Here is a 288,358-nt window from a genome sequence, read left to right on the forward strand (position 1 = left end):
AGCATGATTCATAGTACCTTGTGAGTTTCTCTACGGCCAGTCTTCAGGGAGCTCCCATTGGAGGCCAGTGGTAAACAACTTTTCTTTCCTGGTTCCAAGTGACCTAGCGGAGGACCCTTCTTTTTGTGAATTGCGTATGATGACAATCTTGTTTTCCAGAATAGTGCTGAAGATGACATAAATAATGGTTTGCAAAGATTGCTTTTGTACACACTAAATGCCATGTAAGGGAGTATTATTGATTATAGATCAGGTTGTATTGGGATTGAGGAAGTCAGCAAAAGATTCAGCAACTCACAAGTGATCTTTTTTTTTTTTTTGCAGTACGTGGGCCTCTCACTGTTGTGGCCTCTCCCATTGCGGAACACAGGCTCTGCACACACAGGCTCAGCGGCCATGGCTCACAGGCCTAGCCGTTCCGCGGCATGTGGGATCTTCCCGGACCGGGGCATGAACCCATGTCCCCTGCATCGGCAGGCGGACTCTTAACCACTGCGCCACCAGGGAAGCCCCAAAGTGATCATTTTAAGTATGACATTTGCCTTCAATGACCGCAGCCAGGCTACACAGTGTTAGCCCAAATGGTAATATAATCCTTTTCATGTGAATCCAATAGGTAAAGATCGAGAATTTCATACACAGACAAATAAGAGAATGACTGTTTTCAGGTCAGGAATCTTTATCAGTTTCCCTGATCTTCTCTTGCTTAATGCTGAGAGAAAAAAGGGGGAAACTTTCAACTGAAGAGTGATCAATTAAAGATCAATTCAAAATAATGATAAAATAACACTATTGGTGGAGGGTGTGCCAGACTAAATAAAATCCAACTTAAATATGATTTTTAAAGACTAGTGCACAGGGACTTCACTGGTGGTCCAGTGGGGAAGACTCCATGCTCCCAATGCAGGTGGCCCGGGTTCGATTCCTGGTCAGGGAACTAGATCTCTCATGCGTGCCGCAAATAAGAATCCCTCATGCTGCAACTAAAAAAAAAAAAGGATCCCGCATGCTGCAACTAAGACCCAGCACAGCCAAAATAAATAAATCTTAAAAAAAAAAAGAACTTATGAGGTTTAAAATAAAGAAAAAAACCAGTGCACAAAATGAAGTACAAGTTCCTAAGATGGGTTTGCAGAGGCAGTTCTATCAATATAGTTTTTGCACCTTCCTTGTGCTGGGAATACAACAGTGAACCAGAAATACAAATTCCCACTCTATGGAGAAAATAGACAATGTATGTTTAGGGAATTTGATGTCAGATAAAAATAGCCAACAACCATTGAATCCTGCCATGTTCTTTTTTACTAAGCGTTTTACAGGTACTAACTCATTTAAGCTTTGTTAGAGCTTTATAAGTGCTGTTACTCTGATCTCCATTTTACAGGTGGGAAAATTAATGCACAGAGAGGTTAATTGCCAAAGCCAGGGAGCCTGCTCTTAACTACTAATCTATAATGTTCCTTATTAGTGCTAATGACTATAAAGAACATAGATCAGGGACTAAAATATAATAGAGAGGAGGTGGTTAATTAGATAGGATGGTTAAGAAGAGAAGATGTTTGAGCAAAACCTGAGTGAAGAAGCCAGTCTAAGGATATCCAGGGAAAGAGTATGTTCCAAGCAGAGGGAACAACCAGTGCAAAGGCCCTAAGGTGGAGAAAGCTTAGTCAGTGTGAGGCATATCAAGAATGTTGCTTTGACTTCAATGGATAAGGAAGGGGGAAAGTTGGAAACAAAAAACAAAGTTGGAAAGATAGGTGGGGGCTAGATCTTGCAGGGCCTTGGCATCCGTGATAAGGTCTTTGGCTTTTGTCTAAGAATTGTGGGAAACCATCATAGGGTTTTGAGCAAGGGCAAATATAGGGTCTAATTTACATTTAGAAAACAATGAACCGGGCTTCCCTGGTGGTGCAGTGGTTAAGAATCCGCCTGCCAATGCAGGGGACACGGGTTCGAGTCCTGGTCTGGGAAGATCCCACATGCCGTGGAGCAACTAAGCCCATGCACCACAGCTACTGAGCCTGCACTCTAGAGCCCACATGCTACAACTACTGAAACCCGCTCGCCTAGAGCCCATGCTCCACCACAAGAGAAGCCACTGCAATGAGAAACCCTTGCACCACAATGAAGAGTAGTCCCCGCTTGCTGCAACTAAAGAAAGCCCGTGCATAGCAGCGAAGGCCCAACGTAGCCAAAAATAAATAAATAAAATAATAAAACAAAAAATCCCAATGCTGCTCAATGTACGTCAAGAGTGCAAGGAGACAGGAGTGGAAACAGGGTGGGGGCAGATTGAAGTCTACTGCAATGGTCGGGGCAAGAGAGAATCTGGGATTAGATCATAGTGATAATAATGTAAGTGCTAAAGCACTGAGAGCTGGTAGTTGATGGTTACTGCAGCCTCACTCAGCAAATTCTGACTTTCCAAACAGGCTTTTGTCCCCTTCACTCCATGGAAGCATTGGATGTGGGGTGTGAGAGAAAGAGAGGGATAAAGATGATATCAAGTCTTTTTTGGCCTGAGCAACTCCGTGTGACGTGGTGGTGCCATTTGCTGAAATGGGGAAGCAAGGAGATGAGTAGGTTTGTTAAAGGTGGTTGGAGGTAACTGAGAGCTCTGTGTTGGGCATGTAAGTGGGGATGCTTGATGCCAAAAACTCAGCTTCTGTGCCCCAGTGCCAAATCAAATCTCAGAGACAGAGTTTTGGGTGAAGTAGAAAAGAACAGCTTTATTGCTTTGCCAGGCAAAGGGGGACACAGTGGGTTCATTCCCCTCCAAAACTGTGTCCCAAACCAGGAGAATTTGTGAGAGTTTTATAGCAATTGTTCAACAGTGGTGTTGCTGATAAAATTAGGGTGTGTGCAGGACCTGCACTCCTTTAATCTGGTCTCAGGTAATCTTTTGATGAGTTTCTCTGTTTTTTTAAATCTGGCCTCAGGTGGTCTTCTCTGGAATGAAGAATGTGGGCATCTTCCATTTGTTGGGGTTTTAGTTCTGTAAAAAGCTCAAAGATATTATTATGTGTATCCCTTGAGATGGAACCGGGATGCTGCTTGAAGGTTGCACTCTAGTTTCTTGGCCGCTACCCCCTTGTCTCTGCATCCCCTCTCTTCACTGATTAGCAACTGTTCTAATCTGCCCTTTGGAACCCAGGGAAGGTCATGGAGGCTGGAGTCTGTTCCCTACAAGCCAGAAATGGGGAACAGAAAGGCTTCCATACTCAGGAGCTCCACAGGGTCCTGCTCGGTTTCATGCTGAGTAAGAAATTATATCTCCAGCCTGGAGTTTGGGGAGAAGAAGGGGCTAGAGATGTTACATTTGGAATTCCAGCCACAGGTGAATGAGCTTACCTAGGGTAAAATGGTAGAGAAGAGACATGCTCTAGGATTAACATTTAGATATCAAGAAGAAGAGAAGGAGCCAGTAAAGGAGACTGACAGAGTGTAATAGGGAAGAACAAATCTGACTCCATATTGGATCTGTTTCTCTTACTTTAACCTTTGAATTCTATTGCTTTTGCTACAAGTTAATCACTAAAGTGATGTTACTCATAGCTTAAAGTATGCATAAAAGCCCATCTCTGGGAACCCTGCCTCCCATGCCTGAGCATTAAGCTAAAATATCTTTGTTTAGATCACAGGAAACATCCTGACCAGACCCACCTGTGAAAGGCTGCAGTAAGGAAGAAATTAACACATCCCCTCCAGAGTCTGGCCAGAACCAGGAAATAGTTGTAACATCTTAGCACCTTTTTTATTTTATCTCCTCACCTCCCCCTCTTTGCTCTATAAAAGAAACCAGTATCCAAACCTGGGCAAGATGGTTCTTTGGGACACTCGTCCACCTTCTTCTTAGTCTGCTGGCTTTACAGATAAAGTCGCTATTCCTTGCCCCAGCACCTCATTTCTCGATTGATTGACCTGTCGTATGGTGAGCGGTAGGAGCTTGGATTCAGTAACAAGAAGGGCTGGTGAAGTAGAAGGAAAAACAGAGAAAGTGAGTTTCCCAATACCAAGACATGAAAGTGTTTTGAGTAGGATAGTATAATCAATGTTTCAACAAGGAGGGGACCAGTAATTGATCACTGGATTAGGTAACATGGAAATAGTTTTGAGAAGTGCAGTTTTTTTTGTTCCTGTTTGGAAAGTCAGAATTTACTCAGTAAGGCTGTAGTAACCATCACCCACCATCTCCCAAGGACTTGTCAAATAGCAATGTTTCGTTGTGTTTGTTCATGCTATGTGTTGGCAGCTGTGGGTCAGCTACAGTTCTGCTCCTTATAACTTCTCATTTCAAAACCCAGGCTGAAGGAGTAGCTCCAATCTGGGCTTGCAGTTACTGTAGCCTAGGGAAAGATTGCTGGTGGTACTTGCATGCCTCTGAAAGCTTCTGCTCAAACATGCCCCATATCATGTCTACTCTGATTCTCCTAGATGAAGCCAGCCACAGGGCCAAGCCTGCTGAAGGGGTGGGAGGTATACTCCACCTGCAGGTCACATGGCAACCGCCAGAGACACATAATCCTCACAGAGAAAGGATCCAGTAGTTGGGAACCATAATACAATCTTCCACAAAGAGAGTTCAAGAAAAAATGGAAGGCGAATTAGTGAAGATAAGAATGATAGAAAACCCCAAGAATTTTACTATAAAGGGAAATAAGGTTGTAGCTGGAGAGCTGCTTTTCTTTTTAAAGATGCATATTATTTCGCATGTTTGTGTGTGATATACTGGTCTAAAGAGATGAAACTGAAGCAGGAAAGCAATGGAATAGCTACAGGGATAAAGTCTTATAGGTGGAAGGAAACATGTTCCTCTGGACAAGTGGATGGGTTGGCTTCTAGGAAGAGTTTATCTTCTGTGACAGAAGAAAAGGTAGAGCCTGTCGGCACAGAGGCTGGGAACTGTGGGTACTAAAAGAAAAAGAATTTCTCTGATTGCTTCTATGTTCTCAGTGAAATAGATGGTCATTTAAGAGTAAAGAGGTGGAGAGGGTGTTGGATATTTGAGAAGTAAAAAGTTGTGAAATAATTGCCACGTGGAGTCAGAGCAAGAAATGAACAGGAAATGAAGTAGGAATGTGGGCTCACCTGGGTTAGGTGGGTTTAAGGTGAGAGCAGTCAAAGTATTTGCAGTTTTTCATCATTTCCATTCACCTGGAGGCAGCTATGAGGTAAGTGGAGAGCTGGGTTTAACCAAAAGTGAGAGGCTTCCAGGATGGAGAGAGAGGGGAACAATGGGATTGATGGTTTAGTCAGTGGATTGATTTTAATAAGGGAACATGGAATACACACGTTGGAAAATGTGATGGAGGGTGAGTTTAGATTTTATGATCTGGAAGTTCTGGGGGGTCAAAAATTGTTGAAGCAGGGGTAATAGAGAGAGTAAACTGAAAAACTGGTGATGGTGGTCAGTTGGATATTTGACATCAAGATATTAGAGGTGGTTCAGTCCATAATGACAAAATCTGGGTTATGGGCATGGGAGTAGTTGACTGAGGTGGGTCTGAGATGATTACTGAGCTGATTATTGGAGGTGATGTCAGGCACTGAGAAGCTACAGTGTTAAATGGAGCAAGAATACGGATGTAGAAGTCACCAGGAGGGAGGATATGGGAAGGATGGAGGGAGGAGTTGTAAACAAAGAGGCAAGGTGTGTATTAGCCTCAGATTCTCAGATGTGGTCCTAAAGATCTCACCTTTTCTTCTTTTGAGCAGTGTTGGGGAAGGGTGTGTTCTTGATGGCTAATTGGAGGTGCTTCTACATGGGCTGTCCAGTAGCCTGGCATATGGAGAATGTAGAAGAGGCCCCAGGGCCTTATATATGAATGTGTCCATTCCCTTGTTTCCATCCTGCCTCCCAGCTGCTGAAGTATGGAGGGCTGATGGATGCTGGCTGGCTGTGAGTACAGATGGTACCTTCCGACAGCAAGTCAACAGTAATAGAGGCCACCACAGGGCCCAGACTTGGGGAAATTCAGTGACAGGAGTGGTTGTACCAAGTCACAACAGTGGCAGGGAGAGGAGGTCCATGGATGTGTGGTGGGGGGAAGAACACAAGTAAAGGAGGGCCATTGTCTTGTCAATCCAGGAAATGATCTGTAAGATGCTCCCATCCATCATACAGGATTTCTCAGAGGGCTTCCCTTCCTACCTGCATGATCCCTAGCCCAAGCCCCAGCTTGCCAAGACCATTTTGATTGAACAGTGAAGACTTTTAAGGTCTGAGCATTCACACCTCTTAGAGTGAGGCATCCATAGGGAACTTGACTAGGGACACTTTTTGATGGCATTGCTTTTAGTCCATTTTATCACAGAGCTCTGAGATGGAGCTGACATTCCATAATTGGACATTTGGCTCAGCAAAATGACAGCTGTTTAAATAACAGGTTCTCCAAAATATAGTCTTTTTCTAAGGCTTATTGTAATGTTTAGTTTCCTAAGCTTCGGTTTTTGAAGATGCTCCTTTTGAGCTTTTCTCTTTTTTTTTTCTTTGACCAGAAGAAGGTGGCAGCTGACCTGCCCCCTCAGCTATGGTTCTTTTTTCCCTTTCACAACAGTTGTGTTTGTCACAAGCTTTGTGTAGCATTACGTGTGAATGATATTTGGGAAGTGGCTGAGTATAAGTGTTGGGACTTTATAAAATCATATGGATCTGAGTTTGGACCTAAGCCATGTTACTTGCCTACTGTTCCTTAACCCTCTCTGTGCCTCAGTTTCTTCATCTGTTTAATGGGATAATAATAGGACTCACAGGAGTATTGGAGTCACATGAGATAATTTCTGAGCACAGTTGCTCAGACAAGTAGTAATCAGTCAACAGGTCAGTGATAAAACAATTACTATAATCAACAATATCATTATCATTATCAAAATCAAAATGACTCTTGGGAATCACCTTCCAGTAGATCATCTTAACCTCTGTTCTACAAAAAGGTATTGAAAAGTCTGTACTTCTAAGTAATAGCTGTAGAAAAAAAATTAGGGTTCTGTTCTAATGTGCTTCCAGGGTAAGCTGGGTATAGAATCCTCTCTAAAATCTTTTAGGAGGATGGGCAAGTCTGTCAGGACTCTTTCAGTTTCAAGTGACAGAAACCTAATTCATACTAGCTTAAGGGAAAAAGTATAATTTTCAAATAAGCAGGTACAGAGGTAGTAAAAGACACAGACAGAAACTTTCTCCTCTCTCACTTTTTCTCTCTTTCTCTCAAACTAAGTTACCCTCTCTGTTCATCACTCGACTCAGTTTCCATCTCTGTGTTGGCTCCCTTCTCTCTTGCTCTCCATTTGATTAAGGACACAACCATGGGCAATTCTGGAGTAGCGTCCTTAAATTCCTGGAGAAAGAAAGAGCAATTTCTTAACATCCAACTACTGAAAATTCCAGGGAAGGACTTTGATTGGTCTAGTGTGAGTCACAGTCCAAGCCCAAGGGGTCTGATTGGTCCAGCCTGGGTCACGGTCCAAGCCAGAGATCAGGGAGCATTGATTGGCAGCTCTCCCAAAGTATAATGGTCCAGCCAGGGAGGAGCAGTTTTCTAGACAACAGTGGCGAGAACTGCTAACAGAAGAAAGTAAGAAGGTAAGGGATGGATGCTTGGGTGGTCCCAAACAGCTAATGTCCACTGCAGTTGGAAATGTTAGACACTTCAGCTTTTCAAGATTCTCAGAATCTTGTTTAGCTCTAGTCTGACCTATAAACCACAGTGGTTAAGAGTGTAGGTATGAAGTCTGACTACCTGGGTTTGAAATCCATCTCTGATGCATCTTTTTTTTTTTTTGCGGTACACGGACCTCTCACTGTTGTGACCTCTCCCATTGTGTAGTACAGGCTCCAGATGCGCAGGCTCAGTGGCCATGGCTCACAGGCCCAGCCACTCCGCGGCATGTGGGATCTTCCCAGACCGGGGTATGAACCTGTGTCCCCTGCATCGGCAGGTGGACTCTCAACCGCTGCGCCACCAGGGAAACCCGACTCTGTTTTCTTAAGTAATTAAAGGACTGATTAAGACAACCAGTAGCACAGGAAATTATTTTGATAAAACACAAAATCTTTGCTTTCTAGGCAGATTATTTAAAAGGTAAAAAAAAAAAAAATCACAATCTGTTATCAAAAGTAGACCAAAAATCCAATAAAACTTTGTCCTTTTAACAGAGAGAAAAACAATTCTAATTTTACATCAGTGTACTTTTGACATTAAAACTCACTTTTTAATTTAAATAAATTTATCCCAATCTTACCCAGCTTGACCATGCATAAAATTCTTTCCCAAGATTCTTTTCCCAAAAAACTGATAAAAGTTCATCCTATTTTCCCCCCTCTTTCTCATTCTGGAACAATCAATCATTCTACTTTCCTTATCTGCTTTTCACATAGAGTTGTTTCCTTTCATCCTTATTATTTCTGCATAGTTTTAAAATTAAAATTCCTAACCCTTAAAATTCTTAATTAAAATTCCCAACCCTTAGAATCCTTAATTCCTAGTGAGGAATTACCTAAGAGGTAAGCAATGGTGGACTGTCTCTTATACTAGCATTCTGTGTATTGCCAGACTTATAAATATATTTCATAATTTCTGGAAGTATATTCTTCCTCATTGTAAATTTTTAAATGTGGCACAGAACATGTTTACTAATAGACCCAAATATCTTAAATTTCTCAGTAGTAAGAAGCCAAAAGTAGATAAGCCTATGTTCACTAATTAAAACTTCAGTATGATCTAGATATTCAATGACTATCGATTATTTGATTAAACTTAGCAAAACTCTAAGATTTCAAGTTACCGAAAAGATTTGGGGAAACTATTTAAATAGACATGCCATGGAACATAATTCAACATAATTTCTGAAAATTCACCTAGAAACTTTTGTTCACGTACATATATTTAATTCACTTGTTCTCAACAATTATGTTTAGCATACTCATGAAAATTTTATCTTACCAAGTTATTTTTCTTGGAGACAAATTTTGTAACAGAGATAACACAAAATTATTTGACTAGCAAACCCAGGCAAAATAAAAGCTGCATGTCTGCATTATTTTTAACACTGATAACCCTGAAGACATAATTAATTTAATTAAACTAACAAACTTAAACTACCTTTAATGCTGAATAATTTCCCAGATCACATGAACTTGAAAAGTATTTGGGTTCATTTTTACTGTATTTCTGAGAGTTTTAGGAATACTTAATTCATACAGGTCCTTGTTTGTTTTTAAGCCAATTAAATAACATTCTTTTACAAACTAATTTTAATAATATCATCCAGAGTTAGAAAAATATCTCACATTTACAATCTATGTATCTGTCTATCTATCTAGACACACATAAACATACAGACAAATGAAAATAGAGACCTTATAGCCTTTGTTTTACATTTTTAGGCATGAGATGAGCATAACAGTGAAAAACCTCCTACTTCATAAAGGAACAGTTGGATCTAAATTGTGTTTCTGGAAGATGGAATAAGTTAAGGTTAACTTCTCAGATGGCTAAAGCATTTTATTAATACTTATGGAGAAGATACCCGATTGTTCATACACCTAAGTCCCAAATAACCATTTCTTTCTTTTCTATTTTTTTTTTCTGTTAAGAATTACCTCCCTGAGGCTTGCATTTTAAAGAGATAACCTAGATAAGAGTTCCTGGAAAGGACCAGGTAGAACATTTATATCTCAAGGGCACAGGGAAAGAGTGCAAGCACCATCAAGAAGAACTTCTGATTCCTAAGGCCAGAATTTTTATAATATTTACAAGCTCTTTGAGATAAATAGGTGAGTTTTTAGGCTTGATAAAAAGGATAGGTGAACTTTACATTATTTCTGGAGCTGCATTTTCTGTTCTTGTAAAGATCCAATTTATAAGACAAAATTTCTCAACGAATTGGTTGCAACCTGAATGGTCAGGTCATGGGCTGACACAACCATCCAACTACATTATCCTCAATTTGCTTCTTCAACAAACATGGAAATCAAAAGATTTCTATGTTCTAAAGTTACAGCTGTTGTCTTTGGAAGGTTTAATAAATCCTTCCCCAAAGTCTTCAGAGATTTTTCCTTCCTGCTGGGTACATTTAGCCTAGGCGAGAAGGCCTAAAAAAGTTTCATATTAGCTTTTGAATAACAGCTTCTAATCTGGCCAACTTCTGACCATAGAGCTACTTAAAAAAATCCTTTAAAATATCATACCATGTTTTAGACAGGACAAACAGTAAATATTCTTGGCAATATTGGACAACCCCATGGACTGAGGAGGCATACTCAAAGAGGTTGCAAAAGATATTACCTTCCCAGGATCCAGAGCCATTCCCAAAGATAGCTAAAATAAAGAAGGAATTAGACAATTTCCCTGAGGGCTAGAAGCAGTCTGATAGGACCCTAGATGCAAATGGAGTTCAATCCATATCTCTGTCCAGCCTCAGCTATCCACAAATGAGGTGCAACCCACATTTCTGTCTGGCTTATTTTTGAGTGTAGCTCTGGTATCTACCGCTACTTGGCAAGGTTTCCCAGTAATTTTAATTTTAGTTTCCCTTGGCTGTTTAAGGGAATAATGTAGAAGTTTGCTAGAAAATCCCTCAGAGTCTCAGCAACCCTGGGAGGGGCCCAAATGGGGGCCCTTCTTCAAGGGTAGATATGGGGGTGTCTGTAAGACCATAACATGGGGGACTTTGTTTATAGTCATATTGTCTCTTTAGAGTGGAAGACAATTCAGACAGAGGATTAGCACAATGAATAATCAAGTAAAGGAGGATAGAGGGGGAGAGGTAGGAGTTGCATCTGTCATATAGTCTTCTCTTTTAGGTATGTCTATGTTTTTAATGTTCATTAACCTTTTACGATGAATCTTTCAATGAAGATTTTTTGGAATTTTGAAGCCTTTTGGAGGCTTCCACATGCCAATTAAAAGAGATATCCCATTCTGTTTGATCTGGGAACACTTATTTTCAAGTGCACTTCTTAAATAAACAATCTTAGTCTAATTGGAAAGTTCATCATAATGGCCATTGTAATTTTAGACTGTCTTTAGTAAGATTTTGCCATTTTTGTAGATATCTACAGCTTTGGGGACCACAGTTCTTAGACACAAAATAAGCAGGTGTGCTAGAAGGTGGTGTTCTCAATTCTTTGGATCTTGAGGATCCCATTTCTTTAGCTAAGACTTGGGTGTCTTGGAGCCAAAATTAATACCTATGAGGAATGTACCCTCTTGACACCTATCTTGTCAGGTTTCAGCAAGGACAAACAGTAAATACTCCTGGTAGTATTTGACAACTCTTTTGGACCCGTGAGCCATCCCCAGAAGGGTGCAAAAGATAGTACCCTCCCAAGATCCAGAACCACTCCCAAGGATAGTCAAAAGAAAGAAAGATTTAGACAATTTCCATGAAGGCTGGCAGGAGAGTGGTATGATCTTAGCTGCAAATGGAGTACCAGTGCACTGGGGATTGTGTGGTTTTACAATGTACTTCATTGCATGGAAATTTTCTTGAGGTTGGTCGGGGACCTAGTGTCAATCTAACCAGCTTTTTTTTGTCTGGTTCGCGGGCCTCTCACTGTTGTGTCCTCTCCTGTTGTGGAGCACAGGCTCCGGATGTGCAGGCTCAGTGGCCATGGCTCATGGGCCTAGCTGCTCCGCGGCATGTGGAATCTTCCCGGACCGGGGCACGAACCCGTGTCCCCTGCATCCGCAGGCAGACTCTCAACCACTGCGTCACCAGGGAAGCCTAAACAGCTTTTAAGTACTAGATCTGTGCCCACCAATTTTGCAGCTTTTGCCTTCTGATATTCCCATTAGCAATAGCCTTTACCTCATGGTGCATGTACAGAAACCAACAGTAACCAAGGAAATGGAGCTGTGGACACCAGCAGCAACCAAAGAAATGGTACTGTGGACTGACCTAGAGAAGGCCTTAGGTGAACACCATCAGCAATTCCCAAAGTAGAACCACTGACTGGACCAGCAGACCTCAATAAATGGGGGCTATGAATCAAGCCAAGGGCTAAGGACTCAGGTTCCAGGTGGAACTGCCTTCCAGCCCAAGCTGACACTATGCCCTGGACTGGGACCACAGACTAACCAAGCTCTAAGAACTGTTGCTCAGTTAAAGACTCCTGTCAGTCTAGACTGACCCCTTAATCTTGGACTGGAAAGACAATTAAATTGGGGGCTGGACACAAAGAGAATGGAGCTCAGAACCAAGAGGAACTTATCCATGGCCCTTGGAAATGGTGAGAAAGACAGAGAACTGAAAGGGTTTGTGGGTAAAAAATTCTGTGTTTCTTGTTGTCCCCAAAGCTATAAGTCTCCCTTGGATTCCACTGCTGCTACAAATATTGTTAAAATCAAAATTTAATTGAATAAATTTTAAAGATCTTACTGCCTTTATTCAATGATTCATGAATTGGAGAGCATCCCATCTAACAGATAGAAAGTTGTTCTGGGGAGCTGTACAAAATGAAAGACTTATAGGCAGAAAGGAGCAGGACAAGGAAGTTATACTAGCAAAAAGTGGGTTGGCTGTGGCAAGGTCACTTAACTTTAGAGGATGGCAGGTGTCTATCACTAGTGCTGATCAGGTCATTCCTGATTAGCTGGTTCAAGATTCCATTTCTGGGAAAGACTGAAAGAGTAATTGTCTTGGTTTGCTGATGTGGGGCTCAGCATAAATAACTCTATTTTGGACCTATTGTCTTATTTTTAACAGTATCCAACAGAAATATTTGTAGGGATGGGGGGACAAGATGCTAGAGTAGGAAGATCCTGGGCCTGCCTCCTCTTGTGGACACACCAAAATTACAAATACATATAGAGAAAATATCTCTGAGAACCACCTGAAGACTAGTAAAAAAAGATTTTCTACAACTAAAGATAAAAAGAAAAAGCCACATTAAGATGTGTGCAAGGGTGAAGATGTGATCTGGCTGGGACCCAAACCTCTGTGTTGGAGACCCAGAGGCAAGAGGGATCAGGAGGTCTCATCCCCACATCAGGCTCCCCAACATGAGGGACATGTATGGGAAAGAAGAGCTCCCATAATACCTGGCTTTGAAACAAGCAGGGCTTATGTGTGGGAGAGCTGGAGGACTGGAGGAGACCAAGGCTCTACTCTGAAAGGCAACATGCAAAAATTTACTTGCTACAAGTCCCAGTGCAGAGGCAGCACTTTGAAAAGTGTCCGGGTCATATGTAAAGAAGATGCATTAGCTAACTTTAGGGTGTGTGCCCGAGTCAAGGATATGTTGGAACTTTTTCCAGATATGGAGGAGCTGGTGATCACCAGTTTTAGGTTTTTTTGTTTGTTTTTTGGTTCACTTTCTACCTAGGTGGCCTATTGCTGGTGAGCACCATTTTTGACTCTTCCCATCTAACTCATTAGCACCACTTGCCTTGCCTCAGGTTGACCTGCAGAACCAACCCAGCTGATGCTCCTCTATAGTGGTCCCCTTGCCTCACCAGACCCAGCTGTCATCCTTAGGTGCTACTGGTGTACCCCCAAAAGAGTTCCCACCACAGACTTTAGTCCCACACACCAGAGTGCTCATGACAGTTGTGGCTGGAACTTACAGCCAGCTGCATCAGGGGACAGGCCTGCACACTAGGGCACTTGCAGCAATTGTGGCCCAGCTACAGGAATAGGGCACATGCAGCCCACACTGGGGACACTCTTTGAGCACCTGGCTCTGTCACCTGGGGTAGGACCATGCTACTGGGCCCCACAGGACACCTTCTACACAAAGCCACTCTTCCAAGTCCAGGAGACATCCTGAGCTACCTAACACATACAAATAAACACAGAGAGGTAAAATGAAGAGAGCAAGAAATATCTTTCAAACCAAAGAAGAAGATAGAATCTCAGCAAAAAGAACTAAACAAAACAGAATAATCCATCTTCCAGATAAGTGTTCAAGGTAATGGTCATAAAGATGTTCACCAAATTCAGGAGAATAGAGAACTTCAAAAAAGAAAAAAATATAAAAAAGAACCAATTAGAACTGAAGAATACACAAATTGAATAAAAAATACACTAGAAGAAACCAATGGCAAACTAAGTGATGCAGGAGAACAGATCAGAAATCTGGAGGACAGAATAGTGGAAATTATCCAATCAGAATAGCAAAAAGAAAAAATGAAACAAAAAGAAGTTAGGATAGTTTAAGCGACCTCTGGGACAATATCTAGCATATTAACATTCCCATTATAGGGGTCACAGAAGGAGAAAAATGAGAGAAAGGTACAGAAACCTTATTTGAAGAAATAATGGCTGAAAGTTTTCCTAACCTGGTAAAGGAAACAGACATCTAAGTCCAGGAAGCACAGAGAGTACCAAACAAGATAAGTCCAAATTGACCCACACCAAGAAACATTATAATAAAATGTTAAAAGTTAAAAATAAAATAAAATTCTTAAAAACAGCAAGAGTAAAACAAATATTTACATATAAGGGAGACCCATAAGATTATCACCTGACTTTCCAGCAGAAACTTTAAAGGCCAGAAAGGAGTGGCATGACATATTCGAAGTACTAAAAGAAAAAAAAAATAAAAAAAACAAGACTACTCTATCTGGCAAGGTTATCATTCAGAATTGAAGGATAGATAAAGAGTTTCTCGGACAAGCAAAAGCTAAAGGAATTCATCACCACTAAACCAACCTTGTAAGAAATGTTAAAGAGACTCCTTAAACAGAAAAGAACAAAACCATAACTAGAAATATAAAGTTATGAAAGATAAAAATCTCACCATAAAGGCAAACATATGGTAAAGGTAGTTGATTGACCCCCTATATAGATATTATGAAGGTTAAAAGACAAAACTAGTAAAATTATATGTATCTACTAAGTAGTTAAAGGATACACAAAATAAAAGATGTAAAATATGACATCAAAAACATAAAACATGTGGAGGTGGGTAGTAAGAATGAAGTGCTTTTAGAATGTGCTCAAGCTTAAGTGATCATCAACTTAAAATGGACTGTTACATATATAAGGTGGTATATAAGAACCTCATGGTAACCAAACAAAGAAACTAAGTTACACAAAAAACAAAGGGAAAGGAATATAAATGTAACACTAAAGAAATTCAACAAATCACAAAGGAAGAGAGCAAGAAAAGAAGAAACAGATAAGAGCAACAAAAATAACCAGAAACAATTAACAGAACGGCAATAAGTACATACCTGTCAATAATTACTTTAAATGTAAATGGACTAAAAGCTTCAATAAAAGACATAGGGTGGCTGAATGGATTTAAAAAGAAGAACCATGCTACCTACAAGACACTCACTTCAGATTCAAAGATACTCACAGACAGAAAGTGAGGGCATGGGAAAGTATATTCCATGCAAATGGAAACTAAAAGAAAGTTGAAGTAGCAATAGACTTTAAAACAAATACTGTAACAAGAGACAAAGAAGGGCTTAAATAACGATAAAGGGATCAATCTAACAAGAAGATATAACACTTAGTAATATATATGCACCCAACATAAGAGCACCTAAATACACAAAGAAAATATAAATAGATGTAAAGGGAGAAACTGACAGTAATACAATAATAGTAGTGGACTTTAACACCACAGTTACATTAATGGACAGAGCATCCAGACAGAAAAGTCTATAAGGGGACACTGGCCTTAATGGAAACGTTATATCAGAGGGATATATATATATATATATATATATATATATATATATATATATATATATGGACATGGAACATGGAACATTTTCCAGGATAGAATAGATGATATGTTAGGTCACAAAACAAGTCTCAATAACTTTAAGAAGATTCTTATAAAGGATCATATATATGATCATATAAAGGATCTTTTCTGACTACAATGATATGAAACTAGAAACCAACTACATGCAAGAAAAAAACTGGAAAAAAACACAAGCACTTGGAGATAAGCATCTTCCTACTAAACAACTAATGGGTCACTGAAGAAATCAAAGAGGAAACCAAAAAATTCTTTGAGATAAATGAAAATGGAAACACAATGTTTCAAAATCTATGGAACACAGCAAAGGTAATTCTAGGAGGAAAGTTTATAGCAATACAGGCCTACCTCAAGAAACAACAAAAATATCAAATAAACCACCTAAACTTACACCTAAAGAAAGTAAAAAAAGAAGAACAAAACCCATAGTTAGTAAAGCAAATAAATAATAAAAACCATAGCAAAAATAAATAAAATAGAGACTTAAAAACAGTAAAAAAGATCAATGACACTAAGAGCTGGTTCTTTGAAAAGATGAACAAAAATCAATAAACCTCTAGCCAGGCTCATAAGGATGAAGGAGGAGAATTTACAACTGGCACCACAGAAATACAAAGGATCATAAGATGTTACTATGAACAGTTATATACTAATAAATTGGACAACCTAGAAGAAATATATAAATTCCTAGAAACATTCAAGCTTCCAAGACTGAACCAGGAAGAAATAGAAAATATGAACAGACCAATCACAAGAAATGAAATTGAAACTGTGATTGAAAATCTTCCAACAAACAAAAGTCCAGGACAAAATGCCTTCACAGATGAATTCTATCAAACATTTAGAGAAGAGCTAACACCCATCTTTCTCAAACTCTTCCAAAAAATTGCAGAGGAAGGAACACTCCCAAGCTCATTGTACGAAGCCACCATCACCCGGATACCAAAACCAGACAAAGATATTACAAAAAAATAAAATTAGAGACCAATATCACTGATGAATATAGATGCAAAAATCCTCAACAAAATACTAGCAAACAGAATCCAACAACACATTAAAAGGATCAAAGACCATGATCAAGTGGAATTTATCCCAGGGATGCAAGGATTCTTCAATATATGCAAATAAATCAATGTGTTACACCAAATTAACAAACTGAAGAATAAAAACCATATGACCATCTCAATAGATGCAGAAAAAGCTTTTGACAAAATTCAACACCCATTTATGATAAAAACTCTCCAGAAAGTGGGCTTAGAGGGAACCTACCTCAACATAATAAAGGCCATATACGACAAACCCACAGCAAACATCATTCTCAGTGGTGAAAAACTGAAAGCATTTCTTCAAAATCAGGAATAAGACAAGGATGTCCACTCTCCCCACTATTATTCAACATAGTTTTGGAAGTCCTAGTCATGGCAATCAGAGAAGAAAAAGAAATAAAAGGAATACAAATTGGAACAGAAGAAGTAAAGCTGTCACTGGTTGTAGATGACATGATACTATACATAGAGAATCCTAAAGATGCTACCAGAAAACTACTAGAGATAATCAATGAATTTGGTAAAGTAGCAGGATACAAAATTGATGCACAGAAATCTCTTGCATTCCTATACATTAATGATGAAAAATCTGAAAGAGAAATTAAGGAAACACTCCCATTTACCAAAAAGAATAAAACAAAAAGAATAAAATACTAGGAATAAACCTACCTAAGGAGACAAAAGACCTGTATGCAGAAAACTGTAAGGCACTGATGAAAGAAATTAAAGATGATACAAACAGATGGAGAGATATACCATGCTCTTGGATTGGAAGAATCAACATTGTGAAAATGACTATACGACCCAAAGAAATCTACAGATTCACTGCAATCTCTATCAAACTTCCAGTGACATTTTTCACAGAACTAGAACAAGAAATTTAACAATTTGTATGGAAACCCAAAAGACCCCGAATAGCCAAAGCAATCTTGAGATAGAAAAGCAGAGCTGGAGGAATCAGACTCCTGGACTTCAGAATATAGTACAAAGCTACAGTAATCAAGACAATATGGTACTGGCACAAAAACAAAGATATAGATCAATGGAACAGGATAGAAAGCCCAGAGATAAACCCCTGCACATATGGTCAACTAATCTATGACAAAGAAGGATATACAAAGGAGAAAAGACAGTCTCTTCAATAAGTGTTGCTGGGAAAACTGGGCAGCTACATAAAAAAGAATGAAATTAGAACACTCCCTAACACCATACACAAAATAAACTCAAAATGGATTAGATACCTAAATGTAAGACTGGACACTATAAAACTCTTAGAGGAAAACATAGGAAGAACACTCTTTGACATAAATCACAGCAAGATCTTTTTTGAGCCACCTCCTAGAGTAATGGAAACAAAAACAAAAATAAACAAATGGGACCTAATGAAACTTAAAAACTTTTGCAAAGCAAAGGAAACTACAAACAAGATGAAAAGACAACCCTCAGAATGGAGAAAATATTTGCAAATGAATCAAAGAACAAAGGATTAATCCCCCAAATATATAAACAGCTCATGCAGCTCAAAATTAAGGAAAACAAACAACCCAATCCAAAAATGGGCAGAAGACCTAAATAGACATTTCTCCAAAGAAGACATACAGATGGCCAAGAAGCACATGAAAAGCTGCTCGACATAACTAATTATTAGAGAAATGCAAATCAAAACTACAATGAGGTATCACCTCACACCAGTTAGAATAGGCATCATCAGGAAATCTACAAGCAACAAATGCTGGAGAGGGTGTGGAGAAAAGGGAATGCTCCTACACTGTTTGTGGGAATGTAAATTGGTACAGACGCTACAGAGAACAGTATGGAGGTTCCTTAAAAAACTAAAAATAGACTTACCATATGACCCAGCAGTCCCACTACTATGCATATAACCAGAGAAAACTATAATTCAAAAAGACACATGCACCCCATTGTTCATTGCAGCACAATTTACAATAGCCAGGTAATGGAAGCAACCTAAACGCCCATCAACAAACGAATGGATAAAGAAGATGTGGTAGGTGTATCCAATGGAATATTCGTCATCCATAAAAAGGAATGGAATTGGGTCATTTGTAGAGACGTGGATATATCTAGAGACTCTCATACAGAGTGAAGTAAGTCAGAAAGAGAAAAACAAATATCATATATTAACACATATATATGGAACCTAGGAAAGTGGTACAGATGAACTGGTTTGCAGGGTAGAAATAGAGACACAGATGTAGAGAACAAACGTATGGACACCAACGGGGGGAAAGTGGTGGCGGTGGGGGCATCTGGTGGTGGTGGGATGAATTGGGAGATTGGGATTGACATGTATACACTAATATGTATAAAATAGATACTATTAAGAACTTGCTGTGTAAAAAAATAAATTAGATAAAGTTCAAAAATTAAAAATAAAATGGGCAGAAGACCAAAAAAACCTCTAACCAGGCTCAAAAATAAATAAATAAATAAATAAAAGGTAGAGTTCCCAAATAAATAAAATCAGAGATGAAGGAGAAGTTGCAACCAGCACCACAGAAATGCAAAGGATCATAAGATGTTACTATGAACAGTTATATACCAAGAAATTGGGCAACTTAGAAGAAATATATAAATTCCTAGAAACATACAAGCTTCCAAGACTGAATCAGGAAGAAACTGAAAATCTGAACAGACTAATTACTAGCAATGTCATTGAATTAGCAATCAAAAAATTCCCAACAAATTAAAGTCCAGGAAAAGATAACATCACAGATGAAATCTACCAAATATTTAAAGAAGAATAATACCTGTGCTTCTCAAACTCTTCCAAAGAACAGAAGAGAGATTTTTCTAAACTCATTCTATAAGACTAGCATTACTCAGACACCAAAACCAGAAAAAATACACTATATATAAAAAAAAAAACCAAAAACTACAGGCCAATATCACTGATAAACACAGATGCAAATATCCTCAACAAAATATTAGCAACCAAATTCAACACTAACAGGATCATACACCATGATAAAGTGAGATTTATTCCAGGGATGCAAGAATGGGTCAAGTCTGCAAATCAATCAACACGATACAACACATTAACAAAATGAAGAATAAAACTTATATGATTATCTCAATATATGCAGGAAAAACTTTTGACAAAATTCAACATCCTTTTATGATAATAACTCTTTAAAAAGTGGTGTAGAGGGAACAAAACTCAACATAATAAAGGCCATTAATGACAAAACCAGAGCTAACATCATACTCAATGCTGAAAAGCTGAAAGCATTTCCTCTAAGATCAGGAACAAGACAAAGATCTCCACTTTTGCCACTTTTATTCAACATTGTATTAGAAGTCCTAGCCACAGAAATCAGACAAGAAAAAGAAATAAAAGTCATCCACATTAGGAAGGAAGAAGTAAAACAGTTACTGTTTGCAGATGACATGTTACTATGTAAAGAAAACCCTAAAGACTCAACCAAAAAAGTATTAGAACTAATACCTGAATTCAGTAAATTTCTAGGATACAAAATTAATATACAGAAATCTGTAGAGTTTCTATACACTAATAACAATCTATTAGAGAGAGAAGTTAAGAAAACAATTCCATTTACAATTGCATCAAAAAGAATAAAATACCTAGAATTAAATTTAAGGAAGGAGGTGAGAAACCTGTACTCTGAAAACTATAAGACATTGATGAAAGGTAGCGAAGATGGAATAAATGGAAGGACATACTGTGTTCAGGGACTGGAAGAATTAATATTGTTAAAATAACCATACTAGCCAAAGCAATCTACAGATTCAATACAACCTCTATCAAAATACCAATGTCATTTTTCACAGAACTAGAACAAATAATTCTAAATTTTGTGTGGAACTTCAGAAAACCCCAGATAGCCAAAGCATTCTTTAGAAAGAAGAACAAAGTTGGAAGTATCACACTTCCTGATTTCAAACTATACTATAAAGATTTAATAATCAAAACAGTATGGTACTGGCACAAAAACAGACATATAGATCAATGGCACACAATAGAGAGCCCAGACATAAACCCATGCTTATATGGTCAATTAATCTTTGACAAAAGAGGCAAGGATATATAATGAGGAAAAAGTATTCTCTTCAAAAAATGGTGTTGGGTAAACTGGACAACTACATGCAAAAGAATGAAACTAGACCATATTCTTACATCATATACAAAAGTAAATTCAAAATAGAGAAACAAATACCATATGCTAACACACATATATGGAATCTAAAAAAAAAAAAAAAGGTTCTGAAGAACGTAGGGGCAGGACAGGAATAAAGATGCAGACATAGAGAATGGACTTGAGGACACAGGGAGGGGCAAGGGTAAGCTGGGAGTAAGTGAGAGAGTGGCATGGACTTATATACACTACCAAATGTAAAATAGATAGCTAGTCAGAAGCGGCCGCATAGCACAGGGAGATCACCTCGGTGCTTTGTGACCACCTAGAGGGGTGGGATAGGGAGGGTGGCAGGGAGAGGCGAGAGGGAGGAGATATAGGGATATATGTATACATAGAGCTGATTCACTTTGTTATAAAGCAGAAACTAACACAACATTGTAAAGCAATTATACTCCAATAAAGGTGTTAAAAAAACCCAAAAACCAAAATAGATTAAAGCCTTAAATGTAAGACCTAAAACCATAAAACTCTTAGAAGGAAAGATAGGTAGTGCATTCTTCGACATCAATCTTAGCAATATATTTTTTGATGTCTCCTCAGGCAAAGGCAACAAAAGCAAAAATAAACAAATATGGCTATATCAAATTAAAAGCTTTTGCATAGTGAAGAAAACCATCAACAAAATGAAAAGGCAGGGCTTCCTTGGTGGCGCAGGGGTTGAGAGTCCGCCTGCCGATGCAGGGGACATGGGTTCATGCCCCGGTCCGGGAAGATCTCACATGCCGTGGAGCGGCTAGGCCCGTGAGCCATGGCCGCTGAGCCTGCACGTCCAGAGCCTGTGCTCCGCAACGGGAGAGGCCACGACAGTGAGAGACCCACATACCACTTTAAAAAAAAAAAAAATGAGAAGGTAACCTAAGGAATGGGAGAAGATATTTGCAAATGATATATCTAATAAAGGGTTAATATCCAAATTATATAAATAAATTATGCAACTCAATATATTAAACAAATTCTGATTACAAAATGGACAGAGGATCTGCATAGACATTTTTCTGAAGAATACCATACATATGGCCAACATACACATGAAAAGACGCTCAATATCACTTGTCGTCAGGGAAATGCAAATCAATGAGGTATCACCTTACACCTGCCAGAATGACTATTATCAAAAAAACAACAAATAACAAATGATGAGAATGCAGAGAAAAGGGAAACCTCATGCACCATTGGCGGGAATGTAAATTGGTGTAGTCACTATGGAAAACAGTATGGAAATTCCTCAAAAAATTTAAAAATAGGGACTTCCCTGGTGGCGCAGTAGTTAAGAATCCACCTGCCAATGCAGGGGACACGGGTTCGATCCCTGGTCTAGGAAGATCCCACATGCCATGGAGCAGCTAAGCCCATGCACCACAACTACTGAGCCTGTGCTCTAGAGCCTGCAAGCCACAACTACTATGCCTGCATGCCACAGCTACTGAAGCCCGCATGCCTAGACCCCGTGCTCCGCAACAAGAGAAGCCACTGCAATGAGAAGACTGTGCACTGCAATGAAGAGTAGCCCCGGCTCGCTGCAACTAGAGAAAGCCTGTGTGCAGCAACAGAGACCCAGTGCAACCAAAAATAAATAAATTTATAAAAAAAAATTTTTTTAAATAGAACTACCATGTGATCCAGCAATTCCACTCCTGGGTATTTATCTGAAGAATAAAAAAAACACTAATTAGAAAAGATATATGCATTCCTATTTTAATTGTAGCATTATTTACAATGGTTAAGATATGGAAGCAACCCACATGCACATCAATAGATAAATGGATAAAGACGATATAATATATATGTAGATAGATATAGATATACAGATATATAGAGAGATAATGGATATATATAATGGGATATTACTCAGTCATGAAAAATAATGAAATCTTGTTATTTGCAACAACATGGATGGACCTAGAAGGTATTATGCTAAGTGAAATAAGTCAGACAGAGAAATACAAATATCATATGATTTCACTTATATGTGGAATCTAAAAACAAAACAAATGAACAAACCAAACAAAACAGAAAATGACTCATAGATACAGAGAATAAACTGGGGGTTACTAGGGGTGTCATTAGGTGAAATAGGTGAAGGAAATTAAGAGGTCCAAACTTCCAGTTATATATAATATATGTTGGAATGTAATATACAGCATAAGAGATATAGTCAATAATACTATAATAATTTTGTATGGTTACTGACATATCTTGGTGATCCTTTCATAATGTATTTAAATATTGAATCACTATGTGGTACACTTGAAACTAACATAATATTATATGTCAACTACACTTCAATAAAAAAATTCCAGGTATGATAACTACAAAAAGAGAAATATCCGTAGGTATCATGTTCAAAAGACTAAAATACTTTTCAGATTCATTTTGCTTCTTCGTCTCATAAAAACCTAGTGATAAACTCCTCGTAGGTGAAGGAGCTTGGAGAGGTCCTGCTTCTCATGAGAAATCCTGTCATGCATGGAAGCCATGTGTCCTGCTTTTGTGTCCAGAACCTCTTCTTCCACATCACAATGATGTTCATTCCCCTCCAACCTGTTGGTTATACACAAATAAAACAGACTGCAGTCCCTGTCCTAGTGGTAAGGACAGCCCGTTGTGCCTGGTTCTCTCTTTCGAAGTCTGGTGTCTCAGAGGAACCTGTGCTGAAGTAACGGGAATCTTGTGGAGGCAGCACCTGGGCCATGGGCCAGTGGGAAGGGGGCCTGCAGTGACTTCCAAGAGGAGGTGCTTTGTGAGTCTGGTCTCAGAAGAGGAGACTTGGCCAGGCTGGTAGGAGGAGATGGACATTCTGGGCCAAGACAGCCAAGGAGCAAAACAGCAAAAAGGATATTCTTTGGGCCTGGCCCCAAGATTTGCTTGCTGGTGGCCATTCAAAGTCATGAGAATCTCTCACCTGACTCTTGAGCCTGGAGAAGAAGTATAGTTTGCTGCTACTGACAGGAGGAGCATCCCTCTTCCCCCAGTGTTATGCCCAGGCCCCTTGGGGTCTCAGGAGGGGTGAAGAGAAAACCAGCTGGGGAAGAGGAATGGGGAAAAAGAGTAAGAAAAGACTATCAGAGGTGGGGCATTCTCAGACTGAAGCTTACAACCATGGACAACTAAAGCCAGAGGAGGAGAGAAAGCAGGCAGTCCAAAGTCTGCACTGGGCTGGACCTGTTGTGTAATACGTTCTTCTCCTTCTGACTTTAAAGAGTTTTTAAGGGGATCTTGAGTTTGATTCTGTGAGTTAATAGATAGGAGGTTGTGGGTAAGTTGTGTGATGTCTTTGAACTTCAGTGTTGTCATTCAGCAAATGGAGGTTATAATGCCAGCTTCATAAAATTATGAAGATTGAATGAAAAAATCCAAGTTAAGTAGATGTCAGAGACCATACATGTGCTGAATAAATACATTTCCTTTATTCTCTGCTTGTCAGGGGACAGGTGACTGTTTTCCCTTCCTCAAAAGGTGAAGGAACTCAGGCCCCAGACCAGGTCTCAGCTCATCCTAGAGCTTTCAAGGTTTTCTGGCTGAGAAGCGGGTGATCATTGTACAGGGGGATTGTCAAGCAGTCCTGTTTCTCCAGCAGTTAATATCAGCTCCCCACTCCTACCCCAAAGTGTTTTGTGTCCACAGTGAGAGTCAACTGTGGCCACTCCTCCATCAGGATAACAATTACACTTACCCCCTTCTGCAGGGAGTCGAGACACAGGGGGAAAGAGAGTTGAAGTGCTTTTTCCAGAAGCCCTGCAAACAGAGAGAGCTGGAGCTGGAATTCCCAAGCCTTGAATCTCTCGGTCCCTGCTTTCCTTCTTTGAGCCATGTTCCCTCTCCTCCATAGCCCAATTAAAAACAAAACAAAACAAAAAGCAATGTTGCCTGAATAGAAAAGCACAAAGCTAGTTAGGGGAAGAGTCTCGCGATTAGCTGTTGTTGGAATGTTTTTTTTTTTCCTTCAGATGGTTCAAAAGCCTTCACAAATAATTTTAGAATAGATTGGGAAATAAGATAGCAGCCGTGTTTCTCAATAACAATGACAAAAAACAAGACTGTGGTTTACCTCACTGTTTGGCTTGCAGCTTTCTTGGGAAGGAACATGGGGGAGGGCGGTGTCCCCAGGCTGGTAATGGGAACCAGGCTGGTGGGCCTTGCAGAGGATGGAAGGCTGTTCCCTTATCTCTCATGATCACTGTTTTTGGAGGATACAGCAAGGCCTGAGTCTTTAGAAGGAAGGGATTGGAGCTGACTGAGAGCTGGCAGGAGGCAGTGGCCCCCAAGTATTCCAACAAGGATGGACGACCCACTGGCTTCCTCCCTCACTCCCGTGATTGTCTCCCAGAGACTGCCTTTCCGATTGTCCTGGTTGTGTACCAGGCAGCCTCTCTCTCCTGGGTAAGAAGCATCAGTGACAGATAGCTGAGTTCTCCTCAGTATGTGGAGGGTGGGTTGGCTGCAGGAGTGGCCCAGGAGGCTCTGAGCTCCATCCTTATTCAGCAGTGAGTGTAGTTTGACATCATTACCAGTGGTTTTAGTTATCAGAGTAACTCCCCTTCTTGAGCTTCTACGAAAATGTTGGTTTGCTGAAAAAGTTAGAAACTTTTAGATGGACAACCTTTAAAGGCACTCCTGGGCCTAAGAGCATGTGATTTTTGAGATGTTGGGTGGCTGGCCCAGGGCTGGGGGGAAGCAGGAGAGGCACCGTGGCAAAAAGTGAAAGGAGGTTTTGCTCTCAGGGATATGCAGGCATAGGGTTGGCCTCAGAAACGGGCTCCTCCTTAAACTTGGCATCCTTGGCCCCTCTGTAGCCTCAGCCCAGTCCCAGCTCTGGTGGGTGAGCAGATATTCTTCCTTCTTAGTTCCTGGAAAGCCACATGGTCATCTGAGGTCACTTAGATTAGCCAAGAAAGACAGCCACCCAGTGAATGGGAAGGATGATAAGCTCTTGTCTGAGCCAAAGAAAGCTCAGCCCATTGGAGAAGGGAAAATACAAGTATAATAGGGTCAGGGGCTTCCTTTCCAGCACATCTGAGAGATGATGGGGGAAGAAGGGGTCTGTAATGTCAGAGGGAGAGACCTGGGTTTGAATCCTAGAACTGTGATCCTGGACAAGTCACTTCACTTCTCTGAACCCCAGTTTTCTCATCCATAAAACAAGATGATAATACCCTCCTCAAAAGGTTGTTAAGAAGGACATAGAAGGTCAAAGAAACGACCGTCTTGGGATGTGAAAGACGTTCATACAAAGTAAATTTCTCACTCCTTCCAGATAGTACTGGGGGGAGAAGATTCCAGAAAACCTTAAATCCATCCACTGAACCCATCAACTCCCTCATCATTCTCAAGTGAAGATGGGGAGAGTTGTCCTTACAACTTGTCACCACCCTTTTCTGCTTCCTGCCTAACTTGGATAGCCTTGGTCTTCCCAGAGTGGGGGGCTAGAAAGAAGGAAGAAGTGGTATAGTTATCTTACCAGATATTCCGGAGGCAGAGATACTCCTGGGAGAGGGAAGTGGGCATAAGAGGAGAGGGGAGGAGAGGCAGCATTCGCTGCACTGGCCTCTGTGCTGGGTGTGTTTGTGTGCTAAGGGGCTGGTGTTCAAATCAGTTGAACTGACCCAATATCTGGGGTCTTTCTTCTGCACCTCTTGATTCATATGCATAGGCGTGGGTGTCTGCCTCAGATGGCTCCACCCCTGCCCTTATAATGAAAATAGTGATGGAAATTGCACCGATATCAGTGGAAGTTGTGGAAGTGTAACTTAAATCCATTCTCTCTGGTCCGAAGCTTGTGGTCTTGCTCTGTTGCCACACCACACCCTGGGGTTGATGTTCCTGACTTATTCGCCCAAGTCTAGGGCTCTTCCATGAGTTTGTATGAATTAAGGCAGTGGTCCCAACCTTTTTGGCACCAGGGACCGGTTTCGTGGAAGACAATTTTTTAACGGACCGGGGGTCGGGGGTATATGATGGTTCAGGTGGTAATGCGAGCGATGGGCAGCCATCGGGAGCACCAGATGAAGCTTTGCTCACTCGCCCACCACTCACCTCCTGCTGTGCTGCCCGGTTTGTAACAGGCCACGGACTGGTACCGGTCTGCGGCCTGGGGGTTGGGAACTCCTGAGTTAAGGTAACACTGTTGTCAAAAACAAAGCTCAACTTGTAGGTCCACACTTGGAACACTTGGCTTCCAGGGTTGCCAACCTCATCTGTCATTGTAAAAGGAAAGAGCATGGAGAGTCAAGCCCAGGAGGCTTCATGAGCCACTTCACTTTCCCTCACATCCTACTGGAAGGAGCTCAGTTAATGGCTACACTGCAAGGGAGGCTGGGAGCTGCTGCTCTGCCTTGGAGACAAAGGACTTCTGCATCAGCTGACAGTGGCTGCGGTGAGCTTATTGAAGAGCAAGGAGCCCTTGGGGGTCACCTCCCCTGGCTGTCCTCTGTTTGCTGCCCATTGCCTGATTCGGACCCTGGCCTGTACCCACTGCTGGAGTCCTATTTCATAGGACCGCCATTGGAGACCCATAGAGTTCCTGACAATCTTTAATAACCCAGGTAGGGAACGGGTCCTGGGTGATCCAACTGCTTTCCCAGAAGAAGAGTATATTGGCTGTGAGGTGAGTTTGCTTGTCATGTCCTGTAGCAGGGTTTGTTTAGAGAGGGGAAGCTGGCCTTAGAATTCATGGAATGAGTATAACTGAATAACTTTGCTGTATACCTGTAACTAACACATCATTGTTAATCAACTTTACTCCAAAAAAAAAAAAAAATCTAGGCTAAAAAAAAACCCCAAACAAACAAACAAAAAATAAAACAACAACAAAAAAGAATTCCATGGAAATGTGTTTCCAAGGAAGAGGGAATTGTGGGGTAACAGAAGGGGCTTGGAGGCAAAAGAATCAAGTTCTGATTTTGACTCCATCCCTTACTGTCGGTGGGCAAGTTACCCTGCCTCCCCATGCCTCGGTTTCCTCATTTGTGTGATAAAGCAAATCTTCTCCTAGGCCTACTGTGAGGAATGGACATGATGAAGGTGTTTGAAAGTGTTTGGGTATACCCTGCCCTTGCTACATGTTAATATCAGTCCTACTGGGAAGGAAGGAAATTAAGCCCGCTTCCTTTTCTTAATCACCATCAATGTCTAGTCCCCGCTGTGTCTTCTTTTCACCAGCAGAGCATTCTCAAAAGTTGTGTATCAATTTAAGTTTTTTGTCTAAATTAAATCTCATTTCCAATGCACCGAGGGAGCTGGGGATTTAAAAGAATTCTCTAGTTTGTCTTTTTGTAAAGCTAATAACCACCCCTTGATGCCTTTGGTACAAATCAGTTTTTTCATTTATTGGCTTTGTTGAAAGTGGGGTTACCTTGTATTTATTAAGAAGCCCACATATAGAGACTTGGGGCTGGCACAGAGATTGAACAAGTCAGTTTAACAAACCTGGTCCCTCCTGCCATGGGGGATGCAGCTGAAGAGAAGCTGAAGGATATCAGGGAGAGAGCAGAGCCATGGAAAATGCTTGGGGAGGCCACCAGCTCCTCTCTCTGTTGGTGCTGGTGAATTGTGGCTGGGACCTGCCAAGGGGGACAAAGGAGGAAGACATTTCCATTTTACATCTGTGAGTGCTCTCCCAAGAGAGAGTCCCACTGTGCCCAGGTGAATTCTTTTTTTTTTTTTTTTGCGGTACGCGGGCCTCTCACTGCTGTGGCCTCTCCCGTTGCGGAGCACAGGCTCCGGACGCGCAGGCTCAGCGGCCATGGCTCACGAGCCCAGCCGCTCCGCGGCATGTGGGATTTTCCCTGACCGGGGCACGAACCCATGTCCCCTGCATCGGCAGGCGGACTCTCAACCACTGCACCACCAGGGAAGCCCCCAGGTGAATTCTTGATGCTGCATTTCTGTCCCTTTATTGGTATCTATTCCTCTCCCCGCCACCTCCTGTCAACTGTTTGCTGGTGGATAAAACAGTGTTCTCCTCCTCAGATCCCTAGACACGTGCCCTGAGGTCCCAGGACTGACTTCAGCACAGACACAAATTGATCTGTCTAGCCTTTAAATCTCATTTGGTTTGTCTATTTTCCCTAATAAGAAGAATAGAATTAGTTAGCTTGCTACTCAGCAGGGCTCCAGTATGGAATTTACGTACATTATCTCCTTAATAAAATTACTAAATATAGCATCAACATAGTTACAAAGTGTGTGTGTGGGGGGGAAGTAATGCTCTTAGATTGTGTCTTTAAAAAACAAAGCAATGTTCCACCACCAAGGGAAATGAAATTTTAGCTTCTTAACCAGTAGGTACAACGTGGGGGACTGGGAGCAGGAAGCTCAGGAAGCATAGGGGACAAAGATGGAGAGAGAAGAGGGGAGAAATCTCTAAGCCAGACACAGAGATAACTATTTAATTAATTGCTCTCCAGGGATTTGCTGGGTGTTTGGAATGAGGTCAAGAATGTAAACAGTTCTTGCCTTCCTGAAAAAGATATTCTGATTACCTTCTCTGGTGTCAAAGATATTGTTCCAGTAAAATAAAAATACTAGATGTGACAGTAGGTCTGGGTATTGTGTGTGTGTGTGTGTGTGTGTGTGTGTGTGTGTGTGTGTGTGTGCAGGCCAAAACCGCGGGTGGGGGGCTGGGTAGAAAGCATAATGTTAGAAACTGGGGGCAGAAACAGAAGTTTTGTATTAGAGGCACATTTTAGTGCTACCTACGGGAGAAACACAGAAGAGAACCCACAAGGTTTTGATTCCTCCTTTAGTTCTTACATGCAAGACGTTCTCTGTATGCTACCTCCCCAGAGTCTCTTGTCTTCAAGGCCCCCGTCACTCCCTTTATTCAGTTCCTTCTCTGTTTCCACACTCTCCATAACTCTCTCCCACGACCCACTTCTAACCTCTCATATTCCATCTTCATAGGGCTGCCAGAGGCATCTTCCTAAAGTGTGCTTAGATCACGCATTGTGCCGAAAAAGTCTGTGGTCCCTGATATTCTCACCCCATAGTCCTCAGCCTGACGTTCAGGGTCTCCTACCTCGCACCTGACCCTTCCTGCTCAGCCTCCCCCACAAGATCCCACCCTAACTCCCACCTCTGGTGATACCAGAAAGATGCTCTTCAGATGCATCCTCTGCAGCCAGGCACACCCTCACCAGCTCTCTGTGTATGGTCCACACTCGGATGCCCAGGCCCAGCTCACACTCAGTTACTCCATCCCTCTGTGTCCCACATCACTTCCAGCTACAGCTCTACATGGTGCTGGTCCTGGCTTTTCAGTAGAGTCAGATGCTTACTCTCTGAATGCAAGGCAGCTTGGTGTAGGGAACCAGCCAGACCAGGTTCGTACTCCAGATCTACCACCGACCAGCTGTGCAAATTCAGATGGGTTTCTTCGTCTCTCTGGGACTCAGCTTCCCCATCTGTACAAGAGGAATAGAGGCATCTACCCTATCGAGCTGTTAAGGGGATCAGATTGTGTAATGGCTACAAAGTGCTTCATGCAGAGGAAGCATCCAGAAAAAGGAATGTGTGTTATTCTTGTCTGTCTCCCTCTCTTGGCTTCTGAGCTCCTTCAGAAAAATACGGTGTCTTCTTCAACTTTGTATCCCAGCAACTAGCACAGTACTATCACATGGCAGGCTTCGACAACTTCTTGAAGGAATAAGGGCAATGAGCAATGAGGGTTCCCACAAGTATCCCCTTTACTCCTGGTTATCCTCCTGTTCAGGACCTGGGTTCCGGGGATCTGTTAAAAGGAAGAGAGTGCTGCATATGCACCTACATATTTGTATGCTGCATCCCTTCTCTGGCAACTGCCTCATCCCCCACTGTAGGCAGCATGAACCAGTCTATAGCAGGGATCCAACAATTCCTCTCACAGCTGATGGATCAGGAACAGAAGTAAGGAGTCAGGACAAAGCAATACACAAAGAACACAAACCTCCAACTATATTGGGCAGATCTTCCAAAGCCCCTCCTTCCTTTTTTTCTACACCCACAGTCTCACTTTAGTTCCTTTTTCATGTCCCTCCCCCATTGACCTGGCCCCCTTTCTCTCTACTTATCCTGCACTTTCCATTGGAGTCCCATGGAAGTACCACCCCCCTCCAAGACCACCCACATGGTGTCTTTTATCTGAGCCATACACTTGACCTTCAACTTATTTGATGAGAGATTATTTCCGAAAGGTTTCGTTCAACTGTGCTGTATCTGCTGCAAGACTGCAGATTCCTTAAGGGTACAGACACTCCCTAGGGCCTTGTGCCATGATGCTCATTAATGGAATAACAAAATGATTGCACCCAATCTTCTTTAAAAATAAGTCATTTACCATGGTGCCAAATTCAAGAGATGGGTGAAGACACCTAGGGTAAAGCTTCCCTCCCATCCATGTTTCTAAACTACTAGATTGTTCTCCCTGGCGGCAACAGTTTTATCGTGTACCTTTCCAGAGATATTTTATGCATCTGTAAGCAAATAGGCATAGGGATCTTCCACTTGTTACATATGTAACAGCCTGCCATACCACTTCCACTTGTTACATATGTAACAGCCTGCCATGCCAACTTCTCTGTACTTTGTTCTTTTTTGGGGCTTAGGGATCTACCTTGGTGCAGTGATTTTAAAGATATGTCCACAGATTCTTCGATACTTGTCTCCTCAAGAGGTGGAGGTAAACTCCCTTGCCCTTGGCCGTGGGCTGGAAGGGACTTGCTTCTAGTGAGTAGAATGTGACAGAAGAGGTGGGTGTCACTTCCAAGACTAATTTATAAACTGTCTCTTCTGTCTTAGGAGCTCTCTCTCTTCCTCTCTCTCTTGAATCACTTATCTGAGGGAGCCAGCTTTTTTATCCAGGTGACACCCAAGCAGCCTAGGAGAGGTTCTCAAGCTGAGGGACTGAGTCCTGCCTGGTGAGTGTGGAAGCTGATCTTCTGAGACCGGCCAACAGTGACGGGCCTAGGTTAGGAAGCAGATCCTGGATCCTCCCCTGTCAAGTCTTGAGATGCACCCAGCCCTAATCCACAGCTTTACTCCAATCTCATGGGGGACCCTGAGCCAGAAGCTCCCAGCTAAGCTGCTTCCAAATTCCTGCCCATGGAAACCGTGAGATAGTAAATGTTGCTTTAAACCAATAAATTTGTTAGCAGCAATACACTTGGAGGTCCTTCCACGAGGGAACTTAGAGGGTGTGTCTGTTCCCTTACATAGCTATTTTGTATTTTATTGTCTGGTCGAAGCATTGTTTATTTTAATCAGTCCCCTATTGATAGGCATTTTGGCTATTTCCAAGCTGTGTTCTTTAAAGAATGCTGCAGTGAAAAATGTGATAAACATAGCATTTTACATGTGTGTGAGTGTATCTGTAGCATAAATGCCTAGAAATGGAAAAGCCATGTCAAAGTTTATGTTGCTTTTATTTTGACATGTTCTGCCAAATTGCCTTGCACAGAGGCTGTACCAATCCACACCTCTTCTTGGCCATAGATGGGAGGGCTGGTTTGCCCATATCCTCACCATCTTCTGTCACCCTTCTGGAACAAGGCACATAGGACAGACTTAATATGTTTGGTGATTGACTATCTTCTGCATCTCAACAGGAAATGAATCAAAATCCCGTTGGTTTGTCTAGGATCCCGGAGGTTCTCTGGCCTCACCCAGCGAATTCGGTCTCTGCAGTGAGTAGTAACAGCAGTAAGTAAGAGCAGTGCTGGGCAGCCGCAGCAGCCTGGTATGTTGAAAAAAAAAAACAAAAAAACCAGACTAAGCCTTATCTGTTTCAGTTCCTGCTCCTAGTAAGAAAGGAAACACCCAGGGGCCTGAAAAATCTGCGCTGTGGAGATGTAAAGGGAGATCTGTAGTTTGCAGGTGTCTGGTGACCTTCTAGTCGCCATAGGGAAGGGAGCTGCTGGCCGGGAAGGCTGAGCCTTCAAACACTTCCGCCCCAGCTTTTCTCTCTGAGCAGTGGCTGCCAGGGGCTCACACAGCAGGCGGTGCTGTATCCTGGCTGCAGGAGAGCGCCTGTGAAGCCGGCTCCCAGCTGACTGAAGCGGGCAGGTACTGGCTCTCACCTGCCAGCCCCAGTGTCTTCTGGCTCTTGGCCATTGGGGATGGCAGTCTTCTCCCAGTGGTGTGCAGGCTCCTCTTTCCTTGATCTGGGAGGGTGGGAGAGGAAAGAGAAGGTAATCAGCCTCCCAAAATTCTGAGGAAAAGAGAACTCCCTGGGTACAGAGATTTCTGGAAAGCAGGGATGCTATGCCCTCTACCTGGCTCCGTGTATCCAAGGAATGGAATGGCTTCCTGTAAGTGGCTCTTTCGTGCACTCATTCACTCAACCAATATTTCCTGAGCACCTACTATGTGCAATGTACTTGCTATATGGAAATCTCCAGCTTCTTAGGGAGCTAATCCCACCCAGAACCCAGGATCTGTGTCCATTGCTAGATGCTAAGTGCGCTTTTCCATGTGCTGTCCTCTGTCAAGGGAAGCCCCCCCTTCACCCCCCTTCTGCTCTCCATCGCTCTTAGAGGAAATCCAAGCTCCGCCACCTGCCACTGGGGCTCCACCGGAATGCGATGGCTCACATTTCTCTTTCTGGCTTTCTGTCTAGCCGCTTCTTACCTCAAAATCTGCAATCTAGTCACATTGAACCTGTTTCTCTTTGCTCATTCATCTATTCAATCACTTACTCTTTCATTTTTATCATGTACAATATGCCAGGCACTATGTTCTGTGCTACAGGTATAGCTATGCAGAAGTGGTAGGGTCCCTGCCCTCAGGGAGCTAACTTCTGGTGTTGAAAAAAGACAATAAGTGAGCAAATGGTACCCATTGCAGGTTGTGACAATGCCTTGAAGGGAATAAATAGGCTGATGGAGACAGAAGAGTGAATAAAGGCTAGCCAGGGAATGTCTTTCCAAAGAGGTGACATTTAAGCTGAGGACTGGATCTTGGGGACCTGCTTTCTGAGCAAAGGGACAGGTGGACAAAGACAAAGACTGTGCTCCTTTGACCCCAGGCCTTCATTTGCTGCTGCTTTTATTCTCTGGCACCTTCCCCAGAATGAATCCTGCTCATTCCATGCAGATGCCTCTTCCTCCAGGAAGCCTTCCCTGGCTTCTCCTGTTCCTCCACTTGTAGACCATGCTTCCACTCTCATCCTGTGTAGTGCTTGTTACACTGAATGTTTCTGCCCATTTACTTAGTCAACTCTGGACTGGCTAGAACCATGTCTGACTCCTTTGCTGTCAGAACCTGTGGTGGATTGAAATGTGTGTCCACAGTGATATGTTGAATAATCCCTGACACCTGTGAATGTGGCCTTATTTGAAAATAGGATCTTTCAGATGTAATCAAATTGAGGTGAGGTCAGACTGAACTAGGGTTGGCCCAAAATTCAATGACTGGGAAATTGAGCTATTTGTAATGAGGTGGATAGACCTAGAGTCTGTCATACAGAGTGAAGTAAGTCAGAAAGAGAAAGACAAATACCGTATGCTAACACATATATATGGAATTTAAGAAAAAAAAATGTCATGAAGAACCTAGGGGTAAGACAGGAATAAAGACACAGACCTACTGGAGAACGGACTTGAGGATATGGGGAGGGGGAAGGGTGATCTGTGACAGGGCGACAGAGAGGCATGGACATATATACACTAACAAACGTAAGGTAGATAGCTAGTGGGAAGCAGCCGCATGGCACAGGGAGATCAACTCGGTGCTTTGTGACCGCCTGGAGGGGTGGGATAGGGAGGGTGGGAGGGAGGGAGACGCAAGAGGGAAGAGATATGGGAACATATGTATATGTGTAACTGATTCACTTTGTTATAAAGCAGAAACTAACACACCATTGTAAAGCAATTATACCCCAATAAAGATGTTAAAAAAAAAAAAAAAGAAGAGAGAGGTTTGGAGACAGAGACACACAGTGGGAAGACGGTGAGGTGAAGATAGAGACAGAAATTGGAGTGATGTAGCTACAAGCCAGTGAGTGCCCAGGACTGCAGGGAGTCACTCAGCTGGGAGGAGGTGAGGACAGATTCCTTCTCTAGAAGACTGACTATAAGAAAGATTTGCCTCTCAAGTCTTCACATGGAGTAAGGCCCTGCCAACACCTTCATTTTAGGCTTCTAGGCTCCAGAACTATGAGAGAAAACATTCTGTTATTTTAAGCTACGCAGCTTGTGGTAATATGTTAGAGCAGCTGCAGGAAACTCATAAGGAGTCCCAGGCCTGAGGGGGCTCCTGGTCCAGCACGTTGCTCAGTCGAATAAATGAACACCCTGTTGACTGAAAAACTAAAAGCACAATGTGAGAATTGTGAGTTAAGTTTTATTTGGGGCAAAATGAGGACTAGAGCCCAGGAGACAGCATCTCAGAGAGCCCTGAGAAACTGCTCCAAAGAGGTAGGGGGGAGGTCAGTGTTATATGTGATTTTAGTGAAGGGGGAGCACACGCAGTCAAGCACACATTTGGGGTGAGGCTTGGCGCTCCTCAGGAGGAGCGGACGTCACCGTTAATGATTTTAGTGCTTTTCTGGATACAAGGAGATGCAAGGATTGGGCTCATAAAATCTTCTCCTGAAAACATCTAACTATCTGAAGACCTGTTCTGCCAGTTTTTCCCGGAGCACAGAGTGCCACATTGCTGATCTCCACCTGAACTCCTTTCAGCGGGCGTTGAAGCTCAGCAGCTACAGGGGTCATAATTTAATTCTTGTAGAAGTGTATGGCAAATGCCAATCCGTAGTTGGCAGCCCTAAACTGCTGTCACCTCCCGTGTCCAGTGTGACCTCTGCGTCCCCTGTCCAGCCAGCGACCCTCGCAGAGCACGGCTGCTGGGCAGGAAGGAGGCCTCATGCCTGCTTTGTGTTTTCCTGTGGGAAGTCCCTTTCTGGCATGTCTCGGGGAGATTGGTGTTTTTAAATCTTGAGAAAAATGAGTGGAGAAATCAGAAAAATGGTGAAAAGTATTATAAGTCTCTTGTGAGAATTAAAGCTTACAGTAAACATAAAGACCTCACAGCTTTGAAGGAATCCACTGAATCAAGTTGATAGCAAGATTGGGAAATGCTGAGGTGTGGAATTGAGGGTTAAGGTGGACATTCCTGGGCACAGGAGCAGGAGTAGGTGGAAGAGATGAGGTCGTGATCTGAGATCTGATCAGTAGTCATTGTCAAGTTGAAGCACGTATTTACTACCCTGTCTGCTAACAGTCACCTGTGCAAATAAAATACATATTACTAAGTTTATGTGTGCGGTATCCTGTTTACAGATACTTTGAACGATGTTCCTAAAAATGACAACTTTTGGAAGCAAAATAAGTCCTTAAATTGGCAATTTGATAAACGATTCTGTGTGATGCCGTTAACATGGGTGGGACACCTGGATATTACATTATTCAAATTCTACCCAAAAATGTTCTCTGGTGTTTTCTGGCATTTAAATATTCACTACAGGCTACAGTTCTCTCTCTCTCTTTTTTGTGATATCTTTTTATTTATTTATTTATTCATTTTTGGCTGCGTTGGGTCTTCGTTGCTGCGCACAGGCTTTCTCTAGTTGCCGGGAGCGGGGGCTACTCTTCCATGCGGTGCGCAGGCATCTCATTGTGGTGGCTTCTCTTGTTGCGGAGCACAGGCTCTAGGACGCACAGGCTTCAGTAGTCGTGGCTCATGGGCTCTAAAGCGCAGGCTCAGTAGTTGCGGTGCAAGGGCTTAGTTGCTCCACGGCATGTGGGATCTTCTCGGACCAGGGCTCGAACCCATGTCTCCTGCATTGGCAGGCGGATTCTTAACCACTGTGCCACCAGGGAAGCCCTAGGCTACAGTTCTTTGTAAGTTACTACTAAACTGAATTTTTCTTGTTTATTAAATAGCTATCTTAAGAAATATATTCATAATAATAAAGAGTATGAAGAATGTTGGAAGTATTTAAAAAATAATTTGATTTGGGGAATTCTGATTTGTTGCTTCCAAATCTGGAAGATTAATATCTGTTGGGAATTTGGAAGCCTTTTAGTTCTACCTTAGACATAGCTTCTGCACCTCAAGTAACAGTTGGCTCAATCTCAAACCTGTCACAATCCCTTTCTTCAGGTTGGAAGTGGGACTATGGTGGGCCCAGTCTACTTGCTCAAGAGGGAGTCCCACTCTTCCCTGGGCCAGCTGTGTGACCTTGGGCAGGCAAGGTCACCTCTGTGGGCAGTTTCCTTATCCCCGCTCCCGTGCACTGAACGCCTGCTTGGATGATCTCACAGGTTTCTCCAGCTCCTGCAATCTGTGATCTAATCTCTCTGTTTAGGCTACATTTCCAAGTGAAAATACTCTGTAACCTACTTCCAACTCAGCTGGCTGCTGGGCAGGCTTTTCCTTGTGTCCAGAGAGTGTGGTTTAAGGAGGATTTATCTGCTGCTTGACACTAGGCACATCCCTCATGTACATTACTTTGCTTCATCCCCATCACAACGCTGTGAGGGAAGCTTAATCCTATTTTACAGATGATCAAGCTAAGGCTCAGAGAGGTCACGTATTGTCTCCAAGGTCACAGAGCTGGTAAGTGGTGGGTCAAGGAGAAGGGGGGGTGGGGTGGTCCTGTGAAATGACCTCTGGGCTTGGGTGGAAGCAGGCTGCACAGAGAGCCCTCCTCTTCCTCTTTGCTTCGTTTGCATTTCTTGTCTCCTGCACAGAGGGAGTCTCCTGTGAAGTGCTTTCCGACCAGAGGGAAATTGACATCCTGTGGGAAGTGCTGGCACAGCCTAAACTTTGGTTTCAGTGCTGAAGAGAGAATGAGAATCTGGTGCAGATTAAGGTATGAGGTGGGGTATAGGCTTCTGTGTCTTCTTCCTGCTCCGTAGTGGCTTGGTGAGAGGCCGCTGTGTGCCGGGCATGCTGTCAGCCCTGGGGTACAGAGAGGGGTCAAATTCATCCCCTCAGAGTGGGCCTGTGGTGTGATGGGGGAAGCAGGTGAGGACACAGCCCCCTGGTAGTGCTGGGTGTGGCTGGAGGACCCATAGGGCCAATGGAATCACCTCTCCCACTCTAGTGCCTCAGTGTCCCCTTCTGTAAAATGGTACGTGGGGAATGGCATTTCCTTCCTGATTTGTATTTCCCAGATGTATGATCAAAATAAAGCTGTCTTTATACTCCCACTTTTAAAAAGTGCTTAATGCCATACATTTTAAGCTCTAGAACAAATGGCCATGATATTTACGTTAGGGGAGAAAGCTTCCTTCTGTTATGGACTGAATTCTGCCCACCCCCACCCCAAATTCATATATTGAAGCCCTAAGCCACCAATATGACTGTATTTAGAGACAGGAATTTGGGGAGATAAGTAAGGTTAAATGAGGTTATAAAGGTAGGGCTGTAATCCTATAGGATTGGTGGCCTTATAAGCAGAGGAAGAGAGAGAAACCTCTCTCTTTCCACACCGAGGAAAGGCTATGTGAGGCTAAGCAGAAGGTGGCCGTCTGCAACCCAAGGGGAGAGCTCTCACCAGACACCAACTCTGCTGACACCTTGATCTCAGACTTCTAGCCTTCCCACCATCAGAAAATAAATATCAGTATTTAAGCCCCCTAGCTGGGTAGCCTAAGCTGACTGATACACTGTCTTACTCCATTTGGACCGTTATAACAAAATATCATAGCCTGGGTGGCATATTAACAATGGACATTTCTCGCAGCTGTGGAGTCCAAGATCAGGGTACCAGCATGGTCAGGTGAGGGCCCACTTCTTGGTTCATAGCTGGTGTTCTCACCTGGTGGAAGGAGCTAGGGAGCTCTCTGAGTCCTCTTTCACAAGGGCACTAATCCCATTAGTGATTAGGTGACCTAACCACTTCCCAATGGCCCCACCTCCAAATACTCCCAAATTTTCAGGGGGTTAAGATTTCAACATATGAATTTTGAGGGACACAGACATTCAGGCAATCGCATACCCCCTCCTTGCCTCGGTGGCATGTAAATGTGCTTAGACTTCAATTATTAACATGAAGAAAAGGTGTGTGGGTGTGTGTGTGGGGAGTATGGATGCGTGTGTGTAAGGGTGGGGTGTGTGCGTAGGGGTGTGTGTCTGTATGTACATTACTACTACTTTAGACAAACCTTCTGAGAAACACAATCAGAAAACGGGTGAGAAGTCCCCTCCCTGAGAGTAAGAGGCCCCCCTCTCTGTGGGGTAAGCACCTCACCACAGAGGAGCCCCCTTCTGAGACCCTGATGGTATATGAGATCTGGAGGCCGCAAGTTCTGTTTCTTGGCCCTCATTGCCTTGTTCCCCTGCCCCAACGTGAACAGGCAACGTGAACAGAGATCCAGCTTTATCTCTGTCTCCTAGCAACCACACTTGGAAGGTGGAAAGAACATGGCAGGGCCAGGAGACTGGGCTGGGTCAGGAGGGCAGGCGGGAGACCTGGACGCTGCTACAGGAAGCCTGCATCCTCAGGGCTAGACAGATGCTTTCTCAGTGGTGTCGCTAACGGTGGGGTGGGAGGCGGTCATTATTTAACTGTATAATTTGTGTTGACAGAATGGATAAGAATGTTTCATCAAGCAATTACACAAAGGAGTCTGACTTGTTCCAACACAAAAAGGTGACAGCCGGCAAAAATTAATGTGCACGTGTGCTGGTGCATTAAATGTCTGCCACCAGACCGGAGGGAGACATTCTCTTCTCCTGACAGAGTGAGAACAGTTCAAGCAAGAAGCATCTCCTCCTTCAGCCGCTCATCCCAGTAAGTGTCCCCCGGGGTCCTGGCCTCTCCCTCGTGCCCTGGGAGCCTCTTACTCCAGCCATCTCTAGTAGAGTGGGGCTCAGACCATCATTTCTGCCTTCCTCTGCCTTTGATGTTCGTCTTAACCAGAGGTCATGTGGATGAAGATTAAAGGTCCTTGGAGGAAAAGCAATGTCACAAAAAGCTGCTTGCATCTGAGGATGGGGTGGAGAAGGTGGGGCTTGGAGAGAGGCTGTCTTCTTGTCTGCTTTGCCTAAGTCATAAGAGGAGCCCTTCTTGCTTTTTTTCTGTTTTTCTCTGCTTTCCTTTGGTGACCTTCCCTCTCCTTCCCTTTCCCTCCCCTCTCCTTCTCTTCTCTTTATTAAAGGAAGGTTTGGGAGGAAGGTTTAGTGATCACAGGCAGGTTCATGAATATTAGCGGCTACAAATGGGGAGACACTCTTATGGGATGTAAAGGAACAGGATTAGGAATCCATAGGCCAGGGCTTCTATTTCTGGCTTTGCCACTGGATCGCTGTGTGATCCTGGGCAGCTGGGCCTCGGCTGCCTCACTTTGAAAGCACACGGCTTAGACTAGATAGTGTTCAGGGCCCCTTGCAGTTCTAACTTTCCAGACTACCCCGCTGGCCATTTCACAAAAATCTTGAGATTTGGCACCTTGGGCCTTCCTAAGTGACTGCCTGCCATTGTCACAGCAATGGGGAGGAGGGGCAGGGCTGACATGCTGCTCAGACTTTCCCTTCCAACTGTCGGAAAACACTGAGCGGGACAGTACTGGGTACAGGACTTACTCTTTTTCTGGTTCCCTCATCCCTGTACATTTTTCCCCAATGAAAATATCTTTATTGTTACTATTATTATTGGACGATTAAAGTCCTTATACATGTTGCAAAAAGAAATTCAATTACGGACATATTCCAAGTGAAATTCCCCCTTATAACCATATTCATCCATGGTGTATATGTTCCTAGTTTTAAAAGCACACCCATATATATGACATATGTGTTTCGATTAATGGAATTTTGATTCTTGCTTTGATTTTCTGATTCATGGACTGCTGACATGGTGACCACCAGAACTGTCGTAGCAAAAGGAGGGAAGGGAGCAGCAGCTTCTGAGGGGAGGCAGAGAGACACGCTGTCCCCATCGGCAAGCTGGGTCCTGTCTTCTGAACACCAGGAGTCTCCACACTCTATCCTAGTGCCAGGTGTGTGGAAGTTTCAACCTGAAGGAATTTTAGAACTCGTGATAGATAATTGTATGTGTCAACTTGACTGGGCTAAGGGATGCCCAGATAACTGGGTAAAGCATCATTTCTGGGTCTGTTGAGAGTGTCTCTGAATGAAATTAGCTTGCGAATCAATAGACTGAGTAAAGAAGATGGCCCTCACCAATGAACGTGAACCTCATCTAATATGTCAGCGGCCTGAATAGAACAAACAACTGGAGGAAGGAGGAATTCACTCTCTCTGCCTGAGCTGAGACATCTGTCTTCTCCTGCCCTTAGAGGTCAGTGCTCCCTGGGCTGAGTTATACCACCGGCTTTCCTGGTTTTCCATCTCATAGACAGCAGACTATGGGACTTCTTGGACTCCATAATCATGTGAGCCAGTTTCTTTAATAAATCTCTTCTTATGTATATCCTATTGGTTCTGTTCTCTGGAGAACCCTAGCACAGACCTGTTGATACATTTCCACAAAAGCACAAGTAAGAAGCTTCTTAACCTTCTAAAAGCAAGTGTGAAACCAACTTGTTATTAGAACAATGGCAGAATCTCCAGGGATTGCTGTTTCTTTCTCTCTCTTTAAGAAATTTAAGCATTACCAAAAAAAAGTCTTTTATTGTGAAGAAATTAGAAAACAGATAAGTTATAGAAAAAAATCACAGTGTTCCTTTAAAAATTATTGTTTTTTTTTTTTATCAAAGAATAAGTAAACTTTTTGCGCATATATATTTGAGTAGCCTTTCCAGTGTCTTGTTATTTGCCATTTGGAGACAGCTTGAGTTCATATATCACCTATTATACCTCCTGGGACCTAGACATAGAAGTCACATTTATTCAGCCAGGCCCTTGGAACCCAAAGATGAATATAGTCTGGGTTCTTGTTCTGAAAGTTCTCACAGTATGTTAGAAGAATGGTCCCCCTTTCCTGCCTCCAATCACTAAAGTACAGTATGGTGTGTGCTAACATTTAGAGATATACTAAGCATCATGAGAGCGGAGAGGAAGAAGTTGTTAATTGAACAGATGTGAATCTGGTAAACTTCAAGGCCATTGAGCTAATTTAGAACATCTTCCTATTCAGACATTAATCCCAGATACAAGCTATTTACTCTCATTATGAGGGAGCTTTAAAGATTCTTGTGGGCGGATTTGTAGAGAGGGGGCTCCAACTTTTACTTTCAGCTGTTCGAGGCAGAGATGTGGGTGGTAACATTTTATTTTCTCTCTGCAGAAGCCCTGCACCCTCCACCACCTAAGTCTATTGTCTTCCATATGGGTAGGTGGGTGAATGTGTGTCACACTCTAGGGCAACAACACTGGCTTCATTTTTAGTGTGTGCCAGACTGCAAGCCTTGTGATTCTACCAAGCTGGAATAGACTGGTTATACACAGAATTCTTCCCTATAAGTCCTCGGAAATCTGTGTGCAACCAGCCCCAAATCAACTGTCACTCATTCTGGAGGAAAAGTATGGGATGGATGAGAGCATTCTCATGCCATTACAGGAAAGTACATTTAATGTAACTTCAAACCCAGGAAGAGAAATCTACTGACTTACGTTGAGTTAACTGGTAACAGATCTTGAGACAGAGAATTGCATATGGAAGGCTTCTTGTAGATTGCTCTTAGGAGATACACTGGTAAGAAAACAGAGAAGACTGGATTAGGCAGTGGAAGAAATTAACAGATCAGCAATGCTGTTGCATTGATCTCGCAGCTGATCTCGCAGAGACCTCTGGAGGTGGGATAGAATTCAAAGTTGCCCAAACTGAGGCAAGAGTGTGGCGGCTGTGTCCTCACATCAGCCACTCCCTGGCTATGGGCTACCTCCTGGGAGGAAGAGTAATTTTGGTTGAATCGGATTCCTGCAGCCAACGATGTTTCCCAGTGAGGCACGCAATGTTAAGCTGTCAGCAGTGATATTCCCAGCAGCAGAAGGATGGATGTTAGGAGAAATGGAGACCTAGGGAGACAACAGTATCCACTACAGTCTACTTTTTGTGCCACTCAGATCTACTTACTTCTTATGTCTCAACTGGAAACAGGTCCTTCAGGATTCAGATGGGTCACATTTTTTAGGAATTTACAGGCAAAGGATTAGTGGGACAAACCATACCTCCTACTGCTATGGTTGATCTTGAAGCCATAATTAATACTCACTGTCCACCTACTCCGTCACCATTCTAGATACCCTTTGCCTTTGATTGACACTTTTAGTAGTTTAAGTGGTTTGTCTGGTGGGGTGAGCCAGGCCCTTATCCCTGAGGGGTCTGAGCCTCTGGTTACCATGCTCTTCTTAGGACACAGAGAACTGTATTTGTCAATGTACTGCTAAAACAGGGCATATGAGCACTAAGAGATGCCACAGTAGATCCGTTTAGCACCAGAGATATTCTTTCCTGTCCCCAGTGTCTAGTAGCAGCCCCATCTTTTGTTAAATGATTTCTTTCCATGCCTGTTGGTCTTTAGTATGAGGACCCCAAAGTAACTCTTAACTGTTGTAGCTTAAAGTTTAATGGATTCTTTTTGAGACCCCCAAGGCAAAGTATTTCCCCTCTGAGAACCAGGACCTCTAGACCTACAGAGCCTAAGACTGTAGGATTGGGAGCATAAATTACTCAAGTGGAATATGGATTGTTGGTAAGTGGACCTACTCCTACTTCTACCCTTTAGTTTCCTGACTCATGTGTTCCACTTGTAGGGGATACAGTACCCAACAATGCTCATTAATTTAGGATCCATACTGCATCCAGACGATGGTATCAACGTCAAGTTGACATCTCAGTTGCTTCTTTAAGAGGCAATTCCACTACTCTGCAAGGTTGGTGACTCCTGAGGGTGCATGCTCACTGCTACTGCTATAAGGTTTTTTTTTTTTTGGGCTTAAAGTGGGTCTGTTGGCCTAAGGCAATGTTGGTTGGGATTTTATGTCAGCTGACAAAATCCATTCTAAGTCTTCAGATAGTGGGGTTGACCAAAGTCCTATGGGTAGAAAAGACAAGCCCATATTGGACATATGTGTTGATATTAGTCAAATTGAATCATCACTCCTTTCAGGGTGAAAGGATCAACTTGCTGTCAAGTGCCTAATTGATTTCCTCAAGAAATAGCGCCAAATATGGGGGCTCAGCCTTGATGTCTGCTGCTGTCAGGTTGGATATTTAGTTGCAGCAGTAACTAGATCAGCCTTGGTGAGTAGGAGCACATCCTGTTGTTTCCACGAACAGCTTCCATCCCTTATATCATGATTATTCTACTCATTTACCCATCATATCAGCCCTAGGGTGGCCCATAATTAATGCTGGCTGATGTGAAATGACCGGGTCATTAAGTTCACTTGATTGTTTAGTGTCTCTTCCATTCTGGGTATTCTTTGGTGCTATTAATATGCAATTCTATCTTCACACTTTATATCCATTCCTGTTTGTCCATCCAGATGAATTTCCTAAGACTTTGCTCCCGATCTTGTAATTTTTCTCCTTTCTCCTAGCCAGTCAAATAAAAGATGCCCTAAGTGCATTCATATTTTTACTTTGGGCCATTTCTCTTTCCACAAAGTGGAGGGCTGGATGCATTGCCCAGAGCCCTGACAATTGGGAAGATTTCCCCTCATTGCTATCTTTCAGGGCCACTCCTGATGGGACTGTAGCAATAGCAGTTCATTTTCAGCTCACATTGACATACCAAGGTGACCCATCCATATACCAACCTCAGACTTTTCCCTCCTCCACTAGCTTAGTGTAAGGGAACCCTCCCATGACCTCCTAGTCCCCATAACAGGTGTGAGCCATGGGAGTGCAGCCATGGTAGATGACATGGGGATTGAGATTACCTGCTCATGTAGGCTACCAGCAGATCAGAGGTCTTGCTCATGCCCCATCCCAGATGTACCTCTTCCAGCTTACAAAGCTTGACGTTGGGTTGTCCTAACTTTATGGCTTGGTGGGTATGACCTAATTCAGCTCAAGATGGAGGTCTGGCTGCATGGCCACTTGATGTTCATGCTCACATAGTCCATCTTTACTAAGGCCTCGTGGCATACCAGGTCCTGCCTTTTAAAAGAAATGTCTGTTACAGATGGCATGGCCTTGCTCCAAAACCCTAAGGGTCACATTGTGATTCTTATTAGGGATTGCTATCAACCTTACTTGATGTCTTCTCCAAACACAGAAACCTCTAATACCACAAGGTCTGCCAGTTTGTATGGCCAAGTGACAGGACTGTCTGTGCCACAGCCTGGACCTGCTACAGGGCCCTTTCTAAGCCTCACTTAAAGCTGGCACCCTTTTGTATCACCTGGTAAATGGGTCAGAACAGTTTTCCAAGTGTAGAATATGCTGCCTCCAGAACCCAAAGAGGCCTACCAAGCATTGTGCTTCTTTCTTAGTGGTAGGCGTTGTGAAATGCAATCATTATTTATTTGGGGAAATGTCATTCTATGCCCCAGATCGTTGGATACTAAAACTTCATTTCTGGGACAAGACCCTGAAACTTTATAGAGTTCCTCTACACCCTCTGGAGTACGTGTGCTTTACCAAGGTCTCTGACATATCTACCTCTTCTTGCTTACCTGGTGTAATTAGCATGATGCCACCAAGACAGAGGACTAATTTGATAATCTGTGGAATGCACAGATGATTCAGTTTTCTTTGGTAGAAGGAAGGTGAATTAACAGAGCCCTGTGATTTGTGAATCTGCACTGTTTTTGATCCTCCTTAAGAAAGGGAGAGGAGCGGATACATTTGCCAGAGTAATGTTGGCATATCATGTGCTGGCGTCTGTTAATCTCCTCGGACAAAGGTACCATGGCTGGCATGGTAGCTACAATTAAGGCTGCTCTTTGGTTAAGTGGGCAGTAGTCTACTACCATCTACCACGATCTATCTGGTCTTTGGGATCCTAGCATTCCCATTGTGATCAGGAAGTCCAGTTCTGTAACAGCATCTGCCCTTGCCAGCTCCAGCTTAAAGATGCTGGTATCCTTTTACCAGCACATTCCTTGTCACTTTGGTAAAAGGAGTGTCCTCTTAGCTTCTGATGGAACATAGTTAGCTGGTAGGTTTTCTGCCTATATCTGCTCTATCACACCCACTTTTCTGAGCCCTTTGAGCCCTCTTCCATCATCTGGCAGGGAAGTTCTGGTATATCTACTGAGTGTGGACCATTGCTTTTTTCAAGCTTCCAGGATTAAACCTGGCAGTTTATTAGCACCTTCTCCTAGGATTCTTGCCAGGGTGTTGAATTCTGTATCATGAGGGAATTTTAATACATTTGCATGCTGAGACACTGTCCTTTATCCAACAAATGACACTCCTTTATTCAACCCCCTTGAGCCATCACCCTCAGGATCCAGTCCCACCTTCTCCTTTATGTATTTGCTGTATAGTCCCTCTCTTCCCTTAAACTGACCTTGTTGGCAGTGTCATGATTTGACCATAATTTGATCATGATCCCTATTGGTCTGATTAACAGAAGGGGATTGGGGCATAGATCCTGAGGGGAACCAGCAAGGTCTAAAAGGCACCTGACTAATTTGAGGCCTCGTGTGACACTCAGGCAAGCGAGGGTGTGCTCACTTGTCTTCTGTCACAGAGGATAGGCCATTTCTGCAGGTCCTGCAGGTTTAGGGGAAGCTGGGAGTTCAAAATTCTCAACTACATCAACCCGGATAACCACATCCCAAGTCTCAGAGTCCCAAATCCTTTTCTGTATGACCTTGATTTTGGTGTAGGAGACCTGCGAGCTGAGAATTCAACCTTCTCTGAAGCTCTGCTGCTCCCACATAATTAAGTCCTGAATTAAGTCCTTTGTGCTGACAGCCTTCTGCTGCAGGAGTTTAACATTTTCTGAAATGCTGCACAGGAAATCCTGCTTTTACATTTTGCCTTGAATTGTCACCTAATTACCATGAGTCTAATTCATCTGTCTTTGGTTAGTGAATCAGTGGCATTCTGCAATAGCCACCGATTCCATTGTTGTTCTAGTTACTATTTCCCTTCATGCCTCTCCAGTGCCAGAGATATTACCCCAGCGCATCACCTTCCGTTAGTGTTCTATCACATTTAACTTTGGTAGACATTTTGCAATTGCACTGCTGCAGCACACCAGAGACTATCCAGACTACACCAACCACCACTGATGGGATCCACATGCCAGCTGGCCTGGGAGTAATCATTTCCAAACTCCTATTTTATAGTCTGCTTTCTAGGATCACTCCTGATACCAGTTGGCTTAGATTGGGTTCAGAAACAGACTATGAAACATTCATCTCGTCCAATGTTTATTAGGGAGTTGTCTGGGGGGAAACGCCTGTCCAAAAAAAAGTGAAGAAGGCAAGATTGGTGATGAAGAAGAAGAAAAGGAAGAAGAAGAAGGGGGAGGGAGAGGAGAGGAAGAGAAGGAAAAAGAGGAGGGGAAGAGGAGGAACTGACCTCAGATGCAGTTTCCACTGAGGATTCAGCCAATTCCACGGGGAGCTTTGAGCTAGGACGTCTTTTTGGTATTACTCCGGTCGGGGCAAAGGTGCTGAGACTTTGGGTTCCCATATCAGCTCATCATTGGCCACAGCTTGTCTCTTAAGAGAGGTGTAACCTTAGGAAGGCAACTCCTTGTGGCTGAAGGCAACTCCCAATGAGGGACGCACCTATGACTTGTCTGTGAACAATGTTCTCAGCAGCTGGGGACTGGATGAATCAGCCCTGATGAGGGGATCTTAGGAGAACACTCAAGTGTCCACTGCAGGTACTCTGTGATCAGGCTTCCCACTGAGCAACCAGGAAAGGATTGGATTTAGGGAAAGCGGAGGAGCAAAGATAATATATTGCTAGTGGCAACATTAATTTCACACCTGCCTAGTATTATAAAACATTATTCTGTTTGATCTTGGATGAGATTTTCAGCCTTTTTGTGCCTGAGTTTTTTCAACTATAGAATAAGATGACTAATTAGTAAAGAACTGAAATGGCACCCAGCATATTGTAAACACTCAAAAAAAAAAAGTTGTTGTTATTGGAATTGATTTTATCGTTGTTATTTTTCAGCAATCCAAACTTATTTTTCAGCTGCATTTTCCTTCCCACAAACCTGGCTCTTTACTGTTTTTCTCCAAACACAAAACTTCCACTTTTATCTTGTAGATTTCTTCTCTTATTCCTGAAAGATGCCATGCAGCATGCTTACACCATTGCCCTTCCTAGACTCTGCCTTCGCTGACCTCCTATAAAGCTATCTAAATCCGTCCTGTCCTTTGAAGGAGTGGAAGAAGCGTGCACATTTATTCAAGATCCTCTGCTTACTGCGTGACGTTGGGTAAGCCATTGATCACGTCTGAGGATCGATTACCTCATGTATAAATTGGGGATTAGAGACACTGCTACACTAGCTCATCATGAGGATTAAATGCGATAACTAAGTTAAACTCCTAGCACGGTGCCAGGTACACTTTAGTTGCTCAGTAAACAGTAGCTATTGGACCAAGTAGCAATGCCAATATCATCTAACCACAGAGTCGTTCAGTGTAGAGTTATTCAAAGGTCATGATGTGCAGGTACCTGTAGGGGACAAGGAGATGCAGGAACTACGGCCCCTCCCTTAAGGAGAAGAGCTTCCCAGAAGTTTTCTCCAGCCTCGCCTGCTTGTGTACATCTCCCCTCTCCGTTTCTCCCTCCTCAGCACCCACAGCATGGACCCGTTACGCATCTAAACACCAATCTCCTTGACACTGTACTTTACATTGTCCTGCGTGCCTGTTGTGGCTCTCCAAATAGATTGTGAGCTGCTTGAGGGGAGAAACTGCCATATTCCTCTTTATTCCCCATACAACACCTAACACAGAAGTGTGCAATGCCCTACGCCCTCTAGGTGTTTGTTCAATAAATTAATAAATGAGTATTTAGGATTCTCAACGACACAGAGAAGTTTCCACTTTGCAGGTGGAGACATTTTAGAATCATGACATCCATTTTGTAGGCTGTGACATAAAAATGCACCTGGCGTGTGTAAGTAGCATTTGGTGAAACTTCTGTTTCAGTTTTGAATACGTGTCAGGGGCTGGACTGTGGTGTAAAAATATACTTCTTACTGGGAATCACGATAAGAAAAAAAGTTAGAGAAACACTGGCAGAATGCCTCTCATGAGGTTCCTGGTGCAGGTGCTAACCCCCTCCTGGACAGAACCAAATAATACACTGGGCGCCAGGATCTCTGTGAGGGCAAGGCAGCCACTGGGTTCAGAAAAGCTCTGCTGGGATTGGTGGGGATTCGAGAAGATGGCAGTCAAGGGAGGGGAGGAGCCCCAGCACAGTCCCTCAAACCATTGTCTGGGCAAAAAGCAGGCACCACAGGTGCACCTGAAAACCTCATGTGCCTTTCCCTTTGAAAGACACAAAGCGCTTGATACCCTGCAATTGCTCAAGATTTTCCTTTGGGATCCGTTTTCTCTAGAGCTTTAAGATTGTAATAGAAACATGATTGCCTCCGTTCCCTCCCAACTTATTAACCTGAAAAGGTAGCCCAGAGTTATTAACCTCTGGAGATTTGGTGATAATTTCTTGAAGCAAAATTTGTACACACAGCTTGACAATTATTGAGGGGACCACAGGACAACCTCCTCGAAATTGAAATTACGCTGGGAATTCTAGGACAGATGGCCTCTCTGTCTATAGGAACTTTGAGCTTGAATTCAAAGTGTCCTTGTCCCAGGCACCCTCAGGAATAGGAAGCATTGTGCCCATGGGAACGTGCAACCTCGCACCTTCCCGAGTCTGCAGTGATGGAGCTCGAGTTCTGTGCTTTATTTTGCACAAATCCTTCCCACCTTGCTTCCTGGAGTCTGCACCTAAAGCCTGTCTGTCTGCTATTTGTACTCTGAAAAGTGGAAGGTAAAATACAATATCAAATGCCTTTTTTGTGCTTTGTGAAAGGCCTCTAAAGCTTAGCTTGACTCAAAGAGCTTAAATCAATAGCACCAGCCCATTTTCTAATCACAGAGAATTTAATAATGATCAGGAAAGCCATTGCCAGTCTGATCTGTGGGACTGTTAGGACTTTAACTCTTGGAAAACAGCTTCCTGTCAAACTTACATACTGTTATCATATTAAATGCCATTCAGAAGGGTATTAAAATCCTTCTTTAGAGAGAAAGCTTTACAAAGGTTCTGTCAAATTACTCTATATGCTGATGAGCTGGCTGCTTGGGGAGAGAGCTAAGACAAGCCCGGACATGGGAAGGACAGAATGTTTCTCTTACCAGAATAGACCAAAGTCAGGAAGGGAGGGGCTTGGTGTCTGTGTCTTTAATTCTGGAAGACCCTTGAGATGCCTTAGCTCAGAGGTTAGGAAGTTTACTCATATTCCTTGAAGCCTGGAAAACTCCTTGGGGTCCGTGATGGGGGGAGCAGCTCCTAAAGTGCCAGTCAGGACACTCCCAGACCCCTAGAGAAGCCTAGGACCCCCCGGCTCCAGCAACTTAACCCCATTTATTATCAAAGAGATCCATGATGCCCTTAGGTCCCAGCCACACACATTTTGGAAGTGCTGCTGAGGTTTCCAGCCCTGATGCCTAGGCAACAGTGGAGCCTTTCATGAATCGAACCCGACACTGTTGTTTTCAGGGATTAAATTTTCAGAGAACCATTTAACTGGGGCAGATGGTTAGCCTTTAATGACACCCTAAAGGAAATGGGGAGGAGTGTGGACAACAGGGGATAAACGTAAATGGAGAAGAGGAAGTAATTGAAAAGCTGGAAAAAGAGGGGAGCAGGAGAGCCCAGGATGGCCACCTGCCTCTCTGCACATGCGCTTCTTTCAGCAGCTAAACATCTGTAGAGAGAAGGAGAAATGAGTGTGTCTGGGCTCAGCAGAGCTTGTACCTCCTGTTGCTTCCTCACATCAGACCCGGTCCACCCATCCCCAGCCAAGGGCTGCAGTCTCCAGGAGTCCAGGGTCTTTTCCAAGCCATGGCCACTAAGCCCAGCAAAGGTCCCAAAGTGAAGCAGCTGCGCAGCCTGCATCCTGAGTCACCAGCTCTGGGGACTGCATGCTCACTTGATACAAACGGAAACCCCATCTCCACTATGCTTGCTTGAGGAGTTAAGTCTTTTAAAGTCACACTTCATAGGTTTTAACCCCTTTGGGCTCTTTCCGAAGGCTTTAGCCTTCCAGTAAACTTATAACACATGTACGGAAGTGGCCACACCACTGATTTTAGATATTTGGCCACTCAGAGATGGTAAATGAACCCTGCTGGTAAGTGGCAGCCTGTGGCCAGGATGCTGGCCTGGGGCCTCCTTGCAGCCTGTGTGCCCATCTGTACAACCTGCCTTGGCTTCTCTCTGTAGGCAAACAAACTTTACCACCCCAAAATGCCTCTTTCGAACTAAAAGAATCAAGTCCCAAAAGACTCAGGAAAAAAAACTTTGAACTTCCCCTTTAGCTGCCTAAAGAAGTTAGATAGAAGTCCTGTTCCTAGAACAGAGCTATCACCAGAGTTATCTGCAAAGAATATGGGCTAGACAAGGATATATTGTACAGCACAGAGAAATATAGACAGTATTTTTTAATAACTTTAAATGGAGTACAATTTATAAAAATATTGAATCACTATGTTGTACACTTGAAACTACTATAATATTATAAATCAACTATACTTCAAAAAAAAAAAAGTATGGGCCAGGTGTGGTGGGGGAAACTTGGATAGGGCCTAGAGATCAGAGTCCACTCTGTGTCCCATTGTCTCTGCAGGGCCCAGAAAACATAACCAAAAATTTGCTTTTCCATCCCCATGTAAATTGCCTTCCTTCCCTTCAAAGTCTCAAGCAACTACCCCCAACATCCTCCTTTGTCTTTTTCTGAAAATTGTATTTAAGGTGAGTGTTTTAGCCATTCTGAGTTTTCCTGGATCTCTCCTATGTATACATGTTATTAAATTTTTGTATGATTTTTCTCCTATCAGTCTCATGTCAATTTAACTCTTAAACCAACCAGAAGAACCTAGAAGGAAGAGGAAAATTTCTTCCTCACTGACACCTCCATGTGTAAAGTGAAGACTCTGGTTCAAGTTTGGAGCCTACAAACTGAGCAACCAAAAGAAATGTCACGATCTCTCCAATCCTCCCTTTCTTATTCTGTAAAATGCGGATAATAATGTCTAATTTAAGGCTTTTATGTATGTAATGTTTCTAGCACGAGATCTGGCGCTTTTAAGTATTCAGTGGAGCTGTTGCTAGTATGCTTTCTGAAAAACTACAAGAGAAAATAGATCTGGAAAGAAAATTGGGAACACAGAGGAATGAGGAAATATTGAGGTAGGAGGCAGATGGGCCCCCAGGGCAAACAGTTTGAGTTTGTTCCCTGTGGAGCGATATTCCAACATGGGACAGTTGAGAGAGGGGGCTGGGCCTTGCCCAGATAGAAGATAAGAAACCACGTATTCCTCATTCTTAAAGTCAGGAGACCTCCCCAGCTACACATGCACAGAAAGGCTCCTTGGAGGTCAAAAGGGATGCCAACTCATGCTTGGCATCCCTTTTGGAGGATGCCAACTGATGCTTGGAGGATGCCAACTGATGCTCACTACCCATAGGCCTCTTTGGTAGAATCCATCTTGGCTAAGAGATGCGTGCACCCACATGGGAAAATCCTGAGATACACCAAATATGGACTTTGGACCAGGCAAATCAAAAATGATTGGCCAAAGGAAACCCAGAAGAAATGTCCCATAAAAGTGACTCAAAGCGCCATGAGGGCCACGAGGGCGCGACTCTCTCTCTCTCTGAGCCCGCCCGTGTGTCTATCCACACGTACTATATTTCTTTTTTTCCTAATAAATACTTTACTTGTTTCACTACTTTCTGTCTTTGCAGCAAAGCCATAGGGCCAGGGCCTTGTCACTGACCGCTGGTGTAGTGGCTAGGATTTGGTGCTCTCACTGCTGCGACCCGACCTCAATCACTGCCTAGGAACTGAAACCCTGCTTCAAGCCGCTGAAGACCGAGGCCACCCAAGATCAATATGACCCAGGTTTGAATGCTGGACTCTGTTGAAGACAGCTGTCTGGGGGTATCATCCCTAGGGGCTGGTCATGAGCATGACAATGATATCTAGGTGGAAAGGCCAGTGATTGAGTTACAACACTTATTGTGTATACAGAAAGGACCAACCTTAAAGCAAAACCTGAGTTAGAGCTGCCCAAGATGGCCAAAGCCCTTCTCAGCCTCAAGGGCTATACACAGCCCTGAGATAGCAAATTATCAATGAAAGCAAAAAGTCTGTATGCTACCATATCTTCTCAATTATCATTGAGAAGGAGCAGTGGTATTGATAATTCAAAATAACAATCAGCCAGAATGTCTTGTATACTGTCTACCTCCTCCACCAAATAAAAGCTTAAGAGGGACCTTGTCTGTCTTCTTCCCTGCTGTAGCCCCATGTGTCGCATGGTATGTACAGAGTGAACTTTCGTTGAAGGGACAAATGTTGAATGAATTCATGAGACAGATCAGGGAGAGCTAATCAATATTCAATTATTTGATATTGAATATGTTGACTAATATTGCAATTTTAGGATCTTAAAGACATATGCATGTTTAGTCAGTGTTTGAATATTCCTTCTTTAGCCTGTACATGCTTCTAGATCATCACCTAGCATCTCTCTTACTGAAACCGTGCACCTCAGATTGGGACTTGAACCCACGATCCTTCAATTAGAATCACTCACCTGGTGTCTGGGCTTACTGGTGCTCAAGTTCTTTGTGTCTCAGCACAGAAGGAATTCAACGAGAGGCAAAGTGATATGCAAGAAGTAGATTTATTAATATAGGACACTTGTGAGAGATGCAAGCTGGCAGGCAAGGATGCTTGGGCCTGAGGATTAAGTAGGCTACAATTTTGTAATCAAAGGAAAGTGGGGGAGGGGAAAAGACTGCCTTCTTCGAGTAGACATCAGGCTTACATCACTAGCTCCTCCTTTGTATTGGGCAGGAGAGTCTGACCCTATGAGGTCAAACTAGGACTGTCATAGCACTTATTCAAATCAGTAGAAAGGTGGTAACATTTTTCCTTCACCTAATGTCCTGGGGCATATCTCGTGCTTTTATTTATGGCTTTATAGTTAAGCAAGCCTGCTTCATTCCACGATGTTTCAATAGCTTTCTTGAGCAATCATTAACTTACAGTCATCTCCCCAAATTTCCTAGGTTTCCTTCTCTATCTATAATCCCCTACTGGGATTTCTACAACTACCTGTATAACTATCCTATTCTATCCCTATCATTACTGCTCGTTTGCTGCCTGTTTTCTGCCCACTTTGTTTGCAACCTAACACCATGTCTAAGCAGAAACCAGTTAAAGCCAGGCAATGATATGAAAGTCTTCACTCTAGAACGAGCCTATATTTTGAGAAAGTTGGGATGATTGGGTAAATGGGATTTAAGGTGGTCTGTATCTGGCCACCTATCTGTATTCCCTGGTCCTCACAGGCATGTAAAATACAAGAGTGAGAGGCAACCCCTACTTCCTCAGAATCTTCCAAGAATTGAGAGCACTGGCAATCTCTCTGGCACCACAATAATTGAAATTAATTGGATTTTAGAGATAATAACATTTATGCTAATGCAGGTATTGAGAGGAGACAATAGTCCTTGAGATAAGTACTTTGGAGAGGTGGGGCAGGAGAATTTGCAGTCCCAGCAGGAGAGATTAGGAATCCTGGAGTGGGGAGCTGCCATGGTGGGGTTAGGTGGGATAAGGGACAGGTAAGTTATAAAGAAACTGGGAGGCTTTAGAGAAGCAAGAGAGAGGAGCAAGGGGGAGAAGTAGAAGAACCTCTTTGGATAAGGATAATAGTCATAGAAATGTGCCAGATGCCCCTTATTAAGTGCTATGAGTTTTAATGTACCAAGTGCTATGAATTTTACAATGAAGTCATTTTATCCTCATACTAAGCTCCTGAGGTGGTACTATATTGTTTCCTTACTTTAAAGAAGAGGCTTAGAGGGGTTTAAATAACTGGTCCCAGGTTGCTTGGCCAACGCATATGCAAAATAAGTACTCTACACTACCTCTCATTTGTCCAAAGCAGGAAACAAAGATGAGCAAGGAGGACCAAAAGAGGTGAAGTTCTAGAACAGCTCTGAAGACAGGGATTTTGACAAGGGCCTGGGGACTTCCCTGGCTGTCCAGTAGTTAATACTCCACACTTCCAATGCAGGGGGTGCGGGTTCGATCCCTGGTTGGAGAACTAAGATCCCACATGCCGCATGGTCAAAAAAAAAAAGTAAGTAAGTAAATAAGTAAATAAATAAATAAAACAAGGGCCTGAAGGAAAGACCTGGGACCTGAGAGAATAAAGATCTGATTACAGATAGTAAACGCTTCGCAAGAAAGGACCCTGGCTTACAGGTTTGTCCCTGGCCCTTGCATCACTGGTGGTCTGCCTGTGGGTCTCTCCATGAGTCCTGTCAAGTGAGAGGTCCATGAGCAGAAGGTGGACTGCAAAGCTATGCAGTCAGCTGGACCTGCTAATGAAGCAAACATTACTCTGTGTGAGTGTGAAAAAAACCACCACTCCATCCTGGTCTGTATCCCAATAACTGGAGTAACTGACCACTCCATCCTGGTCTGTATCCCAATAACTGGAGTAACTGACCTCTGCAGACCTAATCTACACTGGGGTTGTTAACACAAGTTCATGTGCCTGACGCACAGTGAGGCCAAGCAAACTGAAACGTAGGAGTTTGGAGCAGAGAAAGGTTTATGGCAAGGCCATACAAGGAGATGAGGTGGCTTATGCCCTGAAAAGCCTCAAACTCCCCAAAGGGTATCGGCAAAGCATTTTTAAAGCCCAGGTGAGGGGGGTGGGTCGCAGGGTATGTGATCAGCTCGCGCACAATTCTCTGATTGGCTGATGGTGAGGCAGCAGGGTGGTGTCACAGGGGTTAACATTATCAGTCCTTAGGCTCCAGGAGGCCTGGGTCTATGGGCTCAAGGTCATCAAATAGTTCTTCCATTTGGTGGGGTTTTTTTACATCTGCAAAACAATTCAGGAAATTTTCATCAAATCTAGGTACCTCAGAGAGGAGCTAAAGCAGAGGATATGGGGGAAGACCCATCCTGGGAAGGCCCCATAGTGTCCCGGGTTTTCACACTCTGAGAAAATACCTGCGAACTTTGATTAACTGTATTGAACTGGAAGGGGCATAGTGAAGAAGACAGAGAGAGATGGGCTGGAGAGAATGGAATCTTGGAAGAGAAACCCTAGATCACATGAGTGACCGTGAGAGAGGGAGGGACACCTCACTGTGGGTGTTCTGCCTGGAGTATGAGTAAGCTATTCTGTCTAGGGTCTTTGAAGGTTAAGTAGTGGAATAATCAACCACCTTGGAGAGAGACATCTGGGCCCTCTGAGACATGTTGGCACTGCTCTGTGTGCAATAGTGTGATGTGGTATGGAGAAATTTTGGAGATAGAGCTGGACTCAACTGCAAGCCTAAACATCTGCTTGCTGGGCGACCTTGGGTAAGTCACCTTGCCTCTCTTAAACTCTAAGATGCTTAAGGGCCAAGTAGGATACTAATACCCAGCTCCCAACGTTTTCCTGGAGTCTCCAAAGAGTGATTCAAACCCTTGACCCGTTGGAGACACTCCATGAACAGCATGAATTTTATGGAGGTGTTTATACTCTGACCAGGTTGGGGGAGTGGAGAACAGAAAATTTAGGATTTCTCCTCTTTATCTCTGATTTTTAGTATTCTTTTCTGTATTATCAAATACGTCCCCTGAAATATGAACTTTGACCTCCCAACCCTGTTTCACTCAGATTTAAGTCAACATTGAACTTTGTATTTCCCAGATGGAAGGCTGTGTCATTATTAATCCATTTGGTCATTTTTTTCCTCTCATTTTGAGCCTTTTTCAGTTACTTATGCTTGAAAAGGTCTAAAATGTACCTTTAATCTCCTTGTCATACAGCAAACCGCCACTTCCAGCTTTCTTTTTATAATGAAAGTATTCTTCATTCAGTATAATGTTGTGCTATGGCTATATGCAAAACTTTTTTTTTTTTTTTTTTTTGCTATCTGGGTCAAATCATGGGACTCTTCTTGCATATTTGAGAAAGATGACAAAATTAAAATGGGCGTGAGATTAACAAACACACTCAACCTATAAGATCTGGTCTCAAACTGAATGATGTTTAAACTGATGCCAATGCCATGGTATGTTTAAATTTCATGAAGTCTTCTTGGCTTGCCTTCCAAGTTATTAGGAAAGCCATTCACCTCCCTACTAACCAATCTTGGAAGCCTGGAAATTCTAGCACAACTGCCTGCCATCCCCTCCATCCCAGGACCATGCCTCTGCCCCGTTCTCCTATTTCTCTTGGTCTTTGTCTCTGGGAAAACTTACACAGGCCTTATACATCTCACTTGACCTTTCTGAAGCATAAACACAGCACCATAATGATAGTCAATTAAATAAAAAGGCTATCTGTCCCAACATTGCAGTGCCCTGAAAACAGCGAAAACTGCTAGCCACTTAAAAGCAATGAAAAGCATCAAACCGGGTAGAAATTGCCGTGCTGCTCTTAAGTTCAATTTTCTTTGTAGCTCGATTTCCTAGCTTTGCACTTTCCTAGGTAAATCACATTAATAGAGGAGAAGGGGGGCATGGGGAGATTGGTGGTAGAGAGCCAGACAGTCCTTTGGAGTGAGAGCATCTCATCCTGAGCCATCAGGGAATAGAAACAGGTACTCTTGACAAGCAGTATTCAGTGGTACGAGAAGTCATTTAAATAGGAAGCGGGAGCAGAGGTCTTCTGCTGGCAAAGAGTATCTTCATTATTGCTGTCATGGTGCCTGTTAACGATCTCCATCTATCATTTGTTCGGTACCTCAGTGAAATTAGCTGACTGCATATTACAGCAGAGCTCTGATGTGCCAATCTCCCTGGAAAGCATTAAGCTATCTTCTGTTATTCATTCTCCCCACCCTCTACCCCTTTTTACTGCCCATTAATGAACTTTCATTTGCATCATGTAACAATGAAGTCCTTTGGCCAATTGTGTGAAATTACAGGTGCTCTGTAGGTGCCCTTTGTCACCTGTTTGTCATCTTTGTTGGAGCAGTGGGCTGGAGTGGATTTATATTTTTAACATTATTTGACTTCTGCCCATTTGTGGATGGAAGCAGTACACTTTTAGCTGGCCCAATGAGCCTTCGCCTTTGGCTTGAAAAACTGGCTTGTGCCCAACCTGGGTGAAAAACTATAAAGTCAGTCTTGACAGATGCCTTTAAGGGATCCTTTCAGCTCATGAACCGTGCGGGGAACAGGACATCTCAGAGCATAACAAAGTTGCCCTTTCTATCCCAGGAGACTCTGCTGTAGAACATCTTGAGATTACTTTTGGCATGCCTCCTCTGGGATGCTTCCCTTACCATAGAACTATAATTCCAATTGATTTGATTCAGAAAAAAAAGTTAGCTTGTACTTTTGAGCTATCTTCTAGGAACTGGCCTATAAAAATAGGGGAAACCAACACTTATAGAACATTTATTATCAGCCAGGTGCGGTGCTACGTGCATTTATGTTAATTCTCAAATCAGCTCTGCAAAATAGGTATGAGAACCGGTTTTAAAAATGTGAAAGCTGAAACTTTGATAGGTTAAGAAAAGAATCCAAGATTGAAACTACAAAACTATTACTTTTCTATTGCACAAGGACGCAGTGCTGAGCAAACTGAGAAAAATACACTCAGGTCTTGGTTCTGCTACTTGTTAGCTGAGTTACCACTGGAAAACCATTTATCCTCTCTGTTCCCTCCATTTATCACCTGTATAATAAGGAGTGGAATACTGTTCAGCTCTAGGATTGTTATGAGATTAACTTAGACATCATTACAGCCTTGGGCACAAGGCAGGTACTCAATGATTGTTATGACATTTCTTTCCTTTTGCATATACTACTCAGGGAGACAGCTAAAAAAAATCCCAAAAGAGAAGATAAGATATACTCATGTGAAAAAAATGAAAGCATAAAGGCACTAAATTTCACAACACCATTTACTGATATTATATACATATAAGTAGTATGGTATAGCACTTAGTAGAAAAGCTTATCATTAAGGTAATACATGGGTAGTGCAAACGTTAAAAGCAAGAAGAGTCAAATGAGGGAAAGATAACGGAAGTCAAAGGAATGACAATCACCTTCTTCCTAAGACAGCTTTGATTTTTAAAAATTATCTTTATTTTTTTAATAGGCAGTACATTTACATGGCTCAAATATCAAAAAGCTTGACAGTTCACAAGGGGAAGTTTTTCCCCATATTTCTAACTTTTAGTCCCCCAGTATTCCTCCCCAGGGGCAACCAGTATTGTCAGCTTTTTATCCTTATAGAAATAGAGTCTGTTTTTATAAGCAAATACATATAAATAATCTCTCTTACCCCTTGTTATATTCTGGACTATTATATACTTTGTTATGTCACTTAAAAGATATTTTAGTGGGCTTCCCTGGTGGCGCAGTGGTTGAGAGTCCGCCTGCCGATGCAGGGGACACGGGTTCGTGCCCCGGTCTGGGAAGATCCCACATGCCGCCGAGCGGCTGTGCCCGTGAGCCATGGCCGCTGAGTCTGCGCGTCCGGAGCCTGTGCTCCGCAATGGGAGAGGCCACAATGGTTAGAGGCCCGCATACCACAAAAAAAAAAAAAAAAAAAAAAAAAAAAAGAAGATATTTTAGAGATTACTGTATATCAGTATATAGAGAGCTTTATTTTTATACCAGCATAACATTCTATTGTATGCATGCATTATAATTTATTAAATCCCCATTGATGGATATTAATTTTATTTCCAATCTTCTTCCACCAGTAAAAATGCTGCATTGAATAATTTTATGCGTGTATCATTTTATATGTATGTGTGAGACTATTTATAAGAAAAATTCCTAGAACTGGGTTTCTGGGTCAAAGATTTTGTTCGTTTGTAAAGTTGATAGATATTGTCAAATTATCCTCTGTAGAGGTTGTGATTTACCCTCCTTTAACATCTTATGAGAGTACTTGTTTCCCTTCAGCTTTTCCATCCTAATATAAAAAATTCTAGATTTTTATCAATCTGATAGGTGAAAATGGTATCTCAGTGTAATTTAAACATAATTTTTTCATTTATGAGGGAGATTGAGCATACTTAAGAGTTACTATATTTTCTTTTCTAGAAAATGCCTCTTGTAAAAACTTTACCCTTTTTTCTATTGTATTGTTTATGTGTCTTTTATATGTGCTTCAGTTATATTTCTCAGTTTGTCATTTAACTTTGTATGTTGTGGGTTTTTTTTTTTCCACCAGGCAGATGTTTTTAACATAGTTAAATTTTAAATCTTTTAAACACGGCTTTTAAAATTCATTGAATTGGGCTTCCTTGGTGGCGCAGTGGTTGAGAGTCCGCCTGTCGATGCAGGGGACACGGGTTCGTGCCCTGGTCCGGGAAGATCCCACATGCCGCAGAGCAGCTAGGCCCGTGCGTGAGCCATGGCCGCTGAGCCTGCGCGTCCGGAGTGTGTGCTCCGCAACGGGAGAGGCCACAACAGTAAGAGGCCCACGTACCGCAAAAAAAAAAAAAAAAAAAAAAAAAAAAAATTCATTGAATTGATGTAGAATTATTCTACTGTGATTTGGGTTCTTGGTTCCCTTCCGTATTCCTCCCAACTCTGTATGGAAGAAAGTCCTGAAATGATTTTTCTACTGTTCCATGACTCTGTTATAGAGCTAGGGGTAAGGCCCATCCACTCCTTTGCATGCATGTTGCTTAATACTGGGAGTTTAATAAATATTAAATGGATGAATGGAAGAGTGGATAAAAGGATGAAGGAAATGTTGAACTGCTGAATTCAGGCCCTGACTGTGATATGTGAGTCTACAAAGCACACAGACTAGGTGTTTTTGGATTCAGTGCATTTATTCATTGGTGAGTGAGTTAACAATGCGGTATACAACATCATTCACTTTGTGAGTGGCCATTAAATGTTAATAGTTACGTGCAACAGGTAGAATAAAAGGAGAAAAATAAAGGAGGTCAGGATAAAAACAATAAAAAAGCCTTCAGAACCTTGGACAGCAACAGGGCAGGCAGCCCTAGGACAAATTATGAATAAAGGGGTCAGTTTTGGGGCACTAGGACTCCCCCTTTGAGCCTGGGGTATAGTGCCACTTCTCTTCTATAGAGCTGGGTGCTGGGTTTTCAGTACCCCTTCCCCTTAAAAGTGGTTGATCTTGGCCTGTTCTTTGCAGATAGCTGTCCTTTTGCTGACCATTTTATACAGAATATGATTTGTCTCATCCTGAACACACAGGTCCTGTTCTTGGCTACTTGACATGGGGAAGTGATCTGCTAAACAAATCATGCTAGGATGGTAATGAGTACCACTAATTTATAAATGTTACTCTTTAAGCCCAAAGAAGATATCTCTTATAGGAAGGTTTTATAAAATAAGAAAGTTGACAATTGAAGCATTTTGAGCCTGAGGAATTTGGTTTACAAATTCCTAGTCTATCTGGCTCTAGCAGGCAGCCTTTTTACTTGCAGTAGTTGTTGTAGGTGGGTAAATTGTGCGTGGATCTTTAAATTGAAGAGAAAATAAAAGAAGAGGTACCATTATACTAATGTCCCTATGTAATTGTAGTGTCATGAGGAGTTTGGGAATGGGGAGAGTGTGCCAGGAATCGGGGCTACCAGACCCCTGAAAAGGTCTCTCTGATACCCCTGATAGCATCCCTGGAACTTCTGCCATCTCAATTCCTCTGAACAGCCAGCAGTAAATAGCTCATAGTCATGCTAATTCTGTGTTTTATTTAGTCCCATCCCTTTTCAGCACCCTTGACCACCCATATACTTCTTCTTTTACATTCTGGTCCCTCAGGCTGAGAAGAAGGATGTGACTCTGCCTCGCCAACACACCTCAGAGTATTCGATCATCCTCAATAGCCAGGTTAGATGTGTGTATTTAAGTTGCTAAATGCTCATTCTCGTGGAAGCCATTGCCTTGATTCTGCATGACAGCGTGCTGTTTACTCTTGCTTAATACATGACACCAGTGGGAGGGGATGTCTGAGGACTTCACCAGAAAGTGAAAAGAATGTCCCCAGAGGAGCAAATGATCTTGATGCTGACAAATAAGTACATATGCATTTATATTTTTTTCTTAGATAATTCCAAGAGAGGGGGTGGAAAGTGAGAGAATGTCAGGGTGCTACATCCAGGCTGTCAGAAACGCTAAGGCAAAGTTGTTCATGGTGCTTTAATACTTCAAGTGACTTAACTGTTGAAAAAAAGACAGATGGTTATAGAATCTTTAAAAAAAAAGAAAAAAGACAAGGCGCAGGAGAGAGAGAGGAACCCCCCACCCGAAAAGGACCCAGAGGGTGGAAAGAAGAAACTAACATCTATGCCATATGCCACATACTGTACTAGTTGTTTTATATATATATTAACATAAATAATTCTCACATATCATGATTAAAGCATTTTTAAAAACATATTATAGTTGAAGAAACTGAGTTTCTGGGAGATTAAGTAATTTTTGTGAAGTCTCAGTATTAATACAGAGTAGAATAAATCAGTCTCATTCCAAAACTCATCTTGCCATTTCATCTCGTTCCTCCCCCAATTATACCCTCCTGTTTTAAAGGTGGGCAAACTTAGACCCGGGAAAATAAAGTGTCTTCCTCCCATTTCTCAGTCCAGAGCATCAGGAAGCCAAAGAGGAGAAAAGGTGAATCCTTTCATCTCTTCGTTTTGTCCTTCATGTCTTTAATGATGTGTTTTGATCACCACAGAGATTTTGCTGTTAATGTAGTTTGAATTCCTTTCACGTCAGGCTCCTTTAAGTGATATACACTTTATGAGTTGATAAAGTGGTTGCAGTTTGGAGCTCAGGCAGTGGCACAAGGTACAGAGGGCAAGCTTCTTCTAGTAACTCATTACTCAGTGTGCCAGCCAATATGCAGGGACCTTGACAGGGACCCATGCATGCATGCATGCGTGGGTGTGTGCCTATGTGTGAGTGTGTGTGTGTGTGTGTGAATGTCCAGAGACCAAGTATAAGTAATTTTTTTTTCTTTTTTTGTCTGTCAATTGATTCCTCCCAGCTAGACCACTCTGTGCATCCTAGAAAGCTTAGGGAAGTTAGTGGTCCATAAATCATCCTTGAAGTCTCCGAATGAGGCTCTCTCTATTGGAAATGGTAACAGTAACTCTATCAAGAGGATATTAGGGTTGTGGCCTCATCATTGCTGTCATAACATCTTTCAAGTCATGCTCTTTGCACTTTCTGTCTAAAGCCAGTGTTTGGAGATAAGATTTTGCTATGTGTCATCAAGCCAGAAACTCCTAATGCAGAAACGGAGTTGTGTTTTCAGCATGACTAACATGAGAGTAACATGGAAACCTAGAGCTAAACTGCTTTGGTAGAGCCCAGGTCCCTCTTAGGAAATCCAAAGGGTAAGATCTCGGTGGTCCAGGCATACTTGGACTACAGTTGCCCAAAAGAAAAGAAAGGCTTCATGAATAGAAGTACTTCTCAGCAAAATCAGCAGCAATGATTAAAGGTGGGGTAGAAGAAATGAATTTGCACTCTTAGGCAGGAAACCGGCATTACAAACCTGGCTACAGTTGAGCCAGTGATGCACAATGTAGCTTTAGGAGAATTAATTAACTTGTCTAGACCTCCATTTTCCCATCTCTGAAATGGAAATAATGATATCTGTTCTACCTGTTTCATAAGATTACTTCAAAGAACAAAAGAGCTTATATGCATGAAATGGCTTTAAAATATTAATGGCCCTATGTGTCCACAAGATGTTCTAATTATCAGGGTCCGTGTCACACTCTCCCCATTCAACCAGCAAAGTTCTGTTGATTCTTTATTCCTTATAAACTTCCCATTGGGGTCTGCAGAGTTATGATATGGCCCCTAAGGTCCCTGTTCCTAGTGCATGAGCCTGTGTGATCCTCTTTCTTTCAGTGTGGGTAGAAATTGTGATTATGATGCGATAGTCATTACTATGATGATGTTAGCTTATATAACACTCCATCATAACAGTCTGGAATGGACAGTCTCCTGCTGGCCTTGAAGACACAATCTCCATGAGTTCTACAGCTGCAAGGAAATTAATTCTGTTAACAACCAAGTAAGCCTGGAAGAAGACCTTAGTTCTCAGACGAGACCCCAGCCCCAGCTGACACCTTCATTTCATCCTTGTGATAGTCTGAGCAGAAAACGCAGCTAAGTTCTGTTCAGACTTCTGACTTACAGAACTGTGAAATAATAAATATGAGCTGTATTAAGCTGCTAAGTTTGTGGTCATTTGTTACACGGCGATAAAAAACGAATATACCCATTTATTCCTTTTAATTTCACTTCTGTTGTTACCAAATAAATTCCAACAAGTGTCTGCTTTTGTTTTTCTTTTATCTGTACTATTTCCACAGTCTTCCTGGAGTCAGTCTTTCTTTCTCTCTGCATCTCTTCTCCTGGTAATCTATTCCATACAAAGACAGGTGACTTTTACATACTGTATATTGTTGATTCCGTTGGTGAATCTCATTTTCACATTTCTGAAATAGGGCTGTGTCTCCTGATGCATGTGTATATTTATTGTAGCGCTTGTTTTCTTCCCCAAAAGCTCTTATTAAATTGGTGATGTACCTTACCAATTAATAGTGCCTAAGAATTGAGGAAATCTGGTAGTTCAGTCTTAAACATGACTGTGGAGCTCTAAGTAACTTCTAGTGAGAGGCTTCAGATGCCTTCTGGGAGGAGAAAAGTAGGTTCCCTTCTCACGAACCTGTTCAATGGCATCAGTAGTAAAATATGCTGATGACCAGCCCTTTGCTCTATGAAGAAGCTGCTGCAGGCAACCGCGGGATTTGGTATATTTGCATTTATTCTCCACCTTCTCATTGCTCCAGGTTGGGGGCATCCTGGATTCCTTTGTCGCTCCTCTTCCTCTTTGACCCCAATGACCTGCATCTCTGATACAGGCTATTCCCTGATTCCCCCAAAATATCACAAATGGAGACACATTCATTTTGGTTTGCACATCTATTCTGGGTCTGGCCTATGAGAGTGACCATCTGAGATCTCTTCCCAGGGATCCTAGGCTATCCTGTTCCTTCCCATACGTAAGCTCTGATTGGATTTATTTTAGGCAGAGAAAGAGAGAGCTCTGGCACATGGCCAGAAGGCTCAGATGTCATTCATTAGTTGTATGACCTTGGGAAAGTCACTCCTCCTTCCCCTGGTCTCAGTTTTCTCATCTGTACAATGGTGTTTTCTAAGGTTCTTTGTTCTATTCTCTAAGCCCAGCCGATCTTTCACCTCTTTATTATAAATCTCCCCAAAGCCGTAGCAGAGGGTGGGTACTGACTACATGTAGTCGGTCCATGCCATTGAGGGCTTACAGTCTTCCTTGGCCTCCCAGGAGAGGGTGGGGAGAAGCCTGGGCCCCCTTATGCTTCCCATTGTTCTCAGCAGGAGACAGAGCCATAATCCAGATTTCCCACAGCACATTTCCCTGCACAACCAGACTAACAGACATCCTTCTGTCTTCAAGTTCATTCCTGCAGATGTTTCCAATTCTCATCACTTTATCATAATTGTTATGATAAGCATTTCTGCCAAAATGATAGTAAAAACTCAATTTTCCTGAGCAAAATTAACAACAAAAAGTGTTCATGGCTGGTGCAACCTGGTTATTAAGCTGTAGCAGGAATTGACTGCAGCTGTGGAATAAGACATAATTAAAATCTGGGGCTCTTCACCATGTGTCTGGTTTGTGCATTTGCAGTGCTGTAGATAAATGAATTACTGAGGCTGACCAGCTTAAGCTGTCAACTGGGAACCTGTCCAGTGAAATTACATCCATCTGAATGTCAGAGAGAAAGAGTGAGAGTGGGCGGGGGCGGTGGGCGGGGGGCGTAAGTATATACATTCAGGGAAGTACAGCGATAACTTGGGTAAATAGGGAAGGCAGGAAGGTAGAGGGGAAAGACTCCCATCATGGACTCCAGTTTAGTTCTGCCACCAGCTGTGTGATCTTGAATGAATCATTTCTCTCTGGGATTCTTAGCATCCTCTGATAGCACCAGGAGAAGGCAGTATATATGATTCATAAGTTGCTTTGCTCTAATATTATGGGCCGCTATTCTACTTGTTCAAGGTAGAAATGACAGGTCTAACATGAATAACTTGGAGCCATAAGAGTCATAAACATCACAGATTCATTAGCAAAAGACAAGACTGATGAAGAAGAAGCCAAGAAGGATTCAGTTACTCTGGTTGGTCTTTTGTTTTTCAATTTACGTGGGCATTATTATCTCATTCACTCTTTTTTTTCTAAATGATCATGCTTTTATTAAACTCATGTACAAAACTCTTATCTCCTGAAGCCCTTGTCTGGGCTATTCATGATAATGTTTTGCTTGTTATAAAATCAAAGGATTTTTTTGTGACTGACCTCTGTTTGGCCCTTCCACCCTATGGCCATCCCTAGACACGGCTGTACCTCCCAGTCTTTCGTAATCATTTCAAATAAAAGGCATATGTGTGTTAGGTGTATTATGGGTCTCAGGGCCTCAACAGACCTCTGTGGTTTTGACTTCATTTATACACTTCAGGTCTATTGGAACAAGCTGGTGCTAAGTGAGAATAATTTTTATGCCTGATTATTCATGTGGTATTCTTACCTTGGATGGCTCTGAGGGCATGGACAGTAGGTTATAGATAGGACTCTGCTCTGGAGCTGTGACATAGGATGGAAATGTAGTGGTCAGCAGGTTACCTGGAACCTAAACATCTGTCACTTCAGTTAACCTGCTGGAGGAAGCTGTCGTTCACAAAGAGGGTTGCGTTGATGAATTATAGGCTCAGTCTGTCTCTCATGGTGGCTACTTCTGGCTACTCTCAGGAGCTTGGTCACATGTCCATTAGTTTATCTTCTAAAATCCCAGAGAGGCTTCATCCTCCAACTCCCCACATTGTCTCCTATGTCTCTCCACAGGGACCATGTTAAGACCCTCCAAAACCCTCTGTTGCTAAATGTCCATCGACAGAGGAATGGATAAAGAGATGTGGTATATATGTATATATAATGGAATATTACTCAGCCATTAAAAATAATGAAATAATGCTATTTGCAGCAACATGGATGGACCTAGAGATTGTCATACTGAGTGAGGTAAGTCAGACAGAGAAAGACATATATCATATAATATCACTTATATGAGGAATTAAAAAAAATAATATAAATGAACTTATTTACAAAACAGAAATAGACTCACAGACTTAGAGAAGGAAATTATGGTTACCAAGGGGGAAGAGTGGGGTGGGGGGAGGAATAGTTAGGGAGTTTGCGATTGACACATACACACTGCTATATTTAAAAAGGATAACCAACAGGGACCTACTGTATAACACAGAGAACTCTGCTCAATGTTATGTAACAACCTAAATGGGAAAAAAAATTGAAGAAAAATAGGTACATGTATATGTATAACTGAATCACTTTGCTGTACACCTGAAACTAACACAACATTGTTAATCAACTGTACTCCAATTAAAAAGACCCCATCAAAACCTTCTGTTGCTATGACTTTCTTCAATGCCAAACAAGCTGTATGGAGCAAAGTGGGCTCTTGGTTCTCTCTGGGCTTTTGTTTCCCTAACTGATGAATGTGTGAATGGACTAGATAATATCCAAGTTTTCTTCCTATCTTGGCCTGTCATGCTTCTTAGACAGGTGTAAACAGCTGTGGCTGGATTCTAACAGAATTGTGATAAAGATTCTTAGACCAGTTTTCTTCTTACAGCCATTTAATACAGGTTTTCATGGATTGAAGTTAATTCCTACTCCAGCCCTTCAAGATAAAAGCAGGCAAATCTGAAAAGGGACAATGAAGGGAAAGGGAAAAGGGCCACTAAAATATATCCAACACCAGGGGGTTGGCCCTGTGCTGGGTTCTGCCCCCAATATTACATCATCTGGTGGCACATTAAGTACATACGAACCCAGGCTCTGGGTTCTGACTGCCTGGCATAGAGCCCTGGCTCCAATACTAAGTATCTGTATGGTGTTGGGTAAGTTATCTAACAACCCTGCACGTCAGTCACCAGATCTGTAAAATGGGTACTAGAACACCCTCACTACAAATTTACTGTCAGAAGTTCAATGTGTTTATACATGCAAAGGACATAGAAAAGAAATTGACACATAATACATGCTAAATAAATGTTGTCTATTATTACTACTAGTCAATCTTAACCACACATACCCTTTACAAATATGGAAACTGAGGCTCAGAGAGCTTAAGTAGCTTGCTTGAACTCACCTAGACAGTTAGTGGTAGAGTAGAGTTGGGATTCAAACCCAAGTTTATCTGGCTTCAAAGCCCATATTCTCTTTTCTGCTCTAAAGGGCTTCAAAGACAAGGGTCTGGAAGAATTATCTCCACCTCAATTTTGGCTTCTATAACATCACCATGAGCACGTATTAAGGAAAACTGGGACTCACTGCTCATTTTTCACGTGGACTCTTGTTCAAGAAGGTGGCCATCATGCTGAGACTTCGATGCTTTTAGCATGTATCAAGGCTGAGCCCAGTCAGAAAGCCAGGCTGCAGCAGAAACTGTGCCACTTGGCTTCAGAAAGGCCCTTTCCACTGGCGGGTGGAGGAGAGGCAGAAAGCGTGCCTCCTTTGGAATCAGACATTCATCATGGAAATAGGCAACTTAGCCTCTGTAAAGCTTGGTTTTCACATCTAGGAACAGGAGCCTGGGCCACCCGCCTTACAGGTTTGTGACCAGGGTGGCACGGCGCTGCCTCTGTTAGTTTCCTGGAACATTACGCAGGAAATCTCAGCTCATCTTCATTTTTCTTTCTACTTTCCTTTTCTTTCTCCTGTTGCTCCTTGAGCTGATAATGCTTCCCAACAATCTGAAATTGGGTATCTATGCTCTTCCAACCATTGCTGTGTTTTTATATATATAAATAAAAGCTTATTGAGGATTGTAATTGCTCAGGGATTTCCTTCCTTGAAGCCTCTTTGGGTAACCAGAGTCTCTCTGGCTCCTCTCACACTCTTTGTGAAGTTAACACTTTAATAACACATTCAGAGTGTTTTTGTTTTATGAATTCTAATATAGATGAAAATTCTCCCCAAGAGATATTTTTAAAGCAGGTGTTTTTTTTTTTTTAAAGAAGATGTTGAGGGTAGGAGTTTATTTATTTATGGCTGTGATGGGTCTTCATTTCTGTGCGAGGGCTTTCTCTCATGTGGCAAGCGGGGGCCACTCTTCATCACGGTGCGTGGGCCTCTCACTGTCGCGGCCTCTCTTGTTGCGGAGCACAGGCTCCAGACGCGCAGGCTCAGTAGTTGTGGCTCACGGGCCTAGTTTAAAGCAGGTGTTTTTAAGTGAATATCCACATGCCTATTTCTGTGACTAAAAGCCATTTTTTTCTTCCAGACATCATATTGCTGTAGTTTTCAGGCAGCTCCAAGGTGGTCACTTGTCTTGTTTAACTTTTCTTTAGTTTTCTCTGAACTGCACGCTGAAAGCCCCATGTGTGTGTGTGTGTGTGTGTGTGTGTGTGTTTTGTATGAGTACATATGTATGCACATGTGTGTGTTGAACATTCAGAAATGTTTGTCCACGGTTTAATGTCAACCTCCTCTCTCACAATGGTTCAAGAAAATAGCTATAACATCTCTGAAAATATCTTTAAGTGAGAGTCTTACTAAGTAACAATCCATGTGCCTCTTCTGTTGAACTTATCTGTTTCCTTCTGGTGGTGAATTGTAGGAACTGCTCGATCAAGGGGAAGCTTCTGGTTTTAACTCCATGCAGTGGGCATGTGCCTTTGGCCCCAGGGCTTATAGAGCAGGGCACAATTGCTGAAACCACAGTGTTTACTGGAGAGAGAGCGGCTGGAAGAGAGAGAACCACTGGGGTGAAGTGTGATCCTAACAGAATTTCCCAAACTGTTGTATCTAAGGGACCTTCCTGTAGGAGATGTTAAGAGGGATGTCTCCAAAGTTAGGGTCACAAAATCTTGGGCCACAGCACTATTGCAGCTCCTTCTCGGGTGTCAGGATGTCTGTTTATAGATGAAGGGCTCTCAGGGTGCTGCAATTAGAAGTACTGCCTCTCTTGCGGTGGAGGAGAGGGATAAATTAGGAGTTTGGGGTTAATTTATATACACTACTATATATAAAATAGATAACTAACAAGGATCTACTGTATAGCACAGAGAACTATACTCAATATTTTGTAATAACCTATAAAGGAGAAGAATGTGAAAAAGAATGTTGTGTTATTTTCAGGTGTACAGCAAGGTGACTGAATCACTTTGCTGTACACCTGAAACCAACACAACATTGTAAATCAGCTACATTTCAATAATAATAATAATAATAAAAGAAGTACTGCCTTTCTTTTTATAAGGATTTCCCAAAGTTATTTCAACAAGGAGCACTTTTCTAGCTGCACATGTAGTAACATGCTGTGGAATGCCATTCTGCAGGACATCAGTTGTGAAGTGTTTATAAGGGCTGGAAGGATCCTCTGGAGAGGATCCTGGAAACTAGGTTCATCCCTTTTGGAGAAAACTAGAAAACAATGTACTTCTGATCTTTGAGACCATAGTGCCAGAAAGAATAGAACATCGGGGCTGGGAAAGAACCTGTACAGTCAGCCCACGCAATCCCAGCTTGCTCTGCTGGGGAAAGGAGCCTTGCTCAAGGCCCTTGAAGTAACAGTAGCAGAATGGTGATGACAAATCCCCTGTCTCCCGCCCCCTGTGTGAGGTGCTGCAAGATGCCAAGCTCACTACGTCGTCCAGAAATGCGGAACAGGGGGAGGGAGAGAGATTGAAAACACAGAAGGAGAGATGCAGAAGAGACAAAGGATGGATTTTTGCATACTGATCCTTAGACCGGATGGCCAGGGGTGGCGGGGGAATGGCAAAGCAGGGATGCATGTCAAGTAGAGCAGATTTAACATGCTTCTGGAGAGAGTTATAAAAAGTATCAGAGTAGGGCTTCCCTGGTGACGCAGTGGTTGAGAGTCCACCTGCCAATGCAGGGTACATGGGTTCATGCCCCAGTCCGGGAAGATCCCACATGCTGCAGAGCGGCTGGGCCCGTGAGCCATGGCCGCTGGGCCTGCGCGTCCAGAGCCTGTGCTCCGCAACGGGAGAGGCCACAACAGTGAGAGGCCCGCGTACCGCAAAAAAAAAAAAAAAAAAAAAAAAAAAGTATCAGAGTAGAGGAAACTGTGCCTTCCTTGGAAAAGGGCGTGGAGAGAAGGGGATGCAGCACCTGTGGAGAGCTCGCAACACTCCGCAGAGAACGACTTCTGGAGCCATTTGGCAGAGATTAGGGAAAAGAAAAAGTGGTCATGCTCCAGTTACAAAGAAAAGACATATGGGGATTTAGATTATAAACAGGTAGAAGAGGAGGAATGAGGTATCCTTTTTTGAGATAAAGCCTCTCTAGAAGCAATGCTGAAATTAAAGCTGAATCCAGCCTCTGTACCCCGACAAGGAATTAAATCTCAGAGACAGAGTTTTGGGTGAAGTAGAAAAGAATAGCTTTATCGCTCTGCCAAGCAGAGAGGGACACAGCAGGCTAATGCCCTCAAAACTGAGTGTCCCAAGATGGGGGTAGGTGGTGTTGTGATGAGTCTTATAGTCAACGGGTGAGGTTGCTGATAAGGGTCAGGGTGTGTGCAGGGCTTGCATTCCTTCAATCCAGAGATCATCTAGTGGGCAAACTGTGACCTTCTCTGGAATGAAGAGTGCTACATCAATTAGTTAACATCTTCCATTTGGTGGGGTTTTTAGTTCTGCGCAAGAGCTCAAAGATATTGTTAAGTATAGCCCTTGAGGGGGAAACAGGACCACTGCCCCCAAGGCTGCTCCTCTCTTGTCTCTGTATCCGCTCCCTTCCCTGATTAGCAACTGTTTGAACCTGCCCTTTGGAACTTAGGGAAGGAAACACAGAAAGGCTTTTGTGCCCAGGAGCCCCACAGGGTCCTGCTGGGTTTCAAAATGTGTTAGGTTGACAGTAGTGATGGATCCCTTTCCTTTTTAGCACTTTACAGTTTACAAATTACTTTTACCTGGGTGGTGTCACATACCTTCAGCAGCTCAGCGATGTTCTTGCATCATGGGAGCTGGGAGAAAAAACATGGGTAAATCTCACTATATAAAGTGGAGGGCAGGATAGGAGGGAGGGAAAGAATGACTCTGGGTTTCATCAGTTTATGGGAAAAACAGAGAGGAAGTGTACATAGGAGAGCAGTTAAAACACACAGACTCTGGAAGCAAACTGCACGTGTTCAAATCCCAGCTGTTCCACCTAACAACTGTGTGACCTCAGGCAAACTATTTAACCTCTCTGTACCTCATTTTCCTTATAGGTAAAATGGGGACAATCGCAGTACTGACTTCTAGAAGTTTTATGATGACATATTTTTATGCTATGTAGAAAAGTGCCTAAAAGAGCTAAGTAAATGCTTGAAAAAAAGTGGGAAAGCCCCCTTCAGAGAATAAATTTCTTTATGGCAGTTACTACGTATTTTTAAAATAGCATTTCTTAAGATGATAAATTTAGGGTTTAATCTTTTTGAGGGAAGGTGCTTTTGGAATTGCTAATATAAATGTATGCTCGTGCACAGTCCAACAAAGGGAACTATTAAACCAGATCACTGAAGACTGAAAAATGCCTTCATGATATCTCAAGACCCAGAAAATTAGCTGATTTTTCAGTCTCTGGGGAAAATGTGGACCCTGCTATTGGCACCTACTGCAGAGTGTCACCTGCCTGCCTGTGCCCTGTGATGCCAACAGTCTCAGAATATAAGCAGTGCCCACCTGGGCCCCACGAGGGCTCTCTCACTGTGCCCCTATGCGTGGCCTCAGGGTGGAACCTTAGCCTGGTGGTGGGAGTCCATGTCCAGACTACAGCCCCCTCTGTTCCTCCTTACCTTTCCCCCAGTCCACACTTGGTGGCTCACAGCTTCCCAAGTTCAAAGACAGCACTAGAGCATCCGCCAGCAGATATCAGCCACCCTGCTCACTTTTTAAATTCCTGCAGGAGATACCGTGTGGTCTTAGCTTAGCCCAGGGTTTGGCATATGGAGCGGACTCAGGAAGTGGCAGATTTTATGATTTTGGCTTCTAGTGCCTTTTCTCCCAAAGGGCAGGGTAACGACTGCTGATTTAGACACTGGGAACAAAGGAGGGTGACGAGCATGCCCAAGGGCAACCCTTGGGAACCCCCCCACCCCGAGGTCTGGTGCACGGAGAACATCTGGACAGCATCGCTTTCCTTCACTTTGGCAGTGCGGCTTCTGGAGAGGCAAGCGACGAGGACCTCTGAGTGACACTAAGTCCTCAGAGCTCCTTGAGAAGGGCTAAGTATAGTAATTTGTTGCAATGACTCAAATTTAAAACAATAACCCAGAGGCATAATAGCACGGACCAAGAATACCTACTGCATGTGATGGGCTGTTCATGGGAAAATAAGAGTTTGATTTGGTGGCAGAAAATCTTCAAATGGCTTTCACTCTGGATGTGTACTCTGCAGTGTGGAGAGCTAAGTTTTCTTTCAGGGTTAATTTGGACCACTTCCGTTCTGCCTGCCGAGAGCCATTCTGCTGATGGAGGCCCCTTTACTGCTCCACTTTCCCCACAACTTGAAGCAAATTTCTGAGGCTTCATTTGTGTGTCCATTCTCTTTCTCTCTCCCCCCCCCCCCCCCCGTTTCCTCTTTCTTTTCTCCATCTCCCTTTCAGAGGAGCTGCTACTTCAGAGGCACTTTCCTAAGTGAGTAATGGGGAGTAAATACACTGTAGCCATAGCACCTGCACCTGGCCACGTGGAAAGGTGTGAGACACAGTCTGGAAATCTGCCCAGATCTGGGAGAGACCTCGCCAACCAGGCCCAAGGCTCTTGTTTCACCGTTAGGAGGATGGTCCAGGGAGGCAAGTGACTAAGGTCACTAAGGTCTCCCTGCTGCCAAGCAGAAGGGCTGGGACTGGAAGCCCTGCTTTGCGCCCTTCATCATCTCCCTGGAGGTCTTCCCACCTCTCTTTCCTGTCCACACCATCCCCACCTCTGACCACATTGACTTAGGAGCCTGGTACAACTCACTCCCAGCACCATCTCTTGGGAAGACGAGGGTTAGAGGGCCTCATGTCTGAAAGGAATTTTAGAATATCAAAAGTCACTAAGCCCAACCCCGTACCCAGGGAAATAGTTCTCCTCCTCCTTTCCTTCTTAAATCTCACTCCTCCTTCCTGGTGCTGCCTCCCAAGAAGCGACCACAGATCCTCTCAGACTTGCATCACCAGGGCAGCACTCCACACACCAGCAGGCTCCCTATGCATTTCCTATCACTTTTTCCACCGTCTCAGTGCCCTTCCCTCCAATGAATTCACGTTCGATGTGAGTGACAGTTAACAAAATGGAGAGCTTCCTAGGAGATTGCCCAAGGAATTCATCTTTAAGGGTGGAATTCCACATTATGGCAGGCCACAAGAAACACACACCCACACGCACACACAGGTAAACACACAGACACACACAGATACACAGACCTTCACACAGACAAGTTTTTTTGTGGGAGACTTTCCCATCTCACCGCTAAGAAGGCTGGCTCCACTCCTGTAGGGAAACAGTTCCTTTGCAGACAATCAACCTATTCAATTCAATTTAGCAAATCATCCCATAGTAAGTTGAATTGGCGATTGGGATTGACATGCGTACACTGATGTGTATAAAATTGATGACTAATAAGAACCTGCAGTATAAGACAAACAAACAAATAAAGAAAAAAAACAACTAATATTAAACTTTCTTTGGGTTATTTGTATGGAAATATGTTAATATAAATGTTTCAGACATTAAAAAAAAAAAAGATATGTTGAAGTGCTAACCCAACCTGCGAATGTCACTTTATTTAGAAATAAGGTCTTTGAGATGTAATCAAGTTAAGGCATGGTTATGCTGGATTGGGGAGGACCCTAACCAATGACTGGTGTCCTTATGAGAAGAGGAGAGGACACGCAGAGATACACACAAGGAGAATGCCGTGTGACAATGGATGCGGACATTGGAGTGATGTGTCTACAAACCAAGGGACACCAAGGATTGCTGTAAGCTGGGAGGAGACAGGGAAGGATGCTTCGCCAGAGCCTTCAGAAGGAGACCAGCCCTGCTGACACCTTGAGTTCAAAGTTCCAGCCTCCAAAACTGAGAGAAAGAATACACTTCTGTGTTAAGACATTAGGTTTGTGATCATTTGTGATGGCAGCCACAGGAAACTGATACAATCCCTAAGTGCTCATTAAGTGCCAGGCTTTCTTCTGGAAACAGCAGTGGGTGAGGCGTATGTGGTCCCTGTGCTCAGGGAGCTTACTGAGGTCTCTTTGCAGGGGCTTGGGTCAGGGGCTAGTCTGTGGGTGGGGAGGATTCCACTCTTGGGCTCCCTCAGCGCAACCTGCATTGGCTTCACTCGGCTTCCCTTCAGTTCCACAGTGGACAGTGTGTCCCCCCATGTCCAGCACTGGGCTTAGAGCTGGTTGGATGGGGCCCAGTCCCGTCTTTAGATGCTGACCTCCCCAACTTTTTCCTCCACTCACGGAGTTTGGGGAAGTATTTGCCTTTGGTGTTAAGTAGACCTAGTTTTGAATCCTCACTCCACCACTTTTCAGTTAAAACTTTCATTTCCTTATGTGTAAAGGGGAATATTTGGATGTTGTGAGGAATCTGGGAGGAAGATCCCAGGGTAAATCAGAGTCAGACAGACGGATGGACCTGGGTCCTATCACCTCTGCTTCTACCCACCACTTGCTTGAGCAAGTTACTTAACTTCCTGGTCCAACCTCACTTTCCTCATCTATAAAATAAGACCAGTAATAGCATTAATCCCATGGTATGGCTGTGAGCACTGACTGAGTTAACACCTGTAAGATACCCGTAAGAATTCCTGGCAAATAGAAGGTGCTCAATAAAGAGAAGTTGATATTATTGCTTTACTGATGAGGAATTGAGTCACAGAGAGGTGACATGATCTGTCCAAGGACAGTCCGAGGCTGAGCTGGTCCCCAGTACCATTTCTCAGACTGATGGCTTCTCTGAATAGCAACTGTTTCTATCATCTGAGGGACTGTGCTTGTTGAGAGTTCCAACCCTCCTGGAATCAGATAAACATAAATGCAATTTTCTTTTTTTTTTTTTTTGGCGGCACTGCACGGCTTGTGGGATCTTAGTTCCCCCACCAGGGATCGAACCCAGGCCCTCGGCAGTGAAAGCGCAGAGTCCTAACCACTGGACCACCAGGGAATTCCCCATAATTAATTTTAAACCTAATTAATTACTAGCTGGGTGATCTTGGACTTGCTCCTTTACATCTGAGGGCCTCATTTTTTTCACCTATACAATACAGATACAGATTCATCGGGGCTGTCATGTGGGTGAGATTAGAATGAATATAAATACTTAACCACACTGTAAGCATTCATGAATGTTTCTGGCTATTACTTGTGTGAGCTAGAAGTCGTTTCAGTATATCTAACTCAATAATAGTGGCTTTAAAATCCTCTGGTTCATTTTTTCCTGTAAAAGGGGTATGGAGACAGCAGTCTAAGAATAACACGGTGGCGCCAAAAGGTTGCTAGGGACCCAGGTTCTACCTCTCTTTCTCCCCTGACATCCTCAGTATGTGGCTTCTGTCCTCAAGGTTACATCATAATCCCATATCATGTCCATAATCTGAACAGCACAGGTGTTTATGTGAGGTGGGGTTGGCGGGTGGGGCGAAAGCACAGAAGACCACCTCTTAGCTGAGTCGGCTCCCTTTAAGGAGCCATTTCTCAAGTTGACACTTTGCTTGTATATTATTGGCTGGAACTGAATCACATGGTCACACCAGGCTGCAAGGGAGGCTGAGAAATGTAGTCTTAGAGCTGTCCTCAGTAGAACCCAGGCTCTGCTACAAATATAACAGGGAAATGGATATTGGGAAGGCAGATAACTGCCTCTGCCAGATTGTTGTTATTGTTCTTATAGTTGTTATTACTATGTGAAAGGAACCTGCCCTCTAGGAATTGACAGGTTTTAATGCAGTGTTATAAATCTTGTGAAGGACGTGCACCGTGTTGTGGGAGTACTTAGGAAGGAGAGATGAACTCTGTCTGAAGGCATCGAATGGTTATATAGAAGCAGTGATGTTTGAGTGGTTTGCTAGGGCGACAGTGAAGGAAGGGACTTCCTGACACAGAAAACACCACACACAAAGTCTAGTTGTTTTGTTAGCCTGCCCCTTGCCTGCTAGGAATTGGCATTTTGGAAATCATGCTGGGAGTGGGGGAGGAGGCGGGGCAGCCTTCCAGAAGCTGTCCTGGGACATCCTTCATCCATACAATCTCCAGGGCAGATGGTGAGGGGTGCTGAGCCCTGCTATTCACAACGCTTTCCCAATTCTCCATTCCAATTTCATCAGACAGCAATCTATTTGTTAAATAAAACCAGCTGGTTATTGAAAGAAACATATTTATTGGGACTTAACTGCCATGTGCAAAATGGGTATTTACTACCTACTTGTCAAACATTAGGGAATTTGTGTTTAATAATCACTTTTTTTAACTCACAAAAAATACATCCCATTAATTCTAAATTAAATGCATATTTGCAAAACTCTAATTCACAACGTAATCAAATTATCTCTTTCCAGCCTGTTTCTGATGGTTACATGTTGGTGAAAGAATCTCAGTTGATGTCCTTAGAGACAATTTTCTTTTACCCACATGCAGTTGCAACGTGGACTAGAGGACAAATTTTTCATCCCCTTCCTCCCTTGTTTGTTTCCTCACTCATCTCCTTCTTGCACTACAGGCACCTAGAAAGTGCCTATGGCTAGAATATTTGCATGATCTAAGCTGATGGTTTAACCTTTACCTCAGTCTTTAATAATCCAGTGATAGAAGTTCTTGGAAAATCTGCCAAATAGATCTTCTCTCACTGTGTTACAGGGAAAGATTGCTTGACTGGGAGTCAAGGGACCTGGGTTTTAATCCCGAATTTTGTTGTGTGACCTTGGGCAAGTCATTTTCTTCCTTAGAGAATTTGTATCTGAATAAAGTTAAGCACGTTTCTTCACTGCAGCATTTCTTAGAGATATTACTATGTTAATGTGTGCAGAGAGTCTCCAACTGGAGAACGGATATAATTTCCTTTTTCCAAAACTCCTTTGACCACCGAACTCTTTTTTTTTTTTTTTTTCCTTTTCATGAAGCATCTGGGTGGATTGATGATATGAGGAAAACAGTCTGGCAAAGGCTAGGCAGGATGTTTTCCAGGGTTATCTGGCTCTAACCTTTCAGGCTTTTGTTTTTTAGTTCAGAAACCTGGACTGAGCTTCTGAAGGTTGACTTGGCAATATGGACCTCCATCCACCAGACACCCCGACTTCTGCCCCCAACTCTGGTCAGATCAGAAGCCACAAGCAGGCATTGCACACATCCTCAGAAGCCCTGCTTCTTGTGAATCTGCCAGACAAGGAAAACAATAGAGTGATCTCTGGAGCCCGGCTACTCCCTGCTGTATCCAGCTGCACTTAGCATTCAGCCCCTGTTTTCACCAGCACAGCAATTACATACTCAGCATGCACCTCGGAAATGTTTAAGTGGTAACAAATGCCCTGAGGGTTTATTATCCTCCAGCAGTGCAGACGGCCCTTGCACAGGGCATGGGGCACCTTATAGAAGGCAGTGATTCCTTTTCTTGTTTGCTGAGCCATGTGGCTAAACATATGCTGGCATTGCAGGGAGAGGAGCCTTGGACAGCCTACTCTCTTTGGCACCCTGCCTGCGCCGCTGCAAAAAGCTGGCTACTGCCCTCCCCTCCATGCACTTCAGCATCAGTGCAGATACTCCGCCACCGCGGCTGGGGGTTGAGCAGCCCCAACCTGGCCAGAGAGGCAACTTCACAATGCAATTCATGACCAGTGTGGAAGAGTTCTGAAAGTGTGCAGGGGGGTGGGCTGTCAGATGTCCGTGGTCACCTCCCTTCCCTGTCCAGGATCGTTCAGGTCACTAAGATAGTGGTTCTAATGTCTCAGGCCTCCTGTACATTCTTAGAAATGACTAAGGACCCAAAAGACTTTACTTTATGCTGATTATATCTGTCAGTATTAATTACATCAGAAATTAAAACAGTCAGAAAAATATTTATTAATGCATTGAAAAATAACAATAGACCGCTTGCATGTTAACATACATAGCACACATCTTTTTTTCATGAGAAATAACTGTATTTTCCAAAGCAAAGAACAAATGTGGTGAGAAAAGTGTCTTTGCTTCACATTTTTGCAAATCTCTGTAATGTCTGGCTTAATAGAAGACAGCGGATTCTCATATCTACTTCCATAGGCATCTATTGTGGTTTGTTGTTCTGGTTGAAGCATTTGAGGGAGATCCAGCCTCACACGGGTATTTATTTGAGAAAAGGATGACCTCGCAGGCCCCCCCTGAAAGAGCCTGGGGGATGCTCAGGGGTCCCTGGGCCATACTTTCAGAACTACTGACCTAGTGTATATGTGTGGGGAGGAGATGGGGTGGAGCAGTGTTGGATGTAGGTAGTCTACACAGCAGAGAATTAGCCACGTCTCAGATTAAATGTGCTTCTTTTGCCTGGGCTATTGCTCTAGCCTTCTAGCTTGTCTCCTGAATTCTATTTTTGTTCTTCTCTAAGCATCCTCCACACAGAAGCCAGAGTGAGCTTTTAGAGGTAACTTTGATTGTATTACTCTCTTGACTCCAACCTTCTAATGGCTCCCCATCACACGCAGACTAAGATCTCAGCTCCTGGGCCTGTGTGCCCTGGTCCTTGCCCAAATCTCCTACCTCATTTTTTAGTTCTCTTTCCCTTGCTTACTTCACCCCAGCCTCACTGGCCTTTTTTGTCCCTGTGAACATATAAGAGTCCTGACTGAGGGTTGTTAGCTATCTGTTCCCTCTCCCTGGTGTACTCTTCCCTCAAATCTTGGCATGACTGGCTTGTCTTGCCATTTAGATTTCAGATCAGATGTCACCCACATTGACGAAAAAATGTGTTCTTCATAGTGTTTATCACTGTCTGCAATTGTTTTAATTATGTCATTTACTTCTTTATGATATGTCTTCCCGCATGAGAATGTAAGTTCTATTGGAGCAAGGACTTTGTCATATTCAATACTGTATTTTCAGTGCTGGTACGTAGCAGATGTGCAGTAAATATTTTTGAATGCATTAATGAAAGAATAGCTGCATAAAATAATATTTGAACTGAAAATCAGAACTGGTTTTGGTTTCCAGCTTTGTGGCTTACTAGCTCTGTGGCCTTGGACAAGTTTCTTGAGTTTTAGTTTTCTCACAAGTAAAATGACAATAACAATACCTAGCTCTCTTAGTCAGTCTGGGCTGCTACAACAAAAATGCCTGTAAAGAAAAAACTCACTCTTCCTCCTGGGTTTCTCCTTCACTCTCACAACAGTTCTGACACCAGATGTGTGAGGTTTTTTTACCCACACCAAGCAATTCTGCAATACCAGCTGGGTGTCTGACAATTTATCTCAATTCTGATATATCTATACGTGGAGATATTGTCAGATACCACAGGTTAAGAGCTCAATCCCACGAGAGTGTCCCTTACTTCAGATGTCAATCACGAGTAGCAGGTCCCCAAGTCATCCACAACTTCTGTCTGATTTGGCTACAAATCAGAGGTTCTCATGACCTCCTCCCCCTTGGATTTAATTATTTTCTAGACGAGCTCACAGAATTCAGGGAAACGCTTAACTTATGTTTACCAGTTATTAAAGGGTATGATAAAGGATACAGATGAAACTCCAGATAGAGTGATGCATAGGGCAAGGTCTGGGAGGGTCCTGAGAGCAGGAGTTTTGTTCCTGTTGAGTTGGGGTATGGCACCTTCCCAGTACATGGGTTCACTAACTCGGAAGCTCTCTGAACCCTATGCTTTTGGAGTTTTTATGGAGGCTTCATCACATAGGCATAACCAATCATTAACTCCATTTCTAGCCCCTCTCTGCTCTCTGGAGAATGGGGGGTGGGGCTGAATATTCCAAGCTTCTAATCATGGTTTGGTCTTTCTTGTGACCAGCCCCCAACCAAGAGCTCACTAAGAGTTACCTCATTAGAAATAAAAGCACTGATATCAACCAGGAAACTTCAAGGGATTCAGGAGCTCTGTCAGGAACAAGGAGGAGACAAAATATTAGAACAGAAGTTGTTGCTAGTGCTCTCATTACTGAGGAAATTACAAGGGTTTTAAGAGCTCTAGGCCAGGAACCAGGGGCACACACATATACATTATATATATATATATATATATACACATATACATATATAAATTTTTTCCCTATGATCCCACTATACCATAGACTGAGTGGCTTAAACAACAGAAATAGACTCACAGACATAGAAAACAAACTTATGGTTATCAAAGGGGAAAGGTGGGGGTTAGGGATAAATTAGGAGTTTGGGATTATATATACACACTACTATATATAAAATAGGTAATCAACAACAACCTACTGTATAGCACAGGGAACTCTAGGCAATATTTTATAATAATCTATATGGGAAAAGAATCTGAAAGAGAAGAGATATATGTATATGTATAACTGAATCACTTTGCCGTACACCTGAAACTAACACAACATTGGAAATCAACTATACTCCAACATAAAATAAAAAACATAAATTTATTTATCCAAGTTCTGGAGGCTGGGAAATCCAAGATCAAGGCACCAGCAGATTCAGTGTCTGGTGAAGGCCCTCTTCCTAGTTTACAGATAGACACCTTCTTGTTGTGTCCTCACATAGTATAGAGAGAGAGAGAGAGAGAGAGAGAGAGAGAGAGAGAGAGAGAGTGAGCGAGTATCTCTCTCATGTCTTTTCTTATTGGGGCACTAATCCCATTCATGGGGGCTCCACCTCATGACATAATCACTTCCCAATGGTCCCATCTCCAGATACCATCACACCGAAAATGAGGGCTTCAACATAGGAATTTTAGGGGAACAAAAACATTCAATCCATAGCAATACTGTATAGGGTTGTCATGATATTAGAATGTAAAGCACTTGTTACATAAAATGAATGTAAAGCACTGCTACATAAAATGAATGAATGTAAAGCACTTTTTACATAAAAATCATTCTATAATTGGCTCCCCCTTCCTTCCCTCTCTCTAACCTGGCTTACCAACAACAGCCCTGACTCCAGATATGACTTCTATGGTTGTCTGGTGGGGATGCTGGTGCCTAGGCTCTGGTCTGGTGAGACCTGGAAAAGACCTCGGGGACACTCAGTGCCATCAATGAATTTCACAGATGAGGAGACTAAGACCTTGAGCAGCAAGACAAACAGCTCACCTTGGGGCCCATCCTTCCGACATCCCACACTTCCTGGAGCCCCCTGCTGGTGGTGTGGCTGAATGGAGACTCATACTTCTAACAGCAGGCGTGCACCCTTCACTGTCTACTTCTGAACACATTAAAACTCCCGTCTTGTGCTCCAAGCACTCAAGGGTGGGTCTTCAAACTGTGGCTCCTCGGACACGTGATCAGAATTAACTGGAATATTTATGAAAGTGTGGGTTTCTGACCTCACGCCAGACCTACTGAATTAACTCATTGGGAGGACAGGACCCAGAAAACAAGTTTTTCTGGAGATTCTGATGCAAGTTAAATTTTGAAGAAAACTGAAATGGGAAGCAAGGAGAAGTTACAAAAAATATTTTCTTTTATTCTTCCTTACACGGCCACCACTTTTTCTATGGTTTGTCAAATATTTATACAGTAGCCCACATTTTTGAGAGGACAGTGGTTCTCAGACGGCTCTGCCAGGAGAGGGGGCTGCTCCAGGGGCGCAGGGCAGGGGGAAGCCCTCCTTGGGTATTGCTCGCAGCCCTGTCCTAGGCTCTCTTTCCCTGGACAACTGAGGTGCAACAGCGAGCTCAGACAATCCGTAGCAGTGAACATCGTGTGGAATCTCGTGGCAGTACATGAAAACTCTGTTTGAATAACAGTCCCAGCAGCTCTTGCCAACTTCTCGGGATCCACTAGAAAACCAGAACAGTCCTTTTCCAACATCCCATAAATCATCCCACTGAGAGCCATCAAAATGCAGCCCGAAAAGACGTTTTCACTAGTAGCTCAGCTAGAAGACATACACTCCGGCCCACTCAGCTCGTCTCCCCTGAGAAGCAAAAACAATGTCCTGGGAATAAGGGGTAAGCTTACTGGGAGCAAGGTGTCACCCTCCATCAAGCACAGGGCCTTGGACTCTAAATACAACTGTACCTGGCTTTCCTCAAGGGTAAATGGTTTCATCTGAGAGGCAAACATTCTTCTGGAGCATCCCTTTTATGGACAGCAGTTAGTGCTGTCCCCAGTCCTCTGATCGTGGAAGAAATTGTAGAGACAGATAGGACTGGGGTTGAATCCCACGCCTCTGCTCATTAGCTTTTAGATCTTGGACAAGTCATTTGACAGCCTTGAGCTTCAGATGTTCAAAGATGATAAAATATAGCTCACAGCATAGTGAGTAGTAGATGGGACAGAGCAGTTGGCATCCCTGTATGTGCCCATTGCCCAGCATTAGCAGTTGCTTGATGAATACTAGCTCTTTTCATATTCTTGGCTAGTAGTGGAGGCCCTCACGTTGCTTAATGAGTAGTAGGAAACAGAAAAATTACATGCCTTCCTCTTCCCCGTGTAGGAGGCAGTAGACCTGATTGCAGGCTTAGAATCGCAGTGTGACTTTGGAGAAGACACTCTTCCTTTCTGAACCTCAGCATTCTCTCCTGGTAAGTGAAGGGGCTGCAGTAGCTAATCGTGAAAGTCTCCTCCACGTTAACTCTGACTCTGGAATTTCAATATCGAACAGACCAGACCCAACACCGTGATTGGTTCTCCTGGGCAGTCTGGCCTGCTGGCTCTGTGAATATTTCCTAAGGAGGTCTGTGGGCTCATCTGCAAAATGCAAACAGCAACATCCTTAGTGCTTTGCCTGGGGTGGGGGTTGGGGTTGGGGTGAAGCTTTAGTGGTACAGAAGCTTCAGGGCAGACTTTATTTATTTTTATACCAGCCACTAACTTTATGGCTTTATTGAGTTAATGAAGAATTGACCCCTTATTTTTCTTCATGTGAATTACATCCAAAAGCTATATCCAGTATGCAAAGAATTGGGTTTTTTTAAATTAATTTTTATTGGAGTATAGTTGATTTATAATGTTGTGTTAGTTTCAAGTATATAGCAAAGGGAATCATTTATACATATACATACATTCACTATTTTTTAGGTTCTTTTCCCATATAGGGCAGACTCTTAAAAAGTAAGAAACACCATACAAAGGAGGCAGACTTTGTCCTTTTGTCTCTTGGGCCCCGGCTCTCCCTGCCTGGGGCTGGGTGCTGGGCAGGGTGGTGGGGGCTGACAGGTAAGCCAGGGCTGAGGGATGAGCACAGACCCTGGCCACTTTGGTCTTCCAACCGTGGGTGGCTCAGCTCTGCTCCTCTCTCGGGGCCATTCCAGGGAACTCGTGAGGGGCAGGAGGAGGTAAGGGTAGAGGAGCCAGGAGCAGAGGTAGAAGAAGCCAAGCTACAGGAAAGGATTCAAATGGAGGAGGAAGGAAGGGAAGAGAGGAGAGGAAATAGTTCTGCATTGTTCCCTCTTAATTTTGCTTGGGCCTCAGAACGACCATCATGAGCAATTCAGAACACCTCCCTCTGACCTCTTAGCTTGAGTTAAAAAATAATTCCAAGCCAAACTGCGGTGCCTAAATCTATCGCAAATGTCAGCAGCCGGGCCTGAAGCCAGAGCTGTGATCTTCCTCATGTCAATAAATCCTTGAAGTTCCCTCTCCCTTGGAAGCCTGGGTTTCTTCTGATGCTGCTGCTTTCTACCCCAGGCTGCCCTTTCATGAGTAATTTCTTTTAACCCAAGGATCACAGCTGTGAGCCATAATGAAAAGATTTCTTCTGGCCTGAGACTGCAAAGAAGCCGCTGCACCAGCAGAAAAAAAGCTGGGAAAAACCACAATTAAAGCCAATGCCCCAGTAAGGATGCTAGAGGCAGCACAGTGAGTCGGCAGAGGCCTGGCCGTGTGTACGTCATCACCCTCACACCAAGAACCAAGGAGTCTTCAGGTGGGTGGCTCTTGTCCTGTGGATCCTGCAAAGATGCCAGGGAGAGGAGGGGCTGCCATGGACACAAGAGGTGACAATAGAATGAGAAGGTGAACCGTGCACTCAGGTGTCTGCCGCAGACTTTATGCATGACCTTGGGCTGCAGGAGAAGGGAGGGCTCTCCGCTGCCCCTGCCCCTCCTGCCCACACTCAGCTCAGGGACAGGCAACAGAGGTAGGATTTGCACGAGAGCTTTTGACACTATCTGTCTCATCTTTCTCTGGAGAGACATAGCTTCCCGGCCACCATGGATCTCCGGCATCATTTTCTGTTTTGACAAAGTGTGTCCTACATGGGGTGCGAGAGAGGGATGGGAATATAATTCAGTTGGGAATGAACATTCCACTTTGGGTGCTGGGGCCATACTCCTGCCTCCACACATGGGGCTCAAGCTTATATCGTACCTGCTTCTTGGAGTACATGCCTTCTGGCTCCAAAGGGAGGGAATTATACTGGAATTTATCTGAGTTATTTACAAGTGATATTTCTAATTTTTTTTATAAGAATCCATCAATGCAGATTGGGTTAATACCCTTTGAATATGTTTTGGGCCACTTTTTACCAACATAGATGAAAATTCACTTTGGTTCTACAATTGAACTTACCCCAGGGATGCTATTTGAGCATTATTTAGGCAGCTCTGTACTTCCCCATGTAATAACATGTTCTTGAAAAGTTGTAGAAAATTTGAATTTTGATAAATAGGATCATATTTTAATGTAATGCAAGTGTTTGTCCCTTAAGGGAATTCCGCGGTGAATCATTTTATAAAGTAGAGAATCCTTTTATAACACAAATAGCCATTCCCAAGTTATCCTTTTCTTCTTCCATGTGGTTTTCATAAATCAGATTTGCTTGAATAGAGCCATTCCTGTACATGTCAACAGCCAGCCTTCCCCAGTTCCTAAATGGCTAAGGTGGAAAGGTGGGGAGTTAGTCACTGGCTTGGGGGTGACCTGTCCCAGGTGTGTGCTGTCTTACAGAGAGCTCTGGACAGGGATAGTGTGCACCTTGGTGCTAGGTTCTGAGTCTCTTTTTTATAACTGTCAGGAATTAGCAGTGTGGCCCTGAAAATGTTGCTAGCTAGAGTCCAGATCTCTGAATCAAAAGCTCATGGTTAGAATGTGTATCAAATGAAAAATATCTTGGATATCATTTTTAAAACTCTGAATATCATGTGTTTTGTTCCTTCTGCAGGCTGTGGGATCCAAAGCATCAAGATGGGAGAAACGCTCCACAAGAGCACTCTGAGGGGAGGGCTCCTTTATAGCCTCTCTTTCCTGTCACAGTATGAGTAGACATTCATGGACTGCAGTGTCAGTGATCAGGGGTGGTCCCCTCTCACTTGGGAGCTCTGGCCGGTTTGGGGAGGCATGAGTTTCCTGCCGGCACTGGGCTTTGTGAGGCGTGGATGTGTGTGCTTGCGCATGTGTGCTCAGGAACTCATCATTCCCATTTAATTATACCAAAACTTCCTCAGCAGAAGCTAGAATCCTGGTCAAAAGTCCTCTTTGCAGTCATCCTCTTAATGCAGATTTACCCTTAAACTGGATCACCCCTAAGCTACCAAAATCTAATGGAATCTGTAGTGACAAAACAGAGGTGGTGGGAGTGAGAGAGGGTGACGGGAAGCAACAAACACTTTATTCTATCCAGAGGTTCAGGCTTGTAAAGGGATGCTGGCTGTAAAGGGGGTTTAACACCTGGCATTTATCTGAAGCATTTTGAATGTATTGAGTGTTTGTAGTAAATAAGAAGAAAAGGCCCAACTGTACTTGTGAAACGAGCAAGACGGAGAGAAGTGAAGGCTTTCCAGACACTGGAAAAGATCCATGAAGATGACAGAAGAAGGTGGAAAGGCCTGGAGGGGAGCAGCTTCAACAGGATATGGGAAGCGAACGGGATCCTCAGAGCCAGGGAAGGAGGGACGGGATGCAGGCCAGATGGAAGTGGGGAGGGACTGGGGCAGCGATTGGCTAGATCACAGGTTAAAGGGAAATATAACATTGCAGACACTTGGGGAACTGAGATGGAGGATTTAAGAGATGAACTGAAAGAAGAGGCCTGGCCCATCTCCTGAGTCACAAGCGGCTGAGGTGGTCACAACAAGAGAAAAAGGCAACCAGTCCAAGAGGACAGGATGTTTTCTTTATCTTCTCAACGATGCCCACGAGACAAGACTTTGTTGTTACAGGTGTAGGGACAAGTCACTCTTCTCCTGGGCTTTCCCCAGGCGGTCACCCCTGGTGAGGCCAGGCTCCTGAGGTTAGGACTGTTTTGGTTGTGCCTGGGTGTCACCATCTGTAGACACAGGTTTCACAAGTGACTGTCCCACTTGTACCTGTAACCACAGGTCCTGGAAAGACCGCTGTTGGGAGCAAAGTGACTCATCGTCCCTCCCTGGTCTGTGTCACCCATAGAACTTTTGCTTTGTCTGAAGGAGGTGGGGAGAGTTTTGGGTCTTTTAGTGAGAGGGGAGAGGGAAAAGAAGAGATAACATCATGCTTGTTTCCCGCTCCACTTGTTGGAAATAGAGAAAGGTCCCTAGGAAGAGAAGGGGTAGGGCAAGAAGCAAAAAGATACTTTTGGGAGAAAACAGGGACAAGTGAAGCACTGAGTCAATGAGAGGGGAACTTTCGGCTGCAGTGGTGATGAGGTTCTTCAGTGGTTTTCTGAGAGGCTTCATCCCTTGAAGAAAAGGAACATGGTGGATGCTCTCTGTTGACTCCCTGCCGCCCCATCTCCTGCCCCAGGTCTCTGAGTAAAGGAAAATCTCCCTTTGGGGCCTAGAAATTCTTCGGGATGGGTTGATAGGGGAGGGATCTTTGAACTGCCTGTAGGACTAGAAGAGCAAAAGCTAGGACTAGAAGAGCAAAAGTTCCAAGTTATAGATTTTTTGTGACTTTATTTCTAGCTGCAAGTTGATGAGACCTTGGCGACATTTGAATGACACATTCACCTGCAAGACTATTAAAATTTCACAAGTTATGACTTTTGATTTGCAAGATTACTTTTCTTTCCAAGGTTAGTTTTTCACGAAGGAAGGGTTTATACCTGTGTTATGGGCCCTTAGCCCCTGAATGCTCTTTGTGTTCCCTGCAGGTGTTGAGGTGTCCACGTCCTACACATCACCCCAGAAAGCCCTGAGATCTCTGATAAAGGCCAAAGATCTTAATTAACAGATTATCTTAACTAACAGACAAGTAGAAGAAAATGTACACCAAAGCATCATTAATGAATGGGTGGATTCTCCCCAGCCGTGGACATTAGGCAGTTAATGTTGGAAGGTTAAAAACATGAGTAGTCATAAATGTGAGTGCATACATTTATACATATTTACTAAGCATTTACAGTATCCAGTGCTCTGTGAGGCTCTACAGAAAAGCATACAAGATATGAAATACTGTCCCTGACCTCAAACTATGCTAATGCCACTTCGTTTTGTTAAGGAAGAGCTTAAAAAATCCCTATTTATGGGCATGAAGAACACTGACACCTACTATGTAATTTATATATATACACATATATACATATATATATATTTCTTTTTCTCATGGGAGTGATATAGTATCAACAAACTCTAATTACAGTTTCTTTATTGTCCTATTTTCTCAAATTGTTCTCAATAAGATCCATGGAGCTCTTCCCCAAATATACATATAATATACATATCTATGTATGAATACATATCTATCTATCTATCTATCTATTTTCCAGCACTGATATAGAGATTTTATTTAAATTGCATTATGCTTTTACAGCACACTGCATGTTTGTCACAAGGCAATTGCACAGTTTGAATTTTTGGCCGCATCATGTCACTTATACCCTCGACAGCTCTGAAAGGAGTACTTGATGAATACATCTGAGCTGAGAGCCCAAAGTCTCTCTCTAAGGCCACATAGTATGTTCACTGATGGGACAGTCTGTCACAACAGATACAGTTTCCTCAAATATTAACAATCTTACTCCATCTGAAAAGGGAAAAGCAAACTGCAAAAAAGTCGAGTTAATTAAAAAGCAACTCACAACCGCCAGTAAATTTTAATGATTGAGAAAATGCTTGGAAAAATTTTACATATCTGAGTCAGGCATAGTTTGTTACTTTTTCAATAATCTCAGGAAATTCCCAGACATAAAATCTCCATCATTCAAAGCCATTTAAACAAATATGTGTATAAATGAAACAAGGAGAAAGGACTTGAAAGGTTTGCAAAGTTCCCAAGAGAAGTTCTTCTCTGTCCAGATTATTCTTACTTCTTTTATTAGTGTTTCTATTGGAGAATAGAGACCATTTTATGTCTCAAACAGGGTAAGAGAGTTCGTGGTTGGTCATTACCTTTGGCCCATTCCTTTTGTCCAGAGGAGATAAGAATGGGACTACAGACACCCCTCCCCTTGAAGCTGTTGACCTTTCATGCCAAGGAAACTTGGTTTTGGAGTGTACGTTTCTTTGAAATACATCAACTTCAGATGACATGATTTAAAAAGTATAATAGGCCCCCCCTCCCTTATCTGAGGGGACTGCATTCCAAGACCCCCAGCAGATGTCTGAAACCCTGGATAGTACCGAACACTACATACACTATGTTTTTTCCTATGCATACATACCTATGATTAAGCTTAATTAATAAATTAGGCACGGTAAGAGATTAACAACTACGATAATAAAATAGAATAATTATAACAATACACTGTAATAAAAGTTATGTGAATGTAGTCTCTCCTCTTTTCTCTCTCAAAATATCTTTTTTAATTTATTTTTTTATTGAAGTAGAGTTGATTTACAATGTTGTGTTAATTTCTGCCGTACAGCAAAGTGACTCATTTTCAAAATATCTTATTGCACAAACTTAATGCCTTTTCTATTGTAACTAAGCACTTATCATGCACTTTGGTGGTAACTTTTGCAGTTTGAGGGGCAACAGAAAAACTAGCATGGATTTCTTTTTTCTTCTTCACTATTTTAACATGAGATTAATTCTTACTTTTGCTAACTGATCTTAGCAACCTCAGCATATGATTTTTTTTCCTTATTAAGTTGAGAACTTTCACCTTTTCACTTAAAGGAAGCAATTTACAGCTTCTCTTTTGCATATCCATATTTCCAGCCTCTCTACTGGTGCACTTTGAAGCCGTTATTAAGTAAAATGAGGGTAACTTAATCACAAGCACTGTGATACCGTGAGAATTGGTGTGATAACTGAGACGGCTACTAAGTGCCTGTGAGGCACGACACGCTAGACACGATACGCTGGGATGATTCACGTCCTGGGCGGGACAAAGTGGGACAGCACAAGATTTCATCACGCTACTCAGAACAGTGCACAGTTTAAAACTTACGAATTGTTTATTTCTGGAATTTTCCATTTAGTATTTCCGGACCGTGGTTGATCGTGGGTAACTGAAACCATGGAAAGCAAAACCGTGGATAAGGGGGACTACTGTAATCTCAGTTTCAGCAAGGGCTAGGAGCAGTGCAGATGTTATTATTATTATTATTATTTCAAATGGGAATGAAGGGACAGTAAAATCACTTTGACTACTCTTTGTATCCCAAGTTCTAAAACTGCCTGAGAACTATAACAGAATCAAAGTAAATTCTGTGTGGTGAGGTGCCGGGGTCGAGGCAGAGTCCTTCCAAATTTGGCAGATCCTAGTACATTACATTTATAGATGTGGGTTTGAATGAGAGGCGATTGAATCCACAAGACTTTCCCCACCCTTACCACTAATGGTTAGAATACTGGGGATCCTGTTTATATCTACAATATCATCTGACTTTGATTTTTTTCACCAATACCACATTGTCTTGCTTGTTGTGGCTCTATAGTAAGCTTGAAATACAGTAGTTTAAGCCTTCCAACTTTTTATTTTTTCTACAAACTGTTTTACTATTCTAGGTCCCTTGGAACTTGTTAGTTTCTACCAAAAGGCTTCTTAGCTTTTAAATGACGTTGCAATGAATATATAGATCAGTTTAGGGGAGAATTAACTTCTTAACAATGAGCCTCCCAAACCATGAACTTAGTATACCACTCCATTTATTTGTCACCCTTAATTTTTCTCACTAATGGTTTGTTTTCAGTGTACATATTTTATTAAACTTATCCCTATGCATCCCATCATTTTTGAAACTACTGTAAATGGTATTAAAAATTGTGTTCTAATTGTTCATTGCTGATATTTAGAAAAACAGTTGACTTTTGAACTTTGATCTTGATATGGCACCCTTGCTCAATTTACTTATTAGTTTGTATATATCATAGTTAAGTATTTTGACTTTACTTTGAATTAGATGAGAAGCAATCAGATGAAGTTAGAGCCAGCAGAGTCTGCTGATAGATCATCTGTGGGGTATGAGAGAACATATTTTAGGAGTTTAATTTTTGAACATGTTAGAGGTAGATATTTAAGGCTGTTAGATGAATCTGGAGGTCAGAGAGAGGCCACTGAGGAACATATGCATTTGGAATCACTAGCTTATTAGTGATGGTTAAGCCATGGAATTGATTCAGATCATCAACATTTAGAGGCTGACGTGATGATGAAAAGTCAGCAAACAGGTCTGAAGAGGGACAATTAGAGAGGTGTGAGGAAAACCAGGTGTGTGGAAGCCAGGAGAAGCTAAGAGAAGAAAGTTATCCAGTTAGAGTGATTTATTGTGTCAAATATTGCTTATAAACCCAGTAAAATTAAGACTGAGATTGACCATGCAGTAAGAGGTCCCTGGTGACCCTGACAAGCAGTTTTGGTGGAATGCTAGGAGTAAAAGCCTGCTTGGTGAGCATTGGGAAGAGAAATTGGGGGCAGTGAGTACAGAGAACTCTTTCAGGGAATTCTACTCAGAGGGGGGAAAGGAAGTGAAAATTGGAGGTAAGTGGAGTCAAGAGAGGTTCGTTTGTGTTTCTTGTTTGTTTTGTTTTCCAAAGGGAGAAAAAAAAGGCATATATTTAAGCTGCTTTGACTGATTTAGTATGATCCAGTGAGATAGAGGAGAGAGGGGTGACTGAATGGCTGTGTAAAGGTAAGAGGGGAAGGGATCTAGTGCACAAGGGAAAGAAACCACCTTAGCTGGAAGCACAGATGGCCCATCCATAGTGATGCCATCCATAGGAAAGAAGGCAGACAGGGCATATGCAGGTGAATGTGTAGATGTCCAGTGGGAACTCATGGACATTCTCTTCTTACTGCTTTAATTTTCTCATTGAATTAAGTTTGGTTAATTCAGTTAATGGTTGTAAAACATTTAGAGTAGTGCCTGGCATGTAGTAAATGCTATGTAACCCTTTGTTAAATAGGTGCCTTTTCTTGGTTTCCCAGAACCTGATCATGGAATTAATGATGATCGAATATAGACTTTCACCTTTGTTGTCTGAGTGCACAGGCATCGAGCTAGAACTGACACCTGAGGTTGGGCTATTTCTTTGTGTTACCTGGGAGAAGATGTGATCTTTTTGGGTAATTGCTACATGTGGGTCCTTGTGGTTTCTACTCTCTATATTACTAGAATGATGAAAACACTTCCTTTTTTCTAAGTGATAAATGTTTTTGGGCCATTGGCCTACTGTTGTTGTCTAAACAGATGGGCAAGATTTTTAGTAATATAAATAAATAATAAAAGCTTATATAGATAGTCAACATTTACTATGTAAAGGGTATTGTGTTAAGTGCTTCATATTTGTTATTTTATTTAGTACACCCAACAACCTCATATGCAAGACCATATCATGCACATTTTACATATGGGGAAACAAAGTTCAGTGAGCACCAAATCACTTGATGAACTTAAGATTCCAGGACTTCTTACGCCAATTGTCATGTTCTTCTGCTACCCCTGTTTCTTTTATAAGTAAGTTATCATTGAGTGATGGGCAAGAGCACTGGGCTGTGTAGTGTTACTCAAGTAGTAGTCCAGCTTAACCAATAGCTGGCTGATCGAACTTGGGAAGTTACCTCGTTGGGGAATTTTCATCTGTATTCTGTGAACTCAGATGATCACTAGCATTCCTTCTATCTCTAACATGATGAGATTTTAATATTTATATGATTGTTTTCTTGTACTACCCCCATTTTTTAAAGTATCTAGGTCAAGGCCTCCCTAGGTGAGAAGGTGATTACAGATTTAATCAGGGCAGAGCTGGACGCAGCAGTGGATTGGAGGAAGCTGAGCCCCATTGCTTCTCTCTCGGTGGCTTTCCAGTGGGTTACCAGCAGGGTTAGACAGCGGAAGATGCCCCGGCCTCGGGTCTAGGGTGAGAAGTGAGAAAACCTTGCTAGGTCCAAGCTGCAGCCCCCCACAACACTTGTCCAAGGGCCTGGCGGGCTAGTTTTAGTGCTTGGTATTTATTATCTTTGCAGAACCTCAGCCTGGAGCCTGGAGCCTGAGCCTGGGGAGTGAGTGATTAGACATGGGGCTCTCATGCATCTAACTTTAAAAAATCTCAATTATATCGGAAAGAGGGTTCAAGGTAACAGATGGGGTCCTGGGGACAATATTGTAAATAACCAACAAGTGCACTTACCATGATGCATCACTGGTCCCGGGGTGCTCATGGAGCCTCTATCTGGACAGGCTCTCCAGCTGGAGTGCCCAGAGACAGAAAATCCAGGAGGTGGCAGCACTCACAAACAGTACAGCCCTGAGAACCCGTGTTGCACCTCTGGGCCTCCTCTCAGAGGGCTGGACTGGCTCGTGAGCCTGGGAGTGTTTAGGCATCGCACAGGGGCTGGCCAGAGAAGTATTTTGCAAAGCAGGTTGGTAGAGTCGGGAAATGAGTGCATATCCAGATTCTTGGAGATGCAGGGACGGAGTGGAGGAGGTACTGGACAGAAGAGTTGAAGGCATGGAGCCACTCGAAGCATAAGTCAATAACAGAGGGTATCTTTTAATTGAAAGGGGGTCTAAGGGCTCTTTAATTCAACCACCCTATTTGCAGATTAAGAAACTGTGGCCCTGGAAGGGAGGAGACATAACTTTCTAAGGTCATCCAGCTGGTGGGTGGCAGGCCCAGGATTGGATTTCTCAGTGTCCTGGTTCCCAGACCCCTTCTCCATTTCTGTTGCACTTGACTCAAGACAGCTTCCCATAGTGACCTGCCAGGTTTGTAAACAAGAAGATGACCCCTCTTCTTTGCGGCTGCCACTGTGATTTCATAACCTGACAAGCAATGCGGGTCAGGTCCTGTGTATTCAACAGCATTATTCACTGGGGGTGATGATGAGAAAGCAGGAAGGGAATGACAGGGAAGCTAGCTATGTGTGTGCACATGGGTACATGTGAAACAAGGAGAGAATTGTTCTCTGGCGAGGGCTGCAGGACAGAAGCAGAAGACTGGAGAAATGTGCCTAGGACATCCAGCGGAGCTAGGAGCCATGAGGCCCTGTATAAGGACATGGTTCCTGGAATCAAAGGACCAAGGCTGGAGTCTCAGCTCTGCCACTTCTGAACGCATGACCTAGAGCGAGACACCCAACACCTCCAAGGCTCTTTTGTAGAATGGAGCTAGAATTTGGAAACAACCTAATGGAATCTTAAATATGAAGAGGCTGTACATTAACCCCTAAGAACAATGCAAATAAGAAACATTCTGATTTTAATGGAGTGAGGGAAAGTTGTTGTTGGCTGGACTTAGAGACAGAAAAGTGTGTGAAAATTCTCTGTTGCTGGGCCTCAGAATGGAGGGGCTTGGGGTGAAGGCGAGATAAAGAGTGAGGAATAAATTGTAGGTTCTGCACTCAACACGGTGTGGGAAGGGACCAAGAGGAGACCAGCTTGCTGGGAGTGATAGGAGCCAGAGATGCATGGGGAGAAGGCTTTTTGTCAGCAGGCACCCCAAGGGTGGGTAGGAGGAGTTTAGATTTTATTTGCAAAATAGGGAGTCACTTGGATCCTCTCGAGTGGACTAATATGATAAACACAGCGTTTTAGAGGATCCATTTGTTGATAGCTGAAAGAATAGATTCATTTATTCATTCAAAGTTATTTACTGAGTATCCAGCCCTGTGCTAGATGCCAGGGACACAGTAGTCAGTAAACCCAGGTGAGGTCCCTGATTCACGGTGCCTCGAGTCTACTGATGAACCAAGGCAGGAGGTGGCAAGTCAATGGCGGCTGGGAGGTTTCCAGAGTCCTGCAGTATTGAAGTGTGAGGTTCCGTTTACACTCCAGCTTAATCACCAAGAAAAGAGTAGTGGAAATCTTGTAGTAGGTGTTGTCCAAGAAGATGAATATCCCAGTCAAGATTATTAAAGAGACTATTCCTGGTATCAGAGCAGACCCCCCTCTAGTTGTGAAGCCCAAGATTTCCATGGAAAGCCCATGATGACAGAACCCAAAGCAAGGCAGACCTCAAATGGATGGTTTGAAGTTAGTTTCACCTTTGAGTGGGTTACATCTTTGTGCCTCAAGATGCTGGATGTGGATTTCACCCCTAGAAGTCACCTTTTTGGGGACCATTGGCCTTACCTCTTTATTTCTCTTAATAACTAATTTCAGTTCATACCAATGTACAGCCTTTAAGCATCTTCTCTGTACCAGGTGAAAGCGCTTTCTCTCAGCTCCTGGTCACTGGGTATGGCTGAGTCTGATGTTTATTTACCAAATATTCAATCTGCACTCCCAAATAGCAGGACCCTGGTTTTTAGCTAGACACATTTTCTAGGAGGAAATAGCTAGAAAGCACAAAGACTGCAGTTCTCAGCCTCCTGGCAGCCAGGTGTGATGATGTGACTAAGCTCTGGCCAAAGGGCTGGAAATTGATGTCTTGTGTGGAACTTCTCAAAAGGTTCCTTCCTTCTCTCTCCATCCTTCTGCTGGTGACATAATGCTCAGGTGGGTCCACAGCTAGGGATGGTGAGCAAAGAGCCAGGAGAAACCTGGGTGCCTGATGATCACAGAGCATCTGTGTGAGACCAGACTCCACAGGTCTTTTCCTGGAAGAAAGACATACATTTCTATCCCATTTATAGTGCTACTTTCCAGGTCTCCCATTGCTGCTGAACTAAACTTTAACTGATGGATTGGGATGAAACATTTTTTTCCCCCTTTGGGTTCAAAATTCATCCTCTGATGCCAGGTTGAACATCTCTGAATCTAGTCTTGGCAGGTTCCTGGGTCCATAACTCTTCTTTTCCTCCTCTGGGCACAAATCCTGTGAGGTACCTGAAGTGTTTTTGCTCTAAAAGTCTTTTTGTTGAGTTTAGAGGTGAAGAAATTTAGCACAAGACGTCCATGACAGTGATTAGCACAGGGCTTGTCACATAATAACTGCTGAATAAATGTTACTTGAGACTAATTTGAAGAAATCTTCCTGCTTTCAGCTGACACAATTCATCTCTTCCCATTGTAAATGTCCCCCTTTCTTTTGAATCAATGACTTCTCAAAAAGATGCACATTTCTTTACAATTTCATCTCTATAGCTTTACTTCTGGGGAAATATATATATATATAAAGGTTGTCTAAAGCCACAATGTTCTAGGCTAGGTCTCTTCTAAAACACAGACCCTCTGTTGTCTCAATACAAACATAGACCATATACAACCATAGTTAGAAAATTACTATGATTGCTCTGTTCTGACAGATTGATTCTTAAGTCACATATGATTTTGTGCAAGGGTTGTGCAGCCAAAATTCTGCTGTCTTATTTTCCAGTAATATGACATGGACATCCATGCTGGTTCATGGGAGTTTGCCTCTTCACAGCCTCCTGGTGCCATGTGCGTTTTCATGGAGGCCCAGTGGGAATAGTGATTTCACACAATGGAGGGCACTCTGGCCGCACCTGCAGGCTGGTGGAGGAGCTGTTTGCGGACTATGGGCTACTTGACACTTCCTAAATCATACAGCCCAGGGGCAGGCACACTCAGCCCAGGACAAGGCCTCCCCGCAATTCAATTAGTAACAATTGGGTACTTTCTGTGCTGGTATTGACTTTCCACAACAATATCTGATTTCAGAAGTGATATTGAAAAGGAAAATGAGCTCGAGAGTGCACTTCAGGCACATAAATCACAGAAATGGAAAGGCTTCAGTCCTCTATTTTTTTTAAAAAAGCATACAACATACGAACACTATTTTTTTTTTTTGGCAAAAAGAAAACCTCAGACACTAGAGCCAAAATGAAATCATGACTTCACAAGCACTCCCCACACCCCACCCAAAGGAAATTATGGTTGGAATTTTAGTGTGCATTCTTTGGAGTTTTTCTGTAAGTGTGCATGTGTATGTTTGCGTCTATGCATCCTACATGGGGTCCCACTGCTGCATGGACTGTTCTATGCCTTGTTTTTCTCACCTAGTAACATTCCTTTCCTTGTTGTTACATCCACATCTGCTTTAGTCTTTTACTTGTCCAGATACAATGAACTGTGCTTTGAGGGGGTCTTCAGGATTCATCAGATAGTCAGGGACTCTCCAAGGGGAAGGAAGGGAAAGAAGCAACAGTTGGGGCTTCAGACCCCACAAGTGATATTAACCAGAGAAATTTCAGTTGTACTGTTTTGCATATTGGGCTTCCACAAAATTTTGCTTGGTAATAAGAATTGTGGGGTTGAGTATCCTCTTTAAGCCAGTGATACAGTTGAATGCTCTCATATTATTCTTTCTGAAATGCAGGCTCAGAAAGTTAAAGTGACTTCCCCAGGATCATAGAGAGAGTCCAGGAGAGAGCAGGCTTGAATCCAGGTCCTTAGGCTGTATTTCAGTACCTTTGATGCTCTACCCTCAGGCTCATCCTCTTTTCCAAGATCTGGACACACCAGGCACCCATTAAAAGGAATTATCCTGTTTTGACCCTGAAATGAGGCAGAAGTTTATTTTTTTTTTAAAAAAACATACATACTTTTTATTGTTAAGTCATAAAGAGGTATCAAAAGCAAAAATTACAGGGTAAGACTTAACGTAACTACTAGGAGCATCAAAGGAAGTGAAAACAGGACTAGGCGCAGGGCAATGTGAATTAATGAACATGGGAAGGACAAGGATGGGGACAACAGTGAGCATGTGCTGAAGATACTAGGGGAGAGAATCTGGTGAAAATTTTGATCTTAGACAAGCGCCTAGGTAAAGAAATAATGGGACAAGATTTCTAAACCCCACTATGTGCTTAAGAGTCATCCTCGCCATTGGCGCTGTCTCTGTCATCCTCTCCTTCCTCAGCCTCTTTTTCATCATCCTTGATCAACTTTAGCTGGTCATCCCCCATCTTCATTATCATCACCATCCAGTAGGTCCTCCTCCTCAACAGAGTCATCTGCACCCCCCTCAGACTCCATCTTCACATTAGTCTCATCTTTCTTCAGGGAGCTGCTGCTCTGCTCCTCTTCTGACTTATCATTCTTCATCTCTACTCCTTGTTTGCTCTGTTCCTTTTCGATTTTTTCCAGTAGAGAATCCACTTTTTGTTTTATCTGAGTCAACTCCTTCTTAGTGGCCTGAAGGTCATCTCCTTTCAACTTTTCAGAGTTAGAAGATCCCCACTGTCCACTCTTAGAATTGAAGCCACTTTTGCCCCTTCGTGAGGTGTTTCCTGATACACGCTGGTATTTTGAGGGCACTATACAGCCTGAGCAATAGGAGGAGGAGGAGGAACACGTGCTGGGTAACTGTACATCCTGTCCTAATAATCCCGTTGAAAGTCATAGTCCAAGTTAAAAGAGGAGCTGTACATTTCCGCTGCAGATCGTTTCACACCTGCTTTTCCTCGGTTCACTTTTGGCTCTGTGGCCAGATTAATATCTAAAACCTGGCCAGCAATCATTCTGCCATCCTCTCCTGCCACAGCAGCCCGGATATTTCTCTCATTAACATACTGAACGAAGGCAAAACCCTTATGAACAGAGCAACCCACGATTTTGCCATATTTCGAGAAGATTGCCTCCACATCAGATTTCTTGACCACAAGAGTATTGAGATTCCCAATGAATACATGGGAGTTCATGGAACGAGGATCCGTCTTGTTGGTAACATTGCTGGCCATTGTCTTTGATGGTAAGGTGCTTCACAAAGCTGAAAAATGTAGCTGAAGATCAAAAAAAATCTCACAGGAGGGGGAAGGGAGAAGAGATTCGATTCTGAATCTCCTGCTCCCGAGGTCTACGTGGAGAACCCGACTGCTGCTCGAGGTCCGCAACGCGGCCGCAACTGCTCAGCCTTCGCCTCTTCACAAAATGGAGGCAGAGGTTTTGTTATAATCAACACATACATCAGCTATCATATGTGTGGCCTACTTAGAGTCACAGGGTCTAGTTAGAGGTGAGGGGCGGAGCCATTATGGAGTGTGCTGTGGCCGAGGACCAAGCCCAGGACCTCCGTCTAGTTAGGAAGGGGGTCCCGCTTGCTTATAGCTTATATCCAGACTGCTGTTTCTTTCATTTCATTCATTTAGCACCCACTTTGTTAAGGGTATTATGTTTTCATAGATATCGTTCTATTAAAATCATAAATTCCTTATGAGATATGGATTATTCTTACTTCAGCAATGCAGAACTTGAAGGCAAGATGACTAGTCAGAGGTGCAGTGAAAGTTGGAACCCACAGTCATCTCTAAGACCAGTCCCCTTTTTGCCCAGCAAAGATCTCCCTCTTAGGCTTGGTCAGAACAGTGCACATCAGGTACATGTGCGGCTGCCTTCTGCTCCACAGGCCAGTGCACTGCAGGATGAGCATCCCTGGTGTATGCATTAAGAAGGAATTCTGTAATTGGGTGTGGGTGCCAACACCTTGCTTTACTATCACCCTTATCACTGGCCTCCAGGCCATACCAGCTGCTGCACCAGGGCTGCCAAGAAATACCTTTCTTTTCTCCGGCTTCTCTCTTATTTTCTTTTTAGAGCCCACTGGACAGGACTAATATGCAGTAAAACTGATTTGTGTACTTTCCAGTCCTAGCTGAGGACAACAGCCGTGTGCTTTAGTTGGGAGGTATTTAATGAATGATTTATAAGATATTGAAGATAAAACTTGAAAGATACATGGGCAGTGCTGAGGTGCAACATTCTTGAGAAACAGAAAACCTTAAGCATTGATTGGCTGAGATGATCTAGAGGGCAGCCCAGGGTGGCCATCCAGTCACCCTGACACTGTTCTGGCAGATTCTGTCCCGACATCTGCAGCCCCTGATGCGGGTCTGGGGAAGAGACGGGCTGGGCAGCAGATCTCAAAGGAAACTTCTGCTTCACCTGTGACCAAGGTCTGAGGGCTTTCCTACCCACAACCCTCTTGGGGATGCAGCTTGCATTTCTAGAGCAGAGTACAGTGTGCTGAAGGTGAAATATTTCCTGGGGAATGGCCTCTGCTAGGTAAATTGATCTTGCTATTTCCTAGAGGAGTTCATTTCAACCGTTCAGTGCAGTTTAAAAAAGCCAGCTGGGTGTCTACTATGTTCTGGGCAGAGAGTTAGGTCTAGGGGAGTAGAGATGAGCAAGGTTGACAAGATCCCTGAATGCAGAAAACTCACAGCCTTCCCTCTGATATTTTCCAAACAAAACAAAACAAAAAAGCCAGTGTGGTCTAATAGAAAATAGGAATTCAGAACTATCTAGAAAAATTTGTCTGATTGCTGACTCCTAACACAGTAAAGAGATCAAGAAATCATTGGTCTGAAAAGTTTTGTTCTTCCCAAATTCACTTTGAATACACATGAACCCTCTTTTTCATTTTTTTTTTGGCCTCACCACGCGGCGTGTGGGATCTTAGTTCTCCGACCAGGGATCAAAACCATGCCCCCTGCAGTGGAAGCATGGAGTCTTAACCACTGGACCACCAGGGAAATCCCTACATGATCCCTCTTGACTCACTCACTTAGGGTCCCACCAGGGCCCACCTTACCTTCTAGGCTTACTCTTGGCAGAACTATAAAATAGGTAAGTGGTCCCATGCCTCTTCCCTCTCAGAAGTCCTTGCTTTCTTTTCTACTCTCACATCACCCTCCTCCTCCAAACAAAAAAATTCATCAACTCTGCTCTGTCCGGGGTCCATCTCAAAGCTCCTGGACCTGCACCATTTTCAGGGCTCAGTGGTTTGCATTCAGATTCTCAAGGGCAAAATAACTTTGAGACTCAGAAGTATGGTTTCCTTGGTGGTAGAATTTCAGTTGGTGGCAGCAACAGATACTTGGAGAGAAAAAGAGGAGAGGATCCTCCCCGGCTCGTTGAATCGTACTGCATGTCTGGACACCAGTTAGTGTTCTGATAACCTGGCAGAGCCGTCCTATTTTCTGCCCCTCCCAGACCACTGGAGTGGGTTCAGCTCAGGAACCATGAACGTCTGCTTTCAGGATGCAACTCACAGCCTTTTGGGCTTACAGTTCTGGGCCCATCCCAACCCTTGATTCTGGGAATCCAATCATAAAGGAGAAGTTACCAGCCTTACTTTAAGAAACCTGGCTATTGCAAGTGGAAATCTAAACTTACCCAAAAGGTGAAATGGGGAAAATCTTTGTTTATTATAGAAAAGCAAAGACATCTGACACATTTGCAAGAGTTCAGGAGAGAAGGGCAGTGACTATGTGCCAGGCCACATGTGGGCTCATCTATATGCTCACAACCACTGTACAGGTGAGAATTTTGAGGACCAGGGAGGTTAAATGACTAGATAATTGTAGCTGGCTCGTCAGTGTCAGGGTCCAGATTTGTACCCAAGTTGATTGTCATTCAAGCTAAGCCAAGTCAGCCAAACTCTTCTGAATGTTTGGAGTAAGGCATCATCTGTGCGGAGGAAGGTGCTGCCTGGCCTACCTCCTGGGACCACATTGTGGCTTCCTGGCTGCCTGCCTTCACTTCCCACCATGGTGGCCACTTGTTCATTCTGCACAGCTCTGGTCAGTGAAAGAAAGATGCAAGCTAATTAGCCACATTCCTTTTTTATGAAGGGAGAGAGAGACCCAATAATAACCTCATCTTTTTGAATAATGGCCACACTCTGGCCCCTCCACATGCAGCAGTTCCAAGGTTAGAATACATTACAGACAGCATCAATATCTCCAGCAAACGGTAACTGACCACAGCCAGGGCACTGTGATAGGCCGCAGAGAGAGGAGAATATTGGAAGCTCTTGAGAGGTTAGTTTAAAACAATTTAACTCAGTATGCTGAGGTCGACATGTGCTAGATATTATAATGGATGATAAAAAGATTAAGATACAAGCTGGATCAAAAGGTCTTATTGTCTAGTTTCAGATGTAGGATATATTAGTGAAAACTATATTAAAATATAAGATAGCAGATAAGTAGGGATTGAAACACTAAAAAGTCAAACATTGGACTTGTCCTCAGGAGGCCTGGATTCAACTCTTAACAACGCTACTAGCTGTGTAGTCTTAAGCAAGTCACTGAACTTTTCTGAGCCTCATGTTCCTATATTATAGAGATGATAATTCTAACCTCACATGGTTATTTTGGGAAAAAAATATGATAACTGTAAAATTAAATTTTATATCTGCTATGTAGATGTAGATAAAAATTTAGATATATAGCTATATTAAGGGCTGAACGTGCTGGTTAACTTTCAAAAACAGCCTAAAGCAACCATCTATTTGGCTTACACTTTTGTGAGGTGGTAATTTGGGCCAGAATCAGAAGTATACTTCTTCCGTTGGTCTTGGTTGATCTCTGCTGGGATCTCTATGCATATCTGTGGTCAGCTGGCAGGCTGGCTAGCAGCTGGAGGATCTAGGATGACCTCACTCACATGTCTGGTGGCTAGCAGGCTGTTGACAGGGGTGACCTGGAAGAGTGAGTCATGTTTCTTTCATCATCCAGCAGACCAGCTCAAGCTTCTTTACACCCTTAGTTGAGTTTGAATCTAACAGATTGAAAAAGCAAGAAAGCCCCAGCTAAACTGGCACCAGGGTCTCTGAGGATGGGACAGAAAATAACTCATCATTACAAGGATGTTGGCTCTATACCATGAACTAAACTATTCAGTGTATTCAGATTTCACTAGTTTTTCTTCTAATGTCCTCTTACTATTTCAGGATCTGATTTGGGATACCACCTTGTGTTTAGTCATCATGTCTTCTTATTGTTTCCTGATCTGTGACAGTTTCTCATTCTATCTTTCTTTTCAGAAATGTCAAGGTCATGAAAGATTATTGGAATTTTGTAGAATGTCCTTCAATTTGAGTGTGTCTGATGTTTCCTCATGATTAAACTGGGATTATGGATTTGGGTGAAGAATACCACCGAGGTGGAGTGCCCTCTTCATCACTCATAGCAAGGGGTATGTGATCAACAGGACTTTGTCGATAATGCTGACCATGATCATCAGTTTAAGGTGGTGTCTTCACTGTAACGCTACTATTTTTTCTTTTCCATACTCTATTCTTTGGAAGAAAGCCACTAAGTCCAGCCCACAGTAAAGGAGAAAGAAATTAATCTGGGAGGGATAGAGCTTTTTAAAAAACAATTTTTATTTTGAGATAACTGTGGATGCGCATGTGGTTGTAAGAAAAATACTGAGCAATCCTGGGCACCCTTCACCCAGTTTTCCCCAGTGATAACATCTTGCATTACTATAGTACAATTTCGTCACCAGGATATTGACATTGATATAATTTAACTACCTTATTCAGATTTCAACATTTTATATGGACTCATTTGTGTGTGTGTGTGTGTGTGTGTGTGTGTGTGTGTGTTTAGTTCAATGCAGTTTTATAGATTCACTGATGGGTAGATGTGTGTGATCAACACCATAATTAAGAGAGAAATGTTCCATCATGTCAAGGATACCTCGTGTTGTCTTCTTATAGCTACAACAGACTCCTTCTGCCTCCCTCCCCAGCCCTTGGTAATTACTAATCGATAAAATCTCCATTTGTAAGATTTTGTCATCTCAAGAATGTTATATAAATGGAATCATACAGTATATAACCTTTTGGGACTGGTTTTCTTTTCACTCAGCATCATTCCCTTGAGATCCATCCAAGATGTTGCCTGTATCAATATGTATCCCTGTTGATTGCTACCTAGTATTCCATGGTGCAGATGGACCACAGAATGTTTAATCACTCATACATTGAAGGACATTTGTGTTGTTTCCATTTTTTGACTATTATGAATAAAGCTGCTACAAATATTCACATACAGGTTTTTGTGTGAACAAAAATAGTTATTTCTCTGGCATAAATGCCTATGGAAGATTGATTTTGAATAGAATCCAGGGTATTCGTGATTTTGCTTTGTTCCTCTCGATGCCCAGACTGGGCTAGTGTCTGTCTATAGTACCTCCACTGGCCCTTACCAAGGATGCTGAGAAAGCAGATGAGGTGGTGCTGCTGCCTTTCAAATTGAAGGGAAGGGGCTCTATTCTTTCCCTCTTAATGGTCTTCAGTGATGACTGTTCTTGGCTGCCCAGAAGGAAGCAGGCACGCTGATTCTGCAGTGGAGCAAAATCAGGGCTTCTATCAAGCAAGCCCTCCTGGGTTCTCTCTGCCTCTTGGCTTGCTTGTGGCAACAGTAGGGGAAACTTACCCTCTGGCAAGTCTCAGGGAGGCTCTGGGAACCACAAGTCAGGCCATTTAGGTCATGTGACTTTTCATATCACTTAAACATTCATTAATATCTCATTTGTATGTGGTGTAATGAACTGAGAATCTTCCATCCCTCTTCCACTGGAGTAGAGATTTAAGTGTCAGATATTCTAACTGGGCCTGTCACCACTGGATGGCTAAAATAAAAATTCACAGCTGTTGAGGTGACCTTTAAAGTGGGAAGAAGTCAACTGCCCCATGTCACAATAATATTAGGGTTATAGTACAAGTAACAGTCAGAGCTTCATTAGTTGAAACAATACATTTATCTTGTGTGAGATTTGACTATGTTATTGCCATTGAAAAGACATGCCTGTTTTGGTAAGTTGTCTTTGTTTTGTGGTAATTGGTGAGAAAATTAGGCACTGCTCTTGCTGGTAGGGAGCCTGAGCAAAACTGGGGCACCCACCACCTTCCTTTTACTTGAGACCAGAGTCCTCTCTTTTATTTTAGTACTTTTTAAATTGAGGTATAATTGATGTGCAATATTATATAAATTTCAGGTATATGAGTGACTCACAGTTTTTAAGGATTATGCTCCATTTGTAGTTATTATACAACATTAGATATATTCCTTGTACTCTATAATATATGTTTGTAGATTATTTATTTTATACATAGTAGTTTGTATCTCTAATCCCCTACCCCTATCTTACCCCTCTCCCTTTCTCCTCCCCACTGGTAACCACTAGTTTGTTCTCTATATCTGTGAGTCTGTTTCTTTTTTGTTATATACACCAGTTTGTTGTATTTTTTACATTTCACATATAAGTGATATAATTTCATTCTCTTTTCTGACTTATTTCAATAAGCATAATGCCCTCCATCCATGTTGCTGCAAATGGCAAAATTTCATTCTTTTTCATGGCTGAGTAGTATTCCATTGTGTGTGTGTGTGTGTGTGTGTATATACACACACACACACATATCTTTATCCATTCATTTGTTAATGGACACTTATGTTGCTTCCATATCTTGGCTATTGTAAACAATGCTGCTATGAACATTGGGGTGCATACATCTTTTCGAATTAGTGTTTTCATTTTCTTTAGATATGTACCCAGGAGTAGAATTCCTGGACGATATGGTAGTTCTGTTCTTAGCTTTTGAGTAACCTCCATACTGTTTTCCACAGTGGCTGCACCAATTTATAATCTCATCAACAGTGTAGTAGGATTCCCTGTTCTCCACATCTTTGCCAACATTTGTTACATGTAGACTTCTGATGATAGCCATTATGAAAGGTATGAGGTGACATCTCCTTTGGTTTTGATTTGCATTTCTCTGATAATTAATGATGTTGAGGATCATTTAATGTGCCTGTTGGCAAACTGTATATCTTCTTTGGGAAAATGTCTGTTCAGGCCTTCTGCCCAATTTTTGATTGGGTTTTTTTTTTTTTTTTGATGTTGAGTTGTATGAGCTGTTTATATATTTTGGATATTAACCCCTTATCAGTCATATCATTTGCAAATGTTTTCTCCCATTCAGTAGGTTGTCTTCTGGCTTGTTGTTGGTTTCCTTTGAGTGCAAAAGCTTGTAAGTTTAATTAGGTCCCATTTATTTATTTTTGCTTTTGCTTCTTTTGCCTTAGAAGACAGATCCAAACAATATTGCTGCAATTTATGTCAAAGAGAGTTCTGCATATGTTTTCTTCTAGGGTTTTTATGGTTTCCAGTCTTACATTTAGGTCTTTAATCCATCGTGAGTTTATTTTTGTATATGGTGTTAGAAATATTTTAATTTCATCCTTTTACATGTAGCTGTCCAGTTTTCCTAGCACCATTTATTGAAGGACTGTTTTGTCTCTATTGTATATTCTTGCCGACTTTGTTGAAAATTAATTTACCATAAGTGTGTGGGTTTATTTCTTGGCTTTCTATCCTGTTCCATCGATCTATATGTCTGTTTTTGTGCCAGTACCATACTGTTTTGATTACTGTAGCTTTGTAGTATAGTCTGAAGTCAGGGAGTGTGATACCTCCAGCTCTGTTCTTCTTTCTCAGAATTGTTTTGGCTATTCATAGTCTTCTGTGTTTCCACACAAATTTTAAAGTTATTTGTTCTGGTTCTGTGAAAAATACCATGTATAACTTTCCATCTGTTTGTATCATGTTCAATTTCTTTCATGCATCATCTTCAATTTCTTTCATCAGTGTCATAGTTTTCTGAGTACAGGTCTTCTGCCTCCTTAAGTAGGTTTATTCCTAGGTATTTTATTCTTTTTCTTGTGATTGTAAATGTGATTGTTTCCTTAATTTCTCTTTCTGATAGTTTGTTGTTACTGTATAGAAATGCTACAGATTTCTGCATATTAATTTTGTATCCTTCAATTTAATGAATTCATTGATGAACATCTAGTAGATGGTGGCATCTTTAGGATTTCTATGTACAGTATCATGTCATCTGAAAACACTGACAGCTTTACTTCTTCCTTTCCAATTTTGATTCCCTTTACTTCATTTTCTTATCTAATTCCTGTCCAATGCTATGTTGAATAAAAATGGTGAGAATGAACATCTTGTCTTGTTCCTGATCTTACAGAAAATGCTTTCACCTTTTCGCCATTGAGTATTATGCTAGCTGTGGGCTTTTCATAAGTAGCCTTTATTATATTGAGGTATGTTCACTCTATATGTACTTTCTGGAGAGTTTTTTTTTTTTTAATCGTAAATGGATGTTGAATTTTGTCAAAAGCTTTTTCAGCATCTGTTGAGATGATCATATAGTTTTTATATTTCAATTTGTTAATGTGGTATAGAACATTAAAAAATTGTGGATACTGTACCATCCTTGCATTCCTGGAATAAATCCCACTTGATCATGGTGTATGTATTGTTGGATTCTTTTTGGTAATATTTTGTTGAAGATTTTTGCATCTATGTTCATCAGTGATATTGGCCTATAATTTTCTTTTTTTGTGATGTCTTTGTCTGGTTTGGGTGTCAGGGTGATGCTGGCCTCATAGAATGAGTTGGAAGCACTCCTTTCTCTGCAATTTTTTGGAATAGTTTGAGAAAGATGGGTATTAACTCTTCTCTAAATGTTTTTGGTAGAATTCACCTGTGAAGACATCTTGTCCTGGCCTTTTGTTTGCTGGGAGTTTTTAAAATTACTGCTTCAATTTCATTACTGGTAATTGGTCTGTCCATATTTTCATATTTCTATAATGGAGGGGTCTGAGGCTCAGACTGGAGGATGTGGGAGGAATTCAGGGGATTGCTGAAAGAGAAGGAGAAGCAGGGGACCAAGTAATTGGGATAACAGGGCCAGCCTTGACTTCTTCCACATCCACAGTTCTTAACATCAACATGCTCATCATCACTGATTTCGGTGTGTTTATGGTGTGGGGAAAACTGAAACCTTGGGAGAGGGCTTCCTGACGGCCTTATGGGGTCCCTAGGAAAGACTGTGCTCAAGCGGCACTGCCCCTCTTCTCTGTCCCCGGCACAGGGTCCATTTTAAGAGTAAATCCTCTACTCCCCCTGCCCCTGTGCACTTCCCCATAGCTTAGCTGGAGACACTCTGGGATAGAGGCCCTGCCAAGTTACATTTAAAATGAGGGATTACATCAGTATGGCCCCCAATCTTGCCTGGTCATCAAGATATTGACAGCTTTTGAAAAATTTCAAATTCTAATTCCTACCCTAAAGGAACTAAATGAGAATTTTCAGAGGGGAGACAGGAATCTGTATTTTACCAGCTCCCCAGATGATTTGATGAGCAGCGAGATCTGAGAAAGGTATACTGGATGATGTCTACTATTATCTCTCAAGGATGGAGGAGGAGGAGGAACAGAGGTAGAAAAGTGACTTTATTTTTATAACCAGTATCTTTATCCCATGAAATTCTGAAGCTTTCCGTATGCTCTTGTTCTCATAATCTCCCCATCCAGGCAAGGTAGTAAGAGAAATGCCACACAGTTTGCAATCCTTTTGGGAGATGATGAAACACAATTGGAATATTTCCTCTAAATTTCTTCCTTTTCAGAAATATTTAGAAATTATTCATCTGACAAAAAGGCCCGTTGGAAAAATGAAAACTTTTGGATTCCAGAGGAGAGGCAAACAATGGCCATTCTATTCTTTCATGGCCACATGTTTGAAAGAGCCTTCTCTGCTCACCATCTCTACTTACCTCCCATTCCCTCCTTAATCTGAGTCTATGTCCCCTCCCACCCTGCCCTCAGATATCTCACACAACCTAGCATTTATTGAGGCTTACCATGTTCCAGGTGTTTAAAATACATATTAGTCATCACGTCAGCCCTATGGAATAGCAACACTGGCACGGTTGTCCCTATTTGATAGAAGAGGACACGAAGGCACAGGAAGTTTAATTCTCCTAAGTGTCACAGCTTATAAGTGTAGAGATCAGGTTTGAGACTCCAGCAGTCTGATTCCAACCCCCATTTCTCTATACTAGAGATAAAAGTAGACCCTTTCCTGAGCAAGATTAGATGGGTGGGGAGGATCTGGGGGCTGTAGGTAAGGTGCAAAAGTCAAGAGGGGAAGTTGGGACTCAGAGGCAAAGGATGCCCCCTTGATATTGGATTGGGATGGACCCAGCAATTCAGCTGCAGGTCCCTTAACTCAGCCTGGAGAATGTAAGATAATAATAGAGAGAGAGATTGTCCTGACACGTCATGATGGTTTGACAGCTCCAGTCTCCACCATCACCTCCGTTAAATCACTGAGTTCAAGAAAGTGAAGGAAGAGGAGGAAAATAACTCTAGATTTGAGGAATATTTTCTTTAAAGCATGTAGTCAAATGGCCCCACCACCAGACAAGCAGATCACATACAGATGATTTAGCTGCAATATTGTCGAGTTCATGGAGTGAAGAATTCCCATTCCCATCTCTGAGAAGACTGGAACTAAATAAAGTTGAACTGACTTTTGACAGTGCAGTGCTTGAAAATCTATCTGAGCTCCTATTTAAAGGCACATAACCTTATTTTAAATTAGCTTCTCGGGGTTTGGCTACGACACTCCAAGGTTTAAAAATATACATTTCCTTCTACTGTGAAAGCCTTCTTTGCTTCGAAATTTTCCAGATATCTCTGTAACAGGCTTTTAAAAAATCTATTGGGAACTCTAAGGCTCTCTGCACAAGCTAAGGTTGGTAATAACAGCAACAAACAACACCAACAACTATTATTTATGCTAAGTACTTTCCTGTGTTAACTCATGGAAATCTTCACAAAAACCTTATGGGGCAGGTAATATTCCCAGCTTGCAAGTGAGAAGTCTGAAGCTCAGAGAGATTAGGCCACTTGCTTAAAGTCACACAGGCACTGAGTGGAGATAAATGAGTGTACTTGCGTTCTGGCCAATCTATAAATAATGTAGCTGTAAGCCTTTGTACTTCAAGGATGGGTAACCGAGGATACCCAAATTCCAAACTTGGGGACTTAGGGGAACCCTCTGCTCATGGGTTCTCTTAGGCTAGGCTCCAATTTGGGCTGGAAGGTTTTGTTTCTGGGTGAAGTATTTGGTTGGGGGATAGCTCTGCTTAGTGAACTTGGAGTCGTTCACATCCAGCCCTTGACTTAGTTTTTCTGTCTGTGGTAGGATGAAAAGTGTTATACACTGGGTGCTGATATGCCTAGTGGGCCCACATCTTACGTGCGTTTAAGGAATCTCACTGTAAGTGTAAACAGGTAGACAGGCCCAGTGAGGGCATTGGCTAGTGCAGTACTTGGAGGAGGGCTCATTGGCTGAGCCAGGGTCCTGCCTCCACAGCCTGGTCCTGGGGGCTCCTGGCCCTCAACTCCTACCTCCCAGCCTCAGTGTCCAGGTTGGGGGCAGCAGAGTACTCTGGTCCTGTGCTTATTCCCTTTATACTCCTGGCCTGGCCAGACTTCCTTCCCAACCTGGAGTCTTAACTACGGGGAGCAATTACACGAGAACAGAACAACAAATTGGGATCAATACAGAGAGCTGACTGTCTACTGGAAGAAACACAATTTATGACTTGGCTGGATTATGCTTACAAGCCAAGAATAGCAATAATTCCAAGCAACCCCACTGACCAGGATCAATCATGGCATTTTATTACTTTGCTAAACCCTGCTTGCTCCTTACTCCCCAGCCTCCATCTTATTAGAACCCAATCTCCAAGGAAAATATTGCACTTGTTATCAAATTTTAGAAAGAAAATTTATGGCAAAGGCAGATTGATTTAAAGACTTCTTCTAAAACGGGAGTGGAGGGCGGTGGAAAGGTAAATTTGGCTGCGTCTTTTAGATTGGTTCTTTTTCTTATCTCTCCATTTTATGACATAATCTGTTGTAGCATTACCCAGGGTCCTCTGGGCTGAAGCTTCTTGCCCAGCATTAGATAAGGGGGAGATATTGTCTGGGTGTAAAGTTTAAAGCCCATGGTAAGGGCTCATTTTTCTCATTTCAGGCAAGGGAGAAAAGATATAAAATGGAAAGCAAGCAATCAATAAAGAAGAAAGATAGAGATCTTCTCAAAAAAGGAAAAAAAAAAAGAAATCCTCACCTCACTGACTGCTCTTCTAACTAAGATTTTAACAGGCAGATAATGAGCTCACACATCCTCTGCTCAGGGCAGGGACTGGAGAGCGATCCCCCATCACCAGCATAATCCACTCACAGCCTGCATAATGGGGTGCAACTATTAGGAGCTTTTGGATTTTTTGCATACAACCCGGCCTTCCTCATGCCCATTAGTCAATCTTTAAAATAAGAGCAGAAAAGTTAATTACTTATCTGGCAATGGGGGTGGGGAATTGTGGTGGTTTGTTCAAATTAGGTAATAAATGCTGTGATCCTATTCTGCTTAAGTGTACAGAGCTACACCCAATTACTCATGAGACAATAAAGGAAAAGGTGAAACGTACTCTTTGGTTAATCCTGGAGTTTATGATAGTCTAGTTGGATTTAATGGCCCTACAGTTATTCTGTTGTTAGAAAATCAATATTTTCCTAAGAAAGAGTATGGACTGCCATAAATACACTCCCAGTTTTATGAACCTTGGCCACAGAACTTACATACTGCAGAGGCTATGAGTGGCAAGGAAACAGCCTTCAGAGGCAGCAAGGGAACTAGGTACCCCATAAAAGGGCCCACACACCTGTTTAGGGACTCAGTCGATCAGAGACTTAAAGCAGCTGTTCTGTGGCTGTCAGGGAGCTAGGGGTGCTCTGTCATTGGTTTTCTACCTGTGGGATTCCTCCATGTCTGTGTCACCCATGCTGGAGCAATGGGGGCATAGCAGACAAGAATGTACCATCAGGGCCAGGTAGGATATTTGCAAGAGTGATAAAGGTGAGAGACTCCCAAAGCAAAGGCAGCAGGGTGTCATGGCATGAACACAGGGCTAGCAATCAGAAGACTGAATTTGATCCCTCTCCCACTTTCCTGTGTACACTGAAGCCAGTCATGTAGCCCCATTTTACAGAGGAGGAAACTGAGGTTTTGAGGGATTTACAACAGCTAACATGCTGAAAGGTTCTGAGTTTAAAAGAAGGTATGTGTTGGACATTTGCCATTTATTTCAGCTGTCTAGCACCTAATATCCCTTCCTATGTTCAAGAAATTCTGCATCTTATTGAATCTTGGTAGAAGTTAGAGCCCCCTTTCTGCCATAGAATTAAAAAATGCCACATAATTGTTTTTTCCAACCTTCTTTGCAGTTAGGGCTCCTCTACGCGATACGGCTGTGGTCAGACAAACACATCTGCTGCAGATTTGAATCAGGATTAGTGAGGTAAAGAATCAGGGACAGTAGGTCATCCTCTGATGATGGTAGAGGTGATGGAAGTGTCCTGATTGATTCTGGATGTAGTGGTTATAACCACAGTCCAATGCTAGCAGTGCCAGAAACATGGCCATGCCAGCTATGGAGTTGGAGGTTTCATGGAGGCAATTGTCATCCTTATCAAACCATCCTGTGGAGGGATTCTGAATGCCCTTTCTGGCTGTGTAGGCTCAGAGCCCATTTCCTCAAGGGTCCTGTGTACATTGTCATATCTCTTTTATTATAAAGTGTATCCTTTGGTCTGAGGGAGTGATAGGGAGATTTGCTACAAAACATCAGATGTTCTGCAAGGTCTCAGATGGCAGAGCTGGCAAATGCACTGCGGGTGGAAAGGCAATGCAATACCCAAAATATATATGAAGTATATCTATCTGGAATCCAGACAAAAGGAATCCAGTGTGATCAGTGTATCACCAAGCGGCTATTTGATCTCCTTGAGGGATGGCACCATACGTGGGGCTTAGCATCAGTCTTTGTTGCTAACAAGTCAGGCATCTGGAAGTACAGTGACTCTCAGACTTGGTGGGAAGGAGCCCTTGCTGTTGGGCCCATAGGTAGCTTCTACCTCTGCTGCATGACTGCTCCATTCACGAGCCCACTGTGTAAGCAATGCGATGATGGGGGCTGTTGGACTTCTGCTGGATGAGTCTTGCCATCCGTCTGCTTGTTGAGTGCTTCCCCTGATGTAAATATTCTCTTCTCCACACGCTCCATGCTCACTCTTGTGGGTCCACACACACGCTGCTTTCTCATGCTTCTGTCCCTGACTCTTCAAAATGACTCCTTCCAGACCCGCAAGCAACCATTTAATCCCTTCACCACTGCCTAAGAGCATATGTATAGGCCTAACTCAGGCTGCTTCACCCTCCATACACAAATTTACTGCTCAAAATTCTGCCCACTGGAGGGATTTTCACTCACCACTGTCTTTCAAGACTGTTCCTGGGGGGTGGGTGGGTATTTTATGGCAACAGTCCCTTTTATGCCCAGAGCTAAATAGCAAGCTGACCTTCTTATGAACCAAGCCTGGGTGTTTCTCTCTCCATTCAGCTGAAGAGGCCAGAAGTATAAACTGCATGAGACGTCTGAAGCAACAGCAGTAGTTGGCATATGGGGGCCTAGGCTACCCTCCATGTGTAGTGATTGTTGCTGTGCCCATTCAACCGTATAACTTAGTGGGTCTGAAAATATCCAGCTCACTTTTGGCACCTACAGTAACATAGTCATTGACACTCTGCAGTCAAGTGGCTTAGTAGCCTGCCAGGCACTGCCTTTTAAATGCTGAGTAATAGTTGTTGTAATGCTTTTCTGTAGCTACTTTTGTTTTTGCTCCAGGGCCCTATGGATCTGCACCTCCACTCAGCAAATTTGGCTTTTGGAAATGCCATAGAGCATCCTTACCTACCACAGATATCTCTAAAAGCCATCAGAGCTGATGAATCATATGGGCCAAGCATTAGGACCACTTTTCCAAGTTTTGCAGAGCCCTCTTCTGCTCTGGGCACTACTCAAAAACTGACAACCTTCTGAGTCACTGGGTAAATGTGTCACATCAGTCTTCTTAAGACTTGTGTATGCTCTCATCAAAAATCCAAAGAAGCCTACCAAGTGTTGGATCTTTTTCTGAATGGTAGGAAATGCAGGTACAATGACTTGAGCTTCGCATTGGAAAGGAGGATTTGACAGGCTGCAGACCACTAGCCCCCTCACATGTTCACTGATGTAACAGGCTCCTTACTCTTTGCAGGTTGACCTTCCAATAACCAGGGCACATCATATATCTCTCCAGAGTATCCAGAGTTCTTTCTACTTTTGGCTCATCAGGTCTGGTTAATACGATTTTCAAGAGCGTCTGCCGAGATATCCTGATTCCAGGTCTCAGAATACCGAGGCTTTTCTAATGTTAGCATAGGAAATTTGCCAAGCCTGTGAGTTTAGCCACATTTAGAATTTTGCGACATTTGAAAATCAGATTGTGGGCCTAATTGTCAGCTGTCTTCCTTCCATCTGCAGAAGATCAGGACTTTCATATGGTTTTGCATTTTATACAACCATAATGTGTCTTATTTCACCCCATTTATTACCAATAACGGGATCCTTGTCATCCGGCCAGCAAGGGATCTAACTTCAGAATCCCATTCTTAGAATATCTTTGTGATACCGTTTCCGGTGCCAACTGACCTCATATGGATTACCCAAGGAGACCCTGAGACAAAGGTACAAGTGCAAGTATGTTATTTGAAGGAGATGCTAGCAACACTGGTAGGCGAATGAAAAGTAGACAGTCAAGGAAGAATGCCAATTAAGATTGTGTTCTCAGGCAAATTTCCTCTGTAGGTAAATAGAGCATGAGTTTGCTGGGCAATTCTAGAAGCCAGCGTGGAATATGCAGCTCAAAATGATCCTGCCTGAGAGGTGAGGGAGGAGCGATATTTATCAATTCCCATTAGTCATTGGTTGAGGGCTGCCCTAGTGGGGCAGTTCCTTGACACTTTCAGCTAGAGTGAACTTCAGCAGCCAGAGAATTTAGTTACCAATGGTTGGAATTTGCCCCAAAGTATATGGAAATGGTGAGCCACTAGTAGGACTTGCTCCACCATTGGTCAGTTATCTATGAGCAGGACCAGGCCAATAGGGGTGAGGAGATGTGGAGATGGCAGTACCAGGTGTAGAGCCTGGGGCTGATAGCACTGCGCCCAACTCTGAGGGGAATATATGTCACATAGAGCACTTAGGGTGGCCTTGCACGTAGTAAGTGTTCAGTAAATGAATACCAATTATTTGATGTCTGAAGGACATAAAGGAAGCAGGGGGCTAGGAGGGATGTAGTAGACAGACATCACTAAAGAGCTGGCCTCTGCTGCCCCAAGTGCTGGGGTAAAGGATTGTCCATGTGCCCTAAGTTACAGTAGGCGTCTTTGTAGCCAGAGCACTGCTGCTCAGAGAACCTTTTAGGAAGGAAGGAGTCCATTCTCTCTTTTCTGTCCTGTGGCCTGAGGCAGGTAGTTGGTCCAGAGTGGCTCCCTAGTCAGCAAATCTGGTTGAATTGTGTGGCCCAGGGGGGCTCATTATCTCCTCCAGTCGCTTGCTCTTGGATCTGCTCCTGGGAAACAACCCTGGGAAATAGGAAGAGAGAAAGTGGCTGGGGAAAGAATGAGCAATTACAAGTGACAGGCACCAGCCCCAAACATTCAATTACTTTTCAAACAGGCTATTTACAACCCATTAGATAAAGCCTGAAGGGAGTGGGTAGTGTACAATGTGGGAAAGGCCAGGGCTCAAAGAAGCAGGACCTGGCGCCTCGGGACTGGCTCTGAGCTGTGTGAGGCTGAGAGACACAGGCACGGCGGAGCAGGACATTGGGAGAGAACAGCAAAGGGCAGGCAAGACCCCTCCCTGATCGTCCCTCTTGACCCTGAGGTCTCTCCTCCAGGAGCCCCGCTCCTCTCCATCCTGGTCATTCCCACCATGACCAGCACCTTCCCAAGCCCACACCTTCATCATCCTGCTCCTCTCTTACTTTCCTCCTGGCCTCAGCTCGATATCCACCACCCTGCACAGAACTTTCCTGATGACCCAGTCCACCCTGATCACTTGCTTTCTGAAAATTTGGAACCTTTACCCTTTTTGCCATTCACTTTTTTTTTTTTTTTTGCGGTACACGGGCCTCTCACTGTTGTGGCCTCTCCCATTGCGAAGCACAGGCTCCGGACGCACAGGCTCAGCGGCCATGGCTCACGGGCCCAGCCGCTCCACGGCATGTGGGATCTTCCCGGACCGGGGCACGAACCCGTGTCCCCTGCGTCGGCAGGCGGACTCTCAACCACTGCTCCACCGGGGAAGCCCTATTTAAAGTATATAATTCAATGTTGTTTTAGTATATTTATAGAGTTGTACAACCATCACCATAATCTAACTTCACAACATCTTTGTCAGCGTCCCCAGTAAACCTTGTACCCATTAACAGTCACTCCTCATTCTCTCTCCCCCTCTGCACTCTTCCCTTTCTTTCCCAGGCTCAGGCAGCCACTAATCTACTTTTTGTCTCTATAGATTTGCCTATTATGGACATTTTATATAAAGAGGATCATGCAATCTGTTGTCTTTCGTGACTGACTTCTTTCACTTAGCAGAATGTTTTCAACGTTCATCAATATTGTGGTATTAGTTGTGTGAGTCTGAGTAACCACTAACCTCTTTGGTCCTGCTTCCTCCTCTGCACATCAGAAGAGAAGGTCTCCAAGGTCCTCTCCAGCCCTAGGAGTCCCAAGGGAAGCAGATGTAAGTAGCAGAGAAACTCAGAGGAAAGGTGGTTCCAGCTTGTAAGATTTCAGCTTTGAATTGAAAGAGGCTGAAAGAAGAGCTGCATTTTTTACTGCTGAGCTCCTATTCGACAGTTGGTGCCCATCTGTGTGGAGAAACCAATTACCTATGAGGAGTAATTGAAATCATTAATAGCCACAAACAAATGTGTCTGTGCTGCAAGCAATTTGCAGTAACATTTAGTAATTGACAGTAATTTTTAGTAATTAAACTCTTAAGTAATTCATTTACCAAGCCACGCAGCCATTTTATGGGATTCCTCGGTGTTCCCACAGCAAATCTTAATTACTTATCCCAAGCACCGGGAATATTTCTGTCATTTCTAAAAAAATATAGCGAGTGTGCTATTCTTAGTAAGCTCCAATAGAGAGAAAGCCAAAGAGAGGAGTTATTTTCCTGGGTGGCAGTAATTAAAAGACTGGGGGTAGCTTTGTGGCCAATAATAAGGTTGCCGAGTGAAGCCCTTTAGACATGATTTTTATCTGTGCTGCATGGAATGTCAAAGTGAAATCTGGATTAGAACAACTTATTTTTGTCTCCTCTTCCTCCTCAATATTTTGGCTCAGTCTTTTCCAGGTTTTTCCAGGCTATTACAAACTCATGCATGAGCTGCTTATGACAGAGAACAGTCAGAGGGACCCGCTTCTATCTTCAAGATACCATCTGAATATCTGAGCTTCATATCCACTGCTCCCTGCAACCTGGCTCCATTACACCTTTCCTAGTGATTTATGACTTGTAGGGGACAGTGTTAATTGCTAACTCAGCATCTAGCCCTGCTTTCTCCTTTCTAGTGCCTGTTTATTCAGGTAACCGCCCCTTCTCTGTGCAGCCTATGTGAATGAGGGAAGCTGGGTCCTGGGGTGGATATTAACTAATCTAAGCCAGTCATAGTAATCCCACTGTAATCCCGCTCTTGCTAGAGACTAGTTCAAGAGTTACTATTGGTCCAGGAGTGATCATGTGATCTTGGCTGGCTCAATCAGCGTGAAGGAAAAGGCTTTCATTCCAGGTGTAGGGGAGAGAATTTTTTCCCTTCATCTTGCTGGATGTGAAGAATCTCGGATGCTGCTGGCAGCCACCCAGATACCATGTGGGAAACTAGCCTGAGAACAAAGTCTACACAGAGATGGGCAGAGGCAAGAGAAACTGTCGAGAAACTGAACTTGAGTCCTGCTGTTCCTGGACTCAAGTTCTGCTTCTGGACTTCTTGTTATGTGAGATAATACATTTTTCCTAGGTTTAATCCAGTTAGAGTTTGGCTTTGTCTTTCAAAGCCCCAAACATCTTAACTCATTTACCACCAGTTCCCATCTTCCACTGCAATCTAACTGCTCCATTCCTGAAACAGTCTGCACACATTGGCTCACACGATATTGTCACAGCTTAGTATGCCCTACGCCACTTCTCTCTATCTGGGGAAAACTCTGCATGAGCAAAATCATGAATGTCCATGCTCAGGGCCAACACTACCTCCTTTGCAAAGCCTTCACTGAGCACCCAAGCCCTGTATGAAATTATCTAGCATGCTGTTTGAGCACCATACTTGGTGTTTCTCACTTAGAGGTGCATGCACACACATCTTTTCAACTAGTTTCTGGACAACAGAGAATGTATCAGCATGGCACTAACCTGACAGTCTGAAAGGGAGAGTGAGCTAGATGCCTGTGGAAACTAACACCAACACCAAGAGGGTGTGTAGAGAGAAGTTTGTCAAATACTGCAGACATTCAGAGGAGAGGGAGATCATTTGGGGCAAGGCTGGCTAGGAAGATATGGAACTTCCTTGAAGAAATGGAACCAAAACTGGGATCTATAAAGATGTGCAGTTTTGGGGGCTTCCCTGGTGGCTCAGTGGTTGGGAGTCCGCCTGCCGATGCAGGGGACACGGGTTCGTGCCCCGGTCCGGGAATATCCCACATGCCATGGAGTGGCTGGGCCCGTGAGCCATGGTCGCTGAGCCTGTGCATCCGGAGCCTGTGCTCCGCAACGGGAGAATCCACAACAGTGAGAGGCCCGCATACTGCAAAAAAGATGTGCAGTTTTTTTGATAAAGGCTATATGTGAATTTATTTAAAAAAATTTATTCTGTTACTTTCTCCAACTTTAGTGGGATATAATTGACATATAACATTGCATAACTTTAAGGTGTATAATATGTTGATTTGATACACTTGTGTATTCCAATATAATTACTGACACAGTGTTAGCTAATACCTCCATGATGTCACACAATTACTATTTCTTTTTTTGTGTTGAGAACATTTAAGATCTACTCTCTTAGTAACTCTCAAGTATATAGTACAGAATTATCTATAATCGCCATGCTGTACAGTAGATCCCCAGAACTTATTCACCTTATAACTGGAAGTTTGTACCTTTGACCACCATCTCCCCATTTCCCCCAGCCCCCAGTCCCTGGTAACCATCATTCTACTCTCTGTTTCTACTAGTTCAGCTTTTGTGGATTCCACATGTAAGTGATATCATACAGTATATGTCTTTCTTGTCTGACTTATTTCACTTAGCATAATGTCCTTAAGAACCATTCATGTTGTCATAAATGACAGGATTTCCTTCTTTATCATGGCTGTATAATATTCCATCCTACATAAATACCACATATTCTTTGTGCATTCAGCCATAATAGGCACTTAGGTTGTTTCCATATTTTGACAATTGTGAATAATGCTACCTGTCACTATTTTTTGAGTATCTACTCTATACCAAGCATTGTGCCAAGGTTTTTCCCTCCCATATATCTCATCTTATTTAAATTTCAAAACAACATTCATGGAATATATATTGTTTATTTCCATTTTACAAATGCTCAGAGATGGATATGATTTTTTTTTTCCAGAGTTGGAGATAGGCTTCAAAAACAGATCTCCTAACCCTGGGTCCAGAGAAATTTCCATACCTCACAGCTACTGTCCAACACTCACCCCAGCTGTTCTCATTCACTTTAGGGCAAGGGACATCATATGTTTTCTGTAAAGGGACAGAGAGTAAATATTTTAGGCTTTATGAACCATACTATCTCTGTCGAAACTCTTCCACTCTGCTATTACAGCACAGAAGAAGCCATAGATAATGTGTCAATAATATGTGTTCTGATAAAATTTGTGGCACTGAAATTTGAATTTCACATAAATTTCACATTTTATGTCATATTATTTCTTCTTTTTGTTCTATTCCTCCCTCACTAACTATTAAAATAAGTAAAAACAGGCTGCAGGCTGAATTTGGCCTATGGGCTCTATTAGGCTGGTCCCTCTTTCTCCAGCTATGCAGGGAGATGAAGGGACAGTTTATTCCTCCCAAGGCCCCTCTCCTTCATCCCTCTCCTCACCACTTCCTAAAGCTCACTGTGACAGTAAAAACCTCCCCAGCATCCCTGGCCTTGACCTCCCAGTAGCTGTGCTCCACTGCTTGGCTCCAACCTGTTTATCAGCACAAGACATTCTTTTAGTTTAGCAATCTGCAAAGGTCTCAGATGAAAAGCCTTCACCTCTTCTTTTTCTCAAGCCTGACATAATTAGCTGCATCTCAGCCTCACCTTCTATTGTCTCCTTTAATGAGCAGTGCCAGTCCTGAATCACTTTAAAGGAGCAAAAGCAGCCCCTTGGTATCAATTAAAAGAGAAACACTTTCCAATGCATAAACTGTAACAAGCTGTGAACAGGTACAAAGAAAAATCTGGAGGTTCTGGCACTGTTAACAGAGCAGAGCGCTTTGCAAGATTTGTCTCTCACTCTTTTGGAGGCAAAAAGAAAACAGGACCAGCCTCCTAGGTAATATGGAAGAGGCTGCACCCTGGAATCCTCAAACCAGAGACTGGGGAGCTGTCCAGGCGGCGTGTGCTGAAATCTTTCAGCTCCAGCTTCTTGTGTTCTCAGATGGAGAAGCCCTGTGCAGCCCCAGCGAGCTGCGTCCAGAGGAGATGATTTAAGATGAGTGTTTTAGCTCTGTATGAAGTTACATCTCTCTCATTTTCCTCCCCTGAAGTGAACAATCAAACAAGCCTTTTTTTCGGATAGGGGGTGATGGGGAGGTAGTACAAAGTTTCATTAATCTCCAGGTTCTCCAGAAAAGCCAATTTGATTATTGTGAAATATCAAGCACTCTGAGAGTATAGTTACTTGTTAGCTTGGTTGTATGCCGTCCAGAAACTCCATGCTGGGGAGACTGGTCCACGTGTCAGGGCTGCATGGGAGAGGAGGGGCCGGGAGTGGGAGGGTTGCGTTCTTGATCTACTCAAAGGATACACGCACAGAAACTTGGGTGGGTCAGGTAGACATCTGATAACAGAGTCGCCTGCGCAAAACTGGAAGGCTGGCAAAGTTATTTTTTGAGTCCTCCAGCCGTCCCTTTGAAGTCTTGTCATCTCTTTGTATTGTCTTCTTAATCTCCCAAGACATTGAGAACATTTATACTTCAGTGCCAATGCCTTTCAACACCAAGAGGTCTGTGTTTCTCTCTTACTCCTGGAAATAAATTTCCTATCAGAAAATAGTTAGGCATATACTGTGAAAGTTGGAAGTGCCTTTACCTGTCATCTGAAGTGACATAGGCAACAGCCTTATTCAGGGATCAGGCTGGTTCTAACGATTGATCATTGCAGATTCAATGTTGCCCACCCAGAAGGGATTGCACAGGGTTGCTGGGTGGGCCATGCTTTCCCATCTGAAGTACTTGGTAGAGAAAGAGACGCTGCTCTAAGTCCAGGCCCTCAAGAGTTACCCCCTCCCTCCATGTCAGGAAGAAGCATTCATCTTCAGTTGCTAGAGTGCTTTTCAGTTTGCAAAATGCTTTTTTATATGTTATATTTTGTTGATCTCTTGCCCACCCTACAACCTTGAGAGGTTAGAAGAACCAGGATAATAATAAACTACACCATGTATATATACTTATTATTTTTAATTATTATCATTATGAATGAAACTTCACCTTTGCAGAGAAACAGGCTGATAAAACTTGGTAAATAATAATAATGGTTGCTATGTTCCTGGCCCCGCTCTGTAGGTTCTGTTTGTGATGCTCTCATCAATCCTCTTGTCTTACATAAGGAAATAGCAGGATTAAATAACACGCCCAGTATCCCACAGGTAGGAGGTGGAAGAATGGATATTAGAATCTGTACCTAACTGACTCCAGCATCAGAAGTGGTGGAACAGAGTAGATGACATTAAAATGATTCCCTGGCGTCGCACACAGAAACAGGGAATCACTAAGGTCGGATTGTGCAAGGACGCACACTTCAGTGGTAGAGAAGCTAGATTTTCCGAACCATAGCTGAGAACTCTTCCTACTGGACCACATTTGTGAAACAGCTCATAACTGGTTTCTCCAGGAAACCCAGCATCCCCATTCCTCGGCCAACATGCAGCAGCAGCCAAGAGGTAGCTGCATATTGATCTTGTCGTTGGTAATTAATGACAGCCATAAATTAATAACTGCATGCACAAAGTGATTTTCAGAGATGTAATAATTAGATTTAATGCTTGCCACACCATTTATTTATGTGTTTAATTGTCAGCTTCATTACTGATTTTAATGAACTTTCATTGGCTCACAATATCCACATCCCATTAGGTGTGTGACTTCTTTCCCATTTATGGGTGAATTTTATTCTCTAGGGTCCTAGAGTTGACTTCCCTAGGGAAAAAACACTGAATTTTCTAAATTCTATTTCTGTTTCTCCTTTTAGTCTCACATGGACAGGTAAGGTGCTTTGGCAAAGAGATGAGTTCTTCCAGGTCAGTCAGAGAGAAGGAGGCAGAGAAAGAAGTGATACTAGCAACCCCAAGTGTCCACCTTATTGCTAGAGTAACTTTCTGTGTGACCTCAGGGAAGTCACCACACCTCTCTGGGCCTCAGTTTTCTCATCTGTAAAGACATGGGAAGAGAGGGAATGAAGAGAGGGAGTTTGTAATGCCTGAAATGGATGTCTCAGACTCAGCTTCCTGCAGACCTCAATGAGGACTCTTTCCAGAAGTGAGAAAAGTGAGACAAGGGATTTGGGCAACATTTCCTCAGGCTTGCCCTGCTTTAAACATGGACTCTGCCTTGGCAGAGACTCGGCTGCTTTGGCAGGGTGCGCAGCTGCATGTTTTGTTCTGGGGCTGGCTGTTATGACGGCAGCAGCGCTGGAGCTCTAGTGGGATTACTACCATCACGTTCACTCATAATTTGGAGCCTGGGCCACCGGGAAATTGCAGACAATTTGGATGAAAATGGTTGGAAAATTGCAGTGTTTAGGCCCGTCCTATCAGTTCCTTTATTTTTTTTCCTTTTTTCTTTTTTATTTCTCCACCCCCATCACAAAATTACCTTAGAAGCAGAGGAACAACAGTCTAGACCAGAGAGATTTTTTTCCCAGTCTATGGTGTATTTTGTAAACAAACATGTAAATTGATACAGAATTTAACCACCCTCAGACAATGTGGCTAAAAAAACTAGAGAGGGGAGAAAGGCTCTATGTGAAATGTTGGGGGGAATGTTTGTCCTGGTTAATTGAATTTCTGATTGGATGTGGAGTAACCTGGAAACCTTTCTCTTTTTTTCAAATTGTTCTAAAGTGAGTCCACTCACCTGTTTTTGTATTCAATAATTATTCAAAAAATTTCAGCCTCTGCCTCATTCAAAAAGGATTTGAGGAAGCCACCTTATTAAATAGTAAATTAATGCTATCTTTTTATTGATAAGTGAGATTCATGGCCATGGTGCTGAAAATATTTATCATTGTTCAGTACAGTAAATGGAAATGCATGAACTGTGGGAGATAAATTGTACAGACTGTCAGGATTGCAATAGGCATCAAATGGTCCAATCAACTTGCTCACTTAATATCTGTCTTCTATATGTCCAACTGATTTCTAGCCTTTACTTAAATACCTCCACCTGGGGTAGTCCATTCTATTTTTGGACAGATCTAGTTATTATAAGTTTTTTCCCATTACAATGAGGCAAAATTTGTTTCTCTATATTCAATTCATCATTGGTTCTTTTTTTTTTTTCTTTTGGCGGTATGCGGGCCTCTCACTGTTGCGGCCTCTCCCGCTGCGGAGCACAGGCTCCGAACGCGCAGGCTCAGCGGCCATGGCTCACGGGCACAGCCGCTCGGCGGCATGTGGGATCTTCCCAGACCGGGGCACGAAGCCGTGTCCCCTGCATCGGCAGGCGGACTCTCAACCACTGTGCCACCAGGGAAGGAAGCCCTCATCATTGGTTCTAATTCTATCCCTTGAGTCAACATGGAATAAGCTTTCTTTTTCCACTTCCGCATGTCAGTGCTTAATGCATTTGAAGAATGTTTCCTTCTTTCCTCCAGAAGGATATCCCTTTGTTCTTCTAGAAATGGTAGAGTGGAGTTGGTAAGAGTTCAGACTCAGGGGCCAGCCTGTCTGTGTTAACCTCCGACCCCCACTTATTAACTGTGTGTGTGTGTGTATGACCCTGAGGGAACTTAGTCCCTCTTTGCCTCAACTCTCCCACACAAGAGAAAGGGATTGTAACAGTAAAACTGAAAGGATTGTTCTGAGGATTAATCAGGGCAATATAAGTAAAGTGCTTAGAAGTACCTGACTGACAGTAAGTATTAAAGTGTCTTTAGTATCATGGCATTGTTTAAAGACTCCTTTTCTCTGTGGTCTCTCTCTTCTGACAAGACTCCAATTTATTTCCATTATTTAAAAAAAGTGACATTCATTAATTTATCACCATTTTATCGAGCATCTACTATATAATAGACATGGGGATATACAGGTAAAATAAGTACTGCTGTCATGGAATTTTTAGTCTCCTAAGAAAGACCCACATAAACAGATAATTCTTTAGCATGGTTATTATATGTGCAATAAAATGGAATTTTAGGCTGCCATAAAAGCAAAATGCAAAGGCACTTAATTGAGGGTGGGGAAGTGAGACATTTAAGCTGAGACTGGAAGGACAGGTAGAAATGAAGCAGCTGCAGTGAGAATGGAATAGAGAGAATTAGAACCACAGAGAAGGCTCCTTGAGGCTAGAAGTTGGAATGTTTGAGGAAATAATAAAGCAGTGTTTCTGGAAAACAATGACTTGGGGATAGGGGATGGGATGAGACTGGAGCTGCAGGAAAGGGGTCTTAAATCATGTAGGAGTTTGTACATCATAGTAAGGATACTGGGTTTTGAAAAGTTTTAAGCCAACGGAGCAATGACTTTGTGTATGTGTGTGTGTGTGTGTAATAGATAGATAGATAGATAGATAGATAGATAGATAGATAGGTCTGGGGGGAGTAGATATAGAAGACAAATAAGGGGGCTATTACATGAGTCCAGGTGAAGAAATATGATCAAGATAGACTAGAACTGTAGCAGGGAGATAGAGTAGTTTTAAGAGAAACTTAGAAGGAACAACTGAACTTGATTATGAATCAGGTATGAAGCATGAGGATGATATCTGAAGGATGTTTCTTGAGTTTCTATCATGATTGCCTGGGAGGATTGGAAAGTGATGCTTTCTTGAGATGGGGCCCACCAGAGCAGAATCTTGAGTTTGAAATGCTTGTGCTGAACAGTGTTTAGGCAGCACATTTCAAGCCAGCCTTGGACATATGGTTCTCAGACTCTGGAGCTTAGAGATCCAAAGTGGTGTAGAGATGGTAATTGGGGCCATAGGGGGAAAAGAATCACCTAGGGAGTGAGCAGAAAGAAGAGGAAATGTGGCATGGGAGAGCCTAAGAGAGCCAACAGGTAAAGGTTGATAGAGTTAGAGGCTGGAATGGAGTTGAGAAGAAGGTGACCAGATAGGTAGGAAGAAAATCAGGAGAATTTTCTGTGGTGCCAAAGAGGCCACAAGACAAGAGTGTTTCAAGAAGGAGGGAGAGAGTGGTCAGCTGGGTTGTTGAAAGATACTAAGAGATCAAGTGAGAGGAAAACTGAAAAATGTCCAGTGGATTTAGTGGTATGAAAGTTGCTGGTGACTTTACTGAGAGCTCTTTCAGTGTTGAGATGGGGGCAAAAGTCAGACTGGGGCGTGAACGGGAAGTGGGTAAGTGGAGACACAAAGTAGAAACAATTTTATTTTTCTTGAGTGTTTGGCTGTGAAAAAAAGAACTATAGAGCTAACAAGAGGGTGATGTGAGATCTAGACATTTAAAAAAATATTATTACTATTATTAACGAGAGAGATTAGAGCATGTTCAAATGCCTATGGGATTGATTAGGGGGGTGGAGAATTTAAAGCCTCAGGGGACAGAGGTAGGGTGATTGATAAGATTAAGACTACTTAGAAGGGGGTGGGCTGGGTCTAGAAAGCACTTAGAGGAACTGGCCTTTCCTATGAGGAAGGGGACCCTCTCCCTGGTGACAGGGGGTGCAGGACCAGATAAAGATGGGCTTGTCCATTTGGGGGCGGGAAGTTGACGGATATCCCACTAGATGTTGGGGTAGTCCCAATGAAGTAGTGATCTGGGTTCATTGCCAAGGGTGAGGGGGGTGGTGCAGAGGATGGAGGGTGCGGCTGACCCAGTGTAGAGTGGGGCTGTCCCCTCCTGTTGATGTGAGAAGATCTTGCCTTCTAGTATTTACTGGTCATGGAGGGCAGCCTTTCACTGTTGTACCGTGTTGCGCTCAGTGTCCTGATTACCCACAATTTACCCCCAGTTCTGCCAATCCAAACTTCACCATCCTGACCATTTATAATTGGAATTTCTGATTCAAAGATATTCGTGTGTGTGTGTGTGTGTGTGTGTGTGTGTGTGTGTGTTTTCTTTGAGCCAAATCTTCTCCTGAAGGCAGTGGCTTGCTTTAGAAGGAAAAAAAAAAAGACAATAGAACAACACGTTGCTGGCTAGCCTGGGACAGATCCCAGTGCCAATATTAACTACTAATGGTGCCCTCTTTCACTCCTGAAAATATCCTGGTTAGTGTTGTAAATAATATGGTCACTCAGCATTGTAGGGCTCTTGTCAGAGGAGAGCAGATATCATTTCTGTTCCCTGAGCATCACGTTCATTGGGTCTCAGTGAATCCCACTTAGAGGATATCCCCAAAGCCTTGGTCTGTTTTATCCTCTACTCCCAAAGGTTGAGCCCTTGGTCAGACCAGATGGGCAAGTATATCTCTACTCTTTCCCCATCCTCACCCTAACAGTGACTACCTGCCTTACCAATGCACACAGGTATGACATACCCTTAAAGGACTGAGAACTGAAAACATTTGAATTTGCCACAAAGTGTTGAATGGGGGTGGGGTGAGGGAAGCAGGTCATTCTCACTCCCCAGGGTTCACTCCTGGCCCTACAGTGGCCCCAGTGACGGATTGAGCCGTGTTCCCTGATAATTAATGTGCTCTTGGTACCCTTGCCTTATTGATCGCTCTCTTCTTTTCGGACACCACACATCCGAGAGCGCTTTGGTACAATAAAACAGCCACAGGCACAGTCCATCGATCTATAAAAGCCTCTTGAAACAGAAAGGGTTTTCTGGCTGGGTTCAAGAACCTCAGCAGAGAGAATTATATCTTACTGCCTAAGACACACCCAGGGATGTTTCCTGAGGGAAGGAGAAGATGCCCCTGGTGATCCTCCATTCCAGGGCCCTTTTCAGAAGATGCTGCTCCTGATGGGGGCTGTGTGAATGGGTGGTGGTGGGGGAAGGGCTGTGTGGGGGGCAGGTGTAGAGTGAAATTAGAAGGTGCTTGTTTTATAATGGTGGGCACTTTTTTTTTTTTAAGGCCAATGAATAAAAAGCAAGTAACAAGGCATGAATGAGTTAAGTCTGGAAAGAGGCAGTGAGCCCTGACCCCTCCGTGGCCTTCGGGCACCTATGATGGGCTGAGTGGGAGGCAGTGTGCAGGTAACTCAGGAGAACAGAACAGTTATTCAGTTGTGGTGTTACATCAAAATGAGGCTCTGGGTGTATTTCAGTTAAGCAAACCTCTGGTAGGGGAGTAACAAAGCCTTGAAAATAGCTTGAGGCCATATCCTAGCTCAGGCAAAGCAGTAGCCAGGACCTCTTTCAAGTACAACATTTCATCTCCTAGTGGGAGGGTTGGTACCAAGGGAGGCAAGGGAAGGTCTTCTCAGGTGGCCTTTCATATCCCAGGAGGCACCCGCTCTCCCCCTCCCCAGCACAGTACCTCCGCCCCGGTGTGCAGTGGACCTGGCGCTCTGTGCAAAACAGCAGCCTAAGACACCCAGAAGCCACAATTAGCCAAGCGTGGAAAAGAACAGCATGCTGTCCTGTGACAGGCGGGAGAGGCGAGTGGTCAGGGAGGTCACCTGTCACCTGAAAGGTCCGCTGCAGCCCAGCTGCCTTCAAAAGCAGCATTCTGATAGAAGCAGAAGTGAGGTGGAAAAAATGTCAAGGTGACAGAACAGAAGTCACCCAAATCTGTTGTAAGCTACATTCTGGGACCAGTTCAAGGGAACCTCTGTGAGGAAGAGCCGGGGACACCTGTGAGGCACCTCCATCTTGAAGGTATTTCCTAGGTCGACTGTGGGGTGGCAGGCACGGGCAGTGTCTAGCCCAGCTCTAGCACTTTCTCGCTGGGCAAACTTAGAAGAATCACTCAGCCTCTCTGATCCTCTGATTCTCCTCTGCAAACTGGGAATTATAATCCCTTCCCTCCCTACCTGACAAAAATGCCAAAACAGAGCTAAGAGGGCTGTGCAGGTGGGGATGCTATTAATAGGATGGGATGATTCCCTCCCTAGAAGGCTAGTGCCAGAAGGGTGTGGAGGCAGAACTGGGATTCCAAAACCAGGTTTTCTCCACGTGACTTAAGCTTATCCTCCTAATGTTGTCACACTCTTCTTCACAGCAGGGCTGTGATCACAGGTTTTTTGGGTTTTGTTGTTTTAATTTTCAAATCTTTCAGAGCCCACCAACCACCTTGCTCTGCGTGGTGCAGTCGGGGCTTAATGAGACCTTTTGGCTTCGCTCAGCATCAGGGCTCAGAGGGGCCAGTTAGGGAGTGTGTGTGTGTATGTGTGTGTGTGTGTGTATGTAGCCATTTCTCACTTGAAACTCAAAGGGTTAATCCCAGCCAGACCCTGACCCTGGCCCCCTTTGTTTTTGCTGGTGGAGACCCTCATCCCTGACTGCTTGGTGACCAACTATTTGCTTTTCTTCCCTCTGAAACAAAGCCTCCATTTGGGCTCTGGGGAGGATTAAAGGGATGAAGGGATGCAGGCAGCTACCGCTGGTTTGTTAATGAACCGCTCTGTTCTAAGGCCTCTCACTCTCAGGGAAGGGATGCTGGGCTGGGATGCCCACGATTGGCTTGCGGAGGTAAGTGGACTTAACCTGTGGTGGCCGGGCTGCCGTCGCTCACATTCTGCGTCCTTCTGCAAACATGGACATATATACACTACCAAACGTAAGGTAGATAGCTAGTGGGAAGCAGCCGCATAGCACAGGGAGATCAGCTCAGTTCTTTGTGACCACCTAGAGGGGTGAGATAGGAAGGGTGGGAGGGAGGGAGACGCAGGAGGGAAGAGATATGGGAACATATGTATATGTATGACTGATTCACTTTGTTGTAAAGCAGAAACTGACACACCATTGTAAAGCAATTATACTCCAATAAAGGTGTAAAAAAAATAAATTAAAAAAAATAAATTGGAACATACAAGAGGGAATCTAAAAAAAAAAAAAAGAGGAAAATATGAATCAGGAGAAGAGAAAACACCTGAACGGACTCAGTGGTGCTTTCCAGAGCCTTGAGTGGGAGAATGCGATTTCATTTAACATCACCATCGATTTTTCATCCCATCACTGCCAACTGTTTACCTGTGAGAACTGGGGCTGCAAACTCTCAAGTTTGAGCCCAGGCTAGGACACAGGCTTAGGGGAGGGGACAGCTCCCAGCTGGGGGTTGGGGGGAGGGGCTTCCCATCCCCGTAACTCCTGCAGTTTCTTTGGGGACAAAAGTTTCCTGTGCTTTCCTTGCCCCTCACACTCATGTGGCTAAAAACAGCAGCATCAGAGTGTTCCTTTGGTGAGGGAGATGCGCACTGGATGGATGTATTAATAAAGCTCGGTTTGGAGTGCAGCCAGAGGGGGCGGTCAGCTGAGGTTCCAGTGCTCAGAATAGCAGACAGGGAGGAAAGTTGGCACAAGGGTGTCACCTGCACGCGTGTGCACGCGTGTGCGTGTCTCTGTTTGTGCGTGATTGTGCATGGCCATGTGCATGTGCCTGTGCCTGTGTGGTGGTCTGATGCAGAAGGGCAAAGGACCTCACAAACAGCAGGAGGTGAGATGAAGGGGGGTCAGGCACAGCAGCACCAGCTGAGCTGCAGTCTTCCCAGGGCCTGGAGCAAATGGGTGTTTCAAGGTGAGAGCAGCTGGGCCCAGATACTGCTGTCCAGGGACCGTATCTGTTCATAGACCTGCGGCTTCTGCTCCCAAGTATCACAGAAGAAAAACCCACCAAACCAATCGCTTCATGCTGCACTGACAGCGCCGCCCTGCGCTGCCCTGCCTTTCCTCCAGTCCAGACCCTGCAGTCTTTTCCTGCTATTTCCCAGCAGAGGGTATGGGCTAAGAACAGGTTAGTAAAGTGTGACGTCAACCTCCTCCAGGGTCGCTGTCCTGTGGGCCACCCTGACCCTCCCTAGGCATTCCCATCCCCCATCAGTTTGCTTCTTTGAGCTCTGCTGCTGGTGTTTGCAGCCTCTTAGTCAGCAAAGCTGGCAAAAGGGTGAGGGTCATGGAGTCGAGTCGGCTTTGAATCCCACTAGCTTAGGCATTTTTAGCCAGGCTTCCTTGAGCCACGTCTCCCACATCTGTAAAATGGACTGATGCTAATACGATAGTTAATATGAGGATGAAATCAGATAATGCCCCATAAATGTGTTTTATTAGGCCTTTGCTGCATCCTAATCCCAGGTAGGCCTTGAGGACCTCTAGGGCATCTTCCAGATTCTAAGGTCTCTCAGGCCTCAGTTTCCTGTCCCGTCTATCTGCTTGACCCCTTCGCATCTTCCTGTGGGGTTCCTGCCTCATAGGCCAGGCCCTGCTGCTCAGGTTCAATCCAGACTAAGACAGCACATTAAAGAACTTTGAGGGGAAAATCAACTATTTATCAAAGTAGCCCGAATTCTGGAAGCCTGGCTAACAGGAGGAATCAGATGCTAATTAATGAACCGCCAACAACGCAGCCCCACTGCCGATGTGCGTAAACATGCATTGTCAAACTGTTAGATAAACAAAAGCAGGATAAAGTGCTGGGGAGCCAGATTCATTATGCCTAAGCTCCTGGTGAGCCTTTGCAATAGGGATTAGAGTCTGCAATTTTAGCTTTTTAAAGACTTAAAATTTTTTTTTTCCCTACACCCTCCCCCACTCCCCACTCTCTAGTTAGAATTTTGCTCCTTTCTATTATCAACTGCCAAACCCAGCACGACGCAAACCAAGGCAGGGCTGGTCCTCACATCAGCAAGAAGGGTCCTCTCTTACAAGGCCTGGCTCTCCTCTCAGGTCTGTTTTAAAGAGAGAGGGAGAGAGACCCAGAGGCAGAGAACAACGTGAGGTTGCCATTGTCCCCCCAGCCCACACTGGCCCCACCCATCTTAAATAAAGATGTAAGAAACCATAGGGTCTAACTGTAAAACTTGCCTGATGGATGGTTTTAATCCTTTCTAATTACAGCTAATTGGAGCTGTCAATCGTTTAAAACCCTGAAACTGATGCAGGGAGGTCGGGCGAGTCAAACTTACCCAACTGTACAGATGATAATTAGATGCACTGAAGATAATAAGCATCAGAAGGGAAGCTCTTACTTTTCCTGCACATAAGGGGACCTTGGAAGATGCAGCGGAGCCACTGCCAGCCTCTTTCTGGGGAGGAAGTGAGATCTGGCAGCTTGGGTGCTCTATGCTTGAAGCTCGCTGCTCGGTCCCAGAGACTCAGTGGAGGCAGCCCCGCTGGTACGTGTCAGTTCATTTCAGCAAACATTTATGGAGTGTCTCTGCCGTGCTGGGCCCTGCAGGAGGCTCTGGGGAGGCAGAGAGGCAAATTCTGGCCATGGAGGAGTTCACTGTTTTGCTGGGGAGACCAACACAACCAAAGATCCAACTGAGGCTCTGGGTGGCGAGGCGGGAGTGGGGAGGGCATGTGGAGGGGCTAATGATGTCGGGGGGAGCTTACTTTTGCAGTCCCGAGCCTCTCTCAGTTAATTGACTGATGAGAGGGTACGCTGGAAGTGACTCTGTTTTCTGGGAGGATTCTTCCCTTCAAGGGCTGACTGTTCTCTGGTTTGCAGGTCTGTGTCCATAGACTTACCTGGACAGACTCCTCGTCTGGCCCCTGTCAATAAGAACAATGCTACTCTCTTCACTGAGTCCCAGTGGGGAAGGGCCAGGAGAGCTCTTTCCCTGGAGGAGAAGGTTTGGGTCCTTGGAAAGGTGGGCCAGTTGGCAGACTCGAGGTGGTTGCCCATGTACTGTGTCTCAAGCTCTCCTTTGGGGGTCTTTGTGCCTCCAAATATCTCCTAGCCCATCCACCTGCATGCTGACAAAATTGTCACTCCTTCAGGGGAAAAGGAGGGGCATTCACCTTGATGCAAAAATATTGGCTCTCTGGACACTGATGCCAAAATGAGATATGGAGACAGAGTTTTGGAGGAGGAAGAAAGGATGGCTTTATTCTTCGCCAGGCAAAGAGGGGACACGGCAGGCTAATGCCTCAAGCACTGTGACCCTCCCTAGAGGATAGGGAGAGGTCTTATAGTCGGGTCTCGTGGTCAGGGGTATGCCATAAGGATCAAGGCGGTAACAGTCTTGCATTTTTCTTTCGTCTGCCAAGTTTCAAAAACCGGCCACAACACTGGGTCTGGTCGTCTCCAAGGGTGGGTTTGCTGACAAGATTAGGGTGTTTGCAGGGTCTCCTAATCTTGATGAGCTTTAATCTTGCCTCAGGTGGTTTCGTGGCTGCTCTTCCCTTGATTAGCAACTGTTCATATCTGCCCTTTGGAACTCAGGGAAGATCATGGCGGCTGGAGTCTTGCTTACAAGAAATGGGGGCCAAAAGGTCTCTGTGCCCATGAGCCCCACAGGGTCCTGCTCGGTTTCAACCTCTGTGAATGTCTGCTCTCCTAGGCAATTCATATCTCTTCTGAACTTCATAAAATCGTGTGAGGTCGGTACCCATTTACCCACTTTACAGATGAGGAAACTGTGATTCAGAGAGGCCACATGACTCACCCAAGATACTATTGCAAATGCCAGAGTTAGGATCTACATTCAGCTTGGTCTGAGTCCAGAGGCTGCCGTCTTACTTTGTTTAAGGTAAGAAAGACCCTTCCCTGACAACAATAATAGTAATAGTAACGCTGACCCCAGTTTTCATTGCTTGGGCCCTTTACTGTCCTCCACTTAAGCTTCACAGACACGAAGGTAGGAGATAGATGGGCCTCAGGTTGAACAGCAGGAGGGAGGAGAAGCTGATACCTGCACAGATAAGAGGTAAAAAACTACATATTTCTAATTCTCGTGGTCAAGGAGACCTTCCTGACCGTACATGCGCAGAAAGGCTCCTCAGAGGTCAAAAGGGAGGGGGCATCACCTCATAGTAAGTGATGTTGACCTACCCATAGGCCTCTTCACTAGAATACATCTTGGCTAAGAGATGCATGTGCACACATGAGAGGACCCTGAGATATACCAAATACGGACTCAGAACTAGGCAAGTCAAAATGATTGGTCAAAGGAAACCCGGAAGAAATGCCCCATAAAAGTGATTCAGACTACCAGGAAGGCATGGCTCTCTCTGAGCCCGCCCGTGTGTCTATCCACACGTACTCTTTTTCCTCCTAATAAACACTTTACTTGTTTCACTACTTTCCATCTCTATGTGGAAATTCATTTCTACACAACTAACAAACAGGCCAGGGCCTTGTCACTGGCCACTGGTCCCTGGTGGTCTAGTGGCTAGGATTCAAGGCTCTCACTGCCATGGCCTGCCTTCAGTCTCTGGCCAGGAACCAAAACCCTGCTTCAAGCTATTGCAGGCCAAGGCCACCCGAGATCAAAACCTCAGGGAACTTTCTTCTCAGCGCTGTTCCTCGTGGAAAGGTCTGGGAGGCCATGGCACTGGTGGAAATGGCGTGATTGTAAGCCCTGCTTCCACAAGGCCTGGAAACAATGACCATGGGGTTCAACCAGCCAGCTAGGAAATCTGCAGACATGAGGCCAGAACCACAGAACTGCCTTCACCCTGCACAAGGACCTACGATGTCAGTGGTAAGAAGCCTGCTGTCACGCATCATGGTGAAGTTCAGGCTGGCAGAGCGTTTGGCTTGGAAGAATTAAAGGCAGATGACCCTAAGAAAATAGGGGTGGATTATGGGTGTCTATGACTATCCAGCTCATGTGCAGCATCTCAAGGAAGTCCAGGGATTTCCCTGGCAGTCCAGCAGTTAAGACTCCATGCTTCCACTGAAGGGGGTGTGGGTTTGATCCCTGGTCGGGGAACTCAGATCCCACATGCCACATGGTGCGGCCAAAAAGTTAAATAAATAAATAAATAAATGAAATCCAGGCATGTCCTCTTGCCCAGGAAGCCCTCTGCACTGGAAGGGAAACGGTTCTATAGAAGAACTCAAGTTGGCTCCCAGCTGGCAGGACCAGTTATGTCCCCACCAAAATGTATACAAGAAGGAAAAAGCCATGTGATAAAAGAGGAAGGGGAGAACATTAGGCATTTGCCAGTCTTCACATGGCCCATGTCAGTGCCTGGCCCATTAGTTAGTCATCTATGCCAAAAGACCCAGGAAGCCACAGAAAAGGATGTAGAAGAGAAGTAGCAAAAAGATTTTGAGAACTTTGAATAAAACACAGAGTAAAGTTTTCTAACATGTGTGCACACACATGAAGCTCGTGTCTCCATTTTAGCACTGAAGAAACTGAGTCCCAGAGAAGTGGAAAATTACAGCACCATCACGCTAAGGACTGACAGGAGGGACATGGAAGGCATATCTAGAATACAGGAGACTAGAAAAACGCAGAGAAGGAATACTGAGCCCAAGGAGGCCTTAGAAAATGCAGGACTAACAAGGAACATGGAACTTAAAATAGAGGATTTGAGTAAAAGTGTCTATTCACATAGAGTTCAATCAATCTTCTTAGAGGGAGCAAAACAGAGAAAGAACAAAACCGATCAGGTGTCTGGTGGAAGCTTCTGGGCAGAGTGACTGCCTGGGCTCTAGGAGTCTGATTTCTGCCCTGTCCCAGCTCTGTGACTTTAGGGTTGCTTAGCTCTTTGAGCCTTAGTTATCTCACTTGTGATGGCCTATGTGGTGTGTCGGCCTGGGTCATTCCCATCAGTCCCCTTTTGGAAACTGGCTGTGAGCACCTCTAACCAGTATGGGCTTGGATGCCCCTGGGTTAGAGGAACCTCACGGTAGGAGACCATGAGTCAGGTGGAGATCAGAGTGCTGGCGTAGAGGTGTGCTCCTGGGCCGCAGGCAGTCGGATGGGACCTAACAAAGCTTTTGGGAGCCAGAGCCAGAGGCAGTGCCTCAGGACAGGGGACCTTTGGGCTGGCCTTTAGCTTTTCCTGCTATCCACCCCACCCCACCCCTAGACCAGAGCCAAAGTGTCTCTAGCCATGCCCAGAGCCATCCTGGGAGCTTGGCCAGCTGCCAGCAGCAACAGGCCTCTCCCAGAAGCTGGTCCCCAAGAACTGAGCTCCTCCTGTCTAGACAAAGGGGATGCAACTGCCAGAAGCTGTCACCCAGAAGCAGATATCAGAGATCAAAGAGAAGACCTGAGGAGAGGCTCCAGGGCCCTTTAGACTCAGAGTCCTGCAAAGACAGTGAAGCTGAGGGCCGGCAGGCAGTGTGGAGGTCTGAAGACTTCAGAGGCTGACCCACGTCAAGAGCTTTGGTCATAGTGCGTCTGTGTGTGGTTGCTGTGTACTGTGATGCAGAGGCGGGGCCTGCAGTGTTGCAGCAGGGCAACCTCTAAGCCAACTTGGTAGCTGGAAATGAAGAGTCATCCCCAAACAAAACAGCAGTGTGTGCAAGCATGTTAAGAATGTTAATTCCCAGAGTTCCCTCGGAGTTGCAAATACATCTTGTCTCTTCAATGGAAAAGAAGTCTGACGTATGGGCAGTCCTTCCCCAGTGGCTCATACCAGTGTCTCCCTTCTCTTCCTCCTGCCATCTTTGTAGTTGGAGCCTCACAACCCATTTCTTGATCACATGTTCTCTTGTATTCTTCACACTACTTTCTATGCCAGAAAGGTCTCACTTTCCTAACCAGGCAATTCATTCCCCGAGGGTAAATTCTATGACTGGTAGTAACACAGTACTTGTCTGTAGAGCAGTTCACATTGTTTCTAAGCCGTTTTCCACCCATTTAATTCACTCTCCATGAATTCAAAGATTGGCAGGGCAAAGATAACCACACCCATGCAACAGATATGGTTACTGATGCATGGAGAAAGGGAGGGGCTTGGCTGGGCTCACCCTACTATTTGGAACCAGCCACGAGACCCTATATTACTGGCTGAACTTCTGCTACAGACTGACTCCCACCAGCTTTACGTATATTTCCTAGAACCACACCCTACAAACAGGAAAGACTCAAGAAATATTTGATGATTTAATTTTTAAATAGCTCTCTATGTTTTAAACCTTCCAAACCCCAGTGTGGTCAATTAAAGATGGCTATAGAACTACCATATGACCCAGCAATCCCACTACTGGGCATATACCCTGAGAAAAACATAATTCAAAAAGAGTCATGTACCACAATGTTCATTGCAGTTCTACTACAATAGCCAGGACATGGAAGCGACCTAAGTGTCCATCGACAGATGTGGCACATATATACAATGGAATACTACTCAGCCATAAAAAGAAATGAAATTGAGTTATTTGTAGTGAGGTGGATAGACCTAGAGTCTGTCATACAGAGTGAGGTAAGTCAGAAAAAGAAAAACAAACACTGTGTGCTAACACATATATATGGAATCTCAAAAAAAAAAAAAAAGAAAATATGGTTCTGACGAACCTAGGGGCAGGACAGGAATAAAGACGCAGACGTAGAGAGTGGACTTGAGGACAAGGGGAAGAGGAAGGGGAAGCTGGGAGGAAGCGAGAGAGTAACATTGACATATATACACTACCAAATGTAAAATTGATAGCTAGTGGGAAGCAGCTGCATAGCACAGGGAGATCAACTCGGTGCTTTGTGACCACCTAGAGGGGTGGGATAAGGAGGGTGGGAGGGAGATGCAAGAGAGAGGGGCTATGAGGATATATGGATTCACTATATTATACAGCAGAAACTAACACAACATTGTAAAGCAATTATACTCCAATAAAGATGTTAAAAAAAAAAGAGATGGGATCTAATTACCATTTCCTTGAATCGGTGCTTTGGAGACTAATTCCAATGTGTAGGGGGGATTCCCCCATACCACTGCCAAGCAATTCTTGGACACTCACTGGTGTCTGAGAATTTAACTCAATTCATACACTATGTACCTGGAATCACACCAGATTCCACAGGTTAAGGGTTCAGTCCTACAAGACTGCCCACTACACTCCCTGCCTCCCACTTCAGACACGAATTGCAAGTCCAGCTTGTCACCTGTGCTTCTGACTGATAGACTAAATCAGGGGTTTCCATGACTCCCTCCCTAGGTTTAATTAATTTACAGGAACAGCTCATAGAACTCAGAGAAACACTGCTTACCATATCACCAGTTTATTATAAAAGGATATAACTCAGGAATGACCAAATGGAAGAGATGCACAGGGCAAAGAATGGGGCGTGCCACCTCATGCCTCCTCCAGGCTCTCCATTCTCTCCAGTCTTCACATGTTCACCAGCCTGGACACTCCCTGAACCCCATCCTTTTGGTTTTTTTATGGAGGCTTTATTACATAGGCATGACTGATTAAATTGTTGACCACTGGTGATTGAACTTTGTCTGTAGCCCCTCTCCCATCTCAGGAGGTGGGATTGGGTTGGGGGGCGTGGTACTGAAAGTTCCAACCCTCTAATCACAAGGTTGGCTCCACCAGCAACCAGCCCCCATCCTTAGGTGCTTTCCAAGTCACCTCATTTGCATAACAAAAGACAACCTTACCACTCTCTTCATTTAGGAAATTCCAAGTGTTTGGGGAGATGTGAGCCAGGAACTGTGGAGGAAGACCAAATATATATGAGAAATATATTTTAGTCATCTGAATGACCAAATATGTATTTCTGATAAATCACAATATCACAGGGCTAGACCCCATGGTTTCCTGTAACCAATAGAACATGGTGGACTTGATACGGCAAAGGCCATGCAGCTTTCATCTTGTTTTCTAGAAGACTTGCTCTTGGAGCCCTGAGCCACCATGTAAGATGTCTGATTACTTCAAGGCTACCATGACGGAGAGGCCAAGGCATTTCACTCAGGAGGTCAGTCCTAGCTGAGCCTTGCCTCCTTGGCAAAGCACCAGACATGTGAAGAAAGCCCTGTTGAGCCTTTCAGATCAGCCTATCCACCAACTGAATACCCATAAATGGACTTCATCTATGGTGCCTGGGACAGAAAAATCACCCAAAGAACCCTACCTGAACTCCAGACTGCTAAGTTTTGGGTAGTTTTTTACACAGAAATAGATAACTGGAACACCTAGAAAATTCCCCAGTATTCCCTTGAGCCTGTTGCAGGAAGGGGGTCCCCTTCCAGGGCCTGAGAGTGGGCTCCTGTCTAACACTCGGAAATGAATTGTCCGAGGATCCACACATGTTAACAAAGCAAGAAACTTTATTGAGATGGGGTGACCAGGCGGAGAGTAGCGGTGTCAGGGAACCCAGGAGGACTGCTCTGCCACGTGGCTTGCAGTGTCAGGGGTAAGTTTCCATTTGTCTCTGGCCAATCACTCTGACTCAGGGTCCTTCCTGGTGGTGCATGCATCGCTCGGCCAAGATGGATTCCAGTGAGAATGATTCTGGGAGGTTGGTAGGACACATGGACTGGCATCTCCTCTCTCCTTTTGACCTCTCCCAAATTATTCCAGTTGGTGGTAGCTTGTTAGTTCCACATTCCTTACCAGGACCCCTGTTGTAAGATAAGTCATGCAAGTGGTTACTATCAGGCCTGGCCAGGAGGGGCAGTTTCAGTCGATGGTTCCCCTAACAAGCCCATGGAGAACACACACCAACACTTGAACAGCAACTAGGTTTATGAAGGCTCACACTCTGCACAACTCATATGTTAGGTCTTTTGGTACCATTTTAGCTTTCCTTACCTCTTGCTAATATTGGATGAAATAGTGTGAATATTCTGAATTCTCCCAGGAAATTAGGTTCCACTTGGAAACACGCTAAAAATTGTGAACTGTGTGATTGGTTGTGGGAGTGTTCACAAAACATCATATATTTTTGAGCATCTTCCTGTTCTTGACTGTGTCCAGTCCTATGTATCATTCAAGGTCCAACTCAGATGCTTCCTTTGCCATGAAATCCTTCTTTTGCTCCCACTCTGAAGACAGTTCTCTTCTCTCCTGTTTTCAAAGTAATATGTCTGCATTTTTATGATGCTGATTACATTCTGTCTCTCAGAATAAAAACATAGGTCTCTCCTATGCTACTCAAGGTCTTTAACTCAGTTGACCTTTGCTTATTGATCTTATTTGCTTACAGATTCTTGTTTATTGCTTATTGTGGAAGAGATACTGCTATGTGCCCACTCACCCTTTACTTCCTGGCACACAGGAAGACTACATGCCATGCCATTAGGTCAGGTCCACAAGACTGAGTTCTTGTCCATGGTCTGTGAGCACAGAAGAAATATATCCCACTCTCAGGTCAGCTCTTAGAATCCCTCCACTATCTCTGTCCCTGCCACAGCAACTTTAGAGGCTAAGATAGCATAACTCATGATAGAACAAGGTTGCCTGAGACACATTACGCTTGGTATGAGTGAGAAATAAGCCTCTATTATGGTAAGAGAGTTTGGGTCTTATTTGTCACTATAGCATAGCCCATTCTTTCCTAATGAAATGATACAATAATGATTATAAGAGTAGCTCCTTTCTGCTGATGCCTATTATGAGTCAGGTGCTCTGTTAAGTGTCTTACACATTGAATATCTTAAAATATTTCTAAAAACCCTGAACAGCAGGTAGTATTAATTAAATTCCAATTTTATAGTTGAAGAAATTTAAACTCAGGAAGATTAAAATAACTGTTGAATGCAATTAGTAAATGGCAGAGCTGGGATTTGAACCCCTGTCTGTCTGACTCCATAGTAATTACTCAGGCTACAGCATGGACTCTATTCCTATGTCTGTACATTCCAGGGGGCTTTTTGCTGGGTATTGTTCCAAGCAGGGGCTCTAGATGAGTGTTTTTGTTTTTTGTTTGATTCAGATTGCAGTAAATCATAGGAAGCATAAGTTTTGTGTTTAAGAAACTTAAAGTTGTTTCATTTAAATGCTCTATTACTATTATTTCTAAATTCTGAAATCATTCTCTTCAGATGTTAAGATGGTTCAAAACCAAAAAGTTCACCTCTCCCCACTATCGACCTTATCCAGCTCTAAAGTGGCAGAAACAGGAGATGGGTTTCCTCCTGAATTCTGGGTCCCAGAATTACAGATCAAATGAAACGCATTTGGACAAGAGTTGTGATGCTCGGGGATTTTTATCTGAATTTAAACCTAGTCTTCTCTCTGCTTGTGCCTTAGATTCCCTGGAAAACTCCCTCTTCATGAACGGTTTGGGGTTGAGGCAACAGCATGGCAGTTGTTCTCAAGATGAAATAAAAAGTTGAATTCAAATTTTGAAAATGCCCTACCAAGGGTCATTCATCTGGAGGCTGCACCATTGATTGGACCTTGTGAGGGTTTGTGTTAGCGATGCCGGCGGCCAGAGCCAAGTGTGTCTAGCAAGGGCTGCAGTGCATAGTTTATGGAAACAATTACTGAGCCAGATTCTTAAGTAGCCATGATCCCTTCAGTTATGGACAAAGTTGGAGGGTGGTTCAACAGAATAAGTGTTTGCATTTTCAGGGCCCTGGAAATCCATAAAGGTAACTGGAGTGTATTATTTCACCCTTACTCTGCCTTCTTAGCCCTCTTATCTGATTTAAAACATTCTCAGCACAGGGTGTAAAATTAAACACACATGACCAAGCTGATACTAGCACAACAGAATGAAAGGGGAAAAAGAAAACCTTTAAGATATACTGTAATTGTGGGGGACTTCCTGGCAGTCCAGTGGTTAAGACTTTGCCTTCCAATATAGGGGGTGAGGGCTCAATCCCTGGTTGGGGAGCTAAGATCCCACATGCCTCGTGGCCAAAAAACCAAAACATAAAAAAAGAAGCAATATTGTAACAAATTCAATAAAGGTGTTAAAAATGGTCCACATCAAAAAAAATCTTAAAATATATATATATATATATATATATATATATATATATATAACGTAATTGCGGAAGGCAGGGCCCACCACTCTTTCCCATGAATAGAATTTACAATTCTAGCTGTAGAATTATTTTCAGTATATAGTTTTTAAAAAAATGTTCAGATGATCTCATATGTACAGGAAATTTGCAAGTACAATTAAAATAACTTGTTTTAGCTGAACCATTTAAGAGTAAGTTGTCGACCTTGTGTCCTATCACCCCTAAATTCTTTATTAAGGGTAGTGTCTTAAGAAACCACAAACAGCCATCAAAATCAGGAAAATCATTGGTACTTGATTATGATTTTTGGTACTTGATTGGTACCATCAAGTATCATTGGTACTTGATTATGATTTTCCCAGACTTATTGAGATATAACTGACTTATAACATTGCATAAGTAAGTTTAAGGTGTACAGTGTGATGATTTGATATACATATGTTGTGTAATGATTACTACAATGTTAGTTAACACCTCTGTCACTTCACATAATTAGTTTTTTCTGTGTGTGGTGAGAACATTTAAGATCTATTCTCTTACCAACCTTCAAGCGTACGATCCAGTATTGTTGACTATAGTCACCAGGCTGTATGTTAGATCCCCAAAACTTGTTTATCTCATTAACGTGATTACCGTTTAGTCCTCAGACCCCATTCAAGTTTCTGAGCTGCCCCATTATGTCCTTCGCAGCAAGAAGATCCAGCCCAGAATCATGTCCTGCCTTTACACATGCCTCTTTAGTCTCTTTCTATCTAGAACATTTTCAGTCTTTCCTCGACTTCCATGACCTTTACTCTTTTGAAGTTTAGAGTTCAGTTATCATGTAGAATATCCTTCAATTTGAGTTTGTTGAATGTTTCCTCAAGATTAGATTCAGGAGTATCTCAGACAGGAGGCTGTGGTCTTCTTGTATCCTATCACGTGGCTCAAGATTTCAATTTGTACAATTTAAAAAAAAATATTTAATTAATTTATTTTTGGCTGTGTTGGGTCTTCGTTGCTGTGCACAGGCTTTCTCTGGTTGTGGCCAGCGGGGGCTACTCTGCATTGTGGTGCACGGGCTTCTCATTGCAGTGGCTTCTCTTGTTGTGGATCATGGGCTCTAGGAGTGCAGGCCTCAGTAGTTGTGGCTCACGGGCTCTAGAGCACAAGCTCAGTAGTTGTGGAGCATGAGCTTAGTTGCTCCGTGGCACGTGGGATCTTCCCAGACCAGGGATTGAACCCGTGTCCCCTGCATTGGCAGGCGGATTCTTAACCACTGCGGCCACCAGGGAAGCCCCTGTACCATTTTTGGTAAAGTAAATTTCATCACGTGATTCAGACGGTGTCTGCCATCTGAATGTACTTTACTGTAATGTTACACTTTCCCTCTTTATAATTAATGCATGTTTTGTGCAGAGTTACTTAGAAAATCTGTAAATGTCCTGTTTCTAATCAAACATTCCATTTATTTATTTATCTATTTATTTATTGGTTTTCTGGTTTATTCAATGGGTTATAACCCCATTTATATTCTGATGCTCAAATTCTCCCAGTTTTGTCCAGTAGAATTCCTTCAAGCTGACTTGTATGTGCTTGTAATATGTCACAATCATCCTGTATTTCCTTGCTTTGTGGGTCAACCAGATATTCTAACTCATCTTGTATTTTGTCATCTTGGCCCTGGAATCAGCCATTTCTCCAAGGAACTTTGGTTCCTTTTAGTGACAAATGGTATTTAGAAGTCAAGAAATGGGCATTAGTTGTGTGCACTGCTTTGCGGGTGTCACTGCCCCTCCAGAACCTCTCTGTGGACAGAGCTAGGAATAAATACACACAAACACACCCCAACAAGATGATTCACGTTTATATCTAAACACTGTGTGATATTTCTAATTCCAAGCCAGCACCACAGGGTTCATTCTAGTTTTTCTTCTTTCCATATTGTAACCCCCTTCGTTCTCTAGTGAGGGATATGGCTTTTACTATCCTTAATATATTTGTGTATTTGTTCATTCACCTTGTATATGACCAACCTCCCATCACTGCTGCAGTCTCCTCTGATGTGGAGCCTATCCTACGAGCTTTGGCTCCAGTATCTCGTGCTGGGTCATGCTCCTTCAGCCTACTCAGGTTCAACACCTTGCATTAGGCTGTCCCAAACAGGGGCACCTTCCTTAACCCACTTGAGTCTAACACCCCACGCTGGCCACCCCCAGTGTGGATTCCCTTCTCATTCTGCTTAGTTTCTGACCCCACACACCAGGCTACTCCTTGCTAACACGGCTTCCTCACCTGCTTATAGCTGAGTCCTCACCCTGGCCACCCCACCCAGACCCCCACCTCATGCGGCTTGTGCTCTCATACTCACACTGGTTCACCCCATGAGTTGACGTTCTCCTCAACCTGCTTGGGCTCACAAAACCCACACCGACCAGCCTTCATCTCTTAGCTTGGTTCTGCTCTAGGACTGACATGTTCGAAAAGAAGTGTAACTGGAACCACAATCTGAGGGTCAAGGTGATAAAAGTTTACAGGATTCCTTCACTTCTGCTGCTCTTTCTTTCTTGAGGGGAGGGGTGATAAGGAAGTGAAGACCCTGCACATGCTCACAGTAGGAATGTTCTGGAACAAAAGTGCTGCTGAGCCCAGACAGAGCAAGGAAGCCCCCTCCGTGTGGCCCAGCTTTCTTTTGTCACTTGGTCCTCCCCATGGGGTCCTTTCAATTAGAAGGGAGAGGATCCAAATAACATTTATGAATTGCTACTAAGTGGCACCTGTTGTGTAAATTACTCTTAACCACAGCCCTTGAGTAGGTGTTATTTTTATAACTTTTCAGGTGAGAAAAATATGACTTAGAAAATTTACCTGGTTTCTTCATGTCCACCAAGGGAGCAGAGCCAGGATTTGGACTCAGCACAGTGTTCCTCCAAATCTCAGTCTACCTCCTGGTCTCTTGTGATGAAAGAGATTGTAATACATCTCACATGGCCAGACAGATAGAATGTGCTTAATAATGTCTGTTCAAGGAATGCCCAAGCGGTATTAAGGTCTGTGTGAAGAAAAACTTGAAGTGTGAAGTTGGGGGGCTTTTATGAGTTTAGGAGACTTTCGACTCAAACCCTCTCAGGGTATTATCTCTACTTTTCTTCCTGAGATGTGAAGTTAGCATTTATATTAGGAGAAGAAGCTGTTTGTGTTGCAAAACTGAGAAGTATTTTCTTGTACACCTTCATGAGATTAGTGGTTTTATCAAGAATAAGAAAGTAATATTTATTGGGCTTTTGTTATATATCTGATCCCATTCTAGTGCTTTTCAATTATGACTTTATTCAATGGTCACTATGAGGTGGGGGTTATTATTTTCCTCTGTGTGTAAGCAGGACCCTAAGGCACAGAGCCTTTATGTAGTGTGTGAGGTTATAGAATGGAAAAGAGGTAGAACTAGTATCTGAATCCAGGCTGATTGTTTCTTGCACCTGGTCCTTGACCATAGTTTCCACTAACGTATTAACTTTACAGCAACTGGTTCTATTATTTAGCTGAATGTGTTTTTTCATAAAGCTGTTGTGACAATTAACTCAATGGACATAAAAACAGTTTGCAAAACACAAAAGTCATATAATTCTATGTTTATATTATTATTTATTGAGTTTGTATTACATCAAGTGTTTTTCCCTCTTTAGCTGTTTTTGAGAAAGACATTATAACATTAAATTAGAAACTGTTAAGTCAGAAGTAAGTGGATCTAGGCGTTCATTGAATGCTATGTGCCAGGCACAATAATCAAAAACATGTCTTTAAAGAGTTAACAATCTAGAAGGGGAGATGGACAAGCGAACTAACTATTACAACACCCTATAACAGTTACTGTGATGGCTGTAAGAAGAGGATGCTACAGAAGAAAAAAAAGAAGTGTACATAAAAGTTGCTCAAGAGGGAAAATATGAAGTCAGGATCCTGGCAGGATATCAGCTTCACTCTATATGGTTCAACTGAGTGAACTTTCTGGGAGGGACTTTTAGAGAGGCATGGACAGGGTTAAAGAGGCCAAAAACAGGCGTTGAGGCACCAGGAGTCCAGCAATCATGGGAAGATCTTAACACCTTAGGCTGAAAGGTCAAAGAAAAGCCCATTTACCAGAGCCCATGAGAGCTGGAACTATGGAGGAGTGGCCGCCATTGAGGTGTGCAGCATTGGAGGATGCAGTTTTTGATAGATATCAGATATTAGACTCTAAAACAGGGGGTGGGGAGCAAGGAAGAAATACTCCAACCTCTTTCTCCTTCTACCTTGCAATCTCCTGCTGGAATCTCTCATCAGCAAAACCCAGATGAAAGTCAACTGTCAAAGGAGCCTACACAATGCATTCTCTAGGGGTCAGCCACCCGCACAGAGCAGGACCAAAGGTTAGAAAATGGATCTGGGGTGAAGACAAGTGGAGAATAATCTGGAAGGCTTCCTAGAAGTGGTGATCCCTTAATAAGACTTGAAGTACAAAGAAGAGTTTTCTAGGTAAAGATGGAGGGGGAAGGAAGGGAAGATATGCCAGGCAGAGTTTATCCTGTTTAAAGGCATGATTCAGTCAGAAAACTGTAATATCTTCATGATGAATGCAGAGGGAGGGAGGTTGCAATCTTCACATGGCCTGGACCAGTATAACCTCCTGGCTATTCTCTTTCTTTCTACTCTACCCACTCTCCATTCATTCTAAACCTAGAACACTGATTATCATCCCTGAGTATTTTCTTTCTGCCACTTGCCTTCTTAGAATCCTTAATGACTCTCAGTTACCTCTAACAATTCTAAGTGCATTGCATATATTAGTCATTTAATCATCACAACAACCCTTTAAGAAAAGATACTTTCATTATCCCTATTATGCAGATAAGGAAATCAAGGCAAAGACTTTATATCGCACACCTAGGAAGTGTAGAGCTAGGGTCCAATGTCAGGCAGTCCAGAATGCATGCCCTTCGCTCTCAGCAACTATGCTGTACTTCCTCTCCACATGGAGGCCCTTCACAAGCTGATCTACTTTTTTGACTCCCCAACTTTCCCTCTCTTTCGTAGGAAGGTGCTTTTCTTCAATATTCTTTCTGAATCACTGAGCACTCCTTCTTGTTTGGGATGCCTTACCTTTATTTCCTTTAATATTACATCTCGTTGTCTCTACTTCCTCAAGCTCAGATTAAGCCCTAAGTCTCCCCTTATTGTTTCCAACTCTGACTCCATTATAAGTCTTCCCACAGCCTTGATTCTGGCCGTTACCACTGGCATATGATTTTCTTAATGGTCTGCTGTGCTGGATGCCTTTATTTGAGTCCATTGTTTAGGGCTCTCAAACCAGAAGTTCTATTCCTAATTCAAGGGGATATAACACCAGAGGTAAAATGGCCTGGGACACCCCTGGTACAAAGTCCAGGTCACCATGCTCCTTCTCCACTTTCTACTTCAACTGACTGTATGGTCAATGAATTAGGTAGCCAACATCCTGGTTTTCCTGGAACAGCTCTGGTTCATGCTTGTTGTTTTGTTGTAATAATGAGAGGTGTCTTTTTGTTCTCTCTCAAAAGTTCCTAGTTTGGAGGATAAATTATGTGGTGGTGGGGTTGGGGAAATTTCTCCCTCTACCCATCTTGAGTTTTTTTTTTTTTTTTTTTTTTAACATCTTGAGTTCCAGTCGCTAGACTAATAATGAAATTGACACCAGACTGATTAACAGGAGAAAAAGAAACATTTTAATTCATGCATGGCCCAAACAGGCCACTATACTTTTTAGACAAAGAAACGATAAATTTGTAAGGAATTGACAGGACAAGGAAACTTAGGTTTTGAGTGCCCATTAGTGAAGAATCTAAACAGAGTTTGGGCTTTGGGTAGCAAATTAAAGAAGCAACAGGGTTTGTTTCTATAGGCTTCTAGGTCAGTCCTAAGTTCCCTATCTTTGGCGATAAGGGTGTCCTTCTACCTCCAGATGCAGGGAGTGAACCTTTCACATGAGAGATATATTTTCTACTTTCTAGGAGACAAAAAGGAGAGTCAGAGTGTCCCCTTTAAGTTGGCTGTTTCTTCAAGTAACTTTAATTCAAAATAATCTATATACCATTGAGGCACATTTGGGAGTGGCCTACCTTGGACCCCAACAGTAGTCATTCTGTGTAATGGTACCTCTGTTTGAAATAAACAAGTCCTCTGTGATGGACATGGGAGGGTCTGAGGTCTTTGATAAGAATTACAAATGGAATGTCAGGCAGTATGTATGGGCAACAATTGCTTGGCTGTCCTTAAAACATAGATTAGAGGCTACATTCTACACTTCTCTTTTTAAAACCAGACCCAGGAAGTATGGTTAACAACTCAGCCAACTAATAATGGCATAGCATGGAATCTAGTTGTGTATAGATCTATTTAGAGTAGTAGATCGACCAGACACATCTGGTGATGAAAAAGTCTTCCCTTGGTCACCGATCAGAGGACGAATAATGGACACAGCTGTGGAATCTGTGCTGTCACTGACCCTTTATGCTTTCTACATGGGGAAGACCAGTGCAAAGCTTACCTAGAGGGTCCGTGGTACAGCTGTATTGGGCCTGGATGATGAAGGGCTCCAGGATGAAGCTCACAAGAAATGCTGCCATTGTTTCACCAGGGCCATTCACATGTGTCATTTCACCTGGCAGCTACTGGTTGATTCCTAGGTCTCTCTCTTCCACTTGGAGGCTCACCCTTTGGCTTGCCCATCTGTCTGGGACAAAGCTCTGGGGAGCAGGGCCAGAAAACAGAACCAGGGAGGTCCTGCTGGGTGAAATGCCATATAAATGCATTTCAGAGAGCAGCCCTTCCAGGTTTTATTCTTTTTTTTTGACCTTTCTTCCAGTGTCTACTAAAAAATTAATTCTTGAGATTGAATTGACTGAAAGGACAGTGAATAAAAACTGGGAGCTGCACATCACTAACTCTCTGGGAAGAAAATAAAAATAGAGACTCTGTCCCAAAAGTGATTTTAAAGGTCAGATAGCCTGAACATGTTGACCTTGTCCCTGATGATTAGAATTACAACAATTTTTTCTAAGGGACAACAATTTTTTTCCCTAAGGGGCAAAAACAATAAGGCCCCCCCTTTTTTTTAAGACAAAAGGAATGTTGTCCAAGGGTTAGAGAGGGAATGAAGGAATGGAAGAAAAATGGAAAAGTTGGTATAAGGTCACCTGAAGGAGAGAGAACTAGAAGCAGATCATTTGGACAAGCAGGTGTGCAGGCAGAGGAGGTGGAAGAAGATGAGTGCACCTGGGCTGTGCCTATTTCCAGAGGGAGAGTCCAGAACACCTTGCATGGGGGCAAGCGTAGTGACTGGGCCAGGGTGGGATAAAAGTGGTTACTAGTGACCCAAATCATTGCCTGTAAGTCTCTAGCTTGGCCAAAGTGCCCAGATTACTTGGCTGCTTTGGCTATGGTATCAAAAGTCTCTGTTAAAATAGAAATTCCATTGATCATTATGAATAGTGTAATATGAAGTAATGTACCAAATGGCTTTAGTTTCCTTTTTGTAGCCTGAAGAACATTTTGGAAAAGGGAGACCAGGGTGTCAAAGAGGTGCAGGGATGGGAGATTGTCTGAATGTGGTTGAAGACGCTGGGAACCTGGAGTAGAAGGGGGCCTTGGACCTCTAGGGACAGGAATTCTGAGAATAAATTTTACCTACTTCATTGTTTTATCTAGGGTCAGATTAGAATAGGCTGCCTTTTGTTTATATACTTAGTTCATTTATTCATTATGTGCCCACCAAGAACTTCATGGCAGGCTTACATGTGCTTTGGTGGTTGAGGCAGTGTATGAATCCAGCAATGGCTACCGAGAAAGGTCAGAAACACTTCTGAGAAGGGCAGAGAACAAATTAGAGCCAGTGCATTTGTTGCTCGTTTGTTGGTGAGCAAAGGAAGAAAGTGGGCAGTGTCCCAGCTGCATGGTGAAGGGTCTGTTGGCACAGTCAGCATTGACCAGAAACAGTGGGGTTGATGGTGGTTTAAACCAAAGCCAGGTATAGTGGGTTGAATAACGTCCCCCTGTCCCTAAATTCCTGTCCATCTGGGACCACAGAATGGGACCTTATTTGGAAAGACGGTCTTTACAGTTGTAATTAGTTAAAATGAGATTATACTAGATTGGAGTGAGTTCTAAATCCAATGACTGGTATCTTTATGTGAGAAAGGAGAGGAAGATTCAGACACAGTGGCACAGAGGGGACATGGAATAAGGCTACCTGAAAACAGGCGTAGAGATTGGAGTGATGCATCTCAAAACCAAGGAATGTGAAGAGCTGCTGGCAACCACCAGAAGCTAGGAGAGAGGACAGTTTCTCCTTCAGAGCCTTCAGAAAGAACCAACACTGCTGACACCTTGATCTTGGAGTTCCAGCCTCCAGAACTGTGAGAGAATAAAGGTCTTGTTTTAAGCAGCCCCTCTTGTGGTACAATGCTAGGGCAGCCCTAGGAAACTAATGCATCAGGTTCTAGGGATACTCTTCCTTCCCCACGATTGTTTCAGGGAGAGCAAGGAGACAGACAGTACAGGGCTGAATGTAAGCTCAAGACCAAGAGAATAACTGAAATCAGGGAGGGCCCGTGATAAGTGTGGGTGGGGGTAGATGCCCTGGCTCACACAATGTTCTTCGGCAGTGGAGAAACTGCCTGGAAGGTGCTGTCTACCTGCGGGTACTTCAGCAAGTCTTAAGGGCATTGGGCTCTTGGACCAATTGCACACATGATTCAACTGATTTTTTGCTATCTTCCTTTAAAAACTCTCTTTCTTCTTCTTTAAAAAAGTCTCTCTTTCCAGGGATCTCTGCAGTCAGACACCTTCAGGTGCATTGTCTCTTGGTGAGAAACATGACAATAAGCTAGCTAATGGCCCAGAACTTTCCCCAGGGTGGGGTCAGTTTCAGGCGCCCTAGGAGGGCAGAATTGGGAGAGCTACCAGTTGAACTTAATTTCTTTGTCTGCAAAGGAAAATCACAGGAATATGCATCTATTGTTTGCCTAAGGTGAAGTAAGCTACGGAATAGATCTCTCTTACTCTTAGAAACTCCTCAGGAGTCCTAGGTTTAGGATGTTTCAGAGGTAGAGATGGCTGCCAAGGGAAAAAGTCTGGTCACCAGGTCGATGATGAGTGATTTAAAGCCCCATGGTGACTGCTTTAGATTTTCTTGAGAAGCTTCTCTCTAAGGAGAACATAAACTTCTTTGCATTTGAGTCTAAGCCAACTTATACTAGAGCAGTGAGCTCTCAGAAAGGCACAGGCATAGCAGATACGAAACGTTTAAGCCATCAAAGGGCACTGGAAAAGCCTATTCAAACTTAAGTGACTTCGAATGTGATACCTTGATTATCTACTAGATGGAATTATAAGACATAAATGGTGAGGCATATAGGGGAGTTTGGAGTGGGGAATTGTCAGAAAGCCCCATTAAGCCTGAGAGGGCTTATTAGAAATGCTACTCAATGCTTGGATTCAAAAATACATTTAACTAGGCTTCTTTGGCTCTTCTTTCTGAGTCTTTACTTGAACCCTGGAGGTGGGGAGTGTTTCACAGCAGGATAGAGTTGTATTTGCTAATTCTTGAGGATTAGTAGAAAGAGTATTAATGAGATCTCGATCAGGGTCTGCTGTGGTTATGGGGACCCGATTTGGGGTTTATCGCCTTTTACAATATTTCTTAAGACTCAGGATTCTATCCAATTTGAAAAATATCATTTATATTCAGTGTCTACTCTAGGGCAAGCAATAGGTTTACTATGTTATACTCAGGACACAGTTTGGGGAGGCAAAAGTTAAATACAGAAAGTGCTGCTGAGACAGCACCACCCTCAGACCTGGGCAAGCAGGGCTGTTGCCTAAGATCTGTACCTCAGAGGACTTTGCAGTACTTTCCCTGACACTTTCCAAGTCCCTCTCAGATGCCTGGGAAAAGCTGGATCTGGCAGCGCAGTACAAGCAGAGAACCCAGAGCCCAGACAGGGGCCCCACATGACCGTGGTTCCCATTTCTACCCTTTGTAGCACCTTCTGGTCCTCCACATCCCTCCTCCAAAATGAATGAGTGTGAGTACACACACACAACACACACACACACACACACACACACACACACACACACAGAGGCTCCACTGACCCAGATCTGAGAGCAGTTTTATCTGAGCAGGGCTTTTTGCATTTACATTTTACCTCTCCAAACTGTGTCCTAAATGTACATATATATATATATATATATATATATATATATATATACACACACACACACACACACACACACACATATATATATTTTTCAAACTATGTTCTTGGGTTGACAGGATGTACCAAGGAACATCTGTAATTGTTCCAGAGCCCTGTGTCTGGCCCTCAGTTTCAGGCAGGAAGTCTGTGCCTAGATTGGTCCTGCTGGCTGATGGAGTATTTATTTCACAGAATCCGAAGAAATTGGGCTGCCAGAATGGTGCTGATCTTGGGTGACCTTCATTCATGTCAGACACAAGATGAGTTCAGTGCTCTGCCGACAGTCCACAACCAATCCTTTGTTGAGCCATGTGTAGGGTTCTATGTGTTGACTCTCACTTATTCATGTTCTGTCCATAGTGACACCTCCAGACTACAGGACCCGAGGGCAGTGGGATGTGATGACAGTGGAGAATGCCTACATTTTCCTTAAGCCTGAGTTAGAAGACATGACTAGAGACACTTTTCTTACATTTTCTGTTCCTAAGAGAATGTGTCCAGACCTAGAGGTAAGTGAGAACATGGGAGCTTGGCTGCAGTCATGATTCCTATAGGGGATGTTTGTTCTGGCAGGTGATGTACAGAAGATGAAGTTATAAGACAAGCTTTGAACCAATCAGGCAAGTTAGCTTTTGGAACCTTGAGGGCAAGTACTAGGGCCACCAGATATAGTGCTAAGTTCCAAGGGAAGAAGCATGGTCTTTGGGAAGTTGGGGAAAGCAAAGTAGTACCCTCAACTTGAGAGAGTGTGAATTTTTGTAGGTCATCACAAGCAGATATTCAAAAACATGTAGTAAAAGTGGGGGAAAGAGATATTGGGACTGGGGTGCTTGGTGCATTTTCTTGAATTAATCTCTTTGACAAAGTCATGGCCGAACTAGACATGAAGATGGCTTTTGCTGAACTGCAGTCCTGGGACTCTCCAGGAGTAGAGCTGTGGAAACATTTGGAGGCTATTTCAGTTATTGGAATAGAGAATGGTGGATGGGAAGAGCAATGTCTTTGTGGTGGCCAACGTGGGAAGGTTTTGGACACATAGGTGCTCTTGCCACTAGTGATACAGCCTTCAGGCAAGTCCACTTCATCATGACTTGTACCATGCTCAAGAACACCCAGGAAAAGAGCATGAGCTTTGGAACCAGTTCAATCTGGGGACACCTTAAGTCCTTAGACAATCGGTCTGAACCTTAGTTTACTTCTCTAATAAAATGAGGAGAACACATGGTTGTAATTCTAGAATGAACTGACGTATAAAGAAGTGCTTTGTGATCTGTTTGTATTCCTTTCACATGCAAAGGAATACACACACAAGCAAGTCCTTGTCCTTAGTTCTTCTCTAAATCCCTCTTCTTCCTTTTGAGGTCATGTTTCAGCTAAGGGATCTATGGAGCCTTCCCCCCAGAACCCTGTCCCTTCAGCATGGGTGCATTCCTTCCCCCCTTCAGTTAGACAGATCAGTGGAGTGCTTGGCCCTGAGCAGTAGCTCAGTTGTGAGCGCTTTGATTTCCTCTTTCCTTTAATGTTTTCGAAGATCAGGAAGATTTCCTACCCCTTGTGAATGCAGCTCAGCTGCTAGCAGAGAACACAAAAGCAAGTAGAAACCAGGACCAATTATAGCCCAGGCTGACCTGAAGATGGAGTTCTACAAGGTGACCTGAGGAATCTCCTGCAAGTTAGAGATCTAGGCCTGCTGAGAGGGCTGCACAGGAAATTCCTTGGGAATGTGGACTGAGATGAATGGCTAGTTGGGAGAAGTCAGAAGCCAGCCATCAGCATCTGATGTCCCCAGATAAACATTCCCAGGTCCTCCTGTCCTGTGTCAGCCCTTGGACACTTTATCACCAAATCCCCCTGCCTCCTCTGAGTGGCAACAGAGAAGAGACACTGCTCACGAGAGCTTGCAGAGCACTTTGAGCTGGGTGAAAGGTCAGCCTTGGCACCCTGGAATAAGATAGAAATTGGCTGGTAGATTCATGGGTAGCCTCTTGCTCCTTTGGGAGGTTGTATATTATCCCCTCCCCCATGCGAGAGACATGTGATTGTATGTGACCAAAGAGTCGGGATCGAGGTTAGATTTTGCACTCCTTGCAGTGCATGTTTTCTAAAGAGCTTGGATCTCCAAGGGCTTCCCTTAGCTTCTGGCATGTGGCAAAACTGCTGTGTTGAACCTGAACTTGGAATTGTGATGAGAGTTCTTTTGACTTATGCGTCTACAGATAAAATATATTATTACTCTGTGAAATAATCGTATATAGTTAGAATTATATAATAATTATAAAATATATACATTTTTTCTGCAGTCTCTTCATTTCTTATCTTTTGAAAGTACCAGTGTCTTCTCTCAATTGAAAATGTCATATAATAAAGAAATAAACATACATGGTACTGTAAGCCACTTCAATGTATTATCTGTACACTAGATATATAGTAGAGACAGGGATCAAATTAGAAATGTGTATATCCATGGTATGATTTGGCTACATATTTACACCTCTCAGTTTTCACACCATGTGCAAAGTAGAAGCACTCCTCTGTTCTCTTTCCCTTTCCCAGCAGGTATATAAAATTAAGCTGAGCCCCTAGGGTAGATTCTGACCTTGTGATGCCTTTCTTGTTCTCTCGCATGGACTCTGGTGTAGGTTCATGGGGCAATCCGTGCCCCACGTGTAGGCAGATTGGGTTAGTTCTCCGGAGTCTCATTTCCCAGTACTTAGTGCTGAGAATCATTCTGAAGAGCTGTAGAGGTCAGGGAGAGTGCAGTGCTCGGGGGAAAGTGGATGAGAAGCACAGATGTTGGTGGAGAGGGGAACCTATGGCCGGCTTACTGCTGTTTCCAACTATTTCCTGCAGAGCTTTCCTGAAACAAAGTGGGGCAGAGGAAGAGGAGCAGTGGGTCGTAGAAGTTACCCCTTATTCGTTCAGCCCATATGATTAGAAATGCAGGGCGTCCCCATGCCCTCAAATTGTACTCATTCTTCCTGAAAAATTACTACTGCTTTTTCCACTGATGTTTTGTCTAAGTGATTCTTCATTTGTTTTGTTACAGTAAAGAAAAAAATCTTTAGAAAAGCTCAGTAACTTCATATATTCCTATCTATAGAGAAAGCAATATATGAAAAGGCTTTCAAATTGTGTTTGTAAAATATTTCTCTGCTTTGTTATTTATCCATTTCACTTTGTGGTCCCAGAAATGCGTCATCAGCAATTGTTTCCTGGGTTTGGACATTTTCCACTCTCTACTAGAGAAGATTCTGTACATGTTTTCATTATATACATAAGGTTCTTTGTTCTTTACTGGAACTTTTTTTGAAAATAGAGAGAATCACTCTAATGCACTGTATGTGGAAGTGGAAATTGGCACATACCTTCCTGTAAAGCAGTTTAACTGAATGTATCAAGAACCTTAAAATGTTGATCAGTACCCTTTAAACTAACAATTCCACTTCTTAGCATTTGCAGTAAAGAAATAATCTAAAGCATAAAAAATACACACAAAGATGTTCATTATAGTGTTTCATATATATTTTAAAACTGTAAACATCCTAAATGCTCAAAAAGTAAAGAATGTTTCTATAAACTAGAAAACCCATTGAACAGAATGTTATGTAGCCGTTAAAATGGTATTTATGAAGAGTACAACAGAAAAACATGAAAACCTGTGACATAATTTAAATGACAAGAGAAATATACAGTTACATGTTTCATATGTATATGACTATGTACAAAAATGCATATTAAAAAGAGATGGGGGGCTTCCCTGGTGGCGCAGTGGTTGAGAGTCTGCCTGCCGATGCAGGGGACGCGGGTTCGTGCCCTGGTCCGGGAAGATCCCACATGCCGCGGAGCAGCTAGGCCCATGAGCCATGGCCGCTGAGCCTGAGCGTCCGGAGCCTGTGCTCCGCAACGGGAGAGGCCACAACAGTGAGAGGCCCGCATACCGCAAAAAAAAAAAAAAAAAAAAGGGAGATGGGAAGAGACCATATAACTTGGTAACTAGGTTTAGATACTGGTATAATAGATGGTTTCTATATTTTTCATTCTTTCTATTTTTATATTTTCTTTCCCCCAAAGCTTTTTACTGAGCATGGCTATTTTCAATTGAAAACAAACAAACAAATGAACAGAAAGAAACATATGGTATTCATGTGTGGTGCTAGATCTTCACAGGCTCATAGCAAGCACACGGTTTTGTAGTGTACACCTAGATAAGCAATTGTGTTCATATGAGAAAGTGGTATGGCATGCTGGAAAGAGCACTGGTTTGAAATTAAAGAGATGGACCGAAGTCCTGGCTTTATAACCGGTCTTGTGACATTGGACTAGTCATTTATTACCTCTGATCTGCCATGTACTATTTATAAAATGAAAACATTGCTCTAGAAGTCTCTAGGGTTCCCAGGAGCACTCCTTTTGTGATGTGAAAATTAAACATTTAGAGATTTGAGATCGAAATTATAGCAGAACTTAACTGAATGGATCTTTTCCAAATCCAGTGATTTGGGTACTACTTGATATAAAGAATGCCATGCTTTTTATTCTGAACTTACCTTGCCATCTGATGCCATATTTTTCATGGCAATTAATAACATCACTCTTGCATATAAACTAAAAAAAAAGAAGACTGGAAAGTTGCAAAAATTTCAGTCTTTGCTATGCTGACAAGTTGACTTTAGCTCCCAAACTGGATAGTAGATGCCAAACAGACATTAGATAACAGTATTTTACAGATAAGGAAACAGTCTCAGAGAAAGGAAGTGATATGACTCCGCCACAGGGGTAGGGAGGAAACAAGATAGGTCTCAAACCTTGGTCTCCTGTCTCTCAGGTCAGTGTGTTCTCTCCTGTGGTTATGGTTGTTTACAACAAAATCAGATTAAATTAAATTCATGACTATTAAAAATATGAGTAATTAGAACCATGCTACTTCACAAATGTATGGAGCTTTAAAGTTTCCAAAGTACCCAGAATGAAGCTAGTTATCAAGGATATGAAATTTGAATTTTGTACAACAAAACTCATTTCACATATTTGGTTCTGAAAAGGCCTTTGAATATTCCAAAATACTATTATTTAAACAATATTCTCCACTCAAACCTTGAAATATAGAGCCAAATTCCTTTGCCATTCACTTAACATATATTTGTTTTATTTATTTATTTATTTAAATTGAGGTATACTTCTTTTACAATGTTGTGTTGGTTTCAGGTATACAGCAAAGTGATTCAAAATATTGAGTATATTACAAAATAGTGAGTATAGTTCCTTGTGCTATATAGTAGGTCCTTGTTGGTTATCTATTTTGTATATAGTAGTGTGTATCTGTGTATCTGTTAATCCCAAACTCCTAATTTATTCCTCCCTGACATTTTCCCATTGATAACCATAAGTTTGTTTTCTATGTCAGTAGGTCTATTTCTGGTTTATGAATAAGTTCATTTGTATCATTTTTTTGATATCAGTTGTATGTGGAATCTAAACAAATATTTCTTGAGCACAGCGCTCAGGCCTGGGGATACCAGATGAGCCTGGTCCATATACTCAAGAAGCTTATGTTGTCAACTAAATGTGCTTCTGGACCTTACCCAGGGAAGTCAAAGTTACATGCATGAAGCCAAAAGAGTGCAGTAAACAAGGACCCACCATCAAGTGCTGCATGGTGTTTATAACTCCATATGCTACATGATTCCAAAGAAAGGAAGGCCAAAATAGGCTGAAACAATTCAAATCTAGGTTGAGCCCAGGAGGAAGGAAGGAAGCAGAGTGTCCCATGAAAACACGTGCAAATCAGAGCTGAACTTCCAGTGAGAACCAGAGAAAGGTAAAGACATTAATGTTTATTAAACACTGACTATGTGCATAAATCTTACTGTGCAATTGTTTTCTAGAATTAGGTATTATTATCCTCATTTTGCAGACAGGGAAGCCAAAACTCAGCAGGAGTGTATGGATACTGAAACCAACAAACAAACAAAAAAACCTGATATATCCTTTCCCTCTTTTTTTTACCAATTTATTTATTTATTTATTTATTTATGGCTGTATTGGGTCTTCATTGTTGAGTGTGGGCTTTCTTCATTGTTGAGTGTGGCGAGCGGGGGCTACTCTTCATTGTGGTGCTGGGGTTTCTCATTGCGGTGGCTTCGCTTGTTGTGGAGCACAGGCTCTAGGCGCGCGGGTTTCAGTGGTTGTGTCTCGCGGGCTCCAGAGCGCAGACTCAGTGGTTGTGATGCAGGGGCTTAGTTGCTCTGCAGCATGCGGGATCTTTCCAGACCAGGGATCGAACCCGTCTCCCCTGCATTGGCAAGCGGATTCTTAACCACTGCGCCACCAGGGAAGTCCCTCTCTTGTCCCTCTTTAACAGGCCAGTTCAGGTTTAGCCATGAGACCGTTGGGTAAATGCCCTATTGCTATGAGCAATGGGCAGAGGGAACCATGGCACAGAGGGAGGGTGTGGGCAAGGTACCAGAAAAAGGACCTACTCTCAGTGTCCTCGTGCTACAGACTCCATCAGTCTCTCAATCCTACAAACACCAGACTTTCACTCTCTCACTCCACCTCCAAAATATGTTTTATGTTGTCTTTAATAGAGGACTCATGTCTTATTGATCCCAGTCTGCCTGCTAGCCCTGCAGCATGCAGACTCAGATGAGAGAGAGAAAAAATCAGTTCAGATCCCAGGGTGCAGTGCTGTTTCCAAGTTTACAGGATTATCTTTTTTCTCTCTCTCTTCTAAACTGTGAAAGGGCTACCACGTGTCCTAACTTTGAACAAGGGCCATGTGTCCATAGCAACACTTCCTGCAGTAGGCAGCTATGTTGTTCAACAAAAAATCAGGTGCAACTCCTCTCCTAGGTCAGATGGTTTAGGAAGTGCACAGTCAGATGTACCCATGCAGTCATGTTGGAGGCCAGAAGGTAGTAATTGATGCTGATGATCTACCTTCTGTGTAAACTCTCTTCTGCTTTGACTACTTCTTCCAAACTCCACAGCCTCCATATCCAAGTATCAATATTTCCTGCCATAACCAATTGAGAAAGAATTATTGAGCCCTCGGTTTTTATCACTGCACACAATTCAATACACAGAGTTATAAGACAAGGCTCTAGCTTTCAAGGAGTCACATATGAAATAATTAGAACTTATTCTAAGACTTTCATACATTGTCCTATGCAAAATGGTGTGGTATCATGAACTTTTCTAAGATATCAGAAAATAAATAGATCAGTAAGAAATGGAACAGAGAATAGGTCAGTTGAACTTGCGTTAACAGATGGGTGGCATTAGGGAAGAAACGGGAAGAAGTGGTGTGTCAGTACTAGATTTCCAATTCATCTTCAATGCTCATTACTCATTACATACACTGTAGAGTTATGTTCAGACATTTATTGAGCACCTGCTGTGTGTCAGGGACTGTGAGTCACACCACAGATACAGAAATTAATGACACAATCTCTGATCTAAGGAGATGCTGTACCATCATCTAAAGGGGAAATCATTCCTTGTGCTGAGTTATTTGTGTCTAAGTCTAATAATTGGTGAATATATAAAGTAAAATAGGAACACAAATGAGTGACTATTTCAGTAGAAGGAGAGATGAATCAGCAAAGATTATAGAAAAGAGGTGACATTTGAACTTGCACTGGAAAGATGCATAAGCATTCACGTGTGGAGAAAAGCATCCCAAGCAGAGGAACCAGACCAACCAAAAGAGCAGAAGTGTGAAAGCACTTTGTAGGATATTGGAGATGGAGAGAGGTAGACAGATTAAGATCATATTCAGGACATAAATCAGTGATGAATTTGTTATGAGAGTCATTGTATTTGCTGTTGGTACCTTATCCAGATTCCCTTTACCTGCTGGCAGGTGTATCCATCCCTCAGCTGCTGTAAGTGTTGGTTGATAATCCCTTACAGTGACCCTTTTCTGTGGAGCAGTGACTGTTGGAACAAGAGGTATCTCATCTAGGAGATTATACAACCCTCTCCCCATTGGCAGCTTGTGACCTGTGACTGAATGACATGAGGATACAGGAGGTTGGCCTCCTGGCCTTGGCCTCTCTGTGCTCCAGAGCTCCTTGTAGGACGAGGGGAATGGAGCTGGTCTCCAGTTGAGACCATGTTCTTGCTTAGCTTCTTCCCCTGTCCCATCCTGTTTCTTTCACTCTGCTTCTCTTGATAGTATGCTCTCAGAGTCACTACAAAAGACCTCCCTCTCAGGCTCTGTTTCTAGGAAACCCAACCCCAGACAGCATAGGGTAAGAAAAGGAGGGGAGTCAGTATGATTCCCAGGTTTCATTTTGGGTAAGTGTGTAGTTGGAGTTGCAAAGCTGAGTGAAGGAGCATTAGAGGAGGATCAAGTTGGTGAGAGGAGATAAATTCAGTTTTGTTCATGTGAGAAGCAAGTGAAATACCCAGGAGGCAGTTGGGTAGCTGTGGGTCTGCAGCCTGAGAGAGAGTTCTAGGCATTGTCACCACACTTGACTACATGGCAATTGAAACTATGAGGTTACCTAAGAAGAAGCTGAAGAGTGAGAAAGAAAAGAGGGCATAGGATGAACTCTGAGGACTGTGGATATTATACATTAACAACAAAAAGTGGGAGGTTACAAAGGAGGTTTAGTCTCTTCTTTTTCTTTATTACTTCAATCTCCAGTGAAGTTCTGTTTATATATCCTGTTGTTAGTCTACTAGTATAGAAGCTTTCAAATTGTGGCTTGTATGTGTGTGTGTAGGTATATAATGAAAAATGTTCAATGAAATAAAGTTTATCCTCACTATTATTTACATATGATGTGCTCTGAGTTTTTAAAGCATATTTATTGAGGTAGAAGTGATACACAAAGAACTGAATATATTTAATGTGTACAATTTAATGAATTTGGACATGTGCAAATACGTGTGATACATCACCACAATCAAGGTAATAGATGAAACACCTCCTAGAGTTTCCTTGTGTCCTTTTGTTCTTTGTTGTTTTGTGGTATAGGAACATATAACATGCGATCTACCCTCAACAAATTTGGAAGTGCACAATACTATATATATATATATATACATATATATGTATATATATATATATTTAGAGGCACTATGGCTTTTTTAAAAAAAATCTGTTTATTTATTTATTTTTGGTTGCATTGGGTGTTTGTTGCCATGTACGGTTTTTCTCTAGTTGTGGTGAGCAGGGGCTACTCTTCGTTGTGGTGCGCAGGCTTCTCATTGCGGTGGCTTCTCTTGTTGCGGAGCTCGGGCTCTAGATCTGCGGGCTTCAGTAGTTTTGGCTCGCAGGCTCTAGAGCGCAGGCGCATGGGCTTCGTTGCTCCATGGCATGTGGAATCTTCCCAGACCAGGGATCGAACCTGTGTCCCCTGCATTGGCAGGCAGATTCTTAACCACTGCACCATCAGACAAGTCCACAGTATTCTTAACTATAGCCCCTATGTTGTACAGCAGATCTCTAGAACTTATTCATCTAGCATAATTAAAACTTTATACCCATTGAATAACAACTCCCCATTTCTCCTGCCCCCTAGTCCCTGGCAACCACTATCATATTCTCTGCTTCTATGAGCACATACTGGAATCATGCAGTATTTGCCCTTCTGTGTGATTGTCTCATTTCACTTAACATAGTATCTTCCAGGTTCATCTATGTTGTTGCAAATGGCAGGATTTTCTTAATATTTAAAGCTGAATAATACTCTATTATATGTGTACTGCTATTCTATTCTATTCTATTGAGAACATTTTTTTTTAAGCTATTGATTGGTCACAAACTCCAGTTAAAAAATATTTCAAATGGTACCTGTAAGTCAAAAAAACAACACATTCAGTCTCTTCTCCCTAGTTGTTAATGTAAAACATGTAACAATGTCTCTTGACTCCTGACTTAGAAATTATTACATTTAAATTCTATTTCCCCATTTTGTTATCATAGTCTGATATTTTATTCTTGGATTATTATGTTAAATTTATATTTCTGAATTTTATGTATGCTATTAAAATTATTTTTGATAGTTTCAATAAATATTGGGATGGCCAAAAAGTTCCTCTGGGTTTTTCAAAATAACTTTTTGGCCAACCCAATATAATAGTATATTAACAACATTCCCAATTGTGTAGTATATATGTGTATGTACAGGTACATGTATGTTAGCATGTATGTACACAAAAGACCACAAAGCTATATGTTAAAGATTTATGTTAATTATCTCAGAGTACTTGTATTTCAGGTTTTAAATTTTTTCTTTGTCTTTTCTATAATTTTTATTTGTTGAATGAAGAGCCAGTGATCATTCTAACCAGTAATAAAGTCATAACAAAAAACCTTAAAATTAAGAAAATTTGCTGATATTGTTGATTTATACAATTAGAAATATTATAGTCATGACTACATTTTATCTTATATGTTTCATGTCTTTAAATTTAGAAAGTTCTTTTATTTCTAGGAATTAGATAATATCCCCATTTTTATGGGTTTTAGTTAAATTTTAAGTTTTCATATTTTATTTTTTTATTATTATGAACTTTATTTTTGTCTGTGTTAGGTACATCCAATCTCCAACAGCAGAGTCAGGGGCTTCCTAGGAGAGCCTACGACAATGACTGTAGCAGTGTTTTCCATAGGGTGACCTCTCAGGCACCTGCAAATTCATGGGCCTGACTCCAGGTCTGTGGATTCAGTTTTTGGGTGCTATGCCCAGAAATCTGCATCTTTTACCAGCCCTTCCCCTTTGCCAACACCCCTGTGACTAATACTTATTTTAGACGTTGCGACATACCCTACTAAAGGGAAAAGAAACAAAGAGAAATCATTGCTTTATAAGTGATAAGACACCCACTAAAGGCTCAGTTTGACCAATGGCTAATTACAGATGGGGCAAGCTGCATCGCCACTTTTGATGAGAATTTTCTCAACTATGTCATGGTGGATTTAGATTAAATACTATGTTAGATTTTTTCAATTCTAAAAGATTTTTTGGTTCTCAGTTCATTTTTCTCAAATGTAAATAATACATTTGCTCTGCCTATGTAACCAGCATATGAGGTTATGAAGGTCAAATGAGTTAATGTTCATTAAAGCATTATTATATTATTACTATTGCTACCATTGCTAATGTTTGAAAAATTCATTAGCTCTTCATCCCCTAGAGTGAATAAACATATTTATTGGACTCTTGGCCTAGTCAGTCCTCCTTTTAATAATCTAGATGCTCTTTTCAAAGTGTAAGATAATTTTTCCTACTGCCTCCTGGGGGTAGAGACTAGGCAAGTTTTTATCAAATGATCACTAGGCAAACAGCTGGAAGATCTCCCCCAGCCTTCATTACCTTTGGGTATGGCCATGTGACTGAATTCCAGCTAATGAAATGTGATGAACTGCTTGGCCCTTAAAATATCTTCCATGCTTTCTCTTCCCCCTCTGCCAGATAAGTGACAGTGTCCAAAATTACTTTGGGTCACCTTGACCCCAGTTGCCTCTAGCCTTGGTTTGGACCTTAAGTGAACAAGAAATAAAACTTTTTTTCCTCAAGGGACTTCCCTGGTGGTGCAGTGGTTAAGAATCCGCCTGCCAATGCAGGGGACACGGGTTCGATCCCTGGTCCAGGAAGATCTCACGTGCCACAGAGCAACTAAGCCCATGCTCCACAACTACTGAGACTGTGCTCTAGAGCTCGCGTGACACAACTACTGAAGCCCATGTGCCTAGAACCCATGCTCCGCAAAAAGAGAAGCCACTGCAATGAGAAGCCCACACACCACAACGAAGAGTAGCCCCGGCTCGCAGCAACTAGAGAAAGCCCATCCGCAACAAAGAAGACCCAATGCAGCCAAAAGTTAATTAATTAATTAATAAAAAACTTTTTATGCCTCAAATCACTGAAATCTCGGGATTTATCTGTTACCTAACCAGATTTCAATTTAACAAACATATTCTGCCCGTTAGGCACAGGGAAATTTGTGTTCATTTGTAAGATAAAAGAAGGTGATCAGATGACAATATTTTTCAGGAATATAGATAACATACTCTGCTTTCAATTACTAATGGTTGTCATTGGTGTAAGCTTTCTGTCTCAGCTCAAATGTCACCTCCTTAGAAAGGCCTCCCTGGCCTCTCTGTTCAAAGTATTCTATACCTCCTACCTCCAGGTAATTTTATCTCATTGCAGGTAATTTTTTAATGGAATCTATTAGTTTCTAGAATGTATTATATTTTATACTGACTTGTTTGTTATCTGTTTCTCCCATGAGGAGGAAAACTCCATGATGGCAAGATTCTTCTCTGTCTTAGTCACAGATACATTCTCAGAACCTAGGACATGTGCTGACACTGAGTCAACATTCATTTGTTTTAATAAGTCTTTCCAACACTAGTTCAATACATTTCTTCCACATTAAGCTCCAAATATGACCTCTTGGTCATCTCATATCAATATTGCTGTCCTGGAGTTTTTATCAAAGTCCATGTGCCATCAGCTTATTTCATAATTTTGCCTGGGCAATTGAGAGATCCTTTGAGTTAGGAAACTAAACTGAGACCAAAGTTGGGGGGGAGAGAGAGAAGGAAAAGAACGATAAAGAGGACCCCTGAGAGAGACGCTAAAAAAAGGACCCTGAAGTGAGTGTATGACTTCAAGGAAAGTGAGAGTACATGTCTGTGTATGCATGTGCATGCACAGTGTCTCTGTGTAAGCGAGAGATAAACATAATATATTATTCTCTGGAAAGTTTCTCAATTAATTATTATAAAAGTATTGCCAATGCTGTTTTGCCCATGAATATTTTCTATCATATATTTATACTCTCCATACTATAATAGAAAGCTATCATCTAACGGAGGTTCTGTCTGAGTTTTGCTGCTAAATCCTCATCTCATTTCCCTCCAAGATAATTTCTGGAAAAGCCTTCACATTTGGGTAAAACTGGACCTTTAGGAGTTCCCCTCCTATTTTCCTCACTTAGTGTTTTTTTAGCAGCTGTAGCAGAGCAAAACTTGTCACCCCAAAATATCTCTTTGGCATGAGGATTATTTCAAGCTAAAAAAAGATCAAAGCCCAAAAGACTAAGGAAGAAACATTGACCTTTCCCCTAAGTGACTAAAAAAAAATTAAATGGAGGGACTGTTCCCAGAGTAGAGCTATCACCAGAGATATCTGCAAAGAATATGGGCTAGGGCCTAGAGATCAGGGTCTACTCAGTGGTCCATTGGCTCTGCATGGCTTAGCAAATATTTGTTTACCAAACCTTTGCTTTCCCATCTCCATGTGAACAGCTTTCCTCCCTCTGAAGTCCCAAACAATTACTCTTAACATATTCTTTTGTCTTTAGTGGAAGATAATATTCAATGCTAGGATTTTAGCCATTTTGGTGAGTTACTTAGTTTTTCTGGGTCTCTCCCACGTATACATGTTATTAAACTTCTGTTTGATTTTCTCCTATTAATCTGTCTCATGTCACATTTCTACAATTTAGAGGATAACTTATATGCTCTTAAGCTGGGAGACTCCAATGCCTTTACCCTGTGATAATTTTAGGCATCATGACAACCTCAATAGGGCTGAAGGCCCTTCTCGTGGTGATGAAGTCCAATCCCTGAAATAACTGCAAAGAGATTGAAGATCAACTTACATATAGGCACTGAGCTAGGGAGGGTTTCCCCCTGCTCCATTATCTCCCCAAGTCCCAATTCAAACCATTGTTGCTGCTCACATTGTCCTGAGATGCAGACCTTGGGTACCAAACGTGATGCCACCCAGGCCAAGTGCTATGCTGATTAACAGGGGATAGTGTGTCTCCCATTTCATACTCCATTAAGGAAGGTTGAAGCAGGCTGAGCTTGCAAATGATGACAATAACGAGGTTCTGGTTATCTACCCGGCTCTTCTCTCCCCTACTCCCCACATGCTTTGCTGTCTCTCCCAGGTGAGGGCTGTGTCAGTAAATCCAAGCAGATTCTGACATGTTGGACATGCTTCAGCCAATATGAGAGGGCTGGGGTAAAGCCATTTCCCTTGCAAACCCAGGGGACAGGCTGTGTGACGGCTCTAATTCTTCCTTTGGGAGGTGAGGCTCTGAATCCCTCTGTCTGTATTCCTTAATGAGGCAGCCATGCTGAGGGAGTGATCTGTGTGTGGATTGCTGAAGCATAAAAAATGTCAGTGCATGGTTTGAGAGGAAAATGAAAGGTTGTTTTTTTTGTGTGTGTGTGTGTGCTCTGGCAGCTAACGAAATCAGAAAAAGAAATGGAACTCACCCAATGTTGAGAAAATGGGGAAAAAATAATCAGATTAACTTAAAAAAAATCAGAGCAGCTCAACGGAATGTCAGAATATCTTTTCATACAGGTTAAACAAAAGGAAGATAGAATGTGGTCTCAGTCATGTTCGTTGGCCAAAAATCTCTAAGCTATGTTCCTCCTATCTATAATTTTTATGGCAATTGTGCCATTCAAATTGACTATGAAAACTCACATCTGTGTAAGATATTAACATGAGTTAGGACTGAATGTAGAAATAAGCTTAGGAAGTAGAGCACAAGCTTGGCATGTACAGAGCTATGTCCATGAGATATGTGTAATGCAGCCATAAGAATATGGCACACCAATGGTCAAATACAGGTTGCTTCTCACAGCAAGAACAGACACTTAGCAAATGTGTGAATTATCTCTCTGTCTCAACTTAACACAGACTGAGAAAGAGTCATTTCAGAAATTAGGCAACAAGTTCCACACTTGGAAAGTTCATGAGCTTCCAGCTATAAAACAATTTATGACAGATTTCCATCTGAAAGTGTGAATTGAAGCTGTTTCTATTTATTCCCTCATCCTGGCCTTTTTTTGGGCTTTGGCCAAGATGAAATTTCCTTAGTTCACTCGTTTGCTGTTCTCCTCTTTGGCTTACTTCTTCTTGAACTTCTGGCCTTTATCTAAACTCTTTCTGCTGTTCCTTCTGGAAGTTTGCTCCATTATAAATAACTTTTAAAATATTTTAATCTCTCCTAAAATAAAGTTTGGCCTTGTCCTTGGTGATCCCGCTGTGGTTGCACACTCTCAGATAGAACTTGTTCAGCTTTTTGAGACCACAATCACAAAGTAGGAGGCATTGTTAGCCTTCCAATCATTTATCCTTACTGCTACAAAGGTTTTCTCCTGGACCTACTTCTTAAACCCATCTTCAGAGATGCATGGTTTCAGCTACAATCTGCCCCATATTTTTCACTACTCTATCAATCTTCATGTTTAATCCTTTACATTCTTCAAGGTCAAAGACAGCTGTCCAAGAGTATTTCTCTCCATCCCCTTCTGCTTTCATTTTGAATGACTGCAGTGCTCATGTTGGTAATTTCCTCACCTCCCTAATTCAGTGATTGACACCCCAATTCCCCCTTCACAACCCCCTCCCATGATCACATGCTGATACATTCTACCTCAGCAATATGAAACTGTAATACCCGGATTTCCACCACAGCTTCCTCCTCCACTTCACTCAAGCTTCAATCTGATTGGTTTTATCATATTATCGTGTGAGCCCTTAACTTTCTCTAAATGTAAGACCCCCGAAAGCATTCTGACAAAGATCCCCTCGACCTCCTTCCTAATTGCCAAATCCTCCTCTTTCTCAATCCTTTCTTATGTCTTATTTGAACATGTAGTTCGCACTTCCTATAATGAAAATGCCTTCTCCTTTGGCTTTTGTGTTGCACTTCACATATACTTCTTGGTCTCCCTCTTCCTGTCAGGTGGCTTGAATGTTTCCTCATTCTGTACAAAGAAATGCTTTATGAGTCATTTTCTGGCTTTCCTTTTTTCTTAATCTACATATTCACTGAGAAATTTTACTTATTTTTTTGACTGTTAACTTTCTCTTGAAAGACCTTTCCCTTGAGCTCTGGTTCAACACATCCAGTAGCCTGTTACATGGGCCAGAACATCCCAAATAAAAATGTTCAGTATTGAACACCAAAACTACTTCTCTTCCAGTGTATATTTTTCTTTTTTTTTCTTTTCTTTTTTTATACAGCAGGTTCTTATTAGTTATCCATTTTACACATATTAGTGTATACATGTCAATCCCAATCGCTCAGTTCATCACACCACCACCACCACTCCACCCACCACTTTCCCCCCTTGGTGTCCATAAGTTTGTTCTCTACATCTATGTCTGTATTTCTGCCCTGCAAACTGGTTCAACTGTACCATTTTTCTAGGTTCCACATATATGCATTAACATACTATATTTGATTTTCTCTTTCTGACTTACTTCAATCTGTATGACAGTCTCTAGATCCATCCACGTCTCAACAAATGACCCAATTTCATTTCTTTTTGTGGCTGAGTAATATTCCATTGTATATATGTACTACATCTTCTTTATCCATTCGTCTGCCGATGGACGTTTGGATTGCTTCCATGACCTGGCTATTGTAAATAGTGCTGCAATGAACACTGGGGTGCATGTGTCTTTTTGAATTATGGTTTTCTCTGGGTATATACACAGTAGTGGGATTGCTGGGTCATGTGGTAATTCCATTTTTAGTTTTTTAAGGAATCTCCATACTGTTCTCCATAGTGGCTGTATCAATTTACATTCCACCAACAGTGTAAGAGGGTTCCCTTTTCTCCACACCCTCTCCAGCATTTGTTGTTTGTAGATTTTCTGATGATGCCCATTCTAACTGGTGTGAGGTGATACCTCATTGTACTTTTGATTTGCATTTCTCTAATAATTAGTGATGCTGAGCAGCTTTTCATGTGCTTCTTTGTCATCTGTATGTCTTCTTTGGAGAAATGTCTATTTAGGTCTTCTGCCCATGTTTGGATAGGGTTGTCTGTTATTTTAATATTGAGCTGCCTGAGCTGGTTATATATTTGGAGATTAATCCTTTGTACGATGATTCATTTTCAAATATTTTCTGCCATTTTGAGGGTTGTCTTTTCGTCTTGTTTATGGCTTCCTTTGCTGTGCAAAAACTTTGAAGTTTCATTAGGTCCCATTTGTTTATTTTTGTTTTTATTTCCATTACACTAGGAGGTGGATCAAAAAAGATCTTGCTGTGATTTATGTCAAAGAGTGTTCTTCCTATGTTTTCCTCTAAGAGTTTTATAGTGCCGGGTCTTACATTTAGGTCTTTAATCCATTTAGAGTTTATTTTTGTGTATGGTGTTAGGGAGTGCTCTAATTTCATTTTTTACATGTAGCTGTCCAGTTTTCCCACAACCACTTATTGAAGAGACTGTCTTTTCTCCATTGTGTATCTTTGCCTCCTTTCTCATAGATTAGTTGACCATAAGTGTGTGGGTTTATCTCTGGGCTTTCTATCCTGTTCCATTCATCTATATTTCTGTTTTTTGCCAGTACCATATTTTCTTCATTACTGTAGCTTTGTAGCATAGTCTGAAGTCAGGGAGTCTGATTCCTTGAGCTCCGTTTTTTTCCCTCAAGACTGGTTTTGCTATTCGGGGTCTTTTGTGTCTCCATACAAATTTTAATTTTTTTTTTGTTTTAGTTCTGTAAAAACTGCCATTGGTAATTTGATAGGGATTGCATTGAATCTGTATATTGCTTTGGGTAATATAGTCATTTTCACAATCATGTTTCTTCCAGTCCAAGAACATGGTATATCTCTCTATCTGTTGGTATCATCTTTAATTTCTTTCATCAGTGTCCTACAGTTTTCTGCATAAGGGTGTCTTATCTCCCTAGTTAGGTTTATTCCTAGGTATTTTATTATTTTTGTTGAAATGGTAAATGGGAGTGTTTCCTTAATTTCTCTTTCATCATTAGTGTATAGGAATGCAAGAGATTTCTGTGCATTAATTTTGTATCCTGCAACTTTACCAAACTCATTGATTAGGTCTAGTAGTTTTCTGCTGGCATCTTTAGGATTCTTTATGTATTGTATCATGTCATCTGTAAAGCGTGGCAGTTTTACTTCTTCTTTTCTAAATTATATTCCATTTATTTCTTTTTCTTCTCTGATTGCTGTGGCTAGGATTTCCAAAACTATGTTGAATAATAGTGGCGAGAGTGGACATCCTTGTCTTGTTCCTGATCTTAGAGGAAATGCTTTCAATTTTTCACCATTGAGAATGATGTTTGCTGTGGGTTTGTCTTATATGGCCTTTATTACATTGAGGTAGGTTCCCTCTATGACAACTTTCTAGAGAGTTTTTATGATAAATGGGTGTTGAATTTTGTCGAAATCTTTTTCTGCATCTATTGAGATGATCATATGGTTTTTATTCTTCAATTTGTTAATATGGTGTTTTACATTGATTGATTTGCATATATTGGAGGATCCTTGCATCCCTGGGATAAATCCCACTTGATCATGGTGTATAATCCTTTTAATGTGTTGTTGGATTATGTTTGCTAGTATTGTGTTGAGGATTTTTGCATCTATATTCATCAGTGATATTTGTCTGTAATTTTCTTTCTTTGTAGTATCTTTGTCTGGTTTTGGTATCAGGGTGATGGTGGCCTCATAGAGTGAGTTTGGGAGTGTGCCTCTGCAATTTTTTGAAAGTGTGTGAGAAGGATGGGTGTTAGCTTTTCTCTAAATGTTTGATAGAATTCACCTGTGAAGCCATGTGGTCCTGGACGCTTGTTTGTTGGAAGATTTTTTTTTTTTTTGTGGTACGCGGGCCTCTCACTGTTGTGGTCTCTTCCGTTGTGGAGCACAGGCTCTGGACGTGCAGGCTCAGAAGCCATGGCTCACGGGCCCTGCTGCTCCACGGGATGTGGGATCCTCCCGGACCAGGGCATGAACCTGTGTCCTCTGCATTGGCAGGCAGACTGTCAACCACTGCGCCACCAGGGAAGCCCTGTTGGAATATTTTTAATCACAGTTTTAATTTCATTACTTGTGATTGGTCTGTTCATATTTTCTGTTTCTTCCTGGTTCAGTCTTGGAAGGTTATACCTTTCTAAGAATTTGTCCATTTCTTCCATGTTGTCCATTTTTATTGGCCTAGAGTTGCTTGTAGTAGTCTCTTAGGATGTTTTGTATTTCTGCAGTGTCTGTTGTAACTTCTCCTTTTTCATTTCTAATTTTATTGATTTGAGTCCTCTCCCTCTTTTTCTTGATGAGTCTGGCTAATGGTTTATCAATTTTGTTTATCCTCTGAAAGAACTAGCTTTTACTTTTATTGATCTTTACTATTGTTTTCTTTGTTTCTATTTCATTTATTTCTGCCCTGATCTTTGTGATTTCTTTCCTTCTACTAACTTTGGGTTTTGTTTGCTCTTCTTTCTCTAGTTCCTTTAGGTGTAAGGTTAGATTGTTTATTTGAGATTTTTCTTTTTTCTTGTGGTAGGCTTGTATTTCTATAAACTTCCCTCTTAGAACTGCTTTTGCTGCATACTGTAGATTTTGGATCATCATGTTTTCATTGTCATTTGTCTCTAGGTATTTTTTGATTTCCTCTTTGATATCTTCAGTGATCTCTTGGTTATTTAGTAACGTATTGTTTAGCCTCCATGTATTTGTGTTTTTTACATTTTTTTCCCTGTAATTGATTTCTAATCTCATAGTGTTGTGGTCAGAAAAGATGCTTAATATGATTTCAATTTTCTTAAATTTACTGAGGCTGGATTTGTGACCCAAGATTTGGTCTATCCTGGAGAATTTTCCATGTGCGCTTGCTAAGAGAGTGTAATCTGCTCTTTTGGGATAGAATGTCCTATAAATATCAATCAAATCTCTCTGGTCTACTGTATCATTTAAAGCTGTATTTCCTTATTAATTTTCTGTTTGGGTGATCTGTCCATTGGTGTAAGTTAGGTGTTAAAGTCCCCCAGTATTATTGTATTATTGTCGATTTCCTCTTTTATAGGTGTTAGCAGTTGCCTTATGTATTGAGGTGCTCCTATGTTGGGTGCATATATATTTATAATTTTATATCTTCTTCTTGGATTGATCCCTTGATCATTATGTAGTGTTGTTCCTTGTCTCTTGTAACATTCTTTATTTTAAAGTCTATTTTTTCTGATATGAGTATTGCTGCTCCAGCTTTCTTTTGATTTCCGTTTGCATGGAATAACTTTTTCAGTCCCCTCACTTTCAGTCTGTATGTGTTCCTAGGTCTGAAGTGGGTCTCTTGTAGACAACATATATATATAGGTCATGTTTTTGTATACATTCAGCGAGCCTGAATCTTTTGGTTGGAGCATTTAATCCATTCACATTTAAGGTAATTATCGATATGTATGTTCCTATTACCATTTTCCTAATTGTTATTGGTTTGTTTTTGTAGGTCTTTTGCTTCTCTTGTGTTTCCCACTTAGAGAAGGTCCTTTAGCATTTGTTGTAGAGCTGCTTTGGTGGTGCTGAATTCTCTTAACCTTTGCTTGTCTGTAAAGCTTTTGATTTCTCCATCAAATCTGAATGAGATCCTTGCTGGGTAGAATCATCTTGGTTGTAGTTTCTTCCCTTTAATCACTTTAAATATATCATTGCACTCCCTTCTGGCTTGTAGAGTGTCTACTGAGAAATCAGCTGTTAACCTTATGAGAGTTCCCTTGTATGTTATTTGTCATTATTCCCTTGTTGCTTTCAGTAATTTTTCTTTGTGCTTAATTTTTGTCAATTTGATTACTATGTGTCTTTGTGTGTTTCTCCTTGGGCTTACCCTGCCTGCGACTCTCTGAGCCTCCTGGATTTGGGTGGTTGTTTCCTTTACCATGTTAGGGAGGTTTTTGACTATAATTTCTTCAAGTATTTTCTCAGTTCCTTTCTCTCTCTCTTTTCCTTCTGGGACCCCTATAATGTGAACGTTGTTGCATTTAATGTTGTCCCAGAAGTCTCTTAGTCTGTCTTCATTTCTTTTCATTCCTCTTTCTGTATTCTGTTCTGTGGCAGTGAATTCCACCATTCTGTCTTCCAGGTCACTTATCTGTTCTTCTGCCTCAGTTATTCTGCTATTGATTTCTTCTAGTGTATTTTTCACTTCAGTTATTTTATTGTTCATCTCTGTTTGTTTGTTCTTTAATTCTTCTAGGTGTTTGTTCTTTAATTCTTCTAAGTCTCTGTTAAACATATCTTGCATCTTCTCGATCTTTGCCTCCCTTCATTTTGCGAGGTCCTGTATCATCTTAACTGTCATTATTCTGAATTCTTTTTCTGGAATGTTGCTTATCTCCAGTTCATTTAATTGTTTTTCTGGGTTTTATCTTGTTTCTTCATCTGGTACATAGCCCTCTCCCTTTTCATCTTGTCTATCTTTCTGTGAATGTGGTTTTTTTGTTCCACAGGCTGCAGGATTGTAGTTCTTCTTGCTTCTGCTGTCTCCAGTGTATGTTTTTCTGATGAGCAGTCACAGCACCAACTCAATCGTTTAAGCCTGGATCCTGAGCTTCCTTCCTGTTTTCTCATTTCATCCCTTCTAACCAAAGAATGAATCATTAATTTATGCCAACTTTAGTTCTTAAAGAGTTCTCAAATTTTTTATCTTCATCTGCACTGATAGCACTAACACTTCAGCCTTTACCATCTTTTCCTAGATAGTATAGCAGAATTTTAACAGTTTTTAAATCTATCTACTCTCACTAGTGTCAATTTTTTAAAGCATGAATTCATTTATAAATTTTCCTTAATTGAAGCCCTTCAATACCTCTTCCCATATCACTACAAAGTCAAATTTTAGATCCTATCTATCACGATGCTTTATGATCTGATATCTACCTACTTATTTAGCTCCATCCTTTCCCACTGCATTAAAGATTCCAGTGAATCCTGAGCACCTGTTATTACCAAAACATGGCTATCAAAACACATCTTTGTAAATGCAGCTCTATTTCACCCTGAATTATTCTTTTACTTTGTTATATCAACACTCTATTTTTCATTCAAGATCTAGTTCAAGTATTACCTCTATCCTCAGCTTACCTCTTTAGCATCATCTAACAATACTTTCCACCTCTTGATCCCCATCTCCATTCATGATGGATTTCCTATATTTCCTCCAAACATATCATGCTCTCAGGATTTTACTGTTTCCTTCACTTTTACTATCCTTTTCCTCCTGGTTAATCTCCTACTCAAGCTTAGATATCATTTCTTTTTAGAGGGCTTTCTGGTCCAAATCCCCAGTATAAGTTAAATCTTCTTGTTTTATGTTTCCATTGTAGCCTATATCTCCTCTTTGGTAATAAAACACCTTTAGAGGCTCTTTTAGTGTTTGACTTCCACAAAGACTATTATATCCAGAGAACAGGAGCCTAGTCTATATTTTTATTATTTTTACATCATCAGAGCTTAATACCTTGCCTGGCACATATTAGATGCTCAATAAATATGTGCTGGATTCTGATGGAATTAAGCTTATTAATGATGTCTACATACAGTTGATCACAAACTTTTTCAACCCCACCCCTACCCCTGCCTCACAATTTTACTTTCATCCATCAGTGTACTAATCTCACATGCCATGTCTGAATTCCCCTCAACAGCTGGGGCTCATGGCACAGCTCCCAGTTCAATTCATATTGGAATTGAAAAATAATCCATCTTAATCATCAGTCTGAAGCAGGGGGCAGCAGTCAGAGGAATGGAAACCAGAGACATGAGAATTGTCCAAGAAACTTGGCCAGGTAGGTTGGTGTGATCCCTTGAGACCCAGGACAGATACAGGAACTCTTATAAGTCACATGTAAGGTTCCAAAAGGTGCTGAACAGTCTGAGACACATTATTTATTTATTTATTTATTTATTTATTTATTTATCTATTTTTGGTTGCATTTGTTCTTCGTTGCTGCATATGGGCTTTCTCTAGTTGTGGCGATCGAGGGCTACTCTTCATTGCTGTGCATGGGCTTCTTATTGCTGTGGCTTCTCTTGTTGCAGAGCATGGGCTGTAGGCACATGGGCTCAGTAGTTGTGACTCGTGGGCTGTAGAGTGCTGGCTGAGTAGTTGTGGTGCACGGGCTTGGTTGCTCTGTGACATGTGGGATATTCCCGGACAAGGGCTTGAACCCATGTCCCCTGCATTGGCAGGCGGATTCTTAACCACTGCACCACCAGGGAAGCCCCACATTATGGTTTTGTTAAAGTGGTTGTAATAGGGGTTGTTGATATATCTTTACATGCCAACCTTCTCTTCTAGACTTTGAACGTTGTGAAACCAGCTTTATTTTAGTCAGTTTAAGTCTCAAACCCTCAGTAAATTGTACCCTTAATAAAAATCTGTAGAATAAATGTGTGTAAAGTTATTCTTCTCATCTAAAAGCTGATTGTTTACTGCTTTATTTATAAATAAAAGCTTATTCCCTCTGCCTTGATTAGAAAGGTTTGTGTAAGAACGTGCTGAACTTTACATATTGTTTTGAAATGCAAGCTTCATGAAATTCAATTTATAAAATCCAAACACAATTTCAGTCTATTAGGGTCTTGTAATTAAGACGTAACCTGCTAGTTAAATAAACCATTAGCTTTGGAAATCAAAACATAAACAGATGAACTTGCTATGTGTGCTTTCCTGCTGTGGCTATTAGCCCAGGAATTAGCCAGGAAATGATGCACTCTACTGAATGAATTGACAGAATTTCAAGTGGAAGGAACTCCTGAGGCTAGTGGAGTGCTCTGTTGTTGAAAGGTTACAAGGTGTAACTGAAATATGTTGCATGGCGGGAGTGCCTACTGGTTCTAAATTATTCCTCTTCTGCATCATCTAGTTGATTTTCCCTTGAGTATTAGACCAGGGGATTGTGGGGGTAGTGGCAGTGGTCTGCCCTGGGTATAGGCAATAATGATGTATTTTGTCTGTAGAGAATAAAAAAAATAGCAACACTGACTAAATGTTGTTCACCATTCTGTTATCATCATGCACTGGCAATTCTAATCAATATCAGTGACAAAATAATCTTCCCTCCAATAATTCTTTTGTCCATCTACATTCTAAATAATTTCTGTAGTTACTATTAAGTTTTAATAATATACATGTGAGCTTCAAATTGGCACATTTTTATTACTTCTCTTTTAGCAAACTTTGCCTTCCATATGGAAATTAATTTGTAGAACACCTATTTGTACAGACTCCTGACACATGTGGCCTAAATACAACTGTTTATTTCCAGAGTGAGTATATAAGTTATGAATCATTCAGACTTGTTCCCAGTACATAGTTTTGTCTTTAAACAGTAAATAAAAATTCTTGCCAAATCCAAACAGTAAATAAAAATTCTTGCCAAATCCAATGTCATAAAGCTTTCTCTATATGTTTTTTTCTAAGTGTTTTATAGTTTTAGCTTTTAACCTTTGATACATTTTGAGTTAATTTTTGTACAAGGTATGAGGCAAGGACTTAACTTCATTTTTTGCAGGTAGATATCCAGTTTTTCCAGCATCATTTGTTAAAAAGACAGTCTTTTACCCATTGAATAGTCTTGGTAGCCTTGTTGAATGTCATTTGACCATATATGTGAGGGTTTATTTCTGAGCTTTCAATTCTATTCCATTGCTCTATATATCTGCCTTTATGCCAGTACCACACTGTTTTGATTACGGTAGCTTTGAAGTAAGTTTTAAAATTGGGAAATGTGAGAGCTTTAACTTTGATTCTTTCAAGATTATTTTGGCTATTTGTGGTTCCTTGAGAGTCTACATGAATTTAGCATGAATTTTTATATTTCTCCAAAAGAAGTCATTAGAAGTTTTATAGGGATTACATTGAATCTGTAGATTTGCTTTGGGTAGTATTAACAACTTAATAATATTAAGTGTTCCAGTCCATGAACATGGAATTCTTTTCCACTTATTTGTGTCTTCTTAATTTCTTTCAGCAATTTTATAGTTTCTAGTGTATAAAACTTTTGCCTCCTTTGTAAAATTGATTTCTAAGTATTTTATTCTCTTTAATGCTATAGTAAATGGAATTGTTTTCTTAATTTCCTTTTTGGACTGTTCATTGTTAGTGTACAGAAATGCAACTGATTTTGTCCATTAATTTGTTTTCAATTCTGCAAATATGCTGATTTTTTTATTAGTTCTATGTGCGTGTGTGTGTGTGTGTAAGGTTTTCTACATGTAAGGTGGTCATGTTGCCTGTGAATAGAGAAAATGTTCCTTCTTTATTTCCAATTTGAATGCTTTTTAAATTTAATTTTCATGCTTAATTGCCCTGGCTAGAACTTCCAGGACCATTTTGAATATAGGAATACCTTGTTTTATTGTGCTTTGCTACATCATGCTTCTCACACACTGTATTTTTTGCAAATTGAAGCTTTGTGACAACCCTGAGTCAAGCAAGTCTATTGGTGTCATTTTTCCAACAGCATTTGCTTACTTTGTGTCCCTCATTATTATTATTATTATATTTGCTATAGTGCTCTGTGATCTTTGATATTACTACTACAACTTGTTGAAGGCTCAGATTATAGTTAGTATTTTTTAGCAATAAAGTATTTTTAAAATTAAGGTATGTACTTTTTTTTAGACATAAAGCTATTGCACATTTAAAAGACTACAGCATAGTATAAACACAAATTTTGTATGCACTGGGAAACCAAAACAATCTCTGTGACTCACTTTATTGTGATATTTGCTTTATTGCTGTGGTCTGGGACTAAACTTGTAATACCTCCAAGATATGCCTGTACAAATAATGGAAGCGGGCATCCTTGTTTTGTTTCTGATTCTAGAGGAAAAACTTTCAGTCTTTCATCACTGAATATGCTGTTAGCTGTGGGGATAGTTGTTTTACATTAGGGAGATCTTTGAAGGCTCGCATTTGTATGACTCACATTTATTGAGCATTTTCTAAATGCCCTGATGTAGATCACCCTTTTCTCATTTAAACTTCACAAAAACTCTGTGAGGGAGTTTTCTCCACTTAACAAATATGAAAATCAAGATTCATAGAAATCAAATAACTTGACAAAGTTTACACAATTAGTAAATGACATATATGGGCTTTGAATTCTGTTTTATCTCACTTAAAAGTCCAGATTCTTTCCACTTTACCAAATAGATTCTTGAAAAAGGAACTAGGTCTCTCTAGACTTACATTTCATTTTCTCTTCCATAGTATCAAGCAGAGCTGGACCCATTCAAATGCTTAATATCTTGTGGATGGATCCACTGCCAACATAAAAACCCATTTCTAAATGCCCTGAGAGCTTTCTTGTTCCAGTAGAAAAGTGAAGCTGGATCTCTCAGGCAGTCGAATACACTTTCCTCTTGGCAAGCACAATGCCTAATTTGGGGTACAGTCTCTCTTGCTGGGCCACTAAGCCTGGCTTCCAAAGCCCTTCATCCTCCAGCCTACATCCACAACTCTCTGTCTCCAGTATTTGCAGCCATTTACATTTGGGATCCTACTGCCTGATTCAGAGCAGCAGCAGTGTCTCTGCTGCTTTTTTCTCTTTGTTTGTGCCTGGGATCATCCCAGCCTCACCACCAGTGGCACATTGCTCTGGAGAAACAAGGGAACCTCTTGAAAAGCCATTCCTCTCCTAAGACTACCCTCCTTCTTTGGCCAGAGTGGAGGGCAACAAAGCATGGCAGGCAAATTGATTACAATGTCAAAAGGAAGGGCTAAAAGTAATTTCTCAGACTAGATCCCAGTTCCCAGAACAGACATCTTTAAAGTGTTTACAGCCTTGTCCCATAGGTGTTCTAGGAAAGAGACAACCCTGCTCTTGGATATCCTTCTTGGGTTCTGAACTATGCAGAGGGGCAGAGCAAAGCCACAGATAAAAACAAAAACAAAAAACTTCCCCCATTAGGATAACTCCACAAACCCACATTTTCTGGGACCTCTTGATCACAAACAATTCTGTTCATGTGCCATAAGACAGAATGACTACCATATGATGAATCATTTTGTTTTGATTTTTGCTTCAGGAAAAATGATCACGATAATAGGAAAAGTAAACAAAAAAGTCAAAAGTACTTTAAGAGTACAATTCTTGTTTCAATACTCTGTGGGACATGGACATATACACACTAACAAATGTAGTAAGGTAGATAGCTAGTGGGAAGCAGCCCCATGGCACAGGGTTATTGGCTCGGTGCTTTGTGATAGCCTGGAGGGGTGGGATAGGGAGGGTGGGAGGGAGGGAGACGCAAGAGGGAAGACATATGGGAACATATGTATATGTATAACTGATTCACTTTGTTATTAAGCAGAAACTAACACACCATTGTAAAGCAATTATACCCCAATAAAGATGTTAAAAAAAATACTCTGTGGGAAAGCATGTATGTATGCGTGTACGTGTGTGTGTTTTACAACTACATCTCCAGATGCTGATTGCAATTTAAGCTCATAGAGAACAATAATTTTCAACCTTCACCAGTTTCCCCTAAACCCACACATATTTTGGGTAGAATTGTTTGGCAGCTCTTAAAGGATCAAGAATGAACCCATGGCCTAGAGACAGAACTTTCTTTGAGACTCCCTGCCTGCATGTGGAATGGGAGACAGGAAGGGAGAGGGGCATGGTCCAGCCTCCATCTGGGAAAAGCCAAACTCCCTGTGACAGTCCAGAGAGCTAGCTTTGGCCATGGCAAGTCTGGTTATGCCTCTTGATACCTGAGCCTCCTACTCCAGCTTCTCCGTGGAGGGAGCTCTGGGGTTGGACTGTATGCAACCATAGACATGGGAGTATGAGCAAAGACCTTGGGCTGTGTGATGTAGAGGAAAGAGCCTGGACTTTGGAGTACTGCCTTAGCCACTTCATACTTGTGTGACCTTGGCCAAGTTACTTAACTTCCTGATGCTCACAACCCTCGCTTGCACAATGGAGGTAGTGCTTCTCAGGGTCCTTGGGATAATTAGGAAGAACATATGTAAAGTGGTTGGCACATTGTCTGAGCACAAGCAATGGTAATTATTAGTATTAATAGAGTTGATCTACTCAACAAACTTGTGTAGTTGAGAATATTGGAGTTCAGAGAAGTGAAATAACTCATCAATGTCATGTAGCCAGTTGATAAGAGCCAGAACTGGAACCTAGTGATTCTTTTTCTAAATCACTTTGCCTCCTAAGATCTACAGCAGTAGGAGATATTAGAACTAAAACACACTGCTGCTACTCTCGAGGACTCTGTAATTTAACGAAAGACAGGTATATGAAAAAAATCCACGAGGGTACTTAAGTAAGAAATGGAGAAATAAATGCTTGCATGTATGGTGTATTTTCTCAAATTCATAGAGTGGGAGAAAGTCTGTGCAGTTAGCTAGACAATTGAAGAGAAGCGCAACACTGTATTTGGCTCCTGCTTATAGGTAAGTGAAGCGGCTTATTTTTCTGTTTCAATTTTCTTGGGGTTTATAAAGCCTGTAACTGTAGAAGTCATTTTGCTTCACTTTCTATGTGACTTTGTTCACTTTTTTAAAAAATAAAGTATTTTCCCAGCGGATTCTCAAGACAGGTTGTATGGAATGTAACTGGGCTCCCCAGACACACACCATCTGTGCCCACCATGGAGAGGACCTGACTCCCATTGTCCCGTAGGTGACTAGGACTCTCCTACCAAGGGTAAGTTAGCAGACAGATGGGGCAAGCATCTCTTCTGTGTGCCAGTATGTCTCCCATAACACGATGCCTGGCACATTGTAGGTGCTTAATAAATGTTGTTTCAACAAATTACACATGGATTGGGTTCCCTTGCATCCCTAGTTTACTTCCCTGCTGCAGCAAGAAAGACCAGCACAGGAAATGTTTCTCCATCATTTGTTCAGGTAACACATGAAAAGCTCTTACCAGGGATGGTCATACTGAAAAATCACTCTCTCCAGCGTGGCTAGTTTCATCAGGACGCTGGGATCTCCTTTAAATGTTCCCATCTTCAAAGACCTGCTCCCAGCTTCATCAGCCAGCATGACTTTACAGAATCCAGATGAAGTCCAGCCTTCTTCACAAACCTCCTCCGACCACGCAAGCTCTTACTTGTTTCCCTTTCCTGAGCAATTTGTACACTTAGCATGTAACTACGTGGCATCTCTTGTAGTATGCTTAAACTCATCCCTGTGTGTGTGTTTTCTCCACACAAACCATATTAGTACCTTGAGAGCAGGGGCTGTTGTCCTCTATCTTCTGGATCTTTTGTGGGTCTTCACACAGGTACGTGTGGTTTGTAATATGTGCTCCATAAGCTTGATTCAGGAGTCCTCTAGTTCTTGGAGGTTATGGCTGCTAACATCTTAAACTAAGCATGTTGTAAGTGACCTTATTTCCATGTATGCTTTTGCTTTAAGGACACTTAGAGCCCAGCGTATAGTCTATGGCTAGCAGTTGCCCATGACTGCATTGTTTTTATTTATATAACAGCAGCCTTGCTTCTTTTTAAATCTGCTACACTTATTTTTTTTTTCATGTATTCTTCTCTCTCTTTCTCTCTTGTACATAAGCTTATACAAAGAGGTTGTAAATGAAGAAATATGAAATGTAAACTTCTCCATTTGAAGGTGTCAGTGGTTAAAAATGACCGACCCACCTTAGGTTGGCCATTTGGCACTGAAATAAGAAACACAAGGCATAGCTGAAAAGATTATATCTCCAACAGTGGAAGTTCAGGTAACATGATAGTTGAATCGGTCCCTTGTCATCCTTCTGATTTCCCACAAGTTTTGTACATGGTACTGGGGTTGCTGATGCTTAGAGTAGAAAAGCAGTTACAAATGAAGCTTGGTCTTTCTTTATTTGCTCATATCCTTACAATTTGCTTATATCCTATTTATTGGCTTATATCCTTTATTTGCTTATATCAGCCTTTTAGCTCTTTGAGAGCAGTGCCCAGGTTGAGGGTTTAAGACCACCCACAAAGCTGTTCACATCTGTTTTCCCTGAGACCACACAGTGGGGGAAGACGAACTCTTTAGTGGAAGAAATGAGTTACAAGGTTTTGTTTTTCTCAATTTTCTTCCAGTCTTAGGAGCCCAAACAGGGGAAGCAAAGAGGTAATTGAACAAGGAAAAAAGAAAATGCAAAAGGGGAAACGATTTCATGACAATAGAATCCCAAAGAATCATAAATGACACTCTCATTTTATAGATGAGTAAAACTGAGGCTTAGAGTGGGGAGATAACTGACCCGATATCACAGAACAGGCTGGTAATCACCTCTTCTGAAGACTGAGGAGACTTTCTAGCTCTATAGCTTCTCCTGCCTTAGAATTCCAGTTCAGAACAGACTCTTCATCCTGTTCTTGTATGTACAGCCCCTGGTCTTCAACCTCTCTGTCCGCTTAAGGCCCAGACCCAACTCTCTGCTACCTTATCAAGGACACTATGACTGAATGCCTTCTTCTGTGCTGGAAGGCAGAATTTCTCCAAGAGTGATCCCTGCAGCACCAGCATCCAAATCCCTTGGGTGACTCTTTTTTTTTTTTAACTTTTATTGGAGTATGGTTGATTCACAATGTTGTGTTAGTTTCAGTTATACAGCAAAGTGAATCAGTTATACATATACAAATATCCACTCTTTTTTAGATTCTTCCCATATTGGTCATTACAGAGTATTCAGTCGAGTTCCCTCTGCCATACAGTAGGTTTTTATTAGTTATCTATTTTATATATAGTAATGTGTATATGTCAATCCCAATCTCCCAGTTTATCCCTTCCCCCATTACCCCCTGGTAACCGTAAGTTTGTTTTCTAATCTGTGATTCTATTTATGTTTTGTAAGTAAGTTCATTTGTACCTTTTTTTCTAGATTCCACATATAAGCAATATCATATGATATTTGTCTTTCTCTGAGTTACTTCACTTAGTATGACAAACGCTAGGCCCATCCATGTTGCTGCATATGCTATTATTTTGCTCTTTGTTATGGCTGAGTAATATTCCATTGTATATATGCCCCACATCTTCTCTATCCATTCCTCTGATGATGGACATAGGTTGCTTCCATGTCCTGGCTATCGTAAATAGTGCTGCAATGAACATTGGAGTGCATGTATCTTTTCAAATTATGGTTTACTCTGGGTATATGCCCAGGATTGGAATTGCTGAGTCATATGGTAGTTCTATTTTCAGTTTTTTTAAGGAACCTCCATACTGTTCTCCATAGCTGCTGTACCAATTTACATTCCCACCAACAGTGTAGGAACATTCCCTTTTCTCCACACCCTCTCCAGCATTTATCGTTTGTAGGTTTTAACATTCATTTATGATAAAAACTCTCCAGAAAGTAGGCATAGAGGGAACCTACCTCAACATAATAAAGGCCATATATGACAAACCCGCAGCAAACATCATTCTCAATGGTGAAAAACGGAAAGCATTTCCTCTAAGTTTGGGAGCAAAACAAGGATGTCCACTCTTGCCCCTTTTATTCAACATAGTTTTGGAAGTCCTAGCCATGACAATCAGAGAAGAAAAAGAAATAAAAGGAATCCAAATCGCAAAGAAGAAGTAAAACTGTCACTGTTTGCAGATGACATGATACTATACATAGAAAATCCTAAAGATGCTACCAGAATACTACTAGAGATCATCAATGAATTTGGTGAAGTTGAAAGATACAAAATTAATACACAGAAATCTGTTGTATTCCTATACACTGAAAACGAAAGATCAGAAAGAGAAATTATGGAAACAATACCATTTACCTTCACATAAGAAAAAACCCCAAAACCCTAGGAATAAACCTATTTAAGGAGGCAAAAGACCTGTACTCAGAAAACTATAAGATACTGATGAAAGAAATCAAAGATGACACAAACAGAGGAGAGATATACTGTGTTCTTGGATTGGAAGAAGCAATATTGTGAAAATGACTATACTATCTAAAGCAATCTGTAGATTCAATGCAACCCCTATCAAATTACCAATGGCATTTTTCAAAGAATTAGAACCAAAAATTTTACAATTTGTATGGAAATGCAAAAGACCCTGAATAGCTAAAGCAATCTTGAGAAAGAAAAACAGAGCTGGAGGTATCACACTTCCTGATTTCAGACTATACTACAAAGTTACAGTAATGAAGGCAGTATAGTACTGGCACAAAAACAGACTTATAGGTCAATGGAATAGGATAGAAACTCCAGAGATAAACTCACACGCCTATGGTCACCTAATCTATGACAAAGGAGGCAAGGATATACAATGGAGAAAAGACAGTCTCTTCGATAAGTGGTGCTGGGAAAACTGGACAGCTATATGTAAAAGAATGAAATTAGAACACTCCCTAACACCATACACAGAAATAAACTCAAAATGGATTAAAGAGCTAAATGTGAGGATGTATACTATAAAACTCTTAGAGGAAAACATAGGCAAAACACTCTGACATAAACCACAGAAAGATCTTTTTTGACCCACCTCCTAGAGTAATGTAAATAAAAACAAAAATAAAAAAGTGGGAGCTAATTAAACTTAAACCTTTTGCACAGCAAAGGAAACCATAAACAAAACAAAAAGACAACCCTGAGAATGGGAGAAAATATTTGCAAATGAAGCAACTGACAAGGGATTACTCTCTAAAATATACAAGCAGCTCTTGCAGCTCAATATCAAAAAAACAAACAACCCAATCAGAAAATGGGAAGAAGATCTAAACAGACATTTCTCCAAAGAAGACATACAGATGGCCAAAAATCACATAAAAAAATGCTTAACACCACTAATTATTAGAGAAATGCAAATCAAAACTACAATAAGGTATCACCTCACACTAGTCAGAATGACCATCAAAAAATCTACCAAAAAACCTTGGGCAACTCTTAAAGCCTTCTGAGACCTACTGAGTCAGTTGCTGGAGGTGGGTCAGGAATTTGCATTTTAACAGGAGCCGTAGGGATGGCTGGGCGCATTAAATCTCAGAACTGCAGGTCAAGGGGAAGTGCCAGTGGCAGCCAGCTACGTGTCCTTCCTCTCCCTTCTCCCAGCAGCCCAGTGGCCCTTTCAGCAGCAGATGGGGAAGGACTGTCAAGACAGGGACTCCCCCTAGCACCAGAGGGATTTTGCAAATAAAACTTTCTATACAACCCTATGTGTTGGAAACAACAGTTTCGTCTCTTTAGGGTTGGTTTTAACCAAGCTCAGTTTGTCTGTGAGCTAACAAAACTGTGATTCCTCTTTCCCTCATCTCTGCCCTCCCCTCCTCCTCCCCCAACCTCAAGACTCCCTTTTACACATTTCTAACTTTATACGACTTTGGGCCCTTGTTTACCTTCCTCTTAATGACCACTCAAAAGGTCAGGGGCCTTCGCATTTCCTCCCACAGGTAATACAAAAACAGCCACAACAGTGACAATAGGGTGGTGATGCCCCAACACTGGCTCCAATGAAGCCTTTCAGTGTTGACCAGGTCACACCTATTTTCACTTACCCAACTTGCTTCAGATGATGATGTCAGATCTTTTTCCTCCTTTCTTCAAATCAATTGTCCTTCTCACCGAGAGGGTGTCCATGACAAGGTCTGACCTGTTGATGGTACATGCATGTCTAGCTCAATGATATGGCAGCCCCACACCTGCCCATGTAGGTGTGGTCTGTAAGTGGCACCTTCTGTGGGAGATAACAAAGAAGAGATGAGCACAATGGAGAGAGAAATGATGTGTAGAAGAGAGGAGAAACCTCAGTTTCCCTTGTGAGGCTAATTAGATGATGTGAGAGAGGAAGGACTCTTGTGAGGGGGGAGACAGGTGCACAGTGAGTTTGAGAGCCAAGGGCCCCTGTTTCCCTTGGACATTGCCTGGTGAAGGATGGAGAGGTTTGTTTTGTTGTGATTAAGGAAGGAGATCAGCTCAGTGCTGGCTGCAGGGGACAGATTACCCAGTGATGGCACCCGAGCTATTTTGTTCTCAGGCACAGATGTAATGATCTCTCTAATAGCGACCTTGATAAGCCCATGTAAAAGTTGTTTGGGTTTTTCCATAAGATGTTATGAAAAACCTGAACAAAGTTTTTGGCCAACCCAATAGATAAGTACATATTGGGCAAGGCCTCTTTATCAGGTGGGTTGAAGGATTCAGCCTACACAGGTAGATATATGCATGGAAACATTTTTTTAAATTAATTTATTTTTGGTTGCATTGGGTCTTCGTTGCTACATGGTGTGCGGGCTTCTCACTGTGGTGGCTTCTAGTTGTGGCACGTGGGCTCAGTAGTTGTGGCACACAGGATTAGTTGCTCCGCGGCATGTAGGATCTTCCCGGACCAGGGCTCGAACCCGTGTCCCCTGCATTGGTAGGCGGATTCTTAACCACTGCGCCACCAGGGAAGCCCTGCATGGAAACATTTATGCATGCCTGTGTGCACACCTATGTAAGTACACACATATACCCCCCACACATTGGCACAAGAACACACACACTTACATTTTCACACAAACATATACTCATACATAGATTTAAATACATACATGTACAACTGTCCACATATGTGCATGTGCCTCCATGCAGTCATGCTAAAACTTGGTCATCTAGATCAGTCCTATACACAGCTGTGCATAGGTACATAAACAGATGAGAATAAAACAGAAAATGTGCCTATGATATGGTGGCCACGTGACTTGTTGGAGGCCACAATGAGCCAAGGATGTGGCTGTAAGTAACAGGAGGACAGTGGTCAAGCCTTCTGGTCCTTAGAGCACTCAAGTGCTGGGTACAGAGTGGGTACAAACTATGGTCTTATGAATTGATGGACGCCATGACTTACCTTGCTGACTTCTGCCTTGACTTGGTTATGACAACCATGGAAAATCTTTCTCCCCTTCTGTCCTTTTGTGGGAGTGCTTGGAGTGTCTTGGAGCTTTCTCCTTGGCTGAGATTGTGCTTATGAAGCCTCTCCTTTATCACCTGACTCTCCACTCCCAGAACCCCATCTCACAATCAAGTGAAAACCTCATTTCCATTTCTTTTCAAAAGAAAAAGACAAATCCACACCAGTCCATGGGATCTGGGCTTCTTTGGAAAATAGAGCATGGCCCTGGCACAGGGGAGGCCAAATATGCCATCTGTGAGCTCCTGGGGTTTGGGGGTGATGCCCAGGGCTCTCTGTGACACACCTGGTGTCTCAGACAGACCTTGCTGAAGGGGATCCTTGTCTCCCTCACAGCAGGAAGGAAGCCTGAGGTGTCATGATAGGTGCCAGGCAATGATTGCTGACATACCTATGGTTTATTAACAAAGGTTATATCATCATCATCATCATCATTAAATAGCACTGTTAAAAAGAGTGACCATTCTTGGTCAAGCTGTACTTGTTTGCTTGGTCAAGTTGAAGCAAAATAAAATAGCACATATGTTCTCTGGGGCACTGGAGGAAGGTAGCTCCAGCCCCCCATGCTTTAAAAGTTAGCATCACCACTTAAGCAGCAAGAGGCCTGGAGTCCCAGATTCAGGAGCCTAGAAACAGTTCCCTCTCCCTGAAGAGTTCTTGATTTAATGAACTTCGTCTTCAGTTTTCATTTCCTTTGCACTTGCTACTGATTCCAGCATATACTACTTAGTGTTTGAACAGGAGAGAGAAGGAACTGGGATGTTAATTTTGAACTTTTAATTCCATCCTTTTGCTTTTTCTCCTCCAAGAGCTTTCTCTGCTTTTTTCTTCTCTTATTTGTTCTCCTTTCTCTTTCACTGCATCCCAAAGACCAAGGGGATAACTAGAGAGCTTTTGCCTCTGCAGCCACACCCTAAAGACTTAGAGTTCCTAAGACTATTGCCTCCCATTTCCTTGATCCCTCTCTTCAGCATAAACCACCTTTCAGCCCATCTTCTGAAGAGTCAGGGTAAGCTTGTGACATCAGAGACTCTAAGCTTTTAGTTCCAGGGGTGACTGTACTGATGGTTTTAAGAGAACTAATTTCTAGATCCTCAACTTCCATAGTTTTCTGGTATCAGGTAGGTTCTCTCTGTTACCCCTACCCACTGCCCCTTTCAGAAAAGCACTTTTCCTATTTTACAAAACCAAGGCATGCATCCTTCCCCAATTTTACTCTGGTTCCTTGTTCTATGGTATAAACACCTCCTGGAAGCCAGACCTCCTCTACTAATGAAAGCCCTAGAAACTCATGGGACAGCTTCCTCTTCTTACTGATTTTATCCATTTTTCTGATAAGGATGAAGCATGGTGATAGAAATGGAGTATGTTAGCCCCTTTGGGGAGGGTGGAGACAATGGGAGTGATGGCAGTTCTGTTTAATGACCTCACCACTCCCAAGCCTGACTTTTGTCAAATAATGCTCTGCTGTTGTGGGAGAAAATGGTGAGAGCAAAGCAGAGAGAAAATTGGTAAGAAATATTGAATGCTAAAAATGTCTCTTTTTTCACAAATTTAATCACAAGCAATTACGTTCAGCTATTCTCAGTACTCATCCTTGGGAAGTGTCATTATCTGGAAAGAAAAGCACCTTGGAATAGCTGAAACAGTAGAGGTTAGTGACACGGATTTTATTAAATGTAATGGGAATGTTTTCCAGGGCTACCAAATGATAGAACCTGTGGAAAAGCTTTACCTGCTTTCTCTTAAATTCAGTGTATGTCAGTCAGTAAGTTAGTTAAAATCTATTTTATCAAATTGTATCATGAAATATTTATTCCATTTAGTCATTTCTCAATTTATTTTTTTCTTATGGAAATGCTTACTATTTTCTCTCTCTGATTAATAAAATAAAATGATATTCTAGCTGCCACACCATTTTGTTTTTACCAGTGTATATGTTTCTCTTTCATGAAATATATGGGAAAAGTCTTGATCACATCTCACGATATTAATGGCATTATTTCTAAAGTTATATACATAATTCTTATTTAATGATTTTCAAAAGCTGAAAGACAGATTCAATGCACGCAAACACACACATTTACCAAAGGACTACGAGGAGTTTTATTCTTCTTGCTTCATAAATAACACGTTTTTGGCTACAAATTACACGGCATTATTTCAAACTAAGTAGTGAGAAATAGCATGTAACTTTATTATTGTTTTCATAAATTATAAAAATAGACTATATTAGCTTTATATCAGTTTAATCTTGATTTGACTGCTTTTAGTAATCTATCTTTTAAAAAACCTCAAATTCCACTATGTATTACTCAATGATTTTTAATAATATTCCTGAAATGTATATTAATCTATTTGTTTGAATTGAAAAATGAAGTCAGACATTTTATGACAGAAAGTGAGTCTGATTGTGCTGATGGTTTGACAGTGATGACTGACATTTCCAATTAGGTTATGAGGCAGACATTTCCCCCTAAACTGAGTAAGCAAAATCTAAACTTAAAGATGTGATGAGATAAAAGCAGTTTATAGAAAAATATTGTATTGTCAGAGATGTATTGAAATTAACAACATTTTTAATTTTTCCAATTCTATCTGAGTATATCATGCTAAACAATATGTCTGTTAGTGGGAAAAAAATAATGGGTACAATTACTGGTCATTTAATAAATTTTGGCAGTCTTTTTGGTATTCTTCCCAGAAACTGAGAAAGTGAATGATTCTAATAAATTAAGAAATAAAAAGTAAATGAATAAAAATTCACATACACACACACACACACACACACACACACACACACAACTATTCCTTTTCAGGCCAGGTAGTTTCCAATTCTTTGCTTTCAGCAAAAGTGCAGAAGAGCCTAATCAAACTGCCAGTAAACAGTGTCAGTTGACTGATCACTACAAAAATAAATTTTTAATAATAGATCATCAAGTGATTTTTAGCCTATAAGAATTAAAAAAAACAGTTTGACGTTCTCCTAAGAATCTCACCTCTCTCAAGTGAATAAATCTTCTGGCTCTAACATTTATGAAAATGTAAGGCACAAATAGAAAATGTAAAACATGGAAAAGAATCTTTTAGTATGTGAGCCCTGATGGGTGTGAAAGGACTGTCTCAGCTCTGACAACCTGTGAAGGTCATTCTGCATCTGATGTCACTGTGAGAAGCCTCAGTTCACTTCTCATGGCCTGTGCTTCAACTTTCTTGGTCCCCATCTCCCACCCCGCCCCCTACTCCTGAGCACTGGGTCAGCATGAACGCCTGGTCCTTCAGCAGCAAAACACTCTGTATATTAAACCTCTTATCTGTATCCTCCCTTTGCTTTCTCATCTGGACTAAAACATGGCCCCCTCCAGAGGACAGTGCTTTTCTGGAACTCTCCGGAGTGGTGGCTCTTGGTTCACCCTCATCGCTTGCACTGTTGAGCTTGGAGGTGAGCTCCTCCTCCTTAATTGTTTCTTCCAGTCTGTTGTCCCCCGTCTTCCTTTTAAACACGCGGCATAGACTCATAGTCTTCAGACTATGCCACCCACGATTCTCACTACCTTCTGATCCCAGGGTTCTGCCCTTTATTTTTCAGTGAGTTTAGCTCCTGGCTCAACGTCCTTCTCTCCAGTTCTAGTTCTGTCTGATGCCTGGTGATTTCCATGTATATGTGGGACATATATATGGAAACATAGATAATCCTTTAATTCTTGACCTTCTAGTTCTTTGAATTCCTTCCCTCCAATGATTGTATCCTCTATTCTACTTTACACTTCAACCCATGGCCATACCCTGCCCTATTCTTTCTAATATAGCCCACTTTCTGACCTCACCTTTTATTTTTCCAGCTCATTCCCTCTGACTTCAACAAACTCTTGATGCTACCCGATATACTTAACTTAAAACACATTATTATATACTAGGAAGTGCAGGGCTGGAGGGATGGCAGGATGTCCCAGCCCACAGCCCTGAGTGGTCTAGTGTCTAGTATTCAGTACAAAAATAAGAGATTCATAGGCTCTACCTCAAAATTTCTGAATCATAATTTTTGGGGCTACAGGTACAGAAATCTGTTGTTTAAGTTTCTCTCATGGTTCTGATGCCGCTGGTGGGGAGGCCAGCTTTGAAACGTTTGTCTGCAGAGTCACAGCAGCAGTGCAAACTTTATGTATCATGCAGATGAGTTCTGAACTAAACTTGTTGACATTTGTGTCTCTGAGTTACCCAGTGCTGACTGCATGTAATTGTGTAAGTGAACAATGTACCTTGCTACTTCTATAGAACACATAATAAAAGTTATTATGGAAAAAAATACATTATTATAATTCTTATAACCATCCTCACATACATTTGCAACTGTCTTCCCCCTCATATTAATGCCCTTTTAGGAGAATCAAGACCCTAAACAAACTCATCGTTACTTCTGCACCTAAACCCATGCAGCCAACCCTAAAGTGAGAAACAACATACATGCTGATAGTCTTACTGTCAATTTATGGCCACAAACCTTAAGTTGAACCACAAGGCTCCCTGACATTCATATTATATTTTACAACACTGCTTCCACTTCACTGATAAAACTGAAGCAATCAGAAGGGAATGTCCATGTGCTCCCATCACATCGACACACCTATCAGCATCTATACCCACAAACCTTGCCTTCCCAAGTGTTTAATGAAAAAGAACTGTTCGTGTTTCTCTCTAAGGGCACTTGTGCAACAAACTTCATCCCAGTCATCTACTGAAATATATTGTGTTGGTAATTCTCTCCTTTGTCTCTTGTGTCATCCATACTCCCCTCTCTAATGGTTTATTACCATCATCATACCATAAGGTACCTATTTCTCCAAACTTAAAAAAATCTTTTGATCTCCCTGCCTCTCTGCTCCCCCCTTATATCAAAACTCCTAGAAATATTTGTTTCTACCCACTATCTTCAATTCTTGTACTTCTGTTTTCCTTAATCCCATGCCTAGCAAGATTTTGCCCTCAACTACTCCTACAAAATGACTCTTGTTTGTTTAAGGTCACAGTGACTTCAATGTTGCTAAATCCATGTTCTGAATTTTCAAATTTACCTACTTGATAAAATGTATTTATAACCCCCAAATCCATGTTCATTGCACACTTGCAGTCATTCGCAGACAATGCACTGAGCAGTGAAAAAAAAATATTTTTTAACATCTTTATTGGAGTATAATTGCTTTACAATGGTGTGTCAGTTTCTGCTTTACAACAAAGTGAATCAGTCATACATATACATATGTTCCCATATCTCCTCCCTCTTGCATCTCCCTCCCTCCCACCCTCCCTATCCCACCCCTCTAGGTGGTCACATAGTGCTGAGCTGATCTCCCTGTGCTATGCAGCTGCTTCCTACTAGCTATCTATTTTACATTTGGTAATATATATAAGTCCATGCCACTCTCTCACGTCACCCCAGCTTAAACTTCCCCCACCCTGTGTCCTCTAGTCTGTGTCGTTATTCCTGTCCTGCACCCTAGGTTCTACAGAAAGGATTTTTTTTTTTTAGAGTCCATATATATGTGTTAGCATACGGTATATTTTTTTCTCTTTCTGAATTACTTCACTCTGTAGGACAGACTCTAGGTCCATCCACCTCAATACAAATAACTCAATTTCATTTCTTTTTATGGCTGAGCAATATTCCATTGTATATATGTGCCACATCTTCCTTATCCATTCATCTGTTGATGGACACGTAGGTTGCTTCCATGTCCTGGCTATTATAAATAGAGCTGCACTGAACATTATGGTACATGACTCTTTTTGAATTATGGTTTTCTCAGGATATACCCCCAGTAGTGTGATTGCTGGGTCATATGGTAGTTATATTTTTAGATTTTTAAGGAACCTCCGTACTGTTCTCCATAGTGGCTGTATCAATTTACATTCCCACCAACAGTGTAAGAGGATTCTTTTTCTCTACACCCTCTCCAGCATTTACTGTTTGTAGATTTTTTGATGATGACCATTCTGACTGGTGTGAGGTAATACCTCACTGTAATTTTGATTTGCATTTCTCTAATGATTAGTGATGCTGAGCATCCTTGCATGTGTTTGTTGGCAATCTGTATATCTTCTTTGGAGAAATGTCTACTTAGTTCTTTTACCCATTTTTGGTTTTTCTCCTTCATCACTTTAAATATGTCCTGCCACTCCCTTCTGGCTTGCAGAGTTTCTGCGGAAAGATCACCTGTTAACCTTATGGGGATTCCCTTGTATGTTATTTGTTGTTTTTCCCTTGCTGCTTTTAATATGTTTTCTTTATATTTAATTTTTGATAGTTTGATTAATATGTGTCTTGGCGTGTTTCTCCTTGGATTTATCCTGTATGGGACTCTCTGTGCTTCTGGACTTGATTAACTATTTCCTTTCCCATATTAGGGAAGTTTTCAACTATAATCTCTTCAAATATTTTCTCAGTCCCTTTCTTTTTCTCTTCTTCTTCTGGGACCCCTATAATTTGAATGTTGGTGCATTTAATGTTGTCCCAGAGGTCTCTGAGACTGTCTTCAATTCTTTTCATTCTTTTTCTTTATTCTGCTTTGCAGTAGTTATTTCCACTATTTTATCTTCCAGGTCACTTATCCGTTCTTCTGCCTCAGTTATTCTGCTATTGATCCCTTCTAGAGTATTTTTAATTTCATTTATTGTGTTGTTCATCGTTGCTAGTTCCCTCTTTAGTCCTTCTAGGCCCTTGTTAAATGTTTCTTGCATTTTCTCTATTGTACTTCCAAGATTTTGGATCACCTTTACTATCTTTTACCCAGTTTTGGATTGGGTTGTTTGCTTTTTTGATATTGAGTTGCATGAGCTGCTTGTAAATTTTGGAGATCAATCCTTTGTCAGTTGCTTCATTTGAAAATATTTTCTCCCATTCTGAGGGTTGTCTTTTCATCTTGTTTATGGTTTCCTTTGCTGTGCAAAAGCTTTTAAGTTTAATTAGGTCCCATTTGTTTATTTTTGTTTTTATTTCCATTTCTCTAGGAGGTGGGTCAAAAAGAATCTTTCTGTGATTTATCTCATAGATTGTTCTACCTATATTTTCCTCTAAGGGTTTTATAATGTCTGGCCTTACATTTAGGTCTTTAATCCATTTTGAGTTTATTTTTGTGTATGGTGTTAGGGAGTGTTCTAATTTCATCCTTTTACATGTAGCTGTCCAGTTTTCCCAGCACCACTTATTGAAGAGGCTGTCTTTTCTCCATTGTATATTCTTGCCTCCTTTATCAAAAATAAGATGGCCATATGTGCGTGGGTTTATCTCTGGGCTTTCTATCCTGTTCCACTCATCTATATTTCTGTTTTTGTGCCAGTACCATACTGTCTTGATTACTGTAGCTTTGTAGTATAATCTGAAGTCAGGGAGCCTGATTCCTCCAATTCCGTTTTTCTTTCTCAAGATTATTTTGGCTATTTGGGGTATTTTGTGTTTCCATAAAAGTTGTAAAATTTTTGTTCTAGTTGTGTGAAAAATGTCAATGGTAGTTTGATAGGGATTGCATTGAATCTGTAGATTGCTTTGGGTAGTATAGTCATTTTCACAATGTTGATTCTTCCAATCAAAAATACGGAATGGTTCAAGAATTTGCATATCATCATTGTGCAGGGGTCATGCTAATCTTCCAATTCTGTATCATTCCAATTTTAGTATATTTGCTGCTGAAGCAAGCACTGAGCCGTGAAAAATTTGAGTCACTTGCTGTGCACATTCCCAGCTGAGGTTGAGCAAGGCAACTCGCTTTCTTCTTGTTTCACCTCTCATACTGTAAATAAGTGTCCTTTTGTGGTCTATTTTGTGCCATGTTTTTTCCTTTTTTTGGTGTGGTTGGTGGTTTCACTGTTGAAAATGGAATTATCCCTTTATTTTCTGGCACTGCATATTGCTCTGGAGGCAGCTGTCAGAAGGCAGCCTGGATTTTCTTCCTTCATTTAAGGAAATTTAGCTTTAAAAATATCTTGGAATAATTTTTGTCTGCAATTTTTGGGTTCTTTATTTCAGGAATACTTTTCATCCATATGTTGTATCATTTCTGCCTGCCCTTGATATCTATTACTTTATCTGTACTCATTTTATCTTTCCCTTTCCTTCCCTTTGCATTCTCTCTGGAAGGACTTTCATTTCAAGACTTTAAATTTTCAGCCATGTCTATTCTGTTTGGGCTGTTCTAATGATTAGTTCTGTAATGATACTGTTTGGGCTGTTCTAATGATTAGTTCTGTAATGATACTGTTTGGGTACTCTGTTGCCATAGTTCTGCAATCCCTCTTTTAATCTCATTCTGTTCTTTTGACATTTTGTCTTTAATACCTTTGTAAAAAATAGAATTCATGCTATTATCAAGTCATTCCATAGCCTGAAGCCCTGGCAGGGAATCTTCTTCTGTTCTTGGGTTATGTTTTCTGTCACCTGAATTATTTTTCTGTACTCTGTAGCCACACTTCCTTTATTGGTCTTTGAGTGATAGGTTTCCACAGTCACCATGACATGCCCACTTTGTTCCCTTGCTCACGCTAAGTGTGAGCAACTTTGACTGTGATGGGGAGGTCTAGGTAAATTCCTCTTAACGTTTTTCCCATCTTATTGAGACATTTTTGGCTTCCACTCTGAGCCAAATTTGAGAGGTATCATGTTCTTACTGCTTTTCAGTACCCTGGTGGCTCAGTCTGTCAAAAAGTTCAGCCAGAGTGGGTGAAGTTTTGCTGGAAAACTAGAGGTCAAGTCTTTCTTTTTTTTTTAAAATTAATTAATTAATTTTTTGGCTGTGCGGGGTCTTTGTTTCTGTGCGAGGGCTTCTTCTAGTTGCAGCAAGCGGGGGCCACTCTTCATTGCAGTGCGCGGGCCTCTCACTATCGTGGCCTCTCACTGTCGCAGCCTCTCTTGTTGCGGAGCACAGGCTCCAGACGCGCAGGCTCAGTAGTTGTGGCTCACAGGCCTAGTTGCTCTGTGGCATGTGGGATCTTCCCAGACCAGGGCTCGAACCCATGTCGCCAGTATTGGCAGGCAGATTCTCAACACTGCGCCACCATGGAAGCCCCAAGTCTTTCTTCTGAGATTAAAAAGGATACCCTATGTTAGAGAACACCACATATGATCAAGGGCATATCCTACTCTTGTGGGGAAATACCCTGTGTTTTCAATCATTCTCCTGATCTAGACTGGAATTCTGAAAAATGGTGAATCCAAGTACTTTTCTTTTCTTTTAAACATTATTTATTTATTTATTTTTGGCTGTTTAGGGTCTTGGTTGAGGCATGCGGGATCTTTCATTGCAGCACGCGGGCTTTTCATTGTCGTGTGTGGGCTTCTCTCTAGTTGTGGTGTGTGGGCTCCAGAGCACATGGACTCAGTAGTTGTGGCATACAGGCTCAGTAATTGCCGCATGTAGGCTAAGTTGCTCCATGGCATGTGGGATCTTAGTTCCCTGAACAGGGATCAAACCCGCGTCCTCTGCATTGGAAGGTGGATTCTTAATCATTGGACCACCAGGGCAGTCCCATCCAAGTATTTTTTCTGCCTTTGTTGAGATGGCATAATGGTTAGGATCAATTTGCCCTGATTTCCTTATGTAAACCATGTAGCTAATAACATCATGGGGTTTTTATGAGTCTTAAATAAAATGTTGCATATAATGGCTTATCATCGTGCTACAGATACCCAACATATGTTAGGTGTTATTATTTTATTGCAGTGAAGATTCTCTTCTGAGGGCCTCTCTTTACTTTTGCCCTGGGCTGCATACTCACCCACTCACTCTTTAATTCCGCTTCTTCCCAAATGGGGTTGCATTCTTGGGATTTTACAAACTTACTATATTTGCCTCATATCACTTTATTGAGGGTATGTATGGAGGAGGATGAGGTATATAGTATGAGCACAATGAATTATTTCCTTTATTGATTTCCTTGGAAACTACTTTTAAAAGTGTATGACATGAGGTCATATCCTATTTATTTCAGGTTGCTGATGGTGATAATTTTGTTGCTGATGTTAGTGTCAGTAGGTTATAGGGTGGGATATTGTTTATCTTCCTCCATTCATCATGTCTATCTAGAAGTTCAAACAGGATTAGAGACATAGGGGAGAGAGGCAGGCCCTCGAGCAGGTGTCTGAGTGAGGGAAGGAGCAGAGGTAGAAATGGGTAAGAGGAGGTGGTGAAGGGCAGAGGCTGGTTAGCAATGAAGGGAATACTGGGTGATGAACCATGGTAGGTAGGAGACTTAAGGATGGTTGGGGATTTTGGAGCCCAGGAGGAAGAACTGAAATTAGTGGTGGATCTAAGCTACTGATCTTCTGTAAGACCTGGCTGTCCTGCCAGGTCACCTGTTGACATGATGTCTTTCCCAAGTGAACCTTTAGGCTGCCACAGCCACATGACCCAAAGGTTCTGACTGGGGTGCACATGCACCTTTTGCTCTTTAGTAAAACAGAGACCACCAGGCAGGAAGGCAGATGCAGAAGATACCAATGTTCTGTCTGCTAGGGATAGACATGGCTGAGAGTTCACCTGGTCCTATTAGTCTTAAGTTTTATCTACCTCTGAAATTTGGGGACCAAACAGCTCCAGGAGCCACTTCTAATGATATACTCATAACCTGGGGCTCTAACATTGGTTTGGGCATCAGAGAGAAAGACAATTAATTCCTGACTCCATTAGTACCACGACTTTGTTCACTAAGTTGAGTTAACTTTGCTCCTGAATCGAGAGCTTCCAAAGTCATTGCTGATCCATGTGTATACAGAGCCTGTGCTGAAGCCTCACACAATAGATGCTCCTTAATTAAATGAAGAAAAGATATATCAGTTTCACAGCACTCCAGAAGTTGGAGAATATCTTTTGGGTCCCTTCCCTCCCTCCCTCCCTATTGCCCTCTCTAATTCAGCACCAACTTCTTATCAAGGAGCTCGAATCTGCCAGTGGAATGAGGAATCATCTAGCAAGCAGGTTATTTTAAATCTTTAATAGACATATTACCTTACATTATGGCTTCATCATCCGCCCCTCAGTGTGAGCACCAATAGAACATCCATCATAATTAGTGTAACATCCGGAACACATAAAAAAGATGAAAATGTGCAGTTAAGTTGGGTGTAAGGGAGCCCAGACTCTCTGACTGGCTTTCTGTTAGACTGTGGGCACAGAGCCAGGCCTGGATGTGGCTTTCCCACGGACCAGAAAGGGGAGTAGGGTGTGCTCTTAGCCCAGAGTGCTGTTCCTGTTCATCCTTCTCCAGAAAGACAGAGCCTTCCAGCACTGAGCTGAAGCTGTAGCTGTCATTTACAAAGTTCTAGTCTCACTTCTATTACTGGCCAACCTGAGGCCACTGGCCAAAACTTGGAGTCCCATGTCCAGAACAATCAGATAGGAACAATTTATTTACTGAGCCAAATCCTGCATTAGGCTCTTTTCACTTTTGTTAGCTCATGGAAGCCCTGTGATCACCATATGAAGTAGATATTATTATTCATATTTTTATGAAGGAGAAAACTGAGGTTTAAAAATGTTCTGAGACTCATACCCTGGGAAGTCTATTTCCAAAGGTTATTTTTGTAGAATGTGGTCACTGGACAAGACAAGTGTGTGGAGTATTGAAGCGAGGAGGAGGTGAGGAGATGCTGTTTCAAGCTTGGAGGCGAGAGGGACGTGCCATTCAGGTGTGAGTGGCACCTTCACTTGCATGTAATCCTTCAGAAAGCCCAACGAACCACTGCATGCCTCTTGTATTGTTTGCAAGTACATGTATGTGTGTAATTACTTATCTCTCTTTTGGGCTTATGCAGAGTTGAGTTAGTCCTACATTTCAGCTCTCAGCACTGTCTACATCATTCAGCACAAGTCCCCTCTTGCATTTATTTCCCCTTATTCAGTACCTGATCCTCACTTCCACCCCCCTCATCTGCCTAGTTGTCTAACTCTGTTGTACTGGATATATATCCTTTTAATATTGTGTACATGTTTTTGGTTAATGTAATGGTATTTTGTTATAGACCTCACTTTGTTTTTTTAAATTTTTTCCCTTACTTTTAGGCTTTTAGATATAACCACATTTGCTCTGTGAGCATCAAACGCACTCGATGTTAACTCCTGTGTGCTGGGAAGGTATGTATCCACACATTTTGCTCATCCTCAGCCCTGGAGATAGACACTATAGCTCACCTTCAACTCCTGGCAACTTCACACAATACAATGACTCAATGAACACAGCATCCTTGACCCCTAGGGATTTGCACCAAACTTTATTGGCCATTCTCCATTGTTTGCCTTCCTACCATCATCTCACTTGTTTAACTCCTCATCATCTCTTGTCTGGGTCCTTACAAAGGTCTCTGCCTCCTACCTTTCTTTTTTTTTTTTACTTAACAAAATTATTTATTGGAGTATAGTTGCTTTACAATGTTGTGTTAGCTTCTGCTGTACAGCAAAGTGAATCAGTTATACATTTACATATATCCACTCTTTTTCAGTTATTTTCCCATATAGACCATTACAGAGAATTGAGTAGAGTTCCCCGTGCTATACAGTAGGTCCTTATTAGTTATCTATTTTTTTAAAATAGATCTTTATTGGAGTATAATTGCTTCACAATACTGTATTAGTTTCTGTTGCACAACAAAGCGAATCAACCATATGCATACATTTGTCTCCATATCCCCTCCCTCTTAAGCCTCCCTCCCATCCTCCCTATCCCCTCCATCTAGGTTGGTGCAAAGCACCTAGCCGATCTCCCTTTTCTATGCTGCTGCTTCCCACCAGCCACCTATTTTACATTCGGTAGTGTATATATGTTGATGCTACTCTCACTTTGCCCCAGCTTTGCCCTCCCACCCCATGTCCTGAAGTCCATTTTCTATGTCTACCTCTTTATTCCTTCCCTGCAACTAGGTTCATCAGTACGATTTTTTTTTAGACTCCATATATATGCCTCAGCATATGGTATTAGTTTTTCTCTTTCTGACTTACATCACTCTGTATGACAGACTCTAGGTCCATCTACCTCACTACAAATAACTCAATTTCATTTCTTTTTATGGCTGAGTAATATTCCATTGTATATATGTGCCACATCTTCTTCATCCATTCATCTGTTGATGGACATTCAGGGTGGTTCCATTGTCCTGGCTACTGTAAATAGTGCTGCAGTGAACATTGTGGCACATGTCTCTTTGTGAATTATGGTTTTCTCAGGGTATATCCCCAGTAGTGGGATTGCTGGGTCATATGTTAGTTCCATTTTTAGTTTTTAAAGGAACTTCCATACTGTTCTCCATAGTGGCTGTATCAATTTACATTCCCACTAACAGTGCAGGAGGGATCCCTTTTCACCACACCCTTTCCAGCATTTATTGTTTCTAGTTTTTTGATAATGGCCCTTCTGAATGGTGTGAGGTGATACCTCACTGTAGTTTTGATTTGCATTTCTCTAATAATTAGTGATGTTGAGCATCTTTTCTTGTGTCTCTTGGCCATTTGTATCTCTTCCTTGGTGAAATGTCTATTTAGGTCTTCCACCCGTTTTTTAACTGGATTGTTTGTTTTTTTGATACTGAGCTCCATGAGCTGTTTGTATATTTTGGAGATTAATCCTTTGTCTGTTGTTTCATTTGCAAATATTTTCTCCCATTCTGAAGTTTTTTTTTTTTTTGTCTTATTTATGGTTTCCTTTGCTGTGCAAAAGCTTTTAAGTTTAATTAAGTCCCATTTGTTTATTTTTGTTTTTATTTCCGTTACTCTAGGAGGAGGGTCAAAAAAGATCTTGCCCTGGTTTATGTCAAAGAGTGTTTTTCCTATGTTTCCTCTAAGAATTTTATAGTGTCTGATCTCACAGTAAGGTCTTTAATCCATTTGGAGTTTATTTTTGTGTATGGTGTTAGGGAATATTCTAATTTCATTCTTTTACATATTGCTGTCTAGTTTTCCCAGAACCACTTATTGAAGAGGCTGTCTTTTCTCCATTGTATGTTCTTGCCTCCTTTGTTGCAAATTAGGTGCCTATATGTTCATGGGTTTATCTCTGGGCATTCTATCTTGTACCATCTATATTTCTGTTTTTGTGCCAGTACCATACTGTCTTGATTACTGTAGCTTTGTGGTATAGTTTGAAGTCGGTGAGCCTGATTCCTCCAGCTCTGTTTTTCTTTCTCAAGATTATTTTGGCTATTTGGGGTCTTTTGTGTTTCCATACGAACCATAAAATTTTTTGTTCTAATTCTCTGAAGAATGCCAATGGTAGTTAGATAGGGATTGCATTGAATCTGTAGATTGCTTTGGGTAGTGTAGTCATTTTCATAATATTGATTCTTCCAATCCAAGAATATGGTATATTTCTCCATCTGTTTATGTCAACTTTGATTTCTTTCATCAGTGTTTTACAGTTTTCTGAGAATGAGTCTTTCACCTTCTTTGGCAGGTTTATTCCTAGGTATTTTATTCTTTTTGTTGCAGTGGTAAATGGGAGTGTTTCCTTAATTTCTCTTTCTAATTTTTTTCTGATTTTTCATTGTTGGTGTATAGGAGTGCCAGAGATTTCTGTCCACTAATTTTGTATCCTGCAACCTTACCAGAGTCAATGATTAGTTCTAGTAGTGTTCTGGTGGTATCTTTAGGATTTTCTATTTATAGTATCATGTCATTGGCACACAGTGACAGTTTTACTTCTTCTTTTCCAATTTGTATTCCTTTTATTTCTTTTTCTTTTCTGATTGCTGTGGCTAGGACTTCCAAAACTATGTTGAATAAGAGTGGTGAGAGTGGACATCCTTGTCTTGTTCCTGATCTCAGTGGAAATGCTTTCAGTTTTTCACCATTGAGTATGAGGCTTTCTGTTGGTTTGTCATATATGGCTTTTATTATGTTGAGGTAGGTTCCCTCTGTGACCATTTTCTGGAGAGTTTTTTATCATAAATTGGTGTTGAATTTTGTCAAAAGCTTTTTCTGCATCTATGGAGATGATCATACAGTTTTTATTCCTTAATTTGTTAATGTGGTGTATCACACAGATTTATTTGTGTGTATTGAAGAATCCTTGCATCCCTGGGATAAATCCCACTTGGTCATGGTGTGTGATCCTTTTAATGTGCTGTTGGATTCTGTTTGTTAGTACTTTGTTCAGGAATTTTGCATCTACATTCCTCAATGATATTGGTCTATAATTTTCTCTTTGTGATATCATTTTCTGGTTTTGGTATCAAGGTGATGGTGGCTTTGTAGAATGAATTTGGGAGTGTTTCTCCCTCTGCAATTTTTTGGAAGACTTTGAGGATGATAGGTGTTAGATCTTCTCTAAATGTTTGATAGAATTCTCTTGTGAAGCCATCTGGTCCTGGACTTCCTTTTTTGGAAGATTTTAAATTACAGTTTTAATTTCATTACTTGTGATAGGTCTGTTTATAATTTCTAATTCTTCCTGGTTCAGTCTTGGAAGTTTATACCTTTCTAAGAATTTGTCCATTTTTTCGTGGTTGTCCATTTTATTAGCATATAGTTGTTTGTAGTAGTCTCTTATGATCCTTTGTATTTCTGCTATGTCAGTTGTGATTTCTCTTTTTTCATTTCTAATTTTATTGATCTGCATCCTCTCCCTCTTTTTCTTGATGAGTCTGGTTCAGGGTTTATCAATTTTTAATCTATTCAAAGAACCACCTTTTAGTTTTATTGGTCTTTGCTATTGTTTTCTTCATTTCTATTTCATTTATTTCTGCTCTGATCTTTATGATTTATTTCCTTCTACTCATTTTGGGTTTTCTTTGTTCTTTTTTCTCTAGTTGTTTTAAGTGTAGGGTTAGACTGTTTATTTGAGATTTTTCTTGTTTCTTGAGGTGAGAATGTATTGCTATAAACTTCCCTCTTAGAACTGCTTTTGCTGCATCCCATAGGTTTTGGGTCATTGTGTTTTCATTGTCATTTGTTTCTATTTATTTTTTTTTATTTCTTCTTTGATTTCTTCAGTGATCTATTGGTTATTTAGTAGCACACTGTTTCGCCTCCATGTACTTGTATTTTTTTTTTTTACAGTTTTTATCCTGTAACTGATTTGCAGTTTCACAGGGTCGTGGTCAGAAAAGATGCTTGATATGATTTCAAATCTCTTAACTTTTCTGAGGTTTGATTTGTGACCCAAGATGTGATCTATCCTGGAGAATGTTCCATGTGCACTTGAGAAGAAAGTGTATTCTTCCACTTTTGGGTGGAAATTTCTATAAATATCAATTAGATCTGTCTGGTCTACTGTGTCATTGAAAGCTTGTGTTTCCTTATTTATTTTCTGTTTGGATGATCTGTCCATTGGTGTAAGTGGGGGTGTTAAAGTCCCCTACTATTATTGTGTTATTGTTTATTTCTCCGTTCATGTTTGTTAACATTTGCCTTATGTACTGAGGTGCTCCTATGTTGGGTGCATAAACATTTATAATTGTTATTCTTCTTCTTGGAATGATCCATTGATCATTATGTAGTGTCCCTCCTTATCTCTTATAACAGTCTTTATTTTAAAGTCAATTTTATCTGATATGAGTATTGCTACTCCAGCTTTCTTTTAATTTCCATTTGCATGGAATATCTTTCTCTATCCCTTCTCTTTCAGTGTGTATGTGTCCCTAGGTCTGAAGTGGGTCTCTTGTAGGCAGCATATATATGGGTCTTGTTTTTGTATCCATTCAGCCAGTCTGTGTCTTTTGGTTGGGGCATTTAATCCATTTACATTCAAGGTTATTATTAATATGTATGTTCTTATGACCATTTTCTTAATTGTTTTGGGTTTGTTTTTGTGGGTCTTTTTCTTCTCTTGTGTTTCCCACCTAGAGAAGTTTCTTTAGCATTTGTTGTAAAGCTGATTTGGGAGTGCTGAATACTCCTAGCTTTTGCTCATCTGAAAAGCTTTTGACTTCTCCATTGAATCTGACTGAGATCCTTGCTGGTAGAGTAATCTTGGTTGTAAGTTTTTCTCTTTCATCTTAAGTATATCCTCCCACCCCCTTCTGGCCTGCAGTTTCTTCTGAAAAATCAGCTGATAACCATATGGGAATCCTTGTAGTTAAAAAACCCAATATCCCAAAACCTGCTTTTAATATTTTTTCTTGAATTTAATTTTGTTAGTTTGATTAATCTGGTGTGTTTTTCCTAGGGTTTATCCTGTATGGGACTCTGTGTGCTTCCTGGACTTGGGTGACTATTTTATTTCCCATGTTAGGGAAGTTTTCAACTATAATCTCTTCAAGTATTTTCTCAGACCGTTTCTTTTTCTCTTCTTCTTCTGGGACCCCTATAATTCGAATGTTGTTGCATTTAGTGTTGTCCCAGATGTCTCTGAGATTGTCTTCAATTCTTTTCATTCTTTTTTCTTTATTCTGCTCCTTGGCAGTTATTTCCACCATCTTGTCTTCCAGCTCACTTATTCGATCTTCTGCCTCAGTTATTCTGTTATTGATTCCTTCTAGTGTATTTTTCATTTCAGTTATTGTGTTGTTCATCTCTGTTTGTTTTTTCTTTAGTTCTTCTAGATCTTTCTTAAACATTTCTTGTATTTTCTCAATCCATGCCTCCATTCTATTTCTGAGATTCTGGATCATCTTTACTATCATTACTCTGAATTCTTTTTCAGGTAGATTGCTTATTTCCTCTTTATTTATTTAGCCTTGTAGATTTTTACCTTGCTTCTTCATTTGTGACATATTTTTTTGCCATCTCATTTAGTTATTTTTTTTTAATGAGTGGGATTGTGTTTCTGTCTTACTGGTTGTTTGGGTAGAGTCTTCCAGCACTGGGGTTTGTTGGCTATTGGGTAGAGCTGGGTCTTTGTACTGAGATGAGGAAGGCTGTGAGACCTCATTCTGATTAATATTCCCTGGGGTTTGAAGTTCTCTGTTAGTCCAGTGGTTTGGACTCGGAGCTGCCACCACAGGAGCTTCAGCCTGACCCTGGGATTGTGAACCAAGATCCCGCAAGCTGCCTGTGGTGGCCAAAAATAAAACCAACAATAACAAAGTAAAAAATAAAATTAGACTAGGAAACTAACAGATATTTTAGGAAGAATATAAAAATAACAAAATAGATGAATCAACAATCGGAAGGTACATCAGTACCACAATGGTAAAAAAGAGGAGGAGGGAAAAGGAAAAAAAGAAGGGTTAAAGGCCTTGGCTCTGGAGGGCAGAGCCTAAGCAAGGGCGAGTTTCAGGCAGTGGGTGCAACCAGTGCTCAGGACTGACAGGGCTGGACAAAGCCCTGGGGGCTATGGGGGTTGGGCATTAGGCTCAAGGAACAGAAGGGGTCCAGGCATTCCCCCCACTCATGGTCTCAGATGGCAGAGGACCTCACCTGGGAGCCCAGCAGGCTTCCTGGGCTCGAGTGGACAGAATAAACACCCTCCTCTCCTCTCCTTCTTCTCTGGTCTGGGAGAGCCCCTCCTGCCTGCCTCTTCTGATCTCCCTTGCCTCCATCCTATGCCCTCAATGACCCACGTGGCCTGGAAGGGGGTTTGGAGGGCAGCGGATAAGTTTGGGAGTTCAGCAGGCTCCCTGTGCCTGAGTGGGATAGGCAATTGCCCTCTGCTCCTCTCTCACTCCTCCTGGAGAGTACCTCCCACCTGCTTATCCTGATCTCCCTGGGCTCAGGGGCACCAAACCTGTCTGGCCCCCACTTCTCCTCCCCCTTCAGTCCCCCTATGTCCTATCAGTTCACTTTGGGGTTCCTCCCTTCTCCTTGGGCCTCAGAGTCCCCCACCAGCAGCTGGCAGGTGCCCTAGTTGTGGGGAGATGCTAACTCCATGTCTTTTCTGTTTGTTTTTATATTTCTTTTAACCTGGATGTTTTACTCTTTTGAACAAAATCAGAGTTGTGATTATGAAGGCTGAGAAGTCCCACAATATGTCATCTGCAAGCTGGAGACCCAGGAAAGCTGGTGATATAAATTCTAGTCTGAGTCCAAAGGCCATCAAAATTGGTTTCTGCTTTCCTGGAGCACCACCTTCTGCTCCAGCTCCTGTTTTCTGTTTAATTAAGCAAGGAGCCCACCACTTTTAATACTAAATCCAACACACCCTTCAAGTCTCAGAGAAGCCAGTTGTCCACCTGAACTTGCCCTCCTCTCAAATACTCCATCACACATTTTCTGTGCCAGCCATTTGGTGCAGAAACCAAAATTCAAGATGATAGATGATTAACTGTTGCAAATGCAGGAGTTTTCTACATGGTTAGGTTTTGTTGTCTCCACTGAAGAGAAGAGGAGTTGTATGTAGCCTATTTGTCTTATCACAGAGCCCAGAACCCTGTGTGTTACAAGTACAAGATGATCCAAGGGCTTTGCAGTTACACACACTGGGGTCTAAATTTGTGGTTAATAGATAACCTTTACCTATGTTCCAGGAAGGAAATTCATCCTGGAGGGTCTAGCTTAGCAGAAGATAGATGGAGACTCATCACCAGCAGATGGGAAGGGTTATGGAGAGTTGGTAAGAACTGATGAAGAAGAAATCATTCTCAACTAACCTCTGGTGACCTAGTTGTGTATGCATGTGTATATGAGCCTGTGCCTGAATGTGTGTGTGTGTGTGTGTGTGTGTGTGTGTGTGTGTGTGTGTGTGTGTGTGTGAGGCAGGAAATAGGAATATGACAGCATGGAGGAAATGGTCCATGTCATAGCTCCTTCTGTCAGTTTTAGAAAGACAAGCCTCTTCCAAGTAGAGTAAAATGTGGGGTCTGGGTATTGTTCCCCACAGAGCCAGGTTGCCTTCTTCTTCCCTGAGGAATCCTGAAGATGGCAGGAGCATCTGGAAGGACCATGAAGTGGTCCTGCCTTCAAAGTGGACAAAAGAAAGCAAAGCATTGGCAGTAGGTCTAAAGGTGTGTAAGGCAGAGCATTGTCCCTCTTGGGCTGTGAATTCATTTGTGTTTTACCCCTGCCTAAAATCTCTCTTTTATTTTCTGGTCATTTTCCTGAATCTCAAGATTTCTTCATTTATTTTTTTAATTCTCTAAGATTCCCTGAGTGCACTGACTCTTCTTAAATGAGTTACTGATCTGGAGGTTTCTTACTTAAATCTGGTCCCATTTTCCTGGTCTCTCTTTGGCAATAAATGTCAATGTTTTAGCAAAGAAGCTAACAGCTACATATTCCATGCTCTTTTATTTTTATTTTTTTATTCTCACATCTTTATTGGAGTATAAATGCTTCACAAAGTTCTGTTAGTTTCTGCTGTACAACAAAGTGAATCAGCTATATGTATGCATATATCCCCATATCCCCTCCCTCTTGAGCCTCCCTCCCACCCTCCCTATCTCATCCCTCTAGGTGTGGCCCACGGGATTATGTGGTCACTAAGAAATGAGTAGAAGTGGTGTGTACACCTCTGAGTTTGTGACTCTAGGGAGAACTGTTGCTTGTACCCACCCTACCCCCTCCATTTCCTATGCTTCTCTTTTCATGGGCTAGAATGTGCAGCTGTTGCCGGGAGCTTAATTAGGCTTCTTAGCTCACAAATGGAAGCCATAGGTTAAATTGACCAAGCAAAGAGATAGAAGGAACCAAATCTGTATATCTGCCATATTAGTCCTGGCATGCTTATGTTACGCATTTTAGGGAAAGAGAAATAGCTTCTGTTTTCTTTAAACTCCCATGTTTTGGCCTTTGAGCAGTAAAACCTGTATTCTATTACACAGATCTAAGCTATCCACAGTCGTGAGGGTAGAGGTCTAGGGACAAGTCTGATAGTTAACAAATCTTGGGGATGCCAAATCCATGATTTCTAAACAGCTGTGGCTGGTGAGTGACTTTCAATCTGTCAGAATATTTCAGGAAAATGCAGCCAGAATTAGTATTATTTAAGCAATGCTTAGTGTTATGATTTTGTTAATTGATTTATATAGATTTATGGACACATTTTTGAAATAACATAAACATAAAAAAATTTTCTTTTCAATTGTTTACAATGACAGATAATTTATTACTCAACAAAAACTGAGGCATAAGGACTCAAGTAAAGAAATTAACAGGAAATATTTTACAAGGGACCTTGAAGACAGAGCCCAACTAAAACAAAATTAATGCTTTACCATACACTACAATAGGGACAGAAAAAACCAAATTTTTCCATTCCACATTCATAAATACATTGGAAAAATTTTGTTTTTATATACAGCAGGTTCTTATCTGTAATCAATTTTATACATATCACTGTATACATATCAATGTCAATCGCCCAATTCATCACACCACCACACCCGCCCCCCAACCCCAGCCCCGTGTCTTTCCCCCTTCGGTGTCCATACGTTTGTTCTCTACATCTGTGTTTCAACTTCTGCCCTGCAAACCGGTTCATCTGTACCAGTTTTCTAAGTTCCACATATATGCGTTAATATACGATATTTGTTTTTCTCTTTCTGACATACTTCACTCTGTATGACAGCCTCTAGATCCATACAGGTCTCAACAAATGATCCAGTTTCGTTCCTTTTTATGGCTGAGAAATATTCCATTGTATATGTGTACCACATCTTCTTTATCCATTCATCTGTCGATGGGCATTTACATTGCTTCCATGACCTGGTTATTGTAAATAGTGCTTCAATGAACATTGGGGTGCATGTGTCTTTTTGAATTATGGTTTTCTGTGGGTATATGCTCAGTAGAGAGATTTCTGGATAATATGGCAATTCTATTTTTGATTTTTAAGGAATCTCCATACTCTTCTCCATAGTGGCTGTATCAATTTACATTCCCACCAACAGTGCAAGAGGGTTCCCTTTTCTCTACACCCTCTCCAGCATTTGTTGTTTGTAGATTTTCTGATGATGCCCATTCTAACTGGTGTGAGGTGATACCTCACTGTAGTTTTGATTTGCATTTCTCTAATAATTAGTGACGTTGAGCAGCTTTTCATGTGCTTCTTGGCCATCTGTATGTCTTCTTTGGAGAAATGTCTATTTAAGTCTTCTGCCCATTTTTGGATTGGGTTGTTTGTTTTTTTAAATATTGAGCTGCATGAGCTGTTTATATATTTTGGAGATTAATCCTTTGTCTGTTGATTCATTTGCAAATATTTTCTCCCATTCTGAGGGCTGTCATTTTGTCTTGTTTATGGTTTCCTTTGCTGTGCAAAAGTTTGTAAGTTTCATTAGGTCCCATTTGTTTATTTTTGTTTTTATTTCCATTACTCTAGAAGGTGGTTCAAAAAAGATCTTGCTGTGATTTATGTCAGAGTGCTCTTCCTAAGTTTTCCTCTAAGAGTTTTATATTGTCCGGTCTTACATTTAGATCTCTAATCCATTTTGAGCTTATTTTCGTGTATGATGTTAGGGAGTGTTCTAATTTCATTCTTTTACATGTAACTGTCCAGTTTCCCCAGCACAACTTATTGAAGAGACTGTCTTTTCTCCATTGTATATCCTTGCCTCCTTTGTCATAGATTAGTTGACCATATGTGTGTGCGTTTATCTCTGGGCTTTCTATCTTTTTCCATTGATCTATGTTTCTGTTTTTGTGCCAGTACAATATTGTCTTGATTACTGTAGCTTTGTAGTATAGTCTGAAGTCAGGGAGCCTGATTCCTCCAGCTCCGTTTTTTTCCCTCAAGACTGCTTTGGCTATTCGTGGTCTTTTGTGTCTCCACACACATTTTAAGATATTTTGTTTTAGTTTTGTAAAAATTTCCATTGGTAATTTGATAGGGATTGCATTGAATCTGTAGATTGCTTTGGGTAGTATAGTCATTTACACAATCTTCCTTCTTCCAGTCCAAGAACATGGTATATCTCTCCATCTGTTGGTATTATCTTTAATTTCTTTCATCAGTGTCTTATAGTTTTCTGCATACAGGTCTTTTGTCTCCTTAGGTAGGTTTATTCCTAGGCATTTTATTCTTTTTGTTGCAATGGTAAATGGGAGTGTTTCTTTAAATTCTCTTCCAGATTTTTCATCATTAGTGTATAGGAATGTAAGAGATTTCTGTGTATTAATTAATTTTTTTTTTTTTTTTTTTTTTTTTTTTTGCGGTACGCGGGCCTCTCACTGTTGCAGCCTTTCCCGTTGTGGAGCACAGGCTCCGGATGCGCAGGCCCAGCGGCCATGGCTCAAAGGCCCAGCCACTCTGTGGCATGTGGGATCCTCCTGGACCAGGGCACTAACCTGTGTCCCCTGTATTGGCAGGCGGACTTTCAGCCACTGCACCACCAGGGAAGCCCTGTGCATTAATTTTGTATCCTGCAACTTTACCAAATTTATTGATTAGCTCTAGTAGTTTTCTGGTGGCATCTGTAGGATTCTCTATGTGTAGTATCATGTCATCTGCAAACAGTGACAGTTTTATTTCTTCTTTCCCAATTTGTATTCCTTTTATTTCTTTTTCTTCACTGATTGCCATGGCTAGGACTTCCAACCAATGTGGAATAATAGTGGTGAGCGTGAGAAACCTTGTCTTGTTCCTGATCTTAGAGGAAATATTTTCAGTTTTTCATCATTGAGAATGATGTTTGCTTTGGGTTTGTTGTATATGACCTTTATTATGTTGAGGTAGGTTCCCTCTATGCCAATTTTCTGGAGAGTTTTTATCATAAATAGGTGGTGAATTTTGTCAAAAACTTTTTCTGCATCTATTGAGATGATCATATGGTTTTTATTCTTCAATTTGTTAATGTAGTGTATCACACTGATTGATTTGCATATATTGAAGAATCCTTGCATCCCTGGGATAAATCCCACTTGATCATGGTCTATGATCCTTTTAATGTGTTGTTGGATTCTGTTTGCTTGTATTTTGTTGAGGATTTTTGCATCTATATTCATAAGTGATATTGGTCTATAATTTTCTTTTTTTGTAGCATCTTTGTCTGGTTTTGGTATCAAGGGGATGGTGGCCTCATAGAATGAGTTTGGGAGTGTTCCTTCCTCTGTAAATTTTTGGGAGAGTTTGAGAAGGATGGGTGTTATCTCTCCTCTAAATGTTTGATAGAATTCACCCGTGAAGCCATCTGGTCCTGTACTTTTGTTTGATGGAAGATTTTAAATCACAGTTTCAAGATCATTACTTGTGATTGGTCTGTTCATATTTTCTATTTCTTCCTGGTTCAGTCTTGGAAGGTAATACCTTTCTAAGAATTTGTCCGTTTTTTCTTGGTTGTCCATTTTTTTGGCATTGAATTGCTTATAGTAATCTCTTAGGATGCTTTGTATTTCTGCAGTGTCCATTGTAACTTCTCCTTTTTCATTTCTAATCTTATTGATTTGAGTCCTCTCCCTCTTTTTCTTGATGAGTCTATCTAATGTTTTATCAATTTTGTTTAGCTTCTCAGAGAACCAGCTTTTAATTTTATTGATCTTTCCGATTGTTTTCTTTGTATTTCATTTATTTCTGCTCTTACCTTTATGATTTCTTTCCTTCTGCTAACTTTGCATTTGTTTTTCTTCTTTCTCTAGTTCCTTTAGGTGTAAGGTTAGATTGTTTATTTGAGATTTTTCTTGTTTCTTGAGGTAGGCCTGTATAGCTATAAACTTCCCTCTTAGAACTGCTTTTGCTGCATCCCATAGGTTTTGGAGTGTCATGTTTTCATTTTCATTTGTCTCTAGGTATTTTTAAATTTCCACCTTGAGTTCTTTAGTGGTCTCTTGGTTATTTAGTAACGTATGGTTTAGCCTCCATGTGTTTATGTTTTTTACCTTTTTTCCCTGTAATTCATTCTAATCTCATAGCATTGTTGTGAGAAAAGATGCTTGATATAATTTCAATTTTCTTAAATTTACTAAGCCTTGATTTGTGACCCAAGATGTGATCTATCCTGTAGAATATTCCATGCTCACTGGAGAAGAAAGTGTAATGTGCAGTTTTTGGATGGAATATCCTATAATTATCAATGAAATATATCTGGTCTATTGTGTCATTTAAAGCTTCTCTTTCCTTATTTATTTTCATTTTGTATGATCTGTCCATTGGTGTAAGTGAGGTGTTAAAATCCCCCACTATTTTTGTGTTATTGTTGATTTCTTCTTTTACAGCAGTTAGTTGTTGCCTTATGTATTGAGGTACTCCTATGTTGGGTGCATATATATTTATAATTGTTATATCTTCTTCTTGGATTGATCCCTTGATCATTATGTAGTGTTGTTCCTTGTCTCTTGTAACATTCTTTGTTTCAAAGTCTATTTTAACTGATATGAGTATTGCTACTCCAGCTTTCTTTTGATTTCCATTTGCATGAAATATCTTTTTCCAACCCCTCACTTTCAGTCTGTATGTGTCCCTAGGTCTGAAGTAGGTCTCTTGTAGACAGCATATGTATGGGTTTTGTTTTTATATCCATTCAGCAAGCCTGTGAGTTTTGGTTGGAGCATTTAATTCATTCACGTTTAAGGTAATTATCAATACGTATGTTCCTATGACCATTTTCTTAATTGTTTTGGGTTTGTTTTTATAGGTCCTTTTCTTCTCTTATGTTTCCCACTTAGAGAAGTTCCTTTAGCATTTGTTGTAGAGCTGATTTGGTGGTGCTGAATTCTGTTATCTTTTGCTTGTCTTTAAAGCTTTTGATTTCTCCATCGAATTTGAATGAGATCCTTGCCAGGTAGAGTAATCTTGGTTGTAGGTTCTTCCCTTTCATCACTTTAAATATATCATGCCACTCCCTTCTGGCTTGTAGAGTTTCTGCTGAGAAATCAGCTGTTAACCTTATGGGAGTTTCCCTGTATGTTATTTGTCGTTTTTCCCTTGTTGCTTTCGATAATTTTTCATTGCCTTTAATTTTTGCCAATTTCATTACTATGTGTCTCAGGGTGTTTCTCCTTAGGTTTATCCTGTATGGGACTCTCTGCACTTCCTGGACTTGGGTGGCTATTTCCTTTCCTATGTTAGGGAATTTTTCGACTATAATCTCTTCAAAAATTTTCTCGGTCCTTTCTCTTTTCTCCTTCTGGGACCCCTATAATGCGAATGTTGTTGCATTTAATGTTGTCCCAGAGGTTTGTTTGGCTGTCTTCATTTCTTTTCATTCTTTTTTCTTTTTTCTGTTCTGTAGAAGTGAATTTCACCATTCTGTCTTCCAGGTCACCTTTCCATTCTTCTGCATCAGTTATTCTGCTATTGATTCCTTCTAGTGTAGTTTACATTTCAGTTATTGTATTGTTCATCTCTGTTTGTTTGTTCTTTAATTCTTCTAGGTCTTTGTTAAACATTTCTTGCATTTAGTCGATCTTTGCCTCCATCCTTTTTCCGAGGTCCTGGATCATCTTCACTCTCATTATTCTGAATTCTTTTTCTGTAGGGTTGCCTATCTCCACTTCATTTAGTTGTTTTTCTGTGGTTTTATCTTGTTCCTTCATCTGGTACATAGCCTTTTGCCTTTTCATCTTATCTAACTCTGTGAATGTGGTTTTTGCTACACAGACTGCAGGATTGTAGTTCTTCTTCCTTCTGCTGTCTGCCGTCTGGTGGATGGGCTTATCTAAGAGGCTTGTGCAAGTTTCCTGATGGGATGGGCTGGTGGTGGGTAGAGCTGACTGTTTCCCTGGCGGCAGAGCTCAGTAAAACTTTAATCCACTCTACTTCTGATGGATGGGGCTGGGCTCCCTTCCTGTTGGTTGTTTGACCTGAGGCAACCCAACACTGGAGGCTACCTGGGCTCTTTGGTGGTGCTAATGGCAGACTCTGGGAGGGCTCTCACCAAGGAGTACTTCCCAGAAATTCTGCTGCCAGTTTCCTTGTCCTCACGGTGAGCCACAGCCACCCCCATGCCTCTGCAGGAGACCCTCCAACACTAGCATATAGGTCTGGTTCAGTCTCCCATGGGGTCACTTTTCCTTCCCCTGGTTCCCAATGCACACACTTCTTTGTGTTTGCCCTCTAAGAGTGGAGTCTCTGTTTCCCCAAGTCCTGTAGAAGTCCTGCAATCAAATCTCACTAGCCTTCACAGTCTGATTCTCTAGGAATTCCTCCTGTTGCCAGACCCCAGGTTGGGAAGCCTGACACGGGGCTAAGAATATTCACTGCAGTGTGTGGACTTCTGTAGTATAAGTGTTCTTCAGTCTCTGAGTCACCCACCTAGCAGTTATGGGATTTGATTTTACTGTGATTGTGCCCCTCCTACAGTCTCATTGTGACATCTCCTTTGTCTTTGGATGTGGGGTATCCTTTTTGGTGAGTTCCAGTGTCTTCCTGTCAATGATTGTCTAGCAGATAGTTGTGATTCTGGTGTTCTCACAAGAGGGAGTGAGAGCATGTCCTTCTACTCTGCCATCTTGGTTCAGGCCCCAAAACATATTTTCTTGGTGCCTATGTTTGCTCTAATGTTCGGGGATCTCAAAAAGACAAAGTGTTATCTGAGACTCCTTCCTGAGAGGTGCAGCAACTTGGTTGAGTGGCAGAAGCTCAAGACCAGAAATCTTAAGTTATAAATATAATTCCTGTTTTTCCTCTAAGTAGCTGAGCAACCTTTTCAAGTAAAATAAAGAAATTAGACATAATCTGTAATATCTCTTTCCAACATGAACTTCTATGATTTTATGACTTGAAGTCTGAAAACCAGGTTAGAGATCTCCTTTAGCCCCTTATTATATAAGTTTGCATAAGTTGTTAACTCCTAGCCTTAGTATCTTCTTTTTTTTTTTTTTTTTTTTTTTTTGCGGTACGCAGGCCTCTCACTGTTGTGGCCTCTCCCGTTGCGGAGCACAGGCTCCGGATGCGCAGGCCCAGCGGCCATGGCTCACGGGCCCAGCCACTCCACGGCATGTGGGATCTTCCCAGACCGGGGCACGAACCCGTGTCCCCTGCATCTGCAGGCGGACTCTCAACCACTGTGCCACCAGGGAAGCCCAGTATCTTCTTTTTAAGTGTAGATGAAGAAACTTTTCCAGGGAAATTTCACAAATAAGCTGTAAGAACCAAGTAGAATAGCAGTAGTGAAAGTGCTATGTACAACATAGCTATAGATGGATGTACATCGTGGTTTGTATTCTTTTCAGTTTTTTTTAATATTAATTAATTAATTAATTATGGCTGTGTTGGGTCTTCGTTTCTGTGCATGGGCTTTCTGTAGTTGTGGTGAGCGGGGGTCACTCTTCATCACCGTGTGCGGACCTCTCACAGTCGCGGCTTCTCTTGTTGTGGAGCACAAGCTCCAGATGCGCAGGCTCAGTAGTTGTGGCTCATGGGCCTAGTTGCTCCGCGGTATGTGGGATCTTCCCAGACCAGGGCTTGAACCTGTGTCCGCTACACTGGCAGGCAGATTCTCAACCACTGCGCCACCAGGGAAGCCCCTCAGTTTTTATTTCATCTTAATTTATTCATTTTTACTTTTATTAATGGCGTAAGAATTGGCCTTTCTCTTACATCAGTGTTTCACTCTCTGGGCCCATATCTGTGTAACTTCTTCAATTGTACCTACTCACACCTCCTTTTCTGTCCACTACAGAAGAGGTTTTTCTAGCAGATTCCTAAAGCTATTGTGATACTGTGATAGTGAATCAAGAGAAAAGTAGAGGGATACTTGGTCTGAAAGGAGAGAAAAAAAGGGTTGGGTGTAACAGAGAGGCTAAACTGACCGATATGATAAGCTGTCCTGAGAGAGTTGGAGAAGCAGCTCGGCTGGAGGATCTGGAGAGAGTGCTGGAGATTGCATGTAAAGGCTTGGAGTGGCTGTGGGATGTGAGAGAATTGGAAGTAGACAAAGGGCTTTCAAAAGAGTTATGTCAGCTTATGAATTAGATCTTCTTTCACATTCTTTAAGAGGCATCATTGATGCTTGTGATTCCTTTTTAATTACTATTTGGTGGCAGGATTTGTCTCTCTGAAGATGAGTCCCTCCAGAGACTGCATAATATAGCAGGTCATTTACCACATCATGATGGATTGAAAGTTGTTTAGTTTTTTGTGGACTACTTGCAAAGGGAAAATGTGTGGCATTTGGGAATGGGTAGTGAGGAGGGCAGGGCCCTCGGTCCTGCTTGCTTGGGTGCCTGTGCTGGCTGCATGTTGTACCCAAGAATCAGCCACTTATGCTCCAGGTCTGGGCCAGTTTGAGGGGTTCAGCTGAGGGTCTGCTGATAATCATTAGTATTTCCAAGGCCACACATTGAACAGCAAGGCTGAGGTCTTGCAAACTAAATGGTACCTGGATGCTGTAACCATGAGACTAAGAGACGCTCAACAAGCAAGTGATTTGGGAAGTAGTAGCGTTGTGGGATGATGACCCAAAGTCCTAATCTTATTCTACTGCTGTGCTGTGGTGAGAGGGGCACAGATGATGTCCAGGAACATCAGTGAAGGGAAAACTGGTAAGTGAATGATGATGACATTCCAATGTAGTCTGGTGATATTGGATCTTTATCAGTTGTCAGAACAGGAGGCCAGTTCTTGAGCTGATGCTTTGGTCTATGTACCATGGGTGGGGTGGCCATCTCTGAACCTTGCAGGCAGTATTTGTGTGTCTTGTACCCTGGGGAAACCTGGATTCTTTAGGGTGAGTACCATCCTTATCATACTGTTTTCCTACAGTCATCCTCCAATCCCAAGTTTTGATGGAGATCTTAACCAGAAGCTAATTGAAGTAAATACCAGAGTTAATATAAGTGACAACTATAGCATTTTTCAGATATAGGCAGGAGGTAGATCTGACATGGTTTGGAATTGTTTTGACTAACACATTGCATCCTTTCACCTGGCCCTCTGCCTTCATAGCTTCCCACAGCAGATGTCAATAACACTTGAAAGGTCATTTGACGTGGTCCTCAGTCTAGTCTGTGCTGTGTTCAGGGCATATAATAAATGTTTGCTTTAATTCACAGTATAGCATAATAGTTAGGAAAAGGGATTTGGGAACCAACCTGCTTGACTTCAAGTCCCAGCTCTGCTACTTAGTAACTGTGTGATATTGAGCAAGTTATTTAAGTTCTCTGGGCCGGAAAAATTGGGCTAATGAGAGTATTAAACTGATAGCGTTTGTTGTGATGATTGAGTTGATATTTGTAGAAATAGAAGAGACTTAGTACATAGATAGTTTTGAGAAATTATCATTGGTGTAGCTAAACATAGAACAGTGCTCCTCAAAGGATGGTCCCAGGACCACCCACATGAGAGTCACAGTAGGTCCAGGAGGTGGGATGGGAGCCTGTTAAGTGAGAAGATGCTTGACCAGGGGAACCAGAATCTGTAGCGATAGGGCCAAGCATTGTCTCTGTCAACAAGCACTGCTGGGGATTCTTAATTAAAGATAAAGAACCCCTGTTGTAGGCAGGATTCTCCTGATGCCCTGCCCCAAACACACACACAACTGCTGAGCCATGGTTATTCAAACACTAATCTAGGTGCTGCTGTGAATGGATTTTGCAGATAGAATTAAAATCCCTAGTCAGTTGAACTTAAAATATGGAGATTATCTGGGTGGACCTGATCTATCACAGGAGCCCTTTAAAAAGCAGAAGGCTTCAAAAAGATTTAACAGAAGGGGTTATCCTAACCATTGCTGGTTTACAATAGAGGGGGGCATGTGAGAAGGAATGAAGGCAGGCTTGGCTTCTCTCAGGGACCTCAGTCTTACAACCTCAAGGAACTGAGTTCTGCCAATCAACCGAATGAACTTGGAAGCAGTTTCTTCACTCAGAGATTCCAGAAAAGAGTATATCCTTGCTGACATCTTGATGCCAGCCTTGTGAGATCCTGAGCAAAGGACCCAGTTGAGCCTGCCAGGACTTCTGACCTATTGAACTGTGAGATAATAAATGGGTGCTGCTTTAAGCAGCTGAGCTTGGGTCGATTTGTATTGCAGCATTAGATTGTAACGAGTACAGCCACAGACAGAGTGGGAAGGGCACTGGACTTAGAATATCTTACTAGATGCATATCCTCTGACAAGTTATGAACTTTCCTTTCCTTCATCTGTAAAACAGTAACAATAAATAATACATACTTCACAGAATTGTGGTGAGAATTAAGTGAAATGAGATATACAAAACAGTTTTTACCGTATAAAACATGCTTTTAACAATGTAGGGATTCCTGATTTTTTCTTTTCCAAGCATATTCTCTCCATTGGAACTTATTCAAAACACAAGAAAACAAGCATCTTTGTAAACCAAGTGTGTCCCCAACAACACTCTGTGGTTCTGAGACTGAATAGATTACTGTCCCCACTTTATATGTGCCTACACACTGCCTAGGGCCCAAAGCCTTGTGCTGTTTCTGCCCAGAGGCTCTTGGTCCCTGGGAAGTTCCTGCTGTGCCTTCTGGAAGATCTCATCCTCATTTGGGGGGCATCCTCTTCACATCCCAGAGCTTCAGCAAACACTCTTGAAGCGGATGCACCTTGACTCTCTGGTGGGTATGAGTAAGCCACATGGAAACCTTTTTCTTAGTTGCTGTGTACTACCACCAGCAGCAGCTCCACACCCTCCTCCAAGGAAAGTGTGAATACTTTGATAAGCCCCTTGGGTGGGAGGACACCCTAAGGACATGTGAGAACCACAGAGGGCTCTCCCTGAGCAAATGAGTGAGTTTTTTATTAGTAGAGTTTGTAGGTAAAGTCCAAAGCAGTTGGGATCTTATAATAAAAGTGGTTTTAGAAGTTACCATAAAGGGGAGAAGACATGAGACCCTTGTCAGTCAGAAAGGAATTTTAGGGGATTCTTTGCCTCAAGAGGCAAAGCTGGGAGGCCATGCACTACACATCTCCACGGTGTGTCATTCACATAGATTGTGCTATGCAGCCTTCCCAGAAATGTCTGATGGAAACTTTCATTATAGTTCTGCTATTTTGTGTGCCATGTAAAACCTCCTCCTCTCTCTGCATGAAATCTAAGTGAAATCTGCATGACTTTCTAATACAATGTTTTGGAGGATATGGTCAAGTACTTTGCACAGACTCAAGCTGGGTGTGACAAAAGAGCCAAAGCCCAGCATGGTGAAGCGAGAAATCCAGGGCAATTCTTGGGTACCCACTATGGATCTGGCACTGTGCTTGGGTAGATACATACGTAAATGTATTCATACTACATGAAAAATTCTAAATCATTGCAATAATCCTGCAGGATATTATTATTCTTAGTTATCAGGAGAGAAAATTCAGATATGTTAAGCCATATGTTAATACAAAACAGAGGGCTGGGATCGGACCCCAGACCACATGCCACCCATTGCACCACACTTTCTGCTTTAAAGATGAAAGGAAATATGGGCAAAGGGACTTGCTATTTTCTCATTTCATCAATAATTTCCAGAAATCCTGATGCTAGGTGACTTGGGGGAAGCCAAACCCCAGGGAGCTTAGGTCAACTCTCTTACCAGTGTCATTAATCTTAGAGAGGGGCTCAGGCTGAGAGAGTGAGGCTCACCTGTTGAGTGACACTGTCAGGGAAAACATTCTACATTCTCTTCTTAATACTGTCTAACAGGGAAACAAATATCTTCACCATTCCTCTCTTTCATAGAGAAATCTATGCCTAGAATTTTCAAAAAGCAGCTCAAGAAACAAATAACCTTTGTCCCATTAATTTATCATTTTCATAACTCGATAATAGGGCTCTTCCATCTGGGCCACAATATTATAATGAAGCATGTCAAAGAGATCTTAAAGCTTAATGAATACAAAGAAATTAAACTTCCAAACCTGCTATTTGAACAATCACCACTGCCCACCCCATCCCATTTTTTGGTATATTTCTGAGCCATTAAAGAAACTAATTACTTTCTCTTCCATTTGCCCAATAACTGAGGTCAGATTTGAATGTGTAAGCAATAAAAGGCTCACCCCTTTGACTTTACATCAGCACAGGCAGAGATTACCTCTTGTGGTGATGAGGCTTTCTCTCTCTGCTTCCTTGCTAAAGATATATTATTTTATAGAAACATCAGGCAAGAACCTGCTTTATAATAATCGTATAACTTAGAGCAAATATAAATAATAAATGCCTGGGAATAAAAGGAAAGAGGCAGTATTGGGGGTTCTATTGAGCTGTGAGGAACTGCTGACAGAGCAGTTTGGTGACTAAAGGGAAATGATGGCTGGTGGGAAAAATGAATATAGTGCTGACTGATCAGGGATGTGTTGGTAGGAGAAAGGAAGAAGCCAGCCTTTGAGGTGCCCACAGTATGGGCTCCATCTTCAGGCAGACATGGAGACCCTCTTTCTTACCTGTGGTAAGATCTTGGGTAAGTTACTAAACATCTTTGTTTCTCCATCTGTAAAGTGGGCATGGTCACTCAGGAGGGTTTTTATAAAGATTAAAGGAAACACATCAGTGCTTAGCTGAATGCCTGGTTCATAGTAGGGTGTCAACAAATAATAGGTAAATTTATTGTTAAGATAAATTCCATTAATCAATGGATGGCTTGAATTTCAGAGTAAGGAGATTAGGGGCTACCACAACTGTGGGCCTCTCCATGACCTTCAACCTTCATGAAACAGAAAGTGAATCAGTTTCATCAAATTAGACAGTCAGAGGGTCTTTGGGAGCAGCGCTCACGAATCCACTTCTCCTTTGCCCAAGTTTTTGTGGCTTAAGAATATTGAGGCCAGGCAAGAGAAAAGGGCAGGGAAGGCTCCCTGGGGTTAGGAGGGCACTGGTCTTGGAGTCAGGAGTTCCAACACCAGCCCTTCTTCCAACCCAGTAGGAGAGTTTGAGAGAGTGGTTTATTCTCCACAGACCTTTATTTCCTCATCAATAAAAACTGGTAAAGGAGACTGAACTATCTACTTTCTTAATCTCTTCCGGTTGTGATATTTGAGAATTCTACTTGTGGAATTTAAGGTCCCTAGAAGTCACATCTTATTACTTCTGCTAAGATCCACAGTTCCATCTCTGCAGGCTGTCATCAGATCCCAGCACAGTGGGTGTAAGAGCTCCTTCCTGGACTCCATGTCTCTTGCTTTGCCAGCTCCAAATACACATTCAGGGACCCTGGCTTCCCCCAATGTCCATAGCTGAGTGCCCTGGGGAAAGAGGGAGGTCAGATGCCGCCAGTCAATTTTTTTTTTTTAAATAGGATGAGCTTGTGGATTATTACATAGGCATATGGGAGTCCACAGATTTATTTATTTATTTATTTATTTATTTATTTATTTATTTATTTATGGCTGTTTTGGGTCTTCGTTTCTGTGTGAGGGTTTTCTCTAGTTGCGGCAAGTGGGGGCCACTCTTCATCGCAGTGCAAGGGCCTCTCACTATCGCGGCCTCTCTTGTTGAGGAGCACAGGCTCCAGACGCGCAGGCTCAGTAACTGTGGCTCACAGGCCTTGCTCCGCGGCATGTGGGATCTTCCCAGACCAGGGCTCAAACCCATGTCCGCTGCATTGGCAGGCAGATTCTCAACCACTGCGGCACCAGGGAAACCCCAATTTTTAATTATAGATGGCAGATGCTGAAGCCATGGATTTATGAATGCTTGTCATCTTAACCAACCTGCTGCTGGTTCCCAGTGACTCTCTCTCACCTGACCTATATGATTTATATGTCTACCACCTGCCACAGTAAGCCAGAGGCTGAGCTGCAGAATTTCTAGTTGCCTCACCCCTTCTCAAATGCATTCCAGTTCTCTTGTGCTGTCATGATAAACTCATCTGCTGAAAGGGGTCTTACCACATACAAGGCCACTCCCATCCTGCTTTCCCCACAGCCCACCAGTTTTCCCCCTCTTTCTCATCCAGAATTCTCCTGAAGCTCCTAATGCCTTGGATGAGATCAGGCTCTGTCCCTCTCTCCTGGCCCTCTGGAGGATCATGGTTTCCTTTAATGAAGGTTGCACTGATGGATATGGACTAATGTCAGGACTAATGAATTTAACGGTCTCTGTGGGAGAATTGCCTCTGATTTCCCACTCCTCCTCCTGAACTTCAGAGCACAGGGCCCCAACTTTTCCTTTCACAGCTGGGATGCATCAAATTCAAATGGGGTCTCTGAGAGAGACCCTGGGTTCCTGGAAAAGATTTCTAAATTTATTTAAGTGCATCATGATGTTCCTCTGTAGCCGGCACTTAACCCCAACTTTCTAAGAAAGAAGTCTGTGCTTTTAGGCAAAGAAAGTGCTATGACTGCCCCCCTCCTCATTTATGTTCTTGAAATGAGGATAACTGGCTAAGGTTAAGAGAAGGGACTGGCTTTTAAGGAAATGATTCCAACAGTTGTGTTCCTCCCTGAACCCCATTTGGTCATGGAACCCTCAGGGTAGAGGGCAGGGTGGAAGAAGGATATCTATTAACTCTCAACTGTAGTGCTAGACACTTTACATCAGTAGTGGAAAACAGTTTCCATAGGGCCAGGCAGGTAAAATAAATGAATGAATTGGCCTTTAGTACAAGTGAGACTGTAAGGAATGGTGGGGTCTGAGGAGATCTGAAGAAAATATGCCCCATATACAGAAAATAGTTACTACTTAGTTTTAACAGGTCAATCTTTGGGGGAAATTTAGGTGTAGAGTTACCAGATCTTCCAGTTTTTCAAGAGAGTACAGAAAGGCAGTTTTTATAAAATATGAATTCTCTTATTTATAAATGATCAGCAAATAATTAAAAAAATAGAAAATGTTATTCTATATTCTTCAGGCTAAACAAAATATATCTGCTCACCATATTTGACCTAAAGATTTCTAGTTTTCAACGTTTGCTTTACATGCTTGATCTGATTTATTACTTTCAACAATCCTAGAAGACAAATTTTATTAGGTCATTTCATGGGGAGAAGAGACTGAAGGTCGAGAAAGTCAAGGACTTTGCCCAGAGTCCCACAGCTAGTAAGTGGTGGAACAGGGGTTCTTCCAGGGAGGGACCCCCCTGGATGTCTGCCCACTGCTCGTATTGCTCTGCCAGGTTGAACAGAGTCATGGAAGCATGACTTTTTCTTCCCTCCCTTCCTCTCTCACATGCTTCAGGGCTTTCTAAGATTTATGAATCTTCTTACGAATTTGCCAGATTTGGCCGCTAGGTACCTGAGAACTCCAAGAGCATCTGCAGAAAAATGTACTTGTTTCTGAGTCAATGTGCTCACTGTGGCTCATTCAAGTGTGGCTTTCTAAGTCCCAAATAATGTTAATTTTTCTTTCCCTTTTACCTTCTTATTTTAAGCCAAGATATCCTTCCCTGGATTTTATATAAAAGGAATAAAGTCAGATTTCCAGAGGTTCCAAGTCAACAAATACATACAGAGTTAAATTAGAGTTTCTTGGTTGCCAAGTAGATTTGGGACTTGAAGAAGTTTGAGGAATTAGCATTTATTGAGCATCTATGATCCTGTGAAATGAGAATTATTGGCCTCATTTTACAAATGAGAAAATTGAGTTAAGAAAGTTTAAATTACATGCCCAAGGTCATACAATGCCTAAGCAATAGAGCTGGGATTTGGACTCTGGGCAGCCTGACTCTAAATTCAATACTCTTTCCACTGTACATGCTACCTCTGAATATTACAGTATATTTGTCTGTGCTAGTATAGTTAACAGAATGGCTGAGAAATTCTGCTTTTGAATTGAGATGTTTCATAGGATTGGAAAAAAACAGAAGTAAAATATGTTCTGGATTAACAATTTTATATGGGTTTTGTATACATGGAACTAAAAGTAGGAGAGAGTCAACTTCAGTTTACCCTGTCTGAAATTCAGACATTTATTATTCTCTCAAAAATTACCAGTAATAGAGTTAGCACAAAATAATATATTGTAGTATTTCACAATAGTATATGAGGCTCCAACTGTATAATTCCATATACAACTTTGTGTTCTTATTGTCTATATTTTACAACTGTGTATGATTCATTGCTGTTTCTTTAAAAGGTCAAGAGTCAATAGTAAATATATACATTGCCTATGGTATATTTATATATCAGCTTAGAATTTTACCCAGTGAATATATCTTCACATTTATATATATGAGGCATATTGTATATGTAATATACAAATATATATTTATATTAAAATTATGTATAAATTTATATATATTGAATTAAATAGGTTATATATAATTATATTATATATAAAAATGTATATAATATATTATAGATTGTATAAATATGTAGCTATGTGTTTATATATATAAGTTAATACATATAAATATATAATTACATTAATATGCATTACATATATAATATATATAGATATACAAAAACTGAAGAATATATTCATTAGGCAGAATTACAGGTTGACTTTTTTTCTTTCGGCACTTTTAATGTGCCATCCCATTGCCACTTATTGTCATTATTTCTGGAGAAAAGTCAGTCATCATTTTCATCATTGTTCCACGGGATGTATTGTGTCTTTTTTCTTTGACTGTTTTTAGACCTACTTTTTATCTTTTATTTTAGGCTGTTTGATTACAGGGTGCCTAGGTGTGGTTGTATTGGTAATCATCCTGCTTGGGGTTCATTGACCTTCTGGGATCTGTGAGTTGATGTCCCTCCAGCTTATTAGCCATTGTTCCTCAAATATTTCTGCTGCCCCACTCTCTCCCTTCTCTCCTCTGGGACTCTAATTACTTGTATGTTAAAACATTCGCTATTACACAGCAGGTCTAAGATGCTCTGTTCTGTATTTTATTCACCCATTTTTGTCTTTTAGTCTGGATACTTTCTAATGATATGTGTTTAGGTTCATTGACCCTTTCCTTTTCTGTGTTCAGTATTCTGCTAATCCACTTAATAAATTATTTATGATATTACATTTTTAATTTCTAGCACTTTCATTTGCTGTTTTTTATAGTTCCCCCATCTCTGCTGAACTTTCCCATTCTTCACACATGTATTCACCTTTCCACTAGATCCTTTAGTGATCCTTTAGCATCTTACCATAATTATTTTAGTCTCTTTATGATAATTTCATTATCCAGGCCATCTCTGGTACTGCTGCTACCAACAATTTCTTGTCAACTTTGGGTTACATTTTCTTGCCTTTTTGTGTTCTTATAACACACAGAACACTAAACACTGAAGTCAATAAAGTCTGCTTCCATTAAAGTTCACTCTTGTTTTTCTGTTCCACTATGAGAGAGAGGGCTGAGTCAACCTGATGTGGACTAGGCTGGGTTGAAATGGGTCTCAGCTCTGTTATCCCTTTAGTTTCACTCAGTTCACTACAGTAACAAATACCTTGAGGACAACATAGGCATTTACTTTTAATCAGGAAATGAGATCTCACAACTGGTGAGATTCTGGAAATTTGCCTGTGATTCATGGCTTTCAGATATCTGGGAGACTTCTCTCTATTTACAGCCCAGCTGACACGTTTGGGGTCATTAGTAAGTTATCTTTGCCATTAAGTCCTACTTGTTGCTTTCTGCCCTTTGGTGTTGCACTCAGTCTGGCCAGTCTCTCAGCCACTGAAGGTCTTCAGAAGGCCTAGGGTGTCTTGGGAGTTCTCTCCTGTCAGTTCATTTAGAATTCTTTGAGTATTCAGTTCTTTGATGGTTTCTTGAAGCATAATTTATTTTCTTTTGGTTGTTAGGGTGGAAACAATGATTTCATAACTTTTTTTTATCCATGTCAAAAGCAGGACTATTTTTGTTACTGTTAATGTTGTTGTTGGTGTGGCAATGGTGTGTGTATGTGTGCTTTTGAGAGTGTCATCGACAAAAGCAGGATTTATGTTTAATTAGCTTGCTCTATGCAGTGTCTAGAACCATGACATATATTTTTCCATCACTGTCCCAGATAATTTTGTCCTTGTAGATCAAGCTGTCTGGTCACAAGTCTCACGACCCCACAGTTTTGCAAACAGCTCTTGATAACCTTTCATGCATCTCTCACATCCTTGTTACTCATTTTCCATTTTTGCTGCTGAATTAGGTATGGTCAAATAGAAGTGATCTTTTCTTTCCCTCCCATTTATGCATGTGTATACACACACACACACACACACACACATTTACTGGGAAGATAGAATAATTAATCTACTCCTGGAATATGGCTTCTGACTCAGTATTTTGTTACCATTCCCACTGACACATAAAATTAGCTCCTGTATCATGTTAACAAAGTGTCTCACTATAGACCAAATGTTTTTAACACATTTGGAAAGAGTCAGGAAAAAATAATTCAGAATCTGAAAAAAATTGAAAACAGACTTTTAGCTCTTTCCTTGAAAATCTCTTAAGGTCTGGAAGACCTATCCCAGCATTGCATTCAGTCTATATCCCAAGGAAAAGGGACGATAAAAAGACAGCCAGAGATAAATGCCAGTAGGTCTTTGGGAAGTGTCCTGAGCCAAGAAGTCAAGTGTGAGAAAAGGGAGGCAAAAATGTAGTTCATGGCAAGAGCTTGGTAACAGGTGAAGGAAAGGAGAGGAAGTGAAGAGGGACATCTGATATAGTTGTGCCAACAGTGGCTTCCTGGCCCAGAACTGATGGCTTGGATTGTTTCACATTGGAAGGCACTACTTGCCCTAAAACATTAACAGTCTACTATTTGGTTCACATAATGTCATTTTAATTTAATGCAATTCAATTCAATCCAACCGATACATTAAATATATATTAGGTAACTACTATATGTCTAATGTTGTATTAGTCACTGTGATGATTAGAGAAAAAGAATGTACAAAATGGCTCTGTTCTCAAGGAGATTGTGAATATAATTTTATAGTCGAAATAAGAACTGTGCAATATTTATCTAAAATTAGAGAACAAAATAAGAGAACTGGACTGAATGACCAATCAGGGTTTTGATTCCAGCTCAGGAGCTGACTGATCAGGCCATTTAATTTCTCTGTACCTCACTTTCTTCTTCTGCAAAATGAAGGATTGTAATAGGTCAGTGGTTCTCAAACGTATTTAATATCCCCTTTTATAACAAATAATTTGTAATGCCTCATTTACCAAATCGAAATGAAACTTGCAGATATTATAAAGCACTTATATACATAATAAAAATTAGCATAATGCCCTAACTATAATATAAAGAAGGAATAAAAATTAAGCATTTAAAAAAAATAATATATACTTCAAAATGTAAATGTTCAGATATAGCTACAGTAGGTGATATAATGAAGTAGTCAGAGAGTTGCACCTGCTTATAATGAATGTGTTTGGATTAAGAGAAGTGAGATCAGAAACCATTCTGTACTAGAGGTACATTAAATGAAAGAGCAGAGGCATACGCTTATATTCTATTACTAAAACACATGTAAGAGTAATGAGTACAGGACCAGACTTATTTGTGTATAAAAAGAGAAAGATGGAAATAGCTTTAATTGAAGCAAAGACATTCAAATTATAGGCTGTGGAAGTAGAGAAAATGAGAAAGCATGTTATTTCTCACAAGAGAGCTGATCCTTATTTCTAAATGTAGTGTCAAAATAATGCCTGAAAAAAAAAATAATGCCTGATATTGTGACTTGGGATGGGATGTGATGCATCATGGAAAGCATATCTCTGGTGTGAAATCCTTTCATATGCTAAGACGTGCATTCAGGATGTCCAGTGGAACATTCAAGATTTGTAGAGGGACTGTCCCCACCATTGCAGGACTTCTCCATCCCTGCTTCTTTCCACCACATGCTAGTACTGCTCTACAAGCATTATGAGAACAAAAAACACCCCCATCCATTTTCAAAATACCTCCCAATTAAGAGGTCCTTACCATGTTTGAAGTTCCATCAGTCTACTGTTCTAAACAGTCAGATCCAAATGAGTGGGAAAGATAATAATCTCAATGGCAAGACATGATGGGGAAGATCATGAGAACAGAACTGTCTTGATGGAAGAAGTAGGGCTTGAGTTGGTCTGGAAGGGTGGGTAGAATTTGGCTAACAAGAGTGGTGCATTCCAACACTTTGTTGTGTTGATAAACATAATAATCAACATTGCAAGGAGAGACCTTATAGCACTTAGATATTCATAATTTGACAGTTCCCGAGCCTGTCCCTCGTAAAAATCCAATATGTGGATCCTACATGATGCTTACATGTTCATTACAACAGATCACAGACTGAAGGGGGCTCGACACACTTTGAAGCAAATGCGTTGTATTCATTAACATTCTACAATTTTAGACGTTTCATGAGTTAGAACTGAGTTTAAAATGGTAATGATTCTGGAGGAGGAGTTTCAAGAGGGCAGAAGAGTAAGACGTGGAGACCACCTTCCTCCCCACAAATACATCAGAAATACATCTACACATGGAACAACTCCTACAGAGCACCTACTGAACACTGGCAGAAGACCTCAGACCTCTCAAAAGGCAAGAAACTCCCCCCACATACCTGGGTAGGGCAAAAGAAAAAAAAAAAAACAGAGACAAAGAATAGGGATGGGACCTGCACCAGTGGGAGGGAGCTGTGAAGGAGGAAAGGTTTTCACACACTAGGAAGCCCCTTCGCGGGTGGAGACTGCGGGTGGCAGAGGGGGGAAGCTTCGAGCCGCGGAGCAGAGCGCAGCCACCGGGGTGCAGAGGGCAAAGCGGAGAGATTCCCGCACAGAGGATCGGTGCCGACCAGCACTCACCAGCCCGAGAGGCTTGTCTGCTCACCTGACTGGGCGGGCGGGGCCTGGGAGCTGAGGCTCGTGCTTCGGAGGTCGGACCCCAGGGAGAAGACAGGGGTTGGCGGCGTGAACACAGCCTGAGGGGGCTAGTGCGTCACGGCTACCCGGGAGGAAGTCCGGGAAAAAGTCTGGAGCCGCCGAAGAGGCAAGAGACTTTTTCTTGCGTCTTTGTTTTGTGGTGCACGAGGAGAGGGCATTAAGAGCGCCGTCTAAATGAACTCCATAGACAGGTGCGAGCCTTGGCTTTCAGCGCGGACCCCAGAGACGGGCATGAGACGCTAAGGCCGCTGCTGCTGCCACCAAGAAGCCTGTGGGCAAGCCCAGGTCACTATCCAAACCGCTCTTCCCAAGAGCCTGTGCAGCCTGCCAGTGCCAGGGTCCCGTGATCAAGGGACAACTTCTCCGGGAGAACGCACGGCGCGCCTCAGGCTGGTGCAATGTGATGCCGGCCTCTGCTGCCGCCCTGAATTCCGTACCCCTCCCTCCTCCCAGCCTGAGTGAGCCAAACCCCTGAATCAGCTGCTCCTCTAACCCTGTCTTGCCTGAGCGAAGAACAGAAGCCCTCAGGCGACCTACAAACAAAGGCGGGGCCAAATCCGAAGCTGAACCCCAGGAGCTGTGCGAACAAAGAAGAGAACGGGAAATCTCTCCCAGCAGTCTCAAGATCAGCAGATTAAATCTCCACAATCAACTTGATGTACACCGTATCTGTGGAATACCTGAATAGATAATGAATCGTCCCAAATTGAGGCAGTGGACTTTGGGAGCAACTATATATATATGTATATTTCCCTTTTTCTCTTTTTGTGAGTGTGTATGTGTATAATTCTGTGTTTGATTTTGTCTGTATAGCTTTGCTTTTACCATTTGTCATAGAGTTCTGTCTCTCCATTATTTTTTATTATTTTTTTTTTGGGGGGGTAGAGTTTTTAGCAATTGTTATCATTGGTGGATTTGGTTTTTGGTTTGGTTGTTCTCTTCTTTCTTTCTTTCTTTTTTACTTAATTTTTTTTAATTTTTACTAATTATTTTTTATCTTAATAACTTTATTTTATTTCATTTCATTTTTTTCTCTATGTCTTTCTTTTTTTCTCCCTTTTATTCTGAGTCATGTGGAAAACAGGGTCTTGGTGCTCCAGCCAGGCGTCAGGCCTGTGTCTCTGATGTGGGAGAGCTGAGTTCAGGACATTTGTGCGCAAGAGACCTCCCAGCTCCACATGATATCAAACGGCAAAAATCTCACAGAGATCTCCATCTCAATGCCAAGACCCAGCTCCACTCAACGACTAGCAAGCTACAGTGCTGAACACCCCATGCCAAACAACTAGCAAGACAGGAACACAACCCCACCCATTAACACAGAGGCTGCCTAAAATCATAATAAGCTCACAGACACCCCCAAAACACACGACCAGATATGGACCTGCACACTGGAAAGACGAAATCCAGCCTTATCCACCAGAACACAGGCACTAGTCCCCTCCACCAGGAAGCCTACGCAACCCACTGAACCAATCTTAGCCACTGGGGGCAGTCACCAAAAACAACGGGAACTACGAACCTGCAGCCTGCAAAAAGGAAAACCCAAACACAGTAAGTTAAGCAAAATGAGAAGACAGAGAAACACACAGCAGATGAAGGAGTGAGGTAAAAACCCATCAGACCAAACAAATGAAGAGGAGATAGGCAGTCTACCTGAAAAAGAATTCAGAATAATGATAGTAAAGATGATCCAAAATCATGGAAACAGAATAGAGAAAATACAAGAAACATTTAACAAAGACCTAGAAGAACTAAAGAGCAAACAAACAATGATGAACAACACAAAAAGTGAAATTAAAAATTCTCTAGAAGGAATCCATAGCAGAATAACTGAGGCAGAAGAACGGATAAGTGACCTGGAAGAAAAAATACTGGAAATATCTATTGCAGAGCAGAATAAAGAAAAAAAGAATGAAAAGAATTGAGGACAGTCTCAGAGATCACTGGGCCAAAATTAAACCCACCAACATTCGATTTATAGGGGTCCCAGAAGAAGAAGAGACAAAGAAAGGGACTGAGAAAATATTTGAAAAGATTATAGTTGAAAACTTCCCTAATATGGGAAAAGAAATAGTTAATCAAGTCCATGAGTACAGAGGGTTCCATACAGGAAAAATCCAAGGAGAAACACGCCAAGACACATATTAATCAAACTATCAAAAATTAAATACAAAGAACAAATATTAAAAGCAGCAAGGAAAAAACAACAAATAACATACAAGGGAATCCCCATAAGGTTAACAGCTGAAATTTCAGCAGAAACTCTGCAAGCCAGAAGGGAGTGGCAGGACATATTTAAAGTGCTGAAAGGAAAAACCTACAACCAAGATTACACAGCAAGGATCTCATTCAGATTCAACAGAGAAATTTGCTAGTATTCTGTTGAGGATTGTTACATCTTTGTTCATCAGTGATATTGCTTGTCTGTAAAACCTTTACAGACAAGCAAAAGCTGAGAGAATTCAGCACCACCAAACCAGCTTTACAACAAATGCTAGAGGAACTTCTCTAGGCAGGAAACACAAGAGAAGCAAAAGACATATAATAACAAATCCAAGACAATTAAGAAAATGGCAACAGGCACATACGTATCAATAATTACCTTAAATTTAAGTGGATTAAATGCTCCAACTAAAAGACATAGACTGGCTGAATAGATAGAAAAACAAGACCCGTATATATGCTCTCTACAAGAGACCCACTTCAGACCTAAGGACACATACAGACTGAAAGTGAAGGATGAAAAATGATATTCCATGCAAATTGAAATCAAAAGAAAGCTGGAGTAGCAATTCTCATATCAGACAAAATAGACTTTAAAACAAAGACTAATACAAGAGACAAAGAAGGACACTACATAATGATCAAGGGATCAATCCAAGAAGAAGATATAACAATTGTAAATATTTATGCACCCAACATAGGAGCACCCCAATACATAACAAATACTGACAGCCATAAAAGGGGAAACCAGCAGTAACACAATCATAGTAGGGGACTTTAACACCCCATTTTCACCAATGGACAGATCATACAAATGGAAAATAAATAAGGAAACACAAGCTTTAAATGACACATTAAACAAGATGGATTAATTGATATTTATAGGACATTCCATCCAAAAACAACAGAATACACTTTCTTCTCAAGTGCTCATAGAACGTTCTCCAGGATAGCTCATATCTTGGGTCACAAATCAAATCTTGGTAAGTTTAAGAAAATTGAAATCTTATCAGGTATCTTTTCTGAGTACAGCATTATGAGACTAGATATAAATTACAGGAAAAAATCTGTAAAAAATACAAACACATGGAGACTAAACAACACACTACTAAATAACCAAGATATCACTGAGGAAATCAAATAGGAAATCAAAAAATACCTAGAAACAAATGACAATGAAAACATGACAACCCCAAAACTATGAGATGCAGGAAAAGCAGTTCTAAGAGGGAAGTTAGTTGCAATACAATCCTATCTCAACAAACAAGAAACATCTAAAATGAACAACCTAACCTTACACCTAAAGCAATTAGAGAAAGAAGAACAAAAATACCCGAATATTAGCAGAAGGAAAGAAATCATAAATATCTGATCAGAAATAAATGAAGAAGAAATGAAGGAAACAATAGCAAAGATCAATAAAACTAAAAGCTGGTACTTTGAGAAGACAAACCAAATCGATAAACCATTAGCCAGACTCATCAAGAAAAAAAGGGAGAAGACTCAAATCAATAGAATTAGAAATGAAAAAGAAGAAGTAACAACGGGCACTGCAGAAATACAAAGAATGATGAAAGATTAGTACAAGCAACTCTATGTCAATACAATGGACAACCTGGAAGAAATGGACAGATCCTTAGAAAAGCACAACCTTCTGAGACTGAACCAGGAAGAAACAGAAAATATAAACAGAACAGTCACAAGCACTGATATTGCAACTGTGATTAAAAAGCTTCCAACAACAAAAACCCAGGCCCAGATTGCTTCACAGGCGAATTCTATCAAACATTTAGAGAAGAGCTAACATCTATCCTTCTCAAACTCTTCCAAAATATAGCAGAGGGAGGAACACTCCCAAACTCATTACACGAGGTTACCATCACCCTGATACCAAAACCAAACAAAGATGTCACAAAGAAAGAAAACTACAGGCCAATATCACTGATGAACATAGATGCAACAGTCTTCAACAAAATACTAGCAAATACAATCCAACAGCACATTAAAAGTATCATACACCATGATCAAGTAGGGTTTATCCCAGGAATGCAAGGATTCTTCAATATATGCAAATAAATCAGTATGATACAGCATATTAACAAATTGAAGAAGAAAAAACATATGATCATCTCAATAGATGGAGAAAAAGATTTCAACAAAATTCAACACCCATTTATGATAAAAACCCTCCAGAAAGTAGGTATAGAGGGAACTTATCTCAACATATTAAAGACCATATATGACAAGACCACAGCCAACATCGTTCTCAATTGTGAAAAACTGAAACCATTTCCACTAAGATCAGGAACAAGCCAAGGTTTCCCACTCTCACCACTACTATTCAACATAGTTTTGGAAGTTTTAGCCACAGCAATCAGAGAAAAAAAGAAATAAAAGGAATCCAAATTGAAAAAGAAAAAGTAAAGCTGTCACTTTTGCATATGACATGGTACTATACATAGAGAATCCAAAATATGCTACCAGAAAACTACTAGAGCTAATCAATGAGTCTGGTAAAGTAGCAGGTTAGAAAATTAAAGCACAGAAATCTCTTTCATTCCTACACTAATGATGAAAAATCTGAAAGTGAAATTAAGGAAACACTCCCATTTACCATTGCAACAAAAAGAATAAAACACCTAGGAATAAACCTACCTAAGGAGACAAAAGACCTGTATGCAGAAAACTATAAGACACTGATGAAAGAAATTAAAGATGATACAAATAGATGGAGAAATATACCATGTTCTTGGATTGAAAGAATCAACATTGTGAAAATGACTCTAACTACCCAAAGCAATCTACAGATTCAGTGCAATCCCTATCAAACTACCAGTGGCATTTTTTCACAGAACTAGAACAAAAAATTTCACAATTTGCATGGAAACACAAAAGACCCCAAATAGCCAAAGCAATCTTGAGAAAGAAAAATGGAGCTGGAGGAATCAGGCTCCCTGACTTCAGACTATACTTCAAAGCTACAGTAATCAAGACAGCATGATACTGGCACAAAAACAGAAATATAGATCAATGGAACAGGATAGAAAGCCCTGAGATAAACCCACACACGTATGGTCACCTTATTTTTGATAAAGGAGGCAAGGATATACAATGGAGAAAAGACAGTCTCTTCAATAAGTGGTGCTGGGAACACTGGACAGCTACCTGTAAAAGGATGAAATTAGAACCCTCCCTAACACCATACACAAAAATAAACTCAAAATGGATTAAAAATCTAAATGTAAAGCCAGACACTATCAAACTTGTAGAGGAAAACATGGGTAGAACACTCTATGACATAAATCACGGCAAGATCTTTTTTGAACCACCTCCTAGAGAAACGGAAATAAAAACAAAAATAAACAAATGGGACCTAATGAAACTTCAAAGCTTTTGCACAGCAAAGGAAACCATAAACCAGATGAAAAGACATCCCTCAGAATAGGAGAAAATATTGCAAATGCAGCAGCTGACAAAGGATTAATCTCCAAACCTACAAGCAGCTAATGCAGCTCAATATCAAAAAAAAACAAACAACCCAATCCAAAAATGGGCAGAAAACCTAAATAGACATTTCTCCAAAGAAGATGTACAGATTTCCAAGAAACACATGAAAGAATGCTCAATATCATTAATCATTAGAGAAATGCAAATCAAAACTACAATGAGATAATCACCTCACACCAGTCAGAATGGCCATCATCAAAAAATCTACAAACAGTAAATGGTACCCTCTTGCACTGTTGGTGGGGATGTAAATTGATACAGCCACTATGGAGAACAGTATGGAGGTTCCTTAAAAAACTAAAAGTAGAACTATCATATGAGCCAGCAATCCCACTACTAGGCATATACCCTGAGAAAACCATAATTCAAAAAAAGTCATGTACCACAATGTTCATTACAGCTCTATTTACAATAGCCAGGACATGGAAGCAACATAAGTATCCATCGACCAAAGAATGGATAAAGAAGGTGTGGCACATATATACAATGGAATCAATGGAATATTACTCAGCCATAAAAAGAACCAAAAGTGAGTTATTTGTAGTGAGGTGGATGGACCTAGAGTCTTTCATACAGAGTGAAGTAAGTCAGAAAGAGAAAAAAAATACCATATGCTAACACATATATATGGAATCTAAAAAAAAAAAAATGGTCATGGAGAACCTAGGGGTAGGATGGTAATAAAGATGCAGACCTAGTAGAGAATGGACTTGAGGACACGGGGAAGGCAAAGGGTAAGCTGGGAGAAAGTGAGAGAGTGGCATGGACATATATACAGCATCAAATGTAAAACCAATAGCTACTGAGAAACAGCTGCATAGCACAGGGAGATCAGCTCGGTGCTTTGTGACCACCTAGAAGGGTGGGATAGGGAGGGTGGGAGGGAGACGCAAGAGGGAGGAGATATGGGGATATATGTATATGTATAGCTGATTCAGTTTGTTATAAAGCAGAAACTAACATACCATTGTAAAGCAATTATACTCCAATAAAGATGTTAAAAATAAAATAAAATGGTAATGATTCTGAATGATAGAGGTTTCATCTTCATCAAAAAAAGATTTCCAAAAATAGTCACATGGGGTGAGGTGGAGGGGAGGGTTTCCCACGGTGTTAGAAAGTGTCTTAGAGACCCTGGGGGCCCAACATTTATTGATTTGCCAAATATCCCTGAGAGTTTTCACCTTGCAAATACAAAGCTCTCCTCAAACTAACTGACATTCCATTGCATGTTCCCAGATGATACTGAGGTTTAGGCTTTTAAGAGCAGCTTGGAACATTTTCATTCCAGGGGGTTTTGATGAGAGCTCTTAAGTCTGAGGAATATGTCATCAACCCCAAGTGCATTAATAGCTGAGAGAACAACAGTATCAAGTGCACCTGAGCCTTGCCTCAGTTGGCACTTTGGAGGAGCAGCTATGGGCGGCAGGCACTGCAGGAAAGCTTGAGAGGAAGCTTTGGCTGCCCTGGGTGTGAGGCTGGAGAAGGGAATGAAAACTGGCCAACACATGGCATCAATGGACTTCATAACCACCTCCTTGACCCATTGTACGCAGGATTCAGAGCCCTTCTCTTCTGGCCAGGTGACAGGTCAGGATAGAAGCAATGTCGGGGGGATCTGGTTCAGATGTCCCTTTCTTCAGGTGGGAAAAGGGACCACTTTTAAGCCCACTTATCCCTGTGGGATTTCTGGGAAAATAGGGGAGACAAAAGGAGGAAGGATGATACGGGAAACAGTAAGCACGTAAAGAGTGTGGGCCCTGGAGGCACAGTGGGATTGGATGGGGAAGAGAATTGCTTTCAGAATCAGACCCCTGGTTTCTGGCTGGGCCTGGTCATTCATTGTGCGACCAGCCCCTGCCCAGTGAACCAGCCATCACTCACTCTGTGCTCTTGGGGCCCTGCCATGCTTCCTTTCCCTTGGCCCCTCAGATACTTCTCACTTCTTTGAACCACTCACTTCACATCACTGACCCCTCAGCCTGGAATTTCCAGACCTCCACCTCTTGGTCTAACTCCTACTGAGGAAGTAGACAGCCCACCCTGGAAAGTAACCAAAGAGAGCTCAGTGAAGGGACTTGGGGCCCAGGTGAGCACAGGCTCAGGGGCACAATAGAGGCGTGGTGAAGCACCAGGAACCAGCAAAGTGGGAAGAATTTGTGTCCCACAGGCCTAGAGCAGCAGTAGAAGGAGCAAGTGCTGGCACCTGGAGAGAGCTGAGCTGCAGGAGGGTGTTCCTGGGATCAGAAGCCACCACCAGAGCAGCTTCTGGACCCTGGGAAGCTGGAGAAAAAACAAGCAGAGGCATTACTGCAGGAAAACTGTGAGCTCCTCAAACAGAATGAGTCAGAAACCACAGGAAGGAGACCACTGCCTCACTTCCACCTTCCAAATCTTGTGCAAGTGGAGGTAATTGGCAAAAGCTAATTGGTTTTCAGAATCATAGCTGCAAGGGATTCTGGGAAACATGGTTATTTTTTAAGGTTTCCAGACTCTGAAGATGGAAGGAGGATGAAAAGGAAGATGAGAACACCCATGTAAGTATCACTACACCTCTGGGTCTTTACTAGTATGTTCCTTCTCTCCCACCCCCTTCCAGCTATTGCATGTTTCTCACCCTCACCTAATCCAGGGCTCTGCTCCTGCTTCCTTCCCAGAGAGGCCTTCGTCTGTATACAAAGCAGCACCCACTCCCTCCCATTCTCTTACCTTGCTCTAGAACCTTCATATCTCTCATCACTCACTACCTGAAATTAAAACCTATTCATCTTATATTTTCTCTCCCCACCAGAGTGTAAGCCCATGTAAGCAGGCATCTTTCCTATTTTTCTCAATCACCCTGTGTCCACTGTCTGTTTTTCAGTAAATATTTTTTGAAAGAATGTTGAATGAATAAACCAGGAGAGGAGAAGATGCAAGCCACATGTTGAAGGGCCATTATGAGGCACACTGGAGAGTTAGAGGCACTCTTTTGAGGGAGGTGATGCTGGGAAGGAACTGTGGCAGAGAAGGAGTGTGATGCTGCCTATAATTGAAAGGTATTTATTCTGGAGGCAGCTGAGAAGGCAGCCTGGAGAGGGATGCGATGGAAGACAGCTGGTCAGCAAGGCGGTGGGTCCACCAGCCATTTGAGTGGGACCTGTGGACCCAGAACACTCTGCCAGGCCTGCAGGAGGTGTGTCAGTGTCCTGGGGGAGACTGGTGAGCTCTACCAGTATGAAAGGCCTAATCCCCGTCCCCTGAGGAGCCAGAGTTCTATTTGGGGAAATTGGAGTAGTAAGCATGAAATATGTGGAGCACATTAAGGACAAATTATCACAGCATTAGTACACAGGTCCCTAGGGTACCCTCAAGAAAAGAAGAGCTGGCTTTGGGCATGCTTGATCCAGAAGACTTCCTGGAAGTCGCGATAGGAGTGATGCACCAGAGGAGCATCCAGGGAAGCTGGAAATGCAAGAAATCTGCCTGGGAACTAGTTGGAAAAGCACTGGCAGGAGACTTCTTGGTACATGGGAGGGATATGTTCAAATACATTCTTTTTCAAGCTGGTTGGATACATAGCTAAAGAATCTAAACTCAGTGAAATGTCTAAGTGTTCTTGTCTTACTCTCTAAAGCGTATGCTCTGTGACCACGTCTTCCTGCTTGTAATTCTCTCTGTCCTTGACTTCAGTCTCCTTCTCTGGTTCCTCTTCCTTCTCAGGTAGGGAGCACATTCTTCATCTTATTTTTTCTTCCTCCTTACTGCCTATTCCTCCCAGGGCCGCTTCTATGAACAAGGCCCCCAAATCCACCACCCACGTTCTGAACTTGAACCAGCTTTACCAACGTTTCCTCCAGGATGTTCCACTATGAGAGATGATGTAAAATCAAACCATCTTTCTCCCCTGTGATGGTTAATGTTATGTGCCAACTTGCCTAGGCTATGGTATCCAGGTTGGTCAAACAGCAGTCTAGATGTTTCTGTGAAGGTATTTTTTAGATGTGACTAACATTTAAGTCAGAAGACTTTGAGTAAAGCAGTTTTGAGTAAAGCAGTTTACCCTTCGTAATGTGGGTGAACCTCGTCTAATCAGTTGAAGGACTTAAGCAAAAAGTCTGAGGTCCCTGAGAAGGAAGGAATGTTTCCTCTAGACTGTCTTTGGACTCAAGACTGCAACATCAGCTCTTCTCTGGGTTACCAGCCTGCAGCCTGGAGTGCAGATTTAAGACTTACCAGCCCCCAAAATTGCAATTACAAAAAGCCAATTTCTTAAACTGTCTCACTCTCTCCATATCCATATATATATACAATCATCACCAAATCTTGTCTATTTTACCTTCAAAACTTTCTTTAACTCCTACTTTTCTATTTCAATCACAATGTCCCTGTAAAAGTCACTGTCTTCTCTAACCAGATCTACAACTCTGTCTTCTTTCTGGATCTCCTTGCAATGTCTCTTTCTTTTTCCAATCCATGCAGTCGTGGTTTTTCTAAATAATAAGCCTCATTTTATGATTCTTCTACCTAAAACAATTCAATGGCTCCCCTTGGTCCCTGTGATAACACAGAAATTCACTAATGCTGATTAAAGAGCCCTGGATGATCTAGCTCTTGCTACATATTTCATTCCATCTCCATCTCTAACCAACTCCCACCAATATACTCTACTTCTTGAGGGAACCATGATCTATATGCCTCAGGGCATTTGCACAGGCTATTCCTTGGCCTGGAATACAAACTACCCACATCTTTCCTCTGACTAACTCCTACTCAGCATTTATCTAGCATTTTCTTTAGGAAGTTTTTTTTGACCCCTCTAACCTAAGTTAGTTTCTGCTCCCACATGATACTATCACACTTATCATTATATCATTATTATTTTAATGATGATATTTATTATTGTATTATTATTACTGACTTGATTTTCTACATAGCTTCCTGTAGAGTGGGATTGTGTCTTGCTCAGTAAGTATTGTATCCCTAGTGCCTTGTACATAATAATTGCTCAACAGTCTTTTAATGAATGAATACATACATAAATAAATTTCACCTGTCATTTTTAGTGCCACTACCTATACAAACCCCTTGCTGGGTCTATTTAGTGTCTTACTAACTTCCTAGTCTCTGCTCTGTCCTGCCTGTCATTACCTTTTACACTGCTGCTGATTCTGCTACAACTCCTCTGGTTGAAGCTCTCAATAACTTGCTGTGTATTTTGGCATTCTAGGCCTCATGAGATGAATGTTCCTTCTCCCATTCTAGGCCAATGAATCTACTGGCCATGTCCCATCTTCCCTCCCTGTAGTTTTCATCATGTTGCCTCTACTTGGAAAACAAAGTCTATCCAGTCTCTAACTCCCTTCCTCCTCTTCTTTGGATTGAAATTAATTACTTGTTCCTCTAAACACCACTTCATTTACATCATGGGAAGAGTTAGCAGATATAAGATCCTGCCCAAGCTACTTCATTTCTGGAATCTTAGTATTTTTGCCTATAAAATGAGACTAATAATATCTATATAATCATAATAATAGCATTGACTCATCTAGTTCTTGCACGCACTGCGTGCTGGGTAGGCTTCTAAGCACTCTGCATATAGCTTATTTAACCATTACACCTAACCTCTTTTAGAGATAGAATGGAGGCAGAGAGAAGTGAAGTAACTTCCCCAATGTCACAGAGCCAGGAGTGGCAGTTCTGGGACTCAACCCTGACAGCCTGGCTCCAGGTCTGTGCCCTCAGTCACATTGCCACACTGCCTGATGGGGAGTAAAAGTGGGCTAGTGGATGAAGATGCTTAACACAGAATGCAGCTCTGGCAGGCACTGAGTTGGTGATTCTGCAGGCCCTGGAATAAGGTGCCTTTCAGTGTGATTCTGTCACGTAGGAGCTGGTTGACCTTGAACAGCTTTTTTTTTTAATAAATTTATTTATATTTATTTATTTATTTATTTATTTTTGGCTGTGTTGGGTCTTCGTTGCTGCTTGCAGGCTTTCTCTAGTTGCTATGAGCAGGGGCTACTCTTCATTACAGTGTGCAGGCTTCTCATTGTGGTGGCTTCTCTTGTTGTGGAGCATGTGCTCTAGGCACATGGGCTTCAGTAGTTGCGGCTCACGGGCTCAGTTGCCCCGCAGCAAGTGGTTTCTTCCTGGACCAGAGATCGAACCTGTGTTCCCTGCCTTGGCAGGTGGATTCTTAACCACTGTACAACCAGGGAAGTCCTTGAATAGCTTATTTATCCAAGCCTTAGTCACCTCATCTGAAAAATTGGCATATTTCTGCTATTTATCTCATAGAATTGTTCTGCAGATTGAAAAAAATAACATATTGAATGTGCTTAGAATAGTACCTGACACACAGTCAAATCTTCATAAATGTGTATTTTTATAATATATCATAATCATCATGATTATTTTATCACACTCTGCTTTGTATTATAGTAATTTGTGCGTTCAACTGTTATCCCTTCTATAAGATTGTAATCTTTTTGTTCATGCCCTGTGTCTTACACTCTTGCACATCAAAGGTATACAATGTTTGTTAAATGAGTGAATAAGATCCTTTCATTGTGATTCATTTAAAGGATTATGGCATAGGGATTTCTGGCCAAGAAAAAAGTCCCCTAAAAAGGCAGTAGCTGTGATGTCAATGGAAGATGCCAATTACATCTTTCTTCCCTGTTCTACCTGCTGTTCCCGTTGAAAGAATAAAAGATTAGCGGGCTGGGACGTTCCCTCTTTCCATCCAGTTGAAGTAAGATGTATAGTATCCATCATATAACTGGGTCTGAAGGAGTCAGCTTCTTCCCTGTAGTGAAGAAATCCCATTGATTTTTTTCAACTCAAAAGGGTCTCTTGGTATCTCCATGTGTGCTACATAGCCTAGTGTAATGGGGGTACAGAAATGTAAGGGATTCTGGAAAGAATCAGGGCTTTGGAAGAATTAGAGCTCTGACTCATCACTGACAGAGTGATTTTAGGCAAATAATGTAAATAAAGGGGGGTGTCTCATTTTCCTCATTTGTACAATGTTGAAAAATCAAATGGGAGATCATACATGAATGCACTGCAGAAACGTTTTAAGGCCCTCCTTGGGCTGTCAGTTGCTCTTGTGCTAAATGTGGGTCTCCTGGGGTCTGATTTCTCCCAAAGTATAGACAAGCCATGGGGGCAATTGAATCCCTATCAGAAGGTGGAGTGAGAGTGTCAGGGAAAGAAACCACTGGAAGGAATTTTAGGGATCATCTGGCCCAGCAATTCTCAAACTCCTGCTACCGCCATGGTTTTTGCCATTATCTGTGTAATCTCTGCACTATTATTGATCTGGTATTTTCCTTTAATAGCACTCACCTTTTTACTTAAAGATGTACAGAAAGAAGACCTTCTTTCATTACTGTAAATGGAAAATCCAATATTACTTCCCATAAATGGAAGGCAGAGAAGCAATACAAAGAGAACCCAGCAATATCATTAAATTCTAGGTAGGTACTGCAGCTTGCCAAGGTTCTGAGCCTGAGGCCTACTTTATCTTCCTTGGAAAGGCAACTTAGCAGATATTAGAGAGGTGGTAACCAAAAACTCGAACCAAGCTGAGACTTGAAGGATTGAAAGATTATTAAAAAAGAGATAAATTTCTCACTAAGGATTAAATGTAGCTTCATGCTATACTCTTGCCCCACCTCGAGTCCTTTTTCACTGCCCCACATTTTAGAGAAAAATGTGACTTTAGCCCAACCTTCCCTTTGACCAATGAGGAAATTGAGGCCCAAGTGGATTATTACATCTTTTGTTCACACCACCAGGTGTGTGGGTCACCTGAGAGTCACATCCCTGCCACCACCACCAAAGGACATGCATTCCATCAGAGGCAGCTTTCACCATCCTGAGGACATTTGCATTTATTATTTCCCTCAGTCCCCATAGCAGCCTGATGAGATGAACAGACTCCACGTGATTTTGGCCACTTTATAAATGTGGAGACGAAAGCCTCAGGAGGTTGCTTGCCATTTTAAGTTCCCACGGCTGGCAGGTGGCAGAGCCAGGCTCTGGCACAGCCTCCTCATTACACTTTCTTTCTACTGGATCACCCTGCCTGTCAGAGAGGCCATCTTGACCTTGTTTCCTCTCCTTCTGCTCCGTGATTGAAATTTATAGAACATACACTGGTTATATTCCCTGCGAACAAGATACTGTAGGCCTTCTACATGGTTTGAGCTTTCAGGTTCACCTGCTCATTATTCTAGCTGAGGCATTCAGGAAAGGAAAATAAGTGTTCTGAGTCAAACCCCATCTCCTCAATGTAGCATCAGGCATGAAGCAGATGATATCATGGTAGCCGATAAGCCAGCAGGTCTTGCCATGACCAGATTGGGTGGCCGAGTGACCGTGCTGCTGCGGAGGGGGAGGGAGGTTAGTGGGGCAGTCAGCTTGCAGTATCACCGCCACACTTGGCCGCACCTAGAATCCCCTTCTCCCTCTGTGCACAGAATTTCTAGTGATATCTCTCAGTGCCCCTCACTTTTTGTAAAATGAATTACACGTGTTTTGGACTTCTTAATTTGTGGGTAAGTAGCTGCAATCTGTCTTCAATGCTTTCCCTGTAAACTACATGATCAAGTCTAAACAAATTAGCCTGGCATTCAAGTCCTCTATTGATGTGGCTAAGTGATTGCTCCAGGCTACATGGGCCGCCCTCCCAAACTCCTCTAACTGCTCAGACCCTACTAAGCCTGCCAGAGGAAACTCAAGATCCATTTCTTAAAGCCTGTCGAAGTGCCTGGCTGGCAAGGAATCTTCCTGAACTTACATTTATTTCATAATTTATGAGGAAATTAATGTGCTATGTCTCTTTGCATCTTTTTATTTTGATCTGTTATTGATATATTTTAGCCTTAAGTATTTAATGTATGGTTACCTGGGATCTTTGAAATAGACTGTCATTTTTTTTTTTTCAGGTCAGGATGCTATTCTTCACATTCCACTACTGTCTGCTCTGGATTGCATATGAAATAGACACTCAGCACATATGTGGCCAGGAAATACCTTCCCAGTCAAGGTAGAATAATAAAAAGTTAAGAGTTTCAAGAACCAGGCAAAGGATTTTGGAGTTGTGTTTATTTCAGTCTCACTTGCTGGAACATAAAGTTCCACTGCACACATTGTTCTTGCCTTTACCTGAAGGAAACAGCTCCTTTCTACTAAGCTCCGCAGTATGGAAGAAGAGACACCCTTGGTCTTTGTAACTCACCCTCTCTCTGGCTGTAGTCCTTTCTGTCCCAACCAGAGAAGAAGCAGCTTCAGTTCTCTGCTCTTCTTTCACTCTCTTCCATGCTCCCTTCCTTCTTTGCTTTTCCCCCTCTGTGGTTGGAGTCTATTCCCGGTGGCCTTGCGAAAATGTGGAGAGGCTCATTCCCCGCCTGGGCTAAGCAGTCAGGGAGTAGATTTCAGTATGCATTGGAGTCCTTGAAGGAAAGAGGCTGTGCCTGGGCTGTAATTGTCATGGAGGCCCGTTGTCATGGTGACTCTTGTATCAGGCAAGGTGATGTGGAGGAGAGAGAGAAAGAGGGAAAGGGAGAGAGAGAGAGAGAGAGAGAAAGGTGGCAGAAAGAAAAGGGAAGGAGGAAGAGAGAAAGGGAGAGAAAGACAGAGGAGGGGTTTCCTGGAAGATCAGAGGTTCCTTTTTTGCTTTTTGTTTGTTTGTTTGTTTTTATTTTTGGCCTCACCGAGTGGCATGTGGGATCTTAGTTCCCCGACCAGGGATCGAACCTGTGCCCCCTGCAGTGGGTGCATGGATTCTTAAGCACCAGGGAAGAATGACCGGAGGGTCTTTAATTTGGGAAACAGCAGGAGCTTAGGTGGGCAATGACCATAGCTGCAGGAGGAGAAGGCAAAGGTAGAAGGAGGGGAGATGGAGAGATAAAGAGGTGGGAAGGAGGGGAGGGAATGAGAAGAGGAGATGAATGAAAGACACAGGGGAGGGTGGAGAAGGCAGAGGAGAGGATGAAAGAGGGGCTGAGGAATGGAGCAGGGCTGGGCGCTGGGTGGGGAGGGGAGCCGGCGCCGCTCTCGGCGTAATCCTTAATTATTGCCCCAATGTTTTCCATCTCTATCTGTTCTTTGATCTCCTGTGTTACACATTAAATATGAGCAACCAAATCTGCATCTCTTGTCTAAAAACTCGATGAGGCGAGACTTCAAAGCAAACAGTGGAACAAAACGGGCAGCGCCTCGCTTTTTGTACTGCCAGTTTGCTGGCCCAATTAGGTTAAAAGGAGCCCTGAAATCCTCTTCTGATCTGAGCCAGGCGCCCGCACTGTGCCTGCCGCTGGCTCCAGGCGTAATGAGATCAGCAGTCCTGGGCTGGCCAACTGACCTCTCTCCAGGTACCCCAGACCCTTAGAAGGGTTACCCAGAAGCTGGCATCTGGCACTCAGGACCACCTGAGCTGAGCTCGCCAGGGGAGGCCCCAGGCAGTGGGGACAAGGCTGGGTCAGGCCCGTTCTCTGCGTGGCTGGGAAGCATTTAGCCACATGACAGGTGCCTGAGCACCAGGACGAGCTGCTGAATCTGACCTTTGCCTCCCCTTCCAAGTTTCCATCAAGGTGCCTGAGATTCTGAGGCAGCTGCACCCACTGGTCCGTGGAGTCAGAGTCAGGGTCTGGTCGGCCAAGAGCAGTGATCTAGCTACCCTCTCTGGGCCTCAGTTTCCCCCTTCTTAAATGCAGAATGAAACTGGAGACTCCAGTGTTATATAGTGCATGTTTGCCTTGTCTTCGACACCTTGCAGGGCTCCTCTGAAGGGCAGCCCCTGCAATCCCCAGGGTCCCTGGAAGGAAGGTCTTTTCCCATCCTGCATTGCAGGACCATAGGGGCTTTTCCCTGCCCATATCCCTTTCCTCAAGCTTATACTTTATGATGCCACCACTTTCTCATACTGCCTGGGCTACCCCTGCTGGAGAGAGGGGTGGGACAACTAAATAAGCTTATTCATGCTGAGTTAAGGGAGACCAAATGGGAGCATTTACATCTTGGAAAAATACTGGAGAAAAGTCAACTATTCACCAAGAGGAGTGTCTCTGAAGACCCAGGTGTTGAATTTTATTTTTAGGAGGCAGTGGAGCAGCTGCTGGCCTTCAAATCCTGCCCCAAAGGGGAATTGCTGCTCTGTCCATGGTCTTCTGGACAGAAGGGCATTGGACTGGGGGTTAGTGGCTGAGGCTGTAAATTTCAGCTTATGACTTGAGGCATCCCTATCTTTCTCTCTTGTCATCCTCCATATTCCAGGAATGGCCCCTGAGCTCAGAGGTAATTCATCTGGGTGGGTGCAGGGGGCTGGCAGAGGAGGGCGCAGGAAGCCATGTCTTAGAGGAGTTCACCACCAGAGTGGACATGGCATGAAACTGTCAGTCTGCTCTCTGGGGCATCAAGGAACAGAGCGAGGTCCCATTTCCCACCCAGGCTCCCCCTGCTCATCCGTGAGCTCTGTCCTTTAAAAGCCTTTCACGGTCATCTCCTCAGCCCCCCTGAGCCTTCTGGACTCCTGTCTGCTTGTCGGCGTGAGCCCCCAGCTCCAGGCCCTCGAGGGCTACCAGCAGTGACAGATAGTATTTTAAGGAAGGCAGCCCCCAAGAAGTAAAATGCATGGTTCCTGAGTGTGGCAAGTGGAGAGCTGGAGGAAGAAGAAGACCCCACCCTTGGCTGTGTTTCTCCAAGTCAGGCGAGAAACTGACTGGCGTGAAGAGAAGGCTCAAGTGGAAAGGCCTTCTTTTTTCTTGGCATCTGGGAGGTTTTGGGGCTCAGGCAGCCCCTGTCTTGGCCTCTGAACTCAGGAACAGATAGATGAGATCATACCAGGCCCAATAGGTCCCAGATACTTGATTATGAGTGTGGGGTCCTAGGAAGAAGTAGTGATGCTTCCATGACCTCCTGGAGGCCCCTGACAGCCAAAGTGAAGCCCAAGGTAGAAGTGCGGGGGGGGGGGTTTCTCCCTGTTGATACTTGGGAAGGATGGCATTGATAAGTGTTTAGAAGCTTATTGGGAGTCTTCTATCAAGTGCATTGATCCTCAGCACAGCACGGTTCTGAAGAGCCAGCTTTGGACTGGACTTCATGGACTACATCCTAGGTCTTCCTGTGTGATCTTAGATTAGTTACACAATGCTCTGTGCCTCATTCTCCTCCTCTGTGAAGTGGCTAGTAATTGACCTATGTTATAGCCCTGCCATGAGGATGGGAGTGCTACAACAGTACCTGGCACTTAGTATTCAACAAATGTTATCTGTTATTTTCATCCACTGCTTTATTCACTTCTCACAGTATCCCTGAGGGCAATAGGAAAGGTAAAATTTCTTTTAATTGGAACAGAAAGGAAAGACTTTGCCCAGCACACAAGGGGCAGAATCCTGTCCTTTGTCACTTTTTCCATGATGCTAGGTATGGTGGGGAAGAGGAATCTTCTGTTTTTTTGTTTTTTTTTCCCCTTAGGGGCTGTGTTGTGTCTTCATTGCTGTGTGAAACCTTTCTCTAGTTGTGGCGAGTGGGGGCTACTCTTTGTTGCAGTGCATGGGCTTCTCATTGCAGTGGCTTCTCTTGTTGCAGAGCACAGGCTGTAGGCACACGGGCTTCAGTAGTTGCAGCATGTGGACTCAGTAGTTGCAGCACATGGGCCCTAGAGGGCGTGGGCTTCAGTAGTTGCCGTGCATGGGCTCAGTAGTTGCAGCTCATGGGCTCGGTAATTGTGGCTCATGGGCCCTAGAACACAGGCTCAGTAGTTGTGACGCACGGGCTTAGTTGCTCCGCGGCATGTGGGATCTTCCCAGACCAGGGCTAGAACCCGTGTCCCTTGAATTGGCAGGAGGATTCTTAACCACTACACCACCAGGGAAGTCCCAAATCTTCAGTCTTGACACATGGTAGTCCTTGGTTTTACTCCCAATTATTTCTAGTTTTCCCTCTTTCTGAACATATGGTAGGATTGTAATAAAAGATAGTTATGACCACGTGACTTGATTTGACCAATAAAATGTGAGCAGAAATTATATTTGCTGCTCCTGGTGAAGTTCTAAGATGTAGGATAGAACTTGTCACCTCCTTTTCCTGCTAGAGTGATCACATGAGCACATGTTGAGATGAAACTTCTGTCAGCTGGGTCACTGAGGGACCAGGATGGACACAGTCCCACTGCCAACTCTCGCTGGACACAGAGTGTAAGCAAGAATGAACTTTGATTCTGAGAGACAGGGGTCACTTGTTACTTCAGCATAACCAAGCATATCCTGACTAATTTGTTGTAGATTACACTAGTGTGTCCAGAGCACAGAGTCTTCCTCCTGATGGAGTCTGCTTCCCAGCTCTGATAAGAGCCCAATCAGAAGGAAGGTGTGAGCAATTGACCACTGTTCTCTGCCTCTTCTCTTTCAGTCTTGATCTGTTTATTAGTGGCAGCAATCAGCTCAGGCGGTGAGAGGTAGCAAACAGAAGAGGGATTTTGTTTGGGTGTTTGTTTTGTCTTACATTTTATTACCCCAATAGAAAGACTGGGATCCTGGACCTCCCAGGAGGTCCAATAGTTAGGACTCCATACTTTCACTGAAGGAAGCACGTGTTCAGTCCTTTGCTGGGGAACTAAGATCCTGCATGCTGAGTGGTGTGTGATCAAAAAAAAAAAGAAAGACTGGGATCCCCATTCACCAAGTTGCTTACAAGAGCCTCCTAATACCTTAGATGAAATGGAGAGATTCCAATCACACAAGCATCACTGGAACGAATGGGTTCTGAATGGGGCTTTGCTTGCTATTGTCTTGAGCCATCTCTTCTCAAGAACTGGATCTCCTTGTCTAAGAGACTTAGACTGGGGATAATATTCAGAGCCTCCTTCCTGGGGCAACAGGCCTGGAAGAATCCTCAAACAAACACTGCCTCATATTCTAGAGGAAAGGGAGATTCCAGGTTGCTGATGAACCTGAAGTCAAGCTTTACCCAGTCTTTGAAAGCCAGGACCAACAGCATAGTTTGAAGGACCTGGTACAAGATAAAAATGCCAGGTTACGGGTTCAAAAGTTTTAGGAATTTCAAGCTGGTGACTGCAGGGCATTAAACCAAGCACAAAGACGTTCTCAGATTGTACGTTCATGAAGCTGCTCTGCTGAATGAGCCACTCCTTCACAAGGAGAGAAAAGGAAACCCAGTTTAGACCGTGGGACATACCCACCCCCTTGACATGCTTGAATGGATTCCAAGAGGAGCTCAGTAAAAAGCCATCCAGGCTATGAAATGACTCCAAACCCAGGCTCTGTGGTATGGGGCCATGGCCAGATTCTTAACTCTCTCCTTTGCATGGCAGGTAGACCCTCCTTGTCCTGTTGTTACGATGCAGTACAAGAAGATGACAATTCAGAGATTAGATTGGGCCATGAACCCTAGAAAGCCAGATACCCGTTCTGCTTGTGCTGTTTTAAATGTTCATGGGAGCTGAGGAATAAATTCAGAATGCAGGGAGGAATATGTACATTTAGGGGCTTCTCAAGATCCGCAGTTGCCCTGTTCATTTCCTAGTTTATATTCTGACTTCTCCATGGGAGCTTTCATGCCATGAGGTCAGACCCTGCCTGGCTCATCCTCCTTCCCCTACGTACAGCACGACTCCAAAGTAGGTCGTCCATTCACCCCTGTGGTGTGAATAAATGAGGAGGGTCACAGGCTGCTGGCAGGTGTGTTTATGTGACCACAATGAGGAGTCGTGTGTGTGTGTGTGTGTGTGTGTGTGTGTGTGTGTGTGCATGTCTTTCCCCTTCTCCACCCAAACCTGCATATGTCAGGATGGGACATATTTAAGCTTAAATGACTGCCTTTCCAGAGAATGTTCTCTTTTACAGGGGATTCAAATGCCTTGCTTGATTCAATCAATCATCCATCACCTAAACATCTAGATTTATTAAATATCTAGAATGTGTTCATTCAAACGAAATAACCATTTATCAAATGACTATAATGGGTCTAAGTTTCATGCAGACTTAGGGTTAGAAAATTTATTGTGTGACCTCAGGCCCCAGCCCCCCTCCTCTGGGGTGGGGACCAGAACGGGGTTCAGACTTGACACCGTCCTAGCTCCCTGGCATCGCAGAGCTCTCTACGATGCTGTCTGGATGTCTCTTTGACTTTGGGTGAGGCTGGGTCCTAAGAGAGATTCAGGAAGAGACAGGACAGGATCTGAAGTTGTCGCTCCTGCACCTCTGAAGACCCAGCCTGTCTCCACACTCCCCAGGGTGCCACAGAGAGAACGGAGCTAGAAAAGCCAAAAATGTCCCCAAGTTAACACACACAGACTCTTCCTCTCCAATTCTCTCTCTCCCCATTTGCTGAAATGGTAATTTTAAGTCTCTGATAGTTCCTCAGAGCACTGAGGTGAGGCAAGCTGGGGATTATTTATGTTCACATCTGCCAGCCTGCCTTCTCGGGTGATGGCAAGGCTGATGGTGCTGTTGATGAAAGCTGCCCGCTCCGCTCCACACGACGAGGAGCAGAGCGGGCTTTGTTGTGTCTCCCCAGTGACCAGCCTGCCTGCTACTCTCAGCTCTGGGCCAGCCCACCATGTTCTCTCTCCAGGCTTCAAGCCAGCTCCAGCGGTCCATGCATATTCATGCCGAAGATGCAGTGTCCTCCCCAGAAGGGCTGGCATCCTGGGCATTTATTAATCGTTGTCCCCAACTCTCTCTCGCGGCCACCCAACCGGAGGTCCCTGCGTAGGAAGGCTGCAATGTCACCACCAACAATGGGCTCCGCAGAGTGGAAAAGAACAATAACAACGTTAATGAGGGTGTCCTGTTCCAGGGACTGAGCACTGGGGGAGGGACTCAGAATCCTCAGCTCCACCAGGAAGCGCAGCTGCCATTGTGGTTGCCTGATGTGATCTTGGTGCAACAATAGCTTCAGAAGCTCAGGGCACCTGCAGCTGGTACTTACTGGGCACCAGGCCTCTGTTGAGAACCTGGTATGCATTTCCAGAGATACTCTCCCATTAAATGCTTTCAACACTGGGGACAGGTATTCATACCCCAGTTTTATGGATGAAAACCTGGCATTTGGGGAAGAGAAGTGACTCATCCAAAGTCACATAGCCTTCTATGAAGTGATAGGTTCATATCCAAGACTCAGAACTCGTAGTCTTGCAGGTGCACTGCTCTCATGCAGCCTCCCCTGCAGGAGGGTTATAATCAGAGGCATCTCCAAGGCGTCTGGTCACTCTCTCTCTTCTCCATTTTTCATGTAAGAGTTTGTCAAAACCTTGCTTCTGGAAGGACTTACACAGGTTCCCAGTAGAGTGAGAAATCAGAGCTGAGAGGGGTGTGGCAGAACCTTGTTCAATAAATTACCAAACTAAAGTGACAGCCAGATCCCAACCTAGTTCTCCCAGCATCTTGCTCTAGGTCTTTTACTCACCCCTGCATGACCAGACTCCTGGGCCTGATGCTTAGACCTGCCACAATCTGCATCCCCAGCTATCCTGCTTATCTCTCCAGCCCCCGCGCTCTGACTCCATTCAGATTTCCCAGGCAGGCTCCCTCACTGCCTCAAAGATGAGCTATACTCAGTTCTACCTTTTCATCTTTGCATAGACTGTTTGCTCATCTTCTTTTTCTAAAATGCCATTTTCTTCCTGGTCTCTGTCTGAAATTTTTAGGCGCCGTCTTCATTGTGGATGTGCCTCCAACTCACCCATCCTCTCTCAGAACTCTTACTGTGCACGGTGTTAGACTTTGTTTATCTCTACTTAGAAGTCCTTGATTAGATCAAGGGTGTAGGGTACTTCATTCAGCTCTTGAATTTTCTTCAGTGCCTGATAGGGACCAGACACAAAGACATTCCTCAGACATCCTGAGGAAGCAGTGGATGATGATTATGATGTTACCCATTTATAACCCCACATCTCTGATTTCACTACTCCTGTCTGCTCCCAGAGTAGCGCACAACAACTCTTCTTTCTTGATTGCAGGAAATGTTTAATGAGGAGCTATTGCATGCTGGACACCATAATGAGGTGCTGAGGGTTCCATGGTGAGTAAGCATCTCTTCCCATTAGGAGATTAATGTCTAGTGGAGGAGACAGAATCATAGGTTGGTAAGAACGAAGGAGAAAGGAGAACTGTTGGCTGAAAGGTAAGCCTTTGGGGCCCTTGACAACACTGGGAAGGTGCCCAGTGAGTCTGTTGAAGATCTTGTTCTTCCACTGCCCACTTCATGCAGGTTTTCTCCACCTGCCATTTGCACAGAATGACCCCGAATTTCCAATGCTGTCCCGTCTCATCTCTAGACTTGCCAGCCCGTAACAATTAACTCTTTCCTTTCTTTTATTAAGTCTTACCAGGTAGATGTCTTTTTTAGAAGGCCCTATGCATTCCATATGGAATTACGAGTGACTGGTAAATCACTTTTATTCTTCTCATTGGAGACAATGATGAACGAATGACTATTAGGGGGACTCCAGGTACTGGATGCAAGTCATTGGAAGAGTTGTTTGGGACAGAGTTGCAGCTTTCTACATGCTCCTCAAAGCATAACATGGAGTTGAGAGCAATGGCTGCTTATACAACATACAACTGCTCTCAGCTTTTTGACAAGAAATTAGTGATTAGTGAACTAATACAGTAAGTCCCCTATAAACGAACCTTCAAGTTGCAAACTTTCAAAGATGCAAACGTACATTTACATGTCCAATCACATAAGTTAGTTAATGTGTCTGGCGTACACTGTCACATGCGTACATCCTCTACAACTTGTTGTGCTTTTGTGTACTTTACTGTATAGTACTGTATAGAGTACAGTAATGCAGTATCTTTATTTCTTGCCTGTTCACTTGATGCCAGTTCCTGTAATCCAGCTCTTGTACTGTACTGCTGTATTTTCAAGGTACTATACTGTAAGATTAAAAATGTTTTCTTTATTTTTTGTGTTTGTCTTTTACGTATTATTCGTGTGAAAAGTATTAGAAACCTATTGCAGTGCAGTACTATATAGCTGATTGTGTTAGTTGGGTGCCTAGGCTAACTTTGTTGGACTTACAAACAAATTGGACTTACGAATGTGCTCTCGGAATGGAACTCGTTAGTATGTAGGGGGCTTATTGTAAATGATGTAGGATTAACACCTGACTGGGTAAACTGGGACTCAAAAATGTGCTGAGAAGAATAGTGAAAAGACATGCTAGGACCCAGCCCTGATAGCACATCAACAAATTCTGGCCACTTGACTAGATTTTCCACTGGGTGAGAAGTTATGCAGCATAGAAAGAGTGGAGTTCTAATAAGTGGAACTATTCCAGGGCTCTAATAAAAAAGAGGAAATAAAGGAAGGCAAAGAGCTCTCAATCACTTAAACATTTTGTGTGTATGACTGCGGGGAAAGAATGAGGTCAGAAGTGTGATCCTGCAGGTAAAATTTTATCAGACTTGCAATAGAGAACATGATTGATGTTTCCAAAGGATCATTCTAATGTGAGGGATGGATGGATTTGGTGGCATCCATAGAGAACGTTGGAAGACCAGTTGGAATGATATTGCTATAGTCATGGAGAGGAAAGCAGTTGAGGTTTCCAAGATATATTTTTGAAATAGAATTGACAGGATTTGTTGATGGATTGGGTCTAGGGGATAAGAAAGAGCAATCCAGAGTGACCCCCATGTTTCGGGCATGAGCAACTTAATAGGTCCCATTTACTGACATGGAGAGGACTGGAGAAGGAACTCATTGAAGGGGATATCAAGAGCTCCCTGATATGTCTAAAATGTCCCTAACATGTCTCAGACATGTTAAGCCTAACACATCGTATATCCAAATAGAGATGCCATTATCAAAAAAACCTACAAATAACAAATGCTGGAGAGGCTGTAGAGAAAAGGGAACCCTCCTGCACTGTTGGTGGGAATGTTAATTGGTGCAGCCACCATGGAAAACAGTATGGAGAGTCCTCCAAAATCTAAAAATAAAGTTGCCTTATGATCCAGAAATCCCACTCCGGGGTATATATCTGGAAAAATCTATAATTCGCAAAGACGCATGCACCCCTATGTTCATAGCAGCCCTATTCACAATAGCCAAGACATGGGAACAACCTAAATGTCCATCAGCAAAAGAATGAATCAAGAAGATGTAGTATATATACAATGGGATACTACTCAGCCATAAAAAAGAACAGAATAATGCCATTTGCAGTGGCATTGATGGACCTGGAGATGATCATACTAAGGGAAGTCAGAAAGAGAAAGACAAATACCATATGATATCACTTATATGTGGAATCTAAAATATGACACAAATGAACTTATCTATGAAACAGAAACAGACTCACAGACATAGAGAACAGACTTGTGGTTGCCAAGGTGGAAGGAGGAGTGGGGGAGGGATGGACTGGGAGTTTGGGATTAGCAGATACAAACTATTATATATAGAATGGATAAACAGTAAGGTCCTACTGCATAGGACAGGGAACTATATTCAATATCTTGTGATAAACCATAATATAAAAGAATATGAAAAATAATGTATATATATGTATAACTGAATCTACTTTGTTGTATAACAGAAATTAACACAACATTGTAAATCAACTATACTTTAAGAAAATAAATTTTAAAAAATGAATTGAAAAAGCAAATAGAGATGTCAAGAACACAATTAAATCTACAAGACTGAAGCTCTGAGGTGTGGTTTGCATTGGAGATATAAATTTGGAAGTTGCTGGTTTCCAAACTTATATCTCTACAAATCCAGAAGGCATTTGCAGCTGGGAGAACAGATGAGACCAGGTAGGGAGAGAGAGAAGAGAAGTGGTCATAGCAGTTCTCCTCAAGGCCTGGGAAGTCATGGCAACAAAGGAGGCTGTGACTGAGTAGCCAAGTGTGAAAGAAAAATCTAGGAGAGTGTGGCATCCAAGGAGGTGAAGAGAAGAAAGTTTTAAGGAAGAGGGGTCATCAACAGTGTTAATATTGCAGTAAAATCAAATGAGGAAATTATCCAGTAGATTTGGCAACATGAAGGTCATTCTTGACCTGGATTGAAGAACATTAAGTGAAAGCAATTGTAGAAAATCAGTTGGACTGGGCTGATGTACAAATGGAAAATGAGCAATTTGGGGTAGCCAGTGAATCTGCTCTTTACAAAACTTTGGCACTGGAGTGTAGGAAAAGAACAGAGCAGTAGCTGGAGGGGGATGTGGGCTCAACAGAGGGAATTTACCATTGTGAGTGATACAAACTCTGCTTTGGGAAAGGCTGATGGGACAGTCAAGTAAGATCAAGTTTGGTGAGCGTCAGACTGACCACTTCTCCAGTACAGCTCCTAAAGACTTGGAGCATGTTGCAGAAGAGGGTGAGCTGCAGAGGAAAAACAGCTAAGAAATCTGTGGGTGTAGGAGAGCCATAATCAAAGAGGAAAATGCTGAATAGCATCAGGGACCAAATTAGTGCCGCAGCACTCTGTTCCAGTAATACCGGCCGGGAGGGATTGGAATAAGAAGTATTGTTGAGTGGAGGCTTAAATTCAAAGGCGAAAACCAGTAGAGGGGTAGAGGGTCGGAGTGTGTTGGCAGTTTTCTCAAGTAGACACAAATGAAGCAGAATATGGTGGCACTGAAATCAGCTGGGAATGGAGGCGGGAGGTGTGGAGGTTGGCCTGAAACTATAATCATTAATTTGGAACCGGGTTGCCCTGGTACTAAGGTAAATGTCAGGAGACAGTGTTTGACCTTGTTGGTTGTTCCCTGTGCTGCTTTTTTCTTATTTTCAGTATAGAGACATCCAGCTTCCAGAGGGACTTTATAACACCTTCAGCACAAGGCAGGAACTCTGAGTGGGGTCTTGAACCACATCATATTCACTGTGTCTGGGATCTTCAATTTCTCAAAAGGCCAAGCCTGTATCAGAAAAGCAAAGTCATGGAAACAAGCATGAGATGCCTGCATCAGGGCTGTAGGGAGACGCGGAGAAGGGATGGGAGAGCCGTCACTGTCGGATACCTTTTCAACCCTTACCTTCCACCACCTTTCCTGGAGGTGGACACTCACAGGCAGGGGAGCTGAAGTAAGCACCAACCCTGATGACAGAAGTCAGTAGGTGACATGTCCCCTATACTTGGCCTCATTCAGCTGGTGAAGGATATCAGACAGAATGCATTTCCCAAATATGCCCCGTCTCCAGCTGCCTTCCAGACAATGCTGCTTACATCTGATTTCCTGTCCAAAGTAGGATGGACCCTGAATCTGACCAGCAAATAGCAATGGAAGCTACTTTTTCTCCACTGTCTACCATGGGCTAGACAACATTCTAAGAGCTTTGGTTTTTTAATCCATTTAATTCTTACAGCAACAATTTGCGGTAGATATTATTAGGATTCCCATTTAGAAATGGGAAAACCAAGGCACAAAGGTTTGTTAGTGGGTCTGTGGTGACACGGGTGGTAAGAGGCAGAAGTGGAGTGGGAACCCGGGCAGTCTAGGTGAGAGCCCTGCTCTTAATCACTGTACTGCAGTGCAGCAGGGCTGTGCCTTGAAGCTCCTTTATTATTTATAAAAAAAAATTTTTTTGTAGTTGATTTACAATGTTGTGTTAGTTTCAGGTGTACAGCAAAGTGATTCAATTTTATATATATGTATAACTGAATAACTGAATATATATGCTTTTTCAGATTCTTTTCCCTATAGGTTATTACAAAATATTGAGTATAGTTCTCTGTGCTATGCAGTAGGTCCTTGTTGGTTATCTATTTTATATACAGTGGTGTGTATATGTTAATCCCAAATTCCTAATTTATCCTTCCTCCGCTTTCCCCTTTGGTAACCATAAGTTTGTTTTCTATGTCTGTGAGTCTATTTCTGTTTTGTATATCAGCTCGTTTGTATCATTTCTTTTTAGATTCCAATATAAACGATATCATATGATATTTATCTTTCTCTGTCTGGCTTATTTCACTTAGTATGATAATCCATGTTGCTACAAATGGCATTATTTCATTCTTTTTTATGGCTGAGTAATATTCCATTATATACATATATACCACATCTTCTTTATCCATTCATCTATGGATGGACACTTAGGTTGTTTGAAGCTCCTTTATTCCAGGAAAGGCTCCTTCATCATCAACTTCCTCACTTATCCTTCCAAGGGAGTGCCCTGCATTGACCTGCCCTGGAAGGTTGGCAGGACACTCGCCATATCTGAAATATCTAATTGTTAACCAGGCGTTTTCTGAAAGGGCTAATTTCTAGTCTCAGAATAGTTTCCCCAGGCTTCTTGAGATAGAAGTGGGATCCCAAAGGCTGTAGAGTAGTTTGGGGTCCATCCCTGCCCCCTCACAATCCCTGTTCATAGGTTTGCCAGTCACACCAAGGCGGCCCTGCTGGCTTGGTTTTCAGGCTGTGATTCAATTGGAAACATAGATGTTTATTGACTTTAGTTCAGATCATTCCCAATGGCTACAAAAATATAGCCCAAATATAAGCTGAGCCATCCTGATTAAACTTGGCCAAGACAAAACAAGAGCTCATGATTTCTGTAACGTTATGCATTGACTTCCATTTACATCCCCACACCACCGAGGAGCAAGCATAATGACCTGCTTCAACCAGCGGGTCTATAGCCTGGGTTTTCTCTTGCAAAGTGCAAAGGAGCCCTGGCTGGGAGTGAGGGCAGATATGGGGAGGCCTCCCTCCCACATGGCCCACATTCTAGAGGACGATTGAGGTGATAGGCAGCACTGGAGTTGTTCTGCAGAGCTGTTGAGGACCATTTAGAAGTGTGCAGAAAAGAGAAAAGAGAGGAAGAAGAAATGAATGGCCTTCCAGAAGGAATGCTCAGACTTACGGCTTGCAATCTTCAGGCCACCCAGACCCAATGCCCCTTTCACCTATTCCTAACATGGCCTGTGACACACTACAGTCTGCAATGTAAGGCCCATCAGTGAAACTTCCCTACTTGATACATGCTTATTTTTTCTTATTAAAGTCATGTTATCAAGCTAAATTCAACACAGTAAAATCCACCCTTTTGGAGGGATCTAGTTCTGAGTTTGGACAAATGCATACAGTTATGTAACCACCACCATAGTCACGACCTAGAACATTTCTGCCACTTCTTTGTAATCCACCTTCTAACCCCAGTCCCTGAAAACTACTGATATGTTCTCTGTTCCTGTAATTTTGTCTTTTCCAGAATGTCATATGATGAAATCACACAGTATTCAGCCTGTTGAGTCTGACTTCTCTCACTTAGCAGAATGAATTTGTGTTTTATACATGTTATTGTGCAAATCAATAGTTCCTTTATTTTTATTGTTGAGTAGTTTTCAGTTGTGTGGCTGTACCACAGTTTATCCAATCACAGGTTGATGGACATCAGGCTATTTCCAGTTTGAGGCATTTATGGAAAAAATCACTGCGACCATTAACATATGGATTTTTGTGGAAGGATAAGTTTTTATTTCTCAGGTACACATCTAAGGTATTTTCTGGGTTATATGGTAGATATATGTTTAACTTGCTAAGAAATTGACAAATTATTTCCCAAAGTGGCTATACCATTTTCCAATCCCACCAGCAAGGTGTGAGAGCTTCAGTTCTCTGCATCTTCAACATTTGCTATCATTTTTTTTTCTTTTTTTTGGTTTGGTTTTGTGTGTTTGTCTTTAATTTTAGCTATTCTAATAGAGGTAGGTGTGGCAGTATCTCATTGAGATTTCCATTTCCATTTCCCTAATGATTTATGATATTGAACACCTTTTACATGTGCTTCTTTTTTTATTATTTTTTAATTTTTTTTACATGTGCTTCTTTATATCTTATTTAATGATATGCTTATTCAAATATTTTGCCCACTTTTTAAATTGGGTTATTTGTTTTCCTTTGAGAGTTCTTTATATAGCCTAGATATAGGTCTTTTATCAGATATATATTCTGTAAATTCTTTCACAACAGATTTTTTCAATACAGTTTTCTTTCTCTCTCTGTTCTGACTACCATTCCCACCCCCCACCATTAGCCTGGCTGGATTATAAACATAAACAACATATTCATCTCTGTTTTCTGGAAGAGAGAAGCTGAGGCACAGATTCTTTAACAAACCTGTTGCTTCCACTGTCATGGACAGTTGGAGCCAGGTGTGAGATTTGATGACTAAGAAGGAAGTCTTAGAATGTTTTTGAAACCATCACTCAAAGAGCTGCCATTTGGTTAAATGGGATCCAGCAGACTAGAGTCAGCTTACTTTAGGGAGAGAGAAACAGATATTTGTTAAATACCTATTATGTACCAGGGAATGATTTAGGTCAGGGGCCAGTTAACCACGGCCAGTGAACCAAATCGGGTCCCATATCTGTTTTTTCTTTACAGCCAATAAACTATGGATGTTTTTTACAAATGAACATTTGCCATCGATTTGATGACAAGGAAATCTAACTTTTAGCCCTCAAATGAGGGAAATGCAATCCCTTCTAAAAGAGGATTCCATTTTTCTGATTAGTAGACATGTATTGTAAAAAACTATATTCAAAATTTGCTAAGAGAGTAGATAACAAGTGTTCTCACCACACATGCACTATACAAGGTGATGTACATGTTAATTAGCTTGATTGTGGTAATCATTTCTCAGTGTGTACATATACCAAAACATTATTTTGTATACCTTACATATATACAATTTTTATTTGTCAATCATACCTCAATAAAGTTGGAAAAACTGCACTCATTTTTTATTATTTTAATTATATACTATTAATTATTATTATATTTAAAATTTTGTCAACAACAAATTTGAGGATATTCATTTTCTCTCTTCTTGTATGAGTACCAATATGTTAGGTGAAACCTAGTGAAGCTGATAAGCTCATGGACATAGAGCCTGACACCATGGGTTCACCTCTCAGTAAACAGAGGCAACTTGGGTTTCTTATTTTATAAAGAAGCTATATTGGGATCCATTCTTAGATCTTCTATGAGTATTAAATGAGTTAATATTTGTAATATGATTAGTGCAGGTAATCTCTCTCTCTCTCTGTCTCTCTCTCTCTCTCACACACACACACACTCACACACACACACAGAGACACACACACACGGTACTCAGAGCTGGGAAAGGTGTGAGGCAGACAGACGCTCTCCTATACTGCTGGTTAGGTAAAACAATTTAGATATTTTTATCAAGAGCCTTAAACATACTCTTAACCAAGAACTCCACTTTCAAGAAATTGAGACAGAAAAGCTGTGTGGAGCAGGGTTGTGGGTGAGATCTGTTGGACTTAAATAAGAGCTTAGTCTGATACACGGAAACATGCTCAGAGTTGCTTGGGAGCGGTGTCTGAAGCCCACGGGCAGTTGACAGTGTGTCAGAGGGTCCTTTATGGGCACAACTGGTTGTACCATGGCCTGAGATGGCAGTGATACAGTGTGAGATGTTGCAGAGCACGGGTGGTACCCATCCAGGCCAGCACAGTCTGCCCGCTTGCCCTGGGGGCAGCCTAGTGGAGTCAGAGCTAATCTGGGACTGGCTCAGACACCATCTGACAGGCTTTGCAGCCTTCCCACTGGTAGGTCAGCTCCAGCCTTCCACTCACTGCAGGGGGTCTTGCTCTCTGCTACATGAGAGATGATCTTAAAAGTAAAATTTCTGTATGAATATGGGGGATTATCATCCACAGGATTTCAGTCCTTTAATCTTCTTAGGTTAAATTCTCAGATGTCCTAGGGTGTCTTTAATTTTTTGTCAGAATTCAAGATAATTCATCTTTAATCACTTTAATTTAAACACCTAAATAATTGGAAAGCTACATTTTTAAGGAGGACTGTTGAAATCAAGTAGGGAATCCCAAGTCGATATGTTAATATTCAGAGACACTAGGGAAATGGTTAGAATATTCATTTATTTAACGGGAAAAAGGACATTCACTTACTTAAAAAATAAGAGACACTTAAATCAACAAAAAATACCTCACCCAGCCTCACAGAGTCTAGCTAGGTGAACTCTTATTCTTATCTTCCGGGGTGAGGGAAACGAGGCCAATCAACTTGCCTAAGGCTGGATGATAGAAGTGGCAGAGCCAGGATTTGAACCCAGGCCACCCCAGCACCAGCCAGTTTGCTTCCCTAACGTGGCAACCAGTCAGTGGGCGAAGCCTGGCATCTCAGTGTGCTGTTAGTCCTCGGCTGTGCAAATGTTCCAAATTACACATAAAGACATTGAATCTGTTCTGTGATCTATGGAGCCACTTGGGAAATGGAAGCAGAATTATGGAGATGAGTCATTCCATATCAGCAGGCAAACTGTAATGGAGTTTTATTACCATTTTATTATTTATGTATTTGTCAAAAAAAATCAATGGGAAGAATGATGCAGCAGAGTCCTCTGATGGCTATTTCCTCACTGGGATCTTCCTCTGTGTGTGTGTGCCCTACAGTGTACTTGTGAGCATGTGTGATTGTGCATTGGTCTCCCACTCTCTTATAGATGCCCATGCTCTCTGAGAGTGTGGGTTGGGCATAGTTTGTGTAGAATTATATTTTAGGAATCTAGAGGCTGTATTTGTGATGTGTGTATGTGTGTGTGAGAGGGAGTGAATACATTGTGTGCATTATTGAGAACATGCCTACTGAAATAACTCTTCTGTAACCCCATGAGATGCTGAATTTCTTTATATTACCCTTTACTTTTTTTGTGTGTGGGATCTTAGTTCCCTGACCAGGGATCAGACCGGGTCCTCGGCAGCGAAAGTGTGGAGCCCTAACCACTGGACAGCCAGAGAATTCCCCTTTTACTTTCTTTTAACTGCCAAAGGAAATGCATAGTGATTTAGAACTCTCTTTAGTCCTTGGATTCCATTTGCCACAGCTGCCTAGTTTTGACCGTAACCAAGGACCTCCCTGGCACCCAGACACCCTGCCTCCAAGGTCCCTCTCCCTCCCCCATCTCAAGGCTGAGGAGGACAGGTGGTTTCCCCAGCGCTTGGTTGTTGAGGAAACTTACAAGTATCTCTCAGGGAAACACTCTGATTGAGGCATGAATCATGCACAGTCGGGGAGAACTCAAAGGCTCTCAGACACATGCAACTCAGACTCTTCTTCTGATATGATGGGTTCCTAAGTTTGAAAATATGAACTTTGACCTCACTCTTGCTCTTGTTTGAAAGAAGAAAGAATAGGATGTTTCTGGAGCTTAGATTGGCTCCCATCTTCTCAACCCTTCTCTGGAGGTGGTAGGGTCTTTTCTGGGTTTCCATGGGTTAGCATCATGGAAATAAGCCTGGCCAAAACGGCAGAGGTCATCCCCAAAGAGGGGGCCTTTCGTTAGGGACTTTGCGTCATACTCTACAAGGGCCATTGGGTTCCCACTTCACTGCTCTGTCTCTGTTTTTGAGCTGGAGTTAGTAGAAGTGAATGTGTCCATTTTTATTGGGGGTGTATTACACGTAGATCAGAGGCTCAAAGTGGTGATGCCAAGGGGTATAAGACATGGTCGCTACCCTATGGAGTAAAAATTCTACCTGAGGAGGTAGCAGTTAAGCAAAGTCCAATAAAAATATAAGGTAATGAGTAGTTTTATTCTGGGACAGTACTTGCCCTCCAGAATGTGAGGTCCTATTAGTATCAATGTCTTTCTTGCTTATGCTATATCCTCAGTTGCTGCAATGCCTGGATTACAGTAGATACTAAGTAAATATTTATTCAAAGGAAAGAAATGAATGAACCTAGAAACCCCACACCTCAGCCACACTGATCCCATTAAAATTCAGCTAACGTATGTTGAGCACTTACTACAAGTTAAATATTATATTGGGAAGATTCCAAGTTCAGAGTTCCTTCTAGCACACTGCCTTGTTTTTCTTTCCATTTCACCCATTTATTTTGTCTTTATCTCTTTTGTGCTACTTTCCCCTCTCCCTGGAGATGGCCCTCTCTGGGTCCTGTGGGTTCTACACTCAATTTTCTGGACCATCCAGAAAGGTCACTGCCTCTTAGCCCCAGATTCTAAATAGACATATGCTAAGTCTGATGCCTCTTGACAGTAAGGGCAAAACAAATATGAGCAGAGCCTAGCTCTATTGCTTTCCTTTCACCAAAAATGCATTAATAAAATTAATTAGCATTGACCTGAAAAAACATCTGCACAATAACCTTCTTGCATTAGGATCAAATGCAATGAAGCACAAGTAATAAAAACTCCATTAATGCTCCCCTCTTAGAGAATGTCACTGATCCTCTGGCTGAGAGGGAGGGGCCAGGCTCTCATCTGTCCCAGGCTCCCTCTGCCTCCTCTAAGCCTCACTGTGGGACTCTGAGTTCTAGCTGGTGTGTCAAAATGCAGGCAGGTGTGAAGGTGAACTGGGCTGGGCCCCAGCTAGGAATACCTGTGGTTAATATAGTAAATATAAGACTCACAGAAGTCTAGAGCTAACACAGGCTTGGTTTGGGCTGTAATCAGTACATACAAGGGCCAGAGCATGGGGGAGGAAGCAGGCCATCAGGGATGGTAGCCACTCCTCTGCTAATCAAGGCTGGGGGTTGGCAGATGCTCAGGGAGTTGAGCAAGCAGGTGTCCAGGACCCTTGCCAGATATAGCAGAAACATGGCCCAGGGGAATATGGGTAATTCTAGACCGCATCCTCTGGCAGGATAAGGTGACTAATTCATTGTTTCCTCTCATCAGAGTTGGTTCAGAAATTGGGCAAGGATATGTCTGTTGTTATTGACCCCATCTGCAAGTCAGTGACTCTCTCCCTTCCACACCGCATCACCTGACATTTCCAGTGACCTCGTTTTATCATTGAATTTCTAACCTATGCCAGGCATTAAGGAGCTGGGATGTGTAGACACAAATATGAATAAGACACAATATTTGCCTTCTAGTGGTCCTCAATCTAGTGGGATTGAATTAACAACCCATTGTCTTTCTGTCCCTTTATTTTACTTCCCTCTATCCTTATTCTCCATGATACATGTTTGAGGGAGAGTCCCATGTTGGTATTGGGTCTTTCTTATCTCATCCTCTACCTGAATCTCTCCAACCCATTGCTCCTTTCCTGAGGGCAGGACTGAGAGTTGGAATGGAGGTGCTGCTGGACCAAATCCCATTCATGCCCCCCTGTTATGTATACCACATGAGGTGCCCATGGCTCCTGGGGCCCTGCACTGGCCCACGGACTCAGAAAAGTGTGACAAGAGCTGATGTACTTGCCCTTTAGGAATATTCGAGGTCGTCACTCTTTTATAGAGGTCATCTCAAACTCTAGAGGAAGGTTTTCTGAGGTGGAAGTAGGCCACGGAGAGTGGAAAGGAACACATTCAGAGATAGTATCTTGTCTATGCAGCCCTTGGAAAAGACATGCATCGGCCCAAAAGTCAGGGAGATGCTTAGAAATGACAGAGAAGATAAAGAGTAAAAAGAAGGAGAAACACAATGCAAACCAGCCTGGATGAGGGGAGGGTGTGGGAACTTCCCAAGGACACAAGTAAACCCATAAAATGTTTAAAATGGAGATACTTTGCTTGTGCGCTAATATTCATTTCCACCAACCTAATGCTCAATTCCATCAACCTGAAGTCTGAATACACACAAATGCATGTCTGGAATGTTTCAACCAACAGTATGAGAAAGAGAGCTGCAACATTGTCGGAAACCTATTGCCTCCTTGCCTGCTTGATTCCTAAACCCTGCCTCCATTCTCTGTCCAGCTCTGACTGTCTCATTTGCAAATAGCTACCTAACTGCTTTCTTGGCCTCTCATTCCCCTCCTACCTGGCCAGAATTGTCTTCTCAAAACACAGATGTGATATCTGTTTAAGAAGACCTTAAATGCTCCCCGATATACAAGGGCCCACAAAATCTACCTGCATCCTGCTCTCTGCCCTTGATCCGCTGACACAAGACTGGCTGTTCCTTAGTCACTCCCTTCTCTGCCCCTCATGAGAATGAGCTGCTCTAGCAGTATGACGGTTCTCTGGTTAGCCTGAAAGAAAATTCCCATGGGCCTTGGAGTTATTCATTTGCATGCCTCTCTGCTTCTGCTTCTGGGCTACAGGCTCTTGGAATCTATAGATACTAGTATTATGATAATAATATCAAATATTTACCAAGCAATTATTATTTAACTTTGCATGCAGAATCTCATTTTAATCCTTAAAGGTAGGCAATATGATAAGGTTTTTTTTGTTTGTTTGTTTAATAGAGAAGGAGCCTGAAGTAGGGGCACACAGCAGCAGGAGCAGAGTCCAGGCAGGTTGACTTTTGGGTCTAAGCTATTTCTGGTCTTTGGAACTGCTGATGTTCATAGGAGGTCTCCAGGAGCATAGCAGGCCCATCTGTGTTTGCAGACTGAAATGTTAAGTGAATGAGAGAATAAGAGGAGGGTAAGGGAGTAAACCATTCTGGAAAAGTAAGCCTATGGATTGCGCTGGGAACAAAGCTTCAGGAAGCATGATCACGCTGTCTTCCTGTTGACCAACTGGTCAACCTTGGAGGAGGAAACATCTAGCAGGGTAGCCCCAGAGGTGCTGGAGAGACCTCTGTCCCCCACAAATTACCTCTCTCAGCTGCTTGATGATGCCTGAAATTGTACCATTACAGCCTAATTCCTTTAGCTTAGGCTGCAATTCCCCTGTTAACATGCAAATACTCCTGGGAGAGGCAAGTTATTAAACTTTATTAATCTTTTATATCCCATGGTGGTTTTATTGATCGGACCCTTCTCTTTAGAAATAGCTGGGATAAGGGAGAAAGATGGAGACCATATAAATGTCCCAGGCTGCAGGGAAGAGGGTCACTTGGAAGGCGAGGGTTGGGGGGAGCAGGAATTGAAGGAAGAATAATGAGAGCTGGAGCACCTAGACACAAACTTTTTCCACAGTGTTCTATTGTGCAGGGCCATAAAGGACTAGTAGCATGTGGTTTTGAATGTCCTGGGTGAGGAAAGGCTCACAGGCTCCAGCATCAAAAGGACCAAGTTACTGGGTCAAGATGGCATTCTAACTCATCATAGCAGCCTTCATATCCTCTGTCTTATCTGAGAGAACAGCATTGCTGGCAGCAGCATAACCACTGCCAACAGTTTTTGCAAGTGCCCTGTGGACACCCTGATGACTTCCTGTGCGGTGTTCCTGGAAACCCCTCCCACTCATTCAGCCCAATGGGAGAGCCCTGAGCTGCTCCACTGCCTGTGTGATGCTGCTCATTTGTTGCATTTCTCTGTCCCCTTTGGCCCGGAGGTGATGCCTTGGATTCATTCTCTTCCCTGTACAGACACTTCTCTGAAATCCTTCCTAGCCTTCTACCACTGCCTGGACTGCAGTCAGAAACAGATTATGAGAGAGAGAGAGATCCTTTCTTAAGGACTTGTCAGGGTTTTGAGAACAATTTTATTTTATGTGTTTTCAAAATACTTTGTCCTGCCTTCAGAATTATGAGAGGTCCTTTATTACTTCAATAAAATATTTAAAACAAAAATAAGAAAGGGAGCCTGAAGTTCTCGGCCTCCATTTCTTTGGATCCAGCCCACACAGACATTCTCCCTAACCTTCACCCACCTCTTTGCCTTGGAGACCCTGGCAGCTGTGGTCTGCCACGCAATTCCAATGTTCAAGACTTAGGCAAAAAAAAAAAAAAAAAAAAAAAAGAATTAGGCAAGGCTGTACTTGGGACAGTATTTCTATTCAATATATAGTGTTTATCCACCTGATGGAAAATCAGCTTGGATTCCACCACATGGAGTACGTTTTTTGTTGTTCAATGGTTCATTGCAGTTCAATGATTCAGAGATTCATGTACCTTACTTTTGAAATTGAAATAGCACACAATAGCATTTTTTGCGGTATGTGGGCCTTTCACTGTTGTGGCCTCTCCCATTGCAGAGCACAGTCTCCGGACACGCAGGCGCAACGGCCATGGCTCACGGGCCCAGCCGCTCCACGGCATGTGGGATCTTCCCGGACTGGGGCACGAACCCATGTCCCCTGCATTGGCAGGTGGACTCTCAACCACTGCGCCACCAGGGAAGCCCCACACAATAGCATTTTAAATGGAAACGAATATGGTTTTTATACTTAGTAGTTACAACGAGAGACAAACATTGCAATGAGGGTTGGATGGTATCTTAGAACTTGACGGGGGGACAGGAGACCTGGATTCTGAATGAGCTCTGACCCTAATAAGCTCTGCAGCCTCAGGCTTCAGGAATTCTTTCTGTTATTCATTCAACAATTATTTATTGTGTCTGCTATGTTATTTGACATCATGCCAATCTACAAAGGGAGGTGATGCATTAAGTGGCTTCTTCCCTGTGTAAGACTCTGTGGAATAGCTGATTTTAATAAGCATTGAAAATCTTGGATGTTCTCTAAGACTAAGAATGATGGACAAGGATTTCCCTCTCACTTCTCAAAAATCTAACGAATTTTCCAAATGTGAAGGTCCTAAGAACCTCAAGCAGGTGGCAGGTGGTAAATCTTGCCCTCCTCATTTTGCAGCGTGGGAGTGCCAAAGAGTCTGGGTTCTTTATAATTCACGTGATAGAGTCAAATAAATTTTACTTCTTTCCCAGTGGATTTTATTTTCTTGCTCTGAAGGCAAATGGTTCTGTCACAGGGATTGTTTCTCAGGAAGAAAGACCCTGGTGGCACTCTTCCAAGTCCATTTTTATAGACCCTTTCCTTTCCTCCTTCACTGCTTCTTCCTTGGAAAGGTTTGGAATTCTTATTCTGGCAGGCACTGCCCTAGGCTTTAAGCCTAAAGCGTCTGTCCTTGAGAAACTCTCAGCGTAAGAGGGAGTGTTGGAGAATCATAAATGATAGTCGGATAGAGTGGGAAGAGGAACACCTCAAAACCTGAAAGGATCCAAGAAGTCTTCTTCTTAGAAACAGCACTTGAATTTAACCCTGAAAAATAAATGAGTTATATAGGCAGATAAAGTGTAAATGTTGCTCTAGGCTGATGGAATAGCACAATCAAAGGCCCTGAGGTGGGAGCATATAGAGAGAGGCAGGTTGGAAGGAGGCCAGGTACATTGGATGGAGCATCACACAACAAGGCTGGGGGCCCTGGCTAGGATAACCTCCAGGCAGCTTGAAGGTGCCACTGAGACTCAAAAGCAGGGATGTGGCATGATCCTCCCTCCATTCTCCCTAAATATTCTGTTGTCACCAAGCAGCCCCCCATATATTAGATCTAACTCTCATTTACCCCTGCCCCCCATCAAATCTACACCCTTTGTCTCATTCCTTTATGGAAATTCTATCCTTCTGCTTCTTTGGTTGCCTTTCAAGAGGGGAACTCACTAATCCAACCTGATAATAGTTTAATGAATAACCTTTCCCTTTAGCAGGATAAACATAAAATCAAAAGGAACAAAACTGAATAGTGGACTTTCAGACATTGCGATCATTTAGAGAAGGAGATTTTCTTTAGGAAGGGGCTCCTCCCCATTGGCCTTTGAGCATGTAGGCCAGCAGTGGTGGTCACTATCCCACCAACCTGCTTCCTGCAGGACTCCTATAAACAAAAGGCCTGCTCTGATTCAGTGTGACAAGGGCTGATGAGCCTGAAATGCCATCAAAGTGAGTTTCCAGTCCTTCTGCATTTCTCCTCCATCAGACTAGCTAGCTCTCTCTCACCATCACTCAGCTACTTTGTCTCTCTTCACGAAAAGCTCCCATGGCTCACAGCAGCTGTTAGCAGAAAGAATGGCAAATGGCATGGCTTCAGGAAATAAGTCTGCCATCCAAATGCCAGAGCATTTTTAAAATAGAGTAACAGAAATCTCTGGGGTTGATGTTTGTGTTGAACTCTGAGGAGATTTAGAGAAAAAGGATGTGTTTCAGCTTTTCTGAGAAATGAGTAGAGTGCCTTGGGAAAATAGTCCAATACAAGAAATAAGACAGACACCCACAACAGAGTAGATGATTCAAGGGTGAACTTTGCATGGATCCAACTCTAAGTGTCGTAGGTGTTGAGAGGGGCAAGGAGGCGGTGCTGGTGTAGGTTGCCCTGGAGGAAATGTGCCTTAAGCTTGGTTGAAACTGTGAGACCTTTCTTTAATCATGTTTGGGTGCATTTCTATACATGCTGGGTTGGACCTGCTTCCTGCACTCACTGGGCTGGATGGAGCCTTAGCTGCTGCAGAGACCAGTGATGATGCTGACAGGATGCAGGCTTTGGAGTCAGATAGACGTGGCTCCCTGTGACTTCACACAAAGTACATGATCCTATAACGTCAGTCTCTTCTTCCAGAAAAGGAGAATGACAAACCATTTACCTTATTTACCTCATGTAAAGATGTAAAAGAGGTAAATATATTTAAAAATAACAATGAAGTTGCTGAAACCTCTTACTAAGAAGTTAGATTCTATCCCTGTGGTTCCAGTCCACCTAGTAGAATGACCCAAGCCTGGGTAGTTTTGCAGAGACCTGAGTTGTGGGAATCCACCTACCAAGGCTGTCTCTGCCAGAGCCCACAGGCTCCTCTGGGACCCTCTGCTGCTGCTGCTAGCATAAATCTCATTCTCTACCCCACCCCTCAGACACTACGGAAACGACGACTTCAATTTCCAAATGACGAATAGAGCTATAGCTGTGCTCTCCATTCCCGTTTTAGGAGGCTAAACTTTCAGCTGTACAACCCCCATATGTCCAGGCTTTCAAAAACTCCATCCCTGTGAACACTGAGAGTATCCATTTCCACCATCTCCACTGCATGTAATGAAGCTAACTTATTGAAAAGTTGCTTGCCAAGTACAAGTATATTATCTCTGTTATTCATCACCACAATCCTCTGAGGCAAGGGTCATTAACCCCACTTTGATAGATGAAAAATGGATACTGTAAAAGATTAAGTGACTTCTCCAAGTTCACATGGAAACTAGCAGAGCCGGGGGACTCACTCTGACCTGAAATGGTACAACTATTATTGATCCGATGATATGTTTGACTTGCAGTTCCAGAAATATACTCACGCACATCAAATCTTCATGGAAGAAAGTGAGCTATTCTAAGCACACACACAGATAAGCAAATGGATAAGTCTTTTATACTCACTGTACATATATAATCCCTTGCATATGTATCATTCCACCTGGTCACTTGCTGTGTGCCCATCCACAGATGTCTGTTAGGGAAAATGCTCCATTAAAAAGATGGGAAATATCCTCCAAACACTGAGCTTTGCTCAATGCTTTCGGGTAGGAGTTAGTGGGAGAAGAGATTCTGACCACTTGAGATTGTGCAAAACTGCAATTCCCTTGAAATTGGTTGTTCCAGCAGTGCTTACAGACTCGTGGCTGCCCTTTGGCTCTGCCTCAGGCTGCCCACTTAAGAAGTCACTTTATCATGCCTACCTGTGATTGTATTTGCCCAAGCACTGCACTCAAAGGTCCCTTTAAATTAAAAGCTTTTAAAAAGACCTCTTTGAACAACAGAACATGGGGGAGGAGGGCGGGGCAGCCTTGCAGGAGGTTTCAGGCCTCTAGGTTACAGGCTACTAGTTTTACTTTTTTAGCTGGAGATGTGGGTCACAGCCAGTGACTGGGATGAACCCAGCTAATCTGACACAGAAGGTCAACATCTAGTGTTCCTCGTGATTTTCACAGCATTATATGCACAGCACAGGCAGATGAGTTCTCTGAGATAGGATGGTGGGGATGTTAACCCTTTGGCTGTTTTAGGACTGACTTCATTTTCAGACCCAGCTTTGTCATGGTTCCCTGTAATTAATCTCTAGACTTAGGACATATGCTCTTGGTACTTTATCTCAAAGAGATGAAAAAGGTTGGTATTCTTCCACAATTTCTATGAATGAGGAATGCAGGATGAGACAGAATGGCAGAGTCTTAACAATGTCCGGGGAGTCAGAAGAGGAACTGTGATAGATTAGATTTTTGGCCCCAATTCTTCTCCCTTCCTGGCAACCACACTCTTGCCTCATCATGGGAATGGCATACTTCCTTACCCCTTGACTTAGGGCTCAATCATAGGACTTGCTTTGGGCAAAAGTGTTAGGTGACATGAGCAGGGTCTTGAAATGTACTTGAGCAGTAGGACTTGCCTTCTGCCACCTCCTTAAGAAAAGCACGCCCTAGCTAGCCCACTAGTTGCAGGTAAAGGGTGAGAGACGCATGGATTAGAGCCACCCAGGCCCACCTGGTGAACGGGAGCTGCCCAGTGAGCCTGCAAATCCATGAGTGAGGGATAATCACTTATTGTTATTTGCCACTGATATTTTGTGATTGGTTGTTATGGCATCATTGCAGCAATGATGAACGAATATAAGCACTTATTTGTGTGGCCATAAAATTCAACCTCCTCAGGTCCCTCCCTCACTCACAAAGGATTTATAAGATTTGCAACCTGTCAGCACAATGCTAGGCCCTGTGGAGACACAGGATAAGTGGAAGGTATGACCCCTGCCCTCAGAGATACCACTGTCTACACGGGGGTAATAAAACAAACACCACAACTCAGCATGGCATTGCATTGTAGCTAAATCATAGTCATTATAATGGGAAGGACCAAGCCAGCTGCCAACTGATCTTGTCAGGGATTTAGACCTCTATGCCCCACTTTTTGTGTCTTGCAAGAATATATATGCTGACTCTGAAAAGGTGTATTAAATAATAATATAACTAGATATTTGCCACAGACTGTCACACCCCCATACATATATGTGTATACCATGCAGAATGATCACAAGGAGGTAAAGTCTTGTTTATTGTTAGCCATAATTTTTTATTGCAGGTCTTACATACATGTTAAAAATGAGATATCTGAAACAAAGAGATGTTAAACATGGTCATAGTCATGCTGTGATTGAAGGAGCTGGGATTGGTGTGACTCTGGAGGCCATGTTTCCTTTCTGTCCACTATCTTGCCACCCCTCCTCTGTCCAGAGGCCATGTGGCATGGCTACATTGGCTCAGCTTTGGAGAGATGGGTCTGGTGTTCCTTCCATCTCTGTTGCTTCCTAGCTGAGTGACTTAGGGTGTGTTGCCTCATCTCTCTTATGTTCCATTTTCATATCTTTAAAATGGGGATAATTACCACCACTGAGAAGTATCATAAGGATTAGAGATAATTTGTCTTCTATGGGCTGAACTGTGTCCTCTCCAAATTTTTATGTTAAAGTCCTAACCCCTCCCCCTCCCAGTACCTCAGAATGTAACTTTTGAGAGATAGATCCTTTAAAGAGTTGATTCAGTTAAAATGAGGTCAGTAGAGTGGGCCCTAGTCCAAACAACTCATGTCCTTATAGGAACAGGAAATTTGGACACAGACACACAGAAAGAAGACATGTGAGGACACAGGGAGAAGTCAGCCATCTACAGCCAAGGACAGAGGCCTCAGGAGAAACCAACCCTTGCTGACACCTTTACCTCAGACTTACAGCCTCCAGAATTGTAAGAAAATAAATTTCTGTTGTTGAAGTCACCCAGTCTGTACTACTTTGTTGTGGCAGCTCTAGAGAACTAATACAATGTCTGAGAGTCAGAGACAAGATGGCAGAGTAGGAGGACCTTGAACTCACCTCTTCCCATGAGAACTCCAAGATCACAACTAACTGCGGAACAGCCATCGATAAAAAAGACTTGAATCTGTGGAAAAAAAGATATTCTACATCCAAAGACATAAAGAAACAATCCAACAAGATAGTAGGAGGGGCCCACTCGCTATATAATACAATGTCTGAAACTCCCGCATAGAAACAATACCCAGTCAAGGGTGATCTCTTCAAATTCGGCAAATTTACCTCCTCTCCTCCTGCTTCTCTTTATTGTCTTTTTCTCTTCCTCCTTCCCTCCTGTCCCTCCCCTCTCCCTTTTTTTTTCTATTTCTCCTTCTCCTTATTTCTTTGCTTCACCCAAAATACATAGACCTCCAGCCTCTCAGCTTGAAGAAAGAGGCTGGGTGGCAGGGAAGCAATCCAAGCAGCATTCATGTTCATATAAAAGGGAAAAGAAAGACTCTGGCACTTTCCTGTACTGGTCAGAGTCACAGAAGTGTAACAATCAGGTGAGATACCCAGAAGCTCATGGGACAGAGTCTGCTTTTAAGATTATGGAGTCTACTAAATTAGGTATCATGAAAACAGGGGCTCTAGAGGTTGTAATAGCTCATAATTATCTTTTACTTAACTAGAAAAACAAGGAGCTGATAAGGAGGGAGGTGCCTTGTCCTACTTCATCCCACAATTTTAGGGCTGGATTTCTGTTCTGGAAGAGCCTTTTGGCTATGGTCCCCATGATCTAAATCCATACATTCAAAGCTAGGGAGGACCAGCAGGTGGCCCAGGATGCCAGTGGGAGAGTTGCCCAGCCATCCTTTAGCTCTTCCCAGGAGTTGTTAGAACAGTCTTTGGCAATCGACTTCCCTTCCAGAAAAGAAACTTTCTTCATCCAGAAAAATGAGTGTAATCAGACTGGCTGGCAAACCCTTCTTGAGATTTCTTGGATGAGAGGCTCTGTGTAAACCCAGGGCACAGTTGTTTTCATACCTGGTTGGTGGGCCAGGGGAGAAGGGAAATCGGAAAGCAAAGCTAGAATGCTTCCCTGGCAGCTAGTCCCCAAGCCTCTCCATCACAGCCTGACACTGCAGAACAGCTCACAAACAGAGCAGTCATGGAAATCAGTGGGAAAATGGAGGACCAGGCAGGCAGGCTGCAGAGAGAGAATGCGGGAAATAAGCAGGAGGTTGGACGGTCAGAGGGGAAAACATTCACACCGAGTGGCACAGAGTCAGCAGATTGGCCGTCTGCTCCTCTGCTGCTCTGTTTCTTTGCCTTCGAGATGAGCAATTGAACCCACTTGTCATTTCTGGGACTTGGACTACAGATTTTCCAGAACTCCCCATTAACAAATACAGGTGAAGTCCAGGTCAGAAGTCAGGAGAAGGGATAAGAAGATGAGGGCCGAGAGAGTACAAATGGAGATGAGGATGCAGGAGGAGATGAGGACAGGAAAGGAGGGAGGAAGGGGAAGGAGAAAGAAAGGTGAGGAAGGGGTTTCCCTGGTCCCAGAGTCAGAACCTGGCCTGCCATCAGCAAAGGGCAGCTTCCTAATGAGGCTTTGTCACTTTCCAGATGACTTTAAGCAGGAAGGGATAGCAGCCTTCCACATATGCAGACACTCTCACCTCCAACAGGAGGATGAAAATTACTTTGAAAATCATACCTGACCTTTCTAGGTAATATGCAGCCCAGGGTCTTATTAAGAGAACAAGCAAATATAGTGGCTGGGAACTTGGTTATCCCTCTGCATGGGGTGGCAAGAAGTCTAGTTCCTGATCCTTTATTTTTTTTCTCTAACAAAAGAAGAGGAGCTTTGAAATGGGAAGAATCGCATTGTCGTTGAAAGCTACATGGCCTGACATGAAAGACCCTTTTCTGTCTCTCGTTCCTCAAGGCGGGACTCTAAATAACACTGCAGGCTTGCACAGACCTCTGTCAGGAGGAGGCTGCCTGTGTCAGCTGCTTAATATGCAGACTGAAGGGGTCATAAAGTCAAGTGCTTGTAACATTTAATGTGGATGATAAAGGAGGGAAAACACCCTGAACAGAAGGCAGGTCTCGCTGTTTCCTTATGTGTGAATGGTAGGGGCTCCTCCTGGCGCTGCAGCCAGAAGCATCCGCCATGTGAGCGCATGTGTGTGTATATCAGGGGGCACGTGTGTGGGCATGCATGGGTGCACACCTGAGCATGGACACACACACATGCTACACATGTGGCATCATATGTGATGGCCAACAGGAGAATCGTAACTATTGGAAATACACATATGTATATATGCCTTTGTATTATATTGTATCCACAAATGTAAAACGCCTTTATGGAAATACACCATCTATAAAAGGTGATTCACGGGACTACATCAACTCAGGGACTTCCTTCTCCTGGGGAAAATTACCTTCTCAGGACAAAGAAGAGGAGCTGAGAAGACATAGAATTACCCGTTCACTTCACTGCTCCAGAGTCCATACAGGAAGAGTCAGTTTGATAGCTTTAACCATTGGCAACCCCCAACCTCTAATTCCTGTCCTTCCTCTGATGGTGATCATTCCAACCAGAGTGCTATGGTGGCTTCTGGCTCTGGTGCATGCCTGAGCACAGCTGGTCCCTATCACAGATGGCAGTTTTGCTCTCACTCGGGAGGGAAACCAGTCTCCCCATGGCTACTGTTTGCCTTCTCATCAGGGAGATTGGCTCTCTATTCTCTAACAGCTCCTTCTTCTCTTGAGAAATCTGGAATGTGCTGCCCTGGACAGGGACAGAGGACTCCACAGTGAGGCACAGCACAACATTCGTTGTCTGTGGCCTAAGAAAAACACAGGTATACTGGCCTTGATGTCAGTCATCTGCTCTTTTGAATTATGTTCTGTTAAAGGTGCGATTCCAGGGACCTAGTTCCCATCCACCAACTACAAATCCTCACTACTCCTTCAAGGTCTCAAGCAACCATTAACACATGTCATTTGCAGTGGCTTGTGCTTACATGCCGGTGTCCCCTCAGTGAGTGTGCAGGATATCTCAGATTCTCTGTACCATACCCCTTCTAGGGGTTTCTAGAAGGAAAAGCCACTTTAGTAATTAAAATATACCTGATGACCTCCAAGGCAAATACTGGAAGAATAATCCATTTGGAAGGAGGAAAGTTTTGACAGCTGAATTTCACCTACTTAGAGTGTCTCATTGGTTATGATGTGATTTCAGCTGGGGGGAGGTGAGAGGATAGGGTTAGGACTTCCCTTTGACTATGCATCACATGCTTGGACAAAACATGACCCAACCCATAATACTTTATAGCACAATTGCAACAATGCTGAAACATTTATACAAGACTTAGCCAAAGGGGATAGGAAGAAAGAAGGGAAATGAACGCAGAAAGCAATAGGGATTCAGACTATCTGGTTTATTAAGGATGGCCCAATGCCCTGAAGTCATTCTGTCTCATTCCACAGGAACCATAAGAAGAAAAAAAGGGTGTCACAAGAAATTCTCACCTTTAAATCTGCTGCTTTTCTTTCTCCTACTTCTATGCTAGATGAGGACACCTGGAGAGTATAAACCTCTTGGTTTTGAGGAATATTTCCTCACATCCTGCCTGCACATATAATGTAAGGACAGAAGGAATTTCAGGGCTCATGCAGTGGATTAATTTGCACACCAGGATCCTCATTAGAATTACCTAAGCAGCTTGTTATAAAGGCAGATTCTTGAGCCACAGCCCCAGACATTTTGATTCCATGTGTCCTGAGAGGACACTGGGAATGTGTATTTTTAACAAGCCCCTTAGGTGATATATCTTCTTGACATTTCAAAGATTAGGAAACTAAGGTTGTAGATGGGACTTATTCAAGGTTACATGGATGTTTTTGTTAATGTTTCTCCTCCTTGGAAAACCTTGTGCCCTAATCAGCAGACCTCAGCAGAACCCATGGGAGAAACAAGAGGTCTCAGATTCTGTCATCGAACCCAAGTCTGCACGCTTGACGCAGAGTGAGTCCAAACAAACAGAAACATCAGAGTTTGGAGCAGAGAAAGGTTTATTGCAGGGAACCAACCAAGGAGGATGGCAACTCATGCTCAAAAGACCTGAATTCCTCAATGGCTTTCAGGGAAGGGTTTTTAAAGGCAACATTTGGGGTGAGGGCTTTCTTCTGATTGGTTGGTGATGAGGTAACAAGGTAGTATTTCAGGAATCTTCATCAACTACCTTCTGATCCAACCAGTCTGGGATCTATGTGCTTGTGCTCAGCATAAAGCCAACATCTTTCACTTGGGTGGGGGCCTTAGTTCCTGCAGAACAACTCAAAGATATGTATCAGATAGTTATGTATATCCCTTGAGGAGGAACTAGGACTCTGTTTTATCACAGCACTTTGTTTCTTGGACACTTTTACTTTGTTTCTGCATCCCCTCACTTCCCTAATTAGTAACTGCTTGGAGCTGCTCTTTGGAACTCAAAGAAAGCCTAGGAGACTAAAGAGCATTTTTGTACAAACAAGAAATGGGGACATGGAGAGACTTTTGTACCTGGGAGGGCCCAGCAGGGTCCTGCTCGATTTCAATCCCCCCTTTTCTTTGATACTCCTCAATCATGAGGTGAACAGATGCAGGACAAGAAAGGGAATAAAGTTTTGGATGGAGAGGTTAAATGATAATGGAGAGGTTAAATGATAAACTCAGCAGAGGACTTTGGTTCTAGGGGAAGTTGGTTTCAATTCCAAAGGAAAATTTCTGTTTGGCTTTCTACTAAAGAGCTCATCTCCAGGGTCAGAAATGAAAAAGGGTCCCTGATGAAAGACAGAACCTGCTAGTTCACCCATTTAGAAGGAGTGTGCCCACACTCCCTCAACCTTTATCATTCAGACCCAGAGAAATCCCAACTCTGTGAAGTATTTCAGTAAGTCCCCACCTACTGCCAAGGGTCTTGGGACCCAGACTTTCTGGGAGTTGGTAGAATGGACAGAACTCAGGAAGAATATTAAAGAACCTGAGTTCTGAGTCCAGAACTAGGTAGGTGAGTTGAGGCAGATCATTTCCCCTTTCCAAGCCCCAACTTTCTCTCAGAAATTTTAAGATCCCTTTTCCAAGTTGGGAACCCTATTGGCATAGCAGTGCACACAACTCTGAGTAATGTGCTAATACTGAAACAAGTGTATGTTAGCGGCTTCACACAAGAGAGGGAGGGAGAAGGGAAAACTCAGTCCCATGTTGGCCATTAATAGGGCTGCGGTTTAATGTAAGCAGACACCCACAGTTTCTAGACACTGTCTATTCACAAGGATATGGAGCAGGGAAAGGGTGTCTAGAAACTCTCTCTATATTGGCAAAAGCCGTCTCAGCTCTCTCCTCTGCTGCACACATCTCCTCTCTCCCAAGCCTCAGCTAAGCCCATATATCACTGGGAATGAACCTTGAAACCTAGGTGGTACAAGTGCAAAGAAGTGGTTTGACCATGGGGGCAGAGACCATGAGTGCTGCTATGAAAGTTTGTGGGTGGACCTTCAGATTCAGAAACACACTGGTTGTGGTCTCATCTTAGAACCATAGCATATGAAGTCTGGTGGTGACTCAGAAGTCATTTAGTGATCCCACCTTCCCATTTACAGAGGATGAATCTGAGGCTCAGAAAGGTAAGTTCTTACTCAGTGCCACATCACTAAAACTCATCTTCTCTTCTTAAATCTATTCCAATTCTCTCTTTCTAGCCCACTACATCTCTCTCCTCTGTGAACTCATGTGAACTCACTCTATAACACATGTGCCACCATGGTATCCATTACATGTTGCCTTTTTGTTCCTTTACATCTTGTCCCTATGACTAGGCTCTCAACAAGGCAGGGACTGTGCCTTTCGTGTGTCCTCCACGTATGAGACTATACACAGAATAGGTGCTCAGTGAAGATACATTAGCTTGAAGAAGGCAGTAATAACCATCACTTAGAAAAGAAGGGAAAATGCTACAGAAAGTATGCAGAGCACTAAGAGATGTATACATCTTTATTAATCTCTTTAAACGAACTCAGCATATTCCTCCCTTACCACCCCTACCCCTGTTCAGCCACCTTGGATATCACCCTCTCCCCTCATTCTAGTGAACAGACCATTAATCAGCCCTTACTTACCTTTCCATCTCTCAGTCCATCTTGACCCTGAGTCTTGCCTTCTGTTCTTCACCACCTTTGGAGTGCTTCCCTCCTACAGAATAGGATTCTTGGAGTTTGTCCATTCTGTTACCCCCATCCTGCCTCCTCAGCTGATGCTCATGCTTGGTCTGGCCTTTTCTGCATCTTTGCACACTATTTCAATCATACCCAACTTTCCCTTGGTCTTTTCATCCTCAAGCATAGTCTCTTAGGCAAGATGGAACATAGAGATTGAATTAAAGGATTCTAGGCACAAGTGAGGCCTGGACATAAGAGCAGGGGGGGAAGAAGTATTCACCTCCCAAGTGAAGTGAATATGTATGTCTGAGAACCCCATAAAACAATGGCCTCTCCAAACTCTAAGTACTATTTTTATCTCCTTGGTGTCTTTATACACAAAGACTATAATTCTTCACTTTGCCTTGGCATTTGTTAAAAGGTTCTATTTGTTTCTCCCTTTTCTCTCTCTTCACCCCCCTTCACATGTACTCACCATCCTCACACACACACACACTCCCCAACACTTTTTCTCTTGAGAACACAAATCATGGGTACAGGTGATGATTCATGGGGTAGGGGGGAGGATAGAAGTTATTTTTTCCTAAAGATTCTGGTTATATTTCTCTTGACTCACTCATATCTGGTACGAAGACAGACCCAGAGCTGTGTTTACCAGATGATTTTGTTTCATTCCTCACTCTCTAGTTCTTTATCCCTGCTAAATCTTACCTATAGCTCAGCATAAAAAAATTAAGGTCTCTTTTCTTTTAAAACAACCCCCCCACCCCTATCGCCACCCAGGCAGCTCAAAAGGAGACTGTGAAAGTTGGTTCTGGCCCAATGCTCCTCTGAACAACGGTATTCACTGCATAGCTTATATACATAAGTAGTCAAAGGCAAAGGCCAGTTGACATCGAGAGATGTATCTAGGCAACCTCGGTGCTAAGCAACAGATTGGAACTCAAAGTGCCTGGTCCACCCCAGTCAGAGCAGGCTGCTCAAAACTTGACCTTGACTGAAAGGAGAGCCTTGGGTGGACGAGAGGCTAGAGGTGGAGAGGAGAAGAAAGGCTAGAGGTGGAGAGGAGAAGAAAGGAGAGAATATGGGGACAGGAGAAAGGGTAGAAGAAGGGAAAAGAGGAGTAGAAAGGAGAAGAAAATGGTGAAGGACAAGAATGCGTAGAAGATGGTTGGGTTCAAACAACACTGAATACCATTTCTGACTGTCATTAAGGCTAATATTTAAAGAATGGCCTGTAGTTTTCTCAGAGTAAATGGCCACAGTTTAGATTTTTAAAACTGTTTTTCACATGCTATGTGGTGGGTGAATGTGTCTCCTAGGCTGTCAGAATATTCCCTATCAAGAGCCTTTATGACCTGGATCATCCATGGTCCAGAAATCGGTATCACCTCACTTCCTGGCTTCCTCCTATAGAACTAAAATGCAGGCATGTACTGGGAGATTCATTTCTGACTTGAGGTGCCAGGCACAGAAACGTGGATGGAACTGTGTGGGAAAAAAAAAAATGGAAGAGAGGGGAGGGGAGGGTTGAAGAGGGAGGTGAGATTAACAAGTTCAACCCGATAATAAGGCAGGATCAAGGGCAGCCTTTGGGCCAGTATGAACTCCCTCCTTGCTTTCTACTATTCTGCAAGTGTTCTTAGGAAAGAGGCCAAGAACTGTCCATAAATTCCCTCTATATGGTGAGACATCGTAGTGCTCAAATGATCCAGCCAAGCCTGTCTTGGGTCACACAGATCAGGGAAAACATCTTGACAGCCATGCTATAATTAGACTGAGAATGCTTCCCAGGGGATAGAATAGCTTGAGGTATTAGGATGCCAGGGAGCACCTGGTATTTAAACCTCCATCCCAGTGTCTCTTCTGCTCTCACCCCACCCCACCCACTTCTCCACATGCTTTTCTCATGCACCATCTGTTCTGAACAAGCCTCTCCCACTCTCTCCGCCTCCTTCCATTGGCTGAGAGCAGTTGCAGCATGGCCCAGACCACACGAGCCACTTGGTGAAGCCTCCTCACACACACTAGCAGGACGATTAGATGCCATTTTAACAAGGCTCTGGAATGGGATCATTAAGAGCTGCCATTCCCTTTTTCTAAACCAATTTGTCTGTATCAGTTGTTGCAGGCTGTCAGAATCTCGCAGACTCACGGAGAGGCGTCTGAACCCTGGAAATGCTTGGCATATGGCGAGCATAGCATGTGCTTATGAGCTGTGTCTCGTCCCTGATTGAGATCTATCATCACCAGCCAAGCCTCCAAACTGAGCAATTTAAGAATTCCAGGTTTTTGTGGTTTGCCTCCTCCCCAGGGTGATTCCCAGGCCTAGTTTGCCTGGAAAGTACCAGGTGTGTTTGGTCTGGGGTTGATGAGATGTCTCTTTTTGTTTGGCTTTTGAAAGCCAGACAGGAAGAACATTGGAAACATCAAGACCATTGTAGTGCCAGATGAAGGTATTCTGAAACAGCTAAATGTGTGTGTTTGTGTCTATGTGTGTATGTGTGAAAGAAACTATTGAAAGATAGGTTTCCAGGGATTTTGCATCACACACACACACACACACATACACACACACACAGACATACACACACAAATATACTGGCAAGGGAACAGAATTTTTTGGAAAAAAAAAAAGCTATGTTATCCAAAACTCATGCAAACAACCAGACAAAATATTTTTCTTTTATAGAACCCTTATGATTTACTATAATGGGCATGTGTTTTTAGCCACACAATAACTGAACTCCCTTAATACATTGGAGGAATTCCCCATCTTCTGAGTCAGAAACTGACTGCTATTATATAATGAATATATTATTATATATTATTAAAAGGTATTATATAATCACTATCCTAGACTACCTTTCAAGTTGAGTAGAGATACATCACCTGGCTCTCAACTAGACAAGCAAAATCGTTGTAAATTGGTGACAAAGAAAAAAAGAACCGTAGAGAATATTTTTGTTAGAGAGTGGTGACAATAGCAGATCCGTAGAAGCCACATCTGCACCCAAAGGCAAGAGTGGCATTTGTGACTTGTGTCCAATTTCTGTGGTAAACCACAAGACAACCTGTGACATCTAGTGCCCAGAGAGGGCAGCAGGGATGTTTTCCTCTCATTAGTTCTGTGATGCGACTTGGGGCTGTGTTCCTGGCTTTGTAGCCATCAACTCTGGTTCTCTGTACTTCCTGAAGATTTTGAGAGCCACCCAATTTCCTTTGGAAAATTTCTTCTGCTAAACCAACTAAAACTGATTTCTGTTGCTTGCAATTAAGAACCATGAATGATACAAAAGTTGGCATGAGACATGATCAAAGACAACAGACCCTCAGGCCTGGAATTGATAACCTGGTCTTATTAATTTGTGGGGCAGTAAATATCCAAATTCCATTATAGGATAGAATTCTGACAGTGGCCTGCAATGGCAAAACTGCTTATCAAATTATCATCTGTGGTCTTCTATAATAATATGACCACTGAAGGCAAAGCTTAGGGGCATCAAGTAGCCAGTTACAAGAAACAGTGTGAATGACAAGGGGAAATCAATCACCACTGAGTGGGAAAGATTTTTCAAATAGTGCTGCAAAGTATCAGTAAAAGAAAGAATGAATGGAGTAAACTTCTAACTTCTACAGGAGAATCAGGCACCTTCTGTGAGTGTACTAAAAGACTCTGATTTCCTCCATATTTAAGGTTGAAACCATCAAAACCAAGCTTAAAATTTGATCCCGTAAGCATCAAGTATAATATTCATTGTATTCATAGTTTCATTATGTTTCTCAGATTAAAGCTAAAACATTTATGGGGAAAGAGTGGCACTCCAAAACTTTCAATGGGATATATAACACAAATCAGAAACTTCAAAGGATGATGACCTCCAAGCTCCTCTAAGTATCATTTAATAGTCAAAACAGGCCCCCCCTTTTTTTTTTGTCTAATTAAGACGTTCCTGTCTTGACTGAAGATCCTGTATGGACCTCATTTAAATAAATTACCTTGCAAGAGGAAGCTAATTTTTCTAATAGCCCATCCCCACTTTTTCTCCTAATCTCAATACCTATAAGTTAAGTCACTTTCCAGTATGTCCCAGGGAATCATGAAGTAAGGGCAATTATGCTGAAAAAGCCTACTATTTCTCCAAATAGCAAACAATAAATAAGGCTACAACCCTGCAGAAATTACAAAAAGTAATAGCATTATCAAAGTTTGGAATATGCAGGGGTGATGTAATAGATTTGATAATTGTTCAGTAAATATCCACTACACTACTTTTCCCCTTTGGAAGGAGAATAAGTTCTGAATTACTACTTTTGGGTTTGGCCATATGACTTGCTTTGGCCAGTGGAGTGTGTCTAATGGACTATTCTTGCATGATTTAGCTTAGCACCTGGTCCTATAATTCATCAAGAAGAGGACACTCCCCAGGTAGCTGTTAGCTCAAGAGAAATGAGGAGACATGTAGAGGAGACCTGAAACCAATATGCAGCCTAGAGCTAGAGGTCAGAAGCTAGAGCATGGAGCCTAGATCCTGAAGCCTGGAGACCAGCCTCACCAGCTAAATTTCAGTCAACCTACATTTTGGGATAATATAATGTTTCCAGCATTATTGCAGCCAATATTTGATGAATATACATAGTGTCTTCTCTCATATTCCTACTTAATTCCCTGTTTATCCAGTGCAGAGAAATGATAGCTCTTGGGTTTTGAAGAATGTGATGTGGATTATCATAAGCTCAATCAGGTAGTGACTCCAGTTGAAGCTGCTGTTCCAGATGTTTTCATTTTGGAGCAAATCATACAAATTCTGCATATGATGTGATCCTATGTATCTGTAAAATGTTTTTTTCCCCCATTTCTATAAGAAAACACAGAAAAAACCCCCAAAGATTATAAGTTTTTTTCACCCAGCAGGGATAACAATATATCCTTGTGGTCTTTACTTATCTGGCTCAATAATAATTTAGTCCACAGATAGATACTTTGCTTACCTCACCATCCCACAGAACATCATTCTGGTTTACTACATCGATGACATCACAATGATTGAACTTAGAGCATTAAAAGCAGTATGTAACCAAAAGGGACAGATAGATTTTAGATGGAAGGAAACAATTTACATGATAATGCAGGGGTCTTCCATCTCATCCAGGGACATGTGAAATACCTCTCCAAAGTAAAGAACAATTTGTAGTCTTTGCTCTCCCTATCTTTGAGAGAGATGCACAATGCTTGGAGGGTCTCTGTGGATTTTGGAGATAACATATATGTTATTTGTATATACGTATTGCTCTCATATGTATTGACAATCTTAGATGATTCTCAAGGTTGAGTTACATTTTAAGTGGCACAGCTGTTTGGCTGTTAAGAGCCTTAGATCCAAGAAGATTAAAATGTCAGAGATACATTAAGATGCTCTAAGATCCTGTAGCAAGTCTTGAGAACCGAGTCTCAAGGTTGGGACCTAGGATTTTGAAGCAATGCCATGTTTCTTCAGCAAAGAACTTCTTCCCTTTTTGGGAATCAGTTCTTAGCTTTCTAAAGACAGACTATGGGACACAAAGTAAGATGTGACCTGAACTGCCCATCTCAAGTTGGGTATTATCCGATCCATCAAACCATATATTTCAGTATGTCCACAAGACTGCAATATCAAGTAGAGGTAACACATAAGAGATCTCGATCAGGTAGTTTCTGCATACACATGTAATTTTCACATACAACTCTCATATTTTCTGTGTACCTACTCCTGCTATACTGTCACCCTGCTCTAAACCCACACCTGTGGTCTCATAATCACTTAACTGAAGACAGAAAGTTCTAGTTAGTTTACATATGTCTTCAAAAATAGCCTACTTTTGGCTTTATAGCCCGAATCAGAGATTGGCTCTGATGAGCAATGGAGTAGTGAAATTCTCTGAGTTCTTGACTTCACAACAAGAGAAAGAGAGGAATGCTAATAGGAAAAAGCTCAAAGTGCATAGCATCAAGTGTCTAAGAATTTCTGCCCTACCTTGCAATATTCAAGTAATATGGTGAATCTTTATTGAGCATATATTATGTGACTAGTAAGATTCACATATGTATGGAGCATATGTATTTTCTTCAAAAATACTAATTGTTCCCTTATTACAACTGAATTTTTAGCTAGTGATTCATTCATCACAGATTACCTTGCCAAAGGTAACATCAAATTTGGTTATATGTGAGAAAAAAATGGATTTCTATTTTTTGGAGGGGATATATGGTTATAGTAATTATTGCTACTCTATGGTTATAGTAAAGATTGCTACTCTAATTGGAAAGAGCCTTGGCTCTGCAAGCCATATATCTCACATTCTGTGGTCAGGCTTATCTCAATTTTCATATTGGACTACATAGTTGTTGTAAATAAAGGAAATAACCAAGCTACATGATTTAATTAGATTCAACAAATATGTGAGATAGAAATCTCTTCACACCCTCAGGGGCTTGGGATTTTGCCTAGGATGAAAGACAATGTAGTATATTTATACAATGGAATACTACTCAACCATAAAACAGAATGAAACAATGCCATTTACAGCAACATGGATGAAACTAGAGATTATCATACTAGATGAAGTAAGCCAGACAAAGACAAATATCATATGATATCACTTATATGTGAAATCTAAAAAAATGATGAAAATGATACAAATGAACTTATGTACAAGACAGAAATAGACCCACAGACATAGAAAATAAACTTATGGTTACCAATGAGGAAAACGAGGGAGGGGTAAATTAGGAGTTTGGGATTAATATACACACACTACTATATATAAAATAGGTAACTAACAAGGACCTACTGTATAACACAGGGAGCTCTGCTCAATATTTTGTAATAGCCTATAAGGGAAAAAAAGAACCTGAAAAAAATATATATGTATGTATAACTGAATCACTTTCTGTACACCTGAAACTAAAACAACATTGTAAATCAACAGTGCTTCAATAAAAATAAATTAATTAATTAACAAAAAACAATTAGTGAATAAAAGTGTTGTGTATGATTATGAGAAAAAGAGAATAGTGCAGAATATAACTAATATATCATATTCATAAGCATATATATGCATGTTAAGTCTGTATATGTGTGTGCATGTGTGCATTCATAAACTCTTCATCTAGAAAGTATTTAAGGTGACTCCATAAACATATACAAAAAGATGAAATAAAAGTTAAAATATCCAAATGAGGAAAGTGGGAAAAAGGAAAATCAGAATATCAAAGATAAGATGTCACAAGTGGTTAGTATATATGATACATGTTGTACATTTAGTAAAAGGGGAGATAAATTTGTCTCTAAACTCTCCAGCACCCAACTCAATAAGGAAAACAAAGAAAAATTGCTATAATTTTAAGGACAGTTCTAAGAATAGGCTGAGAAAAGGGAAGATAATATTTATTCAGCAATTATCCCATTTATTCTCAAAATAAATCCTATGCAAAATGTGTTGGCTCCTATTTTAGAGAATAGGAAATTGAAGGTCTAAGATGTCTTAAAAATATTTAGAAATTTTCTCAGCTATTAAGTATGAACCTAAGTCTCCAATTCCAAAGACCATCCTATTTCAATTACAACATGCCATCTGTAAGTCTTGTCTGAGAAAGAGCCCTGACTTAAAAAAATTAAGCAAAAATGTGTTGGGTGGTCAGAGCAAGACACTCTTGTCTATTTCTCCTGGTGGATCCCTTCCAATAGCAGAGACTGGATATACTCAGAAACCCCAGTGGGTTGACCACATGGTCTAAAGCCGTTTCAGCTTCCCATGGTAGTAGGAGTTGAAGACAGATAAGCCCCAATTACTCCTTTTCCACAAATGTGCAGCCATCTTGATGGGAGGGAAGAAAGAAAACAAATGATAGAATTAGAGTATTTCTACAGAAAGCTCAAGGCAAGCAAATTAAAAAAAAATGATAGATACTCAAGAAGGAGGATAGTAAGTTGTATTTTTCTCTTCTAAAGGTATCATGAAGAAAACTTCTGTCCAATTCCCTGGTAATTACTAGCTCTCCTGGCAGTAAGTTACCTTCTATTAATTACCTTTATTTATTGCTGTTGGCAGAATGACTATTACAGTAAGTCAAGCAATTAGCAGTTTGCCATATTACACTCAGAAGAGAGGTAACAAGATGTGAAAGAGATTAATGTTCTGCTTTATGTTTCATTCAACATTTCTTTTCAGGGTTTCAGCCTTTGTACTACTACTATTATGGGTATTTTGTGAGTTTAGGTGGAGTTCTGAGGTCCTTCCAGGGGGTGGGACTTGGCCCTGGCAGCCAGGAGGTTAAACAGAGTCAGTCAGGAGTTGCTGAACTATTTTTTTACTCAGACATTGGAGATAACAAGCATGAAATTGCAGGTTGCAACAGGAGATGAAGAATAATGTTGACTGGTCCTAGTTTTGTGTAGAACTTAAACTTGTATGTCATAGATAACTATCTATGGCAGGAAGACTTTCCCAGGAAGGTTCTGGGATAACAAACCTATGATAAATTGCTAACAGAAATTGGGATACTCAGAAATATTTTGCTGTATTTCTTAAAAGTTGTAGAATAACAAGGTCCTGTTGGAGGCATATGTGACTAAGAGAAAGGAATTGCCCATATTCTAGAGAAACCTCTCCCAGTTGGAGGCACCCTGTCTCCATGGTTTTCTCCTGATTAACTAGGGTCCCTGTGTCACCAATAAGGTCCTCAGTTCTCCACAATTCTGCTTTAATATCCATCACCTCACTCTAGGCACTGCTTGGTATTTTAAAAGAAGATTTTAAAGTTCCTCCTAATTTATCCAGCATCAGATCCTGCCTTTCTTGTCCTCCTAACTTTTGTTAAATGGTTATTGCCCTCCACCTTTTGATTTCATTCATTATCACAAAATTTATAAACTTATTCTGACTAGGGGAAGAGAAAGAATAAACTAGAATTCTCAGCCCATCAGGGAATGAAGTCTGAAATCAATCTGGCTGCTACGGACTTGAAAACTGGTGTCCCCAGGTCGAACAGTAGGTATTTTCCTGTCCACCAAGCCATAGCCTTCACAGGTCCCAGGAGTTTGGTTCATTATGTACCAAAGAGGAAGGTGGGGAGAAAGAGGTGGTGCAGAGGAGGATTTCTAGCATTTATTAATCCAATGTGAGACTCTCTCTGCACACCTTGTCTCATTTAATCATAATAACAGACCTATGATATCATTGTTCCAGAATTATAGATGAGGAACTGAAGCTGAGAAAGGCTAACTCACTTGCACGTGGTCGCACAGCTTGTAAATAGTAGAGCTGGGATCTATGATCATGTCTGTCTATTTCCAAAATCTATATTCTTCTTATGCCACCACCCTATCACCTCCAGAACTTCTGTTGCAAGCTACCCTGCAGTTCCTGAAGAGGCTCAAGAATTGCCTGGCCATGTTCTGTTAGTGTCTTGGACCTAACCTCTGAGTCCCTGCTAACTTCATTCTTGATCATCTCGCTTTTGACCATCTTCCTTGGGTGGATTATCTTTTCTTGGACAGCAACTGCTTATCATACAAGATAGCTCATTTAATCTCAGAGATCTAATACCAGAAATCTCACTAGTCCAACTAGAACTCTCATTCCCACAACAGGTAATCATCCTGAAAGATGTAGATGAAATTCTGAGCAGGTGCCTTTGGCTTGAAGTCTCTACAGCCTGCACAGAATAACTTAATTGCATCTTAGGGCCTTTCACTCCATTACCAGGACATGGGTAACAGGGATTTCTCTATATTGATGGTGTAAAGTGTTATAACCATTTAAGAAAACTGTTCAGCATTATATGCTAACTTTGAAAATATGTATACCTGTGCCTGAACAATCTTATCTTAGGTATTGTATTTTTTCCTGTTCTGCTTTAACCACAAAATTATCACAAACGTGGTGGATTAATACAAAAGAAATTTATTTTCTCATATTTCAATAGGCCAGAAATCAGAAAACAGTATTACACAGACAAAATCACAGGGATAATAGGGCCCATTCCCTCCAGAGGCCCTAGGAGAGAATCAGTTCCTTGACTTTTCCAGCTTCTGGTGCCTGCTGGCACTCCTTGACTTGTGGCCGCATCACTCCAATTTCCACCTACATGGTCACATTGCCTCTTCCTCTTCTGTCTGTGTCAAACCTCCCTCAGTCCCTCCTTTCTAAGGACTCTTGTGATAGATTGAAGTTAAGATCTACCTAGAGATTTCAGGGTGACCTCCTCATCTCAAGATCCTTAACATAACCATACCTGCAAAGATCCTTTTGACAAATAAAATGATATTTATGGGTCCCAAGTATTAGGACTTAATATCTTTGAAAGCTGTTATTGAGCCTTCTACAGGCATATATTCAACAGATATGCATACACATATATACCTGGAGACATGGACAAGAATGTACATATCCCGTATTCATAATAACCCCAAACATGGAGAACCCAAATAGCTATCAGGGGTTGAATGGATAAGTAAGGTATATTCATATACTGGAATATCATGTAGCAGTGAAAATGAACATACTTCATTTACATGTAATATTATAGTTAAAATCATAAACCTAATGTTGAATGAAAGAAACCAGATGCAAAAGAATACATACTGTATCATACTATTTTTAAATTAACTTTTGAAGTCCACAATGATTTATAATGTATTTACATATACATTACTTCATTAGATTCTTAAAACTGAGTAGCATAATTAATACATTTTTCCCATATACAAATGTGGGAATGCAAGTTTTTAAAGGCTTAGCTAGCTCTTATTAAATATTCAGCAATACCATGATATATATATAACTAACTAACAAAAATGTTGATGGAATGGATGAGATTCTCTCATGAGTCTTTCTAATTTGTATTTTTTTTTAAATTGAAGTATAGCTGGTCTACAATGTTGTGTTAGTTTCAGGTGTACAGCACAGTGATTCAGCTATATATATATATATATATATATATATATTCTTTTTCAGATTATTTTCCCTTACAGGTTATTACAAAATATTGAGTATATTTCCCTGTGCTATACAGTAGATCCTTGTTCGTTATCTCTTTTATACACAGTAGTGTGTATATGTTATGACACCATTTTATAAAGTTCAAAATGAGGGAAAGTAAGCTAGAGTCTTAGGGATGCATATATGTAAGTGCTAAGAGTTTATACTGGGTTGAATAATGGCCTCCCAAAAGAGGCATGTCTCCCTGGCACCTGTAAATGTCATCTTTTTTGGAAATAAAGTCTTTGAAGATGTAATTAAGATAAGATGAGGTTACGGTGAGCCCTAAATCCAATGACTGGTGTCCTTATCA

At 42.1% G+C, this 288,358-nt stretch overlaps 1 non-coding gene and 1 pseudogene across 1 annotated transcript; both read right to left on the minus strand.

Moving 5' to 3' along the window:
* Nucleotides 1–98,089: 98,089 nt before the first annotated feature.
* Nucleotides 98,090–99,345, minus strand: LOC132523008 (heterogeneous nuclear ribonucleoproteins C1/C2-like; annotated as a pseudogene).
* A 94,393-nt stretch (nt 99,346–193,738) lies between these two features.
* Nucleotides 193,739–193,845, minus strand: LOC132524003 (U6 spliceosomal RNA). The gene has a single exon (XR_009541769.1). It is a non-coding gene; the product is annotated as a U6 spliceosomal RNA (small nuclear RNA).
* Nucleotides 193,846–288,358: the final 94,513 nt, after the last annotated feature.

Source organism: Lagenorhynchus albirostris, chromosome 7 (genome assembly GCF_949774975.1).
Source record: "Lagenorhynchus albirostris chromosome 7, mLagAlb1.1, whole genome shotgun sequence".
In the NCBI taxonomy this organism is placed as follows: Eukaryota; Metazoa; Chordata; class Mammalia; order Artiodactyla; family Delphinidae; genus Lagenorhynchus; species Lagenorhynchus albirostris.